At 40.5% G+C, this 288,358-nt stretch overlaps 14 protein-coding genes across 15 annotated transcripts in view; 7 read left to right on the top strand and 7 right to left on the bottom strand.

Annotated features, from left to right (window-relative positions):
* frmd4a (FERM domain containing 4A) overlaps nt 1–11,435 on the top strand; it is a 60,852-nt gene extending 49,417 nt beyond the window's left edge. The window contains exons 3-13 of one of the 2 annotated variants that reach the window (XM_083917245.1): nt 1,512–1,645; nt 1,731–1,853; nt 3,162–3,393; nt 3,669–3,725; nt 3,861–4,098; nt 4,253–4,411; nt 4,626–4,955; nt 5,091–5,674; nt 6,646–6,748; nt 7,335–7,406; nt 7,980–11,435. In XM_083917245.1, coding sequence (XP_083773371.1) covers nt 1,512–1,645; nt 1,731–1,853; nt 3,162–3,393; nt 3,669–3,725; nt 3,861–4,098; nt 4,253–4,411; nt 4,626–4,955; nt 5,091–5,674; nt 6,646–6,748; nt 7,335–7,404 — 2,030 coding nt within the window. In that variant the 3' untranslated portion in view covers nt 7,405–7,406; nt 7,980–11,435. The remainder of the gene's footprint in view (nt 1–1,511; nt 1,646–1,730; nt 1,854–3,161; nt 3,394–3,668; nt 3,726–3,860; nt 4,099–4,252; nt 4,412–4,625; nt 4,956–5,090; nt 5,675–6,645; nt 6,749–7,334; nt 7,407–7,979) is intronic. The other variant, XM_083917246.1, reaches the window with a different exon arrangement.
* A 1,547-nt stretch (nt 11,436–12,982) lies between these two features.
* tmem253 (transmembrane protein 253) lies at nt 12,983–14,723 on the bottom strand (the record flags this gene model as incomplete). Its single annotated transcript, XM_083916413.1, has 6 exons — nt 12,983–13,006; nt 13,654–13,800; nt 14,029–14,139; nt 14,229–14,285; nt 14,371–14,481; nt 14,562–14,723. 6 exons carry the CDS (start codon nt 14,721–14,723, stop codon nt 12,983–12,985), a joined length of 612 nt encoding a protein of 203 aa, XP_083772539.1.
* Nucleotides 14,724–16,885: 2,162 nt separating this feature from the next.
* LOC310949770 (B-cadherin) lies at nt 16,886–21,406 on the bottom strand (the record flags this gene model as incomplete). The annotated part of the gene is made up of 15 exons (XM_083917319.1): nt 21,294–21,406; nt 20,730–20,825; nt 20,478–20,627; nt 20,231–20,386; nt 19,977–20,118; nt 19,729–19,892; nt 19,523–19,651; nt 19,254–19,439; nt 18,906–19,150; nt 18,664–18,806; nt 18,345–18,569; nt 17,939–18,163; nt 17,712–17,842; nt 17,238–17,381; nt 16,886–17,140 (listed from the first exon to the last, which is right to left on the bottom strand). Exons 1-15 carry the CDS (start codon nt 21,345–21,347, stop codon nt 16,886–16,888), a joined length of 2,445 nt encoding a protein of 814 aa, XP_083773445.1. The 5' UTR covers nt 21,348–21,406.
* Nucleotides 21,407–21,720: 314 nt separating this feature from the next.
* pdp2 (putative pyruvate dehydrogenase phosphatase isoenzyme 2) lies at nt 21,721–26,112 on the bottom strand. Its single transcript, XM_083917131.1, has 10 exons — nt 26,062–26,112; nt 25,669–25,716; nt 25,336–25,467; nt 25,035–25,193; nt 24,709–24,828; nt 24,325–24,611; nt 23,973–24,078; nt 23,654–23,890; nt 23,251–23,550; nt 21,721–23,109 (listed from the first exon to the last, which is right to left on the bottom strand). The coding sequence occupies exons 3-10, from the start codon at nt 25,414–25,416 to the stop codon at nt 22,834–22,836; spliced, it is 1,566 nt and encodes a 521-aa protein (XP_083773257.1). The 5' UTR covers nt 25,417–25,467; nt 25,669–25,716; nt 26,062–26,112; the 3' UTR covers nt 21,721–22,833.
* Nucleotides 26,113–27,180: 1,068 nt separating this feature from the next.
* Nucleotides 27,181–35,120, top strand: terb1 (telomere repeat binding bouquet formation protein 1; the record flags this gene model as incomplete). Its single annotated transcript, XM_083916412.1, has 17 exons — nt 27,181–27,217; nt 27,349–27,459; nt 27,630–27,761; nt 28,400–28,531; nt 28,704–28,764; nt 28,848–28,966; nt 29,133–29,261; nt 29,385–29,537; nt 29,662–29,793; nt 29,998–30,123; nt 30,456–30,592; nt 30,676–31,052; nt 31,148–31,218; nt 31,336–31,413; nt 31,716–31,957; nt 34,795–34,950; nt 35,028–35,120. 17 exons carry the CDS (start codon nt 27,181–27,183, stop codon nt 35,118–35,120), a joined length of 2,286 nt encoding a protein of 761 aa, XP_083772538.1.
* A 2,157-nt stretch (nt 35,121–37,277) lies between these two features.
* LOC310948881 (uncharacterized protein) lies at nt 37,278–39,873 on the bottom strand. The gene is made up of 2 exons (XM_083916163.1): nt 39,717–39,873; nt 37,278–38,826 (listed from the first exon to the last, which is right to left on the bottom strand). Exon 2 carries the CDS (start codon nt 38,817–38,819, stop codon nt 37,908–37,910), a length of 912 nt encoding a protein of 303 aa, XP_083772289.1. The 5' UTR covers nt 38,820–38,826; nt 39,717–39,873; the 3' UTR covers nt 37,278–37,907.
* A 2,612-nt stretch (nt 39,874–42,485) lies between these two features.
* Nucleotides 42,486–45,278, bottom strand: LOC310948882 (uncharacterized protein). Its single transcript, XM_083916164.1, has 3 exons — nt 45,110–45,278; nt 44,899–45,001; nt 42,486–44,562 (listed from the first exon to the last, which is right to left on the bottom strand). Exons 1-3 carry the CDS (start codon nt 45,211–45,213, stop codon nt 44,221–44,223), a joined length of 549 nt encoding a protein of 182 aa, XP_083772290.1. The 5' UTR covers nt 45,214–45,278; the 3' UTR covers nt 42,486–44,220.
* A 16,254-nt stretch (nt 45,279–61,532) lies between these two features.
* On the top strand, nt 61,533–66,966 carry neto2b (neuropilin (NRP) and tolloid (TLL)-like 2b; the record flags this gene model as incomplete). The annotated part of the gene is made up of 12 exons (XM_083916411.1): nt 61,533–61,539; nt 62,873–62,929; nt 63,074–63,232; nt 63,686–63,934; nt 64,138–64,185; nt 64,294–64,421; nt 64,601–64,702; nt 64,962–65,088; nt 65,462–65,575; nt 66,119–66,249; nt 66,348–66,440; nt 66,517–66,966. 12 exons carry the CDS (start codon nt 61,533–61,535, stop codon nt 66,964–66,966), a joined length of 1,665 nt encoding a protein of 554 aa, XP_083772537.1.
* A 2,523-nt stretch (nt 66,967–69,489) lies between these two features.
* Nucleotides 69,490–73,621, bottom strand: LOC310949658 (uncharacterized protein). The gene is made up of 12 exons (XM_083917161.1): nt 73,519–73,621; nt 73,358–73,401; nt 72,508–72,571; nt 72,159–72,290; nt 71,156–71,260; nt 71,027–71,076; nt 70,797–70,916; nt 70,641–70,686; nt 70,467–70,538; nt 70,142–70,295; nt 69,962–70,044; nt 69,490–69,868 (listed from the first exon to the last, which is right to left on the bottom strand). The coding sequence occupies exons 1-12, from the start codon at nt 73,549–73,551 to the stop codon at nt 69,716–69,718; spliced, it is 1,056 nt and encodes a 351-aa protein (XP_083773287.1). The 5' UTR covers nt 73,552–73,621; the 3' UTR covers nt 69,490–69,715.
* A 4,154-nt stretch (nt 73,622–77,775) lies between these two features.
* LOC310949217 (ADP-ribosylation factor 4-like) lies at nt 77,776–82,096 on the top strand. Its single transcript, XM_083916574.1, has 6 exons — nt 77,776–77,962; nt 79,214–79,294; nt 79,436–79,545; nt 80,349–80,420; nt 80,567–80,692; nt 80,804–82,096. Exons 1-6 carry the CDS (start codon nt 77,896–77,898, stop codon nt 80,888–80,890), a joined length of 543 nt encoding a protein of 180 aa, XP_083772700.1. The 5' UTR covers nt 77,776–77,895; the 3' UTR covers nt 80,891–82,096.
* Nucleotides 82,097–84,111: 2,015 nt separating this feature from the next.
* Nucleotides 84,112–88,035, top strand: LOC310948944 (protein tyrosine phosphatase domain-containing protein 1; the record flags this gene model as incomplete). Its single annotated transcript, XM_083916252.1, has 13 exons — nt 84,112–84,234; nt 84,561–84,743; nt 84,844–84,924; nt 85,315–85,433; nt 85,717–85,854; nt 85,966–86,237; nt 86,327–86,620; nt 86,726–86,974; nt 87,057–87,173; nt 87,276–87,377; nt 87,538–87,618; nt 87,720–87,830; nt 87,913–88,035. The coding sequence occupies exons 2-13, from the start codon at nt 84,562–84,564 to the stop codon at nt 88,033–88,035; spliced, it is 1,869 nt and encodes a 622-aa protein (XP_083772378.1). The 5' UTR covers nt 84,112–84,234; nt 84,561.
* Nucleotides 88,036–90,482: 2,447 nt separating this feature from the next.
* Nucleotides 90,483–92,035, top strand: cimap1b (ciliary microtubule associated protein 1B; the record flags this gene model as incomplete). Its single annotated transcript, XM_083916249.1, has 6 exons — nt 90,483–90,594; nt 90,687–90,887; nt 91,174–91,275; nt 91,370–91,491; nt 91,703–91,843; nt 91,943–92,035. 6 exons carry the CDS (start codon nt 90,483–90,485, stop codon nt 92,033–92,035), a joined length of 771 nt encoding a protein of 256 aa, XP_083772375.1.
* Nucleotides 92,036–93,995: 1,960 nt separating this feature from the next.
* rabl2 (RAB, member of RAS oncogene family-like 2) lies at nt 93,996–97,156 on the top strand. Its single transcript, XM_083916150.1, has 8 exons — nt 93,996–94,376; nt 95,065–95,094; nt 95,287–95,366; nt 95,477–95,556; nt 96,044–96,155; nt 96,365–96,462; nt 96,660–96,743; nt 97,073–97,156. Exons 1-8 carry the CDS (start codon nt 94,270–94,272, stop codon nt 97,145–97,147), a joined length of 666 nt encoding a protein of 221 aa, XP_083772276.1. The 5' UTR covers nt 93,996–94,269; the 3' UTR covers nt 97,148–97,156.
* A 5,491-nt stretch (nt 97,157–102,647) lies between these two features.
* shank3a (SH3 and multiple ankyrin repeat domains 3a) lies at nt 102,648–244,838 on the bottom strand (the record flags this gene model as incomplete). Its single annotated transcript, XM_083917471.1, has 25 exons — nt 102,648–103,218; nt 108,383–110,490; nt 110,581–111,107; nt 111,795–111,900; nt 112,146–112,273; nt 112,638–112,661; nt 112,829–112,909; nt 117,377–117,512; nt 117,816–117,940; nt 119,339–119,421; nt 122,100–122,175; nt 140,992–141,105; nt 161,083–161,106; nt 161,545–161,726; nt 170,397–170,566; nt 170,788–171,017; nt 171,885–171,951; nt 172,361–172,438; nt 181,415–181,531; nt 184,373–184,540; nt 185,287–185,438; nt 186,177–186,285; nt 208,802–208,873; nt 213,746–213,949; nt 244,545–244,838. 25 exons carry the CDS (start codon nt 244,836–244,838, stop codon nt 102,648–102,650), a joined length of 5,946 nt encoding a protein of 1,981 aa, XP_083773597.1.
* Nucleotides 244,839–288,358: the final 43,520 nt, after the last annotated feature.

The raw sequence follows: 288,358 nt of genomic DNA, 5'->3' as shown, positions 1-288,358 counted from the left end.
TGGAGAGACAGAAAAAAACAGCTGCTTCTGGAAAGAGGCCATTGATTCTGTGCTGCGTGTTCTCACACAGATACTGTACACGCACACACCCCACCCAGTGTCTTTCTGTATGTATGGAACCCCACACCCACCCTCCGTGTCACACAGACTCATCCTCCAGAGGCCCCTGCCCCCTCTAAATTTAGTGGTTCAGGGAATGAAAAGGGCAACAGGCCTGTGTACAACTTTGCCTCGGCCTTTAAAACAATGCCTATCTGTGTTGAACAAGTAACGAGTGTGACAGGAAGATAGGCCTTAATAGAAAAACAAGTACTGAAATTTGTTTAGCTACTGCTGAATTATTCACTCTTAACTAAAATTACATGCACTAGACCAAAGCAGCATCATTTATGATTGAAGAGGCAAACGTGTGTCTGCAGATGGCAATGGGGTCATTCATTTAGATTATAGCACCCCTTACTGAATCAATTACTGCTTCCAAGAAGACTATCCTCTCTTTTAGTGAAAATGTCCTGCATGCTCTCCTCATTTTGATCCCTTAGCTCATCCCCCTGATTGGATATGTTTTTTTCCCCATTTCCTTCTTTGTCAGTATAGACACATGTATCTCTCCCCTTCCTCCCTAATCCCCTTCCTTTATCGCGTCAGCTATCAATTCATAGTCTCCTAATATCCCTTTTCTCTCTTCTTTGTCCCTGTCTAGTTCTGGCCCCAGCCTGTGTTATACGGGGTGTATCTATCTTATCTGCCTGTCTCTTGCCACTTATCTCCTTGGTATGGTGACAATGTGTTGATTTCATAATCTACTGCTGACTGGAGGCCATCTCTGCCCAGCAACATAAACATATCACAGGAACTGTGATGCCGCAGCCAATACGTCTCTCTCTGACTAGATCATAGAATTTGTCTGATCAATTAGAAACCCTTTGTGCAAATGAGGTGCAACCGAAATATGGTTGTCCAACATTACTTAACAAATCAAACTGAATGTATTTGAGCTGAGATGGTCACTGCTAGGGTTTGTGTACCTGCAACATCATAGGTGTAAAATAATTAAACTTAAATATAGTATATATTGTGACAATAGAGAGCGTTTCTTTCTGCCACAACTGTTTCAGCAGTGGTTAGTTTTGTATTGTTGCAATGTTTGACCGCACAGTCACTGGGAGAGCAACGGAGAGAAACAGAATGTATATGCATGTTTTTTTCAACAAGACATGTTGCAAACAAGACTGGCACCATCTCAGGGCCTTGGAAATTGTGCGTCACAAACTTTGTCCTAAATTGTCCCTTCCTTGAAACACTCACACACGCACAAACACACCACAAAAACTCAGTTTCCTTATCGAAATGTTCCATTCACTTCCCTGTAAACATCCTGCAAGGATAGCAGGTGCACGCACAATTACTACCTCCCCTCCGCAAAGTGCCTCAAAAGAATCCCCCACAACTCTAAACTTACACACACACATTCTCCTGCCCTCACATTATGTGTTTTCTGTTCCCTACAGGCTCTCAGGAATCGGACAGCTCACAGACAGCTAAGAAGGACATGTTGGCAGCACTGAGGGCTAGGCAGGAAGCTCTGGAGGAAACACTAAGAAAGAGACTAGAGGAACTTAAGAACATCTGCATCAGAGAGGCGGTATGAGAAAACACAGATCTGGCAAATAAATTGAAAACTTTTTTGCTCTTCTTTTCTAACTTCTCCCCATGTCATCTTTATGTAGGAGCTGACTGGAAAGCTTCCTAAAGAATATCCTCTAGATCCGGGAGAGGAGCCGCCCACCGTGAGACGGAAGATCGGCACCGCCTTCAAACTGGACGAGCAAAAAATTCTTCCTAAAGGAGAGGTGAAGTTGCAACTCCCTTTTCTCCGCTGAAGCGCTTTATCACACTTTCCAGTCTCTCCACTGCCCACACAGGCCAAATAACAACAGGGGGTCATCTAGTGGTGTCATAATACCACAAGTACTGTGCTGCAGTAATTGGAATATGTTGAATGTAGCGCTAATTAGTTAAGAGTGTTTATCTCCTTTTAACCCACCTGTGATGTTAATGATCCATTTATGAAGTATGGGCATTATAGATCAAAAAAAGTGTTTAAAAGCTCTTGAAGTTATACCGTGCAGATCAAGGACTGTTCAGGATTTACTTCATTTAAAATTGAAATGCTTAATACTCACATAATGGTTGGGAGGATGATAGATTAGCTCATCCCTACTCACTTGTTAAGTAAGCAAAGCAAACAGAGAACTCTAAAAAGTCAAAGTCTGAGACGTCTTGGACCTTGTTAAAGTAGTTTTACTGCATCTTTGTCTTTTTGTGCCACGGGTAGATTTTCCAGAGCAGCAGAACTTCTAAAAATAGTCTGGCAGCATTCTCGCCACAGGAAGTGGTGATAGTAGGATTGTGTGCGTGCCTGTATGTGTACAGGCGTGTGTGTGGTTATGTGTCACTGAGGTTGTATGCTTTGAAAAGGGTCCAGCGACACAATATCACACGACTGCATTGCAAGCAGAAATATTTTTCTTAATTTCCACTGAATACCTTGAACTTTCCTTCTAACACACACACACACACACACACACACACACACACACACACACACACACACACACACAAACACACAAACACACAAACACAGATTAACAGAATCCAGTAGTGTGAAGGGATTCAGGGTAGTCCAGTAAGATGTTGATGCAAGAAAATACATCATCACTCTGTCTCTCTGGAAGCAAGTGAAGTCATGTGTGTGATCTCACATATATGTGTTTATTTCCCTGTTCACAAATCTCAGGAGAGGCATAGAGGAGGGGAGGATGACTTGATGGAGAGGTGTTGTTTTTGGGGGACAGGGTGTCTCAATAGAGAATATCCAGTGGTGAGAAAATGCGGGGCTGCAGCACAGATGAATGATTTCCGCAGTGTGTTTTCTCTGGCAACGCTCTGTGTGCGTGTGTCTAACCAAATATGTTGCATGGGAGAGTTACAGTCTGAATACATGTCTGCAAACTAAACCTTGTTGCTTTTGGATTTTGCAGAGATTTCTGTTGCTACAATTGTGAGCAAATCCAGTATCTTTGTGCTTGCGTTACTCAAGAGTTTGCACTCATGTTTGTGTGTGTGTTTGTGTGTGTGTGTGTGTGTGCTTATCCCAGGAAGAGGAACTAGAGCGTTTGGAGCGGGAGTTTGCCATTCAGTCCCAGATTACAGAGGCAGCCAGGCGTCTCGCCAGTGATCCTCACGTGAGCAGTAAGAAGCTGAAGAAACAGAGGAAGACTTCTTATCTGAACGCACTGAAGAAGCTCCAGGAAATTGAGAACTCTATCAATGAATACCGCGTCCGCTCTGGCAAGAAGCCTACGCAGAGGGCGTCGCTTATCATAGAGGGTACCAATATACTTCTATTCATTGGAAGGGAAATTAAATAGTTTTCATATCTCTGTATTTCCATTATCTTCAGTTGCCACCACTCACAGTAGTACTCTTCTCAAGTACTGTTTGGAGCACTAATAGAAGTCAAGACATTTGATAGTGAAGCTGATAAGTTTCAGCATTGTTGCTTTTTTTGATGCATCAAAGATTTGTAAACATGAGGCTTTTAAGCTTTTAGATTTTGCAGTTGTACCATCTCTAACCCTAAATCTCGTCTTTCTGTCCTATAGAGGCCAATATTGGTTCCGAAGACAGTTCATTGTCAGACGCACTGGTCTTGGATGATGGTGAGTCTCTGTTCATACCATTACTCTGCAAGATTCTAACAATAACTTGTTGATTCTTGTGCTTTTTTCATGATTTTAAGAAATGTTAAACTGTCTTAATTGCTCCATATTAATCCGATGCTACCTCTATTTCAGATGATCCTCAAGTTACAGGTACTCCCACCTTCTCTCCAGTAGCATCGCCTCATAAGGGTCTCCCTCCTCGACCACCATCTCACAGTCGGCCCCCTCCACCGCAGTCCCTGGATGGCCTGCGACACCTGCACTACTCACGTCCTGACTACGATAAATCACCCATCAAACCCAAGATGTGGAGTGAATCGTCACTGGATGAGCCCTATGAAAAAGTGAAGAAACGCTCCTCTCATTCCAGGTATGAGGGAGTTTATCTTACAATAGTGCTACTGTATATTAACCTTGTGTGAGGCTGTTCAGTAGAGCACAAAATAAGTTGCCTATGTGAAAGGAGTATGTATGTCATAACATTATTAATAAATTATGTTTATTTTCCTTGCCTCCTTGTCAAGTCACAGGCGTTTCCCAAGCTCTGGCAGTGCAGATGCAGGGGGTAGTAACTCTCTGCAGAGCAGCCCCGTCAGGAACCTCCCCCACTGGAATTCTCAGTCCAGCATGCCGTCGACCCCCGACCTGAGGACCAGGACCCCACACTACATACATTCCACTAGGTCAGTCTTTATACCTTCAAATGTTTACTAGTTATTCAAGATCGAAATGTCTCTATAACATATCCCATCTCTGGATACCATTTTCCTCTAGCTTTTCTTGTAGAAAACAAATCGCCTGGTTCTATATTATTAAATTCACAACTCCATTAAATCCTTAGATGTGTTCCAGCTCAGCCCCTATATTCAACTTGTTTTATGTTTCTGCATCTCCCAGGTCAGTGGACATCAGTCCCACACGTCTGCACAGTCTCGCTCAGCACTTTAGGAACCGCAGCTCAAGCCTTGAGTCCCAGGGCAAACTGTTGGCGCCCGACCCCGACGCACACCCGCACACCCTGGGCACGCTGGGAAGCCCTGACTTCTTCTTGGTGCCAGGACGCAACTCCAATGGCTCTGACCCACTGGACGACTGCTCATCCTGCACCAGCCAAAGCAGCTCAGAGCATTACTACCCATCCGGTGGCCCCGGCAGCAACCCCAACTACTCCACTCTGGGAGAGGACTCACCCTCCAAAGCCAGGCAGAGGCAGAGGCAAAGGCACAGGTGAGGCAGAGGAGATGCAGTGAAAAGAGGTTTTCCTCGCACAGTTGCTTTTTTGGCAATATGTATGTATGTAGATATAAAGAAAAGAACAGTTCTTTCGTGAGATTGATGTGTTGTCCTTTGTTCCCTCTCCAGGTCTGCAGGTCACCTGGGTTCCTCTAACTCAGGCTCCATGCCAAACCTGGCAGCTAAGAATGGCTCTGGTGGAGGCTCGGGTGGAGGTGGAATGGGAGGGGGACACCATGGAGTCTACCTCCACAGCCAGAGCCAGCCCTCCTCCCAATACCGCATCAAGGAGTACCCGCTATACGTGGAGGGCAGCCCCAACCCCGTTGTGGTGCGCAGCCTGGAGAGCGATCAGGAAGGCCACTACAGCGTCAAGGCCCAGTTCAAGACCTCCAGCTCCTACACCGCTGGGGGACTGTACAAGGAGGCCTGGGGGGGAGAGGAGGGGGGAGAGGGGAGTGGCAGACTCACGCCGTCACGCTCTCAGATAGTACGGACTCCGTCATTGGGACGAGATGGTGGTGGAAGCGGAGGAGGGGGGAGGGCAGCTGTTTCTGAAGAGCTGCGGTGCTGGTACCAGAGGTCCTCAGGGAGCCTGAAGGAGAGGAGTCACTCAAATTCGGGATCTACTTCCTCCGAGACAGGGTCACAGCAAGGCACTCTGGGACACGGTCGAGGGAGTAGAGTAGGAACACTTGCCAAGTGCTCACCAGGTAAGTCTTCTTCATTTAGTCACACTAAACCCTGTTTCGTCTGGGTCTCATTTAGATAAAAGCTTTACACTCTTCCTGTTGATTTAGGTTAACATATATTGTATTCATTCAGAGGTTTTAACAATAAATGTCCAGTGTAGAAAAGGCAATGTGAGGCTTGAACATAACCCCTTCTGATTGGCAGAAGTTATTCAGCAATTGTTTTAAATCAATTCAAAGTTTGTTAAAAAAAACTAAATCAATAATGACAGAGAGACTTAATTTTGTAGATCTATGGTACTACTGGGTTTCTAAGTAAAACTTTTAACTTTAACTTTGTGAAGGTATAGTATAAACAGAAAAAAGGCTCTTTGATTTATGTTTTTTCAGGTTCACTAACTGAGACTTTTATACGTGGCGCCAATTTTTCTTACTTTATAGAAAATGAATTACTGTATAATCCATGTTGCACTTAAATGTGTACGTTTAGAAATGAAAATGTCACAGCTGAACCCTGTTTAATGTAAAAGTTACACGAGGTAGCCCTGCAAACATTTGGATTTAGACCACATTATGTTCGACACGTCTATAGTAAACCATTGCTTTTTAGATTTAAGTCATGCGCATACATTTGTTGACAAACAGATAGAGATAGGAAAACAGATGCCCCGTGTGAGGCTTGAACTCACGACCTTCAGATTATGAGACTGACGCGCTGCCAACTGCGCTAACGAGGCCCGTGATGCATGGTGTCATGCGACAATTGTGTCACATAACCCCTGGGCCAAATGGCTCTTAGTGGTTTTGAGGCCAACTCCCCCTAACTCCTCATATGTGAAGCATAGTTGAAATTCCTTTACCGCTCACCTCTCTGTAGCCTCTATTATGTGTGTTCGCTCTGTGGCTGTGTACCCCTGTGTCTCTGTATATAATGTATACGCGCATTTGTCTCTTGTGTCTGTAGCATAACTGACTGTCAGTTTCCCCCATAGCTGCATCCCCTCACAGCCAGAGGAGTATGACGCCCTCCAGCGAACACGCAGCAACACCCACACCCCCCTGTAGCCCACAGCACATCCTCAACTGGCAAAGCGGGTAAGAGACACACACACACACACACACACACACACACACACACACACACACACACACACACACACACACACACACACACACACACACACACACACACACACACACACACACACACACAGAGACAGCAGCAGCAGACCGGGGTGGCAAGATCTTTGAAGTCGGATATGAATTTAGTTCATTTAGGACAAACTGCCTCTTGGCTCCTCAGCTTCTTTCTCCTCGTCTTTATCCAAACCTCATTCTAACAACCTCACAAGCTTTGACTGTTTTATCTGTCAGCTGATATTGTTTGACACTGTTTAACTAATCTTAAAGAAGGATTTTTATGTGATTTGTGATTAACACCTTCTTTGTAATCTTTCTCATACTCAAATAACGTCACTCCTCTTAACTTTTCCTTCTACTCTGCTGTTTGTGTAATTTTTTCCCTCACTGCATCTTTGCTCCTTGTTTGCTCGTTCTTTTTCATCATCTTTTCATCATGGAAATTTCTCTTTATCACCTAATATTTGTCATTTCTTCCTCATCTCTCTTTGTCTGCACTAACCCTCCTTTCCTTGTGTGTGTGTCCTCTCTCCTGGTTTAGAGGCACAGCAGACAGCTCTCCTACTGAAGACGTCTGTCAGTCTCCCCCTCAGCCCAGCTCTGATGCATAGAGGTACTGTCTGTGGTATCGGCCTCCAAGTGGTCTAAACCTACAGTGTACTGTTCGGAAAACACAGCAGCAGCATAAAAGAGAAAATTAAATAGTATGTGACCGCAGTGCTGAATTTACTCACAATCCGACTTTAATCAATGGAAACGTGTCTGTGCACTCTTCTAAAAGTATTAGGCACTCCTGCAACATTACTAGTCACTTTCATCATCATCTGTGGGGGGCTGACAATGGGGAAAGTGGACAATTGCTTGCTCTTTGACGGGGGTTTGGCGGTTTATCTGTGTCATGTACTCCCTCTTTGGCTTTATCTGTATCTGATCTCTGCATGTGCTCTGCTCTGTGGTCTGAAACTGACACTGTGGCTAATTCCTTACAGGGTTTACTAATAGAAATACTTCACCATGTGCTGTATGTGTTGTAACAGAGAGCATTCTTTAACAATCTCAAGAGCAGTCGAATGCTTGACATCCATGTAGATGATAGTATTTTTTAATCTTTTGATGAATTTACCTTTTGACATAAAACACTTCTCTCTGAACCCCGTCTCATCCTGGTGTGTATCTTTCTCTGCAGGTCCTTCAGTGACAGCTGTTTTATCAGCAGCCCCCTGTGTTCAGAGCTGGCAGATGTGCAGTGGTACGGACACGATAAGGCCAAACCTGGAACCCTGGTCTGAGACCTTCTTATAGGGCCCAGAAAAGTCCCATTGCCCTCTCCTATGCCTCTGCACTGTCCCTCACTACTACCCATCGACAACCAACAACCTCATCCTTAAGGCCCTACAAAAACCCTGCCCTGAGCGGACTGGCGGACTGGACATGAGCCTCCCTCCTCCCTAAATCCAGCCTTCCATCCATCTCACCACCTCTATGTTATGCCCCCACTATCACAGCTCAGCTGGACAGGGACAAACTCGCTGGGCTCTGATAAGGGCTTATATCACAGGACAGACTGAGAAGTGCCACCTCAGCTGTTGAACTGTTGCCCTTACAGCACCACAGAGCCCTCGCTTGACTCCCCCCTCAGCACACAAGTAATGGGGCAAAGGGGGAAAGGAGCAATGGGAAAAGAGAGAGCACAGAACAATATCAAACAAACAACTTAAACTCAGCAGAACCAATGTCGGCCATTCCAGGATCTGTTTCATATCTCACCTTTGGCCCCCCAACCTAAACCAACTCCAGTGCACTGCCACCCAATCAGAGTATACCTGCTGGATTTGAGCCACCAGTTTAAAATCCATTCCCAGGCCCAAACAAACTGTGTCGGATTACATTATAATGTTGTCTGTCTTATTTGTTTATTTGTCCCCGCATATTTATAAGAAGAGAAGATGACCCAGACTATTAAAAAAATCCAGACTAACAAACATTTAGATGACAGATTAAACTCCCCTCTGTTTAACCCACAACCAAAGACAACTTAACTGGATTTACTGGTCGAACTGGGCCGGTGCCCCTGCAGAAAAGTGACTGTCTGTCCCACTGTATGAGTGAATTCACAGTGACAATATCTGGATGGCTTATGGGACTCTATCTGGGATATTAATGAGGACTATAGCAATAACAAACATCGTACAAGTTTATGAACTGGTTTGAATCTACAGAGTGAATTGAAGCAGGCATTTTGCCATGTACTCTGCCTTGTGATGCTTGGAGTAAAAGATCATTTGTGCATCATAGGGAGGAATTTGGAGTTGTGGTTATTGGGTTTGGCATTAATCTATGCTTATTTCAGTGACTTCACCATTCATGTTTATTTAATGTCCTGGGTCTTTTCTAGATTTCCTTGTCCACATGTTTGGCCACATGGTGTATTGTGATCAGTACATAGCCAGAGGGCGGGGGAGTGAAAGGGGGTGTTAACATTGCCACATCAAGTCACAGCTATTGCATTTGATTTTGGCTGTAGTTTTGATATAGAAACGACACATTCTGATTCAACCTTTTCACATGTTCCCCACTGAAAGTAAAACATTTCTGGCTTTTGACACCTGTTGGCGTTACTTGTGTTTGACATCGAGGCTGTTTAGTGATAAATCTCAGTAGTGAATCATCTTTTCTATTACAAGTGTCTCTTCTTCTCCGTTGGTCTTGGATCAGTACCGATTCTCATCATGTTGTAGTATCATGTAAGTCCCATATAGAAGCACTGTGCTTTTTCATCTTTCTGTCCATCACTTCAGCGTGACAGGAGCATTCTGACTGAACTAACAGTCTCTTCTCAATGTCACAGCACCTCATATTATGGGCACGTATGAGTACAAGTTCATCAGTGCCAAACATGTTGGTGCTTTACATTTATACTGTAATTCAACACTGGAACAAGCTAAAAACAGTAAATCTCCACAGCCTATAGCCATTGTGTAAAACAGCATCAGACACTCAGACTTCCCTATAATTTGGCATCTAAGAGGAATTAGTCATGTACTTTGAAAAGCACAACATTAACAGTGGCTTTGAGGGCTGGACCATTAGTGTGTTCTCATTTTTCACTCTCAATACTTTAATAATGAGTTGTATCAACGTGCATACGAGGAAACTAGAAGAGCTAGAATTATGGACAAGGTGTGACATGATAGTGCTCTTTTTTAAGTACACAGATATAAATGAACTGCAGGTCAACAATAACAAATACTTCACTGTCAGGGCAGAGAAGAAGTCATAGACACATCCCAATCCAAATCAGATATTCAGAACAGGGTTAGAAAAGCACACCTGGTTTTGTAAAAAGGAAGTAAAACTCTTTATCTTTAAGCTGTGTCTAAATCAATTTCTCCAAATGTTCCCATAGCCAGAGTTTATGATAAGAAGTATTGTTTCATTGTTACACAAAAGAGATGATGACAAATTCTATATCTCAGAGAGGAAGAAAAAGTGGATGTATTTCTTTCTTCAGTCTTATAGCAACATTATGTCTGGATAAGTCTGGCATGGGAGGAATGGTACGCATCTTATCCTGTCCCCAATAGTGTTACTATAGTGTTGTGTTTCCTTTATGCACTGACACAGTTGTTGTAATCTGCCACTTTCTAGACTATTTAAATAAAAAGGTTTTGCCCACTTCCTGCATGGTTGGTTCTCCGAGAGTCATCCACCCATGCCTGGTCACATTTGACCGGTCTTTACCCTGGATTGGAACCAGTGCATCCTATAGGAATAAATTACTTAGTACAGGTTTGACCCTGCTTTGCTAAAGACACGGCCCCATGCATGCCCTGCAGATCCACTGACCAAATAACCCAAAGACATTCAGCATCCAACTTCTAAGGCTAACATTAGCACGTCTTGCTCCATAGTGTTTCCTCGCCTCCGCTGAAGTCCCATCATGACCTTGTGGTAATCTCTGACCTTTGAGCCCGATGTGAAGAAGTGTGACTTCCCCTCCTTCTGTAGCTCCAAACACACCATATTTTCTGTGCTCCATAGAAATGTATGAGGTTTTTGTAATACTTCAAGAGAAATGAACTAACTCTTTTATCAGTCTTTTCCTGTATGTCCGGAGGGGCACTGTAAGGTTTTGTGGGGTTTTTAACATTCACATTCATTGTTTTAACAATGTTCCATTTTATATGAACCAGTATTGTTTTTTTCTCTGTTCTCTGACATTGTAACAACCCTTTCAGGTGCTACAAAATGACCAGTTACTGCTTTGTCACGTAGGATCTAGACATAGTCATTGTTCTCAATCGATTCAATTACCAGATGTGCAAAATTAAGCTTATTTTAACAGACAGTTTAATAGTAGAACACTTCCCCTACCAGACAATAGAGCATGTAACTTGATTTGATCGGTTCTGTTCAACTGTAACAATACATTAAAGGTGTTGTAGAAAAATGTGGAATTGACAAAAACAAAAAATAACTGAATTCCACAGTTAATTTATTCTTTTTTTCTATTAAAAAATTTGTATAGTAACTTTACATTTTTCAAAACTGTGTTGTTGGAAATTGATGATGAATTTTCCAGAGGAGACGCAGTGGTGGTTCTTCAGAGTAAGAAAAATAAATTATTGATGAATGTTCTCAAGATTACGCCTTTGTCTGTTTTGTGTTTTTCTCTTCCATTTTTTAGTTATGAAGTCATTCACTCACTCCCAGGTGGCTCAGATCAAATCCATTCTACACAAAAGGTCAGAGCATCAGACAGACTTATCAAAGGGGATCCCCTCATGTAGTCACCACTTCCTGTCTTCCGGACACACTCACTCTCTTGTCATCACATCCAGGCCTCAGTCACTTCCCTCTCTGGCCTCCAAGAGAAAGAGAAAAAGGATTTCCTGTGGAGAGGAAAGAAAGATAAACTCCAGAGATAAAAGATATTACTCACCACCACAAGATTAAGCAGCTGCACACATGTGTCCTGAGCAGGCTTTATTTCACACATTTCGTCGCTTTTGACTTGCGGCCCACAAACTGTCACATGGTTGGCTGCTGCCTCTGATCCCACTGAACAATCTGTGTGTGTGTGTGTGTGTGTGTTTATGTGTGTGTGTGTGTGTGTGTGTGTGTAAATGCATCATGGAATCGTTCAAGTGTACTGGCAAGAGATGCGGACATTTGAACAAATGGTTAGAACAACTAAACGCACTAATATTATGAAACACCAGCTACACACACTACAAAAACACAAACAGTAGTTTTGATACATCACCACATAGAAAAGTGTTTTCTACCAGAGGAACTGGTGTTCGGTGGACAACCAACCTTGTCATCCTGCATTCTTTGATTCTCCTTCTGTGTCCATTTACTAATGAATCCCATGTTTCTCTTTGTACTCGGTGTGTTCCCATAGCAGCTCTCCCAACCAGGCAACAGCTGGAAGCTGTTAGCCAGACATGCCGTGAGAAACTAGCTCCTCTGTGATTTTTTTCACTATGTGTGTGTGTGTGTGTGTATGTGTGTGTGTGTGTGTGTGGTTGTACGCGCTCACTATAGGAGTGGTGTATGACCTTGCTTTATATCCTTAATGAAATCCTCCATCATTTAAAAACTCAAGCACACCACACCCTTCACTGCATCTGTACTCTATGAACTCTTGGACATATGTCTTCGTGAGGTCCAGTGTGTGTGTGTGTGTGTGTGTGTGTGTGTGTGTGTTTGAGACCATTAAAGTGAGGACATTTTTGCACCATTTTCATATTTTCATTAAGAGGAAGTCTTAGGTGCTGAGACTGGGTTAGGTTTAGGGTGGTGTTAAGGTAAAGGTGGATGTGGATGTGGAAATTAGGATCAGTCAGATAATTGAAGAGATCGAATCCAAGTTTACTAAAATAGAACATTTATTTACACTCAAGGACCGTTAGATTAAAACAATGAATTCCCTTCAGAAAGCCCATCTGTGGTTGAAGTCTTGGGGATAAAATCATTTCCACTTAATGTTCAGTCATCTTCTCTTCAATACATGTCATTGCCCTGACAACTATAGTCTTCTGTATGCAGTCAGCACACAACTCGCTGACTTTCATATTTGGCAACTTCTGTGAAACAATCCATCACACATTGTTAGACTAAACACAGGGAGTTGATTTGTGGATTAGACTGTGCAACATGACAAATCAGTGGCAATGCTGCCCTCTACTGTTGACCACAGAGCAGCATCTGTGGAAATGAGGAACACTGGATAATCAGTTTTAACAATGTACGATAATGAGATCACGCAGCTGTGACAACATACATATATTTAATTGAATACGTTATTGCTGTGTGTTATATGACTTTTTTTTAGGTTTTAAACTTTGCTGTTGTACTTTGTTCGGGAAAGTCAATTTTAAGTTTCCCCAAAGGAGAAGTGATACTGAGGCATCAGGTCAAGTGGCATGATGTGATTTCACAATATCTAAAACAATTTCCTCAATCAGGATTGTACAAACCGTTCATACCAAGTAAGTGGGCTAATGACAACTCTGTGTAAGCTGGAGTGTGTCTTTCGACGTCGTTGAGTTTCACAAATTGAATTCCACTTGTTCCAGTAGAGGCCCGTTTGTTTCATCTGGATCCTGATGAGCCAAAAACAAATATTCAGCCCCCATTAAATCCAACAATTTTATGATAATCTGGACTGAATCTCACTGGAAATGTACTTAGAGAGCAACTTTCCACAAAACATTTCATCATCTGTCATCATCACGCAAAAATCAGATGACGGAGTTAAGCTGTATTCCTGGGAAAAGGTATTCCATCGAACTGGAAATGACCAAAGAGCCCAAGTTAAAAGACAATCTCTTGTCCTATCCAACTGTATTTACCTGTGAGAGGCGGCTGTAGGCCTGAGTGAGGGGTGGACTGTAGCGACGCAGGCCTCTCAACGACAGGAAAAGTATGTAGACTGATGCCAGAAAACACTGTACAGTAAATGCTATGGAGCTCCCCCTTGCAATATACGAGCCAACACGCTAGGGAGAAGGATGAAGAGGGAGTAAGGTGGACAGAAAGCATTTATTTCGACATAATTAGTAAATAAAAGTAGAAGTTGAAACAAGGTTTTCATAATGGTTGGAAATGTACGGTGCATGGTTATTGGTAGATATATCTCTTTTCTCTCTCTTTCTTTTACAGTAAAAACAAGGAAACAGAATGATATTTACACAGACTCCATGGTTTTAAATAAATCACAGAATTACCTGTTGGATTGTGTTGAGTGCAACAGGATGCGTAGACCTGAGGCTGTTAGCCAGCAGAGCAGAAAAGCCAAACAGTAGACTAAAGATGTTCAGACCAATCAGGGTGATGACCTGTATACGATTAATGCAAAATTAAGTGAGACAGCTGTTGACATAAGAGGAAAAAAATCACATTTGAAATGATTACACAAAGTATTTACCTTTAATTTATTAGCTTTCCTCTGAACCTCCATTGCCAAACACCCAGCAGCCACATACTATAACAACACAAACAGTTATCACACAGTATTTAACTCACTCTCTGACTAAAGTGCATATCAGTTGAAGCAGATGTGGACTCACAAATAGGCTTGACCACACTGGGGTTGTCATAGAGACAGAGCAGCTGTAGCTCACACATGCATGGGTGACTGTGGCTAGTATGCAAGTTAAGGCACTGAGGATCTGTACCACCTGAAGGGAAACACATGGCATGAAGACAGTTTAATAGCTTAAAAACCCATGTTAACCAACATGAGAAAGTAGCGCCTCACCCCAGTGACTAAAAGTCTGGTGTTAACCACAGTCCCAAACCAACGATGAATCCTGCCATTGATTAGCTCCCCATGATTGGTAACCTGGGTCAGTGGGCGTGTTGAAGGTGTCTCCTTAAAAAACACCTGGTACAGCCCCTCCTGGAACATGTTCTGCGTCATCTGTTGCGGAGGAAATAAATGCACTTAAGTAGTAAAACGAAATAGATGTTGAAAAAGAATCAAACACTCACACCTTTGATTCCGATTTCACACTTGATTGTGAAGCGCTTACCTTTCCTAAATGTTGCAGCGCTTTCGCCCATTTATCCACAGGCTCTCATATCAAGAGAAAATGTCATCTAGTTGAAATAAGAAACATTTAAACAGATCGTTGTCTCACTGCTGCTGCCGTTATTCCTCAGTGTAGTGTGTAGTGTAGCAGAACCACAGGGTCAAAGTTCACTTGAGTTGGATCATAATGGATGGTTGAAGTCCACTCTTGAGGGAGTGATATAGGGAGATCATTGATGATGACTAAAAAGCTTATCAGCTTGTAGGCAAAGGTTACTGTGACACCAGAGGAGTGGTTTCATTTTAGAGACAAACCTAACAAACAAATGTAAAACAAAACTTAAACACACTCTTTTTAACAGAAAATATGGGGACAACAGTAATGTTTTTTTTTTTTAAAAAACACTATAAGGTTATGAGGCTAAACATTATGGATAAGACATCATATAAAAGTATGTCAAAAAAACATGGGATCTTTGGAAAGTCTTATTTTTTAAGGAATTAGGATTTCTGAACATACAGCCATCCATCCATCTTCAACTGCTTGTCCCAGACAAGGTTGCGGGGGGCAGGTGCTGATCCCAGCTGACATTGGGTGTGAGGCGGGGTATAACCTGGACAGGATGCCAGTCTATTGGGCACCTAGAGACAAACAGCCATTCACACTCACATTCACACCTACCGGCAATTTAGAGTAATCGATTAACCTAACACATGCAAGTCTTTGAACTGTGGGAGGAAGCCGGAGAACCCAGAGAGAACCCACACGGACACGGGGAGAACATGCAAACTCCACACAGAAGGGCTCCAGCCCGGACTCGAACTAGCAACCCTCGTGCTGTGAGGCGATTCTGATTTCTCACCATGTCCTCCATAAGTAGAGATATGAGTCAAATCAGCTGGACAGCAGCCAACACACCAAGTCATGCTTTTTAAAAAATATTATGGTATCACTTCATCATTCTAGGTTCCTTTTTTTTTAAATGACTTCACACATGCTGACATGGATTCATGTGACAGTAACCAACTCCATCATGTCAAATATTGTCCACAATAATTTAAAGCAGCTTTGAATAAGGCATTACTCAGAATTCCAGTGTCTGAAGCTGTTCCTCATTATTATCAGAATAAACAATGTTAACATTTGTTTATGCAATCAGCATCAGAATCAGCATAAAATGAGTGTATCAATGTTATGACATCATGGAGACAATCATTTGTGGAACATTTTATGTTCAGTAGGTTCGGGACATGCCTATTATTTAATATTATTTAGTTTATTAATGCCATTGTTTATCCACAGAGTCCAATAAACAAGCCAAGAAACTTCAGAGCACAACCCGGGCTGGGGGAATCCACAGAATGCTGCAGAAAGAGGTCATTCAGTACTCTGAGGACCGCCTCTGAGCCAAGAAAGCAGGTCTTATTGTTGAGTCCAGGTTCAAAAAAGGTATAAAAAAAAAGAAGGTGTGATGTCGATTAGACCAAAATAAAAGTGTGATAGTGTGATTCTCTGTCCATGCTTCTTTTTAACCTTGACTGATTCTGTGTCTTTATCAATTACTCAGCCACCTGGCAGTGTTACTATGATGTTGATATCTGAAATCACTTGTCATTATATTCTGCAGATTAACCCTTTAATTCAAATAGCAATTCAATTATATAAAATGACCAACAATGTTCAAAAATAAAACAATAACAAACTTTATTTGTTAAGCACAGTTTTAACTTAAACTTAAAAACAAGGTCAATCACATTAAGAACAAAGGATGAAATAAGGATAAAAAGTAAATACAAAATACAGAACAAATAAAAAAAAAAAACATGATATTGACTCCTGTAGCCTGTGCTCCTCGGGCATATTTAAATATCTGATTGATTTTAGTCTGAGTGACGAAAATGATTGTCTTATCCAGCACTTTATATGATAAAGAAATGATTTCAAAGTGGTGATTATTAGTCAAATCATTTAAATGCAGCAGCTACTTTATCATCTCAGGATTCCGACCTTGGATACAAATGTAGCAGATCTATAAATACATAGCGGCATGTCAGACCCATTCTGTTTTCCCTGGCAGTGTTTCTGTGTCGTCCTCGTCCTCATCTATCCTGCCTGTGTACAGGTCAGCCAACCTGCTGAAACGTGGTCCCCAGAGGTTCAAGCTCTGAAAGTCCTGGTCCCCATCCGAGTCTGAGGAGGTGATTGAACTGAGCGAACCCGCGTCTGAGCCAACACCCTCATGGTCAAACACCAAAAGAGAGTCATAAGGAGGAGCTATGGGGTCACTGTCTGCAGCACGCAGGTTCTGAAGGGAAAACCAAGGAAACATATGACATACTGAGTTATAGCAGTCACAAGCATACAAAAAAACATATTCTTGTGTAAAATTCAACATCACCCACATCGTCAATGAATTTGACAATCTCGTCATTGGCTTGGAACTGCAGGCGGTAGTGAGGGCGGGTCTGGGCAGTAGGAAACACATCAGTGCAGAAGACTTCAGGACGATTATCAAGCCCTCTGTGGAGCTGGCTCAGGTCATACTCCTAAAGAAATAAATCAGGAAACAGACCTTAAATCATTTGCTGATATCCCACTGCAACAATTCTGACATAAAAATATGGAGCGACCTCGAGAACAATTTGTTTCTGGCTTTCACAGGAAGGGGTATTATAATGTAATCTATATCGCAGTCTGCAGTGTGATGCACGATTTCACCTGATTTACCCTCTCCTGCCTCTGACTTATCTGCCTCATGTTGCCTTAATAATATGTTTTTTTCCTGTTAGTCCACCTACAAGTTGCCCTCAGTGAGCTTTCCACCTCTGCTTATCATCAATTTCCCGCACAGATGCATTCAAACCTCCCGTTCCTACCCGGTCCTCTTCACCTCCTCCCTCCTCATTGTAGCAGTAGATGTGGTCTCTGGGTATGTCTTCCAGGAGAGGGGCATCCTTCTCTGATCTCCTCCTCCTTCTCAGCAACAGCAACAGCAGCAACAGGAGCACTGTGGTCAACAGAAGAATCTGAGCAACTAAAGACACAACAATTGAACCAAATCAAACGTAGGACATTGGATCAATAAAAAAAACCTTCTACATACGCAGAAGACCAAAAATGACTCCCAGAACTGAGGTTGTGAGAGAAGAAATGTGCAGACGAGGGGCAGAATGTGGGATGAAGCAGGTAGAGACAGCCCCTTGACATTGGCACACTTCCACTTCCAGTGTGCTGTCTAGGTACATCATGTCGACATCATAGATACGCATCAGCACGTAATAGTCCCCAGGCGACAACTCCCGTTTGGGGGCCAGGGCCGCCACACTGCCTGCAAGGTGACATTGAGGAGAGCTTGGTTTGAGTAAATACATGTTTATGTACAGAGAGTTGTACTCCCTCAAGCACATCACTGTTATATACTTTCAAGTGAAATTGCATGTGATTAAAACGTTGCAACTTTGCAAGAATAGACAATTTTCACTGTGTATACTGTTAATGAGCTCTCCTACTTGTAGAATTGGTACTAATAGTCCAGTTGATCCTGTGCTCTCCTTGAAGCTCCACAGTAAATGGTCCAGCATGACCAGGTCCATCTAGGTCCACTATATCCAGCAGGGCAGGTGAAGGGTCTCTATTGCATAGACTGGCCTTTCTCTGCTTGATCACAGGACTATGGTCATTCACATCTAATAAATGCACAACCAGAGTACCTGTCCCTGTAGCCGGGACAGTATCTAGAAGAATGAAGAGTGAAGGGTTATTTTTTTAGGAAAACAGGAATGAAGGTTGTGACGGTGTTGCTAGGTAAGACCAAAAGTATATTTTTACCATTGTCAAAAGCCAAAACTAGGACAGTGTATTTGCTGCCTTTGACATGGTGAGACTCTCTGTCCATGTCGCTTCTAACTTTGACTGATCCTGAGTCTTGATCAATACTCAGCCATCTGGCAGTGTCATTATGTAGTTTGTATCTGGGGGAAAAAAAGCAAGAAACACATTAGTGCTCATACATATAAACAAATACATACTGCGGCCACATGTTAACAGTATATGTGTTGTGTTGTTATTACCCAACGCTCTGTTTCCTGACTGTGTCTGGGTCATTCGCACTGACGTAGGCCACATTACTGTCTATTTCCGCATCTTCTGAGAGGATCACATGGATCTCTGATGGACTGAAAACAGGAGGCTCGTTCTTGTCTACGACTGTTACAGTGACTGTGGCTGTTGAGGTTGACACCCCTCCAGAAAACGGCTCCTCATTTGTCACCACCACAAGCAGAGTAAAGACGGGGATGCTCTCAAAATCCAGCTCCTTGGAAGTGATGGAGAGCAAGGAAAGAATGACGAGTGTTGAATAAAACAAGACTTTTAATAATATGATGATTATCAAAAGAATGGACTAGCTGATTCCCAACCTTGGCTACTTTGAGGATTCCCTCCATTTTACTGGAGCCAGTGGTGATGTTGAAGTCTCCCCCTTTGTCGCCTTTGATTATTGAGTATTTGGTGTTGGCATTTGGAGATCCTAACTCATCCTTGTCAGTGACCTTTAGTCTTATTACCTCCAGTCCAACCTCATTCTCAGGGACTGATGTGTTTATCTGGGAGAAAGCATGAAACTGTACTAAATGCACTTACACTTAAACATATTTCATAATGAAGAGTTTGGGCATTTCAAACTCACAGATGTCACGGTGAACTGTGGCGCATTATCGTTGCTGTCAGTAACACTAATGGTGACAGTGCAGGTGGTTGTTAGCCCATCTCCCTCCATGTCAGCAGCTTCAATGATCAACTTGTACTCTGGGTGAGTCTGACACAGGAAAGTGAGTTACAATGAAAGCAAGGAATGAGAAAGTCTTGGAAAGAGAAGAGTAGTTATTATATTACCTCTCTGTCCAGTCCACCTGCCATCACACTGATCATTCCGCTCACTGGGTTTATGGCGAACATGTCCTCTGTGGGCATCTGAGCCTTTATCCTATACCATATTATAGCATTGTTTGTCTGTGGGTCGTCTTTATCCACTGCTGTTATCTTTACGACGGAGTCACCTGTTGAAGGTAGCAATACAATAGTGACTATTAGGACTTGAAATTCATTTTTAGTAAGTAAAGTTTGCTGAATCCTTCTCTCACCGGTGTCAGCGTTTTCGCTCACTCTGCCATAGAAAGGGTTCTGAGTGAATTGTGGAGCGTTGTCATTCTGGTCAACAACATTGATAATAAGCTCCATGGGCTCCTCAGCTTTAATGCCCTCATTTAGTGCATGGGCCCACAGCTGTAACACAAACCATGCATATTCTAAGAGCAGTAAACTGTACATGCAAGTATAAAGAAAAAAATGATGAGATTAAACGGAAAAATGTGAAATTCTGCAATAAAAAGCTCACGTTGTATTTGGCTGTGTTCTCCCTGTCCAGTGGCTGGGTCACATACAGAACCCCAGATCGCCGATCAACAGTAAAAACACCCTCAGGGGGCTGATCGGCCCCCGGTCCAGTGATTCTGTAAGTTATTGCCACCTTTTCTTCATTGTTTGACTTGATCTAAAGCACAAGTGTGAATATAGTAAAAAACTGTAGCAAATACATTTTGTGAAAATGCATTCAAATCAATTCGGTTTGATACTTTAGTTACCTTCACCATGAATTTGGGATACGGACCCCGGTCATTTTCTGGAAAGTTAATAGCTGGAATAACCCACTCCCTCTTGATCCGTTTCAAAGTGCCAGACAAGCGCGTAAACTCAATGGTGGGGAGCTGCGTGAGGTCCACGTCAGGGTTGTTCTGTTTGAATCAGAACTCATTGGGTCAAGTCACATGCAGAATTGCAATATAATAAATAAACAAAGTTCATAATCAGCAGATTACCTCGAGATCTAAATGTACCTCTAGATTTGTGCTTCCTGGGATTTTATTATTCAAGCTGTTGTTTTTGTTGTTCAAGCAGCATGGCTTTCCTGCTGCAGCCAGAACGACCAAACACTGAAGAGCAAACATTCAAATGAATAAACATATACTGTCACATAATTATAAAAAAAATAAAAAATACTGTATAGTATATACAGTATACAGAATATATACATTATACACACACTATAATGATATATGTATGGCTGTAGAAAGATGTTACTGTTCATATGAGTATTAAATAATCATTAACGTTATATTACACGTTCCAAAAACAGAACAATTCAATATAAACATTATATATTGTTTTTTTTTCAAAAGAGAAAATTAGCTGTCTGGAGTGAATATTTGAAACAATAAATGAAAGTATATATAGATATATATATATATCTAGTGACAAACTATAAATCAACTTAAATAGAAAATGATATACTGATGGGCTTAGCAATAAAGAAAGTTTTCCGGCTGCAGGAGTAAAAGTTGCTGTGCCACAAGAACTGTTGACTGAAGGAAACAAATGACTCCAAGTTTTTTAACACTCACCTGGACTTGACACAACAAAAAGAGCACCCTCAAAGTCCTTCTGTTCCCTGTCATGTCTGTGTAGAAACCCAACAGATCTTTCCTCCGGCGTCACTCGACTGGGTCTGCTGCTTTGTTCCAATGGCGGCCTGCCAAGTTTGTGGCATTTACTAATCCACCTTCAGAGTTCCTCAGTCAGTACGATTCATGTATCATCTTCCACACTCAGTACGGACGGTATTTGTTCCATTAGCAGCCTGTGGCTACAATAATCATGCTGTGCTGTACGATGCTAAATGAGTAATTGTTTGATTTTGGAGGTGACCTCAGGCACTGTTAAACATGCAGGTGTGTTTATGCAGGCCAGTGTAGTGATGCACCTTTTTCTGAGAGTAGCTGTGTTTACATAACACTAGGCAGTGAGATTGGCTCCCATGACACTCAGCACTAATATATTAGCAGTTTTATTTTGAAAACTCAGTTCTTTCCACACATCTTTGTATGTCCAACTCTCTCTGGAAGTCTGCCTCAATGTAATTAACTTCTCAATCCACATATGTCTGTGATTACAATACACGAGCAGCAAATTAAAATGTCTCAGTAGTTGAACAGTGAGCATCTGCGCCTTTGAGTGGCGTGTTAACCTAAATGCATCTAATATCCACGGTGAAGGCAGTACATTTACACAACACTAAAACTAAACTTCACAGCTTACACGTAGGTAAACAGCCAAGTCAACAGAAAACAAATGTCACAGATGGATTGTCTAAAGCAAACTGTGCAAGAAAAATAGAAACAAAACAATTCACACAGGCAACAAAGGGAGTGTACGCATTATTCTATACCATCTTAGTCTGATTCACCAGATGTAGACTGTTGGGATAAAGCCTGCCTTCTTCAGCCGGCATCCGCTATCTTTTTTGCAAAGACACTGTCACTTAGCACCGCCCAAGACAATTGTGATTGGTTTAAAGAAATACAGACAAGTGGAACGTTTATTCCCCTATCCCAGAATGTTAATTTGTGCAGCTACTTTTCTGAAGAATCAAAAACACAAAATCTGCATTCTGACCTGAAAAATGCTACAATTGTGACCTATGTTAAGTCAAAGGAACGGAGGTTCTTTGCTTGTACTTGTGTACATAATAAAACACTAAAAACTGCCGTTCAAATTAAAAATATTGGCTACAATGATGATCCTTTTGCCACAAAACATCCAAGAAATGACAGCCTGATGGAAATGTTGACAACGAGATGAACAAAGTTGAATGTAATGATTTGTTTTTTAAAGGAACTGTACTCAACATTCAGAGAATTAATATTTACTATGTAGTGAAATAGTGGCGTAATGGCGTCCTGAGCAGAGACTTCCTGTGTGTGTGTGTGGTAATCTAAATCTCTCTGTTTGTTTTGATAGCCGGTTAGGCCGCATGTGTCGGTATCTCACATATTGGGGAACGGCCTGTGAGAGCCATGTGGAGGCAATCCCAGTCCACTTTTTTCTCAGTATTTAGAGTAAAGCTCCTTTAAATCTCTGTCCAGAATTGTAAAAACCCTTCTGTTAGCTGTGTTGAGGTCTGGCCAGATCTGAGTTCAGATACACCACAGACACTGTGATATCGTCTCGATACATTCTAGCTAGGTCGTCTGGCAAAGCGAGCATGGAGGCCAGTCTCTCCTGGCACAATTGTCCATACTCCCCAGTGCCAAGAGCATGTCTGATAAGGTGTGTAGCTGCGTTGGTGTCCAAAGCAGGGGAGGCACGGGCCCGGCGTTTCATCAAGAGTTCATGCATCTGACCCAATTTCATCTGTCGCTCAGAGGGAGAAACTGGGGCCTGGGGGAGAAGTAAAAAAACAGTAAGTCACCATTTTTACCAGGTGAGTTTGCAGGATGAAAACCTAAGAAAAAAACTGCAAGGTTTAAGGTCATTTTTGTGTGGGATAGCAAATCAATGTCACTTTCAGTCCACACAAACCTGCAAGTGAATCCCACTCAGGTGCTCTCCGACAAGTCGTACAGCCTCCTCGTTCCCCAGTTCATCCCACAGCCCGTCAGTGCCCAGGATCAAGAAGCGATCCTGAGGTCTCAGCTTGTGATAGGTTATGTCAGGTGCCACATCCAGATAGGGCGGACTTAGGTAGTTAGGTGGAGTGTACTGGTACAGGTTGAGAGAGTCCAGGTCCACTCCAGATTCCAGGCTGGCTAAAATACTCTGCTGCAACTCATGGCTCCACTTGAATCTTACATCACCAAACGCACGCAGGGGCATCAGAACCTGGTAGCACAATAAAAGTTCAGGATCAGTGACTTCTTTTTAAATTAAGCAGTCAACTCATTGTGCAGTGCCTGTTAAGTGTTCGACCATGAAGGAGTCTCACCCCGAGCAATCTTTCATCTGTGATCACTGTGTCATTCTCTGAGCGCGGGTGCTGGGCCTTGATCCGCTCAACCTCAGCCTGGTTCTGTGAGTTGTGGTCCTGAGAAAGGGGCAAAGCGCTCCATGAACCGTCCTTCTCCAGCACCCCCAATACTGCTCGGCAGTCACCGGAATTCGCCACGTGGATCCCGTCGGTGCCAACATGAGCAACTAAGGCAGTGCAACCTGCAAATGCTACCTGGACAGATGATGGTGCATGTGTATCAGCATTGCCTGGTCTTGACTACACTGGAGCAGCAAAGAAAGGTTTGTGTTTGTACCTGGATGGCTGTGCTTTTCATAAGGTCATTGGAAAGAGGGACTTGTGCCTCCAAGGAGATGTCAGCGTCGAGCCGTTTAAACGAACGGTCCAGGGCATCTAGAGGACTAGAAAAGGTAGAGACATAAAAGAAAAAGGAGGATTAATATCTGCCTCGGCACATACAATTACAGTATATTTGGATAAAATGTGGATCTACTGTATATAGTGTAAGCATCATTATAATATAAAGTGACCAAAAGCTTTGTTAGCTGTTAATCTCTACTTGTGTGGTGTTTGACCTCCAACAAAAAAATGAAAATCCCAATACACCCATAAATGTTTGCTTGAAATGTACATGTCTTTGTATCTACCTCATGCCTTCACCATGCTCCTCACAGTCCAGTAACTCTTGCCAGAAGACTCTGAGGTGGTCGATGTAGAGGGAAGCAGATTCACGATAGTTAAAGTCTGTATGGTGTTTGTACCACTGCAATATGGGAGGAACAGCTGTGCCATGCTCCATGCATTTCTCAAGCTCCTCCAGGCTCTTCTTTGACATCATTGCAACTGCAGTGTAGTACAGCAGACGCTCACTGACAGCCTGGGCACATGCCCAACCTCCATGGCCGTCAAACACTCCAAAAAGCATGCCCTTTGACTGGAGAAGAGAGAGAAAACTCCATTACATTTCACATGAAGGGAGATAAAAGTAGGGAGATGGATCGGATAAGTGACAGAGGGATGAAAATGCTTACCTGTAAGCAGGTGGCTGCACTGCGGCGGTCCTCATTAGGTGTGTTAGAAGCCAGCTGGCTGCTGTCAAACTTTCTCACAGCACAGAGTCCCCTGCCATCGAACTCTGGCACACTCACAGTCTGAGAAACAGATGTATATATACACAGATGTGCAGGGTTAATTATAACTGCAAAGGTATTCATACTGATATATCTTATTTGTATGGAAAGAAAAAATAGTCTTTTCACCCAACAACGACCTCAGAAACATGTCAACTACAGTGTTTTCATATTCTACATGTCTCATTAGATAGTGTCAGTTTCAGAGACACTAAGGCATCTATTACCTGCTCATTAGATCGCAGAATACTGTCGATTTGGACCTGGCTGAGCTGGAAGTCTATGTCTTGATGAGTTGAGTAGTGCCGCTCACTTTGAGACAAATTCTCCTCAATAGTGGAGCACAATCTGAAGGTACCCCAGGATGAGAAGTGGACGGGACGAGGCTGAGAAGAGGGAAATGATACACAGTGGGTTTACTGAATGAACAACAGCAAAGGAAAAAAGAGTGATGACAACATATGATATACCTTCAAAAAAAAAAAACAGAAAATCTAATAATTAAACAAGAGGTCAATCAGTACAAACCTGGAATATGGCAGTAGAGGAAACTGTCAATGTGTAGCTTGATGCTCTTTGAAGGATGCTGGCACACACACGTCCCGACATCTCTAATGATGCAACGCTCTTTGGGTGTTATGCACCTTATTCACCCGATGTCTAAGTCATAGGAAAAGTTAAGAAATTAGGTTATGGTTATACCAGCACTTTTGTTGTGCTAACGTAAAACCGCTTGTAGGAAGGCTGTTGAGACAGTACTTAACTTGTTCTTTGCCCTTTGCAGATTGTACTGTATTATTTTACTGTTTGTGTTCCTGTATGTTCAGTCAGCCTGTAACTTTGTGTTTTGCTGCTGCCTACCTGAACAGGTCTTTCCTGCAAATGAGATCCTGGGTCTCAATGATTTACCTGTATAAATAAAGGTTAATAAATTAAAAAAAATAAAAAGATAGCAAGCTAGCTGCGTGTTCTGAGAGTTAAAAACAAGGCGTTATAACGCTAATGTTAAGCAGCATGCCTCTCGTTATAACATTGATATGTGAAAGCTAGCTGCACAACATTAAATTAACAACATTATAAAAGTTAACTTAACGTAGAGTTAGCTTGCTAGCTGTTTGGCTTCGCTAACATTTAACGTATTAGCGACCAACGTTATGGTAAAACCTATACTTCCGCTAAACGAACCACAGATTAATTTGGTACGTTTAGGATACATCAAGTGCTCTGAATAAACATGTCATTGATTATACTTACAATTACGAATGAATCGATATCGACCGACGGACTCTTAACATGATCATAACCATATATCCACAACAACGTCTGACGTTGCCATGTGACGCACCTTTGTAGTTCTCGCTGGTTACGATGATTGTAGAAAGATTGTAGGAGCATCTATAGAGACGATCTTTGATTTAGACACCTCTTGCCTTGTTTCAGCTTTATTTCTGCTAAATTATAATTAGATACCCTCGTGATATTTCAAGTTTGTTCAGTTACGGAGCAAGACTAAGACCCTTGGTGTTTTGTTTTAAGTTAAAATAAAAAATAAAAATAGACGATCTTTGATTAGATAGATCTTGCCCGTACCAGAGAAACAAGGACCATGCAAGTCACATTATAGTTTTAGAATTCACAGTTTTGTGACGATATTTTGTGTTTTAATTAGCTTTATTCTTTTTTCATGCACGTTTTAGTTTGTTAGCGTGATACGGTTCGTTTGCATCTCTGGTAACTGAGTAACTTAGCTACGCTAAAGGCTAACGTTACATGACAAATAAAACGATATCAGATTTAGTTCTGCTAAATTGTAATTTGACACCCGCATAATATTTCAAGTTTGTCCGGTTATTATTATTATTATTTTTTTTTTATTATTATCATAGTGTTTTTTATTTTATTTTCTAAATTCTTATCATGTTCTTTTTCTTTTTTTAACCCCTCAAATCCACGGTCAAACCTGGCCTTTGGGGTTGTATGCGTCACACCCATAGACTGTTCGTTACTACGGTAACGTGATGTACCAACGAAACTATTAGCTTAAAATGGTTAAAGATTAACAGCTTAATTTACGACGACCTTATGTGTCCAGTGAGAAGTTATTACCGTAAAATTTGGACATTGGCTTGAAGAAAAAAAATAACTTAAGAAAAGCGTCTTAGCTAAAGTAAAAATTAGCTTGCGTGTTTATTTTTGGCTAGCTAACGTTGGCTAGCGATTTCTGAAAATAGCATTTCTCCAGTTAGCAAAAAAAACCCGCTAGATTGACAAGAGATGATATTCTTGTAATATTAAGTTAGCCATACTGTTAATTCGGTGACATTTAACCGATTATAATGGCTTCAAAAAACAATTAGTGATTTAATGAGTGAAATGGATAATTCAAGGTCCGGCAGCAGCAGCCGTAATAGTAAGTGACATTGATGGCAAAACCAGATGTGCATGTTTGTTTTTTACGTAGCTAATGTAAGATACATTTACGAATGTTATGTCTGTCTGGTTAAGATTATTATCACATTTATTTCATCGTTCTGTTTTCAGCCATAAGGACGGATCTCAGGTTGCTGCTTGAGTGCCTGAAGTTTCAGATGAAATGTCCCGATCTGCAGAAACAAGCTCTTCTCACCATTCACTCAATCTGTGAAAAGAGAGGTAATAGTGAACCATTGATGTCAAAATATACTACTGTATGTCCCTTCCTCTATCTCCTACACATACTAAACATCCCTTGCAGTGATGAATACATGATAAACATGTTCATCTCCATCACATATTACCATGACACCTTACCATGATACCTTTCCACTGTCTGTCTTTTTCAGAGGATAATGTGGACCTGCTGAGAGAAATGGGAGGTGTGGCATTTGTGTATAACCTCTCCAAATCCAGTGTTGTTGGTTCAGATGTGAAGGAGACTGCACTCTTTACGCTTGGCACGTTAGCAGAGGCCAATGGTAGGCATGTGTTTGTGATAATGGCTGAATCCCAATTCAGGGCACATCTTGTGAAGAATGCAGTCCAAAAAGCTGTGTCCTTTGCAGCAGTCAAAGCCTAAGATGAATGTGCGTGTCCACTCCAAATGAGACAGTCCAGCCTTATAGGGACCACAATTATGGATGAATTTAGTTTGTCCTTGTCAACTTGTAAAAATCTCAGTTTACAGTCAGGATGTTGGCCTTAACACCAAACCCCTGACTAAATGGTAAATATCACTGTAAACTTGGAACATGGGTGCTATGTTAATCTTAATCTTTTCCATTTTTCTGTAGATTGTGGGATACTAAAACCTGCACACAGGATAGCTTTGTCACGCTGTCATGACATATTCAGTTTTAAAATTTGGGAATCACAGGCAGTGGCCCTGAATTGAGATACGGCATCTGTGTATTTTTACATACATACATATACAATAAGTATACAACATACATATAAAACATGTGTACTATCATGTTTGAAGAATACACATTCTTCAGACTGTGTATGTGGATTACTATGTATGTGTTGGTGTAATGTAGTATTTTCATTTAAGAGTAAATCAAATTATACTTTTATAATTGTACATATATCATATTTTTTGTTTTCCTTCTGGCAGTGTATTGCAAGAATTCTCTGTGCCGAAAGGAGACATTTTCAGACCTTGCTGGTTGGTTGATGAAAGAAGACATCCCACTTACACAGAAGAGAGTGTCTGTCTATCTGCTGTCTGTATTGGTAGCCAACAACAGTAAGATCAAGGCTCCTCAACTGACAATGAGTTAGAAATACAGGAAGATTGGTTGTCCCATTTTAAGTTTTTCTGTCACTTAACAATGGTTTTCAAACCTATGAAAATATTACATATATCTGGAACAAAATGTACAGTACTTTTGATAACTGTCGTCCGTGTGCTACTGCAGAATCAGGACAGACTTTGAGCCAAGTCACTGGTTGCCTGGATGTTCTACTGGACCTCTTCAGGTACTTTGCAATTCTAAACACCAGGCATCAGTCATACCAAGTTTACATAGGTATGCTGAAAAATGTAAACCACTTTTTTGCAGGACCACTTATCCTCTCTCCTCAGAGGCTACCTTGATAGCAGCTAATGCTACTCAAACCTTCCAACTTTGGGCATCTGTTTCCAGTGCTCTCTGTGGATGTGTCAACAACCCTCAGAATGGTAATGCCATCCCTGTATTTGTGCATTTCACTGAGCACTGAGCAGTTAGCATGTAAAATGTTGATGTCCTTCTACTTTCAAGTAAAACCATGGCATTCCATATTAAGTTTATATCTAAAGTAAGAGCAAAAACAATTTTTTCCCAAATGTGTCTTTTGTCTTCCAGAGGAGGGTCAGCGTATTTGTGTAGCAGCCTTTCCTATGATAAAAGTCTGGCTTCAACAGAGTGCTTTGCCACGTACTGAGATTTTTCAACCCATATGTTCCTTCATAGCACTGACTGTGGCCAACAACTGTAAGTTAAAGGGGCAAAGTGACTTGTGCTAAAACTGGGATTTTTTTTATGTTTATGTAAAACATCTAAAATTACACTAAAATAACAGATCGTTAAACATTCATCTCTTCTTTGTTTTTGCAGCTTGTGTTCAGGAGAGTTTTTCTGCCTCAGGGGGTCTGGAAACTCTCTCTCTTGCACTGGTTCGTCTAGCTTCTGCTGCAGATACAAGCGTGTTGTCTTGCCAGCTTTCTGTCACTATATCCAAGACCCTGTCAGCTTGCATCACAGAAAACTGTGTGTATCACTCTCACACACACACACACACACACACATATATATATATATGTATACACACATACACCATAACAGTTCACTTAAACAACCAGTGTCTCCTCCATTTACTATCTATTCTTTGTAGCTTCTCTGGCTTTAGGCCTGGCTCAGTATGGCGTGGTTTCCTACCTCATCTCCCTGCTGGTTAGCCCACACCTGGACCCTCAGGACAGGCTTTCTGTTTTACTTACCCTGGGTCACTGCACGGAGGCCTCTGGTAAGACTGCACATAGTAGTGTTTTGTGGTTTTGTTTATTATTTTCTGGTAGTGTTGGACTGTGTTTCTTTCAACATTATATTTCAAACTCTTTTGAGAATTGCACCCACTGCTACTGTCTTTAACAGTTGTCCTTGTGTTGTATGCTATGGGTATTTATGCTATCCATGTCTTAAAAAATGGCATGTTTCTTCCTGTCTGTAGAGGAACACCAGTCCCAGTTGGTGCAGTGTGGAGGCCTGCCCCTGATCATAACCCTACTCACAGAGGATACAAGTGAGGAGGTTAGGAAGACGGCCACATTCATATTGCAGACCTGCAAACAGGCCAGTAAGTCATCACCGTGGGTATAAAGGCACTCTGTGACATTGTTATTTAGCACTTTTACTCAGGTGCTTCATTTGCACCATTACAAGAAAATCACTTTTCCCTTATATGGCAAAATGTGAATTTGAATTTTAGAATAATTGAAATTGAAACTTTCTTCTCTTGCATTTCAAAGAGATATGACAGAAAGTTTAAATTACATATGTCAGTGTAGCACTGTGATCTTGAGTGAAAGATAAATCAAATTAATGAATAGAATAAGTGATTGAGCAATACGTGGGTTGAATGTAGAATATGAAGCACTCATAATGACTTATTTATCTTTGTCTGTGAAGCTATGTCCTTGGGGGTGCCTGATCTGATAGTGAGACAGGAGGAGGATGAAAATGTGGAAACAAACATGGAAGGCTTCAGGAGCTCCGCCAAAGAGTTGCTGCGCAGGATTGACCTACTCGAAAAAAGACAAGCAAAGGTCAGATATACTCTCACACATGGCCACAGTATAATCAGACTGTAGCTTGGTGACTCTTTATGTGTGCCTTTGTCTGTCTTTAGGAGGATGGGGATGAGCAGGAAGACACAGAGCCATTAACATTAACTAAAGGGAAAGGCCAACCATCTCTGCCTCCAGTGTTATCTCTGCCTCTGCAGCATAAAGAGAGCATTAAAACCATCCCCAAAGCATATAGACCGAACAGCACTCTCAAGCGTGTAGAAGCAGCGGTTGATGGCAACATTCAAAATGTCAGAAAGGTGTTCGAGAATAAGAATCATAGTGAACTGAAGCACATGAGCTCCAATTTAAGTATGCAGGAAGAGGAGGCTAAAACCAGTGGAGGGAATGTGTGTTCAGTGTGCAAGGGTACTGGAGCTTTAATGTCTTCCCATCTGCAATCACTGGAGGGAGGCAAAGAGCCTCAAACAGCAGACAAGTCAGTAGAGTTCCTCAGTTTCTGATTACTTACTTACTTAATGAGAAAAACTGATTGAGCTTTCATAACAACTTTTTCCTCCTGTTTTTGTTTAGTTGGTTGTTTAAGCACCCAGCACCAGTGAGGCACAGTGTACCAAAAGAAATGAAATGTAATGACACAGAAGGTTAGAGTCACAGATTTATGCCTTTAACACACTTTCATTTCTTCGCTTTCCATTTTGTTTTCTGTTTTGTTTTGTAGATGTGCAGTTTCTAACATGTCATATATTTTTTATGTTAAGAGTTGCAGGACTGTGAGAGGAGTAAGGTGGAGAATATCCCAGTGGAGAAACAGACGCTTTCTCATATTCGCTGTGCAGGTAGGAGTACATGATGACTCTTCTCAGTGAAATGCTCTCCATCATGTCTTATCAAATAGTAACTGAGGAATCAGTAAGCATAGTTTATGGGTACGCCTTTATTTGTAGTTTCTGTCAGTGTAATATGCACACTTTGTGTTTCTTTGTCCTTTACATGTTCAGGCTTACTTTGGACACTTGGACACAAATAATCATCATTGTATTTATACTTCTAAACTTTAAGGGAGCATTTAGTTAGAATACTGTGAACACTGGGCTTTCACAAATGAAGTTCTCACATCCCTGTTCTTTCTTTCCTTTAGGTTGTGTGTTGTCTTTTGAGGAGTTGACCAGTCGCACTTTCGCATCTCTCCTAAGCTCCTGCCACCACTGCTGTGACATGCACAAGGTTCTCAAGGAGGCCACAGAGCAGTTCAGGACTCAGCACTGCAAACTTCTGTTCAGGAGAGAGTACCAAGATGACACTGTGGAGCCGGCAGACCCAACCTCTGAGAGTGAGAGAGTTTCAACTGCAGAGCCCCAGAGAAGCTTGGAAGCAAAAGTGGTGCTGAGTGGTAGGCAAAATTCCACGCTTTGAATATGATCAAATTCAACAGTTTGACAAAAGGTGTAGTTCCAGTGTTGCAAAACATTTAATAAAAAATGTAGTCTAGTTGTTTGATGATAGAGTGTCTTACTCACCTTGCAATGGCCTTGGTTTTAAAGTTGTTTTATGTCAAATGGCAAGTTCACAACGTGGTGCAAAATTAAGCACTTTGTATCAAAGTTAAATATAGGAATGGACACATATTTCCCTCAGAGTTGAAGCTCACTGAAAATCATCATTGAGCATACCTCAGTCAAGACAAATGTAAGAACTTTACCAATTAATACAGATGTTGTCTGGAGTTAATTAAATGTGAGAGAACCTTTCAGACAGTAAACATGCCTCATGCATGTTGCTGTTGTTCCAAACTGTTTTTATGGTTCAGCGCATTTTTGTTTTTCTCGTCCATTACTTCATAACTGTTACGTTAATGTCCCCAGCATGAAACAGACATTATTATCTTTGACTACTGATATAAAATGTCTGATTTCTATTCCCCTGTAAAAGAGGTCTGCCTGACTCCCATACATAAAGGAGCAGAGAAAGGCAAGAGCTTCCTGCCAGAACACCACTGGCAGAAGCAAAATGGTAAGAATTTGGCAAGAAGTAGATTTTCATATATCTCTTTACACCACTGATCATCTTTAAGAACTGTGAGGAATGAGCCTATCTAGATCAAACAATTGAACAGTACATTTTTTAAAAACTAGATTAAGCTGTAGGTCACTGAACTGAACTAGAATACATGTACAATATTAGGTAGGTGTGTAATTTAAGTGTCTTCTTCCATCAAAGGCATCTCTTTGACTCCACGGTATAGAGGAGATAAAATGAAGACCTCTTATAACAAGACCGGTATGTATGTATGTTACATAATCACAGCAGCATATTGTTTATTGTTGTCCTTTATATTTGTCACATTCAACAGCACTGAGCTCATCACTCTTCCTTTCAGATCAAGGCTTGATTCCCCCGAAAAGGTCTCGGGTTCCTGAAGGTAGACATGTATTATCAGATATGGGTATTTACAGCAGATTGCTTTAAGTGTGTGTGAATGTTATGATTGAGGGCCTGTGGTGGGAGCTGTCCTCTGCAGTGTGTTCCTGGCAGAAGACAACCAAAGAGCAGAAGGAATGTTGAACTGCAGCCAGTGTTCTCACAGTGCAGGCCGGAGCTGGTTCAGAGTCGCACAACTGTATTAAGCTGTTTCACACTCTGAATAACACAATGTGTGTGTGTGTGTGTGTGTGTGTGTCTGTCTGTCTGTCTGTCTGTGTGTCTGTGTGTCGGTGTGTGTGTGTGTGTGTGTGCTCTGATGCTTTTGTATTAAACCATGGACATGGTGTTGAAAGGAGAGACATTTTAGTCTGTTCCACATTATGACTATGCATGTTTGTACCTTAAGCATTATTCAATATACTGTTTCTTATATTTTGTTGCTATATTTCTCATCAATCCCCTTTTTCAGTTGTAAGTCAGACTTTCTATTGCCTAAGTTGCTGTAGTGTTGCAACATGGATACAGACAAACTGTTGTGGAGTGCAATCTGCATGTGCTGTCAAGATTTACTGTATATTTAACCCTCTCATCCATTTCACAATGCTCACTTTGTTTGAGTACATATTCTTCTTACACTGCACCGTTCATGTTTTCATTCTGTTTCTGTCCAGTTCAGCTGTTTAACACCTTCCTCTTCTTTCCTATCATACTTCATTCCAACTTAATTTTCCCCTTTTCTATTCTCTTGCCTAATCTTCCTTCATCAGTCATTCTTCTCCTCCTGTATTGTTGTTTTTTCAGCAGCTGTATTAGTCATAACTGGGGATGTGATATTGCTCTTAGGAGGAGTAGGGCAAGAGAAACATTGTCTGTCTGGGGCCAGTTGATGTGTTGTTGAGTAACAGAATGAGTTATTCAAAAAGACTGCAAGAACCTGGCATCCTCTCAGTCACACACACACAAATGCAAAGAGTTTTATGTTTAATTACAGAGAGAAGAGGAGGAAGTAATAGTGGAGATCACACTCTTGATGATGAGCTGAGGACTAGCACAAAACACTATTCCATCGTAAGAGTTTAAAAGAATATTTCAATACGAATGACTGTACTGCCATTTATATGGCCAGCCAGGTTTTTCAACAGCTTGTTCATGCTATGATTGTATGCTGTAGTGCATTAGAGTATAAGAATAAAAGGAGGAAATATTTATATAGAAAATGAAAATGATCACTGGCAATGGTAAAAAACGTAAAGTCAGCAGCACAGACTTAAAACACAGATGTCAGAGCATCCTTGAAAACACCAGCTCAAGGACTTTCAAAATAGTCCTTTCAACTGCAGTACCATGCAATTACAACGTAACTTTGACATAAATAGAAATGACACAACATCAGATGTCAAGTCTCAACTAGTTTTTCTCAAATAGATTTTCATAGGGTTCTGAAGTAAGTCGAAACTAATGGAGGGTTGGGAAATCAGTTTAAACTGCATGGTGTGCTTTGAAGAATGGCTGCGAGTAATTCATGCAATGTGTTGATAATTGACTGAAATGTGGCAAACCACCAGTATGTTCCATTAACAGTCACACAGGCATCTTCAGCCCATGATTTAATCTAAGTAGAGCTTTAGTAACATTCCTACATATGTATCAGTGGAGAAGGCATTAGTTTGTAAGAGTCACAGGTATTGTACTGAATGATGTCTAATGTCCCATGATCCACACTCTCCTGACCCTCTGACAGACTGTATAACCTTTACTCATAGTTTTGCCTCTTCTGCCTTCTTTATTGTTCACAGACAAGGAAAAGGAAAGACTTCAGTCGTGAGGAGGTGCGTTACTTACTGTGCGGAGTGAAGACTTACGGCTTCTCCTGGAACACCATCTTGTGGTCATACCCCTTCCAACCTGAACGCACCAATGTTGACCTGGCCAGGAAATACAGAGGGCTGATGGTAACAAGAGAAAATCTCCTTTAAGTATTTATTTTATAAATGCATTTATATTAATTGCCTGTTTTTTGTGCCTTCAGAAAAGTAAAGCCCAGTATTCTGGCTGTGACCAGGCTAGTCCTGGTCCTGAGATCCTGGACCAGAACCCATTATCAATGCCCCCCTGTGAATGATAGCTTTTACTCTCTCTCATCACACTATTTATTGGGAAAACAAACTATTTAATTCATTTACACGTAATATATTGCACTGTCAGTATTTATAAAGATTTTTTAGTACTTTGTATATGGTTTGCATTGTTTTAAAAATATTGTTTGCAACTCTCTTCACATTGTATTTATTTTCATTCATATGCTCATAATATATTGTACTCAGTATTTATAAAGTTTTAGGAATATTTTTGCAGCATTTTCAGTGCATTGACAGCTATTGTTAGTGGTTTCTGGTTGTTTAATGTTAAGATATTAAAACAGGTGTTATCTGTCAAATATGCTTTTTGTGTTTTTTATATTTGAGTCATGAAAACAGACTCTCAAATAAGAAGTGAAGCTGCAGATGCTAGTTACATAGTACAACGTATCTGAGACTAAATCGAAACCAATGAGACTTATTGTTAGGATGAATTGTACCTTTGAGGAAGGGCCTTGTTTTGTTGCAGCACCACCTATTGATGAATCACCACCACTGTGTTGCCACACGTATGTCTGCCAGATTTGATTACGACAGCACGTGTTGATACGTTCTGACAGGTAAAAGACCCAGCCCTAAACACACTGACAAACATTTAATACCAGTTCTGTCATAACTGTTCTTTAGGTCTTGTCAGATTTGCCGTGCAGTTTGAATAATATTGGACCTGATTTGAAAAAAAAAAAGAAAACTCAGATAGTTTAAAATAGTCAAGGTGTCAGAATATAGTCCAGCAGAAATTGACATGATCAAAACTATTTGGATGTGATTTGCCCCAAGTACTCCATGAAAAAGTAATGTCCATTCGAGCAGATAATGCAAGTCAGTTGTGTAGTGCACCATTGCTTTGGAGATACTTAAGGAGAATAAAATAATAATGCAGAAGAGAAACTATAGTTCTGCTTGGACCCTTAAAAACCAAATTACATGGGTGTCTTCCTTGACCTATGGTGTGACAGAAGCTAAGAAGTACTGCCATCGCGGTTCATAGCAAGGCAGGAAATCAACAAGGAGAGGGGAGACTCAAGTCCAACACTTTTGTTTATTGAGCTGAAAGCCTCTGGTATGACAGGAATCACAATGGCGCAAATCAGGCTGTTTATCTATTCTCTGTGCATCAAGAAGCAGCTCAGTCTACTGACTGTATCCTCTACTAAAGACTAGCTCGACTGAGATCACTGTCTGCCTCTCCCTCTCCACGGGGACTCATCAGTGTGTTGCCAAAACCATGGGACTTACCCGGCTGCCATGTCCTGAGGCGTAGGCTGTAAAAGTTAGGTGTGGCTGGACAAGACAAATGTTGAATAGGAGTGGGACTGTGATTATGGATTATGAAACTGGAGACTACAGAAGTGAGGCACAATGCTTTTTGGATACAGATTGTTGTATTTAAAAAAAGTTAAATCCATGTTGTACATCTTGGTGACATTGCAGTCTTCCTCCCTTCATTAGGAAATATTCCTGTCGAATTGGTAAAGACAACAGTTATTTATCCAAGTTTCATTTTTAGGCAGGATGAAGTGTCCTCTCATACCAATCCACTGACTATTTGGTCAAGATGTCGGGATAGCAATGCAGTGAGGGCAGAGGGAGTAAGGGTGGGAGAGGCATGTGAGAGGCAGATTTCTCATGGACTGAAACACAGTCACACTAAAGACTTTTGACCCAGGCCCCCGAAAACCTCCTTCCTCTGGAAAGAATGTGGTTTCGTCTCTACCCCCCTCCCCCTTCTCCCCCATCCCCTCGCCCTCTCTCCCAGAAGACTTGTGAGGAAGCACTGTCTCTCTTACATGATCTGTGCTGTGTTGGCTGAAATTTGATTTCCATATGTACACTGTGTCCCATACTATACATGTTACAGAACATGCTCTATAATGGAGAAAGCTCCAATTGTTCCGATACGTGCATTTAACAGCTCTATGCTCAAGCTTAAGTCAGTCTACATTCAAAACGACGGGATGAGCCTACAGCTACTCAAGTCTTTGTAGCCTCACAGCTAATGAGTGTTAAGTAGGATATAATGCCAATTCGCCTTTGTCATGTTTCCTAATTCCATTCCAAAAACCAACCAAACATTTCATCATAATCATTTCTTCTAGTTAAAAAATGAATAAAGTCAGGGACCATGGCCATAACACATGTAGAATAATGTTTTTTTATTATCGCAATCAAACCACTACTTGGGTTAAATAATCCCATTATTGTATTGAAACACAATAAAAGATAAGGAATATTACAAAGTCCAAACATGATTATGTTAAGGCATAAATGTTTATATGACACTTGTATCCTGTGGTATGTATACTGTCTCAACCTTTGGTTGCATTGCTTCTGTCCCTTGCCTATTATTTTGCAATCACTTATGGAGTGTTGCAGACTTGCCTCAAAAGGCTTTTGCTTTTAATGTTGTACTCAATCAACATGAAAATCATTCCCTTATAAAGCAATGGCTTCTTTTTCACTTTAAGAAATTATTTTAATTGTTGCTTGGTGAATTTGCATAGAGGAAGATCTCTGTTGTCCAACAATACACTTAATCACTGTGCTGTTAAAGCCCCACCAATACACTTAAGTACACTCATAACACCCGTGCCCGAAAAGCCCCACCAATACACCGATTTTCTTTTGGCACATTTGGTTCATTTAGACAGAGAAATAACTGCCTTTATTAGGCCACTTAAGTGAGAGAGAAAAGACATTGCATTTGTGATTCTTTCAGAATTCATGTAATGGTTAAAGAGGGTTTCACAGAAAAATCCTCCCCCATGGTTTCACATCAGCTCAGTGGAAGTGCTCAGGTCATCGGGGGTCTTGACATCAGTGGGAATGAGATCAGCGACAATGTCATTTCCTTTCAGCTCCAAGTTTTTCAGCAGTCCACAAACACTTTCCTCGTTGACATCGCTCACAAGCTGCTCCAAATTCTCTTTGGCCTCTACCATCAGATTTTCCAGCGACTCTGGTGTTTCCTCGCTCTTCTCCGGCTCACATTCAGGAATCACAGAATCCTCAGCACCGTCTTGGCTTTCCTCGGTCACTGGGATGTCTGAGGGCTCGTCGTCATTGACTGGGGCAGTGATGGGAGCTGGTGGGGGAGGAATGTCAATGGGCTGGGGAGTTACATCAGGGACACTCAGGTCAATCAAAGGGAGGGAAGAAATCACTGGCTCAGGGAGAGACTCTTGGCTGAGCAGGTCTGTCTTCTGCTCCAGAGTCTCAGCTGGGGCTGCCTCAACTTCTGCCTCTGGTTCGGGAACTGGCTCTGGTTCAGGAACTGGCTCTGGAGCAAGCTGAGCTTCAGGAACAACTTCTGGAGCAAGCTGAGCTGCAGCAACAGGTTCTGGTTCTGCAACTGGTTCTGATTTTTCGGGCGATGGTTCGCTGACTGAGACCAGAGGCTCAGGTTCGACTGGAGCTGGGGTTTCTTTTGCCACAGGCTCTGGTTCAGCAGGAGCCTCCGCTTGACACTCTGATGCACCTTCTTCAGTGGGTAAACACGTCATCAGTGTCACCGGCTCAGTGGCCACATCCAATATCTCTGTCTTAAGGGCCTCCTGAGTCTGTGTCATCCCAGAGTCTTCGGCTGGTTGAGCTGCTGGCTCCGCTGCAGTCTTCTGTTCAGCGGCAGCAGTCTCAACGCCGTTGGCTGGGCTCTCTCGCCCTCTGGTGAACCGGTTTCCCATGATGAACCTGTACAGAGTTTAAAAATGACAATAATATTACTTTAAATAATGAAATGTCAAATTCTAACTCAACTTTTCTTTCGCTCAATATGACAAAGCATTTATGTCGCAGGCATTGTAGGCTATTTCATTTTGAGCTTTTTTCTTCAAATGTATAAATATGCAACGGACCAAGGTTTCAAAAACAACAAAGAATAAAAGACAGAAACTTGCTCGTGCTTGCCAGGATTCACTAAACTGGTTGAGCAAAAATATCCCGGTGTGTGTGTTTGTGCGTATAGGGACATTGTGTTCTCTTGCACCCTTCCCGGGCTACATGTACAGCATGTACTCAATAGTGCAGGGGTTTGAGCGTGACTGTAAAGTGAAGGTTTCCGTAGAGCCCAGGGGAAATTTGAAGCATTTGTTTGATTATTTCGTTCTTGCTCGTTTTGCACGGCATGTCACAGCATGCCCCAACACCACTGTCTTACCTAATAATAAAATCTCAACACGTTCGGACGTGCAATGAAACCGTTTATCACGTAATAGCTCCCGTGTCAGGACAATAATAGTTTATGATTTCCCTTTGTTTGCATATTCTAATTATTCTGTAAAATAAATAACCACACCGTGTTCCAGTGGTGTCATGGACCGCTTTACCACATGCAGTTTTAACCGTTTAAATATTTAGTATAATGACACACGACGTGACAAATACCCCGCTCATAATTAGCATCAACGCAAACAAACACCCGTGCGCTAATTGCCATTAATTGTTGGTCAAAGCAAACCGAACAAAGAAACCCTTGCAGACGACCCCGCCTCCCTCTCGTGCTGAACACACTTAAAACATATCAAAGATGTCTAAATGTCATCAGCTCCGGTTATAATGTGAAGTGAGAAACAGTTACCCACCTTCTGAACCTTGTTGCGTTGCAGTAAAAGTAGTTTAGGCTGCAGATGATCTCACACTCCCAACTTGGGGAAGACCGCACGTCAAACTGTTTGTCGGAAGCGCGCACCGGCGAGTAGTTGTAGACTCCGTGCGCGTCCACGGTCCATGCGCGTGCCGTACACCAACCACTACGCTTCACCGAGCCATATTGACTTCAAGAAAGTAAGTAAACAACGCAGACATGAAACGACTAATCAGTCTTTACTCAATCAAGCTTAATATCTTGAACCATGAATTAGTATTTATTCTCGACAAACCAGCGACATAAGGTCCATAGTTCAAAAATGATCACCTGTTTCAAACTGATCACCTATTATTAGATCCAAATGACCCTCCAGAGTTTCAAAATGATCATTATTGGATAAGATGTCGAAATTGATCCCTGCTAGAGCTTTTTAAAGTGACATTTGGATCACTTGTATTGTTGTATTTTAATGCAAACTAGTGCTTGACCACAGTCCAGTTCATTTACATGAGGAAGCTGATCAGCTGACTTTACTGTAGGTTGAATATTAAATCCGTGACACGTTTAGAAAGTCTGTAATGCTGAGAAGTTGACAACCGTCCCATTGAAGGCTGATTCTTGATGATCACTCAGATGATAACGGATTAAAGGTTGAATATGTAGAATCTTTATTAAAAACTATATTTAAAAAAAAAAAACACCCACAGGGCGCTTTGAGGGGTACAGAATGAAAGTATTGCTTTTCCATAAACAAAAATATATTTAGTCTGAATGATATGTGATATGATATATATATGATATATGGGTCTTTTTGATGGATTTGACAACAGTCCTGTTTACATTGTACCATTGGGCTTGCCAGGGTTGTGTGTTGTTCGCTGCAGCTACTGTAGATTGGCACTGGGTGAATTGGAGTTTGCCAATCCTGCAGCTGCTTATTTGTCCCAGCAACTGAGTGAACAGAGACGAGCAAAAACCAGAGTCAATATAGGCCAAGCATTCACTCGATGGACTGAGATAAAGGAGTAATGGTAAATGTCAGTCAAACACCTCTGCAATACTTGTTTTGATGGTGCGATTTGCTCGAGGGGACGGGTTCAAATAGTCTCAAATAGACTCTGGTCTCCTGTAGGGTACTGGGCAGGGTCTGACGAACATGACAACCTGAGTGGTGGAATTATTTTCTGTTGCTGCGACTACGATCTTGAGACACTAGATGGCGGTGTCCTGCTCATTCTACACATTCAACCTCCATCCATCACCCCCTATCTGGGTCACGGGGAAGCCTGGAGCCGATCCTAGCTGACATTGGCTGTGAGGAGGGGTACACCCTGGACAGGACGCCAGTCTATCCCAGGGCACATAGAGACCAACAGAGACAGTAAACCATTTACACTCAGCCTGTGAATGTTCTCATTCGTCCAGGTCGTTGTTATCCCCCAAACAATTTCAGTCAAAAGCAACTGGACTTGGTTATTTGTCTAGGAGGACAATTCACCTCTCATCCAAGAGGCTTCCTCAGTTCATGTAAGCAAATGACCAGGCTGGGACTGGTCCTCACATTCACACCTTCGGGCAATTTAGAGTCATCACTGTGGGAGGAAGTGGGAGAACCCTGAGAAAACTAACGCTGACATCGGGAGAACATGCAAACGTCACATAGAAGGGCCCCAGCCCAGACTCGAACGAGGAACCCTCTTGCTGTGAGGCGACAGTGCTAGCCACCACACCACTCCACCGTGCCGCCCCATATTCAACCTTTAATGTTTTATTTTTTTGTGACAGGTCTGACAAGGACTTTCTGTCGCGTTCTGTTTACATTGTACCACCTAATTGCGGCTGGCATTGCGGGTTGCCAGGGTTGTCTGTTGTTATGCTACAGGAACAAGGAATTGTCTTGAGTTGAGAGCTAGCTAGCTAATCCAGTGGTTCTCAAACTTTGTACATGACGTACCACCTCGGAAAATACCAGGCTCTCTCCCGTCCCACCACTGAGACCAATGTTAAAATACAGCAGCGTAGGCCGGCACTATTCAGCTACGGACAGGCGGGTTTATAATCAGAGGATTATTTATTGTTAACTGTCCTCAGCCATGACTTCAGTTTCAGATTGAATGCTTTAAATATCCTCCTCCTGATCCGCACTTCTCTTCCTAATAGTTCCCATTTGGAGCCACGATTGCAGGGTTTTTAAACTAACTACTAATTACTATTTACCTCCGCTTACTCTCTTCCACCACAGTTTAGCTCGTGACTCACGAAGGGGACCACGTAACAGGCTGATATTGACACACTAAAAATAAAAACTTATTTTTAATTCCATTTCATGAATCTTAAAAGTTTAAGTATTTTCTTTCGAAATGTTGTAGTATTTTGATTGTATTATATATTTTTTTATTTTGGAGATTCTGTCGAGTACCACCAGAGAGAGCTTGAGTACCACCAGTGGTGCAAGTACCACGGTTTGAGAACCAGTGAGCTAATCGATTACACACCACTCAAAGAAAGACTTCCAGTTTAAGACTGGCGAAGGTTAAATACAGTTGTAAAATTAATTGATTAGTCGAAATTAGTCATTACCCTGTATGATTCATCACTTTACATGGCGCAGCCTGATCGCTTGACACACTCGGCAACGAACAGAAGTTACCAAGGAAAAGGTTGTTGCCTAGCAATGGAATTCCGTTGAAGTGTATATAGACTAACATGCACCATGTGATTTTTAACGATTACTGATTTCTGTCAACATGAACATTAGGTCTCCAGAGGTCAGCGGACGAAAGACGCCTTCCTTATGGCTTCTCTCTCTGTGAGGAGACCCACTGGGTTCGTACTTTGGATTTCGGGGTTTCTCCTGCTCATCTTCATTCAGATGTTAACCTCTCTTGTGCTCTTTGCTGGTGTGTTCGTCCTCTCCAACGAAGTCCTCATCAGCCCCTTTCACTTCTGTCTAACGCGTCAACATGGTGATGTGTCCTGCAACGCAGCTGTCAGTGGATGGGAATCTGAGATAAAAATCAACATCCTGACAAAAACGGTCGTCCTGGGTTTGTACATTCCTGTGGTGCTTGTGGCGTTTGCCCTGCTGGCCTTGCTGTTGGCAGCTCATGCTAAAGACAGAGCAGCACTCTGGTTTAGCGTGGTCTGCCAGGCTGCTTCAAGCCTACTCATCCTGACTGGCATTATAGGTTTTCTGGTACTCTATCAGTCATATGTGAGCTGGGAACACATGACCATCTGGTTCTTCATATGTGTGGATGTGCAAGTTGAACTGGTTTTTATAACTGTGCTGACCTGTGTGTTAGGGAAGAGGCTGCCGTCGAACTGGGAGTAATGAGGTCCAAATGAGAAGTCATCCTTACTTTGTTAAAAATCATTTTAATTATTTTTGTTACATGTTCTTTGTTATGTTTTCACTGAACAGTGGCCACAGCTTTGCTTTGCTTTGGGGCATATGAAAAGTGTGTGACAGATTTTATGATGAACCTGTTAACCTTCTTTTGTTTAATACACTCGAGCATACTGTGCTGTTATTGCTTTGGTGTACTCAGTGTTTTTATAATCTAGACAAACTGGTTTGTGAAAGTGACAGACAGCCAAGTGTGTAAATAAATATCTCACTAAAAATAAGTATGACATGCTTTCTTTACTCACTGCAATTTCCCAGCTTGGGATCAATAAAGTATTTCTATTCTATTCTAGCTGGTGAATACTGTAGATGAGTGAAGTTGTGTAGAAAAGTAGTCAACTAAAAGACTCAGTGCGGACAGTTGAGTCCACGCAGGACTTGATTTTCCTAAGTGCGTCCATAAAAACGGCTACTTCATCATTTATTAAAGTGGAAAAAAACACTTCTAAACACTCGATGACCTTCCAATTCAACAGACAATTTATGTGTCATTAAGAGAAAACTTGGATCTGCTTCACTCTTCGCGCTTATACGAAAAGGCCACAGGTACAGCTACAGCTCAGTAACTTGTGTCAAGTGTTAAGTGCTTTGCTCTTTAAATGTACTGTGACATTGAGATAGTTGCAGTCGGTTTCACATTTAATATCAAAGGATCCACTGTATCATTTATCTCAACATGCAGTGTTTTCACTTTTTGTTTTGTTTTGTTTATGTTAGTATTAACAGATCTAGTTCAAACTTTACAAAAAACAAGTTATCTGTATTAAGGGGATTTCCATTAAACAGAGTGGGATTTAAAAAAAAAGGTAGCAGCTCTGTTATCACACTGTAAGATGCTTAACTGAGCTGTCTCACCAAATTGTCATGAAAAGTGTACACCTCATTTTGATGCATGAAGGTTGGTGAATTATAAGTGTCACATTTTAAATGATCGGTTCTCTAATCTGTAGGAGGAGCTGTGTGCATTCACAAGTAAAGATTGGTCTGGGGAATTCCTAATGTGGGTGGCACTCCCCTCTCAGAGAATATTTTCCATTTATTGCGAACACTTTAAGGCTCACTGCACATTCCAGTGGAACTCTAATAAAGTTCAGGTGAAAAAAATTTCTCGCACAAGCCGCAAGGCCTCATCATCCTCCTCCGCTGCCTCTGGCGGCGTCCGTGAGCGCTCCTCTTTTGACTCAGCCTCCGGTCCAACATTCCTGAGACCAACGTGATCCTGGTCTGACCTTTGACCCTCAGGTTCCTGATGATGCATGCTCTTGGTGTACAGCAATGTTTCCACCTCTGAAATGTCCAAGTCTGTTTCTGAAACATAAGTGGTTTCCAGGTCATCGCCGCAGTCTGAGGACTCCTCTTCTAAAGTCACCAGCTTTGCTGTGGTCTTTGAAGAGGCAGGGTTCACGGAGGCGTCCGCTGCCTTGTCTCCGACCTGTGAGTGGGTCAATCACAATGCTTCAGGGAATATCCTGCAATTTACATCCACTACTGCTGACTAGGCACAGACTGGGGTTGCATGCAGGTATACCCTACTAATAAGTGGACAACATAATATACTTGAAATACTTACGACACTTTATTTTACTAGGATCCAAATATGTGATTTTCGCATATATGATGCTTTTAATTTACACGATTGGTTGTTTCACATTATCCCACCATCCTAAACAATATTGTCATGTTTTCATATTCACACATGTCAATAGCTGGGTCTGTTTTGGTATTTCCCCCCAGGTTCAAACGTTACATAGGAGAGCAACAGCGCCACCTTTCGGTCAGTCAGGGGAGCCCCATCCACGCAGGCAGCGTTGGTGAGATATGACACAGCTGCCTCTACCAGCTCTTTCTCGTTCATACAGTAGAAAACAGCCCTGAAAGCACACCAGTGCATACTCTTGTTAGTCAGAATTATTCCGTGGACGTTTAGTGAAGCATATAACCGAGGCATTGTCTCGATATTTCACGTGAACAAACGTTACCGGGCAGTTTTCTGTTGTTTCCTGCTCTTCAGCGGCTCCGTCTTCTTCACTTTCTCCTCCTTCCTCGCCATCCATGACGGCAGCGCCCGGTGCCTTTGTGCCATGTCGGCTCTATTTTAGAAAGGTTTTTGCATCGTTTGAACGTCTATACGGCGTTTACTGGGTTAGGCTTTTGATATTAGCCACCATTCAGTGATTTAAGGAGACAGAGGCAGGATATTTGCGCTTTGTTCAAGTCACGTGATCACAACGGCTGACGGACTCTTTGGCGCCTCTCAGTGGACAAACAGATCAATGCGCCACAAGGAAATACAGAAACAACACCGTCCTGCCCATGTTCACTCCATCAAATAGTTCATATCTTTACTTTAAGTTAGTGTACTGTTTCACACTAGTCAGTCAGTCCATGAGGATGCATTAAAGCTCCTTCTTTTTAAAATTCCACCATGATCTTCAACGACTTTTAGGCTAATGGCCCCTTAGCTGACAGAGAGAAGGAGAAATTCAATTGAATTCAATTCTATTCTATTCTATTCAATTCAATTTATAGTGCCAAATCATAACAAAAGTTATCTCACACTTTACAAACTAGGTAACCGGGACCCCATTTTACAAATGTTGTATTAAATTCAGTTGAATATTAAACTGAGCCTTGCTAGGGTGGCCAAAAGCCTTCCCACGGCTTTTTGTGCTGCAAAACAATACTAATATATTACAGTGATCATCATTTACATATTCATACATCATATTTTAATGTTAAACATACATGTGGAAGGCACATTGAATCCAGCTCAATTGTGTCTTTGCAGGGCTACCTTGCCTATAAGCCTATCATCAAGGTTGTGCAAATGTATTTATTTGTTTTTTCAAAGCCGTATCTTTGCTAATAATACGTTCCATTCATGTAAATGTATATTTTTAAAAAGAAAAAAAAAACGTTGTAAAGATTATTAAACCCCCTGCAGTAACTCTGAGGACCCCCCTGGGTTCACAGACCCGTTGTTGAAGATCTCTCATCTAAAGCTATGCATCATATTTAATTAATATATTCATGTTAAATTTAGTGATAATAGGTCTATATTTTGCATGCAACTGAGTCAGCGCACTGTAAAGTATCCTACACAAAGAAAACACTTCCTCCTCTTTAATGTAGAGGTGTAGTAGAATTTGTATGAAATGTGATTACTCATAAACAAGTAGCTTATCCCAAAATTTGTCACATAATTTGAGTGAATGTATAGCTATTTACCACCACTGACGTTTAGCCACACCAAACTGCCTTTAATGAAAATATTTACACTTGATTTTGAAGGTGGGTTGATTTTGAGACTTGGTGGGCTCATAGAAATGTTATTAAAGGCATTTCATTGAATGAGTTTAGTTTGAATGGGTCCTCTGGTGAATCAGAAAATATGTCGCTTTTTAACTAAGCTGCTGAATCACAGGTTATTCTGTGATTTTACCGGGATAGTGACACATGCCCAAATAACTTTTATATTGGTTTTGTTTTGTTGCGTTTATTTTGAATATTTCTCCAAAAAATAATAATACACACATATATTTACATACACATATATGCACATACATATCTACAACAGTAATTGCATTCATCATGAAATAAATATTTGAAAAGGAGTGAGAAGTTTAAACTTATAAACTCCCACCCCTTATCCTTCTTTATAACTTACAACAAAAATAGAAATGAGCTTCCTAGCCCAACAGATCATTTATATAAAAAAATAAAATAGAAAACGCTTTGCTGAGTGCTAAGCAAAAAAAAAATAAATATATATATATATATATATATTTGCATATGATATCCTCAACGCACAATAAAGTAACACACATATAACTGTACGTGTGTTTACCAAAAAATGAATACGTGATTCAGATACACACAGAGAGATATAGAGAAAAACTATCCACCCCCATACTTTACAGTACACCCCATCACACCCTTATGCCCATTATACCACTTAGTGGTCCTGAGTAACTTCATCCCTGTACCTTGTAAAGATCACATCCTTATACCTATTCACACTACTGTTAATGACCCGTTTGACCTTATTGAATGTTTCTGGTTGCAACTGAAAGAACTATAATTATGTAAAGCACTTGCTTTAAAAAGCACACAGCAATATTCATAGAGTTCAGATTTCCACATCTCTCTCTATTGATGTTGTGTTACTTTGATATCCCTGTTCAGGATTGATAACAGAGGAGTTTGTGTATTGCATTTTATTACTCCATTGTTCTGTATATTCATCTTCAACTTTTGATCCAAATGTTTTGATTGATAACAGCAGATTGTGTCTGTGGCTGAAGTCCAGCTCAGAGGCCTGTCTGAGTTTACCTCTGTGTGTCTCTGAGCCAGCTCTGGGCCAGCTGGTGCAGGCGATGGACTAGATTGATGGCTCATGAGAGCTTTGTACGCAAGATAATTTTGATCAGCTTGATTTATATGTCGCCATCGTTTAATTGATCTTTTTTGGATTTGAATCTTCAGCAAAACTGAACCGATTTCTATTCTGCATGCTTTATTTTTGGAGTGTATTCGAGCGGGCAGACTTTTACCACGATTTTACAAAATTCCAGTTGTAATTTCTCACCAGTTTTTGTAATCGTTGTTTTGAAATAATATCCCGTATTTCACTTCCATAAAGCATAACTGGTTTGACAGAGAATTGTAGATCTGTAGCCAAATTGTTGTGGGGATATTTTTTTTCTCTCTGTCCTCATTTGCTTCCAACCCCTACAATGTACCCGCACGCTTACATAAACACACACTTTACAGTTTATCGTTGTTGGAATTAATCTGGGTTGCACTTGTGTGCTGTGTGATTACAAGTCGGACCATCGAAATTCACATCTCTCACCCTGGGCTTTATGTTCTGTCTTAGCTTGTCCACGTTTGCTGCTGCCACTTGTGGTTGTTTGCAGTTTTCAGTCATGAGAACATTTTTGTATTTCTTGCTTCTCCTTCACATATTTTTATTTGCATATTGAGTTTCATGCCAGTAACTAACAGCACTTCCTAAAATATATAGAAAATAAAACATTAAAGGCATTATCATCAACGCCACTTTTTACATATTTACCCTTATCTTTCAATAATAGCAATTATACATATAATTATATAATAAAAGTTCTTTGATGGCTTTTTATTTTTTAAATGCATTGTGGATATGTGGACATACTGAAGCACACTGGCTTCCAGCCCTGTGTGTGGCCGACAGCAGATAATCCATGCTAGTCTAGTCGCATGACACATTTTTTTCTCACTTTCCCCTCTCTTCTTTTCTCTCTCTCTCTGTCCTTTTATCACCCTCTTCCAATCTCTGATGTACAACCTTGTATCAGACTCTCACTTTCTGTCACTTTGTTTCAAAAGCTGCCCTCTCCCACTCAAGCCTTTTTAATTATGTCTCTAAAGCCTCTTCCTAAGTGCTTAGGCTTTGATTGCAAAGACCAGCTTTGTATATTTGACTAAATTAAAAAGTGGAGAAAAAGGGAGAGGGATAAAAAACCTCAAGGCAAAGAGCATGTTAACAGCCAGATGCACGCACAATGTCATTTTCCCTCGAGCTCTCTAGTTCAGCGCATTTTAGGAACGGGCTGGGCTGAGGGCTGGTATCAAATGAGAAAACGTCTCCACAATCTCCCACAACATTATTATTATTTACAACAGCTATCAACAGAGGATCATTCATATGGTGTATTTCTTTGTTTATGTAATACCACTGGAAAAAGAAAAACAAGCTAACAAGCTCAAATTGATCATTATTCGACTAGAATTAACTGGTTTCTAGTGAAACACCCACTCTATGAGGGTCCAATACAAAATTAAAACAGTCATCATCATCATTAGCTCATTTACATCATTTTTTTAAATAATGAAATGTATTCTTCTTAATCTTTGAAGAACCCAAAGTTGCATTGAGCTCATCCTCCTCCAGGCTTGCTGCCACATCCACAGATCAGGCCGGGCTAAGAAGATTCTGTTTGCTGATGGACGAAAGCTTGTCACTGCTTTACTTGCTGCTGAATTTGTGGGTCAAACATGACCAAAATGTCTGACTGACACAAGAGCTACAGCACTGTGGTTTTGTCTGACATTGGTTCGATTAGGGTTTTTATAAGCTAAATATAATGTTTTATAATATTTCGAACAGCAGAACATTCTGATCCATAACATTATGCATACATGTTGAATAGGGCATGTACTGCTGATTTTGTTTGATGAGAAGCCATTTTGTTGACTTGGTCATAAACAATTTAAGAAAGTTCAGTGAGTCATTTTCACTTAATCTAATCTATATCTCATCTTGTTTGTCCACAGCTTCCGCTTCACATTATTCTTCCTTTGAAGGCCCTAATTGGTGACAACCAGACTAATCTTATAGTTGTCTTCTTAGGCTTAACCCTGCTTTGAGTAAAGGTCACTACCATTGGCCATCTGTCCCAGAAATGCTTGTTGTGATTGGCCATATGGCATCAGAGAGGAAGATTTAGGAAAAGCAGAATCTTTAAACTGAATGATTTTCCACTGGTCACAAGGGGAATTGATGTTATCTGTTTGGAGATACATGATGCCATCTCATCTTCACAGATGCAGACTTTGGAGTAAATTCAAGTCAAACCTTTCCTTCTTGTGTAGCAACACATACAGGACACGCAAGCAACTTCAAATGCCTGTCTGAATTTTGACACAAAGTCTGACACCTGAGGAAGAGAAGAAGTCATTATTACCTTTAAGGTTCTTTTAGGTCCTATTTGGCTGTTTGCTGCAAAACACATGGGAGTCCATTACTAAACCATGTTCAAATACGGTTTTGAGAACAATCTTTCAGCAATCATTCAGTGTGTAATTGTAAATTTTTGATATGCGAAGATGTGAGTTTGGTTAGAATTTGCTTCTATCACATGGGCATGCTCTTTGCTTACATTTATTATTATTACTGTTATCATTATTTCTACATTTGGTAACATCTTTGCTGATGTAAAGCAAATGTAAAGCGTATCACTTCAGCTCATCTCTGTGTCAACTGGCAACAGAGAAGCAAAACAGAAAGAGAATGTGACCTTTATTATTTACGTCCGTTTCTATTGTTAAATAATCACAGGAAATGGACCGTAAGGCGTGGCAAAAAGCATCTTTTAGTTGACCTGATAATTACCGGTAGGATTTTTTTAAGGAGTCAACAGGTAATAAACCTTTATCAGCAAGCAATGCACCCAAAAATCAGCTCATCACTCTACACATTACCTCTCCCTTCTGCACAGTTACCTTAAATTTAGGTAACGAGGTAGCATTGCTCCCCTCCAAATTTCTATCTGCATCAGGATGCATGCAGTTCGGTTTGATTTTATTAGGAACAATAGACCAGAGGAAGCAAAGGGAATGCATAATATTGCATCTACTTCCATGACGCTAAAGGATTGGAACCAGAAGTTTTCTGTAAAAGTCTCCATGAACTTCCATAATCCAGACACAGGAGGTGAGGAAGTCTGTGCTGAGAAAATATCACATCCCTTCCCTACTTGACTTGATTAAATTAATTTCAACCTTGATTTAGCCTCACTCTCTCTCTGTCTCTGTCTCTCTCTGTCTCTCTCTGTCTCTCTCTGTCTCTCTCTCTCTCTCTCTCTCTCTCTCTCTCTCTCTCTCTTGATTGCTTCTGTCTCTGATGAATTGGTCTTGGCAAGCAGACATTGGGATGTCATGTGCCATATGTGAACACAACAAACCATATGTGAATTTGTAATAGTGCAGAAGAGATGCAGTGCCCCATGGGAACAGGGGATGAGCATAAACAGATTAGAAGAAGGGGTATAAATTACCCAAAGACAGGATTGTTCCTGGAAACACCTACACTAGCAAAACCTGCCTCAGATGTGGTTTTGAGTATTTTGACCGGTGTTTATATGCGTATGACAGCATCCAAACCGGGCAAGTCAGGGAAGCATTTCAGTTGTGTAGTCGAAATCAAAGGTGGAAAATGGATGTTGTCTAAGCTTAGGGGTTTGGCACTCCCACTTACGCACCTGGCCCAATAATCGTGTAAGATGCAGTTACAAAACATTACAGGTTTGTTGTTTAGATTCAAATGAAGGTTGAGGTCGAAGCTGGTGTGTTCTGAGCATGGACGCCGAAAGCAGAGGGTTGGAAGTATGGAAGGGGCCTGCCACCCTGATTTAAGTTTGCAGTAATTTGAAGATGGTCTTTAGTTACCAGCTGCCATAATGATGCTGATAATGTTTTTCAACTCAACTCAACCTAACCCGGAGGAAGTTTTGATCTGCCAGAGTTGATTCATTTACAAACCATGGCAGCGTGGGTCAGAATGACATGAAAGTCAGATTGCAGGTCGCAATAAATCTGTAGCGCAACTAATTACCCATTTATTATTAATTTAAGTTGATATTAGTGTTGGGATTTTGTTTTAAATCCAAAATATTTCCATGATGATAATTTAAGGGATTCTTGTTCAATGTTACCCCAGCTAAAGTACCTGATGGATTAATGGATATACACTGGAGATGAAAATTAGGGAACAAAGTATTAATACTCGATTTATTCTGAAACATTGATATTTTTTATCGTCCAGAATTTGATAGAATATCAGCTGTGGGCGGCCATACCACCACTGTAGTAGCATGTCTTTTTTAAACAACCAAGGCACTTTAATAAAAACCTTTATTTTGTGAAAAAAAACCAGTGAGCAAAATAAGTGAACAGTAACCAGGGTGTCAGAAGAGAAGATTTACAGAAGAATTACACAGTAAATCTTATGTCTATGCTATTAATGAACTGATGGTTGCAACTAAGTGTACATTACTTGAGTATTTAATTGGACAGAAGAAAACATTAACTTTGATTAGTATGTATTTGGTGTTTTATTTTACATCAGTGTGTTAGAATTGTGGAACCGTGTGTGACTGATCTAATTTTTAATTCAGTGTTGAACATTTATGGCGTTTATGTTTGTATGTATTAGGGGTTGTTTGTGTGTGTTTTTGTGTTTATGGGTATGTGGGGTTGTGTGTGTGAGTTTGTGTGTGGGGGGGAGGGGGGGGCAGGGGAGAGGGGAGGGGGGGAGCAGGGGAGAGGGGAGGGGGGGGGGGTACTGTGCTTTCAACTGTGTGATGCGTCAAAGCCAATTAGAATGTTAGAATGTTCCATCTTCAGCACATAAGAATTCCACTTGAGCCACAAACTTTCTAGCCTTGGAGAGACGAGACACACTGAGATAGTTAGGAATACTGAAGAAAACTTATCTTGGAAAATACTTGTTTACTTTACAACCTAAAGACTGAATCTACTAAGGACTGTCATGGAAGAATATAAGGATCAGCGTGAAATTTGTGCACCCAAACCGAAAAGGCTACAGGACTGGAACCAGCATATGAGTAGTCTTATGGAGGATGTGAGGAATATACATGCGACGTTGTCATCCAAACTCCAGATGTTCCCCACTCAAGATTCACTTGAGATTTCAAAAAGTCAGACGGTGGAGGGGCTCCAGGAGACACTGCCTGAGGCTGATAGAGCACAATCGGAAAAAGTGGAGGTCAACAAAGAGCTTTCTACCAGGCCAGAGGCTGAGACTCCACAAAAACAAGAGCAGGAGGAGGTCCGCCAGGTTCCAACAACTGGTCCAAAGAGTGGAAGAAGGCCACCACAAAAATATCGTCCACAGCGACATAATCAGGCACGTCAACACCAACAGCCACCACAAAACTACTGGCAGCCACCACAATACCTTCCACAACAATACCAGCCACCACCATCCCAGCCACCACAGTACCAGCCACCACAGTACCATCCACCACAGTACCAGCCACTACAATACCAGCCACTACAATACCAGCCACTACAATACCAGCCAACACAATACCACTGGCAGGGACAGCAATACCAGCCACAACCATACCACTGGCAGGCACAACAGTATCGGCCACAAAAATACAACCAGCCACCAAAAACCCAATGGCGAGGACAACAGTATCAGTCAAAGGATGTGATTGCAAGTACCACAGAGATTGCGAATGTCCTTGAAGAGCTCCCTCAAAAGCCAGAGGCGGAGCTTAATCAATTTGAAGAGTGGGTAAAGGAGGATGACTACGAGGAGAATGCCTTCAAAAAGGAGGTTGATCTATGCCGACAGACGGAAAACAAACTTTTGTGGGAGGAAAAAAAAATGAGGTACCTTGCAGAGCACGAAGCAGCCATGGAGAGATTGAAGTTTTTTGATATGGAGAAGGATTTTCAGAGGGAGCAGAGATTAAGACTCAAGTGTGTAAAGGAGGTGCAGAGGCTCAAAGAACAGATCAGTAATTGGAGTCCGCCCTCTGGAGCGCCTCAAGCTGAGACCCTCATTGAGTCAACCAACATGAAGGAGTTAAGTGACCGGCTACAAGCTGATGTCCTCAAAAAAGAACTGGAGGAAGTCAAGGTCAAGCATTTGGAGACAGACTCCAAATACCAGGAGCAGGTTAAAAAGCTTCAAGAGGAAAAATTAGCTCTTGAACAGGAAAAGGAACTCCTGCTGGGAGAAGTCAACAAAGAAAAGAAGATGGCCAGTCAGCTGGAGGACCGGCAGAGGCAGCAGGATGTGATGACCAGCTCCAACCTCGAGCTGGCTTCCAACCTGAAAGCACAGGAGGAGACCTGCCAGAGTTCCCAACAAGAGATGAAGCTCCAAACGTACCAGCAGCTGATCCCTGAAGATGTTCACCCAATGGAGACAACTGAGGAGCTGCAGAGAGAAGTTGACAAAGAAAACAAGATGGCCTGTCAGCTGGAGGACCGGCAGAGGAAGCAGGATGTGATGACCAGCTCCAGCCTTGAGTTGGCTTCCAACCTGAAAGCACAGGAGGAGACCTGCCAGAGTTTCCAACAAGAGATGACGCTCCAAACGTACCAGCAGCTGATCCCTGAAGATGTTCGCCCAATGGAGACAACTGAGGAGCTGCAGAGAGAAGTTGACAAAGAAAAGAAGATGGCCTGTCAGCTGGATGACCGGCAGAGGCAGCAGGATGTGATGACCAGTTCCAACCTTGAGTTGGCTTCCAACCTGAAAGCACAGGAGGAGACCTGCCAGAGTTCCCAACAAGAGATGACGCTCCAAACGTACCAGCAGCTGATCCCTGAAGATGTTCGCCCAATGGAGACAACTGAGGAGCTGCAGAGAGAAGTTGACAAAGAAAAGAAGATGGACTGTCAGCTGGAGGACCGGCAGAGGCAGCAGGATGTGATGACCAGTTCCAACCTTGAGTTGGCTTCCAACCTGAAAGCACAGGAGGAGACCTGCCAGAGTTCCCAACAAGAGATGACGCTCCAAACGTACCAGCAGCTGATCCCTGAAGATGTTCGCCCAATGGAGACAACTGAGGAGCTGCAGGGAGAAGTTGACAAAGAAAAGAAGATGGACTGTCAGCTGGATGACCGGCAGAGGCAGCAGGATGTGATGTCCAGCTTCAACCTCGAGCTGGCCTGCGAACTGAAAGTGCAGGAAGAGACCCATCAGAGTCTCACACAAAAGATGTCACTCCAAACGTGCCAGCGGCTGATCCTGGAGATTGTTCCCTTGACCGAGACTGCTGAGGACATCAGAGAGGAAGATGGCCCAAAGATGGTCCTCAAAACACCTGAGACGCCTTCTCGTTGGAGGAGATTCAAGAAGTTCGTCACTCCAAAACGCCGCCGTCAATACAAGAACATGCAGGCTGCAGGGCAGTGCGAAGGTTGAGTGCTTAGTCCTCAGACAGCTGGTTTCTGTCTGTCGTGACTTTGCATGTCCCTTATGTGTCTGTACGGGTTTTCTCTGGGTGCTCCGGTTCGATACGTGATGTTAAATAAATCCAAAGAAGGAGGTTGTTCCCTTGACAGACACTGCTGAGGACATCAGAGAGGAAGAGGAAGCACGGGTTTTCTCCGGGTGCTCCGGTTCCCGTGCTAACTTAACAATAATACGTGATGTAAAATAAATCCAACGAACAACGAAACATCTTTTCTGTACAGTTTAATTTCTTAAGAGCAGTGTTTCTCAAATGGGGGTGTGCGGGGAGGTCTTTTTAAAATGTTAATTAAAAAAAATATGAGTCATGTATGATTCCTAAAATAGATACAGGATCATATGTTTGTTCAGTGTGAGTGGGAAGTCACTTCATTATTGAATGACAGATGAAATTCTTTTTTTTTTAAATGTATTTCAAGTTATAATGTAGCAGCAATATTACTAAATAAACAAAGATCCTCAGTAAGGCACAGACATATCTCTCACTAAATTGCAAAGTGCAACTTAGCGAAAAGATGCAATTCAATTGTTCTGATTTAATTTACTAATGATTCTAAAGATTTAAAATGTTTCAGGTTCTTGTTTAGTAAATTCAACACATATTTATTTTACTCTACCTATCTAAAAAGGTTTTGCACTAGCCAGGATGTACTTGGCTGAAAAAATATTTCAAAGGTACACTTACGCCCGATGTCAGCTGGATCGGCTCCAGCACCCCCGCGACCCCAAACCCCGGGATAAGCGGTTGAAGATGAATGAATCAATGAATTGTTGAAAAGAGTTTGAGAACTCATATCTGAGTAAACGTAGAGAGGAAAAGGTTCATGTTAATTCAAAAATCAGGGTTCGTACAAAGTCTTAAAAGTTTTGGAAAAATGCTGTGTTATGTTCTCAAGGTTAGGAATATGCTTTCTTTTGGCTTTGCCCTTTGTGCCTTAGGTTTTTTAGGTTTCATAGAAATGAATCTAGCAATTCAAGGTAATCTCTTGGAGTAGCCTGGGAAGTTAAATGCTTTACCACATTAGAAGCAGGAGGTAAAAGGGTGTCTACAATTCTTCTTGAAGTTATTTACTGACTCGATGTGAGGCTGAATTTCAACGAGAGTTGGACTTAAAGCCCCAAAGTTAGGGCTAAGTGGAGTTTCAGCAGGGTTCAGTTTTGTTTCATCAGGTCGGCGATATTGTCTGTGTTTCTCTGGTGCGGCTCTGGGCTGAGCTTGGGCACTAAGTGAGGGGATCTCCAACATTTCACTAAGCAGTTGGGTAGGGTTTGGTTTGTGTCTTGTGTGTTTGTGGAGTGTCTCTACATCTTCTGTTGTAGTCTGTGCTACAGTAGTATCTGTTATCTTTGTTAACTCTTCGCGCAAAATATCCTGAAATGACCTACCACTCAGTGCAGCTATGCCTTTAGGATCAGATAGAAGCGTGTGAGTGACTGCGGTACCCACCCTGCTACTGTAAACAATGGCCAGAGTGTCGCAAACGTGCAAGATTCCGTCACGAATAATTAAAGGTGTAGTTGAGATCAAAATGAAAGCCAAATTCAAAAATGGATGTAATCCGAGCAGAAAGTAAGTACAGAAAATAGGAAGAGCCGTTGCCCAACACTTCCCTCAGTCCCTGTCCCGATTTTGCATCACAGCTGGTGCGATCCAATCTCAAGATTTTTTTTGCATTGGGTTATTTTGATGGCTTATGGTATAGTTGTTTTTCTGACATTTTTCTAATGAGGTCATTTTTCTTTCCTATCATTCTCCTTTTAATCTGTTCTCATATGGACCAGAGCTAAGAATGGAGTTTAGCATCAGCTCTTCCTGCTTCATGATATCGAATATGTCTAAATCTGTCAAGAGATAGGATGTTTGTGTCAACTCTCATTGACTGGGCTCCTGGGACAGTCTGGCTTTAAATCTTAAGATGGCTATTATGTAAGAAATCATCTATGAGGGTGATAACATTTCAAGTCCAAATTCTGTGTCGATAATTGTTTTGATTAATTGTCTTTTGTGCCTTAAAGAAAAAGAACATGTAAATGAGTCTGTAGGTACATTGAAGTAAAGGCTTTTATTGCTCCACAAGCTGTTGTTGTCCCCTCTGTAGAGTGTAGGATGTAAAAGAGTGGGCTGTGCTTGAGGGTGATTAGTTGTGATATAATATGACCCTACAACACAATTGTAAGATAAAATGCCCATGACATTAACAAAGGCTAGGAAATATGTTTGCACTAAAAATAAAAACGAAACACCCCACACAAATCAATGTAACGATAGATGAGAAGTCACTGGGATGCAGTAATCTTTTTCGCTCTATTTAAGCGGGGACTTGTAGGCTACTGTGCCTCCTCATCAACAGTAATAGGCTAGAATCCACAGGGATTTCCTGCCAATCATAGGCTTGTGGTATCTTAATTACTTTTCCTCAGAAGCTGATAAAAATGTTTTTCTTCTAAATTTGTCAATCTGTTGTATTTTACTGCACCGAGCAGATCAAGCAAAACATGCATGGATTCAAAACATGACCAGATAGTGTATTAATGCTATGGAAGTGTGCTCTGAAATAGTAAAGGATCCCCTGGGACCTTTGAACCCTGCTGTTGAACTGCATAAACTGCCTCACTGTGTAATCCCTGACCTTGTAAATTACCCTTTTCCTTGAAAGATTAGTGTTGTTGTTTTTTCAGACTTTTTCAGTTAGTTTCTATAGTAAAAAGGTAGCTTCCTCTAGACTCCTCTGTACCTCAGGTCTCGCTGCCCGGCCATGTCACTGTAGTGACAGCTAGCGTTGGTGTAGGTGTGAGTCTGTGTATCTGTGTGCCTGCATGGCTGTGTGTGTTTATGTGAATGTGTGAATGAACGTATATACATTTGTGTGTGTCTCTGTGCATGACTGTGGGAGGGTTGGGTTCTTTTAACTTTCTTCTCCTGATTTTATTTGATGTTTCTCTTGTTCTGTACATCTCTTTAAGGCACTGTGCGATACTTTTCTGTATGAAAAGCGCCATATAAATAAAGGTTGATTTGATTTGATTTGATTTAGACAAACATGCACTTGTGCAGACATGCACATGTTCTTTCATAATAAAAAGAGAACCGAAGGAAGGAGGGAGTGTAAGTTGTTTTTCCCCAGCAGTGTCACCTGGCTCACTCAGCCGTAGATTCTGCCAAATTAAAGATGTTATTTCATCCGTAAGCACACGCTAATAAGAGCAATCACTTGCTTGGTTAAGACTCCAATCAAAATGCTAATTACGAGCGTTCGGGATTCATTAACCTCCTTTAGTTCCACTTTTCTATCTATGCATTCCTTTTGGTGGTTGGCAAAAAGGTTGTAATATTACAAAAAGATGTATGATTATCTGCACACTGTCTAATCTACAGCTGTTGGAGAAATCTAAGTGATTGGCATTGAGACAATGTTCCACTGTGTTGTTTGTTATAAGCTTGAATTTAGTGCCATCGTATCAGTAAACATGCAGTCTATTACTAGGGCTAAAACCACTCTAGAGTCATGGTTTCATGGATGCCACATTTTTTATGTGACGAAAAGAAGAATTACAAATACTTGATGCTTTTGAACAAAACGTTTTCTAGTGTTTTTGGTTTTTTTTAAATACAGAAATTATGTTCAGAGTGACTGTTGCCAAAGCAATCTCACTAAGGTCCAGTTTTAGCTGTCAGAGCTTTTGATCGAGATGAGATTAGATTAAATGTTTGGCCAAAGTCAACCATAATAGTTTCCAACAAAGCTTCAGTTGCACTTCAGTTAAGTACAAAACGTACAAAACGTACAAAGAACTATATGGCCAACTTGTTTTCATTCAGTACAAGTAGAATAGGGCCTATCAGTTTCTTTGGGAACATTGCTTTCATAACACAGAGTACTCTTTTCCATCAGCTTGTTGAATAGTTCCTACAGAGCGAGCCCAAACACATGCAGCTCCTTGGAAACTTGTTCAATGGAGCACTTTGATGCAGGAAAGTTATGTTGCCGTTATGGAAGCAAATGAAAGACCTCAAGGACACCTCGGTTTTACAAAAGCTCTTTTCAACATTACAGCTACTCACAGGGACAAGAAAAACCTGTATTTCAGTTGACTTACTTACAGCAGCAGCACAGGTAGACAGATTTTGTCTTTCTTTCCACTTTGATCCCCCGTCCCTGTCACCCCCCACCCCCCAGAAACCTCTGCTCTCTAGGTCCCTGACTGCGCCAGAAGAAGCAGGCAAGACACCAGCAAGGTTGCCATGGCAACAGAGGACGATTTGAGCACCTTCTGATGTGCAGAAAACAAAGGTGTTTGCCAGTTTGCACGTGAGTTTACGAGTGACGGGATGAATGACAGACAGTCGGACAGAGAGTGACAAACAGCAACAAACAGTGATGGGCGACAACTGTGGCATCTGTAACAGCTGGCATTCATAGAGGCTTGACGACGACTCGCACTTCCTCGCTGCAGTCCTTCCAAACCAAACACACCAAAGACAATAAATGATTCATGCATCTCTGGGAGAACACTTTCACTTTATAATCAATCCGAAGGGAATAGAGTCGTTTTTTAAACACAGGCCCTGATGATGCAACTGTATGATCATGAATATATTGTGTGGATGAGTGTGATCATCTCCTGCTGAATAAATTCACCCTGATGTTGTTACCGCTGAATACAAATTGGTCCCACCTTACTGAATAATGATATCCTTGGAGACTTTGAAAAAGGTGGCCCCTGGGCTTTTGGATAGGATGTGTTACTTTGTGCTTATGTTTGTGAAGTGCTTTTGTTCTGTCCGACTCATTTTTTGTTGTGCAAGTTTTACGCCAGAAACAATAATTCAAAGGAGCAGGAAAGGAAATAAGCTCATTATCAGAACAATAACATCATATTTGAACATAAATTACACACATTCAAAGGAAGGTAGAGTCTTAACGCATTTACTGCTTGCATCTAAGTACATTGAATTACTGTGCTTAGAGTTTGAGGTAGTTGTACTTTAAGTACACTTTACTATATACTTTCACTTATCTGATGACAGTAGTTATACGTTGCAGACTAGGATTTCACATATCTTATGAAACACAATGAATTAACCTGCCCATATATGGTATATTTCATAGTTCAGAGTATATTTCATAATGACCTCTAGCCTATACTTAGCATTTACCATCTTCCCGTATTGTGATTTGCGGTGATAGTGGCCACCGTTCAGCAAAAGTTACATAGTCTCGCTTTATGTATTTATACAAGCAAGTGATCTGATTGTTCTTCCAGCAACTATATCAGAAGAATTATAACAACAACCAGACAAGACAGACAGTTTCCACAAAGAATGACATTTAGATGATCAATCTTAAGTCATAGTAAATTAAAATGCCCGCTGCTTAGTCATTCTTAGGCTAATGCTTCTTATCTGATAAATGTTTGTTTAGAGGAAACGGCAAACACTGTTTTGTATGCTATGATCATCCAAATGTGAGTGTGAAAGGCAAGGATTGGAGGATATCAGGATATATTACTCATTTGCACCCGGGCATCTGTCAAAATGAGTGTCTTTTACAGGGCTGCCAGGAGCACCCTGACATTGTCCTTTCTGTGAGCAAAGTCAATGATTTAAAGCCGTGACAATCAGCCACAGAGGCACAAATCTGCCAGTGGACCTGGTGACAGGTCCGGTTGTTAAAAGGCAACACATCAAAGTAAAATCTCCATCCCACCAACTCTTGGCTTCCTTTTGCATTTTTCACCCAGCTTTTTTAGGCTTTAGGCGCCACACACACAAACACACCCTGTGAGAAAAATGAGACTAGACAACAGTAAATGTGCCCTGCTTTCTGTTCTGCATAGAAATGCACAGCAATGCTCTGTGAGTGATTTATGCCTGGTGAGCTTTTTGGTGCTGCGTATGCGTGCGTGTGGTTTCCTGACTTAGGTATTTCAGACTAAAGACCACTTAGTTAGGGATGGCTTGTTAAAATGGGGACAAAAGCTGTATCCCCAATTGGAAAAACACTGATTTTTGTGGTTCTGGTTTGGAGTTAGGGGAAGGGTGTTCAGGAATGTCAATCTCTGTAATTTCTCTAGTGTGTGTGTGTGTTTCTGGACACTTGCCCTTTATCAGCTTATTACATTTTTAAATATGGGAATTCCTAATGTAACTCATGATGATGCCAAACTATGAGAGGCTATGAGAGGATTATCATAACACACTTATTACTCTTGTATGATGATGCACATGCGCAATCAGCTCTTCCCTCTTCTCGCGCCAACTGAGCCCAATCTTAAAACCGGGAGCAGCCGCAGACAGATCATCCGTGTGTTTGAGAAGACAAAGTCTCTGACTGATGCAGACTTGAGCTCTGCAGGAGCTGCGTCCTCGCGCTGCAACATTGACATCATCTGAGAGTTTCTATAAGGAAAGACTGGGGATGAGTCAGAAGTTCATCAGCTTTTTCTTTTCTTTTTGCCCCTGGAGCTTCTTTTGTCTTCACCAGTGGTATTAGGATGAAAAGGTTCAAAGTTGGATGTTGTGCGTCCTAACATGCGCTAATCCGTTTGGCGGAGGGATGTGAGGGATATACAGTTGGTCAAGTTTGAGATCAAGCCACAGCAAACGGACTTCAGCTGAGAGCATGCATGGTGAGTGGGATAATCCATATTTAAATGATTGAAGAAGAGAGGCAGGGGTTTCTTATCTTTCTTTTAAAAAATGCATTCGACGTGTCGTTTACCGTGCAGACTCTTGAAACATATGTGTGCAGACTTCAGGAATGTTCACGTGCAATCCGCATGTTGCGCACAAAATAATGGCATCCCAGTGAGTCTGTGTGCAGCGGATTTTTGCATCCTTGAGACATTTTAAAAGACAGGAAAACGTCAAACTTGTGTTGAAATGTTCACTGGTGAAACGCTTCATTGGTGCTGAAGTGACAGCTCCCCACTTGAGCTGTGCACTCGGCTTTTTCCGGTATAAGTAAATACACCTTTTCCAAGAAAGAAAAAGGGCAAAATCTCTTTCTCCTCAGCGTGTGGTGGTTCAGTGCCTGGACAGAAGGATTTGGGCTGCTGCTGCTGCCTCAGTTCCTCCTTCACACAGAGAGAGAATATGGTCTGGATGTGGATCAGTGGACTGAAAGCATTCATTCTTCCATGAAGTGTCATGTCTGTCAGCTGGAGACATTGTTGAGATGAACACTGTAGTTAAATTATCCAAGAAGAAAGAAAGAAAAACACCTTGTTAGTTTTCTTTTGAGGTTTGGATGTCTAGGTTATTTACAGCCTTTATGTTACATATGAGTAATTTTGACATAATGTATGGTGCAGTTTACAAACAAGCATAAGGCAACCAATAAATGATCAACAACAACTTCGGTGCCAGGGGCCAGGACGCAGATATCAGCAATGTTTGGAAAATGTCTTAATGTTGCCAAGTTCAACAAGCACACAGCTGATATGATAACTGCTGTTTTTGCGTTGTGCAGTTTGTGAGAGGGCGTTCAAAGCAACATGTCAACATGCCACTTTGGTAAAAACTGAAAGCAAAATTTTAGTGGCCTGGTGCCCTTGGACTATGATCTATTCAGGTCATATTTTATGTAATAGACACAAATTCATGACACAGAGATTTTCTTATTTACTATTAGACATTTTTGCACAGTATTATGGCGGACAGCAGATTGTCAACAGTTCCTACTGTCGTCCACTGTGATGCATATAAATCTTAGGATAAAAAGAAAAAGTGGATGTAAAAATAGGAAGAGTTAAGCAAGCAGATGGTGGAAGCAGTGAGTCCTTATTCTCTCCATGTGAAGCTTTTGAACTCCACTCCCCTGACCTGTTATATACATTCATGGATTCAGCTGAGTGCACTAAGACAACAAGCACAGACACACAAATCCTGCTAAGCTCTTTCTCTGGCTTTCTTTATTCCTTGATTGAAATCTTCCACTCACACTGTGGCTTTCTTTTACAGTGTGGGTATTTCTCCTCTTCATTGAGGAGGGATTCGCTCTGGCACAAAAGACTAAAGGTAAGGACTACCTAGTACATTAAATGACTAGAGGAGTACATCCAATTAAGATGTATTGTAATTTAATTAAAGATCAGTGAAGTTTTTTGCACCTCCTTGTGTCTCCATTATTAAATGTCAGAATGTTTCTCGGCTGTCATACAGATGGAGGTGCAGGTTCCAAAGGCGTTAGACCCTCCCAACGGCCACGACAATCTAATCGCTGTGGAAACTGGGTACGAAACACAGATGGTGGTGCCTTCAGCTCCCCAAACTACCCCAAAACATACCCTCCCAACAAGGAGTGCTTGTACGTACTGGAAGGTAATGTTATAATATCACTGCTGTGAGAGAAAGTTCATATTGTAAAATGTGATATTTCCATGTCTTGTTTTATTATAAAGCAGGTCAAGGATATATATATATATATATATATATATATATATATATATATATATAGGACTTCTGTAAGGTTGTGATGTCACAACTATACTATGGGTAGAAAGTAAGTAGCTGCAATGACAGTGCCAAGAGTACAGATGCAGAAGGGGGGTGTGTGTGTGTGTGTGTGTGTGTGTGTGCTGGATGCAGATATGCTTTGTTATCAGTTTGTGCAACAGCTTCCCCCGCATTTTTAGTGGAGCCCACAAAACAGTCTGAACTACAGTAATTCTTGGGTAAAAACTTGGAAGCAGCAAATATTTTTTTATTACACTTTTTATTATCTGCAATCACCCCTGTGGCAGTAGATATGACACCCGGCTCTGCTTCCCTCAGCCCTGCCCCGCCAGAGGATAGAGCTGCTATTTGATCAGAACTTCTACATCGAAGCGTCATTTGAGTGTCGTTTCGACCACATCGAGGTGAGGGATGGTCCCTTTAGCTTCTCGCCGCTCATCAATCGCTTCTGTGGCTCGGCCACTCCCGGCCTCGTCCTCTCTAGTGGCCGCTTCATGTGGATCCGCTTCTTCAGTGATGAAGAGCTGGAGGGCATTGGCTTCCAGGTCCAGTACAGCTTTACTGCAGGTGATTAAAACACAGTGGGGTGGTTTACTAATCCCTGTACGGAAATGTTCTCACTGCACCATCCTGGCACTCATTGAGTGTTCATCCAGTCTTCTCAAATAACGATTAGTTCAAATGTCTCTGCTTGTATTAGCCAATCCTATATCTGTACTTCTGACGATGCCTCTGATTGTGGGATTTGTCTTTATGAATTCCTTCCAAAGATCCTGAATTTCATCTGCATGTAGGAGGACTCTTAAATCCCATCCCAGGTAGTACAACGACACGGCCCTGCCTACTCAAATGACTCCAGTCCTGGCAGTTTCCATTTTCTATCTTTGGTTTCCATTCATCTGTTTCTTCTAACTGCTTGCGGTCAGATTGTCAGTTTGAGCTGTCTGGACCTGACGGCCTGATCCGTTCCAGTCAGGTGGAGGAGGAATATAAAGTGAAGCCTGACCAGGCAGTGGACTGCATCTGGACTATACGAGCTCCAACAAACAACAGGGTATGGCATGTGACGTGTTAGAGTTTTGCATCTTTCCCAGTTATCGAATGCACAACAGCAGAAAAAAGCCTAATTTTCCTCACTGTCCATATTTATTTCTTCAAACATGTCTTTTTATATGTACATAACTGCGTGAAAAAGAAACTGTACAGAATATCCATCCTTATTGCTTATTCTAGATTTACCTGCGTTTCTTGGAATACCAGATGGAAAACTCGAACGATTGTAAGAAGAACTTTGTGGCTGTTTATGATGGCAGTAATGCCATTGAGGACCTAAAGGTAATATATATATTGTGCCATATGTCACTCGTGCCTGTAAAGTTAAAGCCCCTTCATATGATGTACTTTAATTTGTTGCACACGTGTTGATACTCTGAGTTTTCTCTCTCCTTCTGCTACACAACAGGGTTTACATACATGATCCTTTAAATTCTAACAATTGAATCATAAATATGTAGCAACTGTTTTACAGACCATGGCCTCAATGAGACTACACATCCACAACTTTAAGAGAAAAATGGTGTGTGGTTTCTTGCAGGCCAAGTTTTGTAGTACAGTAGCTAATGACATCATGCTGGACACCGGTGTGGGAGTAGTGAGGATGTGGGCTGATGAGGCAAGCCGTCTCAGCCGCTTTCGGATGCTGTTCACTTCTTTTGCAGACCGTGAGTTTATCCTTCAGATTATTCTTAACCGGTATCATTTGACATTTGTCACAGTATGTGGATTGACTGTATGATTGCAAACAGATTGTAGCAGCACCCTCTTGTGGTTTCTATTCAATACTGCAGCTTTTTTTTAAGCGTAAACGTGTCTTGGTAACAGTTATAGAAAATGCATTTAATTACATAATGTTTTAGGAATGCTGTACCCTTTTTAACAGAGATATATCAATATTTCAATAAGCTCTTTATAAATAGAATATGTGTCACACAACTTTGGGAAAGAATTACAAGAATTTCCTCTTACTGTAATGCATTTGGTTGCTTTGCCTTCCCTGTTGCACCCCATACTGATTCACCTGCGTTTGTGTTCTAGCACCCTGTTCAGGCAGTGCATTCTTCTGCCACAGTAACATGTGCATCAACACTTCTCTGGTGTGCAACGGCATACAAAACTGCGTCTTTCCCTGGGATGAAGGCAACTGCAAAGGTGCTCCAATTGTGCAAAAAAACATTGTGCAATTCTTTCTTTAAAAACGTGCTGTGCCTTATTACGAGTTATGTTGCATTATGTAGTATGACGCATGTCGTGTCAGGCTTTGTTGTGTCACATTGAGCGTCCTTGAGGATCTGTGGCTATAATTCTACAAAATAGACACTTTTGCAGCCCTGTCTGAAAAATACTAGCCTCTTATGTAGTTTTCACCCTTATACCCCAGAGCAGTGCATACTGGACAGTACAGACTATTCCTTCAAAATGTCCTCCTCGAAAATTATGATCTCATTATTTTAATGCCATTCCAGCTAAAAGACCTTGCCTTTTGGCTGTTTAGTTGCTCTTAAGGGCATTAATTGATTGGAATGGCTGTTTATCAGTGAAACAGGCTTTTAGTGAAGGCTCTGAATTGTTCCTGGCAACCAAAGATACAGACTGTCCTAAAATGCAACAAGTAGCATACTGGTGTACACTCAGTGCCTTTAAATATCCCTCACCTTACATCTCTTTGTCCTTCCCTTTATATCCATCATCCAGAGAAAAAGAGCAAAGGTGTTTTTCACCAAATCACAAAGACTCATGGGACAATAATCTGTGTGTCTACGGGAGTGGTGCTACTGCTCCTCATCATCTCCATACTGGTGCAAGTCAAACAGCCACGAAAGAAGGTAAAGACAAGGAAATGATTAAGTAGCTTGCCACAAAATATTGGTTAAGAAGTAGCTAATTTATCAAGTGTGTTCAATCATTATCTGGTGTTGGTTAGGTGTTGGTACGTAAGAATAACCTGTTCCAGCGGGACGACTTCCAGGAGGTGTTTGACCCTCCTCATTATGAGCTCTTCACACTCAGAGATAAGGTTAGTTTGATAACTTTGACACATTATCCGCTCTACATGGTGATTTACATTTATATAACAACACTGTCTTTTTTAGAAGATGTCTGGGGACCTTGGGGAGTTATCAGAGGAACTCCAGTCCCTGCAGGCGCTCAGGAGATCTTCATCAGGCTCACGTTGCGTTCATGAACACCACTGTGGCTCTCAGGTTTCTGTCAACTCCATCAAAGCTGGTCAAGGTGCACATGGCATGGGTAGGGGATCCATGGAGCTTCCCCCTTTCAGAGGGGACTTCCAAAGCACCTTACCTCCCTTCAGGGACTTGAACAGCAGTATGCGGAAGAAGAGCTGGCCTAGTATGAAACCAGGACGAACGCAGGGCCATCATGGTATGGGGGATAGAGTGCTTGGGGGAGAGGATAGAGTGATGGAAGAGGACGAAGAGGAGGAGGAAAATGGAAGGTATGATGTGTATGTACGCAGAGCAGGAAGCCGAAGAGGGAACTATGAAATGGCCCAGCAAAGGTCCTTGTCCATGGACTTCTGAAAAGAAAAGACAAGGCTGGCACTGTAAATACTGCAGCAACAACTTTTGAGTGAGAGCCACGGTTTTGGGGCAGAACTCTGTCATTAACAGAAGAGCGAAGACATTCAACACCACAGGGTGGATGTGTCTCACTTACCTTCTTTATATTAATAAGGATTATAAAGATGCATTTCTTGAACTTTTCTTTTTTCCAGTTGCCTCCTTCAGAGTAAGGCTGGGAAACACAGGATCTGGCACTGAGGAGTTCTGTAGGAGTTTTCTTTTTTCTTTTTTTTTTTTTAGAAATTCAAGATGCTCAAGCGCTGCCGCCTCTGCCTGGACACTAAAGCAGCTGCTATTGTATATGTGATCAGTGTAAAAGTGAAGAAAGATGATAATGCTGTGTATTGTTCTTGTTCTCAATGTATTTTGTTAAATACATTGTACTGTAAAGCAAATGGATTTTGTTGAAATATGTTCTACATCCGTGCATTGGTTCTGAAAGAACAACATTTAAAGCAAACAATGTAAAAGTCGCCTCAGTTCTGTCATTACCTGTATTAAAGAATAAATATCTACTTGTCAGCACCATTTTTTCAGGAAAAATCTCCCCCTGCCTTTGATATGGAGTCAGTTTTAACACCAGATATAAAATTACCATCAGCAGTCAAGCAGCCACTGGTGTTCCTTCCCAGGAGGCAGGCGTGTGCATATTGATCAGGAATCTTATAAAAGGTGTGTCACACAGATGTACTGGTTTGAACTTCCCATGTAAAGTCATCCGTCAAAGCATGGTTTTTTATTGTCTGGTTGTATAATCACCAAAAGCCCCAAACTGTTGGCAGTCTTTGCCTTGTAGGTTTCATTTTTGTTTTTGCCTGTAGAGACTGAACATAAGTGATCGGTGTTAACTTCTGAGAGACAGTAATTACCTTCTAGAAGCATTTAACCGAGATCACCGTCAGTTTGTTTGCTTTTTATCATAATATAGGGCCACAAATGAGCATATGACTTTAATAGACTGCTTTTATCATGTTGTATCTTGATGATCTTTATGAGAAAATGTGAATATTGTTTGTATACTGTCAATAGAAAAAAAGTGTTTTCTTTTACTTCTAATTTTCTCACACAGCTCTGTGTTCAGTGTGCCAGCCTACTTCAGTAACCTTGGAGATGGAGGACAGAACGCATTTAGAAATTGTGAAAGTCATTTCTAAGTCGCCATCTTGCAGTTCATTCATCATATTCAAAAAAGTCACTGGGCAGATAATTCATGGAGCAGTTATGCGTACACACAGACAAACATGAACAAACAGTGTCGACTACAGGGTGGGTGCTGTTTATGTCAGTGAACCCTGTCATGCTCGAGAATGATTAATGTGATAAAAGGTTTGCCTCTGGTTGCCTACTTTTTACACAGGAATATGAAAGCTGGCAAATAGTGTAACTGGGTCATTCATAACAACTTGCAGTGTGCTGCCCAAATGCTTCCATACGTTGGCCTTCTGTTAGAGGGAACAAGATGCATCAAATCTCTTTCTTAGGTAGACTACTGTATATTTGCTGAGTGGCTGCTTTTTCAATAACACTGTGGTGCAGTCATTATTTTTATCACAGGATATCTATAAATAAACAGGATATCTGGGCTACGTCTGATTGCAACCAGGAAGTTCAACTAAGGTAAAAAGGTGCAGCTTATGCAGGCTGCATGGCTTTAAAATGACATAGCAATGTGGATCTGTGATAATAGTTTGACTTATTTATAATTCATCATAGGACTAATCATGTAAAGGTGTTTGTATTAGTTCCTCAATTGAATTCATAATGAACACAATGGAGAAAAACACAGTTCTGCAGAATAGAAGACTTGTTTCTAAGCAAGCCTTGTTTTATGTATAACCCTAGGTTTTATTATATAAAAGGCGAGTGAACATCAAGTTTACTTTACAGTACAGTAGATAAATGTCAGGTGATCTTTTGTTTCAAGCTGCAACTGGCTGTCCTGCAGTCTGTCAATCATAAACAGCGTTCAACTCAGTGACCCTCACACATGCTGAAACGTGATGGAGTTTAGTATTCTATAACATGAGTGCACCGATATGTGCTTGTGTGTGCATTTGTGTTTGTGAGAGAACAACCATAAAACATACTGTATATGCCTTAGTTACAAAACCACATACTGTTCTTTATGAGATACGGTTGTGGTCGCACACAGACATGACAAAGCAGATATCGTGTTCTTTTGTCAACTCATAAATGCCCCTCAGACTGAACTCTCTGTTACTGGCTGTGGCATATCCTTCTGAAATGACACAACGGAGAACACAGAGTGCCACGCTAACAGGTTTGTCATCATTCTTGTGTTGAACTACTGAGTGAATGTTGCATAACTGGTCAAAAACAATGCAGTAGGTTAAAGAGCACCTTATGACATTCCAGAAAATAAATACATGACAATAGCATCTTAATAAAATACTATATTGATAATTTGCACATATATAAATACAACACAAATTTACAATTTATCCGGAAGTCTTTTTTGTCGCCATTTATTCTAAAAAAAATGTTGCTATAAACAACTATATGACGTATTTCAGTCCATGACAAAATGAGCAGCTGCAGAGAATAAGACTTTTCCACCCAACATTCTGTGTTTCAGTCTAGATTGACATGAAGTCTTTAACTGTGCAAGCACGCGGTCAGTCTTCCTCTGGCTCGTAAGTTGTTTCCCCAGCACAGCAATGTCTCTCGATGCATTTAGGGTAAACACTCAAAGCGAGCTCCTCAGTGATTCATCAAAGAAGGCCAGGTGGTCGTGTGCCACCAGGGGTGTATTCTCCCCGAGAACGGCCTCCGTGAAGTTGGGCCGTCTCCAGGCGTAAACCATACTGTTCAGGAAGCCTTGCAGGGACACACTGGCAGCCTGAAATAAACAAAAACAATACTATAATCTAGAACTTAGACATCGGATGAAATTAAATTTGCTCATTCGAAATCTGATTCTTGTGAAACTTACCTGTATCATATAAAGGCCAAAGAGGCTGCGTTGTTCAATGTTTGTCCAGATCATCAGGGTAGACAGCAGAATGAGGACAAGAGCTACAGCAGGAAGAAATGTAAGGCATCGATCGGATGTACATTTAAAGTTGCCGATGTGTATTACGAAAGCTACAAATGTTAGTCTGTGTGTGTGTACCTGGTGTCCAGCAGAATAAGATGACCATCACCATATTTCTTGCTGTAGAAAAAACTCTTTTGAATCTCCTTCTTGAACGTCCATCTCCCTCCACAGGAAAAAGCCCTTCCTGCTCATGTCTTTCATACCATTTACCGACCTTATAGTAAATGACCTAAAACAAGAACAAAGTCAAAGATTACCGGCTGCTTACACACACGTAAACATACTATTCAAGGCTTTAGATACTGTAGTAGTATAAAATTACAAGTTCCACAGATAAGGCAAATATACAAGACGAAAGTATAAGTGACATAATGTCCAAAATGCGAATGGGATTACTTACAGAGCAAGACAACATCACTGGTATCACAGCAAGGAATAGAAAAACTCTGATGAAAGTGTCATGAATTCTCTCCTAGTAAGAAAAGCAACATGAGTCAGTAGAGTGCTTTGCCAGGTATACTCAGACAAATAGCATGACAAAAATACTCAAGTTATGAGAACGTTTTATACTCACAGTATCAGAGCAGGAATCCTTCCAGACATGTAAGAACAAAATACAACTGAGGAAAAAAAGAAAAATCAAAACTGTAAAAAAAAAAAATGCAGGGAAACAAGCCTATTTCACTTCTGTAACTTATTTGAAAGTTAATAATAAAGCTTGTGCGCTCACCTGGTGCAGTATTGGCTATCATTACGGACTATCAATGATCTGTCAGTGGCTGGGATCAGCGAAGTAGCTTTTATGAAGGGAGCGAACACGTATGCTAAGTATATTGCGATGGGAATCAACCTGTGAAATTAGACAAGCAGAGAAACAGAATTAAATTGTGAACACCACAGGTAAAATCCATAAAGTCTGGAAAGGTTATTGAAGCTATAGTGTGCTGTTAACAAACTTACCACACAATGGCATATACCGGTATAGTGACTACTTTCCTTCTACACCCACTCTGTAAACCACACAGATAGAGAGGAATAAATGATTGACTGTTTTTAAATGATAATCCTCAAATGCAGTGGATGCCTCACCTGTCCACCGTCATCCTCTGTGGGTCTTGCTCTCCACCCTTGGATTGCGCTCTTCGACTTCCATGCATAAACCACCACCAGCAGAAATGAAATAAAATAAAATGTCTGGAACGGAAGAGGCAAACACACAAAGATGCAACTGTGACGTATAACTATTTATTGTAGCACAATATACAGTGATGCAAAATGTGACAACATGCATAATGAAGTTATTAGTTTTTACCATAAGGGCACAATTAAATATCAGAGGTCTCGAATGCCTACAAATGTTGACTAGCTTAAAACACACGTCCTTGTCCTACAGTCCTACAGTCCTACTCCATGAATAGTTGGTTTGAAGTGGTTGAAATGGCCAACTGAGGTATTTTGCGATTAAATTTTAGGCTAGGGGTCACCTCATTTTCATCAACTCAGAAATGTAAACTGAACCAGTTATTTTTGCTATAATTAAATATTGGACTTTTGAAAGGCCAAACATTTTCCATATCTGCATTTTTAAAGCTCAATGAGACTGAGTAACACATTGCATTATTCTCTATTATGTGTTTGTTTTTATGTCAAATCAGTATCTACTCTTCTCACTGTAATTATAGACTTATGGAAAAAAATAACACTTAAAAACATATAAGTCTGAGTGAACAATACAGAGACATTTGAATGACTGAAGACATGACACGGCAAAACTGCTAACCACTTTGTTTTATAGATGCAATATATGGTTTTTACTTGTTTTACTGCTAGAATGACGTAATACAACTCAACCCTATGTAAAAATCCTGCAGTGATGTGATCAGACACTGAGATCTGGTCTGATCTGATCTTCAACCCTAAAACCTACACTTCAGCTGGGAACTACCTATCTAAGTGGATGTATTTACCCAAGCCTCTCTCAACTTCCCCTACCTTAAGAAGATTCCAGCAAACACCCAACAGGAAGAGAATCTTGTGAATTATTAATTTGTAAGGTGAAAGAAAGTACAGAGTGAAAGTAACCGTTCCTTACCAGTGACAACGGCAGGCTATATTGGCAGATGACTACACTGTTGTCACTGCTCACTTTGTTCATGATACTAGTGGACATCAGGATCAGAGCAGCCAGGAGGTCTGCCAAGGCGAGCTGTACCAAGAGATGCACCTGCAAACAAATACACAAAAAGGATGTTGCTTCGCTCTGAACTTTGAGATGCATAAAACACCTGCAATGAAAAATTCTGAACAAAAATAACAAAAACACAGATAAATCCTCAAAAACACCAGGATACAGTAACACAAAAATGTATCAAACAGCAGAAATACAGATACAGACAAAGTGACAGGCATGCATATACAAAAATACATGCAATATGACTCACTTGTTCTTTTAGATGCCTCCATCTCACTATGGAAACCATCAGGACAGAAACACTCCCAATAACACTGCAGGTGATCAGAAATATGTGCAGCATTAAATAACACCAAAAATTGATCAGCGCTGCTTTAGTACATTGCTTGACCATGTATAGACGATTTAAAACGAATGAAGAACACAGAGTTGCAAACTCATGGTTATTTGGCATCGCATCAACATTAAAGCTGAGCCAAGATGAATTTATTGCACACGTCAGAATGAGACAGACATCTGGGTCTGAGAGAGCACTTATCTCTGGCACATGTGACACCTGCATAAAAAGCTGTAAAGTAAGCCTCACCTTGAAGGCTCCATGGTAACGATCTAACTGAAAGTGTTCCCGCTTTTTTTCTCAAGCACCAGTTTGCCCTCTCTCTTTTGCTTTCTTTGTCATGAGCAAAAGAAAGAAATTGAAATAAACTGAACTCAGTCCCCTTTAACTCAGTTAAGTGACTAAGTTTTCAGCAGCTACAACCAGTATATATATATCACTCCAATCACTCACAATGTATTTAGCCTACATGGGGGCAGTATCCTTGATAGAACAGAAACATTTGGAGAGCAGACTGGAAGAATTTAAAAACAAAACATAAGGCCACCTCCTTACTAATGGCAAAACTCTCCACAATCAGAAAGTTAAAATCATACTATTATTCTGCTGTTACAATATCCTTACTGTACAACTAATCTTAAAGCCATGCCATAACCAGGTTGCTATGTTAAATCTTAATGTACATAAATAGCATGTGTTGCTGGAAGGGTCAAATCGAGCACCAGAGAGAAAACGTATGAGGATGCATAGCCTACAGCATTACCTGGGAGTGAGTAACACTATGTACTCAGTAGAGAGAACATCAATCTGAAAAACAGAATTCATCCAGGTTATCAAAAATGCTCTCATTAATTCAGTTTTCATTCAAAGAAGCGCTTTTCATTTTCAATGAATTTATTCATGCACAGACAATGATTAGACTACCTGATCTCCACTCAGTATTCCGTCCAGCTCCATGGTGAATAAATGATCAGTCTATTCAAAACTCCCACTCTGTCCGGGCACAGCTAAATAACCTGCGTCCATAACAGGCCTTGGTGAAAATGTGTTTTCAAAGCACACCTCTATAAAAGTATTCACCCTGTCACGTGCACCTTTTGACTCCACCTGCTATAAATGTGTGCGTGCAACACTTCTAGGTGGGAATCCCCAGGTGCAATGTGAATATTCCTTGTCTTACCTCCAGTCTTTCAAGGAATTAAAAACACTTATAGGAGACAGGAAAGCAGTGAAACGGAGTTTCCTCTGTACTGTTTGGATTTTTACCTTATCTTGGTTATTAGAGATTAATGTTCTAACCCCCAAATAAAAAGTTTTCACATCAGATCTAAAATAACAGCTGTACTGTAGATGCCGTTATTTCCCCTGCTGCTGTGTCAAATGTATTCCCTGTGGTGAGAATGTATCTGTGATGTAGTGCATTGGTAACTAACAGTGTGCAGAGTGCAGTAACTCTAAACCCACCTGTTTGAAGCTTGCTTTTCAAAGGCATTTATCATATTATGATAAAGCCTGTGTTACAGAGACATCTAGTGTTAGGAATCGGCCGTGTGTGATGAAACAACTATTATTATCAACCACAACAAATCGAATAGAAAGAGAAAATAAGGTAATGAAAGCAAGTAAAAATTGTAAAGACGGACAACCTAAATAAATTGATCTGCTTGCATTTTTATGAAAAACAACAACACAAAGGTAGTGTCATGGCCTGTGTGGTATTGATGTGTGTTTTTCACCCTCAGCTTTATTTGCGAATTCCCACAAACATCATGTGACACAAACAACTGTAAAACAGCTCGGCATTATACTTAAAAAAAATATTATATATAAGGCAGTCATTTTTCATTTTAAAGAAAATAATAATCTTTTATTATGATGACATAACATAAGCACATTTAATAAGAAAGAGTACTTAAATACACAACACACAAAAATAAAACAATAAATACAAGGAAAATTAAGGCTATACAATCACATTTCCTTGAAAACATGTTGTGGTAAATACTTATATAATAATAATAATAATAATAATAATAATAATAATAATAATAATAATAATAACTGCACTCTAATGTGCACTACCAACTGGGTTTACTTCACCGTGTGAAATACTTAGCTCACTTCGATCACAATGTGCAATAGTAATATTTTTCATCTGTGCCTTAATGTAATTTTAAAGCATTTAAGAATATTGTAAATATTGTTCCTGTTATTTTTAGATTTTACATTTCCCTGTGTTTATATTGTGCAGATTTTTCTATATTTATCTAGAATGTATTGTTTCTTATTGATGATTCTTTTATGTTTGCTCTCCACTTTGCTGCTGTAACAACAGTCTACTGCATGTTTACATCATATACACCCGTTCACATGTCTGCTTACATCTGATACACGCATGTCTTTCTACATCTCACACCGACGATGTTCTCCGTATCTAACCTGTACTAACACACTAACATCCTGTATTCTAACCTGTACTAACACACTAACATCCTGACACTTATTCTAACCTGTACTAACACACTAACATCCTGACACTTATTCTACCTGTACTAACACACTAACATCCTGACACTTATTCTACCTGTACTAACACACTAACATCCTGACACTTATTCTCACCTGTACTAACACACTAACATCCTGACACTTATTCTAACCTGTACTAACACACTAACATCCTGACACTTATTCTAACCTGTACTAACACACTAACATCCTGACACTTATTCTAACCTGTACTAACACACTAACATCCTGACACTTATTCTACCTGTACTAACACACTAACATCCTGACACTTATTCTACCTGTACCAACACACTAACATCCTGACACTTATTCTACCTGTACTAACACACTAACATCCTGACACTTATTCTACCTGTACTAACACACTAACATCCTGACACTTATTCTCACCTGTACTAACACACTAACATCCTGACACTTATTCTACCTGTACTAACACACTAACATCCTGACACTTATTCTAACCTGTACTAACACACTAACATCCTGACACTTATTCTAACCTGTACTAACACACTAACATCCTGACACTTATTCTAACCTGTACTAACACACTAACATCCTGACACTTATTCTAACTGTACTAACACACTAACATCCTGACACGTATTCTAACCTATACTAACACACAAACATCCTGACACTTATTCTAACTGTACTAACACACTAACATCCTGACACTTATTCTACCTGTACTAACACACTATCATCGTGACACTTATTCTACCTGTACTAACACACTAACATCCTGACACGTATTCTAACCTATACTAACACACAAACATCCTGACACTTATTCTAACTGTACTAACACACTAACATCCTGACACTTATTCTAACTGTACTAACACACTAACATCCTGACACGTATTCTAACCTGTACTAACACACTAACATCCTGACACTTATTCTACCTGTACTAACACACTAACATCCTGACACTTATTCTACCTGTACTAACACACTAACATCCTGACACTTATTCTACCTGTACTAACACACTAACATCCTGACACTTATTCTACCTGTACTAACACACTAACATCCTGACACTTATTCTACCCGTACTAACACACTAACATCCTGACACTTATTCTAACCTGTACTAACACACTAACATCCTGACACTTATTCTACCTGTACTAACACACTAACATCCTGACGCTTATTCTACCTGTACTAACACACTAACATCCTGACACTTATTCTACCTGTACTAACACACTAACATCCTGACACTTATTCTACCCGTACTAACACACTAACATCCTGACACTTATTCTACCTGTACTAACACACTAACATCCTGACACTTATTCTAACCTGTACTAACACACTAACATCCTGACACTTATTCTAACCTGTACTAACACACTAACATCCTGACACTTATTCTAACCTGTACTAACACACTAACATCCTGACACTTATTCTAACCTGTACTAACACACTAACATCCTGACACTTATTCTACCTGTACTAACACACTAACATCCTGACACTTATTCTACCTGTACTAACACACTAACATCCTGACACTTATTCTCACCTGTACTAACACACTAACATCCTGACACTTATTCTACCTGTACTAACACACTAACATCCTGACACGTATTCTAACCTGTACTAACACACTAACATCCTGACACTTATTCTAACCTGTACTAACACACTAACATCCTGACACTTATTCTACCTGTACTAACACACTAACATCCTGACACTTATTCTACCTTTACTAACACACTAACATCCTGACACTTATTCTAACCTGTACTAACACACTAACATCCTGACACTTATTCTACCTGTACTAACACACTAACATCCTGACACTTATTCTACCTGTACTAACACACTAACATCCTGACACTTATTCTACCTGTACTAACACACTAACATCCTGACACGTATTCTAACCTGTACTAACACACTAACATCCTGACACTTATTCTAACCTGTACTAACACACTAACATCCTGACACTTATTCTACCTGTACTAACACACTAACATCCTGACACTTATTCTACCTGTACTAACACACTAACATCCTGACACTTATTCTACCTGTACTAACACACTAACATCCTGACACTTATTCTAACCTGTACTAACACACTAACATCCTGACACTTATTCTAACCTGTACTAACACACTAACATCCTGACACTTATTCTACCTGTACTAACACACTAACATCCTGACACTTATTCTTCTTTTACACTTAATTTTGTTGATGGGTTAAAATGTTTTTGTATAATTGCACTGTCGTTATTTGCTGCTCTGTGTGCCCTGCATTGCCCCCCGGGGACAAATAACGTTTTTTTGAATTGAATTTGAATTTGAATTGAATTGTATTAATGCAGTAATAATTGCCCCTTTGTGGGACCAATAAAGGATCTTATATTATTTAAAGATACATTATTAATCATTTGGAGAGACTCCAATTGTTTAAGGGATTAGAGGTTGGGTGAGATTTTGAAAAATGTAGCTTCATGGGTGTGAAATTATCCTTATAAATGATTAAATGTCCAATCCAATGCGTTGTTTTGTTTTTTGTTTCCATGACGTGTGTTGATAAAGTTGGCTCAAAGTGATGACGTCGTGGATTCCACGTTGGCCCCGGACGTGGCAGTCGGTGTGTAGTCCTGTGGAAATCAAGAGCAACCGGATCAGTGTAAAACTATCACACGTCGCTACCGCTGTGGCGAATACATCACCAGTGCTTCCTTTGAATATCTTCAAAAACACCGTCGGGCAGTCATGGGGCTCACCATCTCCTCCATCTTCGAGCGGATGTTCGGCAAGAAACAAATGAGGATTTTGATGGGTGAGTAAAAACGGTGTTAGTGACGGGCACGGTGTTAGCTTGAAGTTAGCTTACAGCTAACGAGAGATTTCGGCTGTATTTGCTTTAAGAAAGTTAATATTAGAGTCTGTTAACTGTACGACAATGTTAACGTTATACAGAAAACGGCTGTAAACTAAATATATTGTTGACATTTTAATAGCTTTTATTTAAAAAAAGAAAGAAAAACGTTGGCTGTTATTGCCAAGAAACTGTGTATTTACCGAATAATTACTTCTAACAGTAGCTTGTGTAGCTTAGCTCTGAAATAAAAGCAGTGCGATAATAATGTATTTTAACCATATAATATTAGTTTATATACGTTTTACTCTAACGGCACTTCGTTATGGTGTTTTCTACGGTCAACTTTTTGTTCGGGTGACGCTAACTAACTCCTTGTGACGTCAGATGGACGAGTCCTGTTTCCGGATAGTTGAAGGAGAAACTATAAGACATTTATTCTGGGAGGAGGAGGAGGAGGAGGAGGAGTTCATGGGGAAATTAAAACTATTACAACATTCAAAACAGTCAGCAAAATATATCTAATTATCTACCTTGAAACCAAAAATAAAAACCAAATACATTGGGTTTGAAAATGTCACATTCATCACATCCATTAAAGCTACATTTTCAAAGCTAGGCCTAAATTTAATCCCTTCAGAATTTGATTTAGGAATTAATTTGAGTCTATCCAAATTAATAATGATAAGAAAATACAGTATATGTAGTAGCCTAGTATATGAGTGTATACATATTTTTATACAAATGTATCTATTAGTATTTTAGTGTATAAGTAGCTGATATACAAGATTTTTTCAAGGAAATGCGATTGCATAGCCTACCCTTCAATTCAATATTTACTTAACTAAAGCATGATGCCGAACTGTTTTACAACTGTGTGCGTCACATGATGTGTGTGAGAATTTGTAAATAAAGTTGTTGGGTGGAAAAAAAAAAGTTAGGGAATGATATGGTCATGGCAGTATAGATCAGCTTTAATGATTTTGGATTGTTTCCCCTCATGCCAATCAAGGAGAATGGCTCAGTAAACATGCTTCACTTTGTGCAGTCACATGTACCCGTGTTAATGAATGAAGTGTCCCCTGCTGTCTGATGGTTACACTGACAAGAAAACGCCTGTTGTGCAATTTACAGCAAGTTGTCATCCATTAGCTCTGACTTCTTTTCTCTCCTGATATCAATGTTGATTTTAATCACACTTTTCCCCTCTAGTTGGGTTGGATGCTGCTGGAAAAACAACTATCTTGTACAAATTGAAGCTTGGTGAAATTGTGACCACCATCCCAACCATTGGTAAGAGACTCACAGACAACAGTTACTTTAAGTCCACTTATTGTCCTTTTGATCGTTAAATGTGAACCTCAACATATTTGACTCGTTTAACTTTGTGTATTACTTTATTAAGATCTAATCGCTTCTCCTTCCCCTGTAAAGGTTTCAATGTGGAGACAGTAGAATATAAAAATATCAACTTCACTGTATGGGACGTGGGTGGCCAGGACAAGATCAGACCCCTCTGGAGACATTACTTCCAGAACACACAGGTGAGTGTCAGAACCTAATGAAAAGCTGAGCAACTCGCAAATCCTTCCACTAAATCACCAAGTAAAGCTGTTTCAGTACAATTCTTTGATCTACCAGTACTCATGTCATCAAAGTATGATGCTGCAGCTTTTCAAAGTAGACTGGAATAACGCCAAAGTGGCCACAAGTTCCGCATCATTTTAAATTGTGTAATCATTTAAAATACTCTGCGGCACATTTTTTGTCAACAAGGGTTTTCTTCTTTCTGGCTACATTGGTAAAAGAAATGAGTGTAATGCTCACATTTTCAAACTCAATACTTTATACTCGTTCATTGGGTTTTTTATGAATATTTTTATTTAATTGAATGAACAAATGCAATTTTTGCGCTTCTTCCTGTACCTGTGTTTTACCCAGATCAGTCCTAAGTCAACAAAACCATGTAATTGTTTATGAAAAATGGGTAACATTGCATCTCCAAATTTCATCATTTATATTTCTACAGTTTTGTAGTTGTTGGGTTTTGGATCAGATTCAATAATTGGCAATTTCTCAGCATCTCTGTACTCTAAATGGTAAACGCTACATAACAATATTTTACTCTGTACATTCATTTACTCACAGTTAGATAGGGCTGCTGCTTACTTTACTTATAAATACATCTGTAGGTTGTTTTCTCAATTAAACAACTATTTTTTTAAATAAAATGTTAAAACATTATTTAGAAAAAAAATGTACGTACCCAATGCTCACAGTCAAAAATTAAAAAAGGTGAAACGCTAACTACGTAAGTGCTGTTTTTGTTGGTTTTCATTTTATCTAGGGCCTCATCTTTGTGGTGGACAGCAATGACAGAGAAAGAGTGGCAGAGTCTGCAGAGGAGCTCGCAAAGATGGTAGGTATTTCATATGTGCAGCTCAGATCGGACTGTAATGCAAGAATAATGTTCTCTGAGCAGGAATTAATTGTAGAGAGTTTCTCTCTACAAGACCTAGTCAGCTTCTTAGAGCTGATGTTCTAATCTGATGTCTGCCCCTCCAGTTGACAGAGGAGGAGTTGAGAGATGCGGTTTTGCTGGTGTTTGCTAACAAACAGGACCTTCCCAATGCCTTAAGTGTCAGCGAACTCAAAGACAAACTCGGCCTACACTCCCTCCACAACAGAACTGTAAGTAATCTGACTAAACACACAGTAAGATTATAACCCGCAAGCATTCACAGAGTTAGATTCATATCTTTCTCATATCTAACGTATGCCATATAATCTCTGACCCTACAGTGGAACATCCAGTCCACCTGCGCAACCCACGGTGATGGGCTGTACGAAGGACTTGACTGGTTATCCAAAGAGCTGTGCAAGAATTGAGGAACGATCGGCTCAGATGAGAGAGAGACTGAACACCACAGGACAGGAGAGAAGGCACAGACATTCAATCCAGAAACATTTGGTCTTCCAGCACCAATGTTCACAAAAAGGACCAGGCTGGTGGACAATATATAATCATCTGTGGGGAATTTTAACATTACTTCTTCTTTTTTTTTTTTTAAATCATCCATGACTTTACCATATTATCTCTTGATATAGTCTCTATTTTTCTTCTTTTGTTCCCAAACTCTTACATGGCAGCGAGATGTAATTACACATTCAGTTGCACGTGAGCAAATGGCCTATTCGGAATATTTAACAATGAATAGAGTTACAGGAGTTGGTATTCCACTTGACACTCTGCCGTCTGTCGAGGCAGCATTTTCAGTTATTGACCACTCGTACAATTGTCTGACTGACTTACAACTTGTAGGCTGTTCATCTCCACAACCCCTTGTGGAATTTTGACGCCCTCTCAAACCTGACCCTTTTCTCTTCACTGCTATGTCTCATGCCAACTTATGTCTGTATAGGCCTGTAACTCATAAAATAAGATGGAAGAAGATTGCTGCAATTTCACAGGTAGATTTTATTAGTAGTGTGGAACCGTGTGGCCTCCCAGTAACTGGATTCAAAAGGGAACATTGTGCCTTCTGGTCCCTCTTAACACAAATCTAAGTAATCCCCTCCTTATCTCATTCTGAGGTCATGCTCCCTCATAAGATGCTTTCGTGATTTTTTTTTTTTTTTGATTTCGAAAGACAGAATAATGCAATGCGACACTTCCGTTTGTTCCGCAACGTATGCTGAGGTGCAGCAGAACCACACCAGTGTGAGTGTAGATTGCTTCTTACATTCTTTACTACTACTACTAGGACTTAATTAAAATGTTCAATTCTTCTGTCAATGTAACAGAAAATCTTTTTTTTTTTTTTACCCTTAAAGGAAGGAAGGAAGCATCTTTTTCAGTGTTGGTACTGTAAAGTAGCATGCTTTTTTTGTTGTTTGAGCTTGTAACTGTTTGAAGGCAAATACTGTATTGTTATTATTATTATTCTTAATTATTCTACCCCTCTTGAAACACAAAAACATACCTGCCCATCAGTTTATTTTTGTGTATACATTCCAACCTATGCTTGCAGATGCTGGAGCTGCCACCTTTAAAATTATTCTCGAAAAATATTTTACAAAAAAGCTCTGAATAAAAACCATGTTAAAAACTAACATGTGTTTTGGACTCATTTCACCTGGGATTGAGGATTTCAAACTATTATTAAAACATCTTCTGATGAATGTGTTCACTGAAGGTCGAATCGGATCCTGCTTACTTAAAATCTTGTTTCGTAATAACTCAAAAACTCAACTGGCGTCTTCTGTCCCTGATAAGAGGAAGTGTAAGAGGCGTTAAGGTCTCTGGCTTAAGACAGATCTCGTCCAGGGCCTGTTTTTGGTATTACTCACTTTCAAACCACTACACTTCTTAAAATATCTCACATCCTGTTAATATATCTTTGTCTAAGATGGGGTGGTTTAATCTGCAGAGCAAAGCAAGCTTGTTTTGCATAGAAACTAAAAGGTTATGGGTGTAAATAAGCTGCAAACAAACCAGTGAAGAGTTGGAACCAATACATCCAAAATGCCCATTAATGCTATACTTTACCAAGACAGTGAGCATACCTTCCTGACATTCATTTGACCTTTGTTCTGACCTCTAGAAATGCAGAGAGAACATGCCAGCATGCTAAACTACGGTATATGGTTCTGTGTATTCTTCCTACATTTACACATTTAAGGACAGAGTCAATTAGTATTGGGGGTTTTTCTGTGGCAGATTTCATGGAAATTAAAGTGAAAATGGACATTATTTTATTATTTTATCATGTACACATCTGTGGAAACTCGGGACATTTGGTCAAAACAAATCTCATTGTCCAATTTAAAAAAAACAGACAATGTTTTTACAATGTAAAGAGTTTATTTCCACAAATTTAAATGATACAAAAGTACATTTTAGGAAAAATATGGTATGCATTGGAGAGACCTCTGTCCTTTGTGATCATTAACACCACGCTTAGAATTATTTCATATACAGTACATCGCACTGTGGGTTGTGTCTAATATTTCCTTTTGCAAAACCAGTACATTTAAAAATCATATATTATGTTTCGATAACATCTGAATTACTCAATGTGGCGCATTCAATTTTTTTCAGTAAGACTCCATAAAACCCCATTTCGTGAAAGAAATCTCCACAGTAAAGACCACAAGTCAGGTTTATTGAGTTATTTAAGTCACAACCTGTCTCTTGGACCATTTCAACAATTTAACCAAAGAAATGCATTTAACAAAGAACTAAAAACTTCCTTTTAACAGGCATGAACATCAAACAGACCCTAGGCTTTCTGTCTTGACTGGTTAGAGAATAGACAGACAGAGAGAGAGAGAGAGAGAGAGAAAGAAAGAGAGAGACCCAGAGATGCCCAGCAACCACAACCACAACAGTAACATTGACAACTATGATAACAATATAAAATTATGATATCATGGCAGTAGCCATACTAGAATGATAAAGATAGTAGCAAAAATAGTAGTTATAATAAAAATATGGCTATAATAATTATAGCCTTCGATATAAAATAATTTCTATGATAGCAGTAATGAAAATAGAAGTGAATAATAGCTGCAGGAGGTGCAACCGTCATCCAGGTGCACCTTCCCCTCCGGGGAAGAAGCTAAGTTAGTAGCATGCAATAATGACACATGAATGCATGCAGATAGAGAGACAAAGGAGGCGAGAGAGCGAGGAGTGTCTTGAGAAGCCCTATAGCAGCATCACTAAAGGCTGGTCCAAGGCAAACCACAGTATGTTTACATCTCTTCAGATAGTTGGTGAGTTCTGAAGGGAGCGCTGGTGTGTTTGCATATGAACATATGAACAACAACATGTATCCTGTAAACACAAAGCCTGTCAGGGCTTATTAACAGTAGTGAGATCAACAATTCATATTTTCTCGGCACTGCAATCTACTGTAACTGAAGCTTTAGCTGGTGCCAGGTAATAAGGACCTTCATACATTGTTTATAGGTGAGGGTATAAGCATTATATAATTGGCTTGCCATTATGTGTGAATGTCTGTTCTAATGTATTTATGACAGCTAATCAGGCTTAGTAGAGCTGTGTCAGCGCAGTGTGTGAGCATCAGTAAACAGCAGGGTGGATCAGCACAGAGGAGCACACGTGTTCTGCTGCTTTCAGCGGCTTTTTTCCTACTTTCCAGCACGCTTAAACTCTGGAAATACATTAAATGGGATTTACAGCTTCACTGTTTAACATAATCAAAAAGGTAAGTTTCAAGTTTGATTGGTTGTATTATATAATATTCATTTTATTCTGGATATTTTGCTATTTTACATCCTCTCAGCCCAGTGGCTTATTTAATTTAATTATTTTGCTAACTCAACCTTAGTATTGAGACTCTTGCACAATGAGCTAATAACAATAATAATAAAACTGCACACAACTAGAAAAATTGTCAGATTAACAAGCTGTGTCTTTGTCAAAAGCTCACATAACGTGTGGTTAGAAGGTGACATGAGGTTTCCTGTTGGCCCAGTTGGGGCATAGTCCTACACAGCTACAGTGTGATAGCTCAGGCTGATCTTGGTGCAGGATGATGCCGGCTTTGATACCAGTACCACAGCCTGCCTACTCCCAGGCCAGGGAGAACCTGGTGAAGGCTATCCCACCCAAGCTCCTCTGTCTGCTGGCCTGTGGAGGAATAGACTGCCGCTATGAAGGACCAGGGTGCTGGAAATTAAATCAACAGGTCATTCGAGGCATTTTCTCCTCCTGGTGAGACTAAGTGACTGCAGTCTCATAGATGTTGCTGTAATGTGCTCTATCAAAAACAGTAAGTGGCAATTTTGTGATAGTAAACTTCTTCCTATAACAGGGTGACAGATGACATTATTGCCATGGCACGACCATCCAAACACCTTATTGAGAAGTACAACATCATAGAACAATTTCAAAGGTAATCTCTGTTAATTATTACTCCTGCAGCGTTTATGTTGTTCTCCTGTGTGTCTGTGTAGTGTGTGGATATGCATTATACATGAGTGGTTGTTGGAGCCTTCTTAAAAGGCATGACATCATTTTTATTGGTCAACCCCCTGAACAACATAAAGGTAATTAGTTGAAAACAGAGTGGGGAACGGATCTAGATGAGAAATATTTAGTTAAGTTACTTTTATTGGATATAATTGAGATAAGACATCTGACAACTTTGCTTTTAAATAACAATAATCGATGTATCCAATTATGGACACATTAGAAGTTTATTATAACAATAAGTATTACTGTTGAGACACAAAGACAGCAGACGTGTCAACTTTTGTCTCCATGATTTATGACTTTTTTTCAGGTTGAACATCAGATCAATCATCAACATGCAGCTTCCTGGAGAGCACGCTCATTGTGGGCCTCCGCTAGACCCGGGAAGTGGTTTCACATACTCTCCACAGATCTTCATGGACAATGACAGTGAGGTCTTGATACACTAAATACACAACTGATTGCCCTTTTTTTTTTATATATATCTGTGCCACCCACAAAGTAGGAATTATAAATAAACAGAAACAGTTAACATTGAACAAATGTTATGAGAGATAGCTGTGGTTTGTGCCAATGGGGAAGCAACTAATTCTGTGTTTTATTATATACTGTGTATTGTGTTTCTACATTATAGAGTAGCACAGTTAACCCGTATGAATGTCCATTATGTTAATAAATGCATTGACATGTGCAAATATTTCATTATTTGCAGTTTACTTTTACAACTTTGGGATGCAAGATTTCGGTGTGTCCTCTCTCGTCAGTATAATTGATGGGGTGAAAGTTTTGGCCTTTGCAGTGAGGGAAGGAAGAGTGGCTGTGCACTGCCATGCAGGCCTGGGCAGGACAGGTAGGAATAAACACACATACTGTCTCTACTGTTCATTTAAACACTGTCTGTGTCAGTTCTTGCACATGTTTTTCTCTCATGTATACTCAGTGTGTTCTTGCTGCTCAACAGGTGTCCTGATAGCCTGTTACTTGATTTACACCCTGCGCATCAGCCCGAGCGAGGCTGTCCACTATGTACGGATTAAACGTCCACGCTCAATCCAAACCCGGGCACAGATCAGCCAGGTGTTTGACTTTGGTCGCCTGCTTGGCACACAGCTGATCCAGTACCCGGACCTCAGTCTGCGACATGGAGATCCTTTCACGCTGCAGCACTACCTGAACCGACAGGCGATACTGCTGCATGGCCAGGAGGCACGCACCCTCAGACATACACCCAAGGTCAGGACTTTATCATTATACTACATTTAATCCATGAACATACATGACTGCAACAGTTCATCTACTCCATATTTCTGACCTACTATTAGGTGGTGTACCTCCTGTGTGTGCATCTCTCCTGCTTGGCCCTGGGTCTTCCTGCTCCTCCAGAGATCCAGGCTGAGCTGACGAAGAGGTCAGCACTAAGGACCCTGAACAGGACTGTGAGGGAGACTCTGGTGGCCAAACAGTACTTGCCTTTACTGAGGGAGGGTCACAAGGGGCTGTGGGTGAGCTCCGGGTCAGTGTCGTCCTGGGATGAGCCACTGGGCTTCGTGGAGAGGAAGAGAGAGGTGCTGCTTGACAAACGCAGCTACAGCGACTCTGACCTCAGCAAGATCACAGTAAATGAGGTCCAATTTCAATTATACATCCACAATTACATACCGTTTCCAAATGTCAAACTTGTCATTGAGACTTTTCTCACTTAGTTGCATTCTTTCCCAAAGGATCTGGAGTTGAATCCATACTGCAGCCAAGAACTTGGAAATGAGAGACAGAGGTGTGTACAGGATCTGATACGACCTGATCTGAGACCAGGTAATCCGATCCATGCCACCCTTTCACAAGGCCACCAGACCACTAAGAAGGAATTTCATACACACAACATCCCCATATCTAGTTCGACAACGAGCAACAACTGTGCTAAGAGGTGTGCAGCTAAAAAGGCACTTGCCAAATACAGCTCCAATATTGAGGTAAATGTGACTGTGACATTTTTTTTAATAAGAATAGTTTGATGTAAATACTTTTAAACACTGATATATATGTTATATAAAGTTGTGCAGAAATCCACATAATCCAGGCCCAACCTCAGTCGCCCGTGCTGTTGCTAAGGCAATGGCAGACCACGGTCCTCCAGGAGAAGCCATTCTGCAAAGATCGACTCTGCTGCAGGTGAAAAACACTGGGGCAAAGCTGGTTTTACATCAGAATGCATCACTTTGTGATTTTGAGCTCTAAAGCCATTGAATTAATAGTCACTCACCTTTTCAACAGGAGGAATTGAACAGTAGTGACTGCGCCTGGGCTCTACTGGTCACCGAGTCAGACCCTCAGGTTCTCAGCTGTCTGTTGTGGACCTGGCTGGAAAAGTTAAAGGTCAGTGGCATTAAATGAGAGGTCATAATTCCAGTATTCAGTTCGCCCTGGGGCTGGACGGTAAAAAATACACATGATGTTTTGAATTTCAGTTTTCACTTCCAATACTGTGATAAACATCTTCCTCTGTCCTATCTCTGTTTCTTCCAACCTCTTCCAGGAGCCAGTTCTGAGTGCAGAGGACGTGGACAGGCTGAATTGTGATGCAAACACCAGGAAGCCTCTCAGTGTGCTCAAAAAGGTAAAGAAACAGATGTATGATAAGCCATCCTTGACGTTTAAGTCTTAACTCTTTGGCAAAGATTTAAGTCATAAGTAAGTTTCAATATTACGTTATTATAGCCACAGAGGCACACCATCTATTGTCTACTGAGCTGTATGAGCACAGTGACCAGCCTGTGTCCACACAGAGAGGATGCAGTGTTGCAAAGATTGATACAAGCACTTACAAGGGTAAGACAAATGTACAATTTAGAGTATGATAAAGTGTGAGTGTGACAGTAAGTTCAATAATTCTCCTTTTTTTAATCAACAGCGCCCCCCGGAGGAAATGGGAAGACTTGTAACTTTGATGAAGGTCTTAAAGGCCAGTTTAAGAGAAACCTTCGATGACTACATATACCTCACACGGGCCTGCATCACCAGCGCTACACTTTGAAGAGCAGAGTCCACATCGAAAAAGAAAAACTAACAGAGATATTTTAATTTTAAAGTTGATATTTCATCCTGGGCACCTGAATGTGGGCAATATCAAGGCATAATAAAGGCATTTTTTTTACAGAAGACATTTAGACATGGCACAGTAAATAATAAAGGTGTAAATACTAAAAAAATAATAACGGCTAAATTCCATGTAGCTGCTGCATGCCATGCTCACTGTCACACTGGGACACTTGAAGAGAACACAACCCTGCTTTATGTTATCAGTGACTCCTTTGTGCGTCTGTGATTTTTCTGCTATGACTATTTAATATGTATGTTGTATCAAAGGAAGATTTTGCCAGATCTTAGTCTTTTTGGAGCCCTAGGTGAGATTTGACTTCTGGAATCCCCCTCTAAATCTTACTGATGCCATCCAATTATATATTACCCTTTACAAAATACACACAAAAAAGAACACAATGGGTGGTGAATCAACACCGTTCATTATTCATAATTCAATAATGACAATAATATAACATTTAGTAGTTATAGTTACTTTATCTAGCGCTACAGTAGCTGATTAAATCCCCACAGTGTGTTCACCACACTGATATTTATACCTATGGTATCCACAGTGTGACTCTGTCGTCTATTTCAGCCTTACATGCCGAATAAACCATTAACACCATTTGTATAGGCTAATGTGTTCTCTGTAATTATATTTTTGGAAATCATTAACTTGACCCGCACTGTTGAGACTCACAGTCATACACAACACATTTTAAACATGCCTGTCAAAGAGTTGTCTCCATGGCAACGTTGTCATAGTGAAGTTGACCAAAACAATCTTTGTTTTGGTTCATTGCACATGCTTGAGCTCCTGGGGATCTGACCCATAACCTGACAGAGACACTCACAGCAGGATCAGGATACGTATGAGGTAAAATCACTCTATTCATTTTAGTAACAGAACGAAACAGAAACCAAGTCACTGATTTCACAAGTGTTGGTCGATATCTTTAATCTTTTGTTGGAGGCTGCTCTGGGTGAATGACATCTTCACTGGTTTTGGTTTAGCATTGGTTAAAGACAAATCACCGATATACAGTAGGCCTCTATTCCAGCATAATAGATTACCCAGAAATGACACAAGTGGCAGTGAATAGTTAAGTTACTGCAGTAGTTTTTACTGATCTGTAACATTCGGTGTCAGTTACAGAAATTGCTAACTGTAACTTAACTTAGGTTAAATTGGCCGGTAACACTAGAATGATTCATGATTAACAAGTGTGCTGCTTTATGCAGTGTTAACATGGCAAAAGCTATCTTTCATAAGTGTGACAAGTATAGGAAATAATCAACCACAGAAAAAAAAGACATTCGTATGAGTAAAGTGAATATAGAATATAGATTTGTGTATCTTTTTCTCTTTTCAGGTTTTGTTTTTGTTTATACTCTGGATATTTGTATTCTGCTAACCAACTTAGTCAGGGTAAAAGTGACTTAATAAACTAAAACTAAACTGAAATCTGTTTAACAATCACAGATTAGACAAACCAGACTGTTTGTTTTTAAATCTTTTGAACAAGGGTGTTGTACCATTTTTTTCTTATGTCTATGAAGCACAATGGTGATTTTTTCCCCCCATCAAAGTCTGTTCAGTTTTACCAAAATTTTCTAAAACCTTAGTGACCCACACATCCACAGGCTGCAGATTATCATTGTTATTTAAAAGAGACTACTGCTGTGATTGGCTGACGAAACTGTGGTCCCTGGTGACATCAGAGGAGCCGTTCAGAATGTTGCAGAAGGTTTAAATGGTGCACTGCCTCAAGCACCAGACAGCTCTGTTAGCAACTCTGAGCTTGACATCAAATCTGACCTTTTCAAGATTCAAGTTTCAAGAAGCTTTATTTATCCCGAGGGAAATTATTGTGCAACAGTTTTAATACAAAGGTGGGAAAGGATCAGAGTGACAATAAGCATAAAAACATAATCAAATCAAAATAAAGCTAACATAAAATGAATCAAACAATAACTAAGTGTGACAGAGTGCAACAGACACTGTGGTTAAGCGTAGGTATATACAATATACAACAATACGCACTGTGCAGTTTAGCAGCAGATTGAAATAAGAAACAAACTAAGTGATAAGGAGCGATAAGTGATAACAGTCTTATAAAGTAGCAGCATTTCCTACAGAACTAAGTGACAGTAAAGCACAGTGAAGTGTAGCAGCCTTTCTTACTGAAGTAAGTTAGTTACAGTAAAGTACAGTAAAGTGAATGCAACAATCTACCCCTGATCGCATTTTTAAATATGTTTTGTTCTTTATACCCTTCAAGACTACTGGTGAATGGAGGGGGCACCAGAAGCGCTCCTGCTAGATTCATTTTTTTCACAACTTAAAAGCCAATTTATCAATATTCTTTTGGTCACAATCCATCTCTCTCTCTCAGGGTAATGTCAAAAGGTGAGCCTTGGGTTGGGACCTGGAGGCCCCACAAGCCAAGGGGACCCATAGCTGCTCTCTATGGTAGCCCAGGACCCAAGTATGCACTGCCTGGACTCACAGGTAAGGTCAAGATGGCTTTTTTCCACCCAGCACCACCAACACCATTATTTTTTGTATAACTAACATTGTCTGTCCTTGTTTCCTCCATAAAGGTAATTCAAAACATGACGCTACCAAAACCAAAGCACCAATGTTCAGCTTTGGGGCACGTCATGACCGCGGATGTGAGAGCTCCCCTGGACCAAGCTACAACATCCCCTCCAACATCACCAGATTGGGCCGAGTCGGCACTCCTGCCTTTTCACTCCACAGCCGTCCAAAGGAGCCACAGTTGTTCCAGACCCCTGGGCCGGGTCAGCAAAACCATTTAAGCATTAACAGATTTTGTATAAGCAAATTAAAATGAAATATTGCTGATCTCAAAATCTCAGACTATACAGAGAGAGCTGACAATATGCCACTTTTGTCATGAAGCACACTACTGTCGTTTGAGTTTGCCTGTCAACAGTGTCTTTCTATAGGTGTTTCCATTAGGGTAAAATGGCCGTTCACTCGCCGTGTTTCCATTACAAAAAAGGCCCCAGGTATTCGATCATGGTGGAAATGCACTCTTTAACTTTTTTTTTTGTGGTGTTTCAGGCAAATACTCCCCGGAGCATTCAGGAAAGTCCATTTTCCGTGCTGCTCCCGCTTATTCTCTGTCTGGGAGGAGCAAAGAAATTAGCAATAGCCAAACACCAGGTAATTATCTTTATTATTATTTTGTATTTTAGCTTTGGATTACAAAACCTATTCGCACATAGAATATGAACTTCACCTGTTGCTCATACTGCAGGTCCAGCCTCCTACTCTCTGCCCCCAGTGCTGGGGCACAAGACTGTGACCACCCCTGCAGCTCCCGCCAGCTCAATCTGTGGCCGTAGCAAAAATGGAAGCTTCCATGAGGACCTGAAGAAGGTACATATGAATGTCATACAAACTATTATCTTAAAGAAACCAATACATCTAAAACAGGGGAGCAGGGTTAGGGGTGACAAAAATAAATCCTTCATGCAATACATCTGTATCATGTTATTGTAATCTGGTACAATGCTTTTTTGCATTGTCCCTGACAAATAAACTAATAAATAAACATAAATCCTGTGATATACTTTTGTTTCCCTTCCAGACTCCTGGCCCTGCTGCCTATAGAGTTGTGGACCCTTGTGTTTATAGACAAAAAGCTCCACAATTTAGCATGACAGGCCGCAACTTCCAACCAGGTGAAAACACAATGAAACCAGGACCTGGTGCACACTATCCCGAGAAGGTAAGACACGACACTCCTGATCAAACAAGACATATTGTTATTGTCACATAATCCCAAAATATTTTTGCATTTTGTCTCTTGACATTTTCTTTTTCCTAGGTGACCTTCATAAGAGCAAAAGCTCCAAGCTTCTCTTTTGGACTGCGCCACTCAGAATTCATCACACCCCTCATTGTCGATGTGCCTGAATAATGTCCTGCGTCACATCAAAATTCACACAGAATAAAGCATAAAAAGCAAACTGCTCAGGATTATTGCCATCAGATTTTATTACCACCATATTGTGTTAGTGGCTAATTGTCATTTTGTCAGGGTTATTGTGACCATTAGCAGTATTTGAAGTAAATTATACTGAATCTATAAAGGTTTCCTGAGTGTGACGTGTGACAGTTGTATGAATGTAACATGATTTTAAGTTTTATTTTTCAAGCTTGCTATTTCTTGTTGGTTTAGTATTTTGATTATTGAATTGACATTTGCCATAGACCTAAGTACGTTCTGCAGTATTAATTGATAAAAGATGGCTCTATCTTCTCCATCGGTTCCGTTTAGGTATCCCAGAGAGCCAGCCTGCACAATAGCAAGGCTCGAGTACTGGATTTACCTAAATGAAGCCAGTATTAATGCTAGGTACGCCTGTGTTTGTGATGAGAAGTCTGTTGAGCTGGCAAATAAATCATTAATGTAACAACGACCATAAAAGCATTTTATTAAGAAAGATAATGTTATAAATAGCAATGATCATGTGACAGTGTGATTTATAGTTATTTAAGGTGAGTAACTACAGGTGAATAGGAAAAAAACAACTAATAGTTATCATCATATGTTTAAATATACAAATAAGACATTGCAAATATGTGCTATTTTGCTAATTTGCATATATTTCCAGAGTAGAAATCTAAACTTGTTTCATTTTGTGAACAAATAAGAGTCAAAGGTTTTTACAGAGGTGATTTTGGATATTTCCTTTAATCACTGGTTACATCAGAAACCACCGGCAACAACCATAACAAAAAAGAAATTGCCATGTTTTTAGGAATGACATGTTGCATAAATCAGGCTATGAACGTGGAGTTAAGATTTCTGGCACTGAATTTGGAAAACAATAATTTTGAGAAAACAGCCTTTAAGAAATCTACGGACACAAAAAGACAAAGAGAAGTAAAATAAACACCTACAAGTGTATTTTGGAGTTATTTCTCCCCACTAGTCTGAAAGAAGATGTGTAAAGGAAGTAAAATAGCCCCACATCTCAAAATTGACCAGATTTGATTTTGCCTGGAGTGTCTCCCCTTAAAATCCTAGTAAAACTTTTAGTGCACTGAACAAACCAAAGGTCCCAATCTATTCACCTATTTGTGTAAATGTGTTTTGCTTTGACATGAAAGTATTTATCAAGTTCACTAATGTTCACAAAATCCTAATCCTAATTACATCCATTCCCTTTTTTTTTAAAATGTAAATAATGGGCCTATAGGTGCAGAGTTAACTGAAAGCCATGCCTCATTGCCGTTGAAGGCAAATGGTTAGAAAACAAAACAGTTTTGCTGTTAATACTTGTGCAAAATAAAGTTTGAACCGTAGGTTTGAACAATCTTTGATGCATTAGTTTTGGGTTGCTGCTGCACAGATACGAAACAAAAAGATGACAACATTGGCTTCACGCTGGTCATTTACCATAACGATATGGTTATCATGTCACTTTTCAAAAAATATATATCATTGCATTACAGTTCATTTCGTACAAAGACATTAAATTAAGTACATTTCATTCAATAAAGAAAAAACGAGCCAGATTCGGGATATCATAGAGCATTGTTGACAGGCACCTGTAAGGACAGCAGGAAGCAAGACGAAGGGGTCCTTCAGGCGTCCCCGTTGCGTAGAAACGAAAACCGTCGAAGACATCATGAAACGACTACAAACTTTAAATATCTGGATACGTGGATGAGTGTAGGGAGCCAACTAACATTTCCTTGTGCTAGACAAACATAATATACACAAGACAGCTAGCGACATTTGGATCCGTACCCCTGGTTAACAAAGACTGTCGCTAGCCGACTCTTGACTAAGGTTAGCAGTCTTTACCTCCTTCAGTTGTTCAGGGTGCATTGCCTTTCCAAATACATTTGTAATCAATGACCATCTCTTTACAATTCTCAGCTTCGGATAGCATCAGTTTTGTCAATGTGAGTGCCGACGAACCAGTGAAATGAGCGATATCAAGCGAAACCACACGATGCTAACCTTTGAGAGCTAGCACACTCATTCTCGTTGTCAATAGCCGCCGGTGTGCTAACATTATTAACTCCTGCGGGAGCTGAGAGATTATTTATTCAGGTGTTTATCCTTTCAGCTAGCCAAGCGTTGGCTTTCACTACTCTTAATTTAGTCAAAGCGATAGGAAGTTTAAAAGAAGAGTAAAAATGGCTGGCGATGTTGGCAGCATCCCTGAACTGGACCAGAAGAAGTACGACTCGGATGAACAAGTAAAGATCATCTGTCTGGGAGACAGCGCGGTCGGTAAATCTAAGTAAGTATTGCCTTAGTTTAGACTAGAGATCTTCAGCAGGGGGTCCTCAGAGTTACTGCAGGGGGGTGATTTTTAATATTTAGCAACATGTACTTAAAATGAGTGCAACCGATTATCAACAAAGATACACCTGTGAAAACACAAATGGTTACATTAACACAACCATGATGGTGGGTTTACTGGCTTATAGGCAGGCAAGGTAGACACTAATGTACACAGATACAATTGAGCTGAGGGATTAAATGTGCCTTTCAAATGTATGTTTAACAAATGATGTAAAACTATATGACTATGTTAATAACGATCATTCAATATATTAGTATTGAATGCATCATAACAAACTGTGTAAAGGCTTTAGGCCACCCTAGCTGTTAGGCTCAGTTTAATATGCAACTCAATTTAATACTAATTTGTAGAAGGGGGTCCCTGCTTCGTCTCTCTGTCAGTTTAGGGTCTGAAAACGTTGGGGGCCCGAGAGTTAGCTAATTATCTGTGTAGTTTTCCTCAGTAGATACTCTGTTGTAATTAGATTTTTGTTACGTTGACACAGACCGTTTCCTTTAATTTCAATTCAGTTCAGAATTCTTTAATGGCAAGAGCATAACAAAGACAATATTGTCAAATCAATATTTATTCTCTCTCTCTCTCTCTCTCTCTCTCTCTCTCTCTCTCTCTCTCTCTCTCTCAGGCTGATGGAAAGGTTTCTCATGGACGAATAGTATCCTTTTGCAGCTTTAGTAATATACAATGAAACAGATGTAGCAGTCATATTATATTGTCCTACCTAGTCATTACAGCCATTGTGTGCACATGAACAATGCTGTGTAAGGTCAAGCTGGCATGCCTCCAAGAAAGCAGGACTGGTTGTCCTGAGACTGAGAGCGGCTAAGATACTTAACTCTTTCTTCAGTCGTCCCCAGCAGTTGTCAACCTATGCTTTGACTCTCTACAAACACACAGCCACAGTTGGTAACAAGGCAGTGGCTGTCGGTATGTATTGTTTCAATTTGTATAGCTCGCAGTGACCAGAGGAAATATTTACGCAGTTGAAAATCATCTGAAAAGCTTAAATCCGCAGGAATGTTTTTTGTTTTTCACAGATTTCTGGGACACTGCTGGTCAGGAGAGGTTTCAGAGCATGCATCCCTCATACTACCACAAAGCACATGCTTGCATCATGGTAAAAAAAACTTTTCAAGACAGGCGCCTTTAAGTAATCATAGCATGTCCTATCGCGCTAGGATTAACACGTGATTATAAAAAGTATTAAGAAAAGTAAGGTAGTCGTTATTTCAGATTGATGACTTGTATGTTTTATTAAAGCATAGGCCTATATTTCATTTGTCCCTCCTTTGTGCAGTGTGGAGAGGAAATTATGAAATATCACAATTCGGATAAGGCTCCACCTTTCAAGTGTACATCCAACTTGTTCCGTGGCCTTAAAGGGTTTATATCATAAAAAAATGATTCCTGTTTTGGGATTTAAGATGGAGATGGCGATTCTCTGGCAGAGAAGTCATCAAGGACTTGTTTGTTGACTGCTGGAATGCACCAGTTGAACTGGGGCGGTGCCACCATAGATATTATGTTTTCGTATCATGGGTGTCACACCGTCACTCAGTCAAATAAGGCTTAGCTCTTAGTAAACCTTTCTTCTTTTCTTTAAGGTTTTTGATGTTCAAAGGAAGATCACGTATAAGAATCTGGCCAGCTGGTATAAGGAGCTGAGAGAGTACAGACCGGAGATACCTTGTTGTGTGGTTGCCAACAAAATTGATGGTGAGTCTGGCCCTGACACGGCACATAACAATGCATATTCACATCTTATTGTATTAAATGTTTAATCATGCTTGATTCTAGTTTGTACCAACAGTCTATCTATTTGCTCTATAATAATAATAATCCGTTTGATTAAGCGTCTGACCAACAGAGTTTACTCTAGAATTATAGACGTTACCATTGCATTTGTTTGTATTTTGTATCTGCAGCTGATTTGAAGGTGACACAGAGAAGCTTTAACTTTGGGAAGAAGCAAGGACTCCCATTTTACTTTGTATCAGCGGCTGATGGGACTAATGTAGTTAAGGTTTGAACTTCTTTGAACTCAAAAAATTGTTTTGGAGTTGACTGTTTAGTATGTATATATACAGGATTGACAGTGCGCCTTATCCAAACCAAACAATCAAATTAATTCAGCCTATAATTCAGCATGATCTCATAGAAGTGTCCAGGTCACCTGAACCACCTGTGCGTTAAAAGTTCTAACTTTAACTGTCACAACAGATGTTCAGAGAGATGATCAAGAAAGCAGTGGACTACAAGCAAAACCCCAGCGACTTCATGGATGAAGTGCTGCAAGAATTAGAGGTACAACTCTCTGAATACAAAAAAACGTTCTGATCACTGATGTGCTCATGTTGTCAGCTGTCATAGTTGTATACAACCCTGAACAAAGGATTTTTTACTGCAAGAAAAAAAAAGTAGAATCTAGCATTGTTGTTCTGTTTAATAGAAGTTTCTCAGATGCTTACTCAAAACCTTTTCATGAACAACAATTTACATTTTGAATGTTTTGTTTTGTTCATGTGAAAAATAGATGTTCTGCTCTTCTGTCTTTGTTGCTGAAATGAGTTGACCTAAGTTTTCTTTGACTGAAAAAGTTTGTATTGACCTCATTGGTTGCACTTATCTTACAGAACTTTGACCTGGAAAAGAATAATTCAGAAGCAGATGAGGATGGATTAAAAACAGAGAGTCCCGAATTAGTCTGACAGATGTTTACAGATCATCCAAACCCTCGTCATCTCGTGAATAAGTTATCCTCCGCTGGGGTTGATGCTCAACTGCCACAATGTTTGTCCTTATGTCATTTTGTTGGTGTGCTTGTATACCATTGATTTGTAACCCTACCAGACAGTCAGACAGTCTTTTAGTCAGGTGTTAAGTCACTGTCCTCCATCTGTCCAGTGACATTAGCAGGGAAATAAACGTGGTGGAACAATTGAAATTGTGTTATTTCCCAGGTTCACTTATCTGCAGTTTTAGCCTTGTCATCTATACTTTGTTGAACAATATCTACTATGATAAAAGTAGAAAGTCTTACAATGAGGCTGAATGTGTTTTATTTTGTAATAAGAATGTGAAGCATTGAAAATGAACACACACAGAGCAAAGAGGAAGTGTGATTATGAGCCTTATTTGCTGCTGTTCTCGATGATTGTGTGTAGTGTTGTGTGCAGTGCCAGCGGGGAGCTGCATCTGTTGGCTGCTTTTTTTGCATTCATTTTATGATGTAAAGTCTGTTTTCAGCACTCTTTAAATGAAAACGTAATGTACCATATAACCAAATTGTTATCATGTGTCTCTTCCTGACTTGCTGGGATCCAGCAGTAGGCACAAAGTGGACATCTTCAGCATATTAGAAGTCATACATGAGTAGACAGCAGCTGTATTGAACTCTTGTGAAATGCTCAGCCAGCTGTGTCCCTCATGATGGAATGTAGTGGTACGCGAGTGTGTACACCATTCAGTTATTCTATATGATGATACTGTACACAGAAATCATGTATATGTATTTATATTTGTTTTGTGTGTCATTTAATCCAAAATAAATCACTGGAATATCATTTTACTACGGAAGTAGCAGGAACAAGACTTTGATGCAGTTCATGTTTTAATTATAAATTTATTACATAATATAACAAACATATATCTCTGTGGTGGAGATATCCTGGGCAACATCTCAGATCTTGTCTCAACCTTCACTATCACCCCACTAAGGAAAACTAGTAAACTCCTGGTTAACTTTATTTCAACTAGGGCTGTCGTATTCAAACGTGGGGGGGGGTTCCTAATGCTAGAAGTGTCCAGAAGTCGCTGGGTGAAAAGTCGTAATGATTTGCCTGGTCATCGTATGTTGAGAAGGGGAAGTTCACCTGTGAGACAAGGCTGAGGCGTTGCAGCGATACATCCACCATTCTAAACTTCACAGTGCAAACAAGGAAAAAAACAACAATGAAAGAAAAAAAAAAACCCTTTGATGATAAGATCACTAGTTCCAGTGGGTGACCGGACCCCAGTAGGTTTTTAAAAAGGTTACACTGCTCCCCCTACACTACTTAGATTGTGCTTTGTTGATTAGAAAATAAGACAAAGATTACCCTTCATTGAACTTATTTGACCTAATGATGTGTAAGTCTGTTACACCTTGCATTTTGCATCTGTATTTGTGGTAAACTTACACAACCGTCTGACCAGGTATTCACTACAGCATTGTTTCTTCTAACCAGGCCAGCCTGTGTGAGTCCAGACTGTACACGTTCACCTCTTAAAGTGTTTGTATTTATATGGGAACAGTAAGCCAAGCTGGATAATAACCTTCATCACAGAAAATCAAGCAATTGTGATACTTTGTCTCAAAATTTAAAAAGAAATGTTAATGCAAAGCTCACAGGTAGATATACACAGGCTATTATATATATATATGTATGTATATCAATATAAACAATAGCCTGCTTCTTTACAAAATAATAACAGTAACTGTATTTCCACTTAGGAGATACAGAAGGATCTAACAAATGTCTGTAGTTCTCAAGATTTCCAGGAGATGGCACCATATTATTGAGTCTAACAGCTCAAGAATGCTGTAACTAAGATAGTCCTAAAGCAAAGACAAATATACAGTTCAAAGTTAAGTTATTTTTTGGCACATTTTTCCTTTGTGTTGTTTGTTCCTCACTGGATCACCTCATATAGTATATCCAAAACTCAGAAACTGAAGGTCTGAAAAAGGAAAAAGGAGTGCTGCCAGAGAGTGGAGGGTAAGGAGCGCAAATGCCATCTGGGAATGGGTGTACAAAACAGTGACACTGCATAAGCTGTACCTACACAGTTACAAGGTGAGTTATTGTTGTTTTGCAATATAAAATGTGTCAATGGTTTCGTTCAATACCCTGTGGTAATCTGTCTGTCTGTCTCTCCCTTTGGGCAGAGCAGTTCACTCTTTGAAGACGTCCCTCAGTACAAAACAAGAATGTAGAACAATGTGTGCATTTTTTTTCTGTTTGTGTGTGTATGTATATTGTGTGTTTGTGTGACACAGCCACTGCCGGGAATCTCTGATGGTAATACAGTAAGGCTCTAGTGGACTAGCTTCAAAGGTGTAAACCCTAGCAATAACCCATACACTCTCTCACTGTCACGTGCATCCTCATTGTCTCTCTCAAACAAATACACGCAAGATGGAAACAAACAAGCATTTGCGCACATACACACAGTCATACACACATGGTGAAGAGGAACGACCACACAGAGAGATTCAGGGAATCCAGATGCACGCATGCGCTTGGACGATGGGTGGCTTTTATGTTAGCACCTTGTCACCTTGTTTTGTGCAAATCATCCCCTAGTTCATAGTTCAGAGTTCAAAAGTTCAAGAGTTCATAGAAAGAATAAAATCTGCTCACCTTTTTCACAGGTGGTTAACTATGCATATATGCCAAACATTCATATATAGATCTATATACTTTTTGTTTTTCAAAAATTTATATGAAATCTATCGTATATACATTGCTCGTGATTTAAAAAAAGACAGAATTTTTTTGTTGTTTGTTCATTTTTACAAGTGTACGTATGTTTAGAATGGACAGGATATTCACTTTTTTCTGTCTTTTTTTTTTTTCTGTCACTCTAAAATTCAAATGAGTGAAAGATTTAAGTATCATGTTCCACACGCTACAAAATCTACCCACAGTGTCCGAGGGTAACTAACAAATCAACAAAGAAAAAAAAAAAACTAGAAAAAGAACAATAAGCACAAAAAAGTCCAAATGAGTCTGAGGACATACTGTAACACTGGAGTCAGAAGAAAAAGAATCAGTGAGGTCACAGTGAGGCAGTGAGTGCTATTCCTACAACCCAGATACGACGCTTTAGTCACCAACCGTCTTTCACATACTGCTAGCATGAAAGAAAAGAGAGAAAAGAAAAGAGATGAACACAACTTCTTGCCAAGTGAAAGTCCCTTGGCCCACTGAATGGACGCAACTGATGTACGGAGGTGTTTAGTGGTAAAAGAGATTACCTGGCCGTCTGTTAGAGAAAAGCTATGGATAAAATGCTTTTTTTGTTGCGTGAATAAAACTCACTGTTTCTCACTGCCAGCAGAAGCTACTCATGAGTACAATTGTAGATTTTTTTTTTTTATTGTTAAAGGAAAATTCAGTTGTTACAACCTGGGTCTTATTTTTAGAGCTCCGGCTGCTAACTTTTATGATAATATTTTACTCACTAAGTAAATCGTAGAGATAGAGGGAAGCAGCGTTGTTGCAAGACACTGCCAGGTTGTAAAATACTGAATTTTCTTTAAGACCTTACAGTGGCCTTCCCATCCCCACAGCCTGACAAACTACGGACACATTTCCTGTAGTGGTATTTTAAGTTTTTGTTGGTTTAACCAGGTAAAAGTCATATTAAGCAAAATAAGCATTATTTCAACAGTTTAAGCTTAACTTGGACAGGCTTTCTCTCTTTCACACAGACACACACGCGCACACACACGCACGAACACACACACACACACACGCAAACACACACACACACACACACACACGCTCACACACGCACGCACACGCAAAATTAAATCTGGAAGAGATTTCTGCTATCTGCCATGATTACTTCCCCTCTCCTGTTGATGAGAAACATCCCAGTGTTTCCTTCTTTCACCATACCACACCTCGTGCAGCCTGGTCCAAGAAGCATCATCAAGGGTCACAGGGATGGAAATTTTACAAGCTGTCTAACATTTTTCAGACTGTGGTGGTCTTAAATTGTCCTCACAGGTAAGAATTTTAACAGATAGTTATAAAACAACAGCCAACAGCATCTCCATGCTAGTGCCCCAAACTTCCATCCCTGAGTGATAAACAGGCATAAGATGAAGAGCCTCCTTTACCAATTAGCTTTCTCATGAGGTGGTTCTTACTGTGTTGTTGTGGATAAAGTAGGGTCAGGACCACGTCTCTGTAGCTGAAGTAGTAGGGATGGGTGTCACCTGGGGTCTTAGCCTCACATTACGGGATGCCCTTTAGTATGAAGGAAGACCGTAAGAAAATAAAAACAAACATCAAACTGTCTGTCCAAGACATGATGCAACTAGTCATGCTACGGTTCAAGAAAGGGTGACCATAAGGAAAGTTGGATACCTATGACAAAAATTTCATTTCCATATCTATATACTTTTTTTTAAAATTTCAAATATATATTTATATATTTATATATATGTATATAATTGGTAGAAATGAGTAAACTATTGGTGGAATAAATTTAAAGATTTCTCTCTGCCTTCTATACTAAAAACCAAAAACAGGTGCAGATTAGTTTATTACAGTTCCTCTTTGCAACATTGTCTTCTGAAAGCTATATTTAGATACACATATATCATATTATATAATACCTATATATAATATTCCCTTTGGAAAACCAAAAAATTGATTATGAAAAAAGCCACGAGTGTTGGTTAAACATTCTCCAAATATATTAGTTAGCACAGTCTGGGAACCAAGGCGGAGGGGTTTTCTCCTGTGGTTTACTTGGTGGAGCTCCACCTCTGGGCTCGAAAGTCTTCGGTTTAAAAACAACAGCAGGTTTAGAGAAGACACGCCTTTTCAGAGCTGTGTCACCGCTATGTCCATAGTCCTTTGTTCATCCTTGTTGATCTCTGTATAAATATTTTGAAAGGCAACTGAGCTTTCTGTTTGGAACGATAACTCTTCTTCCTCCTCCTTTACTCAAACTGCAAAAAGGCTTTCAGAAGCCTAATAGATGGAGGGGTAGAGGTAGAGAGGAGAGAATAGTGAGAGAAAGTGTGGGTCTTACTAAGGGAACAACAGAAGCTTTCACAAATCAATCAATCAATCAATCAAATGTTTTAATTGGAGCTCATGCGCTTCTCCTCGGTGAAGAAAGACCAGAGCCCATTTTGAGGTCTGATCTAACTGGCTGCAGGCAAGGAGGTGGGCAGACACTAAGGGCAGAGGAGAGAGTGACGAATGTATTGACTCCTCCTCTTCAGTGCAGTGCTAAGTGCAGGGTATTAATGCAGAAGGGGAACATAAAGTGTCACTAAGGTATATGGGTAAACATGTATGATGCAAAACATTAAAGCAGCCAGAGTAAAAGAGGAGCGGTCCCTATCTCTTTTCATCAACCCTATATCTTGCTTGTTCTATCTTCGTCTTTCTCTCCATCTGTTGCTGTGTCTCAGGGCAGGGGTCAGCTCTCTAGCAGCATTTTTAGTGCTCGTTCAATGTTCATGCGGTGTCCGACTCGTGTCACCCCCAGCTCGGCAAAGTCATCCTTAGTTAGAGCTGGGAGGTGAGAGCCTTCAATCTCATGTTCCTGAAACCCTGCTCTGTGCTCCCCTAGATTGATGCTTTCCAGCCAGTCTCCGACGTCGTACTTATTCCAGAGGTGGAGGGGTTTCTGGTGGAAGGGCCGGAGGGCTAAAAGTGGTGACCCCAGCCCAGGGGAATGGGAAGGTGATGGGGACGGGGAGCGAGAGCGTGAACGGGCACTGGAGCTCCTCATTACAAAGCGGACCTCTTTGGGCTCCTGGGGTAAGCTGAGGCTTGAGGACTTGAGGATGGTTTGTGGTGGTGTAGTAGGTGAGGTCGGTAGGCCGAAGCCTGAGAATCGTCCAAGAGGGTCGCCCCGATCAGGTGAGCCTGAACCTGGGCTTGGGGTACGTCGGGTGACGGGGTAACGGCTGCCAGGGCGGATGGTGAATGTGGTGCCATAACTTCTCTGAGAAATGGTGTGGAGCTCCCCTAGGCTGCTGAAAAGTCTGGTGGAGACAGACAGAGAGGGATGTTAACAGAGGAGATGGTTGTGAACAAAGTGAAGATAAAGAAGAAAAAAGCTTTGGGTTATATATCTTAACCGCTGTAAGTTCTTTTAAAGTTTAAGTTAGTGTAGGCTTGAAGTTATTCACTTTTAGACAGACCAAGTCTCACATCACAGCAGCATCAAAGCAGCAAGCTGCACTCATTAGTTATGAGATTATTTCCAGCTTCGGGTACAAATCATGAATACGTCACACAGGACTTGCACTACTTGCATTCACTGCAAGTGAATATATGCATTTGAGAATAAGATGGCGCCATTTCACTGACACCCATACTATACTGAGTCCATCTGACACTTACTGAAAGTAATTTTCCTCTCATGACTTTAATCAAAAACGACTTCCCTTTCAGGCATACAAAATGCTTCCCTTAAGTGATCTCACAAACATCAAAAGTCTTAGGTTACAGTATCAAACAGATTAAGTGTTATATATTAGAACTGCAGATATAACACTAACCTGAAAGCCCTGAATTCAGATTTTACCTTACACAAGCACACACATTTAGACACAGTAGAAATGACTTGTCAAGAAGGAAAAAAGAGGTGACATTTATCACTATCACTACTACTGTTAAAGGCCACATGAATGTACACAAAGCAGCATCTTTTTCTCTGCTTCAAGTCATCAAACCAATATGTATTTACTCTGAAGCACGGCTAACACGAATTGTTCTATGATAATCTAGAAATAACTCTTAAGAAGAAGGAATCTGATACTGCAACAACAGACACTCTGATATATTCGACAAGAACAATACATTCTGGTTTATCTACCTTTTTACATCTGAAACTCTTCAAAACAATAGCATACATTTGTGAAAAGAACTCTAAAAGTGGCTTATTAGTACGATACTGATCTAAAGGAGGAAACGATGTAAGAAAGTAGAAGAGGGATGGATAACATCTAACATGAAAGTTTTGTCTGGCTTGGTGCAAGCAGGGAGAAGCAGAAAGGATAGGTCTAGATGTGGTAAGAGTTGTGGTAATGTTGTCTGTTTCCTTCATGCATGTTAGTGAGGGTCTTATGTACAGGTATGGCACATGTTTTCCTGTTACTGGATGTGTTTCAAAACTTTGATGTGGACTAAAGAGTGTAATGGAACAAAGGTAACTAGGCAGCGCACAGGCTGAAAAAATGATCAGACTACAGGGAGCCGACGGATATGAGATGAGCTCCATGCGCACTTACACAGTCGTCCTGCCCTCCTGGGCGCACAGTCAGTTCTAGACCAATCAGATCAGAGCAGCAGGGCGGAGCATGCAAGGTGAGCAGAGAGAGAGCAATGGGAGAGAATGTTAGCATCACTCCATGAGACGCAGCCTGCCAACCAGACATAGTCTGCTTCAACCAACTCTGCTGCCTTTGACTTGCCTCGTGTGTGTATAAAGTTGTGTGTATGGGACAGTGTGAGTGCTGCTGTGAGTACATTTTTGAGCTTATGTATTTATGAGTGTATGCATGTGATGCTGTTGATGTAAAAGCATGACAAAGACAGCAGAGTAAGCTTCGGCACTGGAAGTCTGACCAGTGGGCTTCATGAGAGAGAAATGAGCACACTATCCACATATGAAACACTGCACAAACAAAAGAAAAACAAACAAACAAATACAAGGTGGGCACATGTCCCTTGACTTTTGTAGTTTATATTGTGTAGTAGTTATTAATTTACATTTGCATGTGCTGTATATAAGGAATTTTTTTTTTATCATACAAATTGTAGATATAATAAAATCATATTTATTCCGTTTTGTTTTAGCGTGGTTTGAGAAACCTACAGATCCAATAAGCAAGAGAGTCAGGGACCATGGCCATCCTCAACACAATCACTGAAAAACAAAACAAAGTTATGCAAATTACATTAACAGAGAAGAACAGAAAACCAAAGAGCACAAATGAAATAAAATGAGAACCACAGGTTGTCAAATTACCCAAAGCTATGACACACAGCCTTTGAACGAGGATGTGTGGTTTAAATGGGGCACACAGTGGATGGAGTAAGAGATGGAATAATATTACGGCTAAGGGTGCTGGGATGCCTATGCTACATATGAAATGTTCCAGTAGGTGAGGAGGAACAAATACAGGGACAAGACAGAGAGAGAATAATGGTGTGCATGATCATCTTTGCCAGGGCCGAGGGCGATCTACTGTCTGGATGGATATGTGTGGGGATGAACTTGAGTGTTACATGATATGTTGTATTCGATATCATGGTGACCTGTCCCATCCAGGGATCATGATGCTGTTGAGGTACAGACTGATGGCTGAATTTGGATCAATGTCACATGGTGACTACAGATATCATTTGCCATCACCTAGGCAATGCATTGTCTTTAGCAATAGGGATGAATGAGCTTTTCAACCCAAACTATTTTGGTAACAGACAACCATTACTAATAATACTGGTAAAGGGATGGGAATGCAAAACGTGCTTTTAAGGCTTTTACAATGCAGAATAGTTTATGCTTTTGCAAATAAAAAAAAAAAACTGATGGTCTAATTGAATGATATTGCTACATTCATGGAGGTGCTGGAGGTAAATTCTGCATCCATGATGTCCAGAAGCAACAACAAGTAGCAGCAGCAGAAGCAGACTTCTGTTGACACCAAACTGCACTGTCACTCTCAAGTAAAGGTTACAAAAAATCTGCCAAGCACCGACATTAGTCAGCATGAAAGGCCAATAACTAGGTGGCTCTATGCTGATTGTCCATCCTTAGATGGCTACATAACTCATTTACTTGATAGCTTGATGGAAACACAAAATCGTGAAGCATTTGGATTTTAGTAGTGTGGAGTTGTCAGCTCCTCCTTCCATGATGAGGACTGTAAAAAGACATCTTCTAAATCTTTGCGCTCTTCCTAATCAGCAGAGAAGTAGTGAACATGAAAGTAAAATTGTCCAACCTCCTTATTCATAAGAACAGAAATGAGGACAAGGAAAAAAAAGGAGAGGAGCAAGGCTATAAAAATCAACTGCATTTGAGGAGTGCCTACACACTACTGAGCTCTTTGAAAGCGACATACAGAGATCTAGACTGATATATTACTGTGAATGAAGGACTCCCCTGAATGGTGCATTAATTCCATGGCAGAGTAAAACTACAAAAGACAGCCAAAAAAACGGCAGCAATTGTTCTTATAACCTGCCAAACCATAAAAAAGGCAACCATGCCAAATCCTGAGTAGATCAAAAGAAGAAGACACTTATTTAGTGCACAGTTACTTCCTATGGCACATTTTCACAAGGTCAGGATTATGGAGGATGCTTTAAACTTGACACACCATTATAGTTCAGTGATGTTCAAATACGTCCGAAAATACATCCTTAAATCTTTGAGGTTATCACTGATATTCCTGTAGGATGGCACGCGATGATAAGAAGGAAACTACAGTTTCGTGTCTTATCAAATTTATATCAGTGATGGCTGCAAAGAGATGTGGATATAAAGATGTATTATCCGTGTATTTGAACAGGGACTCTGGGAAAAGCTCAAGGAAAGACTGGAAGGGTAGCTACTAGCAGGGTCAATGGTTAGAACCCAGCAGGGTGTGTGTGAGATGAGAAGAGGCTTTCAGGAAGTGCATGCCTCCAGGCCCTGTTACCTTGTTTGCACCAACAGACAATCTACTACTACACCACTCACACACACACACACATACATACACACACACACACACACACACACACACACACACACACACACACACACACACACACACACACACACACACACACACACACACACACACACACACACACACACACACACACACACACACACACACACACACACACACACACACACACACACACACACACACACACACACACACACGCACATTCACAGACTAGTGTCTACTGTATGTACTTAACAACCCCAATCACTTAACAGGAGACCGAGTACAGCTGTAACTATGGAAACAAGGAGCAATTTACACCAGAACCCTCAATAATTTGTCTTGAAATTTTAAAAATAAGTGAATAAATCAGGTGATGCAAACAAGGTAACATACAATATTTAAAATAAAATGCATAAAACAAAATGTATAGGGCCGCTTTCTTTTAACGGGATTAGTTGATAGGCTGGTTAGAAAAAAATGGATAATAAAAAAAGAAGCTTGAGTTTACCCTAGGGGCTATAACCTTAAGGTTTATTCTCTTCGGTGTCCTCAAATCTGCAGAAATATAAAGGACTCCATTGTACTTTCAGGTATAGTGTGAAAACAAGAAACCCACAGATAATAGATAAACCAGCACTGTGCTTCAGACGCTTCAGACCTATTGTCGCTGTGTGAGAAGCACGTTTGTCTTTTCCTCTTTTCTATACTTCATATTTGCTTCTTACTTACTGGTGTTGAGATAACGCACATATTAACAATAACTACAGTAAAAGTAACATTGTCAGGGAAGCTAATGCAAGTAATGCTGATGACCTCTGATCTCATTACTACTTACCATCACAGTGGACTGGGTTCAAATATGAATTAATTGTACTTTTAAAACGTGAGTAAACCAAGTCATGCACAGAAATCAAACTTAAAGCCTCCAGGTAATGCTAAAGACTAGAATAGACTTAAAATTGGTTACATGTTTACGTTTGAATAATAAATTAAAGCCTGTGTGTTTGCAATATCTATTCTAGTGGGCTTGTTATTGCATCATAATTGATCTAAATAAAGAGTAATATAAAATACTAGGAACCAGGACAAAAAACAAATTAAAGGAATACTTTACCCTCAAAATGATCATTTGTATATCAGCTACTCTTTACCCGTGTTATCTTGAGTTTTTCACGCATGCCACCACAGTTAAGTAATTTTTCTTTGCGATTTCAAGGTTAGACATGGGGGAGTAACTAAAACAAATGATCATTTTGAGGGTGAAGTATTCTTTTAAACTCAGTGTGTGACAAGTATGCAATTTGAATTAATTTTTTTCTGATGCTGGACACTGGAATTACTTTAGATTGCCAACTCGCTCTATCTCTGCCACCATCTGAGCAAAAGATATAAATGAAACTTGAAATCATTACTTTTAATGTAACCATCACTCAGTGTAAATACAGTTTTGCAGTACGTTTACTAGCTTTTCTCTTACCTGGCACCTGCCACAGGTGACTTCCTCCCCGGGTCAAGTGATGCTCCCAGTGGCTCCTCTCCCAGTGACCTAGTGTCTTTATTTAACTGTTGGAGTCGTGAACTGAGCTCCCCCATAACAGATGGTTTAGCTCCCTCATCTACACCCAGCCCTAGTCCCAGCCCACCAAGATTGCCCAAACTCCCAATACCTAGCCCCAACCCTGACCCACGAGGCTCCACTGGGTCTCCCCACAGCTTGGACCTCCGCTGGAAGAGGTAGCGCGGCTTGGTGGGGGCTAGTCCAGTTACCGAGGCTGAACCACCTGAGGGCAGCCCAGGTCCTCCAGCCGCAGCAGCAGCCAGGGCAGCAGCCTGTTGTTGTGATAGCAGCTCACTGTCAGAGCTCTGCTTCAGCAGAGGATCCCTGAAGGTGACGGGGCCTTTACTGCCTCCTATCTGGGACTTGAGTCGGGGCTTAGGAGGCACTGGCGGCTTGTCGAGCACAAAAGTCTGCCCGTCGGCATAGGAGGTGTGCGTGGTGTGTGTGTCGGCAGGCTCGCCGCTTTCTGAGGACAATGTCGACATACTGGAAACCGTGGAGATGGTGCTGGTGGTCTCGAGGTGGTGGTCGCGCTCTCTGTCGCTGGAGCTGCGAGTGTCAGCCTCCTCCACGCCAGAGTCAGCCGCAGAGCTAGACTCGCCCACCGGTGGGGGCTCCAGAGGGTCAGTGGGCTTCCCTGAGACAGCTGCTGCTCTGGGTGGAGGTGCTGGCTGGGGAGGCTGAGGCTGGGTGGGGGTCACAGTCGGGGTTGCTGGGGTTAATGGAGTTTGGGGAGTTGGTGGTACAGGGGTGGTGGGAGAGGAGGCAGGTTTAGTTGGGGACACTGGTGTCCCCTGCTCCTGCGCCTGTGCCAGCAGCCCATTAGCAAACTCATCTGGTGGTGGTACAACTCCAATCTTTCGCAGCTCCTCTCTAGTTTCCTCATCACTGGAGGTCAATATTGCAGGGGGCAGGGTCACTGTGTACGGATCCACATCCTCCTCGGAACTTCCCTGAGCCAGACTCTTTTCTTGGGCTGGACTGGCCGGACGCTGAGTTTGAGGCTGGGCCTGGGGCTGGGATACCACAGGACTGGGGGATTTAGCCCGTGGACTTGGAGATTTGCTTAGCTCCATGGACGTTGGAGCTGGTTTCTGTTCTAGTTCTGAACCCACTCCAACAGCCTGGCCGTTACTAGTAGCATGAACCATGATAAGCCCTGCTGTTTTCTGCTGTGACGTATCCATAATACTGATCAACATACTTTTTTTGTCCTCTAGTCTCTTCTCCTCCTTCCTCTCCTCTACTCTGGCCTCCATCTCCTGCCGAAATGATACAGGTGATGGTGAAGTGGCCCACTGTGATTTGGTGGGCTGATGAACCAAAATAGATGCTGGGGAGGATCCAACTCCATAACCCGCTGCCTTGGCGCTTTTAGGCGAAAAAGGGGGAGTTGCGGGTGCCCCTTCCCTATGTGGAGACTCTTTGGTCTGAGGGTCAATGAATATTACGCCCTGGCCTGCCCGCTCCTGTTTAGTCCTAGGCTCTGGGCTACTAGTTGGGGACTGGCTCTGGGAGGTCAGTGCTCTCTCCCTTGCGGCCAGCGCAAGAGCCAGTGGAGAGTTTGGGTCCAGGGGCTTTCCTGTGAGCGGATGAATAAAGGTGGTCCCACTAGGTGAGGCGCTCAGGGCCAAGGCAGGGGGAGGCAGCTGTCCCAGCTCTCGGGTGAGCATCCGTTCATCGATGGAGTGAGACTGAGTCAGAGAGGGAGAGTCAGAACTGGTGGTAGATGCCCCCTCCATGGTCCCAACAGAAAGGAAGACAGTGGATTTCCTCCGTTCCTCTAGACGACGCTCACGATCTTTCACTGCTCCAGCTATTGCAGCAGCGAAGGGGCCCTTACCCTGAAACATCATCTCTCCCTGGGCACGCATACGCTCTCGCTCAGCCATCAGCTGCTGCTGGTAGTAGTCTACACGGCTTGTGTGTGTGTGTCCATGGGCATATGGGTGTCGTCCTGAGGGTGAGCTCTCACGGGAGTGTGCAGCAGCTAAGGCCAAGCTAGCTTTTTCTTGTGCATCCTCCACCTGCAGTGAGACGAGAGAAAAAAATCAGTTAAACATGTCAAAGTTAGATGGTCTTTGACACTAAAGTAGACCAGCGGTACTGTAACCTACCTGTAATTGTTTCACCAGGGGACTTTTCTTCCTCTGGGGCTTGGTGGGTGTGTACAGTCCAATACTAAATTGACCCACATTAGCATAAGGGTTGTCAATAACCCGACCCTTCCTTTTGATTCGCTCAGGTGGAGTGGCTGCAGAAGGACGGGGAATTTCTGTAGGTTCTACAGGTAGATGGGAAGAGTCCTGGAGGATGATCATGGAGCGGGCTTTCTTCTGTCTCTCTATGTGTGTGGCCTGCCGCTGAGTGGCCTCGTAAGGCAGGTCCAAGGAGGAGGGCTTAAAGCTGGAGCGTACTCCAGGTTCATGGCCCTGACTCTGGGTCCTAGATGGGGGAGGAGGGGGACAGAAGGCTGGGGGAGGACCAGTGTCTAAGTAGTAGGGAGGAGGAGGAGGTGCTGTTTGTGGAGGTGGAGGGATCGGATGGGGCTGCGGGTGGTCTCGAAGGCTGTCTGTCATAGAAGAACTGCGAGGAAATCTGTGCTCGCCTACAAGGGCAGAGAGACGATCCTCCTCAGTGGCACCTGATGATGAGGGAAGAGCACAGATCTTCTGGTGATGGGGAGTAAGATCATGTAATAGGTCCATTTTATACCAGCCTAGCAGGTCCGCAGCTGCTTCCTGAAAAATACACTGTAATGCATCCATCTGGAAGTCTGTTAACTCACACATTTAATAATGTATCTCAAACCCAGCCATACAATATTTTAATAAAACATGTAACTCTTTTGACTTATTTAAGAATTGGTAAAAAAAAAAACATTAAATGAGTTTACTGGAGAAAAGGAAAAATGTTTAATAATACAGAGTATTAATAATGTACGTGTTATCGACTCTTGAAATGGGCTCTATACTGCTCTGCAAATCTGTTTCTGTGAATATCCAATAAACACATTTGCACATACTGAACATGCAATGCAAGTATATATATATATGTAACAATGGTACATTTTTTTAATCTGTATTTCTTGTCAACAAGAACTTAAAATGTGATTGATGAGGATGCAGCTTCATCTTCCGTATTTTCTATTTGTTGTACTGCTGTCGTGCCTACATGCTTTGTGGGTGTAGTGATGCAATTTTATGAAAAATGGATGAACCTTCCTTATCTTATTCTCTACATGTCAATATATTAGCTATAAACATACTGCACATAAGATTCACTATCATTCACCTTATTTGAATATGTACAGGATGGGTGATTGTTTTACCAAAAGATTTGGTCCTGGACATCCCCTTTGGTAGTGGTATGTGACCTCTCTCAATGCCTGGGTGAAGACCTCCATGTAGAGTCATCCCTTGTCTCTCAAACAGTGACTGCAGCACAACCATACAGAGAATTTACTGCCATGAAACAGTTTTATTGCCTAAACTCCTAAAAACTGTATACATAATACCATCAACAAAGCAGAAAAAAGCAGTGCATGCGTACATGAGTGCAGTGCATAGTGCTTTGTAGCCCAGATGTTTTTTGAGTATTTTATAAATCAGATTGAGTTTGTACATAGTGGCATAGTGGTATATGCTGTCTGCCATTGTGCTGTGGGTTTAGGTTCACTCACACTGATCTCTGCTGGTGTTATTCTCCTGCTGGTAGGCCTTTGTTTGACAGTAGCTGCTCTGTAATCTGCCTCCGAGGGCTGAGAACGCAAGATAGACTCCTGGGATGCCAACATCTCATCTAGTCTCTCTGTTGAGAAGGAAATGAGCCAGAACTAAATACTGAGACATAAGACCAGGGAAACAGTGTGTCATCATTTCTGACATCGCTAACACAATACAAATTGTGATTAAAAAGGCATCTCTGAAATGTAGCTATACACTATGGTGTTACACAAAATCGCTGCACTATCTCAATACAAGTTCACGGTGTTTCTTCGATGACCACTAGGAAGTGAACAAGGAGGCAGAGAGAGAGAGAAAAGGAGACAGAAGGTGGAGAAAGAGAGTCCACATATATCAAGTGTTCTGCTCTTCAGCTCTAAATCAACACTGCTTAAATTGAGTGCAGTGATAAATCATCTTTATGAGGTTCAGAGAGGTGTCAGACTCACCTCCTCTTCTCCTCCGAGCAGAAGCTTGGTGGAAAAAAGATAGTGTCAGCAGAGGAGGGGAAATGACAAGAAAAAGCCAACAGAAGTGACTATTCTAAAAGTTAGGGGACACACTAGGTTTTAATGACAAAGGGAAAGCAGCGAAGAAGGATGAGAGTGTGGGGTTTGCATGCCAGCTATCTGGCGCTTACCCAGTTCTTCCAGCTCAGCGGTCATAGACTTAGAGCGCAGTGTCAGGGTGGTGCTGGGAGCTCTCTTGGGAGGCGGTGGAGCTGTGGAGAAAAGGCATGGTGTTGAGGATGAAGTTGAGGGGGATGAAGATCCTTTGGATTTGCGGCTGAGTGCCTTCCTGGCATCCCCCAGACGGCCAGCCCATCCCGTCTTCACTGCTTTGATTTGGTCAAATTCAGACGAACTGGACCTCTCGAACTTAGCCTGGACGTTTTTCAGGCTACATTTGGAGCCCGACTTCTTCATGTCTTGCTCACTGTTGCTCACTGTTGTAAATTTGTCAGTTTGTCTCCAAGACTTTCAGTTTTCTAGTCTTTGTGCTGCAAGAATTCCTCTCTGCTGAGGAGCCCAGAGGTAGTAAATGTGCAGCTCAGTCCAGTCTGTAATATCCCTAGGTTTCTGAATTCTCCCATTACACACAGAACAGCATTTGTCTGCCACATTAAGAAGAATGAGTAAAACGAGAGTGGCAAGGACAGGAAGAAAGCCATCCATCTTACTTTTAATATGCTGCGAGTCTGGAATTTATGGTGTGTATCAGACAGAAAACGCGCTGACACACTGTCTTACACACATGCGTATCCTCTCACATGCGGGACCACATGCAGATACACAGAGAAACCTCCCCGAGGGTCGACTTAATGACATGTGGGCTGACAGACAAAAAAAAGACGGTAAATTCAACAGCTCAGGAAAATGATGCTCTGCAGACTTTTTACCCTAAAGCCCACGGGAGCCTCCCAATCCTACTACACACACAAGGCAACCGAGCTGCTATCGTCCCACTCAAAGCAGTAAAAGACATCTAACAAATTTTAGCTCCAAATGCAAACGACAAAGTTACAGGTTTTCAATTAAAAGACTTTAAATCAGGCCACAATAAACACTGTAATTAACCAAATTAAAAATAAGGTGGTCATGTATTTAAGCATGTTAAGTCGCAGCTGGACAGATATCATAAAGGCACATACAGCAGAAGTCTCTACATGCTACACCCAAGTTTCCTGTCAATACCCCATATACAACTAGATCTGCTCACTCTAACCGAGATCGACCAACAACACTCACTGCACCACTGTAGTGCGATAGATCTCTAAATCCCACAGATGCCCTAGTGCCTTACTGGAGCCTAACTATCCTGCTGTCGTCAGCAGCTGCAGATCTAGTGTACATACGCCATCCTGGGAAGAGTCCATATCAAACTTCAAATCTTCATTTCCTCTTCAGTCTGCACATTCTGGTACAGTAGCTGGGAGCAGGGGAGATGGAGGAGGATGGAGAAAGAGAGAGGAACAGAGTCAGAGGTAGAGGGAGAGGGAGATAGAGATAGAGAGAGAGAGAGAGAGAGAGAGAGAGAGAGAGAGAGAAAGAGAGAGAGAGAGAGATATGCTTTTGCTGTAATGTAATGCTTAATTCAAACATGCAGTGTAGTCACCATGGCAACGGTGGCAGTAGTGAGGCCTCGCATGGTGCAGAGAGTTGTGTGTTTTGTATGTGTGATTGCACACAATATACAGTGTAAGTCCCACTGGAGGAGCAGTGCGGCGGGAGAGGGTGTTCAACACAGCTTAGGATGTAAAAAAAGAAGATATTGCGGAGTAGAAGTTTGAAACAGGAGCGAAGAATCCTGTCCTCGGTTCTGAAACGCCTAATATGGTCCGTCTACAGCTGTTTGCACCACCTCTGTCTTATCACTTGAAAAGGTCTGATCGTCTTTTCTTTGATTAACAATAAAGGAATCTCCCCAGCCATTGTCTTTTCAGTCTAACACACTCCTTCTATCACCTACCGAATATCTGTGGTCTCAGGAGCTTACACACAAGCAGAGATAAGTAAGCTTGAATGGAGATAACAAGATGATGACAAAAAAGACAAAAATAAGTGGACATGAACCATTGAGGTAAAGGCACTCCAAATACATGCAATTATGCCTACATAATTTGTAGTCATATATTTTCATGTAATTCCAAAATATCAACCTCGATTATACTTTATTGCACAAATGCCATAATATATTGAGAACGGGAAAAAAGTACTTTATGTTGAAGGAATAGATAGGCATTTTAGGACTTGTGCTTATTTGCTGATAGTTGGATGACATGATCGGTATTTCTGTCATTTAGCTTCAAATAAAGACTAGAAACAAGGGAGACAGCTGGTCCAAAGGTAACACAATCTGCCTACCAGCACGTTTAAAGTTCATTAATGAACACATTCTTGTTTGTTTAATCCATACAAAAACCAATGTGTAAAAAGTCTCCCTTTTATGTGGCCGACTATTTCTTGGTCAGAACCAGTAACCGACAGTGGAGACACAGAGTCTCCGCTTGTTGGCTGGCAACCTCTCAGAGCTGAGAAATAGTCTGGCACATAATCCCCCAAATTTAAATTTTTACACTTCGGATTTTGTATGGCTTAAACCAACGAGATATTACTTGTTAATTAGTGAGCTTTAACGCCGTTGGTAGGCTGGCTCTTTTTAAGAAAGCCAGACTAATGGTTTCCCTTTGTTTCTAGTCTCTGTGCTAAATTGTGCTAACCAGCTGATGGATGTAGCTACATATAAACGTACAGAAAGGAGAGCAGTATATAAACTCATCTCATCTCAACTACAGTCAGCATATTTCCCCAAAAATCTAACTTTTGCTTTAATAAATTATGACAACTGAGTGAACTCAATTCTTCAAAGCTCCAAAAAAAGGTTCTAATTGGACTTTCAGTCACTGCTGGTCTTTCAAGGAGGGGAAGCTCATTTTTCCGGCCTACATCATAAATTATTTTTATACGTAAATTCTACCCTTCGTTCCTTTTCAAGAAAATGATCTGTGACCTTGTCCTACCAACTAGGCATCTTTTCCAGGGACTTGACCAGTGTCCTCTCAACGACCAGCAGAGCTGGAGCTGCTGCGCCAGGCTACTGTGAAGTGTGACCGCCTGTGAGTGTGAGTGTGAGTGACAGTGGGAGAAGCTCCGCAGCTGCCGCTGCTCATTGGGGAAAGAAACCGCAGAGTGACGGAACAGAGTCGCCAAACCCAACGCTAGTCGTTTTTAACAAAGACAAAGTCGCTGAGGATCGGTAAAGTCTCTGGATCAGTTCAGAACAATGGAATGAAAAACTTGAAAATGCTCCACTGGATGTTTATTCTTCAAGATCGCTGATTCGCTCACTTAGCTGTCAATCAAAAAAGGATTCCGCCTCAGACAGCTCATCATTCCAGTCTCTATGTTTAAGTCATATCTCAATGACAACATGGAGGGGTATGATTTTTTTGTACCAGGCTAGTTTTTATTTATTTTATTGGAGGTTTTGAATAATTAGGGGAGCGGCTTCTTGAGTGACAGCTCTCCGCTGACCCTCACTTCTCCTCGGAGGTATACTTCAGTATTACCTGTGATAAGTAGCTGATTCTGAACAAAAGATGAAGAGCCTATTTAGTCAATGAAATGTACACATTGACAATTTAGGGGAAGTTGAGCGTCCCTCGTAGTCTCAGAGCAATTACAACTGCCAGTTAGGATGTTTTTCTGTCAAACTATGTTTGTGTACACATTATGTATACTGGCATTGGCCATATCACATACAGATACAACTTAAAACAGCTAGAAGAATGATGCTGTAGAGAATGTTTTTTTGACAAGCAGAAGGAAAGATACAAATATATAAAGACAACAGGGGAATGAGAGAGAGACAGAGAGTGAGAGAAAGAAAGAGAGACCCAATAAAACTAGGTCAAACCCATCTATCACTGTCTCTACCTCAATAATCACCAAGGAGGTGCATACTCCACACACACACACACACACACACACACACACACACACACACACACACACACACACACACACACACACACACACACACACACACACACACACACACACACACACACACACACACACACACACACACACACACACACACACACACACTTGCAATGTACACAGTCCTGAGGTCATAGTGCCAGGACTGTGTGGGAGCTGGGCAATGGCGAGCTGTGGTTGACATGGAAACGAACGTGGTAGAAATCACCTTGACAACTGAAAACACACTTATATTCCCAAGTGCTCTTTACACAAAGTTACAACTCTCTATTACTTTTGAAATATAAAATTCATTATCAAATAACTGAGACATCCAATGAGAAATCATGTTTCATTAAAATACCAGAGAACACTTTAATTAAGCCATGACTATATGATTTTCGGAACATGTTAAATTTAAATGATTGTTTATACCAAGCCCCCACCACAGTTACTTCCTGTTTGATCCAATATGGAAGTTCGATTGGATCAGGTTGAGAGAACGGACCCCGATGGGTATGGTACGTCCATTTTTTATACAGTCTATGGTTTATACTAATTAATATCTTTCACATGATTTCATGTTTCACATAATACAGGTACATGCGCCATAAATAACATTATAGATATTATATTTACTACATGTTAATTGCAATATTTCATTTGTGGAAATGTAAGCTTATGTGAGCTTATATTCTGGTCTTTACCTTTCTTGCGGACAACTTCCTCAGACTCGGGTTTGCGTGTGACAGACACCACCTTCATCAGCAGCCTGTTGCCCCCTTGCCTGATCAAGGACACCACCTGCTTATGGCCCACCTTCACGACATTCACCCCGTTTACCTAACACCAAACACACACAAAGACAGAATGAGACATACTTTAAAAAAAAATATGCTGACATTAAAGAAACATAGTCACCAAATTCTGGTCAATTTGGGAGAATACTTCACAAACTAGCAGCTTTATATAGCTTCATATTATCAGCTGAAAATATTCACACATTTCTAGAAAGCCAAGGTGCAGGCACAAGAAGAGCTATGCGTCCTATCCACAAATGTTGATGTTTCCTCTTTGCTCAAGGCCATCACCAGTGTGTTCAGTAATGAGAAAGTTAAGATTAAGAGGAAACAAGGCCTTAATTACCTCAATGAGGAAGTCTCCTGTCCTCAGACTAGCCCTCCAGGCTACTCCTTCCACGTCCACAGACTCCAGGTACTGAAGGGCAGGGAACGCCGGGGTGGGGGTGAACTCTTCAATGGGTGTCTCGGCTGAGTAAAAAACACACAGAGAAAGCCTGTCCAGAACAGTTCAGTGAAACCCAAAGCTTCCTTTGATTTATTTTTGCTTTTCTAGTAAAATTGCAAGCACAATAACATCACAAACATAAAGTTTACTGCATGCTGAAAATAATTGGCTGCTGGTTTAAATTTGCTCTATTTTAATTTTCCTTGGAGACAATAAAACATTTTTTCAAAACTTCCCCTTTAGCTTTACTAAAATCATTTAATTAATACATTTGCACATCTTTAGTCAATGAATAGAACTAAACCTATATTATATCTACATTAGGTAGGGATACTAGTAGCCCTGAGTGGATGTACTGCTGTTGCCTGCTGCCCCTAAATATTATTGATACATGTAGTTGCATAAGTGCCCACACACTTTTACAACTGCATGCAAGTCAAAATAGACAGTCACACACACACACACACACACACACACACACACACACACACACACACACACACACACACACACACACACACACACACACACTTCACAAGCACACTTCACAAGCACACTTTGTTAACAGAGTGCACCACCACAAACTCCATTTAATCTTGGAAGGAATCCAACTAAATCACGGCCACTCACGGAGAGTTCTCAGAGGACCACTAAGTGAACTGCAGTGTGTGTTTGTGTATGTGTGAGCGTGTGTTTAAAGGTACTGGGGAGTAAAAGACTGAGTGAGTAAAAGAGAGTCGGGTGAGCCAAGATCCATGGTAGTGAGTGATGGAGCGGTAAAGCACACTCCCGGCAAGGTGCCTGAGAGGGGTTGCCGTGGTAACCAGCCTGAGCAGGGAGCTGGCACGTGCATGAGTAAAATGAATTTGTGGTGATGATGGAGAGGAGTAGAGAGGCGATATTTAAAATTCAGAAAGGTAAGGAAAGTGGTTGCGTAAAATGATTTTGCGAGGATAATTGACAGGAAGGATATGATGGAGGTGAAAGAGAGCAGAGAGGAGCGAAAACAAGAGCAGACAGAGCAAAGACGAAAGAAATAAGAGAGGAGGGGAGAGAGGAGTGCCTTTCTACTAAAACGCCATGTGTGGGGAACAGATGGGACAGCTAGCCGACAGCTCAGCCAAGGATGACGCCACCAAAGGGGCTACACACACACATACACACAAACACACACACACACAGTGCATCTGAGTATACAAGCTGAGTGTTGACCAAAGCTGTTCGTGTTGTTGACTCACACAGTAACAATAAAGACTGAGCTGTACTCAATGACTCAGATCAAACTATTTCTCACATCAAAACTCACATGTTGCAAACAGGTAGGTAGTGTATATGTATGTTTGGTGTGAAAGTTAAGTGTGAGCATGTGAGAGTGTGTGTGTGTGTGTGTGTGTGTGTGTGTGTGTGTGTGTGTATCTCACCTTTGGCTCCCCGCAGGACAAAGCCAAAGCCCTCATTTTCTTTCTTCTGTAAAACCGCATTCTTCTCCTCTATGATATAGTCACTGTGAAGAAGAGAGCAGAGGGAGAGCAGGTATGAATCCAACACCATCCTCACACACACAAAGAGAGAGGGGCGAGAGGGAGTGCAGGAGAGTAAAGAGGGTCGGTTGTGGGGGCTGACAAGTGGGAGGAGATGGAGGGGCACACCAGGGTGTGAACTACAGGGAAGCCAGGGGGCAGCTTGGCTCCTCTTAATAAGACATGAGCTACCCTGAAAAGATGATTTGTGAACATTTTGGGGGTTTCTAAAATATTGAAAATATGCTATTTTTCCATGTATCTTTGTTGTGTATCTTCATCATTATGGCCAGTAAACTATAGAATATAGTAGATCACTCTGCAGAGTATTCTGTGCTTTAGTTGTATCCTAACGTAAAAATAGTGATCTCCACGAAAGTCATAGTATTGTTTGTATACCACACACACACACACACACACACACACACACACACACACACACACACACACACACACACACACACACACACACACACACACACACACACACACACACACACACACACACACACACACACACACACACACAGATAGAGAGACAGAAAGTGTGGTTGTCAGAGAGCGAGCAGGCAAGAGGAAGAGAGTCCTTATGATTGAAGTATCTTAGGGATAAAACCTAAGACTGAATCAATCTTCTGGCTGATCCCTCAGATGAAACTGCAACTGAGGAGGGTGTGGAAGGCTTCAGCTTAAAAAAACGGACAGAGATGGCTGAGATGCAATATTATCCCCTGACTAATGATAGGAGGTAATAGGAGGCAAAAGTAAGTGAGCACTTCATCACTGCCTGATTTTCCTGAGTGCTGAGGGATGAAGGTTGCTAGACGTGTTAACCTGTGCTGCTCTGCACAATGAAATATTTTTGTTCAAGCCACCATCTGTGTCCAAAGCCTGTGAGCCAATACCAAAGCAAAGTTAGTAAGGCGGTCTTAAATATCAGCATGATGACTGGTTGTGTGTGCAGAGAATATTCAGACCACATGTCCTTCTCATCAAGCGGGCCGACTGTGAATGTTCAGGTGAAGTATGAGTTGTAATGGTTTCAAACTACATTAATGATGGTGAGAGATGTAGATGAAAAGGCCTTTAAAACATATCTAGAAAGGTGGCCTGAATATGCCACACCTTTTCACCTCCCCCAAAATTGCGATGTTCCTTGAATCTTCCAGTGTTTTCACAGCACACGTTGACTGATGGGGCCTGCTGCCAGTTTACAGCCTGAACACTTCGACAAAAGCCAGGAGTTTTGTAGTATTTTGAGAATTTCAGCATTATCTGTCATCCTACCTCACAGCTGAGGCAGACGTAGAGGGCTGGTGTTCAGGCTGCAACTCAGTAGGCGTCTGCAGCCTCCATTAGCTCAGTTACACTCCACTCTCTCAGACTTACCAAGGGAACACAGAGCTCCTGCTGCTGGAGCCAGGGGACCCATAACAAACCTTTCTGCAGGATGGAGGTCAAAGGTTTGTTTTCATAAAAAGAGATCCATCCACTTTTGCACCAATTATTATGCACAGAAATCTGTGTTAGTTAAGCATCACTAAGATGCTTTGTTTCAGTCCAAACCCTTTTATCCACTACACTTTCATCTCTATGCTCTATGCCTCCAAATGCCACATTAATGCAATATGCTCACTGTCCTTGGCCAGAATCTCCATCCGCCCACATAACTTACTCAATAAAGAATAAAGGAAAAACGCTGATGTAAGATTTTAAATGGTAAATGTTTTCTCAAAATAAACCTGTACTTTGACACTAGTGACTCAAATATTCCTCAGACTGCAGTTCAGTAATCCATACCACCCATTACTACCTGGGCATTTAGCTGGCATGTATAACTAGTATTTGATTCAGACATTCACATGTTGCGTCTGCCCCTGAAAAAACCTCTCATAGCTGTTACCTACTGAAATTAAGTAAGTTCTCAGTTCTCAACTAAACTATATTTGGTTAAAAGGTAATATCTATCATTCCAAAACAAATGCAGCATACATGTTGACTATCACAGGCTAGTGCCACTGTGGTTATGCTAATTCCACAAACCTGGAGCTTTGGTAATAGAGATGACATTTAATCCAACTAAAACCTAGAATGCAGGAACTTGACATTTTACAAAAGGCTGAGAAAGTGGGTGGAAACAATGCTCACTCAGACTAATGCTATGTCTCAAACTGACACCCTGTGGCAATAAGGCCGGAATTAGCATTATAACAAAACCACACATGGCTCACAAATTTGATTCAGAAGAAAGGGAGCACTGACTTTCACACATACACACAAATACACATCATCTTGAGACAGAAAATAACAGAAAAGAAAGGCAAGAGCTTGCTGGAAGCAAATATAAATATAAGCACAAAACCATGCATGTAGAGTATACCGTATATTATGCATGTCTGTGCATAGTGCGCAAAAACGGCAAACTGTGTTATGCAATACAATTTCATGTGCATTTTAAAATTCAGTTCACTGGCCACTGTCTGCCTGTAGATGGCAGCAGCTCCACAGCACTCGAACACCTTCTCACATGGACTTCATTACCCCCGTTCAGGTATGGAAGCACTCTGTGATATGTCCAATATAGTTTGTGCATTAAAGTATACACCAATACATGTGAGCTGCACATTGCAGTAGCATGCTAGCTCAAGGAGAGAGGCAGTACCTGTATGAGGTGAAGTTGTCGTAGGATCCCACAGTGTAGTGTCTGAACAGTCTCTTAGTGCGGTCCTCCCGAGTCTCTGCAAAACACATTACATACCTTTTTCATTTAAAATTGATAAATGTTTACATATCGAGTTGAAACTGTGTAAGTATCTTTAAGTTTAAAAGTCAATAACTCATCTGTTTTTGTTTTTGGAGAGATGATATTTTAACTGTAAAAAAAAGAGAACAAAACACTTTTGCCTCACCTATGACAGCGCCGTACATAGATTTGTGATTAGAAGTACCATCACATTTTGTCACCTAAATGAGTAAATGAGCTGAATCCCATGAATGCACATCTAAAATACGATCAAGGAAAGACAGTTTATTTTATGAATAAGATTAAATTATTCTTACAAATCTATAAAAATCCCAAAATGTCAAGGCTGTTTCCGCCCCTGCTCTTTTTGCCTATTAATATAAAAATGTCAGCAACAATTTTATTCAGTTAGCACAGAGAGGAATTAAGCTACCACATGGAAGTAATCATCATTAACATGCTTCATTTATCATAACCTACCAGAGTATAATTGTTCCATGGTAATTCTTTGTTTCTGAAACAGTAAAATAATTGCATAATTCTGCATTTAATGTGTGTCTTTTAAAATGGGCAAATGCACAAGAATGGGAACTGTGTTGAGCTCAATTATTATAAAGAGTGTTTGTGTGTGTGTGTGTGTGTGACTGAATGAGTGTGTAGAGTATGTGCGTGTGGTTTTGTCAGCATGTGGGGGGATTTATCCTATGGGAGTGCTGATAGAGATCGATGCCCTCTCCCCATCCCAATAATACACACTGCACCTCCACTAAACAGCAAACTGCTGACTACACACCCCGAGAACATTTCAGGTCACACAGAAACTCTTAATTGGGCAAAGCTGTGAGAGCATGGGGCATCCTGGTGGTGACACATGGCATGAAGTCACATAGTGGCTTTTAACCATGCTCACATGTACCCCCGCTCCCACCTTCTCTGCTTCTTGTCACTTTAACTATCCCTATGCCTAATAAAGGCAATTCATCAAGCTGTTTTAGACGTCCGCTGTATGTGTGTATGAGAAAGAAAGAGACGTGAAGAGGAAAAAGAGAAAGATCAAAGTAAGTGAGCAAACTTGAAGTGGCTTGTATCCTCAGATCCTTTTTAGCCTGTCCATCTGACTGTGTGTGTGTGTGAGTGACAGACTTTCAGCTGAGAACTTGAAGCTCTGATAACTGCATCCAAAGACACTTGGTGACACACCAGAAGGGCAAAGACAATAAAAAAAAAAAGGATTTCGCAGTTGGCTCTAAACTCTGATCATCTTCCTCTCTCACCTGCGTTCTATTTTGATCTTGTTTACTTGTGCTGTTCCTCATTCTCCAAGAGCACTGCTGTGTGAATCTCAGTCTCTCAGATTCTTACACATTCATTGGTTTCAGCGTGATTGAAAATGTGTAGTTGTCTACTTCCCTCACTACACATGCCCCTCTCAAAGAAAGGGGGCTGCTTTAATGAAGGCAACCTCAATTACAAAACCAAGCCTATTTGATAATGAGGCTCATCTATTCCCAGAACATGAATCACAGTCAATTGGTCAGATCATAACATTTTCCATGGTCATGCTGTTTAACGTCAACATCAAAAATCGAGTTTTGGGTTCAGCCCACAAGGAGAAGAAAGCATGGGATTCTTTTGAGTCATACTTTTGCTGCAGTGATTAATAACAGGGAGACATTCAGCTTGAAAAAACAAAAGAGACACCAGTTTCTCAAATAGTGTTCTCACAGAACGTGTCTCATACTTTCTATACTGTGTCTTGCTCCTCCTATGCTATAAATTACTGCTTTCTCCACCCACACAAACAACCCAACACAAGGCAACAAGTTCATGTCGGTTCTCTGACGGACTAAAGTAACTCGGAGAAACGTCTCAGCACAAATTGTAGTTGGACAACATTCAGCTGTTCATCTCAATGATCTTTTTCAGGATTTCCTCAGCATTCATCCCTGTGATTGAGGGGGTAGTTGTGAACACTTGCACATGTTTCCTTTTGACATAGACTTCCTTGGACTGGGTTTTAGGTGTGTTTAAAAACTGCTAATATAACGGTGATATGGCATCATTGTAAACAGCGGATAAGTGATGTGACCATTCCTTCCCTCCAATCAGACACACTTTCTTTAGCTTTCTCTGCTACCAAAAGAAGAATTGTTATTAATTTGCTCTTAAAACTTACAAGCTGAAGGTCTAAGACAACTGTACAAAGACGTGAAATGTTCAAAATCCAAATTAAATATGATTGGAAAAGGCAGAATGTGGTATTTCCACAAAAAAACCCTAGAAAAAATAAGTTGTTGATTGATCAAGAGTGTGTGAGTACTAGAGAAAGATATCTGTAATTAAGAAAAATGCTCAGTGTGTGTTTCTGTGTTGTTATTGGTTATCAGAGGAGGTAAGGCAGAAAAGACAAGCTGTCTGTTCAGAAGCATACTCTACATCTGTTCGTGGTAGGACCTGATATTTCTGTTAGCACTGGTTATCAAAGGGATATTTGGGTAGAAGGTTGTAGATGGGTCAGCAATTGTCTCCTCCTGCACATTTAGAGTCTGTCTGTCTTTTACAGCCTTCACTCAGCTTTCACACACACACACACACACACACACACACACACACACACACACACACACGCGCACATCACTAAAAATCAGCCAAATGCTGAATCCTTTGGGGAGTTAGTGAGTGTGAATGTGAGACTGACAGTATTTTGTGTGTCTGAGTAGTATTGCATTTGTGTATGCACAGTATGTGTGTGTGTGTGTGTGTGTGTACCATGTGATACCAGATGCAGTCTAAGCGTGTGAAATGCAGCTCATTCATCACAGTTGTCATCTATTTTGTACAGCCCAGGAGCATCTAAAGGCAGGGCCCTGATAGCACAGATAACCTAAACGCCACATCCATCACACACACACACACACACACACACACACACAACCACACACACACACACACACACACAGACACACACACACACACACACACACACACACACACACACACACACACACACACACACACACACACACACACACACACACACACACACACACACACACACACACACACACACAAACACACAAACAAACAAACACACACACACACACACACACACGATTGAGAGACATTATGGTGTTCACTAAAGGCTGTTGCTAATGTTAATGTACATTAGGAATGTTTATTATTACAATTGTTTTGGTTTGCTTTTAGTACAGCGGGGCATGTCTACCACCAGATTAATTTAGAATAAAAACAGGAGACCTTGTTACTTGTTCTCTTCCAATCTGCACCAGAGCTACAACATCCGGGCTGTCAGATAAGTGCACTGAGATCCTACAGAACAAAGACAGTCATTAACTTACTGTATTCTACTCAGTGAACTCTTTGTTATACAGTCTTGATAAAATAAAGCACATTAAAGGATTACCACCTATTTAATGATCAAAGTGAGAGATGTTATCAATGTCCAGATAAAACATCCAGTTTATTTTCTCCGTCAAACCATTAATGCACTATTGAAAGAGCTAAAGGGTCTGCAAAGAAAAACTACAAATGTGTAAAAAGCTAAAAAGGAAAATACAGAGCATTAGCAAAATACATAATAAAAAAAGACCTGGCAAAGTGTAACTGCATAGTACAGTATTTAGTAAACACAAAGCAGGGAAAATCAAGAGAGGAAGTTCATTTCCCTCTGAAATGAATTAGACTGCAGATGCTGCAACCGGTGACAGAAACACAGATGGTGGTAATGGTGTCCTTTAAACATTGCGTAGCACATGAAAAGTAAAATCTGGCCAGAAAGATTTATTTTGAGCTGCTTGCTGATAGACAGACATAGATAGATACCATAGGAATGACGTATACAATAGATTGATTTTTTTTGGAGTCGCCCTTGTCGTCTCTATCAGAGACTGATGTGCCACAACAGCTCATTAAAGCTTTTACACTTTCTGTGGGGAACACCTGCCACTTAGTCGGCCTTTCGTGGGAGTAATCCTCTCTTTCAAAGTAGGTAATACATTTAACATTTCTGATGACAGCAAACCCAAGAGAAAAGGAGTAAAGAGGGGGACACAGACAGAGACTAACTGAAGTAGCAAGGCTTCAGTTAGTCTTGTGTTGGGCATTCAGGCTTCAGGAATGCACTAGAAGCACCTGCTGGTCAAAATAATTCACAGCAGGCAAGTGCACTGAACGTTAAAGCACCTGCAGGTCGGTTTACACTTACTTTCTTCCAAAAATAAGGAAATACGATGTGAGAGGAGTGCATTGGCCAGACCTAGCCTCATCATAAAATGGACTTGCGGGAAAAAATGACCACATTCTTGTGACTTACACTAACTGATGTAACTCTTCACTCCTCCTGAAAACTTCACTTACAGTATCTTTTCAGGTGGCCATGAAGAGCTCACGAGGCTCATTAGGAAATACCGTGGTGTTAAAGTTATGTTCAATAACGTTCAATGGTCTGGTCATTAATAACAACATAGAGAATTAGAGGAAGTAGACAACATGTTCTGAAAAGTAATATGCTTCTATAATGGCTCCTAAACGTGAGTTTCACAACAGTGCTGGAGATTTGTAGGAAGGGTTCAAACGCTTCTTGATGACAGTAGGGCTGGGCAATATATCGCTATTATGACTACCGTCTTTAAGCCAGGTGACTGCATTTTGGCTGTTGTCATCTTGTTTTCTTTCTTTTCTTTTTTTAAAAACATGATGTCTTCTTTTGCACATACTCTTCTATTTTATGTAAAATGTTTGCACTTCCAGAGATAAATATTCTGCAAATGCTTCTCTGAAAGGCTTTTTTTCTATGTGTTATACGCGATAACTCATCCATAAAAATGTGAGAATAAGCTGTTAGTCTGCTCTCGCTGGTGATAGCTGTGAACACAGTGTATCATAGTGCAAATGAAAGCATATTTAGCACATAAAGCAGAAGCTGTATGTCATGCTGTGACACTGCCACTCTGTTTAACATGCTACATCTCAGAGTGTTCCCTTTCTTGGCTCACAGTGCTTCTCTATTCTGCACAAAATTGTAACACCTTCACTGTCCTTGTCTGAAGGACGCAAGAGATACATCAAATACACACACACAGATGCACAGAAACACAAACCAACACACACACCATCCCTGAGCCCTGCTGAATGAGAATTAACCTATGCTGTTTTACCACTGATAAGAGCTGCAGACAAACATGCACACACACACACAAACACACACACACACACACACACTCGCACAAACACACACTTATCAAGTGAGCCTCATTGACTTTTTAATTCTTTCCTTCCACATCTACACTCATCCCACCATCCCTTTTCTCCTTTTCCCTTTCTGCCTCTTCATTCATGTTGTGCATGTTAACCTCCTAAACCAGGTGGATAGAAGACTGAGCAGGGGGTGTAGTAAACTCTGAGGGCTCCCTACATCTTGAATACTAAAACACTCCTTAAATTAATCTGAACAATGCTGGACTCTGGGATAACAACTTCCCCAGAGCAGCACAGCTGTGAGGAGTGACAACAGAAAAATAAAGACACAATCATATTCTCTTTCTTTCTCTTTTTTTTGCTGTCACACAATGTGCCTCTCGTTCCAAAGATCCAACAGGGAGTTGCTGGACCGTGCAGGTAGATACCAGTCCCACCCGCTTCCACACAGCACAGAGGAAAGAGCAACGTCTTCATTTTTCTTTTCCTCTTCATCTTTCTGTGTCTATTCTTGATATTCTGTTCCTCTACCAAATGATTCTTGAACAAGACTTTAAAAGAAAGGTGGATTATTTTTTTTTATTCCCGGATGAAATTAGGACCGCTCACAATTAGGGCAGTGTCATAGAGAGGACACTGAGGGGGAAAGAAAAGTCTCTGCATCAATTCAATCTTCATCTGTTCTGTACAGGGAATACAAATACACCATGCACATGCTTTGGAGCTGCAGGATAATATTCAACATCAAAGGTCACAAAACTGTACGAGCACACACTTTTGATATGGGTATAATACATTACTAGCTCTTTTCATCAAGCCATTTGTCTGAATACATGGACATGATAAGGAGAGTGTAGGGTGCAGTAGATCCATCGACTGTGAAGTGGAGGGTACCAGAACAAAAAGAAAAGATCAGGAGTAAAAAACAGAGGAATCATTTTGAGAGTGGAAAGACACGGAGAACAGCTTAAATACAAGACTGAAATGGATGACAGTAGATGACAACAGCCTGGCAGTGAAAATATCTCTACGAGTTAATAGTGTGAATAATAATATATCCTGCCAAATATAGTCCTTATTAGTGTCTTCCAAAACAACTCATATGACAGTTCCAGAAACAAACATTGATCATGTTGTGCCATCTCGAGGGTTCAGGTTTGGTTGAAGTTATAACCCTCAGAACTCTATTAATTCAAACAGGTTTTTGATAATATATGGTATTTGTCTACTTTTCTGCAATATATATATATATATATATATATATATATATATATATATATATATATATATATATTTTCTATCAGTTACCACCTTTATATGTGTTTGCTTGTTCTGTGTTTGGTCAACTATAATCATCATAATCCAGTCAGTAAATCAGCAGAACCATGCTAAAATGCACCACTGTAAAGGAAAGTGGTGCATTGGATTTATAACACAGGACATGACAAAATAAAGGAGATTGTTAAATGCCAAAATGATAATTGAAAACAAAATTTGACTTAATTCAGCAGCACTGCTGTGTAGTGGCTTTCATTGTAGCTCTGGATTAAAGCTGTCGTCATACACAAGTAGAACTCTCAGGAAACGATCCAGTGTTTTGTCTCATTGATAAGAGCATCACTGTTTCCTGTTTGTTCTCTTTACACCTTGTCAGAGCTGTATTAAGTCACTTCAACTCTCGCATACTGTACTCCATCAGAACTGCATGTTGGATGATTGAATAGCTTCAAAAACTCCTTTCCCCTGCATGTTTCTGATGCTGGAATTGAGGATGCTGCTGTTTCTAACAAGGTTGGGCAACTTGTCATACAAAATAGTTATTTTTAAGTATAATTCAACTTAAATGCAAACATTACATCCTCCTGCTGCTGCTTTACATTTTATTATGAAGCAGACACAGATAGCAGTTTTCTTTTAAGCAGATATCCAGTTTTACCTTGACTTGCTGTTATGTGTAAATCAACTATTAATGAAATCCGACTGCGGTTGTAAGGATTTGACTAATATATTTAAACAACTTGGGTATGTTTGGTTGTGCTGTAGACGGATACAGCAGGTGCTCCTATGCTGTATCAAGGAGTGATTGCTGCTGTCAGAATTATGGGACCTTGTAGTATTAAACATTATTTGTTGTTACCATGGTAACCATGGGTGTAGCCAAATCAACCAGGACTGAAATCACAACTTTAAAAATCATGGACATGGCTGTCATCGTTCGTCAGAGAACTGCAATCTCTTGTGTCGAAGTTACACACTTTGTACATCCAAACATCAAACTTGACCTCGTCCTTAGGAGGTCATACTACTTCCACATTTGCTTGTGAAGGACAGTAATTATTGGCACAGTCCCAAGAGGTCAGCAAGGGTAAACGTAAACTGTTTCATGTATTTGAACAAAGACCAATGCTGTCATGTTTCTGATCAGGACTGTCTCTCAAGTTTTCTCTAGTACCTTTTAGCCTAGATACAAAAGACTTAGAGACCAAGAAAGGAGGAGCAGAGAGAGGGAGTACAGGCGGGCAGAGATCGTTTCTGGATACAAACTCAACAGAGTATAGACTACAACAATGATATTGCAAGACAGGGGTTTAACAAAATAGAATAGGAGATGTGATATACTAATCCCAGCAGTAAAAGAAAATAGTTAATTAACTGTCAAGTGTGAGAGCAGAACAATGTTTTGTCACGGCTCTATAAGTTAAAATGCCAGACATGCCCTGAGTAATGGAATATAGTTGATAATCAAGCCATATCTGTATTAAAAAAGGGTCACATCACCTATAATAATAATAATAATAATATAATAGTCAAATACTTTCTCCAAATCTGTTTTTTGCAGTCAATCCTGCTCTCAGTCAGTCACTTTGATTTGTAGCAGTTCACACCCTCCTCTTCTAAAAATGTTTGTACGCTTGCAGTCAGACACTCGACCTCTATTTTTTAAAACATTTCTCCATATGCTGAGTCATATTGCAATTTTCTCCAATTTATAGAAGGGGGCTATATTTAGCTCCTCCTACAAGATACCATTTTAACATTACATGCAGTCTGACTACAAATGAGCCATCTGATTTCCCTCTTTAGTAGTCCTATGCTGACATCAGAACAGTGCAGAGAGTTGTAGACAGGGAGTGACTTACCCCAGTAAAAGCCATGACGTGTGGAGTTTGGATGCTCTGCCTTCACGACCGTTACTACCCCGTCTATCCTGCTACACAGCACAGGCAGATCTGACACCATGACTGGACAACAGTCCATTTTCCCCCACTCTGTCTTAACAACTTCCTCTCTAGGACTTCGACAAGGGGGTCGTGCCTCCTGCCACTGGTCCGTCTCCCAGCTCAAATCACTGAGAAGAGCCGGGCCTGGCCTCCCTCTCATCCTTGCTTAGAGACGATTAAAAGCACTCCTGAAACGCCCATTTTGTGCAGATCGCTATTCAAAATGGCCTTTTACTGTTAAAGGCATCCCCCATTTCTTCACTTTGAGAAGGAAATTAAGATTTCCTGGATGAGTAGCAAACAACTTTAGTATATTTTTCACATCTCTGCTTCTCTGCTGTCGTTCAGTTTCCTCCTCCCCTCTCTCAGAATTGGTTGGTTTGTTGAAGAGCCTTCAGAGAGCCCGTTGTTACCGTGTAAGTGTTGGAGGCAGAGACCAACGGCTATAAATACCTTCGCTCTGTCAAAGTGGAAGCCTTGAATAATTCAGTCAAATTCCGACAACAAGGAACAACTATTGTACAAGCTCTTCAAACACTGTCATGGCTCGTCACGACACGCCTTTGAGTCAAGGTCAACACAACACAGACAGACACACAAACACATATTCTAGGAATGAGAGGGGATGTAGGAGACTAGGAGTTTTCAGTACAGGAACAATAGTATCTTTAACTTAAGCTCCTTAAGCTGAACTGAGTGTACTGAATCATCAATGTCACCACCTGAATGAGTCGCGTTATGCATTGGAACTTTCCTAACTGGTGACTGAAAGCTTCCCTGTCACCTCAGCTTTATGATAAAGCTTTACAAAACTTTAATCACTGCTTATTGGCGGAAGAAATAAACATGGTAATGGCCACACACTCCACCCATAAAAGTTTATATTTAAAGATCTTTTATCAACATTAAGCTTCAGGCTCATGATATATTGGCCAACATGAATGTACATTCAATTTGCAGTTGAAGCTATTTGCTCAAGAGTCAAAATTATTCAAATCCAAAAAGAGATTTGTAATTTCCATCTTCATATTCTACAGTACAGTAGGGGACTGATGCTGAGAGACATGGAAAGAAAGTAAAACATGGAGAAAGAAACTAGAATTACAGCCTTGCAGTTGTATGTCTCCTCCTGTAAAGTTGCAGATTACATCCAAACCGTCCAGACTTACATGATATATGTAGTTAAGACATTGAAGGATATTAATAAAAGGTATTAAGTGCTTGGGTTTTTTTTTGGCAAAAAGTGGATCTTCACACACATCTTCAACCCTGCAGTACAGAAGATCTAAAAAATCACTGCAGTTTCAAGACTAGTGTTACCAATTCAGTATCCGACCAGATGTCTCCCTTTCCTTTCCTGAGTTATGCACAAAAATGCGTTACGTGATGCCCCAGTGACCTCGACCTTTTACCCCCCAATATCAAATAATTTCATCCTTGAGTCCAAGTGGATATTTGCCACATCTGAAGTAAATTGTAGGGGTTCCTGAGATATCGCGTTCACAAGAATGGGACAGACAGATGGGCAGACGAAGGATAACCTGAAAACATAATGCCTCAGGCGTGGAGGCATAAAAATGGGAGCCGGGTTGTAAAGGTAGGCGTGTGATTAGTCATGCCCAGTCAGAGGGATGCTTTACAGCTCTGCCAGGTAAGTTACTATGTGTGTGTGTGTGTGTGTGTTGTCAGTAGTTGTCAAGTCATGGCATTGAAAGAGTTGATGTAAAAAAATGATTCAACAAACTGTGTCAGATTACTCCTAAGAAGGACGACTACAGGTGAAAATGGTTTATGAGCAGCCAGGACACTGTGAAATAGCTTTAGTAACCAGACTGCAGTAACCAGCCTTTGTACGCACACGCTTGTTTATTTGTATTTGTGTGTGTGTGTGTGTGTGTTTGTGTGTGTGTGTGCAGGTGACCCGTTGTCATCCAATACGGCCCCTGTCAAATGTGATATGTCTCTGCTCCACTGTGAGAGCTTCTTCAGCTTTGATTCATTGTTCAAACAGCATCGCCATCTATTATGATTTGATATGGATCTGTCCTCCAGAGAGAGAGAGATGGCTCAACACACTCGAATGACTTCTGATGAAAAGTACAGATAGTGGCCATCACTCTGCTGCAAACAAACAAACACAACACCCACAGACACACACACACACACACAACATCCACACCACACACACCTTGTGATGTGCCACTGTGTAACACTTCATGTGGATTTTTTTATAGGGGTAAACAGCTGCTAGTCAATAACACTGACTCAGCTAAACTTTGATACCAAAGATGTGTCTTCCAATCTATATATTTATACTCTCTCTCCCTCTCTCTCTCTCTCTCTCTTTCTGTCTCTCTCTCTCCCTCTCTCTCATATCTAACCAAGATGGATTAATTGGCTATGCTAATCTATTTGCTGACTCCACACAGAAACAATAACTGAAGTGTGTGCACGTGCATAAGCATACACGTTAAAAAAAAAAGGTCCATTTAGAGAGCAGTTTGTCATTGAAAGGTAAATGTTTCTCTGTTATGTTATTTTTATTAGCTTGCTGAGTTTGACCTTTGAGGACACACAACTAGTGAATGAATGAACCGGCACAATAGGACATAAAATGTAGAACTGATGGAAAAGGTGACAGTGAGATAGCTTGAGGGTTGAGGACATGCTGGAGGATCAGAGCAATATTTGTTTTTGTACTCAAACGAGTATTCTATTTATTTTCTTTGCATCAGGTCTACGTTTTCATTCTGCCACCATCACAGATTTGGTCTTCAACTCTCTGGTTTTCATTATCTTGGATTAGAGTCTAATCCATTCTAATTATAAGACTGTACTGTACATATCAATTACATAGGCTCCCTTTTCACAGTAATTCTATATAAAAAAAAGATATCATATGTCAAATTCTAAAGTAAGCAACTAAATGGACTCAATTTAGTCTAACCAGCTTCTGTTAAGGGGAAACTGAGCAATGAGGGTACAAAATCGAAGGGGAAATCACAGTGATTCCCTGTTTACTCTGCAGCAAGCAGAAAGACCCTGGTGTTACCAACATGTCTTTGGTGTGACTGGCCTTGTTAACACAGTAAAACATTAATTTCCACTGTGTTATTGTGACATTCTAGTGCGAAGGGCTGAAGATTGACCTGCCCTTGAAATGCTGATCACACAACAAACATGGGAAAGAAAAATGTTGATACATGGTATCACTTGTTTCCCACGGGGGTTTGCTTTAGCCTGAAAACAGAATGGTTTTATAATTAGGAAGCAACACAGTCCACTGTATCTGCTGTACAATGTAATACAAAAGTTTGACAAGAACCTTTATAACTGAGGCAGATATTTGAGTAATAAACAGTGGGCTAAATTTACATTTTCAACTGCACCATTAAAATAGAGTCCTCAGTATATGTATCTTAAGGTGACAATGCCCATAAAGATGTCCAAAAGAAACATAACACAACTCATTATGATATAGTGTCAAATGATTTCTACCTTTGTCATTAAACTGGCTTGGATCATCACTGAAATCCATGATTGTAATAGCAATAACTATTGACCTTGCAACTCAAACAAGATTGGGGAAGAACCAAGCAACACAAAGCCCACACAGACCCCGAATTGTTCGGGAAACTATGCTGATAGTTCCACAGTTTTGAACAGATGACCCCCTGTATGATCCCTCACCAATCCATTGCACCATCTCTCTGTCCCCTCTTACCTCTTTCTTCCACCGTGTCAGTCTCAGCTGCCGCAGCAACTCTGATGTTTAAGCATTCTAGGGGAGTGCAGACACACTCCAAAACTTCTTAATGGGCTGGCTAAAAATAGCTCAGGCTGGATCTGACTGGGCTGATTCATGCGGCTGTGAGTCATTCAACTGTGCCGCGGTATGAGGAGAGCAAGGGAATACAGTGAACGGGCACAAAGAGAAAAGAAATAAAAGTTTGCACGCTTGTTAAGATATCAAACCATCGCGAAAAATCAAGCATTGCTTATCCCACGATAGAGAAAATGTGCATTAATATGCTGTGAGTGTGTATGTGTCTGTTTAGAGGTCCTTAAGGACATTCAAGCCTGCAGGGCGACCTAAGAAGAATTAAGGCAGATATAATGGAAACTGGGGCGGTAAAAAATTGCATTGCAGCTTCATTTACCATTTGGCAGAATTTGTCTCTGTATTTGGCTGTAGCAGGCTCATTTCTTATTGACGTATCGCAGGATGGGGGTGGAGTCTTTTGGCTTGAGGGCAATAAGATCCCAACAGATTGTAGCCAACAGATTAACAGTACTATTGCTGAAAATGAGTGGCCCCCGGCAATTTGGTAGAATCATTAGAAAGGGAAGAGCAGTTCATACTCACATCATTATTCCCTCCATTACCACGGTTAAACATCTACTCTTAACCCCCGTATACAGGCCAGCAGCATGTGTGCGTGTATTAGAGGGAGTGGGGTGTTAGCAGGAAAGGTGGAGATATTCAGGCATATTCTACAGATTTAACAGTTCAGCTTTTTTTAAAATGACGCAGGACTACAAACTGAGTATTCTGGAGAGCACGGTTCTGTTTTTTTCTGTCTTAAACAGTGCAATGATATATAATAACACAGGGATAACGCACACCTCCCAAACGAAAACACATCATCATCAGCCATTTGCCCACAGCCAGCAGCGCTTCACCACAGCATCATTCATTGTACTCTTAATGAATTCAATCAATAGTCTTTGCTTTTCACCCTCATTTTCTCTGTCAGTCGCTCATGCCCTCCTCTTTCCTATGTTTCTCTTTTTTCCTCCCTTTGACTTCTACACTTTCCCCCTTTGTCTTCCCTCCCACTATCTGTCCCCTTGAGCAGCGGTTGAAGATGAACTGTTGGCTGTAGGTAGCCCTGGCCATGCTGCGAGAGAGAAGAGCAGTGCGGTGACAGATAACAGCCAAGAGAGTCAGTGATGCTTTAAACTGCCTCTTTCACATGGTCACCTGCTTCCTTTCTCTTTTGCTTCTCTTGCCTCTCTATTTCTAGCCAGCTGCCTTAACACATCCCATCTCGCTCTCTCAAATATGAAACAGCTTTTTCAATCATACCATTTTTTTGCCCCCCCCCATCCTCACCCCCATCTCCATCATTGCTCTTTCAAACTTGGAAGACAAGAGCGAAAAGAGATGGAGGCAGAGATAGATAAAAAGCGATAGCACTTTCAGAGTCATGACTCATGGGTGATGTACAGTGGCAGACTGAGAGCCAGAAAGAGAGAGCAGTAGTATTATTACTTAATTGTAGACAGGGCTGTCTTTCCTGCTTCACTAGGCTGACACATATTGCCCTAACTGTCAGCAACGCCTCAATGGTTACCTTCAGATAAACAACTCTGTGTGTGTCCAAGTGCGTGTTATTCTGCTGTTGTATAACTGTTGATGAACCTCAGAATGAGGATGAGATTTGCTTTGAAACACCTCAGTAGATTCAGAAATGAGCCTGTTAATAAATAATGTATTAAATATATTGTACGGTTTAATAAACTTCCATTTTGATCATACAATACAATTATAATCTCATTCCATTTATCTACAAATCTAGACGTTGGACTGAATGGATAATGGATCTAATTATACAGTCATTTTTGGTGTAATTGTGACATCCAGTAAAATATATTTTACATTTTATAGCCATTCCTTTTGCCGTGACTGTGATACTGCTATACTGCGTGTTGCCACAATGCCAAAGCTTTCCTCACAGCCGTGAAACGGAAGTTAGGAAGTCTTTATCTTTGGGTAATGTGACTTTTGATCAGCCATATGTACACGGAGCTTAATGATGACAGGGATTTAGATTAAATCTTTTTGATTTGATTGGATCATTAACATTGGCAGTGCTTTAGCAAAAACAGAGTGATACAGAGCTGTGAAAAGCTACAGGGCTGTACAGGACATTTGCTCCCTCAGCTGCGTCAGTAGATCAGTAGGCGGAGAACGAGACAGAAAAGAATAAATTAAACCTCAACAAAGTTTTTTCCATTTGGTATGCACACAGACACCTACTCATGTGACATCTCTCTGCATGCTACTACAACTCAAGAGCTAATGGCCAAGTGGGCTTTTATATGATGGGGTTTGCCAGTCGCCTTAATGTGATTAGGCTCATTTATGTAGAAGCCTCAAGTTCAATACCAGTCATCAAAATGTTTGTAACATTTTCCGAGAAGTGGAAAAAAGAAGATTTCTTTTTAATTTGGCAAATACGATATACTCTGTGTACTAAAATGTGCTTTGTGTCTGTGATGGAGGTAAATGTATGATGATGATTAAAAGCGAACACCAAGCATCCCTGTTTGATATCAAAGAGAAACAACAATACATAGAGTCAGAGACCGAGGACAGGGGAAGCATAAGATACTTTTAACGGCTGAGAAATAGGTATCCAAGGGTTCTGAGTTTCTCAGGATTTATGAGTGAGTGGGGCTCAATATCAGGCCATCTCCCTCCCTCCCTCTCCTCGTTCTTTTTCTCTCTGAAAGACACGCTCTGCCATCTCCACTTTGCTGTCCTTTAGAGTATGCTCCACCATCCGTCTCCCTCGCTATCTGGCCCTTTCTTTCCCACCTTCCCCTATCTTTTTCTCACAATGCATTTAAATGGGGTATTTAGAGATTCCGGACTTTCTCATCTCTTCACACATACTCTGAGGTAACCTCAATCCCTCAACAACCCTTTAAAAAGGGAAAATGCCCCTATTGCTCCAGAAATGGGTCCCGGGAGATGTATAATAAACACACAAGTTATAGGGAGATTATTATGGCCAATATGTCTTTGGCCCATTTCCAATATATGTACTTAATTTTGCTAAACTTTTTCCCACAATGCCCAGATGTTTTTCATGATGCTGCACATGCTGTTGCCCCTGAGACCACTGCAAATAAAAAGTGACAGAAAGCATTTAGCATTAAAACCAACTCCTGAATCTGTGAAAAGTTAGAAGACGTGAAAAGTCACCAAGCGCAAAATACAAACAATCCTAAAATGGCTGCTGCCGGCAATCAGCCTCATGATCGCGCCAACATTTTTGAAACATTTAAATTGCATTTATTTCCATGTATTATTTTCCACACTTTCTTTTGGCATTTGCAGTTATCTCAAATTCTTCTTTAATAACGTCCTTCATTTCATGCAGAAGTTAGGCAAGAAGTAAACGCTGTTCTCCTCCAGTTTGGTTTTTGTTTGCACCTCTCACTATCAGCCATGGTTATTGTAGTCTGATAATTAAGAGGCTTCTTACATGGAGAGGACCTAATTGTTAACGAGCTGCCAGGCGTGTAGGAGGCTGACAATTAGCTGCAGATATACTTGATTAGTCAGTAGCCTATATTACTCTTTGTTTTAAGTTAAATCAGGGACATTAGCCTATTTTATTTTTAAATCTTTATTTAAAAAAGGTAACATACTTCCTATAGTATTTCTATTAATAATTCAGTGACAGAAAAAACAAGACTCAAGACAGCCAGTCACAGTTTCATGAGACATGACATCATCCATAGCCACACAGTCAACCCCTCCCTTTCTCCTTCTATTAGCTTAAAGGTCCTGTTAGTAACTTATGAAAACCCTCCTGTTGCTCGTACCCATGTGCCCGAGTGGGTACCAACCTAAAACAGAGACAGTGAACATAATTGACCAGCATCATGTTGGTATAATGCTGTAATATGAATTATTATCACATTTACAATAACTTTAGCCAACTGCTTGCAAATCCCTACATGATGCAACCAACAACAGATCCATGCTCGCATCTGAGACACAGCCAGTTTAGGTTTTAGTGAGCTAACTTTAGCAAGCTTACGTACCCAGATGTACTTGCAGTCATTTACAAAACGTTCCACAAAATAGTTCATTAAAAATGCTTAACTTTAAACAGATTTACTGTGTCAACACCCTTTTATTTGTGACTGCAAGACTGGCCTACTTTGTTGTTAGGTCATATTTGTTTTTGTGTACTTTCTGCGTATAACTGCCCAAAAGACATTTAGTGCAGCAACAGTTGATTTTCTGGGCAGACTAATTATTAGCTTTCTGGAACATCAGGGGTTAAAGCCAATTTTGCTGTTTTTAATCTCAAGCATGATTGCATTCTTCACTTATAGGAAACATCTGAAACTCAAGTCCAGACACATTCTTAGGAAACTGTTGACAGATATTGTCGGAAATAAAATGATGTAAAAGTGGACGAGGAAGGTTCTGGGGAAAGGGTTATACCAAAAAGTAATTTACAAAATAGTTCATGGAATAAACTGAACACCCTAGAGTAATGGTAGGAATACCACATGGTTTTCAGGAGGTTGTTTGGTTACAAACGTAGCTTAATAAGTCTAAAAAAATCCAATAGGTAAACATGCAATACTGAACTGAGCTTGTCCCTTGTAATGATGTGTGTGAGAGCCTTCCACACCTGATGCTGTATTATGCCATACATTTTTAATCACACTCAATTTGATCATTTATGTTTAAAACTGTAATAAGAAACTTAAAAACACCATAATGAAATGAAATATATGTAATGGATATATGAGTTATTGACATGCCATGCTGGTAGTTTGAGGTTGCATTTCCTGAAAACACATGTTTTGAACACAGTCTAAACTGGTCGACCTTTCCAGTGCACCTGCGTTTAATTAAGCACTTATTAAGTGCCCCTTAATGCTTAACAGTCTTCAGTGGAAAACTCAAGAGAGACGGCAGTCGGCATGGGAGGCAAATGTCAACTAATGAAGGAGGAAAGACAAGCTTTTAATACTCGGAGGAAAACAGATTGTTCAAGGAAGAAATAGGAGAAATATTGCTAACAATGTTTTTCACAGTCTTCATTTTCATAATGGATCTAAAAACAGGGAAGAACTGTGATCGAAATAATACTGTATGTTTTAAAATAGAAAATGCAAACTGTATTCAATAGTGAATCAAGTTTTAAGAACAGTATGCCACATGTTGTGTCTTACATGTGATTATTAAGAGCACACTCTTTTTTTTAGGTAATTCATTATTCATTCTCATAGTTAACAAAATTTCTGCTTCTTTTTGTGCCTGGTGAAACAAAGGTCAAAAGATTATCCATAATAACCTCGGGAACTTTCAAGCTTTTCTGGAGGACATCCTGTATATTACAGTAGATGAAAATAAACATTCAGGCAACTTAAAACCATGCCTACACTCAAGGAAAATGGTTGTTGTCTACTACTCCCTGTATCAAGCAGAACAATAAGTAGTTTTACATAATCTCGTATGCACATTATTTCTTCTTGTTCACAAAATTTGTAGATAATATTGCAATGAGTTTTAATTCATTTTCTAATCATTAAAATCCCTACAAAAGAGTTTTTACATTCAAATCAATATTTAATTATGTGTGCAGCTGGTTGTTGTTTCAGGAGATCATTTCTTTGGTTGACACAGGTGCTTGATTTAAAAAAAAAAAAGAAAATTGAAATGATTTATAAAATCAATAATGTGATGAAAATGACGATTAAGCAACCAAGAAGGAATTAAAGCACTTCCCCAGCAAAGATAAATTGGAGGCCCCTTCTTGGAGCCAGCTTTGGGAGGGGAGCTTGTTGGCGAGCGTTTGGTGCCATGGCTAAGAGGCGTTTGGAAGGCTATGGAGAAGGACTTTCAATCAGTCCTGAGGAAGTTCTGGCAAACGGCTTGTGTTCAGGCTGTGTTCTGTAAGGGAAGAAAACTGCTGAACCTGACTGGGGATATTTTCTAGCTGTGGAAACAGCATTTTAAGGAATTATTGAAACCAACCAACATGAGTTCTCTAAGGTAGTTAAGAAGCTCCTCAGCACCAAAGAGTCAGGTGTGGGTGAGATTAGCCCTGAGATACATAAAGCTTGGTTCATTGGGCTGACAAGCCTATTCAGTGTCGTATGCAGGTCCGGGAAAGTTCCTGCAGAATGGCGACCAGTTTGATGGTTCCCACTTTTAATATAGGGGGGTGTGATGGTGCACTCCAATTATCGTGACCTATAACACGCACTGGGGTGGTTTGCAGTTTGAATGAAAGGTTTCAGAATTATTATACAGTGTACTTTTTTCTTTTACTATTTATATTTTTTACTCTTTGTGTAAGGATATTTACAATTAATAAACTATTAGATCCCTTGATACATAAACATAAATGTTAAAATATTCTGACTGCAAGCTAATGTTCTGACTCCATAGCAAGAGCTGCAGGACTTACTTTGCTTTTCAGCACCATGGACAGAGCTATGGCCAAAGACCAGTGCAACACACTACAGCAACATACGAACGTGTTGCAGTGTGACAGTATGAGTGTACAGTATGTACATGTATGTGTGGGTCTGTGTGCATATAGTCTTACCTAGTCGTGGGTCAAACTGCCTCATCTGAACTTCTTCCACATAGTCTGCTGGGAACCAGCCTGTCCTCCCTTTGACCGTGCCTTCCCAGAAGCCTCCTTCCCCTATACTCAGCACTGAAAAGAGAGAAGGGTCTGAATCAGTCAAATGTTGTCATTAAACATGCGTAGTTGTCATAGCTGTGCGGCCGTGGAACCTGTAGAGCCTTGGAAAAGAGACAAATACGAAGAGCGGTAATGAAGAGTGAGGTATTTAGGTTTCCATGTACTGGCAGTGTGCATAGAGGGTGATGGAAGGAGGGACAAGTCAGAGGGAGAGAGAAGTTTGTTTACAAATACACACAAACACAAAACTATTACACGACAGAAGAAGCTGTAATGTGAAAATATTGGTCTGTAACTAATGTACCGTACCAAGGTGTTTGGGCAACATAGGCTTTATTCTCTTTCATGCCAATAAAGAATTATTTTATTTATAAAAATACAGAGAAAGAAAGACTGAGATATTTAAAAGTAAAGGGAAAGAAAAATACAAAAGGAGATCAAGAAAGAAAGAAAAAGAGAGGAAGGAGAGATGCTGAAAGAAAGCAAGAGGGCAGGAAGGAGAAATACAGAGATTCCCTTTAAGTTCCGCTATGGTAATTAGAGATGAATGTATAGTGGATATTGATCTTCCCTGCAGGACTGAGCCAGCACGCTTATTTCTACAACACTCATCCATTATCCCAGCAAGCTAACACACATGCATGCGCACACGCACACATACACACATACTCCTCAGAGATCACCAGCTGGAACTGAAGCTTTGCCTGAGCGAGCCTTTCTTCTAAACTGGTTGCTAGGATACGGCAGTATGATGTTGCAGCCAGCAGACAGTCTGCTAAATGATGTAGTCTACTTCCTCCAAACTATATTCGACTCTGGCTTGGGGACACGTTACGGTGTTGTAACCTGAGGCACTATGAGAAGCGGTCAACTGGACCTCATCTTCAGTGACATGATAGTAAAAGACATCAGCCATTCACAGGGTTCTGTGATGTATCGTGGAGCAAATACATTATTTTCTCGAGGACTAACTGCAGCACTGTGCCCACATCTTACTTCCCCTAAATTTCAAGTTCATCTACATCCCTTTCAGAGATGCACATGTAGAAACGGGTTAGAGCAGGGGAGTGTTTTAGTACACTATATGATCAGCCAACCTTATAAAGTCACAGTATCTCAATAAATGCTTCCTTTTGATTTTGTCCAGACTGACTGTTGTCTCCTCCGCTTGCATATTATATACGCCCAACCCCATCCCACCCCACCACACATAGCTAAAAGAGAATTGGCATGAGAGGGGAAAACAGTTGTTTATCGACCTCCTGCTGTAAAAAACATGACACTCAGCACACAGGGGATACATAGACTGATTCCCCTCTCTGATCACAGCTTAGCACAACTTCACCCCGCCTGTCTCTTGAGAACAGAATCCTTATTTTCATGTTTAAACTCTTCACTCTCTATCTCTATCTCTCTGTGCTCTACACAACTTTCTCCCCCAGTCCCCTGCACTGTGTTTCTAAATGTTTTTTGTCGGCCATCGTCCCCAGCCCCCTCTTTGTGTGTCCGACTATACTGTAATGGTATCCCTGCAGTAGACAGGTGACGGCTGTGCTCTCTGTTCCCCATTGACAGAAATGAAAGAAGGGGAGACCTCCGATCGATCTTCTAGGCTGTCTTCGCCTACTTCCCTCACTCCCTTATCCCCCCACTACTAATCCATTTCTGGTCCCTGACACCAACACCAGACAATATGGACAGAATTGACCACTGAGTATCTCAGAACACAAGCAAAAGTCACTGTTTTACACAGCTAAAATACCACATACACCTTCCTAATGTAGGCTGTTCTTTCACACATACATATGTAATATACATACAAACATCCACCATTTGACATCACCCATTGGTTTGTGGACTACTGTTTTGATTACCTTGCACAGCAGGCGGATTCTCGTAGTACCATGAGATCAAGTGAGAATCACATTCACATGTCACACTAAGATTCATCTGGTCAGGCTCCAAATGATGCGTTTGTGTTCAGATCGAAATTGAGCAGGCCAATCACATTCCAATCCAATTACACACCGTGCTTTATTGTCTATTTTAATCTAAATGGCACCATAATTTACAAATTGAACATCATGCTGTATTGACGAAGACTTGAAACTAGCGATTGAGGCCATAAACTCATTAGGAAAATGTTTGCTGAGGTAATAAATCGAGTGAGAAGTAGGCTCATTTTGTCATTGACCTCTGTACAATCGGACTACTTTTTGCAACCAGTAGAGTGGCTCCCTACTGGCTATAAGTGAGAATGAAGGTTTAATGCCCTTCCGCATCATTTTTCAGGCTTGGAAGTTGCTGCTTGATAATGGCAGGTCTCTTTGATAATATTCAGAATGCACTGAGTATTTGATAGCAGAAAGTCTGCATAAACACAGAGAAAAATAGAACAAACCATAGAGTGTGCTCTAGACTAACCTTATATCGAAAATGTCCTGAGATAACTTAAAGCTTTCACTGCCACTCTTAAAGGGGCTGTACTCGACATTTAGAAGATTGATATAGTGGAGTAATGGTGTCCTGAGCATAGAATGATGTCGTGCTCCCTCTGTGTATGTTGAAGTTTCTCTGTTGTTTGTTTGGGGACAGTCTGTGAGGGCCATGTGGAGGCAATCCCAGCCAATTTTTTTCCCAGCATTTTGAGTGCAGCCTGTTTAGTAAGCTCCTCCTTAATCAAAACAGCTAGGGATATAACTTTGGCTAAATTACAGTTTTAGGTGATACCGTGTATTTAGGCCTAAAGTAAATCTGTTTTCTACAGATATATTAATTGGTTTTAATTTAAATCTGGCACAAATAGAAACAACCACATGCACATAGTAGTGGGAAAAGACCTGCAAATAGTAAAGGCAGTCTACCGAATGACACAACTGTTACAAGACAAATTAAGTTGAATGGCCATTTTCTCTTTAACTTCATTTTTACATATTTTGGAAATATCACAGCAACTTAAGAACTGGATACATGGGTCAAAATAAGGAAGGCAATTATTTATCTTATGGACATCTGTATGAATAATTACTTTGAACAAAAGGATGAGTGACCTTCATGCATAAAATGAAGAAACAATGAATGCCATTGGTTCAAATCTCTACGGATGTCTATTGGGTTAAACCCTAAACAACAGTTTAGGACACAAGGCAATCAACACCTCAGCTGGACATCAGACAATAAGGGACCAGATCTATCTTGATCCCTAGAAGCAGAGACCTGCCACGCTGATTCATAATCACCTCCACAGGCAAACTAGTGGGTGCAAACACACACAGCATATGTTGACATGCCATCAAACACAAAGCCACACATGAACACACACATGCACCATTGCACACATATACCCATAAGCCATTTCCTTATAAACAACTATTTACAGTAGTAGCATGTTTTTCTTCATATAGAACAGCGTACATTTGTCTGGGAATGATTCTGCAAGACACCAGGTGCATTAAGCATGAATATTGTACAATGTGGAGTTGACTGCGTTGGATAGCTGCTGCAGTTTCAACAGCTGCAAAGTCATGTTGGAACGATTGTCTCATGGCAAGACCTATCTCCACCTAAAGGCGACAAAGCTCTCTGGCTTGTTTGTATCTATTTAAACCAATCATAATCTTCTTGGCCGGTGCTAAGCCCCAGATGTAGTTACAGCGCCCTTGCAAAATAGATAGAGGAGATAGCATAAGGGTAGGAGGATGCCTCAAATCTGGCGTGTGAGAAATGCGTCGGATGCCAGGCTATACCCCCGCACTGTACATCCGGTAAGCCAGACTGTGTTGAACAATAACCTGTCCATACCAAAGATATTCAGTAGGGTTGAGGTTTGGGCACTGTACACTCATACGATCCTCAAACCATTGGGTGACGATATATGCCTATCATTATGCTGGTGGCGTGGATAAACTGTAGCCATGAGGAACTGACATGGTCATCAACACTGTTAAGCCATTCTTCAGTGGGTATCAGGAACCCTAATGTGCTAATGTGTGAAAAAAACACCACCACACCATCACACTGCCACAACCAGCCTGTGATGTGCCGAATTCAGATTATTTTGTCAACATAATACAAAGGAAGATACAGGACTGAAATTCACTCTCCTCACAGGACCAGTTATAATGTTCCTGTTCTTTCTTGCACACATCACAATTTGAATGACATTGGCTGATAGCTCAACTCAAATTCCATTCCAGATTATAGTTGGGGTAACTTTATCTAATGAACTGACAATTCCTAAGTGTCAAAAGTGTTTTAATACTGTCTATACACTCACTGACATTCATCAATGCTAGTGCACATACAGACTTACATTTTTAATAGTAATGTAATGATGTACGACTGTGTAGCGCCTGCAACACTGTCCGACAGACTATACTGTAAGGCCTCATAGAAATCGTAAACAAGTTCTGTGGATTGAACATCTCACTGGGCCATTAATGGAAAATCTTGAGCTTATAATATAGAAATAACATACAAACAAAGCATGAAATAAGACAAGAAAGGGGAGTAGCATAATAGAGAGCCCCAGAGAATGAAACAAAGGGTAAGAATGTGACAGAAAGAGGCTTGCATTCAGCAATGACAAAGAGAGATGAGAGCCAGCTAAAGACAGACACAAGCTGACAAAGGAAATAGCTGTGTTTCAACAGACGCCCAGTTATTCATGAGGGTCCAAGAAGTCTGCTGTCTGGTGAAAAGTCTGGTACAGTATTGTTCTCTGCGTGTGTGTGTGTGTGTGTGTGTGTGTTTATGCTACTTCCGAGACTTTCCGTTGGTTAAGTCAGTCACGGCTCCTGGTTTAAAAATAGCATCAGTGAGGATGCAAAGCTATTTATACTCTTCCCACACCCTGCCTGCAAGCTTCCTTGCATTCCTGCTCGAGTGTGTTGTGTGTGTGTGTGTGTGTGTGTGTGTGTGTGTGTGTGTGTGTGTGTGTGTGTGTACATGACAAGCAGTGGAGCTCATTTTAATTCTTGCTTTGCTACGCTCTATTGCTTTGAGCTGAGTCATTCATTTTCTTTCTCCTTCTTACGTTGTCTATATGTATAGCAAGCAACCAACACACAGACAAACACATGCATGCACTCAGAGTGAGGACAATTGTCATGAATGTATGAATGGATGACAGCTGGAGAGGAAAGGAGTAGACTTTTCAAAACATATACACAAACATTTTATCCACAGGTAATAGTGGTTGTGTCAAACTCCTGTATTTGCCTGCAGAAACAGACAATAAGGGATGCAGCTGTGCTGAGAGAGGATGATGGCTTTCTGCCACTGATGCACTCAAACTGATTCAAACATGGAGGCCATGGAAGACTTGCCAAAGCCAAAATACAGCTTGATTTCCATAAAATGACACGATAGGCTTTCTGCATGTTGGATATGCTGTAAGAACCACAAAGAAACTGTGCATCTTTGATGCCATTATTCACATACCAAATGGAGATATTGGAATGTAGCAATATTAAAAGAGGAATTCAATATATTGGGGTGATAACTGATATCTAAATCTAAAACTGCTGAATAAAAGTAAATGTGCTGCTTCATGTCACCATGTGATGACATGAAAAAATATTAAATCAGGATTAAGGACTTGACAAGATCAAGGTCTACTTGATTTTGACGACTTGAAGTAATTTGCTGTCTGTTTTAAGTTTGTATCGGTTTCCTTACTTTTTTGCTGTAGTTGCTGTAAGTTTGTTGTTTGTTCTTATATGTAAATCTTTTTGTGATACTGTCTTGGCAAGGACTTCCTTGAAAATAGGTTATTTTTCAAGGGGAAAAAAAGTATTGAGGAGTGCCTCTTAATTTTGTCTCTACAGCTGCTATATACTATACTATTAATGATTTCCATTTAACAGCTCTAAAAAAAACTATTTGTAACTTGCCATCTCAATTTCTCACTTTTGAAACTGTGATCTTAAGGCAGACATAAATTAATGCAGTTATATATCCAAAAGAACCACCTTTAAAGTGATGGACTGTACATTTTCTGCAGCCATATTCCACAGCTGCACAATGTAAACATAATAATATAGGAAAACAATGCGACAGAGTAAAGAGATGACAGCAATTAGTAAGCTACCTGGTAGATACACTGGGTAGCTTGTTGAAGCGTTGGTAGTTATTTTACCATTCTGTTGCTGCTTCCTGCTGTTCACTTCATGCCCGGTGCTTTGCTTCTTAGTTTCCTCCACGTCTCCTCAGTGTTACGAGTAACAAGGACTATCAGCATTCTGACCTTGAATAGTGTTGAGATTTGTTATTATGTGAGACTCACATAGACAAAAAACTCAACCTTATGGAGAGAATGTTTTCATTCCCACTCCGTGACCACACCACCAACTACAACTAATTTAGGTGAAACTGGATCATATTTCATGGAGACAATGTTTTCTAGTTTTCCCTCTGATGCCCTCTGGCTACTCTACCTCGACTTGCTTTGGTGATTTAACTAGTTTCCTGATGGACAGAAAACCTTACTTGTTGCTGAAGCAATGCTAAGGGCTCACTGCTGCTAACTGTAGCTGCTGTCAGCTGCCATGACTTGGTGCTCAAAGCACAGTTGTTGAGCTTATGACTGCTGAGAGGAGGTGGTTTTCAGGCCCGGGGCTCAGTGGTTTGCTGGGCGCCAGTGTCATGCCAGAACTGGAGCTGGGCAAACAGGCAACTGAACCAGATTCAACAGCCTCTATGAACATTACGGCAATCATTGCAGAGGGGAAGAGACCAAAGAGGACGTTAACTTATGGAGGAAGCTAAGAAAAGAAAAGGTGAGAGTGGCTCCCGGATAAGTGTAAATCTTGAACTGGCTTTTAGTCAGTGGCGAGAGCTTCGCAAAATAAAAGTCTGCAGGCTCCCGAGCATGCCATCTTGCTGTGGGGATAGTGAGTAATATTAACTAGCTTGGTTTGTCATGTGTTGATGCATTGGCTTAATGTTTGGCAGTGTTGGCAAAGTTTTCCACTCGCTACTTTTTGATCATGAGTAATGTAATCATAGCAAATGCAGTAACCGCACAGTACTGTCGCCAAATCGCAAAAAAATTGCAAAAAAAATAACATTACAAGTCAAATTTGTAAAATTACAAGTTTTTAGATTATTTTAATGATACATACATCAAACCAATATGGATACATTGGTGACCCACCTGTGCTCCATCCTGACCTCTTGTTATCTCCCAAAACCCCATGCTGGGATCCCGCCATCCTCCATTAAAAATCATTGTTATGCATGTGCGTGTGCGTGCATGCAATGTATAGTGAGTTTAATGTAATGTGAAAGAGGGACTTGCTGAGTAAGGCTTTTCTGAATTAAGAGTAAGTATATATTTCAGCCAATATAGCTGTGTGTGTGTGTGTGTGTGTGTGTGTGTGTGTGTGTGTGTGTGTGTGTGTGTGTGTGTGTGTGTGTGTGTGTGTGTGTGTGTGTGTGTGTGTGAGTGTGTGTGTGTGTGTGCTTGACAAAGTGTGTGAAGGTGAGATTGGAGAGCATTCCAATAACCAGAGTGGAGTTGTTATTAGATTTGGATCCCTGCACTCTTTATTAAACCTCAGTTCAAGTCAGTGTAATAGAGAGAGAGCAGAGTTGCATCTTTATGAAACAAGGGGGACACAACTGGAGACATGCTAACACATGCCTACACAAGATTAGTTGACTATGTACAGTACTGCAACAGGGATGGTCATCATTGACTGTAATATAGTAGGAGAGTAGGAGAATACATGGACTCATATAGATTGAGTATTATACAGCACAACCATGCATGAACAGGTAAGAAAACAAAGTGTCCATGACGATGATGGGGGTGGATGGTGAGTAGGAGAAGCAGAGTAGATACAGGACTGAATGAAGTAGAGAGCCAATAAATAAGAAGGAAGAGGGATAGTCACACTGCTCTGAGTCAAATGTGTGCCGTGTCACTGCATGTCCATCCTCACAGGACTTTCTTTTGTATTAGAAGAGGGCAAGGAAGTGGTGCAGTCTCTGACTCATCAGTATTCAACTGAGAGAGAGTTGTGTGTGTGTGTGTGTGTGTGTGTGGGGGGGGGGGGGGGTTCCAGTGAAAGAAATAAAGACTTGACAAGTTTAAGAAAAAAATGATGGAAACAATAAGAAAAAGCTTTTGTTGTGAATTACAGCAGTCAGAAGAATGTGTGGAACAAAGGAAGAAGGCTACAGGAAAAAAAAAGATAAAACAAGTAGGGCGGGAGTGTTGTAAATTATAGTGGGAGGAGGCGGAGAAAGAGAGGAGGGAGGAAAACTCCAAGGCTGACTCAGAGGGATCCCTCTTCTCATCTCATCTCCTCCCTCCCTCCCTCCCTCCCAGGCTTGAGGGGAGCGTCATGACATTCCTCTTCTTTCCTTCTCACTTGCTTTTTATTCCATTTCTCATTTTTTCTCTCCTTCTGTGTCAAACCTCAGGTGGAGAGAAAAATAGAACAGGCTACCAAATAGCTGCTCTCTGTGACAGCGTCACATACAAGCCTGGCTCTGATGGCATAGAAATAGGGAAAACTACATTTAAATACAGGCGAATTATCAGTAATATGTAAGCATGAGCACACGTGAGAAAATCAAAACATGGACATTGACACTTATATGACAAAATCATGTTATCACCTGGTACACTGACTAGCAACGAACAGAAAATAGCGGAGTTTGCCATCAGAGTATGCCAGTGATTGATTATTTGTAGAACAACCATTGATTGTCTGTTGATTGTTAATAGATCAGTGATAGATAGTTTGTTGTTGGGTCATCAATCACACACCTAATCGTTTGATTGACGAGTCAGGCTGTCACATAAATGATGGTGTTTAGTCTGTGACAAATGAACATGCTGTTAATGAGCTGACCAACGTCCTTGTTCCAGCTGCAGCTACATATGATGTTATTGACTGAAATGACATGTGGCTGCATGGGAGAGTTGGGTTGGCGAGTGGTCATGGGGCTAAATTCAAGAATATTAATAAAACAGATAATCTCAAAGGAAAGGAGTCCGTTCTTATTTGATTCATTTTTAATTTCAGGGAGATTCTGCATTGGTTTAAAGAGAGAACTCAAGAAGAAGAGGTCAAGGCACAAGGTTTTTTTTTAAAAGCTGTTCAAATCTACTGTACCTGACATTGCCGAGTGAGGACATGACCTTTACACGACTGCATAGTCAGGATTTCACAGTGCAGGACGGAAAACTTTTGTTAACAACCATCAGAAGTGTGCCCAACACAAACAGGTTGCATCACATTGTACATGATAGAGTGAATGTAAATCGAAAGCAAATCAGTGTTTCTCCTCTCCTGTTTATGCAGCAGTTTTCCTGTTCATGTTTATTCATATAGTGATTAACTCTGCAACTGCTGTTTATGCTGTGTTTCTAATTAGCATTTTGTGTGAAGCTCTATCCCAGTAAATTTTGTATGTTAGGCAAGCATGGTTTTTAATCTCAGTGAGAGGGTAAGTGAGCTAGGGTGCACCGTATGGACATGTTTGGAAAAAACATAAAAAAAACAAGGAGGATGAGAGTGTAATAAGAGGACAGGTGGTGTGTTCAGCAGGGAGCAGGTAGGCGTGTGGGCGGGACTTTACACCCCACTGCTATTCTGATTGGACAGCTAGAAGGTTTGCTATGACATCAACGCCCTTGCCTTGGGCTCGTGACCATGTCCAGTATCAATAACACAACACGCACACACAGGCACAAACACAGGCACACACACACACACACACACACACACACACACACACACACACACACACACCACGCACGCACGCACGCACGCACGCACGCACGCACGCACGCACGCACGCACGCACGCACACACACACGCACACACGCACACACACACACACACACACACACACACACACACACACACACACACAGAGCGCTTGGAACATTATGAATGACCAACGAGTGAAGCTTGTTAATAAACTGACTAGCCTCAGGTCCCTTCTGTGATATTAATTTTTCCTGGGAAACATGGGACACGCTCTCTCAACCCTCATTCCCAAGACACTCTTTTCTCCAATGCTAATGCAGACTGCACTATGCTGTTAAACATCTCTGTGGCCTCTCAGGGTCTTGTGCATGTAGGTGAGGGGCATGAGGACATATTATCAACAGTGATGTTTTTGAAATGTGCTTTTTATACATTTTTATTCACCTCTCTTGAACCTACACTTTTCTTCTATGGATTAAATCTAAGAAAAGTGGCATGTGGCTAGCAGGTAGTATGCACATGTAATCGGTGACAAGGATGCTTTTGGGAAACAGCCCACACATGTAGGAATGGGCATAAAAAGGGCGCTATCATAGTTTATCCTCAAAGGTATAATATGTCGTATTAGGATAAAGCTTTCCATTTACATTTACCAACTGCCACTTTGTAATGTCTCAACCCCTCAGCGTTTCATACTGACTCACAGGGCACAAGGTAGTCTTTCTGTTTTACCAACACACACGTACAGACAGAGACAGGATGAAGCTCTGCATTCACTCATAATCCGAAAAGTGCAGCACCTTCCAGCAGGGTTGTGTAGGGAGCCACTCTACTGGTTGCAAAATGTAGTCCGCTTGTACAGAGGTCAATGACAAAATGAGCCTACTTCTCACTCGATTTATTACCTCAGTAAACATTTTCCTAATGAGTTTATGACCTCAATCGCTAGTTTCAAGTCTTCGTCAATACAGCATGATGTTCAATTTGTAAATTATGGTGCAATTTAGATTAAAATAGACAATAAAGCACGGTGTGTAATTGGATTGGAATGTGATTGGCCTGCTCAATTTCGATCTGAACACAAACGCATCATTTGGAGCCTGACCGGATGAATCTTAGTGTGACATGCGAACGTGATTCTCACTTGATCTCATGTTACTACGAGAATTTGCCTGCTGTGCAAGGTAATCAAAACAGTAGTCTGATGATGTGTGTTTGTGTGTGTATGTGTCGGATTGTGCTTTAAATGTAACTGCCATGCAACAATCAGTTTTATTCCCCTGATTTATTGCTTTGTCCTCACTGAACGGCACTCACTCTCTGGCTCGCTGTAGTTGGAACGTAGCAACCTGTAAACCAATCTGTCTAATATGGGAAACACTATTCAACGGGGAACAACTTTGACACTGGCAAAGAAACCTGAAACCTCCAGCACAGAGCATGAACCCGGCACTGCAGATCTAAAGCAGGCAGTGATATTTGTAGAGTATACTACAGAGTCGACAGCCAGTACAGAGAAAGAAAACACACTGTCATCACATTGCCAGCTACAAGCCAACAAGCTAACAAACAACATACACAAATGCTAACTACATTAAACATTCAGATACGTCTGCTAGTTGCTGATTTTAGTGCACAACAGATGTCCAAATCCCCAATTCAGTCACTCCACAAGACGCCTCAAAAAGACTTTGTGCAAACTTCCAGAGAGTTTGCTCGGAGTGCAGACTTCACCTGACTTCACTGATTCAATTACCCACCATTCATTGCAATACGTGAGGTTGTAGTTTGTCCAATTGCTAATTTTAAAAAATAAAATCATCTTATCATGAATATTTAAAAAAACAATAATACTGTATTTACTTGTAAATACATTAGGCAAGAAATTATATCCAACCACATCATGGTACAGAAATATGTAGAAGAACAAGCTACAGAGGCAATCAAAATACATTTTATCAAGGCAGCATACCCTATAAAAGCTGTGCCGTGCAAAGCCAAATATATATACTGCTGAAAGACAACAAGTTCTACAGTGATCACCGTTTACATGACTGAAGTTGTCACTCAATTGTTTTCAAGTGGAACAGACTTGAGGCTAATCGAACAGCGGCTTTGCGGTTTCTTGCCGGCTCAGTCCGCAACTACGGAGGTTGGACATTTGGAAAGGGCTTCAATGTGCTACCGGCCCCTTCTTTTGTTTTTTGTTCTTAAAACTATTTGAGGCAGAACCATGTTAAACTAAATAACCATAGCAGAGTATGTTTTACATATTGTACTTTAATTATGTTAATTATGTTACTTAAACCTGACACCTGAAGAAGCGATTATCTGATAGTGTACTTCATAAGGTACGTATGAAAGCATGTGACCATTGTCAAAATCACATGTACAGTACCATTCATTGGAAGAAAGAGCATTATTCACTGATTATCCCTCTGTGGCTTAATAGCGCTATCATTAAAGTCTTTTCAAAGAGCCAAAGCCACATGTGCTACAGGTTCTGGTTTCCACAAGCTGACTCATCAGCAGGAGTTCTCTTTAGACACGCGCATGCATCAAAATCACCACAAACGCTTTGCCTCTAAGTGCTGTCATACTGTAGAGTAACTGTTCATGCTGTAAATACAAGGATATGAACTCAAATGTAAGTGAGGTCTCACATTGTGTTAATGAAGTGCAAGTAAAGGAGTGGAAGACAAATTTAAATGATATACATAATATAATAATGTTCACTCCACAATAAATGATCTACAGTATAAACACCAAATCTTTAGAAGCATAGTGTACATCTGTTATTCACACAAAAATATATGTATGTGTGCATAGGTATACACACGCTAAAAAGAGACAGAACAAGGGCAGAGAAAGACTAGAAAGGCGTTTCTTCCATATGTGCCTCGGATATTAGGACAGCTGGTTGCTGAATTCTTGAAGGATGCTGTTTATCTAACTTGTGGGAGGCAATTACTTACACTGTGCTGCACAAAGACAAACACACAAAAAAGCAAGCACACGGGGAGAATTACACTTACAAATTTGCACACGTGCATGCATCACATACACAATTTATGATTCCAACAACAATGGAGCTCATACTTGCATACATAGAAATACGCACAAATTTGCAGACGCACACACACACACACACACACACACACACACACACACACACACACACACACACACACACACACACACACACACACACACACACACACACACACACACACACACACACACACACAACACACACACACACACACACACTTCATGCATCTACCAGACAGAGAGGATGTTTAATCAATTCAACCCAAGCTCACTGTGGGAAGCTAACAATGACATTTAGTCTCAATTCAACACTTGGCAAACACTCTTATCCAACCTGATTTGCAAGCAGCAGATAAAAAGTTAAAATGGAGAAATATTTCTAAAAATCCAAGAAAAAATATGAAGCTAAAATATTTTTTTTTCTTCAATGGATTCAAATGAAACTCACTAAAGGCATTATTTGATCTTTTTTTGGTCTAAAAATGTACATGTTAGAGCTGTAAGTGCAGGTGCACTCAGCACCTGTTGCTTGGTAACAGACAGATGCATATGCATTTTAGTCTTAACAATAGCAAGCTTTGTGGTCAAAAACACAAACAATTCAATCTACTAACTTTTCCCCTTGTTCAAAACACACATCATGTACATTTATGTGTAGCTATTTTTGGACAGAACTAAAAGCATGAAAAGTGAAGCATGGCTTCCGAAAGCTTTTGCAGCTTTATGACATGTGATCAGCATGCCCGTAAATGGCTGAGCTGCTGTGTGTGTTCCTGGTGATCATAACAGCACTAATAGCTGCTTTCTGAGCCTATGTGAAGCTAGACCTGGAATAATCCATTAAAACCCACTATGTGCGTGTGTCGGTATAGCTGGTCCAGGTATCCTCCACTGCCCATAGCCGTGTTAATATTCTGCACAGACTGGGTGCGGCCAAACCCCATTAATCATGTTTGTGAATGTCTAATCTCAACGTTACTTGCACTGGTTTCATTTTCATGGCTGTCTGCAAGATTTATAATGGCGTTTGGAGAAGGTGTATGTGGTGTGTGTGTGTGTGTGTGTGTGTGAGATGTAATACATTGTTATGGAAGCATGTTCTTAAATGTGTCACCTTGTTGAGGAAAAGAATGTCCTGAATGTGCAGTTAATGCTCCCAAAGGGGGGAACAAGCATGTTGACACACACATCTGTTCAATTTAATACGTTTTTGTGGTCCTGTGTGTCACCTTAACACCGTCTGAGCCAGTGTGTACATGTGTGTGAATGTGTTTGTATCCATAAGCGTGTATGGGGTCACAAGTGTGCAAAAAGCTTGACCAGGTTACGGTGGTATGTGTCCCTGTTCGTTACCATGGTGATAGTAAGTGGCTTTTCAAGAGATGCCTCTCCAGATGATGAGATCAGATTACATCAATGAAGGGGAAGGGTAGAGACAAACACAGAGGTGAGCAGGGGAATGAGTATAGAAAGGGGGAGTTAAGAGGGTGAGGGGATGGTCCCGGGAGACCTGTTAATGGAGTGTACCAAAGGGATCATCAAACACACACACACACATACGCAAAGTTCTGACCATTTACACGCAAGAACGCACAGACAGACCACAAAATCTGATCAACTTGGAAACAATCGTTTCTTTAAACTGCCATCACTGACACACGCATGCACGCACACACACACACACACACACACACACCCACACGTTTTGTGGTCCAGTGGCAGTTAGTAAGTGAGGAAGTACAAACAGATCTCATTACATGAGAATCTGCTTGGAGAATTTAATGTGGATGACCCTGCTAAATGGCGGAGAGCGGAGCTGTTTGTCTAGACGAAGGCTGTCTAGAGACATTGATCTCAAACAGCAGACCCATGGACTGACAATCACTGGGTAAAGATTGGGAGTTTTTCCAAGCAGTTCTTCTTTGTGGGGGAGACACTTGTTGGATAAAACATATGCTTATGGGGACTCATTTGATTCAGTCAATGAAACTAAGCACACATTTAAGGCCCATTGACTGTTGTTTATGGGGGATACATGGGCATATATCAGTGCTAATCTAAGTGATAATGAAGGATGAAAATGTGGAATTGTGTGCAAATGTTCAGAACTATAATATCCTTCCTTACTCTTACACGTTATCTCAGCCTCTTATTTTTTTTTAGTAGGTTCACACTTTGGATCAAAACTGCGAATTCGAAAATAAGCCGAATATTCTCAATCACATTAGTGGCTACATAGAACACAAGCCTGCCACATGCATACAGTGCCTATAGAAAGTCATGATAGCCTTTTGAAATAGTCGCTTTTTAGTTTTACAGTCTGAAATGATAATATATAAAAAATATATGAATTAAAAATATATTATATAATTAATATTTTCCAGCGTGATTTACATATTTACATTTTGCCTTACAACATTCAAGCTAATTTTCTTTTTTTCAAAATTTCTGAAAATCAATAAAAAATGAACTAGAATAGCAGGGTTGGAAAAGTGATGAGTCCCCAGATGTAATACTTTGTGGAGGCACATCAGTAGTTACAGCCATCAGTCTGTTTGGATTTGTCTCTACCAGTTTTGTGCACCTAGTCTGGGGAATATTTCCCCATTCTTCCTGCAGATCTGTTCGAGTTCAGTCAAATTCTGTGGTGAGCGGCGATGGACTGCACTCTTCAAGTCCATCCACGGATGTTCTGTAGGATTCAGGTCAGGGCTCTGCCTCGGCCACTCTAGGACATTCACCTTCCTGTCCTTTAGCCACTGTGTTGTTTTTTAATGGCAGTGTGTTTTGGGTCGTTGTCATGCTGGAAGGTGAACCACCTGCCCATTTTCAAGTGTCTAACAGAGGGCCACTGGTTTTCCTCAAGAATTTAGGTGGACTTGGCAGCATCCATTTTCCCCTCAATCCTGAAGACTCCTGAAGAAACAGCTGATTTTATTCTAAAGTAATCAAAGACACCCCAATTGATTGGTGCGTTATCTGGAAGGTGATTGGTTATACCTGAGAATGTTTATAATGGTCATTCTTAAGGGACTCATCACTTTTCCAACCCTGCTATTCTAGTTTTTCATTTTTTATTAATTTCCAGAAATAAAAAAATAAAAAAAACTTAAATGTTGTAAGGCAAAATGTGTGAATCACGCTGGAAAAATATATATATTTTCATGCATTATAATTTCTGACTGTAAAACAAAAAAGTGACTATTTCAAAATGGCATCATGACTTTCTATAGACACTGTATCATTTATCTGTGGTTCTAAATACGTGTGCCTTCTTAATGATTAACTCTTTTAACCACTTTGTCATCCTTCTTTTATAATAAAAACAATGTGTACATTCATTTTACCTTCATGATCATCATCGTCATAAATGGCATTGGCACAATCGTCATCATCTTCATTAAATGGGATGTCAGCTATAAGGCATGAATAAATACATAACTGATAAAAAGGTAGGGTCATTACTTTCATTATATTGTAAAGGCTTACTGTAAACGGTACAAGTGAACGAATCCCAATGCTCTCATCTAAACAAACATACTGGCTTTCTACGGTTAAGTCACTAGAACTATCCTACCACAACATACTGTTGGTCACTGCTACTGTATAAAAAGATTTGCGAAAGCACAAAACAGAGTTGAGTTGTACACCGGCTGCAAGTCAGTGTTTGAGAGGGAGATAGTTTAGTTGTGTTAACTAGTGTGATTTTCTGAACCAGATGTAGGGTTTTCTTATTTCTTCTTTTTCTGTTTTTAGGAATAATTTCAACAAAGAAATTACTTTTACAATTTACAATTTTACAATTTGACGTATTTTAAATTTATAGTGTAGATCCACACAAGCGCAGAACCTGCCAAACAGCTGGAGAAAATCGAGAGAGCTGGCTTTGCCTTTTTTACACTGGACCAGCAACGCTGACAAAATGCCACCCCACTGTGTGGTTTTAGATAGCATGCTGGTATTCAGAAGCAAAAGAGGCGTGAAGTGTAATGCAACAGCCTCAGCATCTAGTGTGTGTATGCGAGTACTCCCGTCATGCCGACTGTCCCTTTTACACAGAAGTCGATTTGGCTGTTACTACCTCCGCTGCTGAGATGTAAAAAACACAACATTCCCGCCTTGAACAGGCTGTGTGGAAGAGGCTAAAGGTTGACTTGCAGATTTAGTAGCATTGCAATTCATTTTGTGCTCTCTCAAATCCTTTGTTGTTAATTGCCCTCTATACTGATTAAGGATTACATACTGAATATTTCTGCTAATTCTTATGGGAAATCTTAACAAAATTCACAGGAGTTTTTAATTTTAGTTGGCAATTGTACAATGCAATAAAACAGTCATGCTGTGTAAAAAGCAATAAATAACTGAGCAGTTCAGTTTACCTTAAATGGGTTTTAGAATTTGAAAGCACTTTTCAGCCGCAAAACCAAGCTGGTTAAATGGCTTGCTCTGATTAAATTTTAAATGTTTTCCTCTAAAATTATGATGAAGATCTTGCAGTAAGCAAAAACCAACTAATAATCATGACTTCCATTTTAAAACAAATGTCCTAGTTAAGTGACATTACTAGTCTAGAACCAGTTGGGTCAGCTGTGGATTTTGAAATAAAACAAAGTTTTGCAATAATGCTCTTTTGTATTTACCATCTGAGTCCAAACAGTCATCCGTCACTACAAAAAGTAGACAAGAAATCATCATATTGTGCAATTCTTAAATCTTCAAGAATCATATATCTAAATTGGCTCTGCTATAAACACACTTGACCTGCAATGTCCTACTGACTACTGCTGAGAACTAAAGTATTTCTGCCATTAGAACAAAATCAATAGTCTTCATTAAACTACACAGTGTGACACATCTTTCCCTGTACAGCAAACAATATGTTTTACCATAACAAGCTACCAATCTGTCGCACTAACTAATAGCTTTAAGACATTTATGCTAATGCATACATATGTATGCATGAATGCTAAAACACGTCACACACATACCCAAACAGACAAATCATTTTGTGAGATTTACCCAGTCTGATCTCATCATAAAGATTCTCCCCTGGTATGGCTGGTGATTAACAAGGGTGTGAGCACATGAACAGGAAGACAGAGATGAGTGTATGAGTGTTTGGGGAGTTAGGAGGGGAAAAGAATTATAAATGAATCATGAATCACATTTGTAGTCTAAAGCAGCATCAGATTTAGCCTTAAGGTACAAAAAATCGTTGATATTAAAATCACATACATGAACATTCATTCGCACACAAATCTAAACTAGTCTTGGCTAATCAAAATTCTTGAAGGTCTAGATGTCACCTGGATGAGACAGGAAAAGACAAAGAAATAAATTCTATAATTTCCTTTCTCTTTCACTTGTCTTACCTCCTTGTCCTACATTGCAAATGAACCCCATTACTATTAGCAACTCATTCATTTATGAATGCAGATTAGATGAAATGCATTATGTATCAAACCAAGGGTCATCCATCCCTAAAGGAAGTGGATTCTCAGGCCAAGCCTCTCTGTGTATCAGGAGGCCTGGTCATTTCCTTCTAGGACTACGGCACTAAACCAAAACAAGGTTTTTATATGGAACCTGAACTGCCTGGGCTTTAAGATGTTCGACAACCAGTAGACATCAATGACACATTCTTTGTTTATATCCCAGGACTACAGAAGTATAATGAATGCAACACAGTAATGGTTATGATGGTCAGTGTTGCATAGCAGAGCCAGATGGTTTACTTGGCTGGGCCATGGTGCTGGCAGCCATGCGACTGTATGCTTGTTTCCTGCATGGCCAACATGAAAGAACGGCAAAACACTGTGTGTTCACATTAGTGGAAGGGTTATGGATTCAGCTGCACCGACAGAAAAGCCAGTGACAGCAGATCCATTCAGTAGATGGAGGCCCACTGGCTGCTGTTGAGTCATCACATTTGCTATAACATTTGTGTCAACATCAGTATGCATCACAGTTTCAGACAATGCTGTATCATTCGGATTTGTTCGGCAAAAAAAAAAAAAAAGTCTGAATTGTTGTATCTGAATTGTTTATCATTGGTGTTAGAAAGTCCTTTGCAAGCAACAGCTAAGTTTCAATAAAACAGAGAAAGTTATGTAAAGACAAGGTATCAAAGCATACAGGAGGAGGTCCACTGGTTTTTAAGGTAAGAGAAGCTGGAAGACAGAAAACATAGGAAAGGGTGGGAGTACTTCACTATGTACTGTATATAGGCAGAGAGAAGAAGTGTTTCTGAGAAAGTGTGTCTCAAGAACATGTTATGTCACGATATGGGAGTCGACTGCGTGACGGTGACGAACTGATGTGGAGACGGACCCCCAGAAGGAGATGGACTGGAGGTAGTCTGAAAAACCAAGGTACCGAAACTACCGTTATATGACCGATTTTAGCCTACAAAAGGTGATGGTTAGGGTAAGGCATGAAAACCACTTGGTTAGGATTAGAAAAAAGGGTTTGGTTTGGTTTAGCATGTAAACAACGGCCCAGGAAACGAATGCTGCTCGCCCAGGTGAAAGTCCTGTGTTTTGGGACGTATCCATTACCCCAACCTACCTCGTTGCGCGGATATTTGCTGTTTTATACTATGCCTCCTGCTTCCTCTACGTGGAATATACTTGCGATAAATATGTGGAATACACATGAATAAATACTACAAAAAATGCATGAGAACAGCCTGGTCTGTGTGTGTTGTGGTTGTTTGCACAAAATCCAAATTGAAATTCCAAATTGACCCTTAATCTGTACTTCCTGTGCATCTGTAGATCTGAAAGAACATGAGAGGTCTCAGCATGGCCTTTCGGAGGACATGAGGGAACTGTTTCCATTAGACTAATGTGGGTTTGATCCATGGTGATGTATGTGAAGTGGCAGGATGCAGGGTGTGGGGTCAATGTGGAGCTGGGTGTCTGTGGACAGGTGATAAGAGGAGTGAGAAAAGCAGTCCAAGGGGAAAGCACTTTCAGAGAGAAAGAAGGACACAGTGTGTGTATGCATACCAACAACCAACAGCACACGGGACCTGTTTGAATTTGCATGCCCTCTCCTTGAAGTAATCACAGATTTATACTGAGATTGCACACATATCTCAAGTGGGTTCAAACAGGGCCAGGAACTAATTGCTACACTGTAGGTGCAGGGTTGACACACTGGAGTGTATGGGAGAGATACAGGGTGAGAAAAATATTATGGAGTTTACCTTCTACGTCATTACAGTCATAGTCTTGAGTGAAGCATGGATGGAGACAAAAGTATACACAATAGCACATGAAAGCAAAGCCACGACATCTTGTGTAGAGCAGAAAACAGCACATTTACGAAGTGGATGAAATGATAATTCACAATGTCAAGCTCAAACGACACTGAAATGACTTCCAGGTTGAACAATTACATACAGTAACTGCTTTGCAGCCAAACACATGGTGAAGTAATGGTGCACTTTGTATCTGAGAAGTATGAGAGCATAGGAATGACTTCTCTTTTATTCTGCAACAAACCCAGCTCTGACAGTCATGGGAGCCACATGTAGCCATGAACTCTACAGGAGATCCTAAACATGACTAGTGCCGATGAAATACAGAATATTAATAGCAGTTATAGTTAACAGTGTTGGTTAAGTGAGGGAAATAAACATGCACATAAATAATAGCAGACAACCTACCTTTGACTCTCTCTCCACGGTTGAGTTGGATCTCTCCCTCCCCCTGTGGCGTGTAGGGCTTCACCACTATGAAGGTACGTCCCGGGACAGCACTGTAGAGTTTTCGTTTGGGCCCGCGGGGGCCCATCAGCGCCGGAGGCGTGTGATGAGGGGGGCTTGGGTCTCGCTGCACTGAGCCAGGGCTGTAAACAAACACATATGTTACTGTGGTGATTCCAGGGAGCTGGTAACTGAAGCCTGTGGTCACCGACATGGTCGTCGGCGGGACAGCAACCCGGTGACACCCCCTAGTTGTTACGCTGGCAAGGGAGGGATTCATAAACAAGTGCAAGTGCCTGCCGATCAACAGTCAACAGTCAGTGTTCCATGGGAGAGTCATGAGAGGAGAGAACACTCCTCCCAACCCCTCTCTCCTCCTCCCCGTCTTCTTATTCACTCTCCTTCTTTAACAGCAGACAATATCCTTCTTGCTCCCTTTTACCCTCTCCTTCTATCTCTCCCCTCTCCCCCACATCCTAACCGAGGTAGAAGCAGAAATGTTTAAGGATAAGAGGGACTGCACTGTTTCCTTCTCTGTGTGGGTCTGTCAGATCCGCCTGGAAGCCTCCCTTAATCAAACACATCCTGAGTTGGGGCTCCAGCAGAAGCCTCCTCCAGAATGGGAAAAAGATCCCTGTGTGTCCCCAGCTCCAGCTGCTCCAGGCTGGGTTACAGATCCTGCCTCGTCCTTGGGTCCTGGTGCTGGTGCTCCTGCTGTGGAGGAGAGAGGCTGGGTCTGCTCCCCGACTCCCGCTCCTTCTCCTGGGAGTCCCGCCGTGTCTGCCTCTCCTCTCCCCTCCACCCCTTACACACGCACACTGGCTCACACACACTCACACACACTCTGGCAATGCTGCTGCTGCTACTGCTGCTGCTGTGCTCCGTGGCTCCCCTCCCTTTTGACAGCCTGCTCACACTCACACACCACAAGCCTTCTATGTGCATTCTAGCTGTGCGTACAGGCAGATACACAGACAGCCCCCTCCACTCCTGCTAACATTGCACCTCCGCTAGCATGGCATACGCCACCACCAGCATGTTGCTAACACATCGATGACACTTGCATACACACTATAGTCCCAGAGCCCGATTGATCTCCTCCTGCCTGTCTGCCTGCAAGCGTGCATGCGCCATGGCTCCCTGAGGCAGTGTGTGTGTGTGTGTGTGTGCATGGTGTGTGTGTGTGTGTGTGTGTGTGTGTGTGTGTGTGTGTGTGTGTGTGTGTGTGTGTATGTGTGTGTGTGTGTGGTGTGTGCGCGTGCAGTGGGGCTGGTGGCAAAAAGCTCCAGCCCATTTGGTTTAATTGTTGCTCCTCCCTTTTTCCCTTCGCCTTGAATCCCCTCCTTCTTTCCCTCATTCTCTCGCTTCCATTTCACCCTCTTATGCCTCTCCTTAACATTTCTTCGCATTGCATCTTCACTCTCTCTCTTTCCTTCTCTCTCTCTCTCTAGCGGTGAATTCTAATACAGCAGCGGCAGAGCTCCGCCTAGTCTTCATTCATCCCTACCTTGCCACCACTGTGTAAGTTGCATTCAGAATTGTTGCTTGTGTACATTACAACTTGATTATGAACTGGGCCTTTGATGCTTTTCTCTGCAACATTTCCTTGAAAGACTAGAAATCTCTAAACGCCTTCATCCCTGTCTACACATTTTTCATCCTCTTTCAGTCTATTGCCAATCCTCCCCCGGCATGTTGTATCAGTCTCTTTATAGCCACCATTCTTTCATTCACCTAATTCTAGTCTCATGTGCCCTTTACACTTCTTTCTTTATTCTTCTGTCTACCCCTGTCCTCATTTCAAGCCTTGTTTGTCTCTTTCTTTGCCCAACTCTCTATTGCTTTTCTTGCTTTCCCCATCTCACAAAGCCTCTTTCTCTGTCCCCCTCTCCATCGAAACAACGGCTTGCTGACGGCTTTCCAATTACCGCAGGGACTGAGGGGCCGAGATGGCTGCCGCATGTTAATGTCTGAGCCCCGGCACTGAACGTTAGCAGCACACACAGCGGAGAGGAGGGAGGGCTGGAGAAACAGGGAAATTAGGCTATGTCAAAGTGACACAGAGAGCGAAAAAAAATTAGATCCCTTAAATGATATCTATTGCAATAGCACAAATCCCACTCACACACCTCTGCCACAGCTTGCACGTACTGTGAGGTTATGTACACAGCTTGACCTCAGCTGCCCTCTACAGTTGAGCTGATGATGGTTGGGGTGACTCATGTAATCTATGTGTCAGTCAGAAGGGAGGGGGGGGGAGATGGTTCCTGCTCCCTTCTCCTCTTATATACACACACACGTATGTTGCATCCGGTCTTTTAATGACCTCTTGTGGATTTTGTTCGATAGTTTACAGGCTAAGGCTTAAATTGGCAAATACTCTTTGCTCCATTTTTAATAAAACTACTGAACCATCCAAACAGATCTGTAAAATGTGCTTAAAGTTATTTTATCAATTGTATTACATTTCAACAATATTATTTCTGCTCTCTTTATATTTACAATGTAAGATTTGATCATGTTCTTCAACCCTATACAGTCTAAGTTACTGTTGCAAGCATTAGTATCTTGGTCTACCCACGAGTTTGTAATATTTCAGATTTCCCTTCTACATTATAACATATCCTCTCTGGCTGTAATACAGTTTAACAGCCCACTGGAAGTGTCTACCAGGAAGCTTTGTACAGTCACGTTGAAATTAGACCAAATGAGAGCAAAGAGCAGACTCTTCTTTGTTGTTATAGTGACCAGGAAGCTTTAAGAAACAGTTCAAGGATTTCTAATTTATTTCTCATCTGTGCTCAAGAGGGCTCTTAAAAAATATTGTTCTTGCTTTTCTACAGAGATATATGTCTTGATATCTTTGCAAAGGATTCATTCTTATTTAAAAATATCTGCAATATATATATGTACAAGCATGTGCTACATTTGCATCCACTTTTGTTCTTGCATATTCTGATTTGTTGTATCTCTGTTCCCCTTCATCGCTTTAACTGTGCCTCATTATAAGTAGCCTCTATATGATACAGATGTAAGATCCAATGTGCACACACACACATATACACAGCTCTAATGCAGGCTATTACAAAAGCTCCATCGTTTCCAAGGACACCAGCCCTGCCTCTGTAACGATGGAAACTGTCAATAAAAGAAAAGGAAATATGACCAACAAATGCATGAAAGTCACTAATATGAACTTGGATCTCTATAGCAGTCAATTTGTCATAAATCATTAGTCTTAAATTATATGAGGTATTGTCCTGACTATCTTCTCTCTAAATTCTCATCTCTCACATTCTAAAAACATTGCCCTACAGCTATTAAATGTGGTAGTTATAATCCAGTTTACACAGACCATGCTGACCTTGACAGACAATATCTTTTTATTCTGCATAAAAATTAAAGGGATATAAGATCAAATAAATTGCAAATAAAATAATAAAAATGCTATTCTAAATAGTGTACAGTGTGTGGGGGTTCCAACTTTTGTGTAAATGCTAATAACTATATCTTTGAAACATGATTTTTGTTTGGTCTGAAAGAACAGAAATCCAGACAAACTGTTCCGTTTTCTTTACATTCAGTTGTGAACCACAAGCAAATAATGTAGATTTTATTTTTAAGTACAATTTGTGCAAAATGAAGAGCAAACACTCTCTTCGTCTGTGATTTTAAGAATGAGCCACCACTGAGATTATTCCAGATCAGTGGCCCTTATCAGAAGTCTTGAGACAATAAGCTGAGTATGTCAGCTATCATCGATGCTTGATTAGGATCAATGTGACCACTGAAGACAGGTTAGCATTTAAACAGCTCAATAATGAGTCTAGCTGCCTCAATTTGGAAGTCAAAATGTATGAACTGTCCACATAACTCTGAAGATGCAACTGCAAATGTCAAAAAAGGCCATTTACAAAGATCCTATCAAAATAAGCAGCTTCGGTGTAGCATTTTCTCACATGACTGCCTTGCCTTCTCAGGTAAATGGCTTTTTCCTCAAATAGCCCTGCTCTCTAAGGTGGGATGAGCACATTATAAACAAAGTCATAATCAGCATCACATTTTGCATCACCATGATCATCAGGGTGCCCTTCTTTTGCTGCACTTGAATGAATATGTGCTCTCTCATTCTTTCTTGCGTGATGTGGGAGTGTTTATGGCTATCAATGTGGAAGTAGAATGTGTGACTCATTGGGCAGAACATATTAAGGTCGTGAACAGCAAATCTGTTTTTTCGCAGAGACTTCACCATTATAGCAAAATTAGAAGAAAGGGTCAAACTGTGTGATCAACACCTCACCATTAACTCAACCTCAATCTGAGAAAGGGGAGAGTAAACAAAGAACTGAACACTGACAGCATTCATATGATTTGGCATCTTTTTCAGTACAGTATTCACATACACTAAAATACTTGCTTAACACTTTTCTGTGGGTTCACTTGTCCTGATTTACTGCATTAGAAAATGTATCTAAGTGTATGGTGTAAATGAAGTATTCCCTATTATGGGACTTTAATGACCAAACCATAGTCCCATGGCTCAAATAGCGTACACTGCTGCTGGTGTATCTTTGTGTTTAGCAACAGGGCCAATGTCTGTAGACCGTTGAAAAGTTCTAAAAGGCTTTAAGTGCTTTATGGACTTGAAGAAGGCTTTGACAAAGTCCCTCAGGGTGTGTGGAGGGAATATGTGGAAACAGGGTCTTTCTTTGAGCCACCCAGTGCGTGAATACTGCTCTAAGAGAGTCATTAACAATTTACTCCCAATCAAACTGAAGAAATGAATATACCTTATTGTTTAGTTCATAAGTGAGGGTAAAACAGAATCTGAGATTGACAGGTGTATCGATGTGGTGCCTGCAGTGATGTAGGTGTTGTACTGAACTGTTGATGGTGATGAGAGAGTTGAGCCTAAAGGCGATGGACTAAAGGGGGTTGAACTAAGTTCCAAACGTCACCCATGGTCATGAACCCGGGGAACTAACAGAAAGAAGGAGATGGTGGATATATGAAGGAAACATTGGTTTCCTTTGCAGACTCTCTGGGCTCACCCCCAGGGACAAGGTGAAGGGTTTAGATATGCAGAAGGAGCTCAAAGTAAAACCTCATGGGCACATCAAACTGGAGGAGACCCCAGGGCAGACACATAACATGCTGGATGGATTACATATCCAATCGAGCCTGGGAACGCCTTGAAATCCTCCAGGAAAAGCTTGAGGATGTGTCGAGCAAAAGGGACATCAATGCTACCATGTTATCCTACAGCTACCAAGACCTGGACCAGAATGAGTGGCAGACGATGCTAAAGAGAAGTTAACGTAACTAAGCTACTGGCATGTTACGGTTCTGTGCCTGGAGGAGCCTCAGCCATTTGTAAACCATATCCACATTGTTTTGATGCATTCTGACTTGTTAAAGATTTACTGACTTGTTAACCAGTTGCATATATTGTACATTTCTCTAGGACTCTACACTCCATGCCATGACTGCATTGTTGAGTTATTGTGTATGACCACATAGTTAACTGTTAGCCTATCAGCATCACCCTCTGACACAAATTATGAAATGCACAGACTGATACTACTGTGTCCTCCTTTGATATGGATTCTCCACAGGTGAAGCAGAATAAGCTCAACTCTTCATATTCTCCTCCTTTTACTACCTATTCCTGTCCTCCTTCTTTCTCTGTGTAGCTCAGCCCTTTAGCTGTGTTAATACACCATGGATAATCTACACACCAACAGCCATTGGTGTGACTAATGCAGAGAAAGAGGGAGGCATTTTGGGTCAAAAAGAGGTGAGGAGAACAGCAACACACAAATAATTGAAAGGTTAAGGGAACAGGACACCCTCATGTTTGGCATGTTGTCATTATACATCACATGAGGGGTCATGATACAGCACATCAGCCGGTAATTCACAGTTTCCTGCTCATTGCACCACTAACTACCACAACAAACTTATAGGACAACATGTTTCAGGTAACATTGTGTGGCTGAATCTTCATTCAAAATTACGCATTGGCCCTCTATGTCAAATTCTTCTCCCATAATATTAGATAAAGCACTATGACAAGTGCAAAGGAAGTTGGTTGAAAATGTGAATTCTGTGTTCACCCAGAACTGAAGTGTGACACACTGGAAATGGAAAAGATAATAGTTGGTATCATCTGCTCAGTAGCATGATATTTCTATCTGGCAGCTTCCAAGCTTTTCTTCCAAACTGAGACCGATAACTAGGTCCTAAGGTTCACAGCTAAATATCACAATTTCTGACAGTGGCAATGTCGAGACAGTGTCCTCTTGATGAATCATCTCTTTGTATTGACAGCACATTGTGGTAAGTGGCCAATTAACCTCTTTTGACACGGACAAATTTGCTTTGTTCTAAACACGATTCTGTCACATATTATCACCCAACATCAAGTCTTATTATTATCAGTCAACTGCATCAACTGGAGAGATTATTACACCCACAATTATATGCTTTTATCTTTCTTGGTGAGCTTTGTTTTTTTCTTTTGTAATCTATTCTTATTAGCCACCCTGACCTAGCTCTATCCTTTCTATTGTCTCCATCTAAACTTTCTGTTGAAGTCTGGCCAAGCTATTGAACCCTGGCAGCACTGCACACATGCACTGAGGAGGAAGTGATGGCGAGTTCCACAGGAACTTGCTGGCGTCTGCCGTTGGACAGGCTGTTGACCGGCCAAGCTAATTTCACACTCCCCTGGTACCTATAATGCCTCTAGAGTTACCACGGGCATAAACAGAAGGTCAGAGAGAGGAACAGAGAGAGGGAGGGAGAAATATCAGAGGGAAAATATTCAAGGACAGCATCAGTCTCACTTGGGTGCAGGTTCTGGCCATGGAGACCAGCTGCTCGTTTTGGGCTTTTTATACATTCACCTCACTCTAATGCTTGGTGGAAGGGTAATGCACACTAAAGAACAAGGTCTCAGCTCTCTGTGAACAGAAGGTCATTTAGGCCAGGACACAGCAGACCTACTAAAACTGCTATCCTCCTTTTTCTCTTTCCCTTTCTCTTTCTTCGCTCTCTAGATAATCGACTTTGTACAAAATGAGCACAATGGAAGTGGACATTAATGCCAATGTAGTGGCAGATATAGCACCGAGTTTGTAACCAAAATGGAGCATAACATTTGACAGGAAGAGAGGAGGATGGGTAAATACCCCAGTGTGAATTTGTTAGGGAATTAAATTCACTGTATATAATTAGATTTAAGATTGTGGAAACAATGCCTATACTATATGATTAAGAGTTTTAGGTTCTATGTGATGTGATGTGATGGGACTTGTGCATGTTACGTGATTTAATAAAGGCTGTTGACTGCACTCTGGCTGCAAACCATACAGTAGATTAATCGCACTGTGTGTACATGTTTGTGTCTGTGTTCGAAGAACAATATGAGAGGTAGCGAGACGTAGAGGAAGAGACAGAGAGACAGTCTTTGATGGATGGAGCAAAGTGACAAGAGAGTATTAGCGGGAGAAGGGAGTACGGCTGGAGCTGTGTCTGTAATGCAATTCCCCTGTCAGACTATTTCACACGCACGCACACACGCACACACACACACACACACACACACACACACACACACACAGAGCGTGTGGGATCCAGGAATCACATTAGATGTGAGCAGTACGTAGGTGATCTCCCTCTGACATATGATCATAATAAAAAGCTTAACAAACCAAGTGTCAGTAAACCACTGCAATCTCTTGCTCCGAGATGTGATCAGAGCCCTAGTTTACTCTGCAGTTTGTTTAATGGTTCAGTGTACAAAAAAGGAGATTTGTTCCAGCACCCCTGCAGCACAACTACATGTGGATTTATGTATCAATCGAGTGACAAGCTGTTTTGAACTGAGTGGCCCATCCAATGACATTACTCATAGCTCTAATTTCATATGTGTCTTCTGTCTCTCAATCTCTCTCTCACACACAAACTGGTATAGAAACACATTCACAGCTTGGCAGCCTTCAATTGGTCCCAATGGTGATCATTATTAGCGGCTTTCCATCTGTCTATCTCTGAACTGTGCAAGCACCCATGCACAAGTGGCTATACATACACGCACACGCCACATGCAAAAACTCAGACAAACACAAACAGAGATTATAGTATGTAACTTGCTCTCTGTCCTCCCAGCAGGACAAAAGTTGTATTTCAGTTTACAGTAGCTTGTTACTGAAATAGGGCTGTTGTCTTTACCAGACACACACTGTGAAACTGACCAGTGTCCTCATAAGCTGATGGGAGCACAGGACACACAACAGCTACCCCAAGGGCAATTATAACAATCCTCAATCAGCCACTATAAATCTATACATTTTCATATTCAATTCCCAGTACATGCTTCATACACATTGGCAGGTTGCATGTACTGTGTCGGCAGGAAAACGACTTTCATATGAACCTGGGATTGATGCATGAATAAATAAACAAGATTTTGCACTGATTGATGTTATGTCATGTTTATCACCAGCAGCAGACGGTAGCGGATGGAACAAGATGCAGAATGCTGCAGGGTGACTAACAAATGATTCAGACACATCACATGGGGATTTTTGCTTTTTGAAATGCGGTTTGAATATCAAAGGAGGGGCTTAATCTAGTAGACCAATCACAGATGATCTATTTAAAGAAAATAGCTACCAAGACTGGTAACTGGGAGACATAAATTCGGAGCAGAAAGAAAGAGATTTCCTTGTTAATAAAGGTCTCCAAAAACGACGAGTGATCACAATAACATCCAAGTTTGAGGTGAAGTCAAACAAAATCTTACAGACCTGAGTCTTCCACGGTGGCTGTGTCCATGAGGGTAGCCATGGCTGTGGGACCTTCTGGGAACTGGCCTGTCCTCTTCATGCAGGTGATGTAGCGAAGGTGAGCGGGAATGGGAGGATCTGGAGCTGCCTGTACTCTGAAGACTGCTGTCAGGGAGCTCTCCATGACGGCTCTGACAAAGAGCAGAACAAGTATCAAATGTACATGTTGCATTTTTGTGTAACAAATGGACCTAAACAACAAAGGCACCATATAATGAGATTATGCTAAATTGCTTTTCTATTTTTTTTCCTTGGCTTGTTTTGTCTACTGCTAAAATGTGCACCTACACACACACATTCAAGAATTCAAACACACCTACAAACGTACATAGCAGCAATAGTTCCATCTTACCTCTCCAAGGCTACTGTGCTGCTGCCCAAAAGCTGGCAGGCTGCGCAGTGAGGGGACAGGGGAGTGACCCTGACGGCCACGCATTTCTCTGGGGGCTTGACCGTGGATGTGATCATGGTCTCCATTCAGGTTGTTGTCACTCGCAGAGCGGAGCAAGGAACGCGGAGAGGGTAGGGGGCCAGGCGTCATACGTCGACGGTTGGTGTAGGAGGGGGTCTCCCTAAAAGGCACTGAGAGGAGAAAGAAACACTTGTGGCTGAGAGCAGATCTCAACAGACTCAACAAATCATATGAGTGAACAGAATGCTTTGATAGGGAAATAACTGCATGTATCTCAAGGTCACTCACAAATTAGTTTGAAACATGTTTTTACACGGCTTTGTTGAGTATTTGATTTTGATTGGTCAATTATTGCATCGTGCCATTTGTTATTTCTGAATATTTCTGACAGCTGCTGTGTATAACGGTCTGATGCTATGGAAGATCTGCAGGAACATGTTCATCAATTTTCAGGAAGAAGTCTGGTCAAGTTTATGTCAGCTGTTGCAAAAAATGTTTGATTCCATTGAAGTAAATATTTTGTCTAAAATGATTGATTTCTTTCGTAAGTTACCATACCATGTAATGTCTAGGGAGCTGGTAATTATTACCAAATAAACCCCTTCAGAGTGATACAAGACTGGTATCAACCTGCCGGGGTTACATTCTCAACAATGACCAGCCAATGAACAGACAATCAATGATGATAGATAGATCATTTAGATAGATACTCAGGATGCCATTACTCCACTATATCTTTATACAGAAAAAAAAGTTGTTTGCTGCATTTTAAATAATTATTTAAAATGAATGAACCATAAATTCCCAACATTACATTTCACAATGTAGAAATTAGCTATTACATCCTGTCTACACTAGATGGCAGAGTTTTCCTGTATTTACATGTGACAGAGAAACTCAACTCAGCAGGGATGCAATATACCCCTGAAACCTTCTCCACAGTTCCTTTCCTTCATCTCCCCACACCTCTGTATAGAACCTGTAATCACTTTCCCTGAGCTTCCTCAGGTGATACACCACCACTGCTGTCAACTTACCAACATCTGATGCTTTGTGGACCTTTATGATTTCAGCCAGATCAAAGTTTCCTGCTATAATAGCCACCTAGAGGTGAAAAGAGAGGAGTAGGAGGAAGGGAAAGGGGCGAACACATAAGAGAAAAATCTGTATGTGTGTGTGGCAATGTTCTGGGCACTGTGTGGAGCAGCCTGCTTTATTGCATGTACGAACAAATTAACTTTGATCAGCACAGGAAGTGCCTATGTCAAATTAGTATGGACATCATCAACCAGAAAGGCTGGAATTTAGACAGCAGACCACACTGGTAAGCAAGAGGGGGATGGGTGTAGTTATGCTGCTTATGTTTTTAATAGCATAGCATCAGCATAATCAATGTAGCAGCATTAAGCTGTGTAAGACAAGGCATTCAATCCATTCAGCTCTGACATATCAAAGATGTAAGGTACAATAATATACACAGTAACATGCCGTTGTTCTTGGATACCACACATACCTGAAAGGCGGTCTGGCTGTTGTAGTTCTTTATCTCTTTATTGGCCCCCCGGAACAGGATAACTCTTGCACAGCTATCCTAAAAGACAACAGAGAGATGTATTGTATGTGTTTGAAGTTTTTAAAATATATGTATATTTTTAAATAATAACAAATATTAGAAAAACAAAACTTTATATAATTTAGACATTGGTTTATAAAGTTAATTATTGTGTGGATTACAATTGTGCAATTTTTCGCAACCTCCCAAACATAAGATTATGTGGGTTTGGGTGGAATATAGAGGTGATTTAACTGATCACATTTCATGATGAGGTGATAAAAAGCAATCCTTAATCAAACGCTGACACTGTTTTTGACAGCCGTCTTGACTGTAGGTGACTGCTGTTATAACACTTGCACAGTTTTAATTAGAGTGAAGAAATTAGTTGAATACTTCTTTTTAAATAACACCCTTTCTCCTACCCATTATACTAGCAAATTAAGTGCAGACAATGCTTTCTGTCTCCCCTCGCACACATACATTCCTCAAGCCCTGTGCTGACTACAAAACTTTGAAAATAAAAAAGTTGTGGTACTGCTCACATAAAAAAAAAAAAAAGTATAACTAACTGATTATAAGATTATTCCACTAGAGAAAAGTCCAAGACTGAATTCAATAACTGCATTATTGAAAGAAAATCATGTGAAAGGTCAGTGAGGGCAGATTGCTGCAAAGACGATTCCCATTCCAACTGTAATGAAAAAGGCTTGAAATCTTTCAAGTACAAACAATGTTTCACAGTATGTTTTACCAATATAAAAAGCTTTTCACCCATGTCAAACCTGATGGTGTATAGCAGCTGATTTACACCTCTGTGAAAAAGGAGAAAACAAAACACACACTGCATCAGCTCTGCAAAAATAAGTGCCTAACATATATGAAACTCTGGAACCACAACCACTGTACAGTATAGCTTTAACTCTTAACAATGTCTTAGTCTAGTGCTGTAGTCAAGTAACATTAAATCAAATGATGAGGGTATAAAGACATTAGTCTCCAGACTTCAATTTAATACCACTATAATTTTACATCATATCATCCGGCCCTAGTTTCTATATATGAACATCTTTTAATTACAGTAAGAGGGAGAGCATGAAAAAAGTAGGGACCCAAGAGGCTCTGTACAAATCACGAAAGTTTGCTAGTGAGTCGTAAGAATAGTAATTATAAAAGGCATTCAACGTAGAGCCTGTTAGCGAAGCAATGGCTAAACTGTAACTAAAAGCAACATTTGGATATGAGAATGTAGGCTAAAATTAATTTAATACAACACGTCACAACACATTACAACAAGCACAAAACAGACATCCTGGTTTACAACCACATGTTGCTCTCTCTTGGGTTCATATATTGTTTGTGTGTAAATGAGCACAGGGCCCTCTGGCAAAAAAAAGCCAAATTGTAGATTGATAGACATGGTAAGTGTCCATGTGCTGGCTGGCTGAAGGTCGATATGTAATTTAACAATGAGAGCAGAATTAACAGGACCGGCCTTTCTCTACCATCAGTAAAATGACTCCCGTGATTCTCACTACTGAGTCACACATCCAGGAACATGAACGCACAGATTAATTGAACATGTGATTCAGTTCATAATGCCCATGTGATTTCACTCATCAATCTAGATGTAGCTGATGAACCACTACTGTATTAGACCAGATATATAAGGTTAACACCGATGCCCTGGAGCACCCTCTACTGGTAAGAGGGTAGCTATGTGGGTGCTGTGTCTGATTGACCTCAACCAATAAAATGACCATGGTATCAACTGGGACACAGAAAACCTGCAAAAGCCTGCAAAGTCCATGTAAACATAGATGAACATAGGTGAAGACATGGGTGTATTTGTAAATGAAGTAATAGTTATGAATAATGCATGATTACTCTTGCAGCTAATGGCTTATACAATCGCTAAGTGTCTTAAACACCTCAAAACCTATATAGATAATCACCTACGGCTGTTAGCTTAGCTAATTGATAATCCCCCATACATTATACACTTGCATGCACAACGCACAATACACACACACACACACACACACACACACACACACACACACACACACACACACACACACACACACACACACACACACACACACACACACACACACACACACACACACACACACACACACACACACACACACACACACACACACACACACACACACACACACACATCTTACTGCATAATGAGTCACATGATCACCATTCCCAAAGTAATTTAAAATGTGAGGAGCTAACTGTGCACAACCTTGGATGTTTTATTTAGACAGATCTGTGAGTGAATGTGCAAATGTAAGTGCGTTTGCTCTTCTCCAGGTTTAGCAACAAAAAAATTAAAAGATTAATCTGTTGAACGACGAAGTTTTGAAGTAAGTTATCCTGGAGAATACATCATGGCTGAGAGGAGTGTTAAAGGAATGTGGATAAAAACTGTTATGGGGTAAAGAAAAGAGAGCTATACAAAGACTACTATACTTGAGTAAAGCACAAATGTGTACATTACTCGCATCAAGCTGGAGGCAATTTTAAAGAATGACATGTAGCACAGTCTATCTGGCTATTTTAGAACACAGTTGTGACAAAACAGCCCAATGAAAAGTGTTTCATAACTTGTCTTTACCCATGGATCGTGTTAGAACAAAGCCAAAGTGCAGTAACAAGATCCTTTAAACAATAAAAAATTGCTTAAAAGTGTGTTTGCTGACATTACAAAAATAAAATAAATACACTAATAAGTTCAATGCATTTGTTTCGTTTTCTTCATAAATAAAATTAGTTTATATTTAAGGTGTTCAAGGACAAAATCACTAAACAACCAAAAAAGGTTGCATTATAATGGGACACGACAACAGACAGAGGGAGACAAACTCACACAAAAGGAAGAGGGAAGAGACTGGCCATGACGCAGCAGACAATGTGACTAATTGTACTGTGGGTTGTACTGTCAGGATTTCGGTCCTGTCAGTCTCTTCCCTCTTCCTTTTGTGTGAGTTTGTCTCCCTCTGTCTGTTTCTCCCTGCATGTGTCTTTCCCTGTGTGTTTGTCTGTTGGAGCTGGTAGGCGTGGTTCCGCCCAGCTGTGGCTCGTCTCCTTTGTAATAGCAATGGATAAAGAGCCAGATGTGACCCATGTCCGGTGCCAGACCGTGTTGCTATCGTGGTTTGTGTCTCTCGTTTGGTTGGCTACCTACTTTATGATCGTGTTCCCTTTCCGTGTTGCATTGATTTATGTTAATCGTTTCTTTATTTCTTTTGTTATAGTTTCCAGAGTTCCTGTTATCCACCACCCGTTTGTGTTTCGTCTCCTGATCCCCGCGTTTGGTTTACCCCTCGTCTTCACCCGGATCCTGAATCTTACTCATTGACCTTGTCTGCATTTGGGTCCTGCTCCTGGGAGTTATTCCCCGCACCGTACTGTACTAAGATAAGAGATCCACACACACATATGATATTGGGGGGAAGGAAATACCACAGTGAATACACTTTTGGACTGTGATGGATATCCATCTTTAGCAAGTAATTGTTCTGCTCAGATTCAGTCCTCTCAGACTGTGTTGAGAGTTAGGATGTATTCAAATTTCTTTGAGCTGTTTACAGTGTCAAATCTTTTTATTGTTTGCTCTGACAATCAATATTTTCTGACTCTTGAGCTCCTGCAAAGCTTCCTAGCCTGAAAGCGTGTTGTGTTACTTTGACAACAGGTAACTGTAAGTAAGTAGCATGTCAGTCGCTGTGGCATAACGTATCATACCTGTGCATATTGCAGTAGTTTTCAATATGGTGATTTTTATATGCATTGCTTTTTTTCTCCAGTTCTAGTTAATTTAATGTAGTGAAACAGTCTCAAAAAAACATTTAAATAAATATTATATATGATAAGTGAAAAAAATGCAGTGACACCCACACTGTACTAAGCTCATCCGGTGCCCCTTTTACAAGCTTCTGTTGTTGTGTCTGTGTCTGGTGTGGATGCCAACAGCATGTTACATTCTTAAATAACCAATAATTAAAGGTTTGAGAACCTCAACAGCTGAGTTGTTTAACGTGTGCCATTTACAGACATCTTACACTGTTTTGCACAGATGCATAGCACACACAGACACGCACACACATACGCGGAGGCCAATTACCCTGTAGGCCATCTGTCTTGCTCTTCTCTCCAAGGCTTCCTATAGGAGTTCATTAAAAAAAATATTTCCAGTAGTCCTCACCGTGGTTTGCTAGATGTGACTACATTTGCTACACAGGAATACACAGTGAGCTAAGTCAAATACTTTATAGTAATGACGTGGGTCAGTCATGTGTAAAGAGTGTGACAGATGGTACCTCTCACAGCCATGTTTATACAGTGGAGGATTCATTCTCTCATTAGAATTGAAGGGGCACATTTCGCATCCTCCACTGAACGTAGAGCTGTTTTTTTTTCATTGGATTGTGACTAAAGCACATAAAATCTGTTATTTAAGGCTGAAGCACTTTAAATAAAACAACAGGTTTAATTTGTATAAGTATTGTAGCATGAAATACAGTGATACTTCCTCTATACAGCTTATTATAGAGTCATGGAGTTACAATGATTGCATTGGTCTGACTGGTTTGAACAGTTCTGTGTGTGTCTTGCGCTGCCTCTCTTTAATTTCCCTCACCAGTTTTGTCCCACTTGCTATTGCCTACTGTGTCCTTTCCCTATCATTCAACCAGCCACCTCCCATGGATCTGTCTGCCAGGTAAAAGACCCCTGCCATGTCTTCATTCCCTGCTGCTGATCACATATGCCATTCTAAAGGCTCAGTAAGTAAATGTTATTAGCCATCTAGAATCCAGCAATCGTATTTCCAGACCATTGATCAAGCTTATACGGTTGCTGATTATGTTATCTCTGAATTCATCCACTTCCATTCATCACTTCTTCCATCGCCATGTAACTGTCCCTCTTTTTCTCTCCATATGGATATATCGATCTTGGCCACTGGACTACTAGGCTCCCAGTCAATTCTACCGGCCCGCTTCTTTTCCATAATGGTACATAATCATCTGAGCAAGGCCTGTTTCAAGCCTGCTGGAACCCTGCTAAGAGAGACTGTTTCTGGGATCAATCCGCACAACGTGGTGTTCGACCTCCACTGGCAGGATAACAGCCATCCTTAGCAGTGGAAGCACACAAGAGCTGGAACCATGTCCATTACTAGACTGTACTCTTACAAGAAGCGCTACAAGTAACTGCAAATTAAACTATTCATCCATTCCCTCTTTGATTATATTCACTCCCTCCACTGAGAAGTGTTACATGTAATGACTTCAGTCATGTGGATGTGTTACCAATAGCTTGTATTAAGTTTTGATGCTGATCTTTCAAGACTTATGTCTCTCTCTCTCTCTCTCTCTCTCTCTCTCTCTCTCTCTCTCTCTCTCTCTCTCTCTTCTCTCTCTCTCTCTCTCTCTCTCTCTCTCTCTCTCTCTCTCTCTCTCTCTCTCTCTCTCTCTCTCTCTCCTCTCTCTCTCTCTCTCTCTCTCTCTCTCTCTCTCTCTCTCTCTCTCTCTCTCTCCCTCCCTCCCTCCCTCCCTCATGCCATCAAACTGATCCCGGCGATGCAGTGGTCTGTGGAGGAAGCAGGGTTAACTGTGGGAAAGGTGGTGGGTTACGGCAGCATTAAGTCTTCCTCCCGCATGAACAGAGCGATTGTTATCTTCCTGAAAAGGTGAACTGGGGGAAGAGCGAGGCTCTGATGGTTGGGGAGGAGCTGGGGGATCGGCTCAGGCTGCCCGGTAGCCTACACTGGAAAAGAAGAGGACTCAAATATCTAGGGGTCTTTCTGGGGGACAAGACCCATAAAGAGAAAAACTGGAGAATGTTGTCGTGAAGGTGAAGGGGCGCCTCAACAAGTGGAAATGGCTTTTTCCAAAACTTCATACAGAGGTCGCACCCCGATCCTGAACAACCTGGTCTCGTCTATCCTGTGTCGATCCCCCAGTTTCTCTCCTGGCAGAGGTACAACAGGTTTTAGTTGATTTCTTTTGGGACAGGATGCACTCGGTCCCACAGAGTGTCCTCTTCCTTCCTAAGGAGGAGGGTGGCCAGGGCCTGGTCCATCTGAGACATTTAAACAGCCTGGGTCTTGATTTTAATTTGTTTTTAATGAATGACGGAACGGTCCTTTCAACATCTCTTCCTGTTTTTTATAGTGTTTTTATTGTCTGGAACCTGATTAAAAAGAGAGGCAGCAGCAGGGGACTCCTTCACTGGCTGCTACAGGAGCCCGTCCTGTATGGGTCAGTGCTGTACCACCTGAGCTGGGCAGGACCTTCACTGACCAGGCCGCTGCAGCCTGCAGGCGTCTCCACGCCGGGCTAGGTGGTGGAACCGGCCAGCCCCAGCTGGAGGACCCTACTGGGCTGGCTGATAAGCTGGAGCTGAGATCCAACAGGGTAATCAAAAAAGTGCTTGACCACTGGAGAAATAAATTGACAGGTCAAGACACCCTGCTTTTAAAACATTCACAGATAGATCTGGAGGACCCTTTTCCTGCCACTTTTCTGGCTGTGGATTTTAAAGACTGCTCTGGGCCTCTGTTGGAGGCAACACACCCGGTCTCCCTGGAGGGGGCCTCGGGTAAAACTCTGTACAAACTGTTGGTAAAAAATATGAACAGGAAAAAACTGATGGACAGACAGGCACTCCTTGGAGGACTTTTTTAGGGCTGGACCTGGGATCCAGGCCTCAGTGGAGGTCTCTCTACAAGCCTCAACTGTGCAAGAGACACGGGGACTTACAGTGGATGCTGCTCCACGGAACTCTTTTGTGGCCATGATAAATGATTCTGTAGAGGACAAATGCCCATTCTGCGGATTAAGAGAGACAATTTTCCACTGTTTTTATGAGTGTCACCGTCTGTCTCTCTCTCTCTCTCTCTCTGCAAACCTACACACACACACACACACACACACACACACACACACACACACACACACACACACACACACACACACACACACACACACACACACACACACACACACAAACACACACACACACAAACACACACTTGCACATGTTTTTCATTTGCTCATATGCAAAAGAGAGAGAGAGGGAGAGAGAGAGAGGGAGATAGAAGTAAAGTGCTCATTTAATGTTTATGAACTGAGCACTATTCTCTATTCTCCAATGAAGGTGCAGAACAACCTCTTCCAGAACGCGCAGTTGCATGTTTGTCTTTGAGCAGGTTCTATCCAATCACACATCCAACACACAGGCACACTAAACCTAACAACACTCATCGTCTTCCCAGGAGTATGCTGGTTTTCACTGCCCTCATCTTCCAGTGTCCTTATGTACCTCTCCTGATATAGAACACATTCATTCATATTTTAAACTCTATGTATTTCATTCCTGTTGTCACAGCTTTATAAGACCCTGGAAATGACATTATTACTTTATAAGCTGCTACTACCATTTCTGGTATAACACAGAGTGCGATACAACCATCATCTAAGGCAGTGACAATGCCCTGACTTAAGAATTGCCAGGATTACACAAACAGTTGACTTTTGTGGAAATAATAGAAAATGACTTAAAAGACGAGGCTGGAAATGTTGTATATTTTTCTTATTGCCAACCAATCCTATATGAAAGAAGAAGAAGAAGAAGAAGAAGAAGAAGAAGAAGAAGAAGAAGAAGAAGAAGAAGAAGAAGAAGAAGAAGAAGAAGAAGAAGAAGAAGAAGAAGAAGAAGAAGAAAAGACCACAATGAACACAAATTATTCCTGTAAACAAGCAAAGCCTGATATAGCATATTCCTCTGTGCTATAGACATTTATTGTTGTCTAAAAACTACTGAAAACAATAGTGCACTCGATGACATTCATTACCACTAATATGTAGATTATTTTGTGTAAAAAAACACCGTTCTGCTGCCGTAAATACTCACTGGAGCATCAAATGTGTGTTATTACGCGGATTGAAAATAGTCCCCAACAAATACACTATTTATTTCTCTATGAGTCACATTTGCTTAAAAACTGAAAACCTTCAACAGGATTTATTGACAGAAATATGTAAAACAACGTCAGCCTTATCCTTTATGACCTGCTGTACAAATGGAAAATTATTGGAAATGCAGACCAAGGTAAGATCCTCAGTGCTCACTCATGAATGACAGCTTGAGGCTGTCACTGCAGTACAAAGAATCAAAGCTGATCATTTATCCTTACGGAGGACAGCTCAATGATTATTCACTACCCACAACTCCCACAACTCCATACAGCCCCTGTCTGACACTGAACTGAGAAAGAAAAGAGCATCGAAAAAACAATAAAACACTGTTTGCTGCTTTCATCTTAATTGCATGGAGGCAGAGTGTCTCTTTGTGTGATGGAAACCCACATGACACAAATATCTCTGATCTTTTGGCATTTTGGTGCCACTCTCCCACATAGACCACTTCTCTTCAATGTCCCCTTTCAGTCCATTATCATAACAGGTAACAAATACAGTGGAGATGATGACCAGGTTAAGGACACCTCTGCTTCAGCCTGCTTTTCAAGTACAAATAAGTGTGCATGTACGTGCACACACACACATATGAAGAGGGGAAGAATGCTATCCTGCAAATGCTATCCTGCAAATCAGGCCCTATACAGTAACAACAAGTCCCAAGTGTCCTCGAGCAAGACATTGAGGGTTCAATGCTGCAGCACAGTGATTGTTCCTACAACCCTTGGAGGACAAGCAAAAGCTGATGTGCTTACAGTACTTACTATAGATATGAACATAGTTACAGTACATAATGGCCACATATAAATGCTACAATCTGCATTGTAAGCGTTTTTGAGTCATTCTTCATACAAGGTCTATGCGGCAAATAGATTATAGACAAATACGGTATGGTTTAGGTATGGTTATGTTTAGGCAACTAAGATATTTGATTAAGTTTAGGGAAAGATTGTGGTAATGGTTTATTATTTTAGACCACACTCCTCAAGCACACAAGTATTTTAACAACTGGTACCTGGTTGTAGAGAGCACACACATGCAGGGCAGTGTTTCCAGATGCATTCTGGGCGCTCATGTCAGCTCCGTAGAACAGCAGATGTTCCAGATGCTGCACGTGGCCATAGCGGCATGCCTGAAAGGACAGATTCATACATTTACTCTTTCTACATAATGCATCCTTTTTTACTTATACAGTCAAAAGCAATCACACAGTGTCTCTGAGATACTGAAACAATGTACATGAGCAGGAAAATGTATTTTACAGTCATATTTACTGGACTGAGGAGGAACAAGAAATTAGCTGTGTAAAAATGTGACAAAACTGGGATGGATACGTGTAACGTACTGTAGCCAAATGACTCAGCAGCATATTGTGTTTTTGTTAGCTGATCAATCTCGTTGAAGAATGAAAGGATGAAAACAACATGCTACACGAACAATCGAAAGCTTGGCTGCAGCCCCCTTTGGCTCTGGTTGTTCGGCCAAAACCAGACAGATTTAATGTAACCTACCTCTTTCCTTTGCCACAAAATATAGTTAGAGTAGTGATTTTTTTTTTTTCACAATCTGTTCATCTATATTTTCCAAAAAGAACAGATAAACAACACAATAACATTTGTTCAATACAATAGTGATAGAGTAAAGGGGAGCAATGAGTCTGGTGTTTTAGCTTGATCATGCTCAAAGACAAAATGCAGCCCAAACCAGTCTACAGATCACCTAGACAGTAAATGTAAAACAAGCACAAGTACACCTCAGTTATGTTAAAACTATTTAATCTTTTTCTTGTGTTACTTCTTCACACATGTCATTAACAGTCTCCAAAAGCAAGAGACAACCTTGTTTGTATCACCTGAGGCGAAATCTTTGAGTTGAAATTGTTCTGACAAGAGTGATTCCTTTTTGGGCTTCATTGTTTCACATAACTGGGAGCAATAAACTTTCCACTGAAGCTTTATACAGCTCCTCTCTTTTTATTCCCTCCTACTCTGTGGTATGTCCTGTGTCACTGACACAGAAGCACACTGACTCTCCCCAGAAACTGTTCTCTCCCTGCTGTGTTCTGTCTCGCTAAGAGTGTGTGACAGCAGTGAGACAGCACACAAATGATTCTGGGATTGTTGTTGGTTATCAGACCTTCAGCAGTGTATCCTATTGTACACGGTGGATACCACTAGAATACTAATACTGGAAAGGACGGAACGGGAGAGACTGAGAGGTGAAAATTAAATGGGGAGAAAATGTGTAGTGCTAAACGACCTTTACAGTATGTGTTCAGTATGTTGGATCTATTAACAGAGAAACATGATCTGAGTCCTTCCATTTAAAGCCCTTATTGTATCCACACATTGAGAGGACACACAAATAACCCACCGTTGATCCTCTTCTCCCTACAGTCGTAGCTGAACACACCAGCTTTAGAGAAAGTAGAATGGAGGACAGGAACAATTTCATATTGTTTTCCTAAAATTCTTTGTTCTAAGTCGGATTCTACAAACTCTCTTAACTGCACACGCTTTCCTTGTTGCAGACTGATCAATGCCACCTGTTAATGAAGAACTGTTCATTAACGAGTTCTGCTCTGTGAGGGCACAAAAAGTGTCAGAAATCAGCAGACGAACCCACCACCAATTTTGCAGTGCTCGTAGTCGAGGACCACTCTGGACCACACTGATTATATAAAACTTTCCAGGAAAGAACTTGCTTAAAGAAGCACAACCACCACAAAACAATGGTTACTAAAGTTCATCAATAACCGACAGATTCATTTGTTGTGTTTTATGCTAAGCTACAAAGTTAAGTTCAGTTTATTCCAGGTAAACTTTTCATTTTGCCTATAATTACTTCACAATGACAATTATAGCAAGACCTGGGTGGGGGTTGGAACATGTGTGTAGTAAAAAAGGTGAAGGAGACAAGGTAAACAATGACATTGTGTCTTTTTTTTGCAATGGTATTTTCGGAGTTGGGTTTCTCCTGATACTCACTACAAAATAGCTATTATATTTACAGTGAAGAAAATAGTACAGATGAAATTGGAAATAGATTGATCATCTCCTGTTATGAAAAAATAATGGCATTTCTTCCAGAGAAGACTCAAGAGAGTTTCCATACAAATATACCACATTTGAGTGCATTTGCTTGATTTCCCTCCTCTTATTACAGTTAAAATGTTGCCATTCAACATTTCCTCTGCACTTATTCGTATTCAGTGTGAGCAACAGAAGTGATGAGTCCCACAGCTTTCTGTTTGGTTCTATTCAAGTTCTATTCAAAGCAGAGAGCCTTCAGTCCTCCAGTGTCTTTCTGTCACTACTCAGATATAAGCTAAGAAGCCCTGACACAAACAAAAACAACATGTAGGCACTAACCTCCATTATGTTTACAGAGCAGGGCATTGCTTGAGGCGGTAGGAATATAAAATGCACAAGATATGCCGGGCTTGCTCTTTGTAGGTCAAGAACCTATTTCTACGGTTAACACAGATGGATACCACTACTTAGACTGTCTGGCTCTGGCTTAAATACAGCTGATTTTTTACAAGTTCTGCTACGCCGCAGCAACAGCAATGAGTTACTGTGGGTATCAATGGACATGTGAGCAGTGGTTTTCCAAATGTTACATTTTTAAGCATCCAACTAATAAAACAAAAACAGGTTTTCCAAATATTTGTTGCGATTTCCTCTGCTTGGAAATACAATTGGAAGTACAGATTGATTGAAAAGTCTTCCAAAGTTTTGAATTTCCAATCCCTAGACTAGGAAAAGAGTTACCTCCTTCCCAAGAGCTAGAGTTTCCCACCCCCCCAGGGATTGGAACAGCACAAAAGACATTTTCAAACTGAAGAAAACACAAAAAATCCATTCAATGAAACTCTGAAAACCAGACAAGACCTCTTACCCTGCACCGATATTTGTATTCTGCACACAACCCATTATTATTCTATCTGTGTGTGTTTGTGTCTGTGTATTACCTGGTGTATCTCCTGCCAGCCATTCTCATCCACACAGCCGACCTGTGCATGATCATGCAGCAGCAGCTCACAGCAGTATGGGTCTCCTCCTACCATTGAGCTGTGGTAGAGAGGAGTCAACCCCCTACTGTCTTTATAGTCAGGTGATGCCCCCAAGTCCAACAGCGTCTAGTGGGAAAAGAGGAAGGTTATGGGGCGAATAATGCTGGATGGATTCACACAATCCCCAGTAACTGTTGCATCATCAGCCTCACCACGCAATGTGAATGTCAAGAAGACCAGGGCAAAGAGCTACTGTATATATGCTATTTTAAGAAAATATCCTGAAACATCAGCAAAGTAATCACTCAGTCAGTGTTACTGATCAATTTAATCTTATTCTGCAGAAATTGTGATCACTCTTGTGCTGACTGACATGTATGAAACAATTATAGATAAACTATAATAGATTGTCTTTGGCTAAATAAGCTAGAATATGACCTTCCAGAGACTCACTATATCATCAGTAGCAACAGCTTATGCATGAGACATGGCCCAGTGACACTGAATATTTGGATAATGACAATGGCCGAGCGGAAATAACCAATTCCATCTTCAACTGTTCTGGCTCAACAGGAAATCAATTATATGACTCATGTAAATCCTTTCATTTAGGTGACAAGCCTCCTTATACCAGACACATACAAGGCTATTCAATGAATATGCCAGCCCATTCAAAGAGGCCATGTTGATCCTCACATATTTAGTAATTGCTCAAGCACCCTCTGTACTCAGTTACTCAAGCACTCTCTAAGAGACATTGTCTGCCTGCAAACTCTCCTTTTCCAGGGAGAAAGTTTTTAAGCAGGCAATTGGTGTGGCAAAAGGATACAAATGCAATGCTATGATTGTATGTTTGTGTGTGTTATACTAACTATAAGCGCTGTATGGTTCTTGCTGCGCACGGCCTTGTGTAGGGCAGTAATGCCATCTTTTGTTCTGAAGTCCAGATGTGCTCCTCCACTCTTCAGTACCTTGATGAGCTCCGCACATCCCTCCAGCTGTGCTGCCAGCGTTAGAGGACATTCTGTGAAATCCAAGGAGGAGCGATCAAACAATATCAAAAATCAATGTATTTCCTGTGACAGTTCTGTACATTCTTCTTAGATAAATATAAACCCAACAATTGGATTTGAAGCTGCCAATATTTGATGACAATATTGCACACTACGGTTATTAAATAATAATAAATAAACAGTTGTTTGGATAACTGTCTAGCTGAGTCCTTCCATTTAAAGCCCTTACTGTTTCCACACACTAAAAGGACACATTTAAAAGACCACCCTCAGACCTCATTTCTCCCTACAGCTAAACACACCATCTTTAGAGAAATCAGTAACTAATGTTGTGATTGTCACCCTCGGGTCTGCATTGGTGACCGCTTCCTGTTGGTGTTAAACCAACCCATTCTCATGTTCCCCTAGCTTCACAGCTCTTCTGTCACACGACAGGTCACCCAACAGAGAAATCTCCTTTATGACTGGACAAACATTTGCATAAACGGGAGGGAGATTAGCCACGAGAGTAATCCAGCTTTGCTCAGCATGCAGCAGGCTTATTTCATAAAATCCATACATAGTCAATTTGTAGAGAGAGAGAGAGAGAGAGAAGAGAGAGAGAGAGAGAGAGAGAGAGAGAGAGAGAGAGAGAGAGAGAGAGAGAGAGAGAGAGAGAGAGAGAGAGAGAGGAGAGAGAGAGAGAGAGAGAGAGAGAGAGAGAGGGAGGGAAGGGATGATGTGATATTTCTGAGCACACACTTCCTCACCTCCTGTGTCTGGATCATGGAAGTTGGGGTCCAGGCCTTTTTCCAGGAACCTTGAGACCTTCTCAATGTTCCTGTGCTGCACATACTCCATAAACTTCTTCAGGTTTGCCTAATGGAGGGAGACAAGGGAGCATAGGGGAGGGGGGGACAGCTGTGATTGGATGATGTCAGACTCATGTGGATGGGGATATTTAATAATGCAGTTCAGAGATGAAAGCTAAAGTCTCTGCTCTCCCCTTCTGTGTTTGAAGGTTTTATTTCTGTTCTGTCATGCCAAGCAAATGGACAATGTGCAGTAGATGTATAGGCTATAATAGGATGGAACAAAAAAAAAGACATGGAAAGGGCTGTAAAGTAACACTGAAATGAAGACCTTTCATTTGGATATTGGTACCAGGAAAATGAGATTCTGAGGCTAACGTAACATTTTGAGTTCAAATGTGATGGTTGTAACATTGCACAGCGCCTCAGAGCAACACTAACATTGATGTTTAAAACCATTTTCATAAAACAAGCAAAGACACATTCACAAACCTTCCAAACCTACCCACCCAAATCTGAACACACACATACTGTACACACACAAATACATTTAATACCCTCTGATTAAAAATATCCATCATCTGCTGATGGGCAAGAGTGTAGGGAAAAGAGAGAGAAATGAAGCTGTGAGCAAGGTACCAGCACTAACATTTCATAATAGATTACTATAGCCTGAAGAATCAGGGCAGCAATCTAATTTGGACTATCCGAGACATAATATTGTAGTGCAGAAAGTATCTAATGACTATGCACTGTACTTACAGAATACATGCATAGGAATTATTTAAACAAATCTACTATGCTATAGTTTAATACTTAACAAATAAAATATCAGTATGTATCATAGCCTAATATATATCTTGAGGATGTAATTCAACAGTATCTGCAGTATACGAAATTAGCCTCACAGAAAACTTTCATTACGATTGCCTTTGTTTCTCCGTCTCAGTCATTACGTAACAACCACATGTGCAAAAGCCTCCATTCTACACAACTTAATAACTGAGCACAAGGCCTTTAATGTGACAAAATTAAACACATATAACACATGTACACTCCCATGCAACAGTGCCAACAGAACACAGCAGCACTCACCCTGTGCGGCATCATATACTGTATATCCTTCGTCCTTCAAAGTCACACGCTACACTTTCCGAATTTCACATCACACACTCCCGTTTTCTTCACATAGAGTCAGCTGCAGCCCGCTTGCCTCTACAAGCATGCCTCTTGTTCATACACACCACACTGACATGCTGCGAGGAGCTGCCGACCGCTACTCTCCATCTCCAAGTCAAACTGAGTGAGAGAAATTCACTTTTTCCTTTTTTTTACATGTTCTGTGAGGCAGTTGTTATGGTGATAGGATACAAAGACAGCTCTGGCAGCCAATGTACACATGAGTGGGTAGAGCACTGAGGTTGTGTTTGCGTTTTGTGCTTGTGTGTGTGTGTGTGTGTGTGTGTGTGTGTGTGTGTGTGTGTGTGTGTGTGTGTGTGTGTGTGTGTGTGTGTGTGTGTGTGTGTGTGTGTGCGTGTGTGTGTGTGTGTGTGTGTGTGCGTGTGTGTGTGTGTGTGTGTGTCCCTGCTTCAGATACTACCTTGAAGAGACTCTGTGATGATTTGCCACTGATCAGCTGGATCTGATGTGTGTTTTATTGCCTGAAGGCTGATATAAACGATGTATCTGCTTTGATGAGGGACTTAATAAACTCTAAATATTTTCTTCATCTCACTGTCTCTCTCTCTCTGGACAATATCTTCAAATCGTCTATCCTGATATTGGTCATTTTTTAAATCTTAATAATGATAAATATTACCAGGATATGCCTGTGAATGTTCTCATTCGTCCAGGTCATCGTTATCCTCAAAGCAATTTCAGTCAAAAACAACTGGACTGGTTGTTTGTTACCAGGATATGGACTATTTTCTTGCATTTCAATAAAAAAATGATCTATAGTATATAAACTTAACACATGGTTATACCTATTTTTGTATACTTCATACTGTATGTTAGTAAAACAGCACCTGTATGGTTGTTCCAGCTTTGCTCCAACGTGCACAGATCAGTGTGTAAAACGTCATTCATTACGTAAATATTGCTGTAACGCAGCTCAGATGCTAGGTTTTTTTCCCGACATTGCATTACGATGGCCAATACGGACCGCCCATTTTCTTGAGCCGATATTTGGAGCCGGTACTACTTTTTCTCCCACAATTTACATCATAAATATTACACAATGATGATAACAAATGTTAAGAGTCTCAATTTTTAAAAAAAGGAACATTTATTGAACTCAAAAAAAGGCGTCTCCAGCAACACGGAGCTGCATGTGTAAGCCTGTCTGTAAATAATACCGGGGGATAAACAACGCAGCAGCCCACATCGGCCAATACTGATACACCTAAAAAAGGCAAATATTGTCCGATGTATCGTCTATCCCCAGTTTTTGAAATATACTGTATATGATTATATCGATTTGCTCAGCCCATATTAAAACATTTATATTAATTTCAATATAACCCTTAAAAACAGAAAAATAACTTATTTGACCCACCCCTCTAAATATGAATACATAGGTAGGGGAGTTTTACATATTTCAAAATCAAAAACATTTCCAAAATTTGCTGGATTTTACCCTTTGGCAACATTAAAAAATCATCCAGACTTTTATCTCTGCATGTCTTTTATGTCTCCTCCTTTAGATACTGCAATTCTCTTTCTTCCTGACTTAGTCAAAAACTCTCTGTCATGTTCTCAGCCAGAATACTGTGGAAAATCCTTCAGCTGGTACGGAGAGATGACTGTGGACCATTTTATTTCAATCATCCGTACGCCGATTAGTGATTTCCTATTACTTGAAGTAGCAATAACTTATTGACTATTCATGATGGTCTGGATGTAGCATTCTTTCTGTTGTTTTCTGGGAAGCAAACTGATTTTTTTTTCATTTAAAAAGCAAAACCATAACCACCTTATAATAACAACCATAAGGCATTATAATTATTATTATTATTATATATAATTATTTCTGAATCAATAAAACCAGTGTTAGCAAAAATGACATCCAATATGAAAAAGAACTAGGGCTTTGATAAAGGGGCTATAATTCCATTTATCGCAATACTGCAAGCAAGGCAATATAGTCAGATTGTTTTTAAATGTCATTTTAAGAAATGGTATAAAGAACACACCACCATATACCATTACAACACTACTATATATATATATATATATATATGTATACTATACACTGTCTGCTATAAATCTTTGCATGTAAACTATTAGTCAAAAATCTATACATTGTTTTTGAGAATCGTTACAGTATAATAAAACATAATATTTAAATGAAGTACAGTAAGAGTTGTGGGTGGCTCAGTTGGAAATCTATAGTCATATTTTCCAATATCCAGCTTTTAGCACCGACTCTATGCAGGGCTCAATAGTTTCCGGGTTACAGCTTTTTCAAATTCTTGATTCTGTCATTCTGGCAGACACTACCCTAATGTAATACTGCCATCAGCCTGTCCGTGCCAAGACACTTGCCTCTGGGCAAGGGGATTTCTGTGGGAGGCCCTGATCTCCACTGATAACATGTGAGTTCACTGGTAAAATCCATCATACTGTATACACAAGCACACACAAATACACCTTATGTCACTATGGTGATCTAAATCCCAGCAACCACCTATTTTGTTACCACTCTGTAAAGGTACCTAGCACAATGATCCGATGCTAAAAGAAGGATGAAATACAAATTTCTCTTTTGCTTGTTTTACTAGCCGGTCCGGCTGCGTGTGGCTGTGAAAGAATGTCGGTATTATACGTGAAAGCCATGTGTAGCAAACCCAGACATTGCTGAACTTTTTTTCTTTCAGTACAGTACAGTACAGGTCCTTTAAGTTGATTATATATGATATCTTGGTTGTTTTGAATTAAAGATGTGTAATTTTGGTATAGACAAACAGATCCACTCAAAGTGTGTGTCTGTTTGCTGTCAGTGTTTGTATTATTTTATGTGGATCCCAGGAAGATTAGCATCAGCTGGAAAAGAACATAGAACAAATATGCAGCTTGTGTACACATACACTACTGTTCCAAGGATGATGTAACCCTGCTGTGCTGGATCAAGTCAAAAGAAGAGAGGGACAACAAACAAAGACAAGAAAAGGAAGGACCAAATGACAGATAGTGTCTAATCTTAGTGCAGCAGGGCAAAAAACTGCAGCAATAATCAACTCAGAGAATCTGTGGCAATTCACCAACTTGTTAAACCAAGAAAATATCCTGCAGATTCAGTTGGTTGCTCATTTCAGTGTCTTCGCCTGCTCTCCATGTGGTTAGAAATTACTCTTAAACTACACCATTTGATATGTGTCAGTACCAGACGGGAAATATCTAGAAAATAATCTGCTATACATAAGATTTTGAATAAAAATCATTCTAGATTTGGAATTTGAATTATGTTGACTTTGCAGTCATTCTGTAACCCGTGAGAAAAATGTAACTTCACTGCAGTATATAACAGTAGTAGCCAGGGTTTAGGGAACCTCCTCATTTTGAGGGGCAGCCTTGTGACTCCTACTGTATGAAATCTCTTAGAATTACAGGGACAAGTCATCAAAACAGCAGCAGGACTTCAAAAACCTCACCAGTGCAGGATACTGCCCTCTCCTACTTCCTTTTTATTTTAAATATATTGGCACTTTTGGATACGTGTCCTGAATACTATGCAGCACCTTGTAAAAGATCACCAATCAGATGCAAAAATGAGTGGAAGAGCTACTGCAGCTAGCAGGAAAAAGATGATAAAAGTTCCTTCAGTACCCTGAGGAGGCTCTTGTCTGCTCCACCACTAAGGGGGGATTATCTGACAGTACCTGATAAAAGCCTGGGTAGGAGGCCAAAAATGACAGCGACAACATGACAACCCCTGCCTCCCCTGCTGTCTTCCCTGCCTCTTTTACTCACTGTTTTGAGGCTAGTTTTTATTCTCCTTCTATAAGGTGTTTTTGCCAAAGCTTCATAAAAAGGAGGTGTACACACTCCATGTCGAGTTTAATAGCTAATGTGCATCCATGTATGAGACGTAAAGCATATACATATGTGTGTCAGACACTTCCACTGCCCTATATTTACACTCATTACCACATGGCTACATTGCCCCTGGTCCCTCGCAGCTGGCCTACAATACGCTGTGCCATGGATGAGTAGTAATTACAATGTTCACCAACATGATGCTTCTTCGGGAGGATCATATACCGGCCTAATGGGAGCTGGCCCGTAAAATACGCACATGTTCTAAAGAGTCACAACTGCTTAGGCAACAAACAAAGTGAGTCAGTGCGGTGGATCATGGGTATGTTCTGGGGACAGTCAGACATCAGAATGATATGAGTACAGCCTAAACAGTTGGGAAATAGCAGACATGGAAGTACTGTGTTACCCCATTGACACAGGGTCCTGCTATCACTGCAAGCTGCATTACAGATTCTGTATCATGAAGAGAGGCATATGGTTACGGTCAAAGATATCCCCACATTTACATCAACGGCCACTGTCTATGTCTACATGTGACGGACAATGATGTGTTCAAATTTGACAAGGTGTTCAAACCTAGGTCTTTGTGTAGTGAAGTTCATTTCCCAGGGGAATAGTTACTGATAGTTGTTTTCAATCAAACTGACACTGATCGTATTGTAGGTGCAAAAACTGACTCACATGAGGCTACTTTGTGCTTCCTGCTCATCAGGTGTACCCTGTCAGCATCGTGCTGTCATATTTGCATTGTGAAGCCTATTCAGATGCCAGGTGACTTGTCTATTCAGCCTGTCTGACAGTGATGTGGAAAATGGTCATGACACTGAATGATGGTCTGATAAATGAGTCCCAACAGTGTCATTGATGAGCAGCACAGTTGAAACTGTAGTGGTTAATTTAATTTAATGATTTACTTGTATGCATTCTGTTAATAATTAAACATGTAGGACATTTTGTATATACACGTTGTAATATTCCAAATTGCAATCATCATGAGGAGGCAGAGATTCAAGGAGTGTCCTGTCTATTAATACAAACCTATCAAAAGCATTAGCTGACTACGTTTCGTCGTATGAAACAGAGATGCTTTTACTACAAACTGCGGCATCAACAATCAGTTACACGTTAAAAGAAACAAATGTGTGTAGTCTCGTGTGTAACACAAACACCCTTATCTGGCACAGAGTGCTCCTGATTCTCTGTCTCTCTGTGCTGTGTTGACAGTCACTTATATAAAGGCTGGAGCGAGAGAGGGCAAGCCTTGACATCCGTCTCCCAGATGCTTTACGCATAAAAGAGGCCATCCTGCTGCGGGTGCACTGCATTTTAATTAGACACAAACCTAGAGACACAACTCCATATTAGATAAGACGCAGAATCTGGCTACATTCGCACACAACCCACTCACTCAACAGCTTTTAATAGCAGTAGAAGTAGTCTCAAGTAATACGTTTGTGTCATAATAATTGTGTTTTTTTATTTATGTGCCATATTGTCTTAGTGTTTTATTTAAAGTCAATATTTGTCAAAAACAACTTAAAAAGAAGTGAGGTAACTGATTTAAAGTACAAGCCATATTCTATCACGGGCAATTTAAATATAAGTTTTGGTAAGTCGTGCAAGGGTGAGTTATAGTGTTGACAGTAAGGGAAGCAAACACATAGATAGATAGAGACTGATAGAATGAAGATGACGCAGTATTGGAGTATTGTAAAGTTTGCAAAAATGGGTCTTTTTTATAAGCTTGTATAAATATGGCCTTGCAGTTTCAGTCACAAACAGAAAATAAAAGGAAGCAAGCTGTCTATTCCCTCAGCTCCCTATCTGAGGAAGATGAAAGCAAGAGGCTCCACGTAAGCATACTAAGATGCATCCAATCTTCCAAGTTTTAGGAAAAACCAGAAAGCAAACCGTAGAGACTGTATAGTGAACCGAACTGGTCTATCTTTCATCTGACTCAACGCTCACTATAACAACAGAGACTCCTCTTTTTAAACCTCTTCTCTTTAGAACAAAAAAAACAGGCAAATGGCTTACCTGGTTTTATTTGTCAGTTTGTCAGTTTATTCTATAATTCATGGATTTATTGCAGAGTAGGAAGGTCTAGAAGCATGTTCCCATTAAAAATGCAACAAAATGATATGGTGTGGCAAAAACGCAAGAAAATGGAGTCACGTGAAGGGATGATAGAAGTTAAAAGGGGACGAGGTTAAGAGATAAGAAAAGAGTGGAGAAGTAATCTATTTACAGCTCTAAATATTTCTTATCCCAGGTGATATTGGTCTGTCTTGAAATGTTAAGATAATAAAAGCCAGAGTAACATCCTACTGTAACATTGTAGAGTTGTTGTCAAAGGAGAGTCAACCGTCAGATTATTGTTTATTCACTATAGCAAATAATGGCTCAAACAGGCTCGCGGTTTGCTGCCTGCTACTAAAAAGCACTAGCATCTTAAAAAACCTGGGTTGTTCATCGAGGGTAAGCATGTAAAAGTGTGCTAAATTATGAATCAGTAAGTTTTATTTTGTAAGTGTGTGTGTGTGTGTGTGTGTGTTTGTGTGTGTGTGTGTGTGAGAGAGAGAGAGAGAGAGAGAGAGAGAGAGAGAGAGAGAGAGAGTGCGAGTGAGGGAGTGTTTGAGTCTTCAGAGAATTATTTTGAGTTCCATGACAAATTACAACAATCATCGTTTGCATATGCAAGTGGGCAAGATTTAGATCAATCAACATTTCACACACACAAACTAACAGCAAACAAAAGCAGAAAAATACCTCTTGTAGATAAATACAGTATAGTATAACAGCCTCTGGCAAGTCAGAAAAATGTTACTCTCTTTAACACATCAAATGCGAGTGCAACGTAAAATCTTAGCCCATCTTAGCAAACACTAGGGCAACTACTGAACTATGGCTCTTTCTTTTCATTCATCCTAATATCAACAGATGGATTTAAAAAAAAACTTTTTGTACAAAGTATAATTATTATTCATCCAGAAAGTGGCCATATGTTATCAATCGAGCCATTGATGTCAATTCTATAAAGAGCAGGCAATATTCATGAGGACCTGTGCAACCTAATACAAAAGCCCTGCTATGAATACTACCTCTGTGAAGCGTACACTATTTAAATATTTGGGTACGTATTCATTTCTCTCCGTGGTAACATTTTTAGTGCCATACTTTGTGGTACTGTTGTATTGGACTGTATCATTTAGAGCCTAATCAATACAATTTATGACGCTATTTTAACGAAACAAAAGGTTTCACTGCATTAGACTGCACGAGAATTGAAGATACCAGGTTGATCTGTAAATACTGTGCCATCCAGTGTATCATAGGCACCACGTCGTGTTACTGTTGTGAACTGTGTTTTCATGCTTCCTGGATTGCATGATTGGAGTGCAGTCATTAGCTCTGTGGGCAAGCTCTGCCTGTATCACTCCAACAGAAGCCAAGTCAGTGCCAGCCTGACACAACATAGAATAAAACTAAGTACTACTGGTCCGTACTGACGTATTGTGATATATTTAAATAAAAACCATGATGCTATTCATTGTGGAGCGTAATATTTGTCTGCAATAAAGTTTAGCTACATGTACTGTATATGCTGTACATAGTGTAGGGCAGTTTGTATGTTTGTGAGCACCATGGAGACGTGATTCACTCTCATTGCATTCACCAAAACTTTTTTTTTTAATATCTGATATTTTGCCTTTCAACATATACAGTATTGCACAGTTGACAAATATTTTTTGATGGCTGTCCATTACTGTTTTGTTGCAGTTACATGTGATAATCTGTATTCCTATGAGAGTGGGGAGGTTGAAAGAACTCACCACAAACATATGGTATGAGTATAAAACACTGTCAAGTTCAAAGATGATGCTGGAATGTGTGTAGCCTGCTGCACTACAAACATTCCTGAAGGGAACTTTATTTGCATATGTTGTTTTAAAGCAACAAATCTGAGCAGCTAATTGGGCTATCAGCAAACTGAAGCAGTGTACAGTACAATGCCACAATAATATCTCATGACATACTGGGCATATGAATTAGCAACAATATGGTTTTGTAAGGTTTGCATGGATGCTTTCGGCCCCTTTCTTTGCAGTAAATCCAAGTTGAGCCTTCAGCTTGTCTGATACTCAAATCAAAGGTTTTCAGCTGATAATTCCTATAAAAAAAATACTGGTTTCCTTAGTGAGTGTTAAGCCGTTCAGAAGCCCACCACCTACAGGTGGATTTTACAATTAACATTATATCTTACTGGTGGATTCAGTAAATCTGTCCAATAAAAGAACATATTAATTAACATTCTTGGTGTAATGTGGGTGTTTAAACTCCCCTAAGAGACACAGAGCTGCTGTGTGCTGCTTCACGCCTGTTGGAACAGATTGGTGTTACTGTGTTTTATATGTGTTTCTATAAGCACTTCTGCCTCTATCCATGTCTGTTTAGACTTCAGCCTTCAGTATGTTTTTCTGAGAGACAGACCGACAAACAGGAAGACAGACAGGGAGAGAGAGAGAGGGGAGAGAGAGAGAGAGAGAGAGAGAGAGAGAGAGAGAGAGAGAGAGAGAGAGAGAGAGAGAGAGAGAGAGAGAGGGAGAGAGAGAGAGAGAGAGAGAGAGAGAGAGAGAGAGAGAGGGAGAGAGAGAGAGAGTGTGCTTAAGTAATCTCCAATGCCCATACCTAACAGGCTTAAATTGTAATGCTCTCAGCTACAAAAGACCAATATACTGTATGACAGAGTGTGGACCCAAGGAATACGATTTTCTGAGGGGGGAATCTTCAACCTTTACTGTATAGCGGCAAAATAAATCTCTGAGTAATTTGATACACTCTTAAGCTTAGGGAGAGAACACCAGGTGGAAAAAACACTTGAGGCTTGAGGATGAAATGTATTGGACTCATTCACACATACAGTGTGTACACAGGCATTCACTCTCTCACACACACACACACATACACAGACACACACACACACACACACACACGCACAAAATAATACCTACTGATTCATAATTTAGCACACTAACCATATTTTATTTATGATGCATGAGTGCAGTAAAAAGGAAATACCCCCAAACTCAATGACAGTGATGGCGGTGCAGTTACTATAGCAACAACATCTAACACATCATTGACTGCCATTCAATTCCGCACCTCTCTGGTGAGGATTTTGAAAGAAGCACAACCCCACCGCTTGCTTTGTTCACATTAGAAGATGGGTCACATGAAGTGTTAACTGAAAGCAAATAAAGGGCAACCCGAAAAAGAGACAAAGAGAAACAAAAACGCCTCTCTGAACTCTAGCCTAAAGCCACCCTTTACCATCTGCTGACACAGCATGCACATACCAATACAGTTACCCTATTATGTGGGCTATCTCTGTTTCTAAACTATATAAAATGAGACACAATAGGACAGACAATTGAATCGGATTCAATCCCTCCAAAATATATGAAGGCAATCTTCATATAATGTGTCCTGTTGAGGTAAAAGCTGTCGCTCATACATCAAACAGTAAAAAAATCACCTTTGAATAGGAGGTCCAAAAAAACTAAATATATTAGTACTATAATATTGCTCCTTTACAAACTACTATAAACCTTCTTTCTCTATGAATATCTAAATAAGAACACTCGGTGAAAGTGACCTGCATTTACTGTACTCATGAGTCATTTTAGCAGTAGTGTGTTTAGTCTAACCTCTGTGGCACGGCTCCTGGATGCTCTTTCTGAACGTAGCAGCATGCTGCCTCTTGAGTAATCCTTTCAGAAGCACTGGAATATGTTTTAGCTCAGTGTGATTTCTAGTATTCCTCTTGATGAACTACAGTTTGAGCTTGCTCTGACAGGGTAGGCTAGAGCCCGGAACAAAGCACAACCTCTTTCCCACTCATCAACACACTCACAATCATGCACAGCACAGGCTTATTGTATATGGACCCCCAAACACATTCTGCTGTACGCTCAACCAATTCAACCCACCCTCCTGGCCACACTGGCAGTATGGCTTTGTCCAGCATTGTCTCTTCCATCAGTACAATTGAGCTCTGGCTTACTTGCCAACCCATTAGTGCAAAAGCAAAAAAAGGCATTGGCATAAATAGGAACACACATTTAAATATGCAACTCTATGTGGATGACTACAAAAAGCAGCACACATAGACAAGATCTCTGTGAAAGGCAACTATTAATAGGTGTTCTTAAAGTGATAAAACACTTCAAATGGATGGGCTCTATATTCATGTTGGCACAGGGCGAGGAGTGTATTAAACTGGTATTGTACTGGGCTGCTCTGAGGTTATGTGGCAGAGAGCAGTCCCTGACTGGAGTGGTGTTGTGCACAGTCAAGCCACAATTGCACAGATCATCTGGTTAAAGTTTGTGTAATAAGGAAATAACCACAGAAACCACAATGCTTATGTGCAGATCAAACTTGTCATTCTGACTAAATATTCTGCCGTTTCTACTGCATGTCAACAGGCACACTGTTCCATGAAAGTCTCAGATCAATTAAAACTTATTTCTCCACAGATTACTCCCTCAGGACTGTTCGTTCCTGCCAGTCCTCTCCCAGTGCCTCCACCCAAAACACAGAGTAACTGGGGCAACAGATACCAGCACCATATTCTTTTTTAAGAAGTCTGGCCAAAGTGTCACCTTGTGTCTAAAGGGGATCTTACACTAGATCATTTATTGACACTCGATCAAGAATTAGGATCAAGCTGTACAACCCAATCACAGTATAGCATCTTATTGTGCCATTCCCACCCCTGAAGGCTCCTGTTTTCCTGAAGGAGTCCTTATTGCTGGACATACAAGTGGTTTCTGTGCATCTCGGAGAGCCTGGCCATGAAAATACCACAAGTTTGCTTGGCTTGCTGCCAACACACTCAGCAGGTGCACTTGACTGCAATCTGCGCAGAACTGCAGGTTTCGCAAAAAAATAGAGGCATATACTGTATGTACAGTAAGCTGAATATGTGGTCTGAGACCATAGACGTTAAAATGGATTATTATCAAGACCAGGTGGCAGACACTGACAAACATCTGCAAACCATCAGGTGTACCTGCTTGCAAGGTAGTCAACATCGTGTTTGAGGACTGAGATGGAAAAAGTGACTCAAATGTGACTGTTTGGAGCCTGCTGAGCTGGTGGAGATGATTCTTTTTGTCAGCCACAGTTTCTACAAGTGTTGTTTGACATTCAAAAGATAAGACTTTGTGTTGAGAAATATCAGTGTGCAGTCCAAATTACAGTCCATAAATTCCATCACATGAAAATAGATCTGTATTGTTGTTGTTTCTATGCATGACTGTGTGTCTGTGTTTGTAAGCGGGGGGAATGCATGCTGTCATCAGAATAAAAGAGTCCAGAGAAAGAAATAGCTGAATCAGGTCCAGTCATGTGCTTTTAGACAGACACACAAACAGACACCAGGACACAGGCAGGCAGGCAGCATGGGGACAGAGCCAAGAAATGTAACACAACAAAACAGACCAAACCAAATTTGTAATACAGAAAAAGTATACTCCACTACATTTGAACCTTGGCTGCAAACAGAGAGGCAACAGAAGAGGCCAACCAGAATGTTCCAAGCTGAGACGGGGGGTATGTGGGTAGTGTATTTATTCAGTCAGATGATTATTAGAACTCTATTGTACGTTATGCCTCTGGCATCCTATTCTACAGTCATCTATTCATACTGCCTGACCTAGAATGATGTCTCCTGCTAGTGGGATGTTATACTGTATGGAGCAGAAACTATACAATGTGTTATTTCTTTATTGTGAAATGAACTTGTGCAATGAGGTATAGCATCATCAAGACCAAACAGCAAGTCCAGTTCCAGTTCGGTTAAATGGATGGATGGATACAAAATGCATGATACCTCCATTTTCAAAAACATCAGTGGTGATCAGTCGAGCTTTGTGCCAGCTAAATGGCTTTTTGTTGGGTTTACATCATCAAAACAAGATACATTTTTCATTCTAATAGTATAGGCATTTGACTATGGTGTACAATATGATCAATAATGCATTCCCTACACTGAAAATATCAGAAACTGATTGGCGGAGGGCCAACTGGGAAATTAGTATATTTAACGAACCTCTGCTTGTCCTGCAGCCCTTTGTCACTTAACCATATTTTAACAATGGTTCTTCTAAGAATACAATAATAAATCTCAATCAAATCTGTGAACAAGCTGCTACTAATTCACACATTTTTCTTCATGTCAATGCAGAACTTAGTGGAACTTTTAGGCCGGAATTATTGCTGAACTGATTTCAAATTTAAGGTAAAGTACAATGGACAGCATATTTGTCCATATACTCAAGTGCACTGACATAATACTTAACTTGAATAACGAAAACAGAGCTCAAATAAATAACATCAGCAGTACCTGCCGGCAGAGACCCCCATACTGTTGCGCTTACTGGGGTGTGTTGTGAAGAGCCTGGGGCTTTAGTTTCAATATGGCCTGATTTCAGACACAACATAATCAATTCCTTCTAATCTAATCTAATCTAATCTAATCTAATCTAATCTAATCATCTAATCCGTCTCATCACAGTCTCTCTCTTATACGCAAAGACACCCTTCTCAGGTTAAGTGAAAACTAAAGGGGAGGTAAGATAGTTTTGGGGTGACGAAGTATAACACATTGGAGAACAGTTCAGCAATTTACCACGTAGCTTACACACATAATTAAAAAGCAGTGGCACATAGAAGACACAAACACTTCTTGAGCAGTAGATCAGTGTAAGGAGTGTAATAAGGAATTTGTAATGTTAAATAAGAATGTCACTCTACAAGCCAGGGCCAAAATAAAATAACACAAATCCCACTTTGGTTTGTTATTTACACTGGCTGGATTCATATGCAAACAAAGGTGTAAAACCACAGAAAGGGCATGGTGTTAAACTGCAAATGATATGATGCAAACTGCAAATGATGATGTTTTTATACCCCATTCTATACTGTATCAATAATTGACTAAATGTACTTGTGGAAGACATGTTTGTGAGGAATATTTTGTAGAGTAGGTCAGGCTGCCCATTTGTGCTTTAGTTCAGGTCAAGGAGCCCGCAGGGCATCCTCTTGACAGCTGCCACCTGCTGAGCCCTCACTGACTGAAAGTGACAGCTCTGAGACTCTCAGCAGAGGTTAACAAAAATACTGTATGTGGCAATTACTTAGCTTAACAAGTTTACCCTCTATGTCCTCGCTATTATGCTGTTTTTCAGCTCTTAGCAGCGTTGTTTATCTGAAACAAAAGTACACACAGGGAGGCTGTCTCCATCAGAGGGAAGCACTCCATCATAAGAAGAAGAGAAGCACTATGATAAATGACAGTAAAGACCACAAAGCAAATTCGGTCCTAGTGAGACCCACTGGCACACACACATTGTCAGGTGCATGCACACGTGTATACAGGAATGTTTGCCAACCACAGACGAACACACAAATATGTTTGTCTTACTAACTCAGAGATCCAAAAACAAAACACAACTACTACACACACACGCATACACGCACGCACGCACGCACACACACACACACACACACACACACACACACACACACACACACACACACACACACACACACACACACACACACACACACACACACACACACACACACACACACACACACACACACACACACACACACACACACACACACACACACAAAGAAACAGACATAGTGATCCAAGCCTACGGTTAGTAACTGAACCAGTGCAGAGAGAAACATTAGCATTATGTCAAGGTTTCAGACAGGACTGCACCATCTCTTCACACAGCCAACATGCAGCAGAGCATAACAACACAACAAAAGCCAGAGAGAGAGAGAGAGAGAGAGAGAGAGAGACAGAGAGAGAGAGACAGAGAGAGAGAGAGAGAGAGAGAGAGAGAGAGAGGATGAGGGGTGAGTTGTGTACTGTTCAGGAATAATTAGAGGGAGAAAGTGTGAAAAACAGAGAGTCAGAGGAAGAAAAAGACATGTTTACACCAGAGATTATGATAAAATTAAAGAGATGATGAGAGCAATTGGGGTACCTTACTATTGAGTCTGGCCTTCCTTGCTTTTCTAGCTTTTCTTTCTCTTCTCTCAGCTGCTTGTCTTCTGCCCAGAGCGGATCCCATCTCACAAACACACTGACACGCTCCACGTCACACACACACTCCCGTAGGTCAGCTACAGTCCCAATGCCAAAACATCATCCACATGGCTATATCCAGTCCCCCTCCTCTCGTCTCCTCTTCTCTCTCCTTCTCCTTCACTACCTTTCGTTTTGTCAAATTGGCACATAAAAACTCACATGGTCACTCACACAAACACTCAACCATGCACAGGCGCACACACTCCTGTGGATGCACAGACAGACGGAGAGTTGGTAAGGGGTGATTTTGCAGGATACTGGAGAGAACAGAGGGAGGGGTGGGGAGAGAGCTACTGTAGAGAAGAGGGAGGGAAAATAGAGGGAGAAGAGAAAGCGTAAGACGGGGGGAGGGAAAACAGAGAGAGAAAATCAGGGGGAGAGTGGGTGGGGTGTGGAAGCAAGGAAAGATAAGAATATCCAAAATGACAGGAAATAAAGGAAACATCGGTGCATAAACTGCACAGTGCGTATTGTTGTATATTGTATGTACCTACGCTTAACCACGATGTCTGTTGCACTCTGTCACACTTGGTTCATTGCTTGATTTATTTGATGTTAGCTTTATTTTGATTTGATTATGTTTTTATGCTTATTGTTACTCTGATCCTTTCCCACCTTTGTATTGAAACTGTTGCAAAATAATTTCCCTCGGGATAAATAAAGCTTCTTGAAACTTGAATCTAGACACAAAATACTGTAGGAAGCTCGTGCAATCTCTGTTATTACAGTCCAAACAAAGTGTCACATGACAGTAGGAGCTTTATGACTAATGCTAATGTTTTTATATCTTAGTGATCTGAAAATATGATGACATAATTATTTAAATACATAATGCACAATTGCTAATGCAAAATTGCTTGCACAAATAACCCCACTTACACGCGTCACACAATATTCACACATCAGCACAAAAACAGAGCCACATACTGTACCGCATATTAGAACAAGCAAAAACCATTTCAGCTGAGCCCCTCTCTACAAGTGTAAGAATAGTCTTAAATCCCAAGTTCCATGTCTGTATTTGTTTGTGCGTGTGTTCTTGTTTCTACCCAGATATGTCTACTTTTTTTTCAAAATACTAACTTTCTCTTCCTTTTAGGGGATCATCTACAAGGGGGGCTTTGTGTGAGGGATTCCCCATTGAAAATATACTCTCATTCTGTGCCATGCAGCTCTGTGTGTATGTGCGTGTGTCTGTGTCTGCGCATGTTGTGCTAGTGTGTGTGTATTATGCAGAAATCCCACACCAAGTTGCATGATGGCTGCAGTGCAGTTGCAATAACACTGCCCCGATGGGAGGGCACAAAATGCTCGGTGGGATCTGGCATCTCAGAACAATATAACACCTACAATGAGCTCCATTCTCTGTGTAGTTTCATTGCGCATTGAAAATAATGCAGGAATTCTCATTCATAAATACAATAAGCTGCGTACAACAATATAAAGCCTCAGTGTAGGAGGAATAGCATTACACTGCAAAATGTTTTATGGGGGAGCCATTTGTGAATTATGCTTTCCTATTAATATTAGCACAATAGAGCACAGCAGAAATGCCCTCACTCTGGCAGTGTGCTCTGTGGAGTCTGTGACCACGTTACCAAATAGTGCATTACTAAATGCTCTCCACTACTGTATATGCCTCTTTAGTTTCTTCCAACCGACCCCCTCACTAGCCATATCTAAGGCCATGATGCCCAGGGCTTTCGTTCATTATTATATATACAGCATAGCTTTCTCTCTATAGTTCTATCCAGCTGGCCATTTCATATTTCAAGCCTACTTTCAATATATATTTTATTGGTTGCAGAGGTAGTTCTCCAGAACATGTATAAAGAGTTCCTCATGAGGCCACATATATCTGCACTGATCAATTCCTCAAGTAGGCTGAAGCATTAGTCTATCCTTCATGAATAAGACAGCAAGAAGAAGATGATCTTGATCTCAACCTGTCACTGTGACAAGTGGAGGAATGACACGTAAATCTACAATATTTACCCCTGATTTGGGATGCAGCCATAAAAACACACAACATCCTGATTTTAAATGAGGACTCAACATACAGTACTGACATCATATACAGTAGCTTGAGTGTAAAGTTAGAGGTTTGGAATATAAATGTAATACAGTGGAAACAATATGCATGGGAAAAGCTTATTGTAAAATCAATATTTAGACATTCAGCAGTCAATGAGTCAGCTTTAGAAAATCACACAAAGGTCTAACAAAAAAAGGAATTGGACTATTTCTATCACTAGAAGCCCTTTGTCACACTACAAGAAAGCCACACATTCTGCAGCCCTGTCCATTACATGGCTGACCTCCAACACTTAACACCCACACACATGCACTCTTCATTCCCTAAAAGTATACTATGTAAATGTTTTATGCATCCACTCTGAGTGGTTAACCAGGATAGTTTTGTATTGAGGAGGTCTGGTTGGATCGGGTGTAGTGAGAAAAAAAAGAATGGGAAAATCCTATCAATTATGACCTCATTTGAAACTTTAGCCTGCGGCTGATGAGCTCCATACCAGCAAACTAGGCTAATGCTTGACCTCTGCCTGACAGGGCAGTTTGCTGCAGGATAAATAGTGAACATCGTGACTGCCAAGGCTGCAGGAGTCACCCATAACAAGATTTCCCTCTTTACCCCTGGTCATTATGCAACAAAAACACATGTGCCATCCAGGAAAAAAAGAGAGAGGGGCAAATGTCAATGTCCCATTACTTTGTAACATCACTTCCTTAAAGCTCATCTTCCCTAATGTGAGCACAAGTGAATATTTTGGTTTTATTAGCAGTGTCTAGACATAGGCCTCTAAAAAGCCTTTAACATTCATGGTTGAATAATTAGCATTCTACTTTGAATGATGCAAATATTAATATACAATTTAGAGTATCTAAACTCAGTTTTCAAAGTATGTTAGAGAGGAAACTTTTTATTCAGCTGCATATATCAAGTATAAATTAAGCATGTACTGTAGTTAGATAACAGTTGGCTCTGACTTCAACATGTTCACTGACATGAAATCAAATCTGGAGTTTGTACAATCAAATCACTTCTTTCATTCAACTCACCAACTCTCCAAAGACAAAGCTCTTTTGGTTTACTCATTGCAAAGAAAAAGCAAAATAAATAAATAAATAAAGCTCAAACCACACGGTGACTTTCACATTCCGGTTTGTACTCAGTGAGATAGTGTAAGTGGCTGGGAGTGGCTTTTCTCCAATTGAGAATTTTACCAGTTCCACTTCTACTGCGCTGTGAGGCAAACAAATCACAACACATTCTCTCTTAAGAGATGATTTATTGTGTGAAATTACCAGCTCAATTGCAGCTAGGCAGAAACTGATCTTGGTTGAGTAACACTGATACACTCTGTCATAGCAATGTAGCACAGTAGCAGACTGCAGCGCCTCACACCAGACTGATCAGACAAGAGGCAATATTTGAGAGTATGACTCATCCCTCTCATTCACTATTTCTCATTCTCGTTCTCTCAGACACTCTCAGCAGGACACACTCAATGCACATGAATATACAGTGGATGGGCAAGATAGCCTAAGAATGAACTTAAAGGTCCCTCTCTTTCTAAGAAACCATTTTTTAGTGACATCTCAAATGCCCCACACAGTGAAGGACTCCCAAAACAGGCCATATTTTTGGCCTCTATTTTCCAAATGTTCAACTAAATACAGAAAAATCTCTCACACTGAAGTGAATCCTGACAGAGGAAGGCCCTGATGAAGGGCCACATTTCTGCAAAGACATTGCCTGTTGCCACAAACTATTACCTTTTTGTATATAAAAGAGGGGGACAGGTATCAAGGATTGGAATCAAAACTGCAACACAATGACATCAAACAAATGCGTCCACGCTGTCGGAGACTTGCAAAAACAGGGGACCCTGGCAGAGAGAAAGAAAAGGTTGAAAGTGTGGTGTTCTAATAACATTTGCGCTAAGCAGGCAGGCTTAGCAGATTTCTTTGAAAAAGCTGAAAGGCTAAATAAAAACAGAAAGTTTTACAGATAATATTTCATTTTATCTACACTGTGTTCAGTCTCAGGGATAGTAAATGTTGAGTTGATACTGAAAACCTGTGCAGGCAGACTTTTTTTCCACACATAGAATCGATCAGGAATCAATAAGGGAATCGATAATGAATCGGACAGATAAGTAGAACCGATACAATCTTGTACTTTCAAATTCCTAATATTGAGCAGTATTTCCCAATATCCTGGATAGACTGAATGTTCTGAAGTGATGTTGTCCTGTCTGTTCTATAGGTTGAAAGCAACTGAGAAACATACAAAGGCAGTAAAGACAGCTGAATGCCTTACTGTGACAACTGTACGAGTAGAAGACACAAATGTAGCAATAATGCCGAATGTGCATCAGAGGCCCATTTACTAATACTTTGGATAAAATGGAAAAAAAACACCCACGCTTGCTAGGCACTTTAGTCGAGTTCCTCGTGATAGCAAGGCTTAAAAATATAATAACGTTTTATCATGGGATATATATGGAGCTCACTACAAAACTTAATCAGCAATGAGCCGTTAAACTATTCTCACTAGCATTAGTCTATTAGCTACAAGACAAGCACGCCTAAGAACATTAGTTACACATAAGGGGGTGATAGCAGCTTATTTTGTGGTCCCAGTAATAGCATTTTATCAATCAGATTATTATGTGATGCAGCATGTTTCAATTTCGTATGAATAAAATGTTATTTTCTCAGTGAAGTTGAGCTGAGATTGGAAAATGGACTTGTGACAAATGATCAAAACTACAGTTCCATTATTTGTAAGAAACAGCAGCTCCCCACTATTGTTCCCTTTCTCTCTTGAACACACAAAAACACACAATTGACACTGTTTATTCTCTCCTGCCCTCTGATGGGGTTTGATGCAAATGCATTCAATTCTCTCCGCTGTCTGTCCCACTTATTACACCCACACAAATATGCAGACCAAAACACACGCACACACACACACAGGCATACAGGCATACACACACACACACACACACACACACACACACACACACACACACACACACACACACACACACACACACACACACACACACACACACACACACTCACACACACACACACACGTTTTTTGTTTCACAGCCTGAAATGATAATACATGAAAAAATAGGTTTTTTTTTTCCCAGCATGATTTACACATTTTGCCCTACAACATTCAAGTGAAAGTTTTTTTCAAAATTTCTAGAATATCACTGTTGGAAAAGTGATGAGTCCCTTAAGAATAACCATTATAAAAAAATTCAGTTACAACCAATCACGTTCCAGATTACTCACCTAGTTAATTGGCCTCCACCTGACGTCAATTGTGGTGGTTTTTATTACTTTGGAATAAAATCAGCTGTTCCTTGAGGATTCCACTCCTAGTAGTGCATGGTAATACAAATAATTCACCAAATAGTTCAGCATACAGTTGTGGATAGGCACAAGTTAGGAGAAGGATATTAAAAGATTTCAAAGGCTTTAACTATCCCTCTGAGTACCGTTCAGAGACCAAAACTGAACTTTTTGGGCTGAACTCCAAGTGCTATGTTTGGCAGAAACCAAACACAGCACACCACCCAAAATACTCCATACCTACAGTGAAGCATTATGTTGTGAGCATCCCCAAAACACACCAACAATAAAAACAACACAGTGGCTAAGGGACAGGAAGGTGAATGTCCTAGAGTGGCCCAGTCAGAGCCCTGACCTGAATCCTACAGAACATCTGTGGATGGAAGTGTGCAGTCCAACACTGCTCACCACATAATTTGACTGAACCCGAACAGTTCTGACAAAGCGCTTTACAATTTGCCTCTTGTTCGGAGCTGCCATGCAAGGCGCTGTCCATCAGGAGAAACTTAGGGGTCAGTGTCTTGCTCAAGGGCTATTCTACAAGTGGAAAGGAGGAGCCGGGGATCAAACCCCCAACCTTACAATTAAAGGGCAATCCGCACTGAGCCCCAACTGACCACACTATTGCACAAAAGTCTGTTACATGTATTCTCAACCTGATATGAGAAATATGTCAATAACATTTAATTTATTTCAACCTTGAAGTTATTATGTACTCAATAGTTATATATGTACATGGACAGGGTATTAAGTGTTTGATAAGGTATAAAATAAATGTACAGTCTGCAGGAAATGTGTTACACAGAACCATGTCATTGGAAGCTGTCATTAGAAACTGTTTGGAAAAGGGAAGGCAATTTAAAAAAATAAACCATCTGTTTATCAAACTCTTGCCAAAGTCAGTCGGGAGAAGAGCAAAAACATCTTTTACATTGAGAAAAGCCTTCAGTGCCATTCTTTACTCTCGTTTCTGTGAAGAAATACTTTCAAGTTCTGATGCAATTTCAGCATCTAAGCTATATTCTCTAGGAGCTGCCATTGTTGTTTTGAATGAACAGTAGCCTTTTCATGTCGTGCTCACGACCTGCTACGCTCTCGACTGCAAGTAACTCCCCACATGACGACGATGAGTATATGGCCATTCAAGCACACAGACAAATGTACACGCATAACTGCCACTACACCCACCTATATTTTTATATATAACCTCTTCTTTTATTTGGTCAAATAACCATTCCCACATGCATGTTATGAATGACAGGACTGACTTGATTTTTATCTCTACTGTCTAATCTTAAAGGACCATGGCTCATTTGCCATGTGACACATGGGGCTGAAGGTTCAATACCACCCTGACTAGTTTGTTTTGAGCTCTATGTTGGTTGGTTGGTATAGGAACTTCAGTTTTGCGTGACGTACGTACAGAAAAATGCTTCTTGACTGTTCTGTATTGGTTCATAATACAGACATAAGTGTACCAATCCGTGTACACTTATGTCACTCAATGATCCACTTGTGCTGGGAGATTACCTACTCTGAAATAGGAGCTAAAAAAATCCCAAGAAATAGATGTACGATTGTTTTCTAGTTGAAGACAATCAAAATGTGACAAACGTCATCTGGTCCAAAAAAAAACATTGTCACACACACACACATACACACACACACAGCATCATCAAGATAAGCTCTTAGGACTCTGCGTGCCCTCAAGAGAGTACTTCAATTACAGTTGAATGAACCAACAAACACGTAATTGAGCTGTTACTAGGGTCCTCTTTCCAGGCAACTAGTAAAATAATAAAATTAAACGTAACCAGAGCCTCCCTGCACTTGCTGCAATCACTTGGCCTCCACACTATCCAAGTTTTGACCAAAGTTCTTTGTACTACGTAATGTTTTATTCACTCAATTTAGAAGGTTGCACAAAGCACAAGCTCTTCAGATGTCAGGATGACACAGCCCAGCTGTTTGGTCTTACCTTGGTGTGGAGCTTAGACAGTTGCTTTTCATCTAGGTGAGTCTGGGTGTAGACACGTCTCTTATAGCGGAACTGAAAAACAGAAAGACCAAAAGTAAGAAGCAAAGCAGGTTTTACCCTTGTTGTTTGTGTATCAACTGCTTAATAAATCACTACACACAAAATAAACAATTATAACATTAATTATTAAAGGCCGTATTACATTTTTTTTATGTGACTCTATATCTTGTGAGCGTGAGTATGTCTTGTATCACTGTGTGGTTCCTTGTATTGTCCCACGTTAAAATTAAAGGCTGTAAACTCCAAATTAATATGTCACAGTCTCCTCTGGCAAAAAGATTTCAAATATTGGCTTTTTCTATGAGAGAGAGAGAGAGAGAGAGAGAGAGAGAGAGAGAGAGAGAGAGAGAGAGAGAGAGAGAGAGAGAGAGAGAGAGAGAGAGAGAGAGATAGAGAGAGGGCGCAAAAATAAAAAAACAGACTCATTTAATAACCATGCATGAGACATTAGGGGACCAAATATCTCCATCTACGGCTGTCATCTTGTTCAAGCGTTCCTACTTGTCATCTTTTCCACATGTTTCATCTTGCTTGAAAACCCATTTACTGCTCCTTGAAGCTTGAGTATAAAATATGAATTGCAAAATAATAATTACAAAGGTTTCCAATTTCAACTTAATAAATGCACAGGAGGGACACAGGTTTAACAAATTAAAAACAACAAGTGGATTCATTAAATACAGAGCAAGTGTTTTTCTCCCATTTTGAGTTCAAATTGTTTCTACAACTGGAAATATTAATCGACCAGTGTGACCAAATGTTGATTGGAGTATACAAAGCCTGAAAACACAGCATATTGTGTAAGAAACAGTGACAACGTAAATTTGAGGGTAGAAAAAATATTGTTGTAACAATAAACATCATCTTATCTGGCAGATATGTGTACATTTTAAACTGACTAAAAATTGATTATTTCAAAGTTGGACCGTATTTGTTCTTTCACTACAATAAGCAAACTGCATTCACTTTCCCAACTTGTCAAAACCCAGCTCATTCATCGGGGCTGCTTCAAGCCGTTGTTTAATAAAGCCTGTAAGCTTTAAAACTGTGCAACTTTTCACTGCCCAGGACTCACAAGGTGTTTCCGCTGTGTATGTGTGTGTGTGTGTGTGTGTGTGTGTGTGTGTGTGTGTGTGTGTGTGTGTGTGTGTGTGTACACATCTGTTTCTCCACCGATGTGCGGTGTTCACCAACAGCGCAAATCCACGACAAAGCAGAGGAGAGTGGTTTTGAGCTGCTAATCCAAACCTGTCAATCATCTCTGCACACAACAGGCCTCAGGGAATGACTGCTGGTCAATCAATGACACACACAGTTCTCTCCGACAGAGTAGTAGCATACACACCCACACAAACAAATAGATCAGAGCCCGTATCTATTCAACTAGATTTTAAACCTTCGCGAGTCCAACCACAGACTAAAAGGTAAATATTAAACAGATAAAAAAAGTAACTTCGTCATGTTTGACGTGTCTAAGGTAATGCCATATTTCAGTGCTGTTCTACTGGCATATTGCTCATGTTCCTCACATACCACATGATACCACTTCCCACTGGCGGAGGCCATTTAATCCTGTATTCCACTGATACTCATCCTGAGGAGACAATAGGCCATATCAGGGTATATGTGCAGCAGCTTTCACAATAAAATGCTCCAAAAACGTTTTATGTCTCATGGAAAGATTTACCCTTTTTCTGCCTTGCACACCTTGTGCTTTATTGTGTTTTCTGTGCAGCACTTTGGTCAGCTTAGACTGTGTTTAAATGTGCTGTATAAATAAACTTTACTTACTTCACCGACTTACCCAGCACCTCTTTCTTCACTTTCACTGCTTCATATTGCTTTCAGCTCTGAAAGTTATTGTAATACACAGCACTTTTGAAATCAAAGATTACTCAAATTAGACCTCAAATACTTTGGCTCAACAGATGTACAGTGCTGCTGACATAAAGCCTGGCATTTGACCAGATGTCAGGTATTGCCCCTCCCCTTCCATTATTTCTGTCATACCGATACAAAATGCCTTTGCTTCAGGAAACAACCTCTGAGCTAAAATGGATTTGGATCATGCAATAAGGTGAGTCTGCTTAGTTCTTTCAGTGAATGATTGTAAAGATCTGCAAATGATATATTTTCAACATTTGCAGTCAGGAAAGTTCTAGCAGAAAAAAAGGTTCAATTTAAAAAGCATCAATCTGAGTTTGCAGTTGCAGAACTAAAAGAACTGGTGAAGACACCTGGGACTCCCATGCTGATGTTGATCCGTCTTTCTGACTCTGCCATCATTAGTCAAACCTTGACTTGACCAGTGTCCCGATCCATCCACTTCACAAGAGCTTCTGTGACAACTGATTAATACATTTCAGCATAAGCTACATAGCAAATCGTCTGTGATTTTAAGTGAGAGTCCAGTGAGCTCCTCCAAAGTTATAGTAGAACAAAGTAACCAAGACTGTTTTGCAAAGACACCTTCACTGCATCCAGATTAGTGCCACCAAAGATGATTGGTTTATAGAAATGCAAACACCCCATAGCATTTCTTTTCCGTTATCCCAGACTATATGTGGGGAGGCCTTACCTTACGCCAGCGCTGGAAAAGGGTACGAAACTACTCCTTAAATAATAATTTTAGGCAGGGCGCATAACTGGAGACCACCAAATTGAATTTATAAACAACCTGATTCTTCATCCACCCCTCATCTGCCATCTTACAACATCAGACTTGGCAATGCAGAGCGATGAAAGAGAGATGTTTTCTAGCAGAAAGCTGCGTGCTCTAATAGTCGAGCATTATTCTACACATTTGTTAATTTTCTTACTGTCTAGTGATTGTCTAGTTGAAGTTTGAATTAAACACTAAAGAAGACGGTTGATTTAAACTCAATGTATATCTTACTGCAAAGTAGATGACAGTGAATGGCTGATGCTGGAATTCTGATTCACTTGCTGCACACTTACTTGAGCCTTTTGAGTGGTGTATCCAACAATATAAATGTGAGTTGACAAGAACACCTCTGAATCAAGTCTATATTAGCATTTGATAAGAATTCTATGACAAATCATCAAACTGGGGAAACGATGGAAAGATCCTCCAGTTTTCAAAGGTATACTCTGTCCACTGACTGCCGTTAAACGAGCCCAACTCTGAACTAAAAAAGTACATCAAATCTGAAATAATATGAGCCGTGATAAGAAGGTGGAAAAGAAAAATTCACAGACACAGAGCTGAGAGCAGAGATAAATGGGCCTATCATAAGCCTGCAATATACCTATATATTTTATCATTGTTGAAGCCACTGAAGAAAACCTGGAAAATTCTTTTTATTAAAGAGATTATAATTCACAAAGCAAGCTGGGACTACCATACATAATAATGTAGTTAATAATAATAGCAGTATCTCCGAATGCATCAGAGATTGCCATTAAACTTAAGTACTAGGTGGTTCACCCTAAGTGTGCAAAGGAGAGGTATCGCAGGTCCTTCCTTCCTGCTGCTGTCAGACTTTACAATCAGCACTGCTCCCAATAGACTATTGACCTCATCTTGTACCCTGTACCCTGTACCCTGCACTGTGCAATATGCCTGTACTGTGGGCACTTCTGTTTTTTGCACTATTTGGACACATTTAATCATATTTATTCACTCCATATTACATTATTACAAACAAACAAAACAAGAACAACTGCACTACATCATGTGAATATGTATATATGTCTATTTCCATTTCTTCCCTTTTTAAATTTAACTTTATTGCTTATTTTTGCTTTTTTTTCATCTTATTTTGTCAGACAAAAGAATTTCCCCGTCTGCGGGACATTAAAGGTTTTCTGATTCTGATTCTGAAAGCAAATCTGTAGTGTGCAAGGGAAAACAAAGACGACTGGGCAGAAATCCACCTGGAATCTTTACACCACTATTTGTAAAGCACCACCACTACCATCTTTGTACGCCTGCATTTCTCTCAGATCAAAAACCATGATGGACAAGCACAACAATTATCTCTATGAGACGACAGCCGCTGCAGACAAAACACTGTCATTGAGAGTGGCATTATTGCTGCTCGATTTGATTGACACGTTGTAACAAAATAACATAAACTGCATGCACAATGATGCCTTATGAGCCTGCATGTGTCTGCCTGACCCCTTCAAAAAGACTACAGCCGATACTTTCCAATCACAATAGCTTATACGATGATACTATACGATTATTATACCAGCAGGCAAACAGGCATGTTTTTAGTCTATGTAAAGAAAAGGACCTGAGGCACCACTACAGTGGCCCTTAAACGTCAATTTGAAAACATTTTGGAATACTGAGGACTGATTGTGTACTCACCTTGCTGCTTTATAGTAATTTGACATGATTTCAGGAAGTTCACTTACATTATTACGCGCAACCAGTAGCTCTATAGCTTGCTCTGTGGATTGGTCAGTCCACAAAAAAAACCAACCAAAGCCACAGTTTGTGAGTTTGTGAGGTTGTGTGTGTGACTTAATGTGCGGACGTGGTCACAGCTATAGCCCTTGTTGGAATATCTGTTGAGTCTTCTTCTTTTTCCCCAAGGCTGGATTACTAACCAGGCAAACGATACCAAGACCCAAGATCCCAGGGGCCCTGTAGCATGTGCACACAATACACAGTGTGCAATGTGCAGGTGTTTCATTGTGCCCTAGCAGTTGGGTCCAGCCTTTTCATTTCAAAATAGAAATAACTTAAACAACAACAGAAAATGTACATTTTTGGAATCTGAGACTCAAATCATAATTGTAAAAGTTAAGAATAGCAATTCTGGTGTGGTGGCATGTAAAACCCCTTTCCACCTGCTGCTCTCTCCTGCTAACACACTTAAAGCCTCATACATACACATGATCCATATCTACCTCCAGGTAAGGTACAGGAGCGATGGATGGGAAGGGGTATTCCCTCAGCTGTCTCTCCTCATCCAGAAACTTGCCAGCCTTGCCGTTGTAGGCTGGCTGGAATAGGCCATAGTTGAGTACATCCTTCAAGCTCTGGTTGAGAGTACACAGGATCCGCTGTTTGGACCGCCAGATAGGAGCATCCACATTGAATTTCATACATTTCTGCAGAGACAAGAGCAAAAGGGGGAAGAAGGTTAAGCGCATGCCATTTTTCTAAATATCACATATTAAGAAAAACAGAAAGATTGAACACTGATATTTTACTGGGTCACAAACATCATTTAGGTTTTGAAAAATGTGCTTGAATATTAAATAGGACCTCTTTCATTACAGAGGAATTTATTGAGCTTCCAATGTCCCGCCCGGGGGAGAGGCTAGGCCTTTTTTGATAATAAACAATTCACAAAGGTATTGTAGAATTTCACCATTATCCATTACTTTACACAAAGGGTCACCTTAAAAGCCTGTGCTAGGTACCATAATAAAGTAAACAAAACTTTAATATGAGCAAAAGCTCAACAGAAACACTTTTTTGACAACCATATTTCATAAATTGGATAGTATTGGACTGCATGTTATTGTTCATTATTCATGCTCTGAAAATCAAGCAGAGCAATATGTTACTGCTACACAAATTGCTGCAGCAGCTCTGTCTGCTGTCACAAGTGAAACAATTCACAGGTACTGTGTGATGCCAGTGGAAAAAATGTGAAAAATACTATCAACTTGGTTAACTGTTGTGCTTTAATAAACAGCTGTGTATATATAATACATAGACTGAGATATAATCTTGTGGTACTCTATTTCCCATAAATTACCAATATTAAGAAATCGGATAAAGGTAATTTAACTGTTAATTCAATTAACTGAATATACTGGGTCAAGCAAAATTCAACACTCGAATTAAATGACTACGTTGTTTTCCACTCTGTCCAGAGTGTAAAGGACTATGGTTATTTTGGCTAGGCAGAACACTTCCCTCTAGCTACCACATTGTGGATCCTCAGAGAGAAAGAGAGAGTGAGCAGAGAGAGTGAGAGGGAAGGAGGGTGCAAAAACCACAAGCAACATATCAGTCACTGCTGCCTGCGATATCGATTCAGCACCTCAACTCTATCCTGTTCAGCATCACTGTGGTTCTGACACAACTTATCACAGTAATACAGCGCAAATGACAACCACATGCAGATGCAGAGGAAGCTCTGACTGAAACATCAGCAGACATTTACAAATCTTACCCTGGGGAGAAAAAATGCATTACTGTAGCTGTAGGTGCAAAGACATACATGTAACATCATGCAGAAATCTCATTCTATAACTGAGAGAGAGAATTCTGACTTTTTAAATGTGCAAGAAAACATGACCGAGCAAATGTCCTTGTACATTATGTTGCTCGAGGTTTAAACCCCCTATCAAAAGTACACCTAGATACCCAAAGGCAGACATAATGTTTGGTTGAGGGAGCAAAGTAAGCAAGATTTAAATTATATAGCAGCTTTAAAAGCAAAGTTGAAAAGTGTTTCACATGATAAAAATGCAGAAAAAAAGAATGGTAGATATACCACTATAAACAGAAAGGACACGTATACAAACAAACACACAGGACACAGATCAATTACATATTACATATATTCTCTCACACCAAAAACGCAGTCACCCTTGGATTTGCAGAGGCAGGAGCAGGATATAGATAAGAGAGCTTGGTCGGATGATCTGAGTGGCCTAGAGGTGGTATGGGGATGTAAGAGTTCAGAGATGTATGAAGGGATGAATGTAAAGACTGTGTAGGGCCTATAGCCAATGAGCGGATGCAAGGATTGGTGTGATGTGGAAACTGTGGTCGGATTTAGTGAACGGGCTGCAGCGTTTTGTTGCAGGCGGGACGGGGCTGCTTGACTGAGAAGGAGTGGCAAATACTATCTCTCTTAACAGTCTTATAGGGATAATGTAAAGAGGATTAGGTGAACAACTCTTGTTAAGCATGGTATCCATCAGGCTAAAGCAATTCAAGGGAAAGGAAAGTGCAAAAAAAGAAACACTATTAACCTTGATATGATCAATCTTGTTAAAAAAAAGTGGTAGATAATCAGCAGTTTCCTCTTTCAGACAAGTAGCAGATTTGGAGTTTATAGAGGCAGAACGTTATCATCTAAACATTCACTGACTGGTTAAGTAGCTCACTGGGCTAATTATCCATCTAAATTAGTATGGGTGTTTGGCTTGGGCGGTAACTATTTTTTCATTCCTTCATATCTTTCTGACATTTCACTGCGGCTTACGGTAAATGACGGAATTTGTGTGAATAGTGAGAACAGCTGATCCACCTTAAAGGTTGGTCCCCATTAAGTGAGCCTGGGCCATAGTTGTCGCTGATCCCCTTCATTCTAATTAGCAGGTGGCAAGCAAGACACAGGAATTATTCCTTAACAGAGTTTTCTATAACACATTACAAAAAACATGTTAAAAACATTTTCTCTTTTTATTCCCCAATACTTAGACCCAACAGGGAGTCAACTTAGGCTCTGCAGGCGGCTGAGCTTACAATACACTGGTGGGAGCCCTGCTTCAATTCAGCATTTCTGTATCAGTTTAATAGAAAGAGGACTATATATACCTTCAAGTTTTCTAAATACCCTGGTATAATGAGTAATACCTTTATACTGCCCAAGTCTACTGGTTGAAGTGTTACAAAATTGGATTGAAGACTGTTGGCAACTGCTGTACTGTTGTGGTATCAAGCAGCTCAATATACTACTGTATAACCCTTTCAGTTCAATTATTTCCCCCAATTATTTTGGGAAGCCAAAATAAGCTAAATCCTAAACTCAAATGTGTGCTCTGAGCCCCACGGCAGTACCTCAGTCCATAGGTGACTTGGCTGGGAACCGGAGGGTCGCTGGTTTGAGTCCATGTGTGGACCATGAATGGAGCGTGGACTGGTGGCTGGAGAGGTGCCAGTTCATCTCCTGGGCACTGCCGAGGTGCTGTTGAGCAAGGCACTGAACCCCCAACTGCTCGAGGCGCCGGTCACTGGCAGCCCCCTCGCTCTAACATCTCTCCATTAGTTGCATGTATAGAGGTCCTGTCTGTGCATGTGTGTGTATTTCGGGCCTGTGTGTGTGTGGAAAAAATGAGTGAAAATTGAATTTCCCCATTGCGGGACGAATAAAGGAATTCTCCTTCTTCTTCTTCTTCTTTTGTACATCATAATCATTACGCTTCTGGTGATCATAGACCTGTTTTTCAAACAGCTCAGTTTTGGCTTTGCTTTTTTAATATAAAAGCCTACTGTCTGCCTTTCAACGCGACTGGCAATTTCCCACATCTGATTAGTGGAATCAATCTACCGAAACAGTGTTCAGGATGTACTGTCACTTTCTCCTCTAAAACCCGGGAAACACAAGCAGTAGTGTGTTTCCCCAAATTTAACAAAGCTAAAACAAAATATAGCTCGGAAAAGCTGCATCTTTACTTGAGATGCGTTGTATTTTTCATTACACTGAGAAAAAAAGGACAGTTTAAGAGACTTAAGGCTTCAGATTAAGAAGGTCACTTGGGACAGTCTTGTTCAAACAGGGAGAGCTTACCATCTAGTACACACAGCAATGAAGGAACACAGACACACACAAATATGCATTCCTGTAACTTCAAAGAAACATATTTATTCAATACTAAATATCTGGTTCAAATGTGTTTTTAACAACAAAGCATCCGTCCTTAACCAGAACAAATTTTTCACCCCTTATAAAGTTTACTTTAAAAACAAAAGCCATGGTACTACCAAAAAACAAGCTCACTCATGAAGTTCACTCAAAATGTCCTTGTATGTTATTAGCCTTGTGTAGTGCTTAGAAAAAGCTAGCAAAGACTTTTTCAAGAGAGACGAATTACAAAAGTGAAAAGAGATGCATACTCTACTTACAAAAATAAGTAGGTGCCACTGTGAAGAGTACACTGTGAAAGATTTTTTATTATTTTTTTACTTAATACAGCGTTTTTAGACACTAATAAAATATTGTCTGTGGGTGATGAGGCAAAAAAAAACATTTTGTAGGCATATTTGCTGCACAGGTTAAAAAAAATCATACAGTGTTTTGTGCCAATAGGTTTTATTTGTACACCCCATGGATGGAGACAGGGGTCACAGGTGTTTTCACCCTCCTCTGCAGATGATTCCGCTCACTCCAAGTGACAAAGTTGCTCACACCAGTCCTGTATTCCCTTTCATCCCCATTTCCAATGCAGCCAACTATTGCAGAGTCATCAGAAAACCTCTGAAGGTGGCAGGAGTGCAATAGTTGAAGTCTGAGGTGAAGAGGGTAAAGAGAAAGGGAGAGAGGACAGTCCTATGTGGGGTCCCAGTGTTGCTGACCACCCTGTCAGACACACAGATCTGTAGGCGTACATACTGTGGTCTGCCCATCAGGTAATCCACAATCCAGGACACGATGGGGGCCTACACCTGCATCGCAGCCATCTTCTCACCCAGTAGAGCCGGACAGATGATGTTGAATGCACTGGGGAAGTCAAAGAACATGACTCTCACAGTGCTCGCAGGCTTGTCCAAGCACATGCCTAAAACTGGGAAAGTGGCCAAAGTCTATAGGGGGACTTTCCATTTTTCTTATCAGCCACATTTGTAGTTGCTCTGTTGTGTAAAGTAACCTTGATTAAAGTTCTCCAGGTGACAGAACAAGATGTAGGGTCTTTGAGTTTGTGTGCATCATTTGTCCTTTTTTGACTGTGTCTACTTATTTGTGTGTGTGAAAACAAAGTTTGCTTATATCCACATAAAAGACACAACTGACACCCCAAACCTCATCAAGCATGCTGTGCATCACTTCTCCTTTCCTGCCAGCACTTCTTCCCCCCTGTTTGTACAGTGCTGACACTGTTTTGTTAATCAAAGAAGCCTCAGCAGTAAAACTTTAGTTTAAGGCCATAACCCTAATTATAGTTTCATAAAAGAACCACTTTAATGCGTCATCCTAATATCAATGACTGCAATTATGGTATTTAGGACGAGCTGATGATTTTAAAATCAAGAGGAGGTAGATAGATTGCACAATTATACTTGATTAATTCAGCACTTATGCCAGATTTTCTGAGACTCAATTAACACCTAGTTATAAAATGCATTCGTATGTGGCTACACCATCTAGCCAAAAAACATGTGCTACATAACTCAAGGTGTGAACCAAAATGCTTTATCTACTTTCTAAGCCTGATATTAAATCAGTTGACTGTGTTTAAAAATAACATTTCCTACTGAAAAGAAACTAAAAACCTTCATCTTTCACGCACAGCAACTATCTGCCTTTTACTGATCTCTATTGCAGGTAAATAGTCTGACAACACAATCAAATAAAGTCAGTATGATAAAAAATATGTAAATCAATTAATTCAAAAGCAAATAGTTATATTAAGAAACCATCTGGCGCAACAGCAAAATGGGCCAGGGGCATAAAGTGGGGGGGCGCCAATGTGGGTCATATTGTCTAAAAATGGTTGTGGGGGCTCACCCGTCTGTCTTCCTGCACTGCTGTTGTTTTCCTCTTGCATGAACCAAGATTATAACTTGTTCCATAAAGAACTGAATATACATTGGCAGGACAGTTGGTCTCTGCTACCACTGAAATTGCTTTTACCCCGCAGAGAGTTTGGGCCTCGTCTTCAAATGATCAGAGAGCTCTGTTTATGTATATGTTTCAATGGCAGTGACTAACACACAAATTGAGCAGTGATGTTTCAAAAAACAATATCCTCTAGGGGTGAGGAAAGAGTTGATTCACTTAAGTGTCACGATTCTTAATGAACAAGTTTTAAAATTGATTATTTAATGCTTGGCTACCAAAGCGAGAAGCAGGAAAAAGGGGGCTATCTACAGATGCAACCTGCACCCTCGCATTTTAAATCCAAAGTGTTGTAATCACTACATACAGTATACAGTTAAGTCTCGAATCACATTGACATGAAAAGTAGAGCTATCAAAGCTACACCGTCATGAACACTATTGTAACGGTAATGCAACCGTGAGTGCCCGTCTCTCTTGACTGCAGTCAAACCAGCTGTCCCTCAAGTTTCTGTGGTCAAATCAGCTGACGTTACAACTGTAGTGCATCCATATCTATACTGACGCTTAAATAAAGTAATTCAAACAGCCCAGATAGAGTCGACGGAGAGAAGTGACAGGGAGAGTTATTGTTTTGAAAGTGTTTTTACAAAATATATGGAACTGAATTTAATATGATTATATCTACCTTTGTCGCTTTATGTCCCATATTTGTACTTTGAAAAAACTATATTACTGAATACTTATATGTTGTATATATATATATATATATATATATATATATATATATATATATATATGTTGATATTGATCTATCCTATCCGCATCCAAGTATTGTGATAGTAATGAATCAGGAGAAAGGCAGATCGTCCCAGCTCTAAGATTCTACCTAACATTACTCTGTTTTTCATCTATCAGCATCAGCGAAAATATTTCCTCTAATAACAGCATATAAAACTAACTCCACCTACCACAGAAATGCCTCTATCCTAGGTTTCACAAAGTGTGGCTTAAGTCCTTGCACCCACTTCCAGCCAATGTGCATGTACAGGTAGTGTGAATCGAAGTCTGTATGGGTTCAGAGCATCAGGCTGAACACTGAGCTTAGCCCATGCTGTTCTCATTTACTCTGGAAATGAGACAATATTTGGACTCGTCTTAAAATTATTGATTACACTCACATTGATCAAAGACCTGGGCAGGCAGTCGACTGTTCAAGCCAAGAGTGACGAGTAATGATGAGAAGAATAATGAAAGGAATAAATCAATGCCCATGGATACAGTGAAGAGGATGGTTAGTAGTTAGTTATGCTAGCTAGTGTTTCATAATTCACAGAAATCTAAAAGATTTAAGCACATTAAGGACATTAAGTAAAGCATCATTTAGAGTATTTTTGTAATCAACAAAAAAAAGGGTTGGAGGTTTACACAGGCTTTTCTGTAAATTAACTGAATAAATTCCTAAATAAACAGAAGAAATCTGGTTAACAGCATTCCCATCTCCAATAGAAACAACCACTGACTGCAGTCCAATGGAAACGCAACAGCAGAAGTGCATGAGTTATTGTACTGCTGCCTTTACAATTTACAAATTAGGCCTGACTGGCATACACAATGTGTTCATAATCCAATGAAACCAAAATTAACCAGTGAATAAGGTTAAATCATGGTCGTTGTCGTGAAGGGTGTTGTTAATAAAGAGAAGAAAGAGAAGATAATTGAAATGTCTTTCTAATAAAAGGTTTAAATCTCACTTTTTCTTGTCTGTGCTTGTCTCTGTGTTCTCCATTTCCTTTTTACTTTGCTGCTATGCTCCACACACATACAGACAATCAGAGATTAGAATGAACGAACAGGTATTTTACTGTTTTGCTCTGGTTCTCTGGTGCCATTGAAAACAAGGGTCTTCCCTCAAAATGTCCCGGAGGTCTAAATAAAGGCTTTAAATTAATGTCTCTTCCTCCTGAGTCGTGCCTTTGAACTGCAATGCAGAGCCAGTCTGACTGGATATAACATTCAAAGCACAAAGCAAGCGAGAGAAAGTAAGATCGTGAGTGCAGTGGAAAGAAGAAAAACAATGGCATGGCAGAGAGAGAGAGAGAGAGAGAGAGAGAGAGAGAGAGAGAGAGAGAGAGAGAGAGAGAGACAGAGAGAGAGAGAGAGAGAGACAGAGAGCAAAAAAACAGCAAAATAGTATGTAGTATATGCAACTGTGTATGTGTGTGTTGCAAGTCGATCAAATGGCTGTTTTGACGATGCCATCGCAACAACCTTTGCAAGGCATTAGGCTGTAGCAAATGTGGGGAAGAAATGTATTGTCATTGACATTTCTTTCTACAAAATGAGTAGGCACTATTGTAGTTGTTAGAAACTTGGGGGACTTTAGTATTACAATACTTTAACAAACGAACAACTTCTCTCATATGGTAAATACAGATTTATTTCAAATATAGTATTTCCACACTACCTACATCCGATATAGAAAGGACATGCAATGTCATATGGAATTATGTAAAGGATAACCACATCTATTCATAGTTTAGGATGAGGATGTCATTCTTTGGGTGAAGTTGGTTTATTGACTCCAGACTTACAGTATGACAAATATAAGAGTTGGTAGAGACTCACTTTAGTTAACGATATAAATGAAATGCTACTGCTACAACAACAACCACTAAAAATAAAGCAATGAAAGCAAAGCAGGATCTAATAGGCCCTTTTCCCAGTAGACATTTCGACTGTCAGATGTAAATAATATGATGGCTCCATTTGATTAAGAGTCCCAGTATATCGTGTCAGTGATGCACAAAATCAGGGCTGATCCACCTCAATAGACTGCAGCTAACATTAATGTAATTAATTCCACTTGTGCCTATTCTTGCTTTAACAGGTCGAAACGTCTACTGTGAATTACCTGAATTACTGCATATACTAGTTCTAATAAATTAAAAAATATTTTGTCATTTTAGTCTTGCGCTGGCAGACTCCGTAGCGCTGTGTCAGCACTGGAGAAAAGTCTGGCTGCATTCTGGGATAGGTGAAAATACATTCTGGCATGTTTGTATTTCTTTAAACCAATCACAATTGTCTTGGACAGCGCTAAACCCGACATGCAGCAACGGTCCTTGCAAAATAGATAGTGGAGGTAGCACAAGGGGAGGAGAATGCTGGCTGAACTAGGCAGCCAATGGCAGACGTCATCCCATCAGTCTACATCTGGTCAGTCTAGTCATGAAGCAACATCAGCTTCAAAGCTTGATCTGGTTTGGGCTAATAAACATTGTTTATATACTAATTACTTAATAACTAACTTGATCATGTCATAGGTAGCCAGTAGGAGAGTTGCTGTGGTAGCAGCTTGCTGCCTGAAAACACATTAAGTGCATGTGAGTAAAGACACATGCATGTGTGTGTCGAACCGGGTGAATCCTCACTGAAACGGCCAGTGAGGGATCAGCCACTCTAGCGTACCATGTTCAACCATGTGTAACCACATTCTGCTTCTATAAAGTCATGATCTTGACCCTGTGTTTACAGAGTGTAACAATGCAAGAAAAAAAAGAAAAGTGACACGATCTGAGGATTCTGTAAATGCTGAGATGATGTACACAGTCGTAAGAGCTGGATCTCATTCTGAATGTTCTCCTGTGTTCACCTTTTATCATATTAAAGCATGTTAACATACATACCATGGATAGATTATTGCAGAGCTGAAATGACTGATTGAATAATAGATTTATCAATTAGTTGATCAAAAAAAATGAATCATCAACCATTGTGATAATCGATTAATAGTTTCATAAATCAGCTGGTTTTATTGATGATTTGTTGCTTTCTTGGTCACATATGATGGAAGATTATGTATCTTTGGACTGCTGGTCATAAAAAACATTTGAATCTGGTATGGGCATTGTTTTCTTACTTTTTGAGGTTGGTTAATTAATTAATTAAAGTTTAATTAATGTATTAATTGATCAAGATAATAATCTGAGGATGTATTGCCCTAGATTCTAAATAATGGGCCATATACACTTGGTTTGCTATGGCTTAATGTCTTTTTTACATTTTAGAAATGTTTGAATTCTGCTGTTCTTGGTACTGTAACATTTAGGAAAAGGATCTTGGAAGAGGATGAAAAAATAAGAGCTAAGGAGAGCTGGAGGGGCTTTTTTTCAAGATAAGACTATATAAAAGGAAGAATAAGATACTGCAGCAGGCATATGTTTCAGTGCAGAGAGAGTCAAGTGAGGTGCTCCATTACACTGCAGAGACGATGCTGGTCACGACACTTAAACTACAATTTTTTACAAGAAATGCTGAATCATGTTCTTCTTCTGCCAAGCTACATCTGTTTACATGTGCAGCCAGTGTGGCCTGTGATTATCAATGCCCTGTCATGTCAAACTCATTCACACTGATTGAGATCAGACACCCATGGGAATCACATTTCTTCTCTTTAGTCTCCCTACGCCTTCACACCCTTTACTCCAGTGCCATGCCTTGATCTTTTGTCTGCTTAAATTAGAGACATGAGTGAAGGATGATTGGACAGGAGAGTAGTGGCTTGAGGGAGGAGATGAGAGACAAACTGTAGGTCAAACTCTTGGAGCATGGTGGGACACTAAACAAAGGAAGCATGAAGGAGGACAGAGAAGGATGCATGTTTTTCTTAATTCATCACTATATTGGAAGGCCTGAAGCTGGACTGGTCATCGGACATTTGGAGGACATAGCGGACTAGGATTGAAGATCTTATTGTCTCTGAAACCCCATATACATTTATTATTGCAACTCTGCAGTATGTTGAAGGAAGAGCACAACTGCTCTATAAGGAAGGGTCAACTGTGCTTAGCAGGTGTGTATCAAAAGAAAAGATGTGAGGAAATACATTAATGCAATGAGTAGTTCTGAGTAGGAAATATAAAAGAAAAGTCAGTGTGAACACAAGTTCAAGTCAGTGCAAACAGGCCAACTAAGTGAAAAAAAAACAGAAAACACATTACATCATGCCACATCTGAATTCAAAACATGGCCCCAAAGTGCCTTACTAATTAAGATGTATTGTTTGTGTGTGCTTGTTCGTGATTATGCAAGCAAGGGATGATGCATGGTGCAGGACACGACTGTAGTATCTCTAAAGGCACAGATGGCATGCGGTCACAATAGGAAGAGACAGGTCATTGTTGTTGCCTTTTAGCAAGAAGTGATGCATCGACAGAGAAGAGAAAGGAGAGTGTAGCGTAGTAGGGAAGTGAAGTGAAAGAAAAGGGGAGTGCTGAGATGATGGAGTGTAATGATTCTCACACAGCCCTGTCTCTATCTCCCAAGACCCCTGGCTGTCGCTGCCCAGATGACATATGCACTAATTAACAGTGCTGAGCCTCCTGCTGGATGTGGAAAGAGCTAAGAGTCCTTACCAATGCCCTAAAGGGATAATAATACAGATCACTAGTATAGATAACATGTGTTTGTTCCCTTGTAAACTGGATCATATGGTGGATAGTGCTCTGCCACTGGGCACGACTGTATGGCATATATACATGCTCATTGTGCTTGCAATCAAGTGTGGACAGGCTTGGGTTATTTGGCAGACAGATTGAATTAACTGTCTTCTCCTGCTCTCATCCTTTGGCTCTGTGCTCCTTTAGATTCTTCTACATGGAAAGAGTCCAAGATGATAGCAGGTGCATATATTTATCTGTTTCAATCTGATTATCCTGTAGAAGACTCAGCAACAGACATATAAACTGCAACTACTTTCAGCTCTCCCTCCCTTCATAGCAGTTTAGTCAGCAATTTATAATAGACGAGCAGCACGAGGTAGCACATGTTAGTAGCTGACATGCACTGACATGAGCTTTATACCTCCCCCTGACTGAGTCTATTTATCTCTGCTTCTCTGACTTTCTGTGTAAAATATGTTTATCTCAATATGGTACAAACAAACATGTTAGACTCTTGTCAGAAGAGCACCATATGCGTGTGTGTCACCATATGATATTAAACATGACATCAGTAGTATCAGGGTACACATTACATTCACTGTAATAAAGTGCACCTGGCATGTAATTTCACATCAGAAATGTCACAACGCACACACACAAGAAAGAACTGAGAAGCATGTTCACAGGCAACAGCAGTAATCAGTGCTCAAGATAACCTTTTGCCTTATTATGGAATGGTTTCATTATGTTTTGTGATTTCGCTGAAACCTTTAATGAAGGCAGAACAGTAACTGTCTGTCCGTTACATGAAGTGAGAAATTTGGTCACAGTTTTTGGCAGTGTAATTAAAAGTTACTATACCCCATACTCAAGTTTGTTAGGTGTTTACTGGTGTGTAGAATGCAGACAAAGTCGATAAAGTGTGATGTGCCAATGTCTTACACAAGTCATTTCCTCTCGGGTTAGCCTTGTTAGCTATATGCTAAAGAGCCATGCAATAGATGACAGACAAATCATTCTCATTCACATCTCATCTTTTGAAGAAATGCTAAAAAGGTAAGAGCTACTTTTACATATACACATCTTTGGCAGTTTCTATGTAGTCCATACCGTGCATATTTATATTGTTTGTTCTGTTGTTATTTTTTGTAAAATTTGAGTAAAACTGTAAAACAATGTACAGATCCTAATCTATGGTATTTCACTCAGCAACAGTGACTTTGAAATGAATCCAACATTAATATCAAAGAAAGTTTAATTCAGCATTTTGAAACCAATTTCGAGTAAAATGTCCCAGTAGTTTTGCAATTTTCTTGCATCAGTGAAATATGTTCCCATGACAACTATTGTGCTAACAAACAACAGCCATCTTTTTCTCATCACTCTGCGTGCAGCAAGTCAACCATGAAACATTGCTGCTACAAGTGAACACGTCATGAGGGCACATCTGGCTACAGACAAACTGATATAAACACAGCATGTGTCCATTTGTTTCCATTTGTGTCCATCACAGTCAGCATCCACATGCATTAGTTGCAAAATGAGACAAGTCTGACCCCTTTAGGTAATCACATACCACAGCTGAGCTCACTCTCATCAGTTAACCCACATCTGTTTGATATAAGCTATTACTGAACCAGTTAAAACTATGAACAAGCCTCTCTCTTTAATCTTAAGTCTTACTGGCTATGGGAAACTAACTGCAGGTCTATGTACAGTGGGCTTTTGAGTCAATCTCCAAATCCCATACCACCCAAATGAATATACCACCTAATGTTTTACACTTGAACTATTACCATACTATACCTCTGAGACAGCTATGGGAAAACAGCATTGATTCAATTAACTCAGATTAATGGGCTACAATCAAGATTCAGACACCTTGAAAGACATTGTGTGAACACACACTACACACTCCATTCACACAGAAAGTGCTGAGGCTGGACTTTCCCTAATTATGGAAAATGGTGCGTGATTCATGCTGTCCATTTGATACGAATAGTTGAGTTTAATTTGTGTTGAAGTGACATGTTGTCAAGGAAGGCAAATCGAAAAAGCTAAGATGTGTGTGGGGAAGCTGAGTGCTATAGAAGCAGTACAACTTGACTCTTGGTAATTAAAAAAGGGGGATTAATGCCTATTTTATCTTACACTGTTTTTCCACTGCATGGTAGGGCTCATCTTTACTCTTTTTTGGTTTCCATTAGCAAAAGTTGTTTTGGTACCACTTGGGTCAAGGTTACGAGCGAGCTGAGCTGATACTAGGCAGTGGAGTAAAAACACTGCAGATCACTGATTGGTCAGAGAGAGAGAGAGAATCGTCAATGGCCCAGGTCATCCTTCACAAACCTATGATTTTTAAATCAACTGTCTAAAGTGACCTCTTATTTATGTATCCACTACAGTCTTATCATAAAGTGGGGACGCAGCTTTACAAGACTGACAACAATAACCAACAAATACATATTCACCTAAGATAGCAAAAACTACTATAGTGCCGCAAAAAATAAGTTTGGCCTTGTTACCATTTAATGACCTGCTGACACCAGGGATAGTTCATTATTAAAGGTTTAACATGTGGATCAGAATCTTACAACAGAATCAGAATCAGAATCTTTCAACTCTACATGCTCTCGGACTGCAGGCAAATGTTGTACAGTATATGATTATGTAGCAGGTTAGTTGCATGTCCAAACCGTTTAGCATGAGTACTTCTTATGAGTCACACCAGCTAGGGGATATCTATCTGGCTTTATTGGGACAGAGGGGGATGCATTTACAGAAAGTGAGGAAGAAAAAACAGAGAAAGGGGTGGGGCTACTACTCTAAAAGAGAAGAATAATGTGCATGTGTGTAAGACCAGAAAGAGAAACAGAGGGAGTGTATTAGTGATATTATGAGCCAGGCGGAGAGGGAGAGATTATAGATCTGTAGTTCTAACTCCAAGAGCAGCATTAAATGCTGAGACCTATCTCAGGAGGAACCCTATCTTTCATCTGCAGAGAACCCTGGACCTGAATTTGTAAAGAGCTAGCAGGCTGTAATCTCCGGTCAGTGGTCACTGGCAGCCACTTCACATTCAGCATTTGGTCTCATTTGTACTGCAAACTCTCCGCATTGGCAACAGAAGACCACAACAAACTTCATAAAACTCTCTCCTCCAAACCCCTGTGAATCTCAGGTGGTGAATCTGGTAGATTTCTACATGAGAGTGTGGTGTTGACAGTAATAACTATCCATTAACTTGTATACATTAACTTGAAGAACCAAAACAATAGATGAAACTAAAAGGGTTAAGTTCTGACAACAACACTGGTTGCTCTAGCTCTAAATGGAAATTGTTTATAGACTTAAGGCATTAATGGAAAATAAGTGAAGGATTGGAGAACTTCTAATTAACAAAATGCCCACAAAATTCAGCACACACGCACACACACACACACACACACACACACACACACACACACACACACACACACACACACACACACACACACACACACACACACACACACACACACACACACACACACACACACACACACACACACACACACACACACACACACACACACACACACACTATTTAGAAACAAGTGTTGCTACAAAGATATTCTCTAGCAACCTTCTCTGACACTTCAGGTATGCCTACCTCTGTCTGCCTCAGTCTCTCTTACACACATACTGCATTTTAAAAGTACACTGAATCCCGTTGTGTAGGACCACGACATCACAACATGCAGCACGATGCTGTCTGCAGTCAGTAAACACACCGTAAACTTAAGGTATACATTATACGCCGATGTTAGAGAAGGGGATGTTCCTTTCAGCCTTTCTCTTTTTTCACTTTATCTTCTGTCTCCTTAAATTTGCATATCATCAGCCAGTTACTCTCAGGGTGTGCCAACGAGCAGTGCACCCTAGCTGGTTGCCAAGGAAACTTGCTGAAAATTTCAAATTGGCCAATATGTTGGTTAAAGCTTTTTGAGCATATAAATTCCCTCAAACACTGAGTATGATGACATATAATTCAATTAATCTATTGTTCAAACTTTACGTTTTCCAAGATACACTTAATAATTTGAAAACTATACTCCCAAAACCAGTATGCCAAAGGATGTTGGAGAAGGGCTTTGGAGGACTAAAGGCACACTGGAAGATTTCAAATAATCATTGTGAATTTCTGCTGTTGTTAGCCTTTTCTCATTTATTTGCCACATACTTTACTGGGTACAGCATATCTCATCTTAACAGTGATCAGGCTATTTTAGGTCTTGATTGCTTTTCATTTATTATGTCCTGTGTGGGTAATTATATATTTACTTGATATTGTTAATTCATGTGGAAACTCCTATACAGACAACGTACTATTAAATTATTTGTTTTATTGCTGTTTCTTTGTTTATGATTTGCCTCGTCTTTCATCCCAATTTGGACTCTCAACTATTAAATTCTGTGATTAAAACTGAGATTTATTTCTAAACTTGTATCCATCTCTTTATTGAAACTGAAGACTGACAACGTCCTGTCCACTGCTGTCATGGCCCAGTGCTCAAGCGTAACTGCCGGAGGCATGTCTGAACCCATGTCACAATACCAACACATCACCTGCCAATATCCCTTGTGTGCTTTTCATCGAATGTAAGTTTCTTCTTTTTTTCTTAACACATCACTGTCAACCTGCCTTTTCAACATGTCGGGTGCATCACTGTGCCAATGTCCTTACTCGTCACCCCGGTTATCTGTCCACCAGATGCTGTCGGTCGGGGTTCTCCTTGCAATGCTTTTCCACTAGAATTTGCTCTTAAGAGTCCTTCTCTACTTTTAAGTAATTCAATTCACTTTCTTTTTTGAACAGGTGATGAAACTATTGGACTGAAAGTCATGTAGGAGGGATTGCAATCATACACTGAGATCCAGCATGAAGAGCTTTGAACACCTTCTTTCTTCACCTTCTGTCCTTGTTTTGGCACACAGTGTCAGTCACAAGGCATCCCTGTCTTTAGCACACAGTTATAAAGAAAAGGTATTATGAAACAGTAACAGGAAGATGTGACTCTTTGTGAGGCAGACAAAATTGCATCTCTCCACTCTTAAATTAGATAAAAAGAGTATGTGACCATAGAGAGATGTATGGGTCTAGCCCACACTGGATAACTGATTAAGTCATCAATGTAATACCGTATATGTAATGTAATGATGAAACCACAGTAAAGGATAAAACGGTCAAACTCATCACATTAAATTCTATGGGTAATAACTTAAGCAATACTACAAAGAGTAAAGGGACATCATTTGAGGGGATTGAAAGAATTACAAAAATCATCACATAGATAAGAAATAGATAATGCATTTGGAAGTTATTTCACAAATTTGGATTCCCTTCCTGACATTTATGAATATGAGGAATGAGTTTGACACTCCTCTAAAAAGTTTCAACAAAAAAACTTTCATGAAGGTCAGATTCATTGTAAGGCTGTTCGGCATCAGTTTTAGCTAGTTGTACCTAATGAACTGCCAACTGGATGTAAAGCCATGGATAAGTTGTTACCTATACTTTTTGCAGTTTAGTGAACATTTTGAATTCATCTCACAAACTCACATTGTTGACTTGCAGTGAAATGTTCACCCATGCGGCACAAAGTCGTGACACATACACGGCATGCACATCACACACAGAACTGATTGCTCAGCCGTTACTCATACCGGCAACGGGAACCATGTGAGTATTCAATCTCTCCCATAATTACTGAATAAGTACACACACAACTCTGCATGCAGATGCGTGCATACAAAATATCCTATACAAACAGCATGAAACAAGAGGACGCAACCAGAATGGATTCCACTGGAATTAGAGGTGAGACACAGTGAGCGACACGCCACTCTTCTTCTGCCCCTACAGATTTACTTCAAGAGTGACTACAGTTGGGAGTAATAAGGAAAATGCAAGAATCATATGACACATGTTAAGCATGTACTCCCATTATACCCAGTATACCAGGGTATTTAGTAATCCTGACGGCATAATTTTCAATACGGTCTAAAACACTGACACAGAAATGCTTTATTATGGTGATGTAGTCTATTGTAGTGTCAAGTGCATACCACCATAGGTCAGTCTCTATTCTCTACTGGTGGAACAGGTGCAGAAAAAAACACAGTGGTTGCGAGTGGACTAACTTGATAAAGAAGAAAACCACTGCTGCACCTGTTTGGATTATTCTGGGTTTGCCCAGAGGATAAAGATAAACCAGCCAACAAGGACAAAGCTTCGTGCACCATTTGCCTCAAGAAGTTGCGAAGACAGAGAGCTATATGGCAAACAGTATAGGCTCTTCCTGCAGCTGATGCGGCGCCAGTAGGGACAACATAAATAAATGTCATGTAGATGATGAGGCAAGTATACTCGGGTACAGAATAAGTAACTTGTTCTGTTTATCTGTTGACCTATCCATCTTCTTTACTCCTGTTTAAGTTACTGACAGGGCGTTGGCAGTCCACCTACAAATCCAGCAAGAATCAATGAAAGAAGGGCAGTTTCCATTCGTATTCACTATAAGTATTTAAACCCAGCAAGACTTGTCTAAGTAGGCTAATGGCACATGAAACACAAAGCATTGTAGGTAGACAATGTCATACGTGCTACAATGACTTCCAACACCAGCAGCTCAGCTTTTTGCCTACACATTTATTTTTTCTACCCAAATACCTTCATATAACATATAACCCAAAGAAATGTCAGGACGGTATGAAGAAAAACATACTGCCCAAGCCTGACTCAGTGCATTAATGTGTGCTCATGGTTCACAAATATCCACATAGCTTGATTAAATATATTTAACATTTGTCCGAAGTGAAGGGTGGGTTCTCCCTTCCCAGCCATCTACCTATCCCATCTGTCTCACTTAGACACTGTGTTTGTTAAACATTCTTGAACAGGCATAGACACACACTAGCACACACAACAAATATCGATTAAAGTTCTCTTCTCCATTACAGCTGACAGGCGAGACTGAGAATGCCAAGATCACCTACAATTAACATCAGTCACCAAGCAAAGCTTATGAACATGCATAAAGAGACAAAGACACACGAACATAAATGCTACATTCAGAATGTAGGCAAGGATGACCCAAATCAAATTATTTGCTCATATGTGACCTGGTTCTTGTTTAAAACAGTGTGAACAACACAAATCAAATGAAATCTGATTTGGGACACTTTCATATATGGCCTTGAATCAGATAGAGGTCTGACTTTTTGCAACCTCAGTCCGAACAGTCATATCATCATTGATGCAACTTTTACGTCACTCTAGATTGATATTGGTCACAATTCTGTGTTGGGGTGCCCGGTACTGAACTTGACTGGTTTAAAAATAACCTGTTTAACAGGAATCAATCTGTAGTTTGGAATAGTGCTAACTCAACGTACAGCCATGTACAGTGCTGTGTTTCACAAGGTTCCATACTAGGACGTCTAAATCCAAAGGAGCTATTTTATATGCTGATAACATAAATATTTTCATTACTGACAAAGATGAACAGAAATGAATAAGTCACATGAACAGTGTTGTAGATGGGTTAGCTAACACGTTAAGGTAAAAATGAGCGCTTGTATGATCTTCAAGCCTAAAAACATATCTCTATCAGATAATACCCAGCCCATTATCACGGCTAATAATGCGATTAAACATGTTTCCTTTGTGAGATATTAGGCGTTATTACTAAGCTCAATTGGAAAAAAGCCTATATCATACATGTCCAAAAAATGTGAAAAAAAATTTAGGGCGAGGGTTTAAGGCGAGTAAGACTCATCTTGTTACAAAAGAACCTTATAGATTTATATAATTGCTTGATTTATCCTTTCCTATCGTATGGCAATATAGCATAGGCAAGCACAAATAAAACTAGGGTCTATTCCATTCTCTTATTACAAAAAAATGTGTCTTAATCTACTTCCTGCCTCTTTCAGTGGTTTGTTTGTAACTAGGTCTGAGATCAACTGTTATCAGACCAGATCTGTAGATCTACTTCATAGTCAGTTTTTACTGAACCAGTCTTGGCTAGTTTTCAATTAGGTACAGAGGTCCAGTCATTTGAAACACTCCGCAAACACTAGTCACTTTTAAAAGACATTAATACAAACAAAATATCTCCTCCCAGAGGCACACTTTTTCTTAAATTGTCTTTTGATTGCTTATAACATTCTTCTTCCTTCTTTTAGATGATTTAAGAAGATTTTAATCTATTTGTATCTTGATTTTGTTGATGTTTTAATCTCAACGTTAGGTAGGCATCTCTTACAAGCCCTCAGGGGTTCTTTTTTCCCACCTGTGCATTTATGTTTGTTCATGTGTAATTTCCTTGTTATTTTAATCTTGTTTATTTTGCACAAATAAATAAATGAAATAAATGAAAATGAAAAAGTGTTGACGGCGTTCCAGTTACAAGTCAGAAAACCATTATATTTAACCAGGTGGGGGAATTTTAGCCATGCTAGTCACTGTTAGCAATGCCAGTTGATAACAACCCATTACAGCATATGGTATTTTGCAAGTACAAACACTGTAGCCACATGTCAACAAATGGTGTAAAAGATGGACAGTACTTTGTGTAACATTAAATAAATGACACACAGACACAGACAGAAATGGGAACAAGAAATGTATTCCTACAGCTTAAACTACTGTTGATGCTGGGTGCAGCCTTGTTGGATTTTAAGGTTAGGGTTTGGAGGAATATCTGACTGGGAACTCAGAAATTCTGACTTACAAATTTAACTGGAACGCAGCAACCCACCCACAAGCCAAGCACTCCTTGCTCTGACCATCATTGCTTAACAAAAACTCCATAATTTAAGTAACTTGGCTCCGTTTCTCCTCATCCTTGTCCTTGCTATCGTCTGCTCACAAATTCGCTGGAGTCTACTGATTCACCTTATAAATCAAACCATTAACGCTGATGTCAGTGGCCTCCATGTTTACTTTCTTATGATAGTGTCGTGCATGGGACATCTTTGTTATTGTTCTTTTGTGCATGTGAGTCGGTTCAGGACCATAACCAGTTCACACTGGAATCTGTCATTGGCCATATTACAAAAATATTGTGAACAGCCAAAAAAATGATGGTTCACACTGCAAGCCCAAGTGCTCAATTCTTATATTCTTATATATATATATATATATATATATATATATATATATATATATATACACTTGGGCTTGCAGTGTGAGCCATAGACACAAAAAGTATTTCAACAATTGTGCATATTTGCAGAGAAAAAAGATAATGTTGACTCTTAAAGTACTCCTGGTAAAAGTCAACTTTTCACTAATTTATTAAGTTTATAAAACAAAGGTAAAAAAAAGTAGTAATTTTGATATCTTGGAATGCACTAATTATTTAAGATATTTGAAAATAACTATGTTATGCTTTTACAATTCTAATTAAATTAAGTAGGAGTAAAAAGTATTTTTAACATTCCCAGTGCGGCCTATCTAGCTTTTCCATAACGTGTGACTAATTACAACCTCAGAGTGCACAATGTGCATCCATGTGACCAAATCAGGATAAGATGGAGGAGCAGGCGGCTCCAGTGGGAATGACAACATTATGTATGTCATTTCTGGAAATTGTAGCACTGTGCTAAAACAACTCACCCTTAGAGAAGTTTGAACATTAACAAGTTTGAGATCCTAAATGTGGAAAACCAGTATGATGACTTACAGATGTAATTAGGTTCTTTAACAAGCTGTAGGGTTTCTAGCTTCAACCAAAAGTAAGTAAGTTGTACTTATTTCGATATTTGACTGTAAATACAATACACAATACGACAGGAAGTGAAAAACAAAGACACTCTACCTTTGTAGCTTACCTTTGAGCTACTGCTGAGAGAGAGTAATTTCACGATGATTACAACAATAGAGATTGATCTCCCCTGCTGTTAAGGGAAATGTAGCAGAGCACTATATTAGTGCAGCTTATTGGAAGAGTGTTAATTGCCAAGGGGTCTTCTTTTCCCATTGGCAGCAAGGTAGAGAGTATAGTATTACTTTATTGACTGCAAAGATCATGTTCAAATGCTCCTCAAGAGCCCTCAAGGGCTCCTCAAGATCTCTTGCCCCTGTACATACAATCTCAATTCAACTTCATAGTCAGACAGATTAAGCCTCATGAAATATTACTATATTAGATGATTTCATCTCTTGGTGGAGGCCACAGTAGCCGTCCGGTGGCTAAAAAAGAAATCGCATATTAAAATCTAGTGTCCTCTCCTTTCTGGTTATAGAGATAATATTACAAAGGTAAGGGGTTGTCCCCCCTGCACAAACACAATGAATGTCCAGCCCAGACCTGTAACAAAAGCTCAGTATGTTTGGGCTAATATTAATGTCTCCATCTATTCCCAAGCTGCTTTCAGACTAGACTCTGAGAGAAAGAGATGGAGGAAAACAAAGACAGAAAAACAACTGAGAGAAAACACAGGCAGAGGGAATATAATAGAGTTAACCCAAAAGGAGAGCCGATCAATAAACCATTTACAGATTTAATGAGAATTGGCTATCCCCTGCTGACCATTAATTGTTCCTTGATTTCATTTATTAGTATCCAAATACACTTTTGTTACATCCCAATCAGTTATTTTTCCTTTTTTCCACCAATATAACACAGTTAGTAGCTCAACTAAAGAAAGAACAAGCCTAAAGCAGCATATGGGAGTTAAGAATTCAGATGGGAAGTTTCACAACTGCATTGGGTCATTTTGGTGCTGTAACATTTGTGTTTTCGGCATGAACAGTGTTGGTTCAGCATAGCTGATATAAAAACACACTACTGCTTTACCCACCTCGCCTTCAATTATGTTTCGTCTCTCTGTATTATCTCTCTTTGTTAGGACCTGGTGGACAGATGGATGGGGTGATGGACAAGTGAGATAAAAACAGGCAGGGGGGTTACACTGGGTCAAATCTCTCTCAAGCTCTCTCCCTTCATGGCTGTTGTGGGCAAATGGAGGTAGGAATATGCTAGCCATGTCTTGTGCCCCTGCTGCCACTGTGAATAAAGCTAAGAATAGCAGCATGAGGACAGTGGACAACACAAGGACACTGGAGGCTTTCCTGTCCACAGAGGTGCCCACCAATCACTGATATAACATTGCATATGTCAATCTGTGTGTGTGTGTGTGTGTGTGTGTGTGCGTGTGTGTGTGTGTGTTCTGTGTGAGAGAGTTTATTTGGGTGAACTGTCAAACCACTGTTGCGTGTAAGACTCAAGCAATATGCAGAGAGAACTGAACACTAAGTGTGGATGAAAGACAGTGGAAAGGGAGGCAAAAGAGAGAGAAAGAGCAGAGACAAAGATACAAAAAGAAAGGGATATAATGAAATAATCAATCAAACTAGGACATAAGGACACATAACAATAATAGAGCACAGACATAAAGACAGATATATGTATATACACAAGGTCCACGGACAGACGTATTAAGAAACACACATAGGTCCATATCAGATGTTTGAGAACCTGCGCAGTCTGATGTAAGAAGTTATTAGAAAAAAGATCCATAGACAACGGGGGAAAAGTAAATGGGCTGGATTGCTACTATAGAAATCCCAGTGAGGTCCATACTTTTAAAACTTAGCATGAGAAAAATAAAGCTGAGAACTGAGGAGATCACCACTACCCCTTACCCCATCCAAACTATTTGTTTGTCAGCCACAAATTCATAAAGGCAAGATATAACCAGTGTCCACCTTGGAAAACTAAAGGTGGAACAATCAAGAACCAGACCTGCCATCTGAAGCAGACAATGGGATCTCCATATCTGTAGCCCTGGAGACTGCTTATCTAATTGGTTTACAATGCTGGCAACAAGACTAAGGAAACACACCACACTACACTGCAATACCAGCTGCAGTGCAGTAATACAGCAAGAGCAGACCTACCATGAGCTGAACCTGTAGACTACTGAGCTATGGGAGAAACAATCATTGCATACCATCAGTGCTCAATGGATAACAGAGTTGAAAACAGACCACTACATTCTACCAGAGCAGGAACCAATCACCATCACTGCAGCAGACTTCTAACAACAGCCACACAAAGAATTGAATAGCATGAGAGTCTCTTAAAGTAACCATCAGCACTAGTATCTAGGGCTGTCCACAACCAGGGAGAATGTTGTTTTATTTATGTCCCACTCTATACACATCTAAAGTATTTACAAACTATTCTGTTATGATTAACATTTTAGTTTAATGTGGTTTTCCTGCATAGAAATTTAAAAAAGTTTAAAGAAAGGTCTGGAATCATATCTACTTTCTCCTAACTGACATTTTCTGCATCTAATGATCGCGCAAGGTTGAGACTCTTCAATGACTACATTCTACTAGCTTCTACCCGAGGTTGAAAAGCAGACCCGAGGAAAAAGAGAAGTGTGCAAACCGTTCATCAATATGACTAGACACTTCAGGGGGAATCAGCCATAGGCCTACATGTTTGAGCTGGCTTCAGACAGGAGGCAGCAAGGCCTTGGAGCTACTTGGGAAAATTGCTGACTCGCAGTATGGTGGGTGCGACCGACAGAGCCCCACGGTAGGACAGACAGACACGGAGCTTAAGTTAGTGATCTGCAACTAAGTTATAGTTTCAGCATCCTGACCCCAGCATCAACCAGACCCAGATTCAGATGAGGAATATGTTGTGGACCAAAATTGGTGACTTGCAGATGTACTATAAAAGTAATTGAAGCTAGCATCTTTTATTTGTGCATGTTGTTTGTTAGCTTGTTAGCCTATAACTGTGAGTGTCTGACAGCTATGATGGCAGTGTGTTTTCTCTCTGTACTGACAGTCCTATTAACTATAGCTTGCCCGGGATACCTTTGAATCTCATATTTCATAGAAGTGCACAGACCTCTCCTCCTTTAGTAGAGGCATGTGCAAACACCTCTCCAGTGACAAACTTTGTTCAGATACAAATCAATATCGTCAAAGTCAGACGTTTAAAAGGACGTAACAGGAAAAACACATTTTTGAGAGGAGGGGGACTTAAAAAAAAATACTCTGTGTACCACCAAGTCATCATTATTTGTTTCTGTCATTTTTCTGTCATTTTTTTTTATCTCTTATCAGACCTGTAACTATGTGTGCCCATATGGTTTGATAGAGAGTTATAGCTATATATATATATATATATATACAGAGAGAGAGAGAGAGAGATCTATTCCGTAAATATCTCTGGTTGTTTTAAGCCATTATGGCAACCGCTGCAAATAAATGGTCTGGGTTGCTTTATCGCAACACCTTTTTTTCATCTATGTTATGAAGTGGTTTCAATATTTAATTCACTAATTAAGTCAAAAACAGACATTCCGTTTATTTTATGGTTATTTTATCTACAACTGTTATGAACTGTCTCTTAACTCAATTTTCCAGATGTTTAAATTCATGATATAAAATATATCTCTAACAGACATATCGTTTCCTATGTTGTGTTAGATTTTCTCATTATGGCTAGAGAAGCACTGCAGAGTAATCTAAAACACAAAATGTTAAGGTTTTTGCTTTCATTGACAGTGACAATCCTATCTATATATTTATTCAAAAGAGTGTGGTATCAGACACGCAGTTTCAAGATACAGACATTTTTTCAACCACTGAAATCTTGATTGTGCATGTGCATATCAACCAAACAATCAATCTATCGACGACACAGGGTCAGTCCTGCCAGCAGCACACATAAACCAGATACTAACAGAGGGTTTACACTCTGACTGGCTAAGGCAAAACCACACTTTCACCTTACCTGGAGCTACAACAATAACAGGAGAATTTCATTCAGACTGACAGTGTGGGCAGATGGCAGTTAAGTGAGGAAAGGGTAATTGGGACTAAAAGGACTAAACTACCAGAAGGCTACATAGTCGGTAATGGAAATTAGACAGCTACATAGACCTGAGATGCCACAAGCAACCCCAGTTTATAGGTAAATAAACAAGTACTCAACTGTCAGCTCAGTGGAAAGAACCATGTCTGAGGCCATCACAGAAGCATTACCTGTCATCAGAGGCTGTATTCACATGTTTGGACATGGAGGCTGATGATATCAGGACTGAGAAACTGGGGATGGAGATTTTTAACCGACTAGTTACCTAAACACAACTTCCTTCCTTGAACCCACATCACAAACCTTCAGTCATTTAAACTGTAATTTTAGTCCTTCTCAAACATGCTCTGTCTCTAAATTAGTAAAAGTTCACAGTACCTCTACAGGCAAAGAGCCTGCAAAGCTTTAAGCTATGCCAGTTGGTTCCTTGTTACTCACGCAACCCTGCTGCTTCTGTGGTATTTCTTTTACATTGAAATAAGTACCAAGTAAAGTTAGTTTTAATTTAAGGTTTCTCTTGCTTGTAGGCTCTCTTGCACTTTCACCCCTGCCAGACTAGCTGGGTAGTTGATAGCAAAAGGCCATCTAAGCTTCAATAACATTAAAACATCCTCTCATTCCTCTTTTACTACAGGAAACCTTTCACAGTACACAGAGAACTGTATCCAAATTGCAGCATCCTGAGACTGTATGCCAGCTAGACCGAGAAGAGCTTAGTTAGCCTCAAGGCCAGTGTCCTGAATGAAACATGAAGCATCCACATGTACATCAGTAAAATGGCTCCTGAAAATAAACTGCTCGAAGACTATTTCAAAACAGCCGCAGATAGGGAGAATGCTGGAAATGAGGGTAGAGAAGGTACCTTGGAAAGCCAATCCCCTATACAGCAACAGACAGAAGAGGAGGCAGATAACCAAAAATCCTACTAATGGCTAAAAAAGGTTGGATTAACCACTGAAGACAAAATGAGTTGCTGAGAATAACAGAGCTGGAATCTGGGACTCGCACAACCATAAAACCAAACGGTTCCCCAAGCAGAACCCTCAGACTTATAGGTCCATGGTAGAGTACCCAGACTTGAGGAGGACACGGGCTGGGAAAATGGGGTATTTTTTAATTTACCAGTTTGTAGAATTATCATCATCAGAATGTTTTACTTGTGACAGAAAATTACTTTTAGTGAACGAATAAAGAGAGCGAATGAACTAAAAGAGGCAACAAGGGAAGTAAATTGAGAATTAGGCTGAATGCAGGTAGAGTGTAGTGGAGCAGGCTATTCAGGTCAGTGTCTCCCTCTCCACTGTTGAGAGATGAATGACACCCCTTAGCAGTATTGGGAAGCTGTCTTTTTGCACCAATCATACAAATAGAGTTTTGGTTGAATTGGATATGATGACAAAAGATACCCGTGAGCCAAAAAAAAAAAGCTGTGCAAATAATCTGCCCAACAGTCTGAGTGAACAAATGGTGGTAACGACTGCTAATGCAGCTTTACTGTCTCCTACTGCCAAGAGTCGGTACTCAGTTAAAGTTGCACCAAGGACTGTGCAATTCTTGGATGTAATAACGGACTTGGCTTAGTCAATCATAAGCTAAATGACCAAGAGCATTCGTTTTCACATAATTCATTTCAAGTATCCTCCCCACAGGAAGTCTTCTTAACAAAGTGTAATTGACAAAACATACAAACCAAATGTCAAAACGCTCTCCATGCCAAATCCAGCTTTTACTCAACACTTTGAACTACTAGACATTTCGACCATCAGTGTTTATTCCACTTGACTCCCCCACCAAACACTCAGAAGAATACATTTAACACAAACTGGGCTTCATCTTTAAGATCTTATTTTAATAGATATCATACATTTCCACTGTAGAAATTATGCACATCAGGTCACATCCAAGAATTGTGTACAAAAACACAAAATACCATTAATTTAGATTGATTAGCTAGCAAAAATATACGCAATTTGATGCAACATGCAAAGGAATGAAACCAAGGAAGTGGGAGGATAAAGTCATTTCAGCGTCAAATACCACCAATGTAAACCCTTCTGCTGTATGGTGCTCAGAGCAAGTGCTCCAGTATTAAGGGCACCAAACTCTGCATATAGAAGGTTGAGATATGAAAGTTGTGAAGTTTGGGGAAGGGAATGAGTCACACAAACACCCAATTTTCACCCAGGCAGCAGTGCATGTCCTGTTCATGTCCTGTGCTTCACTGTAGTTAGGTTACAAATTCACTTATTTTAACCCTACCAACAATCTTTTCCTAACCCTTGCCAAATAGTTTTGTTGCCTAAACTGAACCACCTAGTTTTGTGTGAATTCACAATGCTAACAACGTTTCCCATTTTTTTCAAACAGCACCCGTAGTGGAGCGTCATGCGTTTGTTACCAGGGCTACCCACTGCTTTGACAAGTGACGGCAAAGGGTCATGACAACGTGGCCAGCAACACAAGTCTTCACTCCTCCCTTCTATCCTGCTGAAGAGGACAAGTGTTGCATGGTGTGATTTCTACATGGTGCTCATTCTCCTGATCCAGGCTTGAAACACAGCAGGTGGTGTGTAATCCAACTTTAGGCAAACTATTCTAGTGTAATCTCCTGCTCACTCAGAATACACACAAGTCACATTTGACTGCTCCATAAAAGATTCAAACCGTCTTCAGTCAGTCAGTCTGGCCATCTGTCATCTGCCTCTATGTTTGCCTGTCAGACTTTTAGGCTCTTACTCTGTCTTTTCGCCTATCCCTATGTCACGCTGCTTGTACTCCTGCCTGTCTGTCCATATATTGGATTAAATGCGACTCCTTGAAAGTGAAAGTAATGATCTGCTGAGTATCTTTACAATACATAAACACATTAGGGGAAGTCCCTTGCCAATGGGATTAGGATTTAAGGGCATGAGTGCATGTACTGTATGTGTATTATTTTTGTAATCTAGAGTAGTACATTTAGGCTACAACTGAAAAAATAAGATTGATCTCTTAAAATAAACAACTCATTGGTTTCCTTTTTAGAAATATCTACATTTGCATTGTTTAAACATGCAATATATACAATATACAATAATATGTCAAAAAACTAAACCCAACCAACTGAAGCTATATACAACGTCCATATCCAAGTCCACCGCATCAGACTTAGCATTGGTCGGGTGTCGTATCCTCTGCATGCCCCGGCGCAGTGAGGTGGAGCCGGTTGAAAGTCGCCAGAGTGTCATTACCTTGTAATGTTATTAATGGTACCTTGTGTCGGGTGCACTTTGGGGACTTTTTCTGCTGAGATGCTGAAGCATTGACATTGTGCAATTATGGTAAACTAATTTGGTTTTAAAATACGTTTCGTCTTAAAAATGATCCCAAATGTTCCAGTCACTTTCTGTGGTTTTCTCTGGCCTATTTCTTCTCTTCGCCCCTACTTTGTATTTCTTCCTCCACTTTGTATTCCGCACTATGATGTCTTCTTAACAGCTTGGATGTGGTGTCTACAGCTTAATACCATCATACAGCCTGATAATCAAAAGTGAAAAAAAACAAACAGAGCGTTGTATATAGTTACATTGAGTTACTATAAGGCAGAGGGAAAGCGGTTTTCAGAGGAAGAAGAGTGGCAGAGGTATGAAGCTGTTGCCTCCCATGTGAACACGAGCAGATTCTGCTCTGCCACCCAGAGTTCAATGTGTTGATATACTGGCGGTAACCACTTGGCAGTAAGAGCAGCTTTAAAAAAGAGCTTTGCTTTTTTTAAGAAATGTTATTAAAGGTAAGTAAGTGGTTTTCAGGGCGGTTGCCACATGGTGGTGTGAAGCAGCTTTAGTTTGTCTACATCAGGGGTGCCCAACCCTGCTCCTGGGGAGCTACTGCCCTGCATGCTTTAGGTTTCTCCCTGCTCTAACACACCTGATTCTAACGATTAGCAAACCTGTGACAAGCTTCAGCTGCTTGATAACGAGCACACCATTAGAATCAGGTTTGTTGGAGCAAGGAGAAACCTAAAACATGCAGGGCAGCAGCTCTCCAGGAGCCGGATTGGGCACCCCTGGTCTACATGATATGTATGTGCTTGATTGTGTGTGTGTGTGTGTGTGTGTGTGTGTGTGTGTGTGTGTGTGTGTGTGTGTGTGTGTGTGTGTGTGTGTGTGTGTGTGTGTGTGTGTGTGTGTGTGTGTGTGTGTGTGTGTGTGTGTGTGTGTGTGTGTGTGTGTGTGTGTGTGTGTGTGTGTGTGTGTGTGTGTGTGTTGAGCTTTACTGAAAACCGTTTTTGTTCACAGACAGCGATTCTGCAGCACCTTTGGGGAATTCTCTGCTTTCTTTTCAACTGCTCTCCTTTTATTTCCTGTCTTTATTCCGAGCATGCAGTGCCGAGGCCTCACAATGGGTCATTTCAACAAGAAGCCAACAACAATGAGGTAATCAACAATAACAAACAAAAAAAAACAGCCTCTTGCCTTTGCCATCAATGTCTGGAGAAAGAATCAAAAGGACACTCTAAGCCACCTACAGAAATCCAAGTGAGTACCTGAGCACAAGCATGCAGTGACTGGCTGCAAAGGTTTAATTTGCATTTTGCTATACAACTAATGGAGACTGTCTCCATTGGATATGTGAGAGCAGAAGACGAGGGGTGAGTAGAGAAGTGTTGATTCAGAGGCTTAATACTGTGTTGATCATAGAAAATGTCTCATAGTTTCTCTCTTATAGTATGATCTGATGTGTGCTATTGACAGGGATTCAGAACGCAGGCATAAAGAGAGAGAGAGTATACATTGACTGAGATATGTGTTGAATTGAAAACAATTTAATTCTACAGCAAACAAAGGCTCATTGTAAAAAATGAAGTACTTTTAAACAGCTGAAGTAAGCGCTGATAGAACAATCCATTAAGAATTTCTGTTGTTGTAAGATAAGATAAAATAAACCTTTATTGTCCACACAATCACTCAAACATGAAAGGATAGCTGTTGCCATGCAAATGAATTACAATAGCAGAGATTGAAAAATCAATGACATTAACTTACTTAGGATCTGGTTATTTTCCCTACTCCATAAAACCTTCTGCAGCAAACAAATACACACTTCAGTATGGTCACAGTCATTTTGTGGAGAGAGAAACACTGAATACTGTGTTGAAATGGGAAAATGAAGGGAAGACCAATCTCACAGTCTAACCATTCTGCGTTTTTTAGGGGTTTTTTTCAATAGCTGCAATACTACACAGACACGGGCTACATCTTCAGAGAAACTCCTGTGTAAAGATTGTATCAGAATAATGTAGGGCTGGGTCTTTTATTCTGTCTGGGCACAAAGCAACAACAGATAGATGGACAGGTTGAGGTAAAGTCTCACAGTTCAAGTATAACTATCTTCATTCTCTACTTTATGTCTTCCTGTGGATTTACATTGCCTCTTACAGCCTTCTATATCCCTGATGCCTTTTCTCTTCCTCTGCCCTCCCTCCCTCTCCTGCTCTCACCCTAAGTGGACAGTTGTCAAAGTCAGCTGAAGCCCAGTTAATGAAGAGGTAGATTTATTAGCAAGACATCAGTGGAATAGGCAAGGAGGAGTGGAACCCCCTGAAGCCAGCAAGCAAATACAGTCACTAAGTGTGCATACCAAAAAAAAGAAAGAGGGGGAAAGGAGGAAAAAGATGGACGGGATAAAGAAAGAATGGTTAAAGGAAAGAGAGAAAAAGGAGAAAACTGAAGATGTTTAAAAGATATAACGCAAATTCTGAAAAGCAGACAGAAGAAATGTACAAAGCAACCAGTCAGAGAAGAAGGGGAAGAGGCAGCTTCCCTCTCTTTCATACTCTCTCCAGCAGTGGCTACAGAACGAGCTCTTACCGTCTGTTGTAGGTCTGGGATTCCAATGCGGATGACCACTGTGTTGCCTGTCGGCTCCTCCATGGGTGCTCTTGCACTGTGGCTCCGCTCTGCACCGGGACAGAAAGCCAGAACACCAACAGGAATGGGAACACCGATGTCCTCTTCCCGGGAGCTGCCGCTGTCAGTGCTGCCCCCCTGGCTGCCGTTTGCTGTGTGTGTGAGTGTGTGTGAGTGTGTGTGCTGCTGCTGCTGCTGGTCCTGCCGTGGAGGGCTGGGTGGCTCATGTTTGCCGGCTGCCGGACGCAGAGGCATGCTCCGTGTTAGGGGCTCGGTCTGTCTCTCTCTCTCTCTCCAGACACACAAGCACACACATACACACACCGATGGCTCTCGCTCACACTACACGCGCATCACTCGCCTGGGAGAGAAAAAAAAGGGAGGGAGAGAGGCAGGGAAGGAGGGTGGCAGAGAGGGAATGGGCAAAGAGGGGGGTGGTTATTAGGAGATTACAGGGTAAAAACAGAGAAAAGATAAGTACCTGGGAAACTTGGAAATAAAACTGAGAGATGCATAGATAGAGCAAGAAGGAATAACATTCATAAAATGGTGTAAAAATGTACTAACTCTAATCTGTGAATTGCACAAATGATAATCCTAATACAATTAGTAATACTGCATGTTTATGCTACAGTGTCCATAGTGTGACATTGTTGCTGTCACACACTGTTGCACTTGCTGTAGTGTACTTACACTGTGGTGACATCAGGACAGTGCGTGGTGATTGCTTGAGCAAATCATTGTTGGACAGGATTTGGCCTTCATGCTTTACTTTATCTATGGGGGGTGTCGCCGAACAAATGGTTCCCAGGTAAACACAGCAACAAAGACAGAGCAAGCGGCCACAAAAGAGGACAAGGTTTTCGTGGGAGTTCTTCTTATTGAGGATTATTCTCAAAAGGGGTGCTGTTTTCATCTACTGTTCTATCTTGCAGACCCTGTTAAGCCTTGAGACTGGGACTGTATTACGGGCCAAACTGATATAGTCAATCTGATGTTGATTTTGGTTTGTGCATTGTAAAACAGGCATCCCCAAGTGATTTCATAGTCTGGGGCTGCCATGTAATATGAAGAACGATGTGTTGTTTATGTTGACGAACCAGCATGCTTAAGGTATTGGTCTATTCAGTCCGTGCTGTCATATTCGATTGAACTCAAGATAACAGTGAAAATGCTTATCAGAGGAGATTGGTACATGACCTCTGTCTGGTGTGTGTAAGACAAATACTTAAGTATTGCCAGTTTCAAAGCCCCCATTTGAATAAGTGAGCTTGTAGTGCCAGCACAATGTGCCATGAAACATTTGTGGCAGGGCTGTAAATTATTAATTGTGATCTTAAGTCAGTGCTAAGCTCCATTGTGTTTTCACTGCCATCATTGTTCAAGCTGACCCGACAGCTCCAAGACATTATTTTTTTATTGGGTGGAATTTAAAGCAAGCACTTCAGGGGGAATACAAGTGATGAAAGCTCTGAAGACAACGTGGGCACTTGATCTGACACATATGCAGATATACAGTCGTCAAGGACCAAGTAGTGAGGCTATATGGCACAGGAGTTAGTTGAAAAATGTGGGGGTTTATTTAAAGACAAAATGCAAAAACAGTTACCAAGAACTTAATAACTGGGCCCATAAAAGAGGTCAATGCAACATAACCTTAGTCAAAGTAAAAACAACTAAACAGGGTGTTCACTGAACAAACACATTGGTTAAACCACACAAGGGATAACCTAGATGAGGGCCAAATACAACTAAACACAAAGCAAAACTAAATAAATCAAAATCTCCCCCATAGCATAGCAGCACATGGTTTGGCCCAACAAGATGGCTCCAGAATATAAGCTTCGTTTTTTGCTCCACCAGGAAGAAACCTCCCCAAACAACAGCAAACACTAAAATTTACATGCAGAGGTCAACTGTATTTATCTTTATTATGTTGCTTAAACACAACACCAGTATAAACTTACAGACCTTGAAACACAAAAGTCTGCTTAGTTACAACGCCACTCAGCATCTCTACTGGAATGGAAGGCACAGCCCTGCAGTGTTTCATGGGTTACACTGTATAGATTAGTGGCTTGCTGACATCCTCTGCTCAGAACACAGTGGTTAAGCCTAACATTGTTGAAGCAGCTAGTATTTACATATTTGAAATGTAGTGCTTTAATCTGCAAGTAACAAGCTAGCTACAGGAATTTAGCTTGGGTCTTTTGGAGTTGTAACATTCATTTACCATTTACTGCTAATTTCATACTAACCACATGCTCCCTCCCTTGTTAGTTAAATTAAATGAGTTTGCTACTTGTTTTTTAAAATCAAAATATGTTATACATCTTTAAATCTCTGATGGAAACCCTGTTATGAGAGAGAGAGAGACAGAGAGAGAGAGAGCTGGTAGAGTTTCAGCCAGTGGTTCTTCCTTGTGTAATGTTTCAGGTTGTTTCAGTGGATTACCTGTGATGATAGGTTTAGCCCAATGAGCACCTCATTGTATCCGAAAAGATTCCTGTAGAGAGCTTCTCAGAGAAGAGTTTAAAAGTAAATCCTACATGTTCAACAACCCTGTGGAAAGACTTATCTGACAGGACTGGAACCCATCGGCTATCCGTCTGATGACAAATTAGCCTCTTGGGCCAACAGCTAATATTTCTGGGCTTTTCAGTGTAGCCACCAGATATCCAGGCCAAGACTTCCTCTTCCGAGTGGCAGTCATTGTTTGCAGTCTGATTAGCAACTTTAGCGGGTAGAATAGAGTTAGAGTTGAGAAAAAGTCTCTCTATAAACTGGTATCTGCATAGAAATGCAGATAAATAATAACAAAAAGATAATGAAAAGCTAAATCTTGGGTTGGGTTCCCTGACTGCATGACAGCCAATGTGTCATGCCTTGTTTGCTCTCCACAGACTTCTACCTGCAAACAACCAAAACCTGCTCAGACGTGGTTTGGAAACACTACTCAGACTACAAACAGCGAACAAGACTGCTTCCCAAATCCCAAATCTTGTCCTTTGGCCTGCAGATTTTACATTCCTGTGTAGAATCTGTTTATAGAGATTACAGAGTAGATACCAATGTGCTAATCTAGAAGCACATGTTTGATTTAATCTAAGGTAAACAAATAATTTGTGAAGATATTTGGCGAACAAAATCAATCCTATTGCATGGTTAAATTCAATTCAAAGTCACATATCTACTTCTCATTGTATTCACCCAGAAGAAGATGAGCTGTGTGTATTGCCCTCCACTACAGAGACTTGCATGTGATGAGTGCTTTGCCACTGCTGGACACTATGTAATCCCATTAACATTGGAGAAAAGAGCATGGCAGGCAACCTTAATAAAGTAGAGGATTTAGCAGAACACTCTGTGTGCAACTTCCGCCTGCCAAGTCTTTAGGGCAAGGAGAATTGATAACTTTCACCCAGACCTTGTAGTGTGGGCTCAATATTCATAGTTTTAAAAAGTGTCCTTACAGTACTGACCAAATGGGTCCCTGTGTACTATAAAGCTGACACAATGGCTTACCAACAACTCCCAAACAATTAAAACACACTCTGTTTCTACTTTCTGACAACATATTAACTTATCATTTATAGTTTTGAGTTATGTATTCGTCATTATCAGTGGCCATGATGCTACACTTGAATTTCCAAAACTAATATCTGAGCACATGAACTGCATAATGAATAACAGATCACACAATTAGAAGGATTAGGTTCTGGGAATGTGGCAAAGGGACATAAGATGGTTTGCCAATAGCAATAATTATGCCCCTAGATAGCAGGGGCAGGGAGGGATTTCATCCTACTTGCATCATACAAGGATAAACTGTGTGGGCAACAGCACTTGAAGAGATCTACAGTTCATACAGAGAACATGTTATCTGGTTGGACAAATGTCAAGAGAAAAAAACAAGAAACAAAGAATTAGGATTTATACTGGCTGTAGTACACTTTTTTATTCAAATTTTATTAAACCTCTTTCAACCTTAATTTGCACTAGTGCAGTTCATAGGGCTGTACAGTCTAGTAGTTTAGCAAATCTAAAATATTTCAGATTGAGGCATAACTCTGGTTTCTGTATGAGTATTTCATTCTACAAGCAGAGCTAAGATAATGAATGATCAGTAATTGGTTCAACAGTTTAATAGTCCGACAATAAATGTGGCCAGATTAAAAAATGTACATAGTACAGTACTGTATAGTAGAGTTGAAGGATATGGTAAACATGTTTAGAGACTTGGCTGGCAACAGTGCCAACTTAAAAACCTTTGGGAACTATATGTACCTATAGGTTAACACTGCAGTCCAGATTTGCTGTCTAACTCCTATTGCTTGGGAACATTAAGAGTGGACTAGAATTATAAGAAGGCTAGTTCACATGCCTCAGCTAACAGCTACTGCCTCTTCTCTCTTCAGCTTAGATCTATTTCACCCCATCCTCTCTCACTCCAGCTCTTGTGCTGCAGCCCAGTGAAAACAAAGTGAATAATTCATGACCATACATAGCAGTGTGTGCACGGATCCAGTGCAATGTATGCATGTATCTGATATATCCACTGGGCTTTGAAAGTCCTTCCAGTAGAGCATTCACAAATACAACAGAATCCACAGCCTGCCATCAGCCAGTCCTACCTGCTCCCTGCTAAGACGTCCGCACAAGAAAAAAAGGAGGCTGGGCAAGAGGGAGGGGGAAAGATAAAGTTAAGCAGTTGGCTGATGAACCATGAAGCAGAGAGGGCCAGCAAGGATGTGGCTAAGGCAGTCAGTGGGCCACGAAAAAAGTAGAGAAAAGGGGAGCATGAAAAAAAAGGGAGGGTGGCAGAGTGACGACAGAAAAGGAAGGTGGGAGAGCCAGTGAGAGGGTGGGAGAGAGGGGGAGAGAGAGGCAGAGCATTACGTACAGTCAGCTTTGACAAACCAGCCACATAGCCTGTGGCCTGGAGTAAATGTGATAACTGTTCACAGACCCCATCAGAGGCTGCTTCACGCTCCTCTACACCTGGTAAAGCAAATGTCATGGCCATTCACAAACTGAAGTCACACAGGGCCACGTTTATTCACACACACACACACACACACACACATACACATTGACATACACACTTTATCTTTCTGTCCCTTTAAACATTTTCATTCATTCCATCTCCCATTCCCTTGCTTCATCCCTCTCTCCAATAGTAAATTTGGATAAAAGGTAATTCATTGGTCCATAGGCTAAGAAGCATAATACAAAAAGGGAGATTGTGATTTTAGCTGTCTGATATCATTTTCTGCAGTCCCTGTATGTTAGAAGAGATGTTTCAGGCTACCAGGCGTAATTGGCTTTTGTCTTTCAATAGAGCTGATCTCAGAAGAGAGTAGATATCCAATTTTAACTTGAGATAAGATAAAAAGCAATATTTCAGATGTCCATTCCAGCCTAGATTTAAGTCAGCATATGAAATGTATTATTACCGGGTGAGAAATAGATATTGAGATTCATAGAATTGAATGGTAATATGTATTGATTTTTTACTTTTCTTTTTGGTTCCCTACGTGTTTCTCTCTCTCTCACTCCTCTATCACTCTCTAGCAAGACGTGCAAGTGATGCTATCTCCCTGTAACCTGACTCCGCCAGATGGATTGATTCGCATAATTCGCATTTACTCTCCATATCCATCTGGGAACTCTCTGTTGGAGATCTTTTGTGAAGAGGCGGAAATACTGGTTGCTGATTGGATAAATCATCAGTCTATCACCACCTATGTGTTTCACCTATGTTGCGTCACACTTTGAGCCGCCTCAAAACCAACGCTGATTCGTCCAGTTGCTTGGGCAACCTTCTCCCAATTTTCTCTGCCGCAAGTTACCAGACTGATCTGCGAGTAACATACAATGGAGCTTGCGAGATCAGGATGGTCTTGCGAGGCTAATCTCCCTGCATCAGGATACGGCTTTTGAAAGCAGCATGTCTTTTAAAAGCACTACGAGGGACTGGGCTTGGCCACCAATGGACCATCAAGGGACGGCATGGTAGTGTGGGATTTGGAGGACTTTCACAATACTTGAGTGGGCTCCAAGGACATGAATAGGACATTTTAAGGTACACTTGAGATTAGCTGAATCCCTCTCTAGGAACTGGAGGGGTGTAGCTAAGGCATTAGAAGCAAGGTTGTCAAAACAGAAGTGGCTCGTCTTTGACCTCTCATATAATAATTGAACAAGGCAAAATACTGCAGGCAAGACAAGGCCTTACAGCTCAGCTCTCTCTTCATCACAATGGTCACTACTATGCCTGCGTCACTGCACCAAACCACTGTCCATCTCACGTTCCATTTTACCCTCACCCTCACATTTTACCTTCACTCACTCACGAACAAGACCCAAAGTACTCCTTCGCTTAGGCCTGTAACTCACTTCCAACCCAGAGGGAACAATTTACCATTTTCCAGTCAAGGCCTCAGATTTGGAGGTACTGACTCTCATCTCCACCGCTTCACACTCAGCTGCAAGCCACCCCAGTGTGTGCTGGAGGTCACAGTCTGATGTAGCCAACAGAACCACATCGAGCGCAAAGAGCACAGTCACGATTATCTAATCTTATTACGATTTATTGAAATTGCGATTTTCCTAGAAAATCCAAACACTCTGGCTGAAATAAAACAAAGACTTTTTTCCAAGAATTACACTCCGAGCCCACTTTAGAGTGCAATATATGAAGCATACAGAACTGCAAATATTGTTGTGTGTGAGTTACAGTAGCCTCCTTCAAAATAAAGGTGTCAACTGACACACAATCTCCCTCTCTCTCTGACACACACTCATATACACAGCCAGCTCACACGGATTAGCCACTCAGTGTAAACAAAACACTGCCTGACCCATTCAGAGCTTCAGGCCACATGCAGAGGCCCCATATGGAAAATTAGCCATGCGCTAAAAGCTTTTGGAATCAATACTCTACAGTAGCTGCACCACATCCCAAAGCCACTGTCTCTATCCAGTTCGCATGGGCTGACACAGCTAGCAGATGTGACCCTCCTTTTTCTCACACACACACACACACACACACACACACACACACTCGAAAGCTAGAGTGATAGCCCTAGACTCACAGCAGCGTAAACACAATGTTATGCCTTTAACTAGTTATAATATCAATATTTGTTTTGATTTGGTTGGCAGGGTGGAAATCCTGCTTGGCAAGCTCCTTCACTATGGCTTTTCAATCTGTCACCCCCGCAGACATGACTGGAAATGTGACAGAACTGAGAGAAACATTTTAATGTTATGGAAAACCTATTGCATTCCTTTTTTCTGCCTATACTGCAACGAGTACATTTGAGGACACAGCTATTTCTACGCTCTGTCAGGAAATATTCCGTACCAAGTCTGGCCGATGCATCACTGGAGCTGATGTGACATTTTTGACAATTGTTTGTGGTACCACATTCATTTGCAGACAACAGCAGAGACACATGCATACAGTTATATTAATATGCATTTAATTAATTGATATGCAAGAAACAAGACGTGACTGTGAGGTAAAGAATGTTGTCCTGGACAATTTTGATCGGTTGGTATCTATCAAAGAACACAGGTGTATACAATAAGTGGTATGCCCTAAGCAAGGATGCAGAGAAAAACAGAAAAAAAAAACAATTTCTAAGGCACAAATTCTTGTGTATCAAAATCTATTTCTACACAGCATTCTCAAAGATTAGTCTCCTCTTATCTTTACGGTTATTTACTGTTATTGCTTCCTCTTGTTCCCACATAATTCCTTCTTTCACTATCTGTCTGTATGCTTAAAAAATCTCTATGAACACAGAAAGTTGTGGATGTACGGTATCTGTTGATCTCTGTGTTTCCAGGGTTGCTGCTGGGGTGGCAGTTGGCTCTTTGATGCAGCCTGCCTATAAATAATCAATGGGGCTCCCCAGAGAGAACTTTCATAAAGCCTGCCAGCCAATTAAGACCTGTTTCATACTATGCTCTGCATTATCTCTCCACACACCACGATTGCTCTTAAAAGGCAGAATGGGGATGCCTGGGAGGTCAAGGATGCCACTGTACCGGCTCATCTTGGTACTATCAAATTCACTAGGGATGAGGGTTTGTGCCTCTTATCTTAAAATTTTGCCACACACCTATGGTAATTTCATCCCGATCTTATTCCCAGGTGTACCAATTGGACATGCACAAAGAGTGAATGCAATTTTGTGTGGTTGATTCTACCTACAGTATGACATTTATACTCTTCCGCATTGATACTTCTGATATTAAGATTGGTTTTCGGGACTTGAGGCGGGGTTGGGGGGGTTAAGAAGCCCCATTCATTCACTATTTTGACAGGTATGCACTACTCGAACTGGAGGAACCCAAGCCAGAGACTGGGACTTGAGTTTGAGAGTCTGACTCAAGTCGCATACAAATGTGATTTGACACTTGACTTGGACTCACCCCCCAAAGACTTGAGACTATACGTGGACTCGAGATTTGGGACTTGTGCACAATCTTTTTACCTATGTACTTTTTTGAGCATTAACATCAGGAGCAGAATGTTAATCTCTCCCACAGAGATGCGCGAGCAGCCACACTCCACAGAGGACACGGAGAGCACGTCAGGAGGAACTTTCTGAACTTTCCGTCCTGCAGATGACTGACATTATTTTAATGAACCACTGCTGTAATGTTTGATAACAAATTAAAACAATTATGTTACCTTGCGGCGCAAATCTGGACCAGTGATGTGAAATGTAATTTTCAAAGTGAAAATGCAGACAAAAAATTCCACCAACGCTAGCGTGACTGCCACGAAAGCTATCCCTAGCGACTCCCACTGGCCAGATAAGAGGAGTGAGGAGTCAACAGTCAATGAACGTTCATATAAGTTTTTGCAGTTAGAGAACGGAGTGACCCTAAACCAGTACATTACATCAAAGCACTTTCCCCAAAAGCCTCCCTTCACTGTTATTTTCATATGCACCCTGTCAGAGAATGAAGCTGCTGATTCAACAGCAGGGCTGTGGAGTGTGATGTAAAATTATATATTTGAATTTAAAAAGACATAATTCATCAAAGAAACTGAAATTTCCTGAGCCAGAAAATAATTAAATATCTGACTGAAGTTATATAAATTGTGTTATAGATCCAATTATGGCTCAAGGAGTGCATGTATCTGTGACATGCAAGACACGGTTGACCATATTCCTTCTGAAGCAGCAGGAATCATGATGAAATAATAATGGTGTAAATAAATATGGATGTGTCTATTGCAACTTAGAATATTTGCCTCCAACAACAATGTGGAGCTATGGCCTAGCACCCTCCTTCCATATAGGAATAAATATTTCACGCTGTTCACTCCATGCTGCCCTTAAACCCCACAACATTCTATCATTGTGTGTGCTTGTATGCACCATCTTCCATGCAAAATTGATAAAATAAATTAATTAAGGTTATACGTGGGGAAATTTAAAAAAAAGAGAAAAACATTTATCCTAATTTATTAGCACGGGTAGGGAATGAAAGAATGAGAAATAGACTGAGGTTAAATGACTATTCATTAGCCAATGATGATAATATGTAATAATGATCCTTCTCAACCTGGGATAGAAACCATTAGCCCACTAAGCCATCTATTCCTGAGCTTTTATGACTATCGATCTGCATCTGTCATCTGTGAGAGAAACTACTGTATCTGGGTCACAATCCAGTCCAGTGGTAGTTTGCCAAATCAGACGGAAGCTCTGATTTGGGGCATCATGCAAAGAAACATCAGTCAGAAAATCTAAAAGTTGCGATTGTGTGTGTGTGTGTGTGTGTGTGTGTGTGTGTGTGTGTGTGGTTGTGTGTGCGTGTTTGTGTGTGTGTGTGTGTGTGTGTGTGTATGTGTGTGTGTGTGTGTGTGTGTGTGTGTGTGTGTGTGTGTGTATGTGGGTGTGTGTGTGTGTGTGTGTGTGTGTGTGTATGTGGGTGTGTGTGTGTGTGTGGGTGTGTGTGTGTGTGTGTGTGTGTGTCTGTGAAAAGACATTCAGAATATCAAAAATCTACAAATACTGGATATAATGACTATTTCCACTAACATACAAAGTTTGTTTAGCCTTGGTAGTTCAATAGGAGCACATATTGAATTACTGAGGAAATACAGAGGACAAGCTATGATTAATGTGTTGCTAGGCAACATCCCAATCTGATCAATCAAGAACACAAAATCATGTCTGGGACTGTATCAAACAAAAACATGCATTTTAAGAAAAATACTTTTTGCGTAGTGCTACAATTTGAACAGAAAAGGAAATGAAAAACGTTTGATTTGAAAGAGATGGTGGATAGAAAGATGGAGTGGATGACGTGAACGTCAGGGTTACTGTGACTCTGCACTGAAATCTGGAGGAAATGAAGCTAGTTCAGCATAAGTTCAGCCAGGAAGACTATCTGATTGCATTCTTAGGCCTGTTTTGTTTTTTATACATCATTCATCATTCTTTGCTGTCATTGTCTTGAGCTGTCAATCATGTCATAAGCTGTCCTCAGCAACTGGTCACATGAGTTGATCACATCTATCCAATAACACAGCGTCACACCTACATCTGCTGCTTCTGTCTAAATAGGATGCCTTAGTCGTTCATGCTGCTGTTATCTGTGCCTCTCTGTTACTGTGAGCCATCATTTCAGTGCCCCACCACCTCCCCATCACTGCCAGTCTTCACAGATTCATCAGCTCCATCAGCCTCATCAGTATCAGCAGAATCATCAGCCACCACCACCACCACCATCAGTGTCTGTACTCCATGTAGGTATCTTGCTGCTGCTCAGAGTCGACGTCCCTTAATTACAAATCTTCCAGATGAGTGCCAAAGTCTTTCTGCCAATTCTTAATTATCACGTATAATCTGTTATAAAAAAAACATCTTCTCATCCATCAAGGTAATTGTTTATAATAATTTAACACTAGATACTGCATCATTTCAACAGTTGTAAAACCAAAATTATCAGCCCAACAATCAGATGGGTGTCCACAACCTACCTGCCTGTGAAAATCACCGCATGCATGCCAACTTTCAATGTATGGATGAGGCGATGTACACAAACTATACAAACCTAAACAAACAAAGACCAAACAAACACCAATCTCATTAATGAGAAGTATTTTCTGCGGGATTCTTAAGTAGTTTTAGTGAGTCTCTGCAGATCCATTATTTAGATTTTGCAGCAGCCCCCATTTCCCCGTTCCTCTCTGTCATCTTCACTGATATGCAAACACAGAAAGGTTGGAAGGAAATACAGCTCCAACCCATCCCCATCACTGTGAGTAATGGGAAGAGAAGGGAAAAGGGTAAGACATACCAGCTTCACATTACTAAAGGGCAGTTCCTAGCCAGATAAGGCTAGTCCTGTATTTTTTAAACCTGGCCTTTTCTAGATGTTTTGGCGAGATTGTTTTCTGTTATTGCAATGGATATATTGTAGACAATAACTATGAGAGGACATTTTCAGGTGTTCAGGGGGTGGCACTGTAAGTATGAATTAAACTATAATGACTTTGAAAAAATCAACATGCTAACACCACAGTGTCCTTGTAACACAGCAATGTGATAATAAAACAACTGCTGAACACATCAGTGCGCCAGTCTCATATTGACTGAACCATGTTTGACTTCAACTGTGCTGCCTGGTGTATCAGGTCTTGGTGCAAGTGTTGCCCAGTCATGCCTAAAATGTTTGTGTGAACTGATTCTAACTCCGGATTTACCAGGGGTGAATGCCTTCCCACAAGATAACTGGAGCGATGAATATGATCAACTTCATATTTTTAACCTCACATGCCTGAAACCTGCAGTTTCTCATGCTTCCATCAGTTGCCTTATGTAATACAATTCATTTGCATACAAATAGCTACCAGAGAAATCAAGAGGAGGTAAAATATTGAATTACAAAAACTGTGAGGAAGTGAATTACAGTGTGCAATACTGTGGTGATTGGTGTATGGAAAAAAGGAATAGTTTTTACTTTGACTCTCTTCTCAGTTATGCAAACAAGATGTGGCATTTATGTGCACAAGGTTTTAAGGAATCATTAAAGGAGATGGCAAAACAATGGGGCACAGATGGTATCAAGACATAATTTGAAAGTGACAGCCCTTCAGTGCATCCTGAGTTTGTTCATGGATAGGGCTTCAATCTCTCTTTAAATGTTCGGCTTTGTGTGTCAATGACTTGCCAGTATACAGAATCCTTGATATGCCTGATTGCTGTCATTAAGCATTTCACCAGATACCATGAAACAGATATCTATATTGGTGCACCCTGTTCAGCTAAATAACAACATAAAAAAGGTACTGGGACTAGTCTTAAAAAGTCTGTTTAGAGCATCCCTACTTATAATGCAAGAGTATTTACAACCATGAAACATCCAACAGGATATTTGCTGTCACTTGATTCTAATTCCGGCTTTACGTTGGCTTTTACATTGGTTGTCCAGATGCTTTCGACATGAAGTGGTATCGGAAATAACAAGAATATTACTCATCACTAATAGTTACATTTAACATTTTCAGTTTGGTTTATCCATGCTGTACTGTATGTCATACTAATGTTTCCAAATTAAATTTGTCATGAAGACAGGAGAAGGTAGACCCAAATGCAGGAGACTTGAAGATGAGTCTATATTTAGTGCAGGCAAGGCAAAACTAAGGCCTGTACTACGATGCAAGATTTGGTTTGTGAGGCAACTTTGGGGTTAACCCTGGTTTTTTCATCCTATGATGGTGGTTCACTTCTTATTGGGGTACACTGGCATGGTAACCAGTATAAAGCACTGCCTTCTGAGTTATTAGTTATCTTGAAAAATGACATCCCCATTCATTGAAGATCCCAAGCTCTCCCTGCAGGGTGATTCAAGACTCCATGTTGGGGTCCTGTATCACCCTGCCATGGATCAATTTGCAATAATGACCAGCTCGCTCTACGTTATCCCTTACTTATCAGACAGTTTATGCATTGTTATGACTCCAAAATCAATGTTTTTATTTGTTCAAAACATATAACTTCAAGGCATATAGATTTTTGACCATTTTGTTCAGTTCTTCCATCCTAGAACTCTTTGCTGAAAGTGCTTTTTCAGCTTCATCAAGCGTTAAGAAAATGTGTCCTGAACTTGCATTTCCAGTAAATGCATTAGCAAAACTCTTTTCTGAAAGACAGCATCGATTCCAAAAAGCTATTTCCCTCCTTTGCCACTGCACACCAACATTACCTGGTGCAGAGAGTTTATTAAAGAGCGCGACTCATAGTCATTCATGGAGCCTTCTCTCATCTGTTAGCTCCCCAGTGCTGCTCTATTCCTTTTATATTAGCCTATTTCTTTACTGGGTGCTTATATCTCTACGGTGATGTTTTTTCGTTATGTTGCTTCTTTCTCATCAACAAATTGCAGACTTACTCTAACATTTATATATTATTCTACACTAGACTATTCAATTGTGCCACAGGAAGGTTACAGGGAAAACAATTCCAGCTTTAAGTTGGAAGTGATAAACCATAGATATTACAAATAAAGATGTGCCATGACGTCATAACTCATGGGATATCCATCTGCCATATAACCTGGGTATTGTGTACAAGTACATTTCCAGCTGTGCAGCACCTAATGCTTTAGCAAATGGACCAAAGAGACCAGGGAGGCTGACATCTATTTGCAGACATGAGTATAGAGTGGGGGGGCATTTTTTTTTATACATAGGTTAGAATAAAACTGCAAAAAGTTAGTAAACTATGCTAAGTCATTTTGCTGGTAAATAAAGTTACCAAGTAACGGCTTCATTTTAAGGGCCCACACTTACCATTCATACCGTGCCCAAGCACGAATCACAGCTAAAGTCTTGACCAGTGTGAGTACAACTGTTCCCAGTTGCAGCCAAGTTGAAAGAGGTGGGCTTTTCTAAAGCACGGATGCGTTCCTGAGACGCGACGGACATTTAAAAAGATGCCACCGAAGGGTTCACAGTGGTCTGATGTAGAGGTGGAATGTTAAATGCAGATTTGGTCAGATGGAAACTTTTCCAAAACCGGACAACAAAAAAACCCTGACCTTGACCCTGACATCACGTAAAATCCAGAAGCAATCGGGCCTGGGCTGTGGGGGAAGAAAGAAGGGGGACCATAACACTAAAGCATGGCATGGATCATCTGGGCCAAGTGTGAGTGAGCCCTAAGTAAAAGTAATTGCTGATCATCAGCAGTGATCTGTTAGCTAAACAGAAGATTTATATCCATGCCAAACACTGTTTGAATGTTAGCTACGATAACTTAGCTCAAAATTAATGTTTAGTTGTCTTCCAGTTATAAGAAAGTTAATAATAATAGCCTCACCTGACGCTCAGCAGCTGATTCAAGTCAATCAAGTGTAAACATACAACATGTTAACGACCAGGAGAAGTGCTCATCTACACTTAATTCATTAGATCTCAAAATCAATCCATAACATTAACCATACACTTAACATGACATGTTCACGACATCTAGCCAAAATTAGCCGCTTGAATCCTGCAATCAGTCATCATGTATTAACAACCCTTGTTGTCAGCTCGCCCTGCTGCATGTTATCATCATGAATTGAATTTCTATAACATGCCATTGCAGAACTAAAGTCAATTGCGATGAGGCCATCAGAAAGAGAGAGAGGGAGAGAGAGAGAGAGAGAGACAGAGAGAGAGAGAGAGAGAGAGAGAGAGAGAGAGATTAATGTAGTATATTACCCTTTCAGAATACTAAAGACAGCTCTCACTTTTGAATTTGAGTCAAAATGGAAAAAAATAACATCATTGTCTCCAATATAAATGCACAATAATGGCATTGTCTTTAGAATTGAATGTATGTTTTGTTCTCTCGGGGCTATAATCATCCAAATTCTACCAAAATCTTAGTCCCAGTTGTCTTTCACTCATTTCTTTAAATAAAAAGAACAATGTTTATGTATTGCTAGAAAACAAATTAAGGATTAAAAAGGAAATATGAGTTTGTTTCATCATGGGTTCCAATTAGTTCAAGGTAACGCAAGGTAACATGGCAACCATATGGATCCATCGTGGAATGGCAAGCCTGAATGACACATCCCATCCACTGTTTTATATCTATGTGATAGACCCTCGATGAATGTTGAAGGCTAATAATTCATGATGAGATAATCAACTCGACCAATTTGAAATGAATATTTTCAGATGAAGTTATGAATAGATATCTTTGTGCAAATATGCAGGCTGCTGTTCGGCTACTGTTTGTGTTAAAGGGATATATTGTTTTGTATTTCTTTCTCAAACAGACTAATCGTGATGTAAGTCAAAAAAATATATATATAATTGCATCATGACATACAACAGAATTTCTTACATCATTCAACAAATGCATGTATAGCATACTTAAATGCCCATAAAACAGCCCAAATGTATGTACTGGCTAACATTTTGCTTGCTTTTCTCCATTTTACACAGTGTTTCAAGTGCATTGATTTTATGTGTGCAGTGCATCCAAAACAACCAGCTTTTCCCCTGCTGATAAGGAAACACGTTTTAAAAGAAGCAGTTATGTTTGATAACCACTCTTCAGTAAAAGTTAAGAACAATATATTAACATATTTAAGTATGAAAATTAAGTTTATTAGCTATTTCTAATTGGGCTTGTATAGGACACACAGATGGACACTTGTCAGGTTGTTCTTTTTTTGGACCAAACTAAGTAATATATCTCTTTTTTAAATCCTTTAATAGATGTTGTTGAGCTCTTGTCTAAGTGTCCTTACTATGTCACACACAGACAGGAACACACATTCAGTCATAAAAATATATATCCATCTGCTTGCATGGCTTTCTCTAAAACTTTTCCCAGTGCTGTAATTTTTCAAAAAAAGTCTGTGAAAAAGATGTGGCACTCTTTTTCCCTCACAACACCAATCCCCTCCCCCACATCTCTCTTTTCTTTTGCTCATCCCCTCCCCACACCCAAAATTCATCTGTTGTCGATGTGTCGTGACTGTCTGCCAAATGCAGTAATTACAGTACAGCTTAGGAGCTGAGCAATGGAGAGAGAAGCAGCATATCAAACATGACTGCACAGGGCAATGGGTGTAAAAACTCATTCTCAGAACTACAGTCTGCCTCATGCAACAGAGCACCAGACCAACAACTATTACAGTCACTTCCCCTTATGTATTTACCTGAAGTTTATAAATATCCCACAGCCATAGAAACATGTTTTTTAATGTCTCGTATACATGTATGAGTCGCAGGTTTAGTCTCTTACTAGGCCACTTACAAACACTTCATAGCGCACATGCATTAGACATACTACAGTACATTGATAAAAAGATCAGCACTGTGAGACACCTAGTGATTCCAGACTCTACATGCCCACTTTATGTCTAAAATGCTGAGATCTACACATCAACTCACACACAGACACACACAAACGCACACACACTTGTTGATGTATTGCCTATTACGCTGCAATGACAGTACTGGCAGTGGGCCCACAGCAGTGGATAGTTTATGATGTTGGGAATAACAGGAACAGTTAAAAATAACTTTGTTATCAAATGCACCTCAGAGACAATGACGATGTAGGCAAAGGGGGCACGAGCTACTCAGACAGTGGCGGCGGGTGTGGGAGTCACTAAAATTACAAGGGAAACAGGGCCGACAATAAAGATGTCATCTAGAACACTAAGAGGACTACGACGAAAAACTAAATGAACCACTATAAACACATTAGTCTCTTATGATTTTGTGTAATGTCTCTAACAAAAATAAATTATGTAAATGTGGGCAATGAGCAAGTCATTCTTAATATTTTTCTTTTCCAAATGGTACTTAAGACTACAGGTCTGCTACATTTGCCTACCTGCCTTAAACGTTGGTAAGTCTCCCATGAAGAGAGGTAATTTAAGATCAAAATCAAGGGAAAAAAGGAGGAGACCTGCAGTAACTGTAGGTGCAGCAATATAACACGTTGGAGGTTAGGTAAAGGCTATTGTATGTTATACATATTCCCATCTTTTATTGATATCTGACATTTCCTTAAGGATGCAATATACCCTGAAACAGGAAAAAACAACACACTCAAAAACATACACACGGACAACTCTGCAGGGGGAAGGCTAATCAATAGCCACTGCGAGAGGGGTTGGAGATGAAGTGTGCATTTCACTAAAGCTACAATAATGACCTAATGCATCCACTTCTAGGTCCACAGGGATTTCTGTGCTTTTTGTGTGTTTTATATGCACGTGTATGTGTGCCTGTACATGTATATGCATGCGTGTGTGTGTGTGTGCAGGCGTGCATGTGCATTAGCCTGCATGTGAAATTGAGGAGCTTCAAAGTAATAGCCAGCAGAAAAAAAAAATGATTACCCTCTTTCTCAGGGGCAGTGAACTAAGAGCTGTTGTGTTCAATGTCTTTTTCTGCTTCACAAAGCACATCCCCCCCTTGGAACTGGAAAAAACTATGGAAACGTAGGATTATAGATGAAAAGTGAATGTTTAATGCAACAAAAGGCAAAGCACAACTCACTGCATTTTCATACCCAGAGTGCTTGGATAAGGGCTTGCTATGTATTTAAAATAAGACGTGATCTTCAGGGGTGAGAGCAGTAGTGTGTGTGTGTGTGTGTGTGTGTGTGTGTGTGTGTGTGTGTGTGTGTGTGTGTGTGTGTGTGTGTGTGTGTGTGTGTGTGTGTGTGTGTGTGTGTGTGTGTGTGTGTGTGCGCGTGTGTGTGTGTGTGTACAAAATGGAGCACATATGTACTCCCTAATGTACATAATGGTAGTTTTGCGCATTTATATTCATTCACTTCTGTATTGAATTTCGTCTGAAATGAGTGTGAGTCAGTCATGCAAACATATCTTGGAAAACATGAAAATACTGTCAAAGCTTCATGCTGCTTTGTTTGACAAACAGTTAGTTGCTACAACCAGCCTACTGCAACCAGGTAAATACTAGAGTTAACATATCTTTTCAGTCACATGACCTCAAATATCTTGTTTGTTTTTTTTATGCCATAGTAGTACCTGATAATAAGATATGAGTGGGATTATCCATAATTGACCAGGATAATTGTACTGCTTCTTACTAGAGGAAAGCCAAAAATGAATTCTAATGAATCAACTATTGGTTGCTGTGCTCATTTAAAGGTTCTCAAACTTTTAGAAAACCCTTTTTATTAGGAACACCAATGGCTGTTAGTAACCTGCAGTCAGCATCCTGTTGCTCAGCCAGATCAGCCCCGGGAGTATGGATGAATCAGTTGACTGTATCCATGCAAAGCAGTATTTTGCTACAACAGCTAGCTAGCAATTCTGCTACATTAGTGAGCATGCTAACATCAGCAGCTAAAACCAAAATATATTTCATGTTAGTGTTTCCTCTAGGATTTTTATCAGCACTGCAAGTCCACAAATGCTGTGCCACAGCTACACACTCTGCCTAGCTACCATTTTGTTGGTAGCAGACTTCATTTAGCTATCACTGTTGTCTGTAGGCGTGCTGGACAGAGGCGAGAAACTCTGTAGTGGGCCAAATGCAACTTCCTTTGGAGTTACCCGGAAAATCCATCCCGAAACCTTTACATAAAAGTCACTCAACGGTTAAAATACACAGAGGTACTATAGAGCCATAGCCCCAAAAAGCCATGCCACTGAAGACAAACCCTCAAGCGGGTAAATCCAGTTCCATACCATGCTGGGCTGTTGGGCCGAGTCAAGCCAAGCCAAGCCAGCCCAAATGCATGGAAAAACGGCACTATTGGGATGGTAGTCTCAATCATTTCAAATGTGACCACAAACCCCTTTTCACTACGTTCATGTTATTTGTATTCCATTGTCATGTTTTGGAACATGGTTCAGAATCATTACCCAATGCCCCTCCTTCCCGCACACACACAAAAACTCTTAACACACTCTATATACCTCCACCTAGCCTTAGCCTCACATTTACATGTGTGACTTTGTTGCTCTTGCTAATGTGTGTTGTCCCTTTTAAAAAATAAGATAACAAATAACACTTGCAAACACCATTTCTACTTTCCATCACCTCATATTCTCTGGAAATATTTCAGAGGGGTTGTTATAGAAACACTGCCTCACAAGAGGTTCTGAGCACAAGAGGTTGATCTAGCTGAATAGTGAGTAATGAGTGGCCTTGCCAGTCTTGGGATTAACCTTATATACATAATAATGTATGCATGGTTTGATTCCCTTCTCTGGATAATTAACAGACCTGCTGTTATAGAGGGTCATCTTCCTCTGGCTCTAAGAATATCAAGATTATCGGATCGGTTCTGATGCCATCCAAATCCACATGTACTCTTAAGTAATTTCTCCGTTTTAGAGACCAGCACCCGCAAGGATATTTCACTTCTCTAACCAGTCCCTGTGTGAGTGTTTTCTGCTCTGTGGAGCAGCGAATGGCCGCTTCACAGAGTCAAACACTGTCCATCTATTCATGTGAACATCCACCATTTATCTCAATAGAGTTCTCCGTAGCTGAGTGCTCTGTGCAAAGTATGCAGGACCAAAGATTAAGCTTCTGAAATAATCACTGAAAGCTGGTGTTTCATGCGCATAAATTTGCACACAGCGTCTCCCTTAATAGGGATACCGACACACTAACTTGACATGTCAGATGGTTTGTTACACAGAATCATCTGAGAAGGCGTCATTAGAAACTGATTGGAAAAGGGAGACACTTTCAAAACATACCTGGCTGGTAATTGAATGAACCATATGTCTATTAAACTTTCACCAAAGTCAATTAGGAGAAGAGAAAAAACATATTTTCCATTGATTAAAGCCTTCAGTGTCGTTCTCCTTTTTTCAATGAAGAAAAAATCTCCAGTTCACAACACGGATTGGCTGGATGACTTCTAGTGGAAACACAAAGGCATTATTTTGAGCCTGACGAGAAGGATTTTCATGCAACATGTGAATGCGATTCTCGTGTTATCACGATAATTAGGCTGCTGTGAAAAGTACCTATAAGTTCCAGTTAATCAAGTAGGTTCAGCTTGTTCATACCTAAACCTGTTACTACTGTTAAACTAGGGCTGATTCATACAACAGTTGGGCCGAAAGCTATAAAAAATACCCATTTACCAAACAAATAATACCATCACAAAATGTTTTGCCAAATTTACAGCATATTGAAGAGTTTAAAAGAAGCTCAAATTGGTTTATAGAGTAGCTGTTAGGGGAAAATGTGCGCCTTCAGCTCGCTAAAGGCGTTTGAAGCTTCCTTTATGCATCTTTCTGGCAGAAAGGCAAGGCTGCAATAGCAGACAGTTACAATAGCTTTCGGTTTGGCACAGTGAGGCAAAAATACAGTTATATCTCACAGAAATTCATATTCTACACTGAAATATACACACGAAAACCACATTAAACTCCTGTACACGCCTCCCATGGGTCTATGGAGGAAAGTAATTAGTAGGAATAATTCAGTGGAGCGTCTCCTCTCATCTCTCCCACAGTGGTGTCAATACCCTTTGCCAATGGTAATTACCTGTCGCTATCTTAAACTTGAGGGGACATTTGCTTTGTGCGTGTGAAAAAAATGTTGATGCGAGTATGTGCATACAGCCCTTGAGTTGAACAACTCATTGTATCTGTGTTGTACCTCCATGGCTAGCCCCTTTAAAATTACTCACAAAGGAGACAAGAATCTAGCTCTGAGACTCTCTTCACTCCAAGTTATCTATCCCACCACTGCTCAGCTGACAGCAGCAGGAACCCGAGATGTCCTACTGATATGGAATGGGGGTCAAGTTTCTTGCTGAAACTTGTTTAATATCAATGTGACTTTGTATTTGCACGCTCTTGGCTTTGTGGACATTATCCTGGATATGAATTAGCCTAATTGTGATACACAAAGGCTAGAAAAGAAAGAATAAAATATTGTCTACAATGCTAACTTGCATTTACATACAGGGCAGAGTCCCAGATTGAGGTGGCAGATTTTGTATAAAAATGCTCTTTAGTGGAATTACTTCTAAGCTTGCAAAGGCTTAGAGGGAGAAGTAGACAGAGAGAAAGATGGAGAGCTGGAAGAGGAGAGGAAGATCAGTAATGAGAAACAGAAAAAGTCAATCAAGCAGCATTTCCCAAAAACTGGCCTTGTTTGCCCACTATAATGTGATTCAAATGTGGTTTTATACATAATACATATCAAAATAATGATAGAAGATCTCCTTGAGCCAAGAGCATTCATTTATTTATGGCTGGCCAGACAGTAGAAACAGAGTATGGACAGATCTAACTTCATGACCTCTGTGTTACTCATTGACAGTCAAGCCAGTAATTTTATTACATAACACACGTTATTTCAGATTGTTCAGGTATAAGAGTTTCAGATAAGGTTAGTGCTATGATGGTGTAATCCTTTATAATATATATAATGTAATCCCTTTGGGACAACACAGACCCACTAAGTGTTGAGGCATTTGTTAATCTTGTAAACATCCTTTCACTGATCTCTCATTAATTCACCCCAGAGGAGGACAGGGGTGGGGGGAAAGAAGGGGGGAGAGAGAGAGAGAGAGAGAGAGAGAGAGAGAGAGAGAGAGAGAGAGAGAGAGAGAGAGAGAGAGAGAGAGAGAGAGAGAGAGAGAGAGAGAGAGAGAGAGAGAGAGAGAGAGAGAGAGAGAGAGAGAGAGAGAGAGAGAGAGAGAGAGAGAGAGAGGGCTTTATATCGGCATTTTATAATTCTTATTTATAACACTATGTGTCCATCTGGATCTCACATCAGCTAGTTGGACCAGTCCCAGCCTGATCCTGGTCCTGGTCTAGTCCCAGCCTGGTCAGATGCGTACACGAACTGATGAAGCCTCTTGGATGAGAGGTGAAACGTCTTCCTAGACAAATAACCAAGTCCAGTTGCTTTTGACTGAAATTGCTTTGAGGATAACGATGACCTGGACGAATGAGAATATTCACACGCTTACTGTGTCCATGTTTTTGTGACCTCTTTGTATAAGCAATTAAACAGATACGGATATAAGTAAATTTGAATTTAAAATAATAAATGGGACAGTTCACAGTGTTTAACATAAAATAAAAGCAAAAAGTCAGGCAGTCCTGCAGGTCGATCAGCTAGGCCATAATAACGACACACAAAATGGGGTTAAGTGGTCATGAATTGTACAAAACTGAAAGTTTTAATAAATATTTACCAGTGTCAAAAACTAGCACTATTTCCCATTATATTGCTTTATATACAGTATTTAAATCGAGTGCTTTGGCAAAAAGTTGTTTATTCTATTTTGTAAAGATATTATAGTACGAGAAATAGATAAACTATTCACGTATGTACATAGTACAGTTTAACATTATACAGGAATCAGGGTGTGATATTGGACTCACGGGGTTCCATCTGCAGGCCGGTCTGGAAAAGAGACAACTCAAATCAAAGCAGACACTGAGACAGATGGGGATTTTACACCAGCATGGGAAAAAGAAATGGCTCTTTAACATCAAACCAAAGCACATTACTTTGAAATCAGCTGGCCAGACACAAAAAGGGATTGTGAGTCTGGGGAAGCATCCAGACTCTTAAGCGCAGGTCTCCGAGAAATGGCAAACCCGGCAAGACAGAAATCAGCCTTTCCATATTATGTCTGCATAATTTTGACTAAATTTGCATGTTTTGGAAGATAGTGACTGAAACAAATGTTGAAAAGCAAGCAGACAGAAGAAGAGCGGGAAGTATGCATTTCAACCCTAATTCTAAATGTTTATATAAACAATGTATCTCATTCTTAACTTGAAAGTCTTAACTTGAGTCCATTAAAATACTTTACAACTATTAGCCTTCCTCTCTCTTTGTCCCTCTCTGGTCCTGTTTGGGCCTTTTACGTTCCATTCCATCTTATCTGCCCTTACTATCTCCTCACTCTCTGCATCCAGCATCTAAAGTGACTGTGCATAATTACTGAATGTAAATGTCAGCCAATAGTTAGAATCTGCATAACACTGTGAGTGCTGATGGTGAGTCTGATGAAGATGGCATTGTCCTGGTTGATGCCTTAGGGCAATGGTGTTGTGCTTCAACACATGCTCTTTCCTTGTTAAAATTCAGAATTCAAAAGAAAGTATTTTATGGTTGCCATGATGTATATTAATCAAAAAACCTTTTGCTGAAACATTTTAATGTATTCAATTAAACGTGTGGAAAGTGTGCCTTTATTCAGTAAAATGCGTCTCCATTCTGAAGGTGTGAGTGATATTCAGCTGCGTGTGTGTGTGTGTGTGTGTGTGTGTGTGTGTGTGTGTGTGTGTGTGTGTGTGTGTGTGTGTGTGTGTGTGTGTGTGTGGCGGGGGGAGTGGAGGGTGGGACCTCAGGGACACCACCTCATCAACAAGCGTGTATTTCATTTTAACATCTGATCTCCATAAAGCCAGCACGAGCACATGTCAGTCAACTACTGAAAAAGGTCAAAGTTATGCCTTCGGTATAAAACCTGATTAAAAAGGATTGAGACAAAATCAGTCGGTCAAGAAACACACTTCCCTTTGAAGTGCAAACTAATCAGCTAAGACACTCCAATTTTTAATGCTGATTTGAATGAACACGTCTTGGCAGGCAGTATGCTCAAAATACCCCTAAAGACATTCAGCAGCAGCATGGCACCATTGCCAAATTATTGCCGTCACGGATCTATCAAATGTATGTCTGTTGATATGAACTTCCATGATCAAAGTGACAAGCAAGAGCAAGCAGACTCATTGAGAAATGCGCAAAACTTGCTCCTCACTGCCTGCCTTTATACATTTATACAAAGTATACTGCTGATGTTGTGTGGCAATCACATTGCACTGAAAATGTTGGAACAATTAAGGCTCCACTATCATCTGTGGCCAAGAGACATGACAGTCACCAGACTGATCAATCATAGTTTGCCCTCTTTCACAACCTACATGATGTAATTGGGAGGGAGGTGCTGTCAGCCTATAGGCGTTATTGGTTTGATATTGTATCTGACGCCAGCATTAGTAATTAATTGTTTAGAGTCAATTTGTTTACGCGAAAATGGCAAAAATTATGTTTTCAGTCTCTCAAATTTCTGATCTGTTTTTATATCATATCAAGCTGAGTATCTTTGCATTATGGAACTACAAAAAGGCATTTAAAGACATCACCTTGGACTTTTGAGAAACTATTTTCTGACATTATAAATAACCAAACCATTAATCTAGAAAATAATTGTTAGTTGCTGCCATATCCGCCTCAGAAAGTATCCAGTAATAACCTGAAATTTTAAAAAATGACAAATTTAAAAGCTAAATTTATAACTCTGTCAAATATTACAAACAGAAACAAAACTTTGAGAGATATACCACCATGTAGATAAAGGCAACAATTTACTAAATGCAAGAAAGACAAATTTATATAAAAACTGTTGAAAATTGTTTTCTTTGATTCTTTTAAATATCTCTTATTCCCTTAGTAAATGTTTTTTCTCAAGGAACGAAAGATAACATCACCCCCATCTGACCTTGTCTCACTTACTAACAGTTGAATGCAAAATTGAAATAACATACTATAAACACATGTCTAGAGATGCACCGATTCATTTTTTTCAGATCCAATCCGATACCGATACCTGGGCTGAGCGTGTCGGCCGATACCAATCCGATACTACTGTTGAATGAATATACCGTATACCTTTCCATGTGAGTGAAGGCATCAGGCCTTCACCTTGACCTAAACATTTAGCCTTGTTTAAAAATTCCCACAGAAATAAAAGTACTTAATATTATTTATTAACAAATAACAAAGTGTACATTAGCAGCAAAAATAAATAAATAACACTTCCATGTAAAGTGCACGGAAAACAGATATTTTAAAATGACAAAGGCTTATAATTAACTTCTATCTAAGTTAATATCTGTACGATATTAATGAAAAAGAAGCGACTGGATCAAAATGCTGGATCGGCCTCAATCATCCGATATCCGATCAAGCTAATTAGTCAATATCGGATATCCGGGTATCGGATCGATGCATCTCTACATGTCCACATGTCCCTTTCACACATGCATCACAAACCTGAAATTATCTAGACATTACAGACAGACATGTTTTTTATGATCAATAAGTAATTAGTAATGACTCTTCCTTCTTCTTCCTTGGATACAACCAGGAAGTAATGCTTGACTTTCTGTCAGAGCTATCATGTTTTCCGGCTTCACTCTGGGGTGTTGCCTGCTTAGGTTTGAAGCGTGTTATTGCAAATGATGTAAAAGTATTGTCAGTATAGCTGCAATATAACAATTTGAACGCAGATACAATAATATTTCTTATATTTACTGCAAACTTTGTGACGCCACTGAATATAGCGCTCAATTTCCGAATAAGGCCTAGTAACAAATCTCATTAGCTTTTTGAGCAGTTTAGTACATTTCTGCACTCACTCTGTCGCTGACCTCTTCACTTTACCCCACTGTCCTCTTACTGAAGTAGAAAAGTAGAAAACCTGCTTGCTTTACCAGCACTATGTTTGAAACATGAATGAGCTGCACAAGCATTCCTGTGTAAAGAAGCCACAGGTCAAAATGGTGACTGTCTGGTCGGGAGATGACATACGAAAAAATGAAAGGGTGTTTTATATGCACAGACTGAAATGTTTTTAATGACAAAGAGATTGACGTGGCTACAGAGACGACAACAAACTATTCATTTCTGTGTGGACTCTTTTCTCACGAAAAGGACATAATTGTGTACCGGAACAATAAACCATCATAAGTAAAGAACTAAAGGATTGCATTAATAGTAAAAAGGCAGAATTTAGAAATTAGGACGGGGTTGGGCTCGAAACAGTACAAAAGGGACTTAATCAGTGGTTAAAGGAGGCCAGGAGACAACAGAGAGATAGTATTAGGCAACATTTTACCGCTATGAACTTTGGGATTCAAATAAAGCCATCATCAATATGTAAAAAGGGAAAATACATATTTCTACTACTGATGACTTACAGAAGATGAACTGAATAACTCCTATCTCAGGTTCCACCTCCATGATTTTGCCAATCAGCTTTGCATCGAGACATCTAGTGGCCCAAATGGGATTTCCATCTACACACTTGTCCCCTCCTTGTGCACTTGTTTTCACTTCATTTCAAACTGTACAGTAGATTCTAAATAATTAGATTGTTATTATCATCCAAAAAATGTTTTCATCACTGGCTCATTCATATAATTTTCATAAGATCTGTTTTATTATAATTTAGCATTTTATTTTTCAGCTCCCTCTTTCATCTAACTTGCTTTCATAATTCAGGGGACTTCGTGAATACCCAATATGCATGCCTTTCTTTGAGAGTATACCTTCGCCACATTATACTAAAAAGGCAACACAGCACAGAGTACAAGGCACTGGTGCAAGAATCTAATCACAACAATAAAGATCAACAAAATCCTTTCGAAACACATACCATCAACGACCGTGTCAGCCCTGCTCCCTGAATGGATAGGTGGGGACGGTGGTGAGGTCTGCCCAGAGTTAATGAACAGGAGAACCAAATCTGTCCATGTGTACTGTGGGAATGGAGGATCTGGAAGCAGACACACAACAGTGAGAAGTAACAGAGGTAATAGGATCACGGCTGTCCATCTGGCCTCATCCCAACACGCGCCACAGGCTATAAATAACACCTCAATGGCCTAAACTGTTGATTTACTAATTTAGACCCCACTAAGAGAGAATTTAGTGTGCTCATGCAACTAGGGGAAAATAAATTTGATTTATTATACATTTTATATAAATAATTTATAATTAATTCAAACACATTTTATTCGATGACTTATGGTTATGACGTATGTTTATGTTTTTTTTTTCACAAAAATAAATGTGCAATGTACTACTTCATATCGCCAAGGGCTCATTCCTCACAGTGACTCAGTGGTTTTATTTTTGCTTGTTTAAACAACAATAACCACTGAGAGGGGAAGTCTCCCTGAAAGAAAGTCAGTCTTGATTAATTAAACTGGTTAACTGCTCGGAGGAAGGAAGCTCAAATAGGGATGGACTGAGGGGACCTCAAGCAGAGGACTAAAGTGTAGGGCTGTCCCTGACCAAGGATTTTATTGTTTGACCAGTGGTCATCATTTAGAGAAATTAGTCTGCCAATCAACGCATATGTAATATATATTTATATATAAAATATTATATAAAATATTATATATAATCATAATTTCAAACTTGGGGCCCCCATGGGCAGGTAGCTAGGTTAACGCTTACATGTTTTAAGGTGGGAGGTCTTGTTCGTTGTGGACGAGTGATAGGCGTAGTGCATTAGACATGTGACCTTCTTGGGGTCATTATTGTTCTTTTCAAAGTGATCCCATATTTTAAACTTCTTTCCAGACATGTTTGACTATTAATTATTAATTGCCTAACCGTGATGTCAACGGGATGTGTCTGCTGTGTTACAAAAAAACACTGACAGTGAGTGAGTATCACGACTTCCTGTATCTGGCCCTTCAAATTAAAAGACCTCCAGCCTTTTAGGCCAGCCACCAGTCACATATATTTTCACTTCATTTTGACAAGACAGGCTCCAAATTTACAATTTAGTCTACAACCAATAGACTAATGAAATTTTGGTTGTCTAATGAATTTTTTGAAAAATACTCAAAGTAAGAAGTAAACAAAGATGAAATCTGACATGTGTTTGCACTGTTGAGTTGTATAGGGAAGAACTGACATAATATGCTTTAGGCCCAATGTTTTTACTGAGTAAAGCCTGTGGGATGCTTTGGATGATTTGGATGCTTTGATGTATTTGGACTTGCCTAAATATTCCTTCTGATTTTCTGTTGCTGTTATCTTTGTCTTCTCTGTGTATTTGACATCAATCTATCTATTTATCTTGTGTGATGTTGTTCTTCCAGATGTTTCAAACATTTTTCCTCCTAAACAATTTCTTGTTAAGTTTTTCGTCATCCATTTTGATGGTCCAAGGATGGAGCGTGTAATATGTTGTATGTGTGATTCAGGATTTTGGGCTATATAAAAAAGTTCTGACTTAAGCTTGAATTAAGCTTTTTCAATCTTTGTTTAAGCTTTCACTCTCATCTTTTTTTCCTAAATTTTAATTGACATCTCTTTCCAAAATCAATCAAAGAGCAGCCCTAAGCACACCAGACAACACAAGACAACACAAGACGGAATATGATAATTTCCCCTCATGGCAGTATGCAGTATCTTCTGATGAGCAGAAGCTGTATTTTCTCTAAATCAGTATGTTGTCAGAGACATGTCCTGCTCATGTTCGTGACATCTGTTATGGAAACTGCTTATAAGTGGGAAAAAAAACAGATACGCACTCCTCTCCCCGCAGACACACAGTGACCTGATTTAAATCAAATAATGCTTATGCAAGTGACAGTCAGTGATCCCTCAGGTCCATCACCTGCTTGAGGTCTATGAAAGAGACAAGACAGGATGAGAGGAAGAGACCCAATGAAACAGAGAGAGAGAGAGAGTACTGCTGTGAGAGGCAGTTGATCTGCAATGCTGCCAGAGTCTTTGGTGTCTGTATGTCAAATGCCAGTGCACTCCATAGGAATACGATAACGAGGTCTGCACACAGAGGGAATGCCAAATGAGATATCAAACACAGAGGAGAGCTCAGAAAACACAGAGCACAGCACTGAGCCATTTAATAAGACATAGACGAAAGGCTGCCTGCCTACATTGTACTCTAATACTCTTACTCATCTGGGTTGTAAACTTGTGACAACACAGAATGTGGCAAAGGACATCTGGATACCATGACATATAAGAGACATCAGGGTATTTTATGCAACAGCCCTAGGGTGCGTGTCCTTAGCTATAGTGTGTTTGGCATTCAGTTCTAGGCATAGTCTAAAGATCCCATTAAAACTCTATCAACCTGGGATTAAAGATACACTCCCTGATTTTGTTATAGTGATTGATAGTGCAAGCACGCATTTTATGTCTTGAAACTCAACAGTGATTTATGTGGCACCATACCAGGGATAAAAATACATAAACTGATAGCAAAAGTGCCATAAATAACACTCCAAGGCAGAGTTTGTACTCCTGAGAACTCGTTATATATTTTAACCGAATTAGTATACAAAATACTCAATAAAGCCAATGTTAGGCATATACAAATGCTGCTGAAAACAAACTAGTATACAAACTAGTATATCATAATATACTATGTTTACATGCACACGATATTAAATGTTTTGCCTTTATTCCAAAATAGAAAATATTCCTACTCAGCTGTTTACATGGCTAATGGAAATGAATATGGCACTAATATTCCCATTTACATGCATGTTTACATACATTTACATGTATTTTTTTTCAGTTCCCCCCCGATGGCAGACTTATTTAACCATGCAAACAGAGCCCCCTCTTCCGGCAGTGCATATCCAAAAACCTGTTGGCATCCTAGTCTTTTCACAATGTTTTTAAGCATATGTATTTTTGGGCTTTTCAGGGTACGCATTTCTACTGCAAACTGCTGGCCAGTTGCTTTGTATCCAACACCCATAGCAACGCACAACGCTGACAGCAAGCTGTAAACAGGCAAGATGCCATAAAAAAAACAATTGAGAGACATATTCTGAATGCACTGAATACATGTCCAAAGAATGCTTCTAAAGCAGAATAATACTGCAAAAGGTTTTTATTCAGAATATCCAATATAATATGGCACGTAAACATATTCAAGGAGGCCACTCTGTAATTATGAACTGCAAACTGCTTAATGCACTCACTCTTATGGAAGAGTAGGCTACTACTTTGATTGATGGAGATTTCAGGGAAGTGTAACCCCAACAGGCCTTGACCCCCCTATACCAGGGTTATTCAATTAATTTGGAATTGGGGTCGGTTGACGGAAATGATCCAAAATGAGGGGCCAGAAAAATATGAGCATCACATTAATAGATATTGTAAAACAATGCAGCGACACAGGAGTAGATATACTGTCTTCATTTCATCAATGTAAATAGTAGTCATAGGCCTCAAAGTGCAACAAGTTTGTCAAAAAACAATCCTTGTTAAATTAACATACCTGTTATACCGGAGGTTTTCACTCGATTATTGGACTAAACTACAAGTTTGAGGCTCTTGTCAGTATTTTATTGACATGCTACTTTATACTTCTGCTCCACTACAAATCAGTGGAAATATTCTACTTTTACTCCACTACATTTATCTGATTACTTCAGTCACTAGTTCCTTTACCAGGCTTACAAGTACTTATGAAACATTAGTTTATTCATCAAAAACTGGACTGACAACATAAATGCAGAGTAGCATGATTCCTGAAAATGCCTTATCAACTCATACTCTTTACACGCAGATATGGCTGCAGAGTAAACACAGGCTTCACGGTGACAGAAACAAAAACTTCTCTGTCCATTCTCTGGTGAACTGGCGGTTTTCTGTGACAACATCTGTGTAACTACGGATTTAACAAGACAGAAACGATTGAGAACAACAACAGAGCAGAGCTTAGCGAACTGTTGCCCAGAGGATTCAGAAACCCATGAAGAAGAGCGTAGCGGGAGCGTGCGTAGTGTTGTGGCCGCGTGCCTACAGGGAGTGCGTGGAGCAAGTCTCCCAGCGCGCAGGTATTTGACGCACTCAGACGGTCAGGACAACGGTCATGAATTACTTTCCACACAGGCCGCTACTCAAAGGGGCCAGTTAATATTCTGTTGCGGGCCCCAGGAGCGGCCAATTGAATAGCCCTGCTCTATGCCATGTGAAGAGAAGCAGATGATTAAAAAAACTGTTGCCATTCAATTTAGCAAGACATACAATATGTACATTTAAAACTATTACTAATGGAGAAGTAGATTCATGTTGAATGTATGCCTTTCTTACCATTAGCTTACGATTTTACCTAATGGCATACTACAATGTCATGTGGTGTAATGACTGTCTTTTTTTCAATTTGACATGTCATAGCAGGTGCATGGGTGCACAGGTGTAATAAATAACATTAATTATCCTGATCCTGCTCTGTTAATCTGCCATATGCCATTGAACCAGCACACACATACTTTACTTCATCCTCATTTATTCTATTGTATGATGAATTTACCACTTTTGTGGTGTGATTTACAGTGTATCCTATTACAATTTGTCAACAAATGTTGCATTTGTATGTATGTCTTGTGTTTATATCCTTTATGCAATTTATGCTCTCTACAATTGCACTATTATTATTATTATAACCTTTATTTAACCAGGAGAAACCAATTGAGATTAATAATCTCTTTTCTAAGGGAGACCTGGCCAAGAGCAAGGCAGCAGCAGCAGAGGTACAACACAGGTGTAAACAGAACACAAGGACAAAATCTATAAAGGTAAATAAAAGTAAAGGAGCTATTTCAGCAACCAAGAGCAATTTAAAAACATTAAAAATATTGACATGCTAAGGAGTTTGACATTAATTCTTTCATTTGTGATTTAAAAACCACTGCAAGGAATTAATGCACTAAGTTTTTAAGTCATTCTGCAGCAAATTCCATGTTGAGGGTGCAAAGAAAACATCATATAGTATATTTGTATGTCTGACTATGATTGTAGTGTTTGATAATAAAGGTGAACCAGCGTGCACAACACCAGAACTATTGCAGCCACCGTTCATGTCATTACCTGCAGGTGTTGTACAGGTGTGCGGTTTATGTCCTGCACCTCAGCTAGCTAACTGTAATGTTAATATTAGCTTCCCTTTCGTAATGTCTACACTGCACTTACAAGTAAATGAATGCTAACAATGAAGTTGTATACAGTTAGGTTATGAGTTAACTGTTTGTTTGTCTCAACATTGTATGTTTTAAATGGCCTTAACACTGCTTACAGTTAGCTGTTACGCCAGGTAGCTTGTTGGCTGTTCTGTTCCTGCTAATTTAACTGCAGGTGTGATCCTGTATGTGCGCTATTCACAAACTTTAGCGCACAAATTGAGTTAACAATGTAAAGTCGACTTGCCCATTAAAATTTCAAATAGAGATTCAGCTTTCACGTTACCTGACAAAGCACGTGGAAGTGGACAGAGATGGATTGTGGATCTTATCTAGGACCAAAATCTCTCCTCAGAGACAACGAGGTGCACGACTTGGGTCAACCATAGATTAACCATCAAAGTAAAAGCATCCGAGGTCATTTTCACTGAAATTATCTTTTAACGATAGACGTGACACTTTTATTTTGAAAACGCAACTGCTCCAAGGGCTACATACTGGATCCCCCCATCATCATCATCATCATCATCATCATTTATTAGTATTATTTATGCCGGGTCTATGTAAATCATAGAGTGTGGTCTATACCTAGTTTGTAAAGTGTCCTGAGATAACTTTTGTTATGATTTGGCACTATGAATAAAATTGAATTGAATTGAATTGAATTGGATCATCATCATACAGTATCAAATCATATTGATTCGTATGTAACGTTATGTATTTTGTAAAATGAACTGTGATATCAGAATTTAATGTAGAAATGTAATTTTGTACTTATAACATAAGGCTTATAAAATTGAATCTGTTGTTAACTTGATGATGTAAGGTAACAAAAACTATCCCCAAGAGACATAGAGATGGTATGTTATACTGAAATGTATTTATAACTGATTTATTTATTTTACTTTTTTCAATATATTGTAAAAAGCTAATTTTATGTTAAGTACATGTCTGATTTGTTGTATATGTGAAATTGTTAAATAAAGTTTGTTTAAAAAAATAAAAAGTATCACATATTATCCAGTGGCGGAAAGTAACTAAGAACATTTAAGCACATTTAGTACATTTAAATACTGTGCTCAAGTACAATTTTATGCTACTTTACACTTCTACTCTACAACTTTCCAGAAGAAATATTGTACTTTTTACTTTTATTTGGTAACTTCAGTTTTACATCACAGATTTAGATTATTAATACAAAATGTTAGCAACAAATAAGATAGGATTCATGGTTATAGATTAAGCTACACAGCTTTCTCTAAAGTGATTTAAATGAGCCCAACCTTTACCAGCTGCAACATTAGATATTTACATTAATCCTCAATAATTATTATCCCTTAATATATAATTCTGAAACAGGCAATTCTGCATAATGACTCATTTTACCTTTTTGTACTTTAAGTACATTGTGATGTTAATACTTTTGTACTTTTACTTAAGCAACATTTTGAATGCAGGACTTGTAACAGAGTACTTCTACAGTGTGGTGTTACTACTTTAACTTAAGTAAAAGCTCTAAGAACCTCTTCCATCACTGAACAAGTGCTTTTGTGCAGGGTCTTGTTTCATTATTAGGGTAAAGCTGTTTGATTCTAATGAATACATATGCACATGGTATTGTATGGTGCAACATAATACTATACAGTTTTAAACAATAGTGTGCCTCTATAACTTAATGTCAACACTTTGACAAAGGCCCTTCATGCCCGTGTATAAAGTAAGACCAAAAAATAAATAACTCTGACCGGCACAGAGCCCTGACTGCAAAGCCAAACAACTTTGGGATGGTTGGAAGAACAGCCCTGTGCCGGACCTTATTGCTCAACATCAGTGGCTGACCTCACTGATGCCAATATGACTAAAAAAGGAGCCACTATTATGCCACATAATTTAATTTGCATGCCTCAGTTAAATGATGACTAGGAAGGCATATTCTAAAATAAGGTGTTTCTTACACCACATCCACCATATAGTACTGAAAGGTTCAAACAGACACAACAAATATCTTCTCATCCTGGTGGTATGTTTGCATTAGGTTATCTCTGAAAACATGTGAGAGTCCCAAGTCTATATAGCAGCGTGGGTGAGTTTGACAGAAAAATAAGTGAGAAAATGTATCTCTGCAAACAGCTCAACTCATTTATCTCCCCCTTCAACCTTCTGTCAGATGAAAGAGCCTAACTTAAAAAACAAAAACAAATATCCCCTTAAGAATATTCCTGAATGCATTGTACTGCATCAAGTTGAGTGCTGGAGGGGAGGGGGAAACAGAAAAGAGTCAAAGTGTTTACCGCATTAGTGAAAAAAAGAAGGCAGGGGTTGAAAATTTGTCATTTCCTACTTTCAAGCACTGTCAACCTGTCTTAACGAAAAATTAGCTGTGACACTTGTGAAATTGCAAATCATGTGCTCCTCTGTGTGTGTGTGTGTGTGTGTGTGTGTGTGTGTGTGTGTGTGTGTGTGTGTGTGTGTGTGTGTGCGTGCGTGTGTGTGTGTGCGTGTGTGTGTGTGTGTGTGTGTGTGTGTGTGTGTGTGTGTGTGTGTGTGTGTGTGTTTAACAGGGCGTGTTGAGAGCAACAAACTAAAACAAGAGAACACATGCTGGGCAGAGGATGCAATTTTGCATTCTAAGTTGATGCCAAAGTCAGCAAGTCCCAGGTGTCACTTGTGTATAGTTTTGTGTATCCATGTTTTTTAAAAGACATTTCAAAAACAAGCAAGAGGATACTCTGCAGATGATGCTCTCATGCTTGTGCCGGAGTGTCACACACACACACACACACACACACACACACACACACACACACACACATAAATATAAAACTATATTATAAAAACTACAAGTTCTATTCATCTAAATTAGCCAGGACTTTTATCCAACCTGAACTTCCAGATATGACAATTATTATTGCACATAACATTATTTATGTGCCAGCAGTCATCCAATCATAAACTAGTACAATGAACTCAAAAGCAGTGAGAAGTATGTTGTTGATATCATCAACAGCACCACCCTGTATGAAACAATGCACCCTGGCCTACACACCCAGAATGAAAGGCTGATGCCATTCCCTTATATACATACTTCCTGTCTGCCAGAGCAGAACAATGAGCATGACTGACCTTGGATAAGAGATTTGGATGGAGGGTTATTGGAGGGTCACACATGAAGGATGGGCTTGATTCTGCCTTTGATTATAATTCTCCTTGGCTCTGAAGGCAGCCTGTAATGAGGCGGGCTGCGAGAGAATATGATGCAGTTTAAACGCTATAATGACAAGACACACAATCCCCTCTCAAATAGCTATTGTAATGATTGAAAAGCACTCTGTGTCATATATTAGCATATCATGCCTTTAGCACTCACATGAACTCTAGCTCCATAAGGCAGCAGAGGGGAGAGGTTGGCTCTCTGAGCGGTTAGCTGCTAACCAGTGGGTCAGTATATGGAGACAGATGGCTGTGTGGCCCGACTGTTAGCCTTGGCAGAAGAACCTCAACAATAGATCTGTGATGTGGCAAACTGGTCCTTTGCTGCTTGCTTAAGACACATGGGACCACTAACACAAACACAGATACAAACCCTCCTCTGTGCCGCCTTGGCAGGGCAACTCTCTGGGCAATCTCCACCAAAAATCCACCTCCTTTTTCTCTCTCTGCCCTTTTCTTTGCCTCTATCACTCTAGATCTCTGCTGGACTGTCGCCCAGCAAGTAGTGGAAAAGCCCTTTTACAGCAAAAGACAGAAAAGTAGTGGCGGCAGTATGAGGAGGTTAGGTGGCTTCAGCGAAAAAGTCCTGAGTGTAAATAAAATGCTGAAAACACCCCAGAGTTACATGGATGGAGTAAAGATAAGGGGCTAAATCGACAATGGCAACCCAATAACCATCCCATTCTACAGTTTGCTAGTTTATATGAGTTGAAAGAACACAACATCTGCCATTATCACTGGCCAGCATCCTGAAAATAATGATGTCTTGAAATGAAACAAATGACAAACAAAGTCTGCTGAGATATCAGTCATTCGAAGCTTTTTTAAAACAGCCTCACACAACTGTACCTGTTCCAAGAAGAAGGTTTTACTGAGTTCAACAGAAGCTGAGGAAAACTCAGTCCATCTTTTTCATTAGAAGGGTTTCTAGGATTAACTCAGCAAAGTAGTCCAGTTAATTTAGCACACCTGGTTCTTAGAGGTCTGTCGAGTGAGTTTTACTAAAACAACACAGGATAAATACCACTGCTATCTTTAAAACACAACCCATAATCCATTTGATCATATACAAGATATGCAAGGGAAATAACATACAGACTTAAAAAAAATGTTTCTAAGGTAATCATGATTAAAAATATAAGCATACCTACTGTAAATCTTTAGCAAACGTCTGCATGTTTTAATGGAGCTGCTACCCTTTATTTACATTTACAGTATAGACCGTGCCTTTACCTCTATTAGTACACTGTCAAATAATAAATTTTAAGGACCCAAGTTTCATTTAGCCTGCGGTGCTCGATTTGAGATGTACTTTTATATCAGATTTACAGCAGGATTATTGAGGATTATACTCTCTCCTTAGGTTGTTTGGTAAATGGCTCCTAGATGTAAATGAATTGGGATCATTGTTATCGATCTGAAGGCACATACGTACTGAGAGGGATGCGTCTAGCGATGAGTGTCATACTAAGGATATTGACGAGCTCTTCCCAGGCTCAATAGAAACAAGCTTATGCAAGTTAACAAGACACATTGATCACTGTAAAAAGAGGAAACACAATATCACATGACATCCACTCTCTATGAAGTTTATATTCCACACACAGCCGCTGAAGAGACAAACAGAGAGAAAAAATAATGAATAGAGAAAGACACAGAGAGAGCGTAAACAAAGACCAGCATGCAAATGAGCAAGAGAAGGATGGGGAAAGATGGAGAGAGATAGATTACTTACATTTGGCAGGAGGAGATTAATTGTTTGTGAAGTAGGAAAACTGAACAGATAATGGAAAGGTAACATAGAAAAGAGAGAAAATGATTACCAAGCCAATAAAGTGTTCTAGATTTGTGTGTGGATTTGTGGTTATGGATGTTGATAAAATGATAAATGTGAAAAATGGGCTGAATAAAAAATTAAAATAACAGAAGGCTTGAGGAGCAAGTGTGAGTGAATAAGAGAGGGAGAGCAGAAGAAGAACTGAGGGTTTGGGGCAAGAGGCACAACAAACCAAATCACAGAGTTCATCACCTGGCTTTGAACCAATCCTAGTGTCTTCCTATGTTAATCCATCATCAACTGTTCCCACATCCCTGCTGTCAGGCTGCCTGGGCTGTGTGCAGTCCTGGGCGAATAAACAACCTGATAAATGAAGGTCAGAACCACACAAAGTGCCCATTCTCTCCTGTTGCTGTGGGGCCACAGGGGCCAGGTAAACCATTTACTTACCTGGGGGTGTGTGTCAATATTTAAACGGCCACATTTTGTCTCATCTGTGGTGTCACTTTAGTTCATATTTATATGTCAGTTGGTTGAACTAATTCATGTAAAAGATATTCTATTATGTGTCCACCTTGTCTCAGACACAGTGCTTATGATACCCAGATTTGATGGGTGTGAACAGCTGGTGGTGTAAATAAATTGGACTCTACTTCGTTTCAGTGTGTGTGTGTGTGTGTGTGTGTGTGTGTGTGTGTGTGTGTGTGTGTGTGTGTGTGTGTGTGTGTGTGTGTGTGTGTGTGTGTGTGTGTGTGTGTGCAGCAAGATAGATAGCCCGCGCTGCTGTGTGGCTCAGTGTACAGCCATGCAGAACACAGAAAGAGTAATCAAACAGAAAGGCAAAAACAAACCACCATGACTACAACCTGGAACACCTGCTATCACACATTTGACTGGGCTTCAGTCTCCAGCCCACCATCAAGGATTTGCTTTGCAAATAGCTGCAGCACCCTGGGAATATGGTTAGCCATTAGTGAAGGACACCCATTGCAAAGGTTGTGGGTTTAGCAAATACCACAGCGCTACCCAGCATTAAGTGACAACCTGGACCCTAGTTCCCCGTGTATTTCTGTGGGACTGATTGCAACAACTTCTTATGAAAATGCGTAGTTTTGCGTCATCCCATGTCACACCTCCTGTCGCGTCACTGGCAAAACATCGTTCATCTGAATATAATGCCCTTATTGTCATGACACAGACCTGAATTAAAATGGGATCACTCTGAGATAGAAAGTGTCTCTTTAACAGTTCTGATCTACAGATAAGATAGACAGACAATATTAGGTCGTGTTGTCTTCTCTCTGCTTTATTTAATTAGAGATCCACAAAAATAGCATGGAAATTGTGTTATTGTATCATAAACATCTAATCAGATTCCCACTTCAAGAATGTCTCATTAAGTTATTATTAACTCCTCCAAGGAGGTTATGTTTTTGTCTGTTTGTGTGTTTGTTTGTTTGTCAGTCAGAAGGATTATGGAAAAACAATTTTTAAGGTATAATGGTATTAACCTGAATCTCGCCAGATGACTTTCGACTCCGCCTAGCTCCACTCAACCATCTGGATTCACTCCATAGGAAAGGGATTTCATGGTCCGCAAAAAATGGTCAGGCCAATTAGGACCGCCGGGCGGGGTTTTATAGATGTGACGTAGCAGATAAACGACTGCTGTGATTCAGAAAACAATGGCGCCTCGCATCAAGAAAGCAGGCGCCAACATCGATGCTGCTACTTCATCCGCGTTGTCCAATCTAGCGAATATTTCTTCTTTAACAGAACACCAGAGAACGGCTCTGAAGGCTTTTGTAGGTGGAAACGATGTCGGCTGTTCTGTTTGGCTTTTCCCTGCGTCGCTCTCATCAGCGTCACAGGTTGATTTTGATGTGAGTGGTTGAAGTAGCACATCAACAAAGATGACGGACAAGTAGTTTATCCGATCATATGCAAGGATTTTTGATAAGGCCCAGCCTCATGAATTCGCTTCCCAGCCGAGCGATCCCAGATGTATGTGTGAAGCAAGGCGGAACGAAATTCATCTGGCGAGAGTCAGGTTATAAAGGTATAGCATGGGTAAAGAAAGAACCCATTTCATTTTGTAGTGGATCCGAATCACAGGGCGGATACACAAATTATTTTTCACTTTCATTGTGAGATAGTGCATTTGTGCTGCTTTCATGTGGTTTTGGAATAATCTGAAAAATGAGTTACTGCGGAAAATTCACACTGCATTAATACTGTGAGATAGGGCATGCCTTGGCAGAAGTCGTCGTGTCTGAGTGCCCGTTCAAACATTTGTGCCTCTCTAAAGTCAATAACATTTCATGTCACTTTGTTTAAAACAAATGGCAACTACATTATGATAATGAAACGTTGATGGACCATAAAGTGAAAGGTAAAATTTACATGAACTTAAATCTCAGGTGTTGAATCTGTTTCGTTAATTCTGATGAACAGTCCATATATTCTTCACACGTAACTTAGAAGCAATCACTGGTTAAAAGGGCAAAATGGAAATGAAGAGAGACCTCCCCAAGCAGATACAGAAACCCTTTGAGTCCTACCTAAATTGAATTTTTGATTCGAATTAGAACTGATGGAGAGAATTATGGTATGCTTTATGTAGTGAGTTTAACTCTTTTTGAAGGGGCTTAGCTCCCACTGGAGCATTTCCTTCACCAGTGTTTACTGTTGCAAAACAAACCCACCACCACTGGAAGAGCTGTACTGAACTAACTCTGACACGGTTGTCATCAGAGCCAATAAACAATGTTAATATGCATGCTAACACAACCCATTCAAATTCACTTACATATGTACACATACACCATGGATACTCTCTCCCATCTCCCCACCCCCACGCCCCCTCTCTCTATGGGGTAGATTGCACAGACAACCATACCCATGATGATGATAATGGAAATGGAGAGTACTCATCATCAGCCATGAAACAGACTCTGATTACAGTCATTATTAGTTCTGATGGCTTGGACTGATTAATAATTTAAATAATCAAGTTGATAAGTCTGACAAGGCGTGCAAGTGCAGTGCTTATTACATATAATTAAATATAGTTCTTTGGATGAAAAGAGGTGTTTACTATATATTCACATTCAACAATGTCTATCGTCAAGTTTCAATATTTTTTTCCAGGCAATCATACAAATTATGACTTCACTTTGAACTCAGATCAACTCTACTTCTGACTGTTTTATAAGAAACCATTAGCTTTCATGTGTGTGTGTGTGTGTGTGTGTGTGTGTGTGTGTGTGTTTGTTTTGTTCCTACACTGACTGATTGTTAAACTAGCAGAGCCAAATGAGGTGCTTGCTCATTAGCCTCATTAAGCTGAACTCTTGTTTTGTTAATTGACATAAAAACAAACACTTGCTCATGAAAGAGAAGCTGCCAATTATCAGCTGATCCCTCTTCCTATTTTCTTTGTCCTACTGCATAGAGGGTGGGCGATTGGGGGTTTATGAATCAGGGCCAAGAGATGGAAGATGCAAGCTTTCTATAGATCCTTCATTCATACCAAATTATCCAGTTATTTGTTGATCACTGCATCGACACAAAGGGCAACTAGTTTCAGAAAACCTTGTGGAAAGAATGAAAGTATTACGGACAGTTAACACTGGTGAGTAAAATAGTGCTTGATAAAAGTACTGTGACGGTAACAGCCCCATTAAAGCAAGTCTTACCTTTCTGGCATGTCGTACTAACCTGACCCAGATGGATTGATTTGCATAATTCGCATTTGCTCTAGATTTCCATCTGGGAACTCTCCATTGGAGATCTTCTGGGAAGAGGCGGAAATACTGGTTGCTGATTGGATAAATCTATCACCACCTATGTTGGTGATGGACGGGCCAAATCAACCAATCAGATCAAAGCAGCGTATGACGTACTAACAGAGCCCTGAGGCAAAGTAAACAACATTATCAGTGATACTTGCTGCATCACTCTTTGAACCCCCTCAAAACCAGCGCTGATTGGTTCGGTCACCTAGGCTACCTTCTCCAAATTTTCTCTGCCACAGGTTACCAGACTGATCTGCGAGTAAAATACAATGGAGCTCGCAAGATCAGAATGGTCTCGTGAGGCTAATGTCGTACAGCACTTAGTGAAAAATTCAACATGAACATCTCTGCTTCCCTCCAAAGTCCAACCCTTTTCCTCTACCTGACCTCTGATGCTCCCATCTCATCAAATCACAATTTTTGGACCAAATCATATGATGGGTCAGACTTTTATCAGAAATATATGAAAGTTGAATGGTGGATTTCTTTTAACAATTTAGTGTGCCATTTGCTTATTAGGAGCATTGTATGTTTATAAAAGAAGAGTGTAAAAATGCCAGAAAGGTAAAAATTGCTTTACTGTAAGTAATGTTATACTGTTACAGGCGAGAGAAAAAAAGAATAATGAAAGGAAGTGAACAACAAAGAATCCTAGTATTGTGAAAACAACACTCTTATAGGTCAGTATATCAAACAGGGTTTTGTGTTGATTCGCACACATGGGAGAATCTGGCTCTACTGAACGTAAGCAAGAGAAGCATGCCTGCTGGTAACCATGGTGAACCCACAGCATTTCTGACAACTACACACAAGAAAGCTTTTGTCAGACAATTTCACAAACACACACACACACAGACACACACACACACACACACACACAGACTTCTAGCAGTGTTTGAGTTGTTGGGATGGCGACAAAATGCAAGGAAAAAGAGCAGTGACGAGTAATAAGACTTTTGTGGCAGATTTTTAATCTCTTTCTCACATGGTGCCAGATGACACTACACACACACACACACACACTCACACATACACACACACACACACACACACACACACACACACACACACACACACACACACACACACACACACACACACACACACACACACACACACACACACACACACACACACACACACACACACACACACACACACACACACACACACACACACACACGTCTCGAAATGGGACAGAGAATGTAGTGATTGAACATTGAATGATTTATGACCCATCCACCGTTGCTTGGGTAAAAAAAGGTAATTCCATGTAAGCAGGCAGAAAAAGGTGTTTGTCTTGAGTTTGAGTGCCATTTTCTAAGCCTCTCCAGAACATACAAAGAAAGCAACCCTTCAGCAAAGTCGCCCAAGACACACCAAGTCAAGGACACACATGCAAACACAGAAACACACAAAATCACAATGGCACAATCACAATGGCACACACACAAATTCCGGGTGATAAGGAGAGTGAGGGACTGGCCAAGGAATGTCTTTGCTGACATTTGTAGAGAGAGTGAGAGAGAGAGAGAGAGAGAGAGAGAGAGAGAGAGAGAGAGAGAGAGAGAGAGAGAGAGAGAGAGAGAGAGAGAGAGAGAGAGAGAGAGAGAGAGAGAGAGAGAGAGAGAGAGAGAGAGAGAGAGAGAAATCAACCAGGAATGAGTCTGGGCAACCAGGATGTAATGGAGGAGATTGATGAGTCCCATATTGATGCCTTCTAAACAGTCTGTTGACAAATTGTGTTTTCAGGGGTTTCTCAAAGGCTCACCTGCCTAAAAGCTGCTCCTGTAAGGCTCAAACTGTAGGAGGATGGGTGTGGTGGAAACTAACTAAGTGCATTTATGAAAATACTGTATACTTAACTGCAATTTTGAGTAATTTGTACTTCATGTGAGTATTTGAATCTCATCCTTCTTACTCCACTACATTTATTTGACAGCTACAGTTATTAGTTACCTCTCAGATTAAAAATGCCATCCAAAAGATACAGTGTGATCATTTTGAAAACCATAATATAAAAATTAAAGTACCCAACAGGATTAGAAATAGCTTGATTAGTAATAACCCAATATATTTTACTAACACTGAGGCTACAGAATTACAGCAATAGCGCCAGGATGCAGATAACACCCAGCCAACTGACTAATGTACCAAACTGTATTCACTGGTCTTTCTTACTGATCTTACTGAAATTATGTAGAGTAGAGCCAACGAGGGAGAGAGAGTCAGAGTAGGAGGATTTAAGAATTAGGGGGTAGCTGTAGCAGGAGTTCTGCCATCTTTTGTTGTATCTTTGGAGCGATAGATATCAAGCTCTGAAAAATCCTGTTACATAGACACCTCTGACACCTCCCCTGTGTATCTCTGTGTGTGTGTATGTGTGTTCGCGCTGGTGGGCTGACATGGCCGTATAGTGCTGTCATGTATTTTCACTACCAAGTGCATTCATGAATGGCTGCATGTATAACATTTTGCGCGTGCTTGTGTGTGTTCATTTATCCCCCTGATTGTCTTTGGTAGAACCCTATCTGAATCTTCATGCTCGTGAATAAGCTTATTAAAGTCTGCAGTCCCAGCAGTACAGCGCATCAAAGACTACCAATTACCGTCCACATTACAAAGACTGTACTGATGTAAATGGATGTGTAGTTCTGCTTCATATCCATTCAACCAGGGATTGTCAGACTGTGGAGCTCTGCACTGATGAGCCTAACAGGACTTTGATTAACCTGACCAGGCTTCAATAATGAAAGAGACAAAGTAGTAGCAGAAACCTCCGTTCATCAAGTTAAATAAAACGGAGATTATGCCAATCATTCACCACTGATAGAGTCCCCATGTCTACACAATCATTTAACATTCATGTTCAAAACGTTTCTATGACAGTGAGAGACACAATACCTCAAGGTCTGCTCTCTTTCTCTCCATCTCTCTCTCTCTTTCTCTCGCCTTTTACTTGCTGCAGAGCTTTCACCAGGTCGCTATGGTAACTTAGGTTTCCTGCCAAGATCACTTCCAATGCACCAAATTTGACATTCCTCCTTTATAAATTCCCTCCTTTTTCCTCTTCTCTCCTGTCCGTTTGTCTTCCCCTCCTGTTCTAACCTCTCTGTGACTCACCTGGTTGTCAAGGAGAACGAAGCATATCAGTAATCCACCTTAAATTCCAGCTGACATCAGTGGAGCTCAGAGAGCCCTCAGTGCTCATCTTCCTCACCCCA

Source organism: Echiichthys vipera (assembly GCF_963691815.1).
Source record: "Echiichthys vipera genome assembly, chromosome: 7".
Taxonomy (NCBI): Eukaryota; Metazoa; Chordata; class Actinopteri; order Perciformes; family Trachinidae; genus Echiichthys; species Echiichthys vipera.
Note: the sequence above shows the minus strand (reverse complement) of the source record. Positions and strands in the feature narration are given on the sequence as shown.

What these genes read in the sequence shown, in the direction of transcription:
- rabl2 (XM_083916150.1), top strand. Translation starts at nt 94,270, where the DNA reads ATGGCTGGCGATGTTGGCAGCATCCCTGAACTGGACCAGAAGAAGTAC. An exon ending in AAGCACATGCTTGCATCATG is followed by an intron (nt 95,557 to 96,043) that starts GTAAAAAAAACT and finishes CTTTTCTTTAAG; the next exon opens with GTTTTTGATGTTCAAAGGAA. An exon ending in AAGTGCTGCAAGAATTAGAG is followed by an intron (nt 96,744 to 97,072) that starts GTACAACTCTCT and finishes CTTATCTTACAG; the next exon opens with AACTTTGACCTGGAAAAGAA.
- LOC310949217 (XM_083916574.1), top strand. Translation starts at nt 77,896, where the DNA reads ATGGGGCTCACCATCTCCTCCATCTTCGAGCGGATGTTCGGCAAGAAA. An exon ending in GACCACCATCCCAACCATTG is followed by an intron (nt 79,295 to 79,435) that starts GTAAGAGACTCA and finishes TCCCCTGTAAAG; the next exon opens with GTTTCAATGTGGAGACAGTA. An exon ending in ATTACTTCCAGAACACACAG is followed by an intron (nt 79,546 to 80,348) that starts GTGAGTGTCAGA and finishes CATTTTATCTAG; the next exon opens with GGCCTCATCTTTGTGGTGGA.
- LOC310949658 (XM_083917161.1), bottom strand. Translation starts at nt 73,551, where the DNA reads ATGGAGCTGGACGGAATACTGAGTGGAGATCAG. An exon ending in ATAGCCTGCCGTTGTCACTG is followed by an intron (nt 71,261 to 72,158) that starts GTAAGGAACGGT and finishes CTTCCGTTCCAG; the next exon opens with ACATTTTATTTTATTTCATT. An exon ending in TTGGCCTTTATATGATACAG is followed by an intron (nt 69,869 to 69,961) that starts GTAAGTTTCACA and finishes TGTTTATTTCAG; the next exon opens with GCTGCCAGTGTGTCCCTGCA.
- LOC310948882 (XM_083916164.1), bottom strand. Translation starts at nt 45,213, where the DNA reads ATGGCACAAAGGCACCGGGCGCTGCCGTCATGGATGGCGAGGAAGGAG. An exon ending in AAACAACAGAAAACTGCCCG is followed by an intron (nt 45,002 to 45,109) that starts GTAACGTTTGTT and finishes GTGTGCTTTCAG; the next exon opens with GGCTGTTTTCTACTGTATGA. An exon ending in CTCCCCTGACTGACCGAAAG is followed by an intron (nt 44,563 to 44,898) that starts GTGGCGCTGTTG and finishes ACCCACTCACAG; the next exon opens with GTCGGAGACAAGGCAGCGGA.
- LOC310948881 (XM_083916163.1), bottom strand. Translation starts at nt 38,819, where the DNA reads ATGGGAAACCGGTTCACCAGAGGGCGAGAGAGCCCAGCCAACGGCGTT.
- pdp2 (XM_083917131.1), bottom strand. Translation starts at nt 25,416, where the DNA reads ATGTCGGGACGTGTGTGTGCCAGCATCCTTCAAAGAGCATCAAGCTAC. An exon ending in CCTCTACTGCCATATTCCAG is followed by an intron (nt 25,194 to 25,335) that starts GTTTGTACTGAT and finishes CCCTCTTCTCAG; the next exon opens with CCTCGTCCCGTCCACTTCTC. An exon ending in GAGCATGGTGAAGGCATGAG is followed by an intron (nt 24,079 to 24,324) that starts GTAGATACAAAG and finishes TACCTTTTCTAG; the next exon opens with TCCTCTAGATGCCCTGGACC.